This window comes from Crotalus tigris, unplaced genomic scaffold (assembly GCF_016545835.1).
Source record: "Crotalus tigris isolate CLP2741 ecotype Arizona unplaced genomic scaffold, ASM1654583v1 scf7180000017765.3138416, whole genome shotgun sequence".
In the NCBI taxonomy this organism is placed as follows: Eukaryota; Metazoa; Chordata; class Lepidosauria; order Squamata; family Viperidae; genus Crotalus; species Crotalus tigris.
The window spans coordinates 1,301,952-1,545,744 of record NW_024096620.1 but is presented as its reverse complement, the minus strand read 5'-3'; the positions used below and the strand labels follow the sequence as shown (position 1 = coordinate 1,545,744).

At 37.8% G+C, this 243,793-nt stretch overlaps 2 protein-coding genes and 1 long non-coding RNA gene across 5 annotated transcripts; 1 reads left to right on the top strand and 2 right to left on the bottom strand.

The window, feature by feature from the left end:
• Nucleotides 1-2,398: 2,398 nt before the first annotated feature.
• On the bottom strand, nt 2,399-170,225 carry SLC25A13 (solute carrier family 25 member 13). Of its 3 annotated transcripts, XM_039341458.1 has the most exons (19): nt 170,090-170,194; nt 164,610-164,624; nt 146,578-146,631; nt 140,615-140,757; nt 132,936-133,051; nt 110,674-110,813; nt 76,171-76,317; nt 62,573-62,711; nt 61,608-61,701; nt 61,371-61,455; nt 56,819-56,903; nt 54,298-54,456; nt 45,100-45,152; nt 40,757-40,837; nt 28,948-29,088; nt 19,611-19,749; nt 4,494-4,652; nt 4,317-4,407; nt 2,399-4,073 (listed from the first exon to the last, which is right to left on the bottom strand). In XM_039341458.1, the coding sequence occupies exons 1-19, from the start codon at nt 170,099-170,101 to the stop codon at nt 3,896-3,898; spliced, it is 2,031 nt and encodes a 676-aa protein (XP_039197392.1). In that variant the 5' UTR covers nt 170,102-170,194; the 3' UTR covers nt 2,399-3,895. The 3 variants fall into 3 exon arrangements, with proteins under 3 accessions (XP_039197392.1, XP_039197393.1, XP_039197394.1); XM_039341459.1 differs by lacking the exon at nt 164,610-164,624 and having other exon boundaries at nt 170,090-170,225; XM_039341460.1 differs by lacking the exons at nt 164,610-164,624; nt 170,090-170,194 and adding an exon at nt 169,214-169,310.
• Nucleotides 67,320-73,845, bottom strand: LOC120307140. Its single transcript, XM_039341461.1, has 2 exons — nt 71,584-73,845; nt 67,320-67,976 (listed from the first exon to the last, which is right to left on the bottom strand). Exons 1-2 carry the CDS (start codon nt 72,340-72,342, stop codon nt 67,953-67,955), a joined length of 783 nt encoding a protein of 260 aa, XP_039197395.1. The 5' UTR covers nt 72,343-73,845; the 3' UTR covers nt 67,320-67,952.
• On the top strand, nt 166,232-173,720 carry LOC120307141. Its single transcript, XR_005556458.1, has 3 exons — nt 166,232-166,381; nt 168,054-168,057; nt 173,710-173,720. It is a non-coding gene; the product is annotated as an uncharacterized LOC120307141 (long non-coding RNA).
• Nucleotides 173,721-243,793: the final 70,073 nt, after the last annotated feature.

Genomic DNA, 243,793 nt, shown 5'->3' with positions numbered 1-243,793 from the left:
GGCTGCTCCACCGCTGCTGGCTAAGCTGAGCTGCAGCGCTGAGCCGGTCTCCACGCCTCCTGGTTGCCCGGCTGTGCTCCGCCCCGGCCGCCCTCCATGCTGCGCGGGAGCATCCCCGCCTGGACAGCCTCCCTCGCTGTCAGAGGCTGCCTCGGCCCTCTGGTACCCAGCGCGGCCATGGGGCTGCCAGGCAGGAGCGGCTCCTTCCTGGCTTGCCGGGCTCCGGGCCTTGGAAGTGGCCAGGGAGTGGGGAAGAGGGCGAGCCGGCGGCGATGCCCACATGTGCGTCAGAGGCCAGCCGACCGGGCTGGAAGAGAAGTGGTGCCTTCTGAGCGGGAGCTCACGCTCCGGCCACGCCCCTCTTGCATGCAATGGGCTGCACAGCGTGGAAAGGGGCTCTCGTGACCCCGCTGCTGCAATGGCACTCAGGAGGCTGGAGGGGCGGGCAGGTCCCAGGGGGCTGGGAGAGGGCAGAGGTGCCAGGATGAGGATGGGGGGCTCCAGGTTGGCAGGTGTGAGAGGACCGGCGGCGGCTCCGAGGTGTGCGGATCCTCTGCAAAGCTTCCGAGGCCCCGGATGTGCTGCCACTTGGCTCTCCACCAGGCTCTCCGCCAGAGCCTCCCCCCTCCCCGGGCAATTGTGCAGAGCTGCTTGTGCATCCTTGGCAGCGCCTCCCCCCTTCAATCTCCTTTCTTCTCCATCTCCTTCCTTTCCCCTTCAATCTTCCTTCCTTCTTTCCTTCCTTCCATCTCCAACTCCATCCCTTCCCCTTCCATCTCCCTCTCCTTCCTTCCTTCCTTCCTTCCTTCCTTCCTTCTCCCTTCAATCTCCTTCCTTTCCCTTCAATCTTCCTTCCTTCTCCATCTCCTTCCTTTCCCCTTCAATCTTCCTTCCTTCCTTCCATCTCCATCCCCCTCCCTTGGTGGGTGTGAGAGGGTAGCCGGCAGCTCTGAGGCGCGCGGATCCTCCATGCAGCTTCCGAGGCCCCGGATGTGCCGCTGCTTGGCTCTCCACCAGGTTCTCTGCCAGAGCCTCCCCCCCCCCCAATTGTGTGGAGCTGCTTGTGCGTCCTTGGCAATGCCTCCCCACTTGAATCTCCTTCCTTCTCCATCTCCTTCCTTTCCCCTTCAATCTTCCTTCCTTCCTTCCATCTCCAACTCCATCCCTTCCCCTTCAATCTCCCTCTCCTTCCTTCCTTCCCCCTTCAATCTCCTTCCTCCTCCATCTCCTTCCTTTCCCCTTCAATCTTCCTTCCTTCCTTCTCCATCCCTTGGCGGGTGTGAGAGGGCAGCTGGCGGCTCCGAGGTGCATGGCTCCTCCGCGCAGCTTCCGAGGCCCCGGATATGCCGCCGCTTGGCTCTCCACCAGAGCCTCCCTCCTCCCCAGGCAATTGTGCGGAGCTGCTTGTGCGTCCTTAGTAGCACCTCCCCCCTTCAATCTCTTTCTTCCTTCCCCCTTCAATCTTCCTTCCTTCCTTCCTTCCATCTCCATCCCTTCCCCTTCAATCTCTCTCCTTCCTTCCTTCCTTCCCCCTTCAATCTCCTTCCTTTCCCCTTCAATCTTCCTTCCTTCCTTCCCCTTCCCTCCCTCCCAACATTTTTCAGCAAGGAAGAGTAAGCTTCTCCAGCGAGCATTACTATATTGTTTTTGTGATTAATCACTATGCTTTAATTATGTTCAATTCGGAACAATGAAAATACACCCTGCATATCAGATATTTACATTACGATTCATAACAGTAGCAAAATTACAGTTATGAAGTAGCAACAAAAATAATGTTATGATTGGGGGTCACCACAACATGAGGAATTGTATTAAAGGGTCGCGGCATTAGGAAGGTTGAGAACCACTGTATTAGAAGGAAATTTTAAATTATTTTATAAGAGTTTGGGTACATTTGTGCTGTATGACCATGTAATTTAAAAGTTATACATATCCACTATTTGAAGAGATGAACAACTCCCACACAGAAATAGTTGTTAAGTTAGAATTACAAAAAAGTGTTATTTTAGTATAGCATATAGGTGCGCGCACACACAAACGTACATGTTGAGGATTGTTCTCAATTATTTTTACTCATCCAGAATATATGTGTGTATGACTTCTGGACTGGAGACTACATTCCAAAAAGTAATGACAGAAACAGGATTTAAATTTATATTTAACTTTCTAGATTTAGAATCACAACAACATTACATATTGAAATCTCTTATGACATAAGGCAATGTTGTATCCCCTTTCTACTTCCAATTGAATGCTGTACCAGCTCCAGGATTTCTTTTCCAAATCCCACATAACTTACATAAGGAAATGAGACCATGGACAGAGCTGCAAGCACACAATTCCATGCAAGGAGATCTGAGTGGATCATTTTCGAAGTAACTGAACAGACAAAATATTTGTTTTGGTTGTTATTATTTAAAAATCTTTTAATTCAATAAAACTGATAACTTTCACACAAGTATTTTCTAGTTACAACACAGCAATTAAGGCAAATACCATTAATCCGGTGCTCAAATTCTTTTATTGCATTTATTTAAACAAGCAGCAGTTAATTTTAAGTGCATTACATAAAAAATATTCCAAATATTAGTAGGGGCAAATTCCAGACCTGTTGGCTGTAGCCTCCATTCAAATCAATGCAGCAAAGCATGGAAAATGATTGAGAGCATACAACACTATCTGTTGGTGGCTCTTGTGAAATGTCATTGTGGAGAATAATAGGGCTACATTCTTTCACAATTTTCATAAATTATGGAAATCTACATTTCTTTCCCAGGTTTATCTAGTCATAATTTTGTCAGCAGGAATGTAATTTTCTTAACATTTGTTTAAGTTACAAAACACATTGCCCATCAAAGCTCTATAACAGTGTTTCTCAATCCTTCAACTCCCAGAGTTCTCCAGCCAACCTTACTGGCTGGGGGATTCTGGGAGTTGATCTTCACTCACCTTAAAGAGCCAAGATTGAGAAACATTGCTCTATAATATAATTCAGGAATGCAAGGTATGTAAAATACATTTTCAGAATTAGGTATGGCTCATACTGATACATTTTGAATCCTATTGAAGCTAGACTGAATATGTAATCAATGCATAATCTGATGTTTAAATAGTTCTTCATATAATATCATGATCTCTGTTGCATATAAGAAAATCCTAGATACATACATACATATGTGTATGTGAGCACACAATGTGTATGCATATACTGTATATATATATATATATATATACACACACACACATACACCTTATGTAAATGTATATAAGAGTATATCCAACAGAGCCAGACGGTTGTTTTGAAAGCAAGTAGTTGCTTTGGAATACCTGAAGGCATGAATTTATCATTCCTTAAACCAAAGGTATATTTCCAGGTACTGTCTGGTATCAGTACAGGGCAATTGCATGATCCCAGAAAAAGTGACAGCTGTTTTAAGCCATTGGAGATGGGCTACTATATTTGTACAGTAAAGCATATTTTTGCCTTTGAATGTGAAGTGCTGCTAAGTGATACCCATTTAAACAGTCATGATGCAGAATATCTTCGTTTGATGCTAAAGGCCATATTCTACCATTCCAACATTCCCTGCTTGCCCACCACCAAGAAAAATAATTAAGTATGAATCAGCCCAAGTACATTCACAATTCCAAATATAAGTAATGGCGAAGGGAGAAATACATTCATGGGTCCAAATTAACAATTATTTTAGCAGAAACGTCACAGTGATCTGACACAGGAAGCACAAATGTACACCTAAAGTGGAAAAATGGGGATGGAAAAGAAATTTCTAGATAAGGCTTCGCTGAGGCAGAAAAACTAAAAGATTAAAGTATAAAGATTGATCAGATACATGGGTCTTTTGCCAACCATTATTTATAAGTATGTTTTGGCTTATAATGCCGTTCTAGAGGTAGGAGACATTGATGTAAATCGAGGTAAGTAAAGTCCAAATTTACTTTCAATTCCTGCAAATGTGGCAACAGCCAGTTTGTAACCCCCAACATGGTCAGGGTTAGGTGCAGGAAGGGTGATTCTAGATTTAAGCACTGGTTCAGATCCTGCTGGCTTTCTGCAATCCAAAAAAATAAAATAAAATTAATGCAACCTTTAAACACAATATCTTTGAAAACAAAACATTTCTGTAACCTAAGCCCATTTTTCTCTTTCTTCTTACTAGTGCTCCATAATCCCAGACCATAATGTAATTTCAATATTCACTTTGAAGTCCGGAAGTATGCTTTTGCTCTTTGATAGCATATTGATTGTATGGATCTCTCCCACTAAAGCAAATTAGTTAATTTAAGGTACTTACACTCCTCCAAAATCAATGTAGAACCATCGCTGCAGTAGCTCATATGTCACCAGGGTTACTCCAAATTGAGGGGATGAACGAAATACCCTAGCTGAAAATAAAATGAAAACATAATCATATTAGCATTCAGGCTTACAGAACCACCCTCATCCCTTAATAAATGCCCTCAATTGTTACCTGTAGCTCCTTTCCAAAAAGCCCTTGGACCTTCTTCTCTTAAGATCTTTCCAAAGCAATCAATGACACCACTGTAAGTTGTTTGTCCTGCCCTGGCTGCTACCTGTAACCTTGTCTTTATCACATCTGCAGGGGTCACTAAAGATGCAGCAGGCATTCCTTAACAAAGCAAGAGAGGAGAGGAAACCATTTTCAAAGAAGTCATTTGCGTTCTCAATTGAATGCAATTTCACATGATTTACCTAGGAGTTCTGACAAGCAAAGTTCATGTTTTAATAAAGCTTGTTTTTTTTTAAAGGAAGCCATCTATTAAATTCCCAGTGGAGAATTTAAGAGAGAAGAGAGAGGGAGAAAAATATATTCTAATACACCAGCAACACTGAGTCCAAATAAATAAGTTTTTGCATTACTTCTAAAGATGCCTAATGTGTAAGAAATCTCTAAATATTAAAGAACTTAATATATATATTGAATTATATATCAAACCTTTGGAATTTGATTATGAAAAGTTGTGGTTTTATCAAGCACAGAGAGTGGCTAAAATAATTATTTTGAGAAATTGAAAAGTGAAATTATTCGATGTCTAGGAATGATTGTCAGGTATATGTGAACTGTTTTGGAAAAGACAATATTTTGTACTAATCAAAAGATGCAACAATATGTGTTATTATGTCAGAGACTGTGTGATATCTTACAATAATGTTTTATATTGTTAATATTATAGCAGTATATTCCTTAGTAAACCAGTGACTGTTGATAAACATTAAATCTAGTGTACATTGTGTTTTGGTTTTTTGGTTTCTTTTTTCTTCTTAGTTTGTACTTCTAACTATTGCTCTCTACCTCTTCCCCCAAAGCCTAAAACTTGGGGAATGTCTTCCAGAAAAGATAATTGTAGCACTAATCACAAACCCTTTTACCAAACCATTTACCAGCCACTGATCAAAAGCAAAATAGGCAGTCCTTCCTAAGAAAGTGGGTTGATAAGTAAAGAAAGCACTTTGAAATGCTCCTGGATCTCAAGATTTCTCTTATATGGTTAGAAAAATTGGTTCAGCCAATTCTTGTGGACGGTAAATTCTGCTGGTTTTTGAACATAAAATATTCAATTGTCACATTTCTCTTCCATTGACAATAGAAAATTCAGGAGAATTTTTTGCTTCTTTCCTCCTTTTCCATCTGAATATGATTGTGATTAATATTTTTTGTATCTTTTTGTTTGCCTCAACCAAGTGAAAATATTTGTGAAGTGAGGAAAAAAGAAATAAATTGGCATTTCTTCATCCTGCGTGTTGAACTCATACAATGTATTGAGGAAATAGCACATCTGGCTATATTTTTAATTAGTGAATAAGAAATACTTAGAGCATATTTAAACTAGCAAACAGTATAAGTTTTGGAGTTTTAAAATAAGACTCTTCTGTGGTTTCTGTTTTTTGATCATCTGCGCAAAGTCCTGAAAATCAGGACTTTTCTCCACCTCGCTTCCTAATTTAGGTATGCAGCTTGTTAGATATCTGGACTGAAAAAGAAAGTTGTACATAGGAACATGTTTCCCAACTCAAAAAGTATTAAAATTCAATTGTGTTTTGTATTCCTACATCCAGACACATATATTTTAACATCAAACATTGTCTGTCTGTAAGGTCTTGCTGGAAGACTATTGCTGGCAGATAAACAACAGAAAGCAACAAAGATTTAAATGATGGCAGTGGGCTTGATCCCTCAACCAGTTTCTATGTAGCATGTCAATGGAAGGCAAAAAGCACATTGTATCTAATAACTTTAGAATGCCAATCAACATTTTTTGAAAATAAATATAATGGAATTTGCCATATTTAGAAGTGAATAGGGAGGGGAAATAAAAAATAGAAGATTGTACAGTATTACGAAAACACTGTCTCTTCTTATTTTATTACTTTTCCATTCTGCAGCACTTCCAAACCAATGTAGTCAGACAAAGATGCATAAATCTCCTTTGCTTTTTTCCCCTCCTTCTTCTCTCTAAAGCTTAATAATTCTGTAACAGTTTTCATCCAAACCACTATGGTTTGGCTCCAGAACACAATTTCACTTTTTTTCAGTAGACTGCTTTGAAAGAGATGTAAAAGTGTGTGTTTATCACTAAAATAAGAACTGCTTCTCCAGTCTCCAAAACCAAAAGGGAGAAAGAAGACGGTATTGTGACTTTTCATATTTAAAGTCCGGGAGATGTACACTCTTTTATGTGCAAGAAACATTGCTCTTAAACTTTTCCACAAGTAATCATTCTGGCTTACACTTAATAGAAGTGGACTTTTACAATTTGTTAATACTTGAAAATACAGCAAGCCATATGGATGCACATGTATTTGTTCACAGAAATGGTGCCATCATGTAAATGTGATTGGGATGAGAGTTAGCTGATGTCCACAAATGTTTCCAAGACATTCCTTGTAGAAATCAGCAAGTGCAAATTATTAGCTTTGTGAATTGTTTTCTGCTGAGTTACAATTACATCTATCATAAGGAATTCCACAATTATGGAATTGTGGAACCAGGAGTTTTCAAATCCCATTTAATTGTACTGTTTTTAATTGACTTTAATCCCTTTAAAACAGACATTACATAGATAACTAAAATCATATTAAAAAAATACCCAGTCCTAACCCCCCCAAATAAACTTCTTTTTTCACCACTGCTGGAGAATGCAAACAAGTGTTCATCTATCTAAAGGTACATATCTATGGTATATATGGCACTTCAGTTTATATTATCATTTTATTTCTTTTTACATAAAATTTCCCATGACTTTTAAATATTTAGGCCTCCTTTCCACCTATCTAATTTTATACTGAATAGCAGAGTCAAGACATATTCTAAAGAGTGGTGGGTTCAATAGAAAGTAACCTGAAATGGAAAAATAGAGAATGTATGGGACAAAATCCACATTATAAATACTGGTAACAAATGATAATGAGAGATTGTTTCAGTGGTTGGAGTTCAAAGAGAATTATTATATTTGCAATAATTTAACAAAGGACAAAGAAAAAATGCTACAAAATTACACAAAAGCTTGAGTTTCACATATAGGATGCATGGCTCAAAATTTTTTCACATAATTTACCCAACTTTAAAATCCATTGTATTTTGACTAAATATATGAATTTAAAAAAAAGTTATTTTGATGGCTCAAGTATTTAAAAACTGAATTGGAAGGTGTATGAATTGTATATCTTTTCTGTATTATAAAATTACTAGTGGATATGGAAAAGGACAAATCAAAGATGTATGTAAAATAGTACATGCTCTTAACTACTAATTATTACATTAATGGTATATTCCAAACAGCTTCTTAAAGGTGATCAAGAAACCTATCTTCAAATCCCATTCTGATCATGGATTTGGTAGGTAACCATTTCATCAACTACCTTCGCTGAGCTATTGTGAGAATATTTGAAATGTTGTGGAGAGAAGGGCTCCTTACTGGTGTCTTCCAACTCCAATCCAATCCCCGATGATAAATTCACTGACAAATCTTGGGTAAAAGTTTGGTTTTCTTTTTAAGCAACAGCATGAGTCAAGAAAAGCAGTGGTGTCTTGTATCACTTTAACTGCTAGAGCCAACAGTAGATAAACTAGGCATCAGTCAAAAAGCCTATTTAGCTGCATAGAACATTCTATGTAACAGACTCAAACAGTGTTTCTCAACTTTGGTAACTTCAACTTGCATGGACTTCAACTCCCAGAATTGAAGCTGGGTGGGGAATTCTAGGAGTTGTACCCTACACATCTTCAAGTTGCCAAGATTGAGAAATATTGCTCTAGATTTTGAGCACAAAAACCTGCCAATTAAAAAATAATCTACTGTAGTATTCCAGAAATATCCAGGAGTTAATGCCTGCTATTTCAGAAATGAGCAAACAAAAATCTTTCTACTGAGTTTTTCCATTTAGAATACAGAATGCAAAATGTTCAAGAAAACACGTTTTTGAGGGCAGTGGGTGACACGATGCCAAAAAGAAATCCTGTTTTCTGATGATTCTATGATTCCCTTTAGCAGAATCACAGCAGGACAGAAAAAAAGTATTTTCTGTTTTCCCTTTCATTCCATGCAAAAGAGGTATGGTTTCTCCATAGCCATTATATTTCTATTATTTATCATAATAACAGTTTTTCCTTTCTGAACCCATTAGAATGCAGCATTTCGAATATACTGTCTCAAAGTAGCTCACCTACTGTTACTTATACATGATAACAATGACCACAACTTTTTTCATTTTATATGTAACTTTTTTCTTCCTTCCCATACAACACAAAGTCACTAAAGTCACTGTCACTGATTGTACCCCTTCTCCTTCTTGACACATATTTGGACCCTATCATTAATTGATATTTAAATATTTGCTAAGGTTTTACAGGTGAAAAGTCTTTTTCAGTCAATTTTCCCCCTCTTATACTCATTGCCTATATTATTTCAACAATTATTTTATTCAAGCATTCAGACCATTATTCCGTATGTGCCTAGTGGATTCTGAACACAAAATCAGTTTTTATTTCAAGATATATAGATATATCCATCCCATCACAATCCTGGAAATCAATAAAAAGTGCCCCTTTTTGCATCACCTCTCAATATGGCTGACAAGAGCATGCAGATGGTTATATTGCTGGTGGACAAGTGAAAGAAAATGCAGCAGAACAAATGGTGGTAATAAGAAAGGGGCTTCAAGGAGGTCAACAAGTACAGCACAACAGGTAGGGTGGATTATTCCTGAAACAACCTTACATTGCACAGCAGTAGGTGATAGCTGGTCTTAGCTGATCACCAAGAGCTAAGTAGGGTGAGACCTAATTCCCAACTGATTGCAGAACCATGAGGATATTGCAAGACTGGAAAATATATATTAATAAACCTATGCTGTACATGATAAAAATGATAAAACACCTAGAGCTGTCAATAATAATTACATGGCTGTCTCCACACAGTTATCAGAAGCAGAGCTCAAGGAATTTTTTACCTTTTCAAGACTACCACATACTAGACCTCTTTTCCTTAAATACACATAACTCTTCTAAAATACCATGTTTATTTATCTGTTGATACATTATCATGTGGCCCAGAAGTCTATAATTCATATTATATTTCGTCCAAAGACATATCTTATTATGCAGCATGGTTTAACTGACATATAAGAAGATATAGATGATAGAGAGAAGACAGATAGGTAAGTAGGTAGGTAGATAGATAGATATGAGAAAGAGAGAGAATAGACAGGCAGGCAATATGATTATGGCTGATGATGTTAAATTATAATATATACAGACATATTCATCAGCTTATGAGGTAAGCTCTTTATGCAGAAGTGGCAAAATGCAATAAAAACAGTACGCTGAAGAAATTAAAGCTGTGAAAAGGGATGGGAAAATATAGATTTAGTTTTCACCAATAGCATTCACTACACATCTCTATCTTTCTAGACTTTTCATGCATTTTCTCTATATGATCAATGTATTTTTTCAATCTACTTTTTTGTATTGATTACTCACTTTTGTATTCAATTTATATTAATTTAACACATTCATTCTTAACTATGTATTTATGTTTTATTTATTTTATTGCAATTTCTTTGTTTGATTGTTGTTGGTCATCCAGAGTTATGGGAGTCAGATGGGATACAACTTTAATAAATAATACTTAAATTCCCCTTTTTTGTTTCTTCTGACGTATATTTCATTGCCATATAACAAAACTGGCACAAGTATTTCCTTCTAAATATTAATAAATATTTATATAGTATATAATATAGTAAATAAATAATCTCAGTAAATATGTCACCAAGATACAAAAATCATATTTGTACTCCAAGGGTTTTTTTTCCTGGTTTTTGTATAACCTGCAATAATTCATTCATAATTTTCTTTTTTTTTTAACTGAAAAGTTTTATACAAATTTTTAACAATATCCCCCCCTAAAATAACACTCTTCCTCCCCTCTCCCTCTCACTTCCCAGAGCTAGTTACAGGGTTACAAATAAACAAGCAAATTTTAAATAAACTTATTCAACAATACAAATAATAAAATCAATAATATACTTTAACTCAAATACAAAAAAGGAATTTTTTTAACAATATAAGCATTTCTAAATTGAGAACTAAAAATTATTCATAATCTGCATAATGCATTTTAAACCTATATCATAACCCATATTTACTCTACATATAATTTATCCATCTTCACCTCGCTGAGGTGTATATTTCTTTTAAACAACTATTCATCCATAATAAACACAAAATTTTCCCTCCAATATAACCTAACCAATAAACTTATGTTCGATTAAATTGGCTCTTTGCTTTTTACCCCTAAGAAAGTCTATTAATACCCTCCTACTTAAAATGTTTCAGCAAACCATTCATCTTCTAAAATTCTCACCAATACAGATCATTAGAATTTAAATTCTTTTACACATTTACCCATAATATCTCATAATTATTTTTCACTTTAAATTAAGAATTTATAATATATATACTCCCAAATATTTAAACTTTTCCACTAAACCAATACCTTCTATTATTCTTTTTCTTTACATCTACATACTACACAAATCATTCACTGTTCCTTTAAAACTTACTAAATACAAATCATTCACTATTCCTTTAAAACATCTTCTATCTCAAAAAACTACTACAAAAGTTCATCATTTCCTTTTCTTTATGCCAACATCCATCTTCTGCTGTTCTTTTAATTTACGTCTATAGGCTGCACGAGTCATTCTCGGTTCCTTTAAAAAAATCTTCTGTCTCAAGAGACTGCTGCAAAGGTTCAGCCTGTATGTCTCCTACATCCAATAGCATAGCACTTTCAACCGGCTGCTCTTCCAACTTTTCTTCTATTATCTCAGGTCGTAAAGATAATGGAGAGCCCAGCTTCAAAACTGAAATGTAAATATCTTTTGCCTTTGTCATTGTATTAAGTCTGTAATATATCCCCACATAGCTCAGGACTATTCCAACTGGTATATCCCATCTGAATAGAACCTGGCGTTTTTTGAGCTCATCAACCAAAAAAGCAAAATCCTTTCTTTTTCTAAGAATTTTTGAAGGTATTTCTTTTAAAATTATAACATCTTGAGCTGCAATTTGAAATCTCTGCTTATAAAAAGCCTGTAAAATTTCATTACGAAGTGATCTCCTAGAAAAATAGATAACCACGTCTCGAGGCAAATTCCTTTGTCTTGCAACCCTAGAATTAACCCTAAAAACTTTTTCTGTCTCTCTCAATATTTCTTCAGGCTCAGCCCCCAAAATGAAAGCTATATCTTTTACCACCACTTGCCTCAAATCCTCTTGCATATTTTCCTTCATTCCCCTTATTCTTAAAGCAAATTCCATATTTCTGTATTGTAACATAGTAATTTCATCCTGTATTATTTCCACGTTGTTTTCCACTGTCAGTTTGATCTTCCAGTTTTTCAAAATTTTCCACAAAATCATCAATACGTTCATCCAGACGATCTATGTGACCAACAAACTTTTGAAACGCGAACACTATGTCCTCTCTCAGTTTCATGAATTTATTTTCAAAAAAACCCCTCCATCTCTTCTTTAATCTGTCGTGCCTTTTTTTCCAAGGCATCCTATAAATCCTTAAGTATACATGCTGAAGACAATGGAGAAGGTGGTGGAAACTTAGCCTTAGCTTGCTGAGCTGTCTGCATTACCGGGAAGATCGAGGCTTTAGAAGCAACAGAAGCTCCGAGACGCTTTGAAGCCATTTTATTTTTAAGACCACTTGTAAAAAGTCTGTTAAAATCTTATAAAATCAACAAACCCCCCCCCCCAAAAGAAAAAAGACAAAAGCCCCCTTAAAAGAAAAAAAAGAAGATTCTTGCAATTTATACAAATACAAAATCTGTTACATTGTTCCAAATAGAAGTTCCGGTCCTTTCACTCAAAGAATCAACATCTCGGCGCCATTTTTCACCACTCTTAATTAAATGAAGGAGAAGATAAGTTCTTTTCCAGAGTTAAAGTCTTGAAATAATCCCCATTTTAATCTCTCCTGGTCAGCTCTGTCTGCTTTAAATTTTACTCACAAATTCATTTTAAGCGCAGATGTGGAAGCAGTGTCTAGCTTTGCCCTGGGAAAATGAGGGCAAAGGCATCCTGGAATGTGGAGAACACCCCAGACTCCGTGGGAGCTCTCATCCTCTGACCTCCCAAAAAGAAAACTTTGGGATCTCGGGGAGCTCTACCACTATCTGAGGAAAGCTCACCTCCTCTCCTTCGCCCGGGGAGAGAGGTTCCAAACCGCGAGACATCTGTTGCTCGCTGTCTCAGCTGGCTTTGACACATCCCAGGGTGGACGGCTGAAGAAAACCGCCATTGCTGCGGCCGTCACTACCGGAAGTCATAATTTTCTTGTCAAACAAAACTACATTTATGTTTGATATATTAATTTCCCAACCCATACTCCTCATTGCATCATACAATCTATGTAATTGTTGTTGTTAATTGCGAAGTCGTGTCCGACCCGTCGCGACCCCATGGACAATGTTCCTCCAGGTCTTCCTGTCCTCTACCATCTTCTGGAGTCCATTTAAATTCACACCTACTGCTTCAGTGACTCCATCCAGCCATCTCATTCTCTGTCGTCCCCTTCTTCTATTGACCTCAATCTTTCCCAGCATTAGGCTCTTCTCCAGTGAATCCTTCCTTCTCATTAGGTGGCCAAAGTACTTGAGTTTCAACTTCAGGATCTGGCCTTCTAAAGAGCAGTCGGGGTTGATCTCTTCTAGGACTGACCGGTTTGAACGCCTTGCAGTCCAAGGGACTCACAGGAGTCTTCTCCAGCACCATAGTTCAAAAGCCTCAATTCTTTGGCGCTCAGCCTTTCTTATGGTCCAGCTTTCACAGCCATACATTGCAACTGGGAAAACCATGGCCTGGACTATACGCACTTTTGTTGGCAGGGTGATGTCTCTGCTTTTTAGTATGCTGTCTAGATTTGCCATAGCTTTCCTCCCCAGGAGCAAGCGTCTTTTAATTTCTTGGCTGCAGTCCCCATCTGAGGTGATCTTGGAGCCCAGAAAAATAAAATCTGTCACTACCTCCATTTCTTCCCCATCTATTTGCCAGGAATTGAGAGGGCCGGATGCCATGATTTTGGTTTTCTTAATGTTGAGTTTCAAGCCAACTTTTGCACTCTCCTTCTTCACCCGCATCAAGAGGCTCTTTAGTTCCTCTTCACTTTCTGCCATTAGAGTGGTATCATCTGCATATCTTAGGTTGTTGATATTTCTCCCGGCAATCTTAATTCCAACTTTTGATTCATCTAGCCCTGCCTTTCTCATGATGTGCTCTGCATATAAGTTAAATAGGCAGGGTGACAGTATACAGCCTTGCCGGACTCCTTTTCCAATTTTGAACCAATTAGTGGTTCCGTGTTCGGTTCTCACTATTGCTTCTTGACCCGCATATAGGTTTCTCAGGAGACAAATGAGATGGTCTGGTACTCCCATCTCTTTAAGAACTTGCCACAATTTGTTGTGATCCACACAATCAAAGGCTTTTGCATAGTCAATGAAGCAGAAGTAGATGTTTTTCTGGAACTCCCTAGCTTTCTCCATGATCCAGCGTATGTTGGCAATTTGATCTCTAGTTCCTCTGCCTCTTCGAAATCCTGCCTGTACTTCTGGTAGCTCTCGATCCACATACTGCTGGAGTCTAGCTTGTAGGATTTTAAGCATAACTTTACTAGCATGTGAAATGAGTGCAATGGTGCGATAGTTTGAACATTCTTTGGCATTGCCTTTCTTTGGAATTGGAATGTAAACTGACCTTTTCCAATCCTGTGGCCACTGTTGAGTTTTCCAAATTTGCTGGCAAATTGAGTGTAGCACTTTTACTGCATCGTCTTTTAAGATTTTGAATAGCTCAGCTGGAATACTGTCACCTCCACTAGCTTTGTTGTTGCTCAGATTTTCTAAGGCCCATTTCACTTCACATTCTAGGATGTCTGGTTCGAGGTCAGTGACCATCTCATTGTGGTTATCTGGGATGTTAAGCTCATTCTTGTATAGTTCTTCTGTGTAGTTTTGCCATCTCTTCTTAATCTCTTCTGCCTCTGTTAGGTCTCTGCCATTTTGGTCCTTTATCATGCCCATCTTTGCATGAAACGTTCCCTTCATATCTCCAATTTTCTTGAAGAGATCTCTGGTCCTCCCTATTCTGTTGTTTTCTTCTATTTCTTTGCACTGTTCATTTAAGAAGGCATTCTTATCTCTTCTAGCTATTCTCTGGAATTCTGTATTCAATTGGGTGTATCTTTCTCTTTCTCCTTTGCCTTTCGCTTCCCTTCTTTCCTCAGCTATTTGCAAAGCTTCCTCAGACAGCCATTTTGCTTTCTTGCATTTCTTTTTCTTTGGGATGGTTTTAGTTGCTACCTCTTGTACAATGTTGTACAATCTATGTAATAGTTGCTGCAAATTATTCAGGTTTTCAACTAACAACACATCATTTGTATTCATCACCATAAACATTACCATATTTATTTATAAATACATTAAACAACTAAGGAGATTCCATCCATTGTTTTACTACCTATTCCTATTCCACCCATTGTTTTACTTCCTATAACACAATGCCCGTGGTAGAAAGTTGGCGAAAAGGCTTTTCATTCTTTCTCCAGAGAATACATTTCCTACCTCGCTCTCCCTCTTCTTAGCTTATCTCTCCGGAAAAGAGAAAATAAAATCTTCTTCCCCCAGTCAATCTCCTCTTCCCCTTTAAAAATCTCTCAAGAGCCCTGCCCCACCGCCAGCCACTGCAGAGGCCGTCTGAGGTCCCGACCTCTCTGCCAAATCCAGCAAAGCCTCCAAGCCAGCGACGATCCCCCACATTCCCCTCTTTGCTACACTTCCTTCCTTTTCATCTCTTTCCTTCCTTCAAGCTCAGGACAGGGTGATGGGAGGGGGAGAGATTGCCACCGCTGCCACGTTGCTGCCGATCTTGCTATCCCAGGCGGGGGGGGGGGTGTCTGTGCCGGTGAAAGGGTGAAAGGCAAATACTAGAGAAAACAGAGGTACAAATAGTGAAAAAAGTTAAATATTTAGGTATTCATCTTTCAGCTAAGTGTTCGTCAATAAAAGAAGACAATTATACAAAATTATTGAAGCAAATAAAACTAGACTTGGAAAGATGGAAAAATCTGCAGCTATCAATATTAGGAAGAATTGCTATAGTAAAAATGAATGTGTTGCCGAAGATTTTATTTATATTTCAAACGATTCTGATAAAACTTGAGAGAAAATTCTTTCAAGATTTAAATTCATTGGTTTTGAACTTTATTTGGCAGGGGAAAAAAGCTAGAATTAAGATGAAAACATTACAAGATGCTAAGGAAAATGGAGGTTTTGGGTTGCTGGAATGGACGTTATATTACCAAGCATCTGTGTTAACATGGGTGAAAGAGTGGATAACACTTAGAAATAAAAGGTTATTGTATTTAGAGGGACATGATTTACAATTGGGGTGGCATGCTTTTTTATGGTATGGGAAAAACAGAGTTCATAAGTACTTTCAAAATCATTTTATAAGAAATGTCAACAGTATGGGAAAAAATTAAAGCTAAAATATATTTAAAAATTCCAGGGTGGTTATCAATGATGGAGGCATTTATACATCCGAACTTGGTAGACTTTGAAAAAATATGGTCATATAAAAATATTCTAGATATTGATGGGAAATTAAAATCTAAACAAGAATTGGAAAATCAGGGAATTAACCTGTCCTGATGGGCACATTTACAGATACAAAGTAGATATGAAAAAGATGTAAAAATGTATGGATTTTACAAGGATCAAACTGTGTTTGATAAGATTTTGTCAACCTCAGATGAGAAATTAATCAAGAAAATATATAACTTTCTGTTATTTTTAGATATTGAAAGTGAACAAGTAAAAGAAACAATGACAAGATGGGCAAAATTTTTTGCCTATAATATAGAATTAGAAAAATGGCAAATGTTATGGGAGAGAAAGTATAAATTAACAATGTCAACTTCATATAAAGAAAATCTGTATAAAATATTTTATAGATGGCACCTACCATCAGCAAGATTAGCAAAAATGTTTAAAAATATGTCAGATAGATGCTGGAAATGTAAACATAGGCACATATTATCACATTTAGTGGACATGTGGTAAGGCAAAGGCTTATTGGAAAAAGATATATATGTGGTTAGAAAAAATATTGGGTGAACAAATGGATTTTAAAAGTGAATTTTTTACTAGGTATTATGCCTGAAAAGACTAATAAGCAGAAATTATATTTAATCTTACACATCACTACAGCAGCGAGAATAATTTTTGCACAATACTGGAAGAATGAAGGACTGCCAGAAATAATCAGGAAAATATTGGAATGTGCAGAGATGGACAGATTAACTATGAAGTTGAAAGATAAAGAAGATACAGACTACTATCAAATTTATTTTATTCTTGGCTAGAGAAAAGAATGAAGGATTAGGAGTTGAACATTTATTAGCATAGCAAACTCCAGACAACTTGTTGATTGGAAAAATTAACATACGTTGAGGAAAAAAAAAACAATAAAATTATTATATATAAAAAAAGGGATGCCTCGTGGCTTCGAGGCGGGAAGTACTGGTGGGGGGATTTGGCACTGATCTACAACCTGGTTGTGTCCATCAAAGCCAGAATGCGCTCAGCCTTAAATCCACGGGGCAGCCCCACCCTGCACCCTGGTGTGCACACAGATGGAGTCCGGTGTCCCTGCTGGCTGTCTTGCCCTACAGGCTGATTTCATCCAGGACACCAGCACTGGCCATCTCCTGTGTGCACCCGGAGGACAGGATAAGGGTGGTGGAGCAGCTCCTTGCTGGTTCCAGTGGATCTTAGGCTGAGTGTGTTCTGGGTTTGATGGACGCAACTAGGTTGTAGATCAGCACGACCCCTCCACCAGCACTTCCAGCTTCACAGTTACAAGGCATCCCTTTCAACGGGACAGTCCCTGCAGGCCCACATGGTATAGGAATGGCCGGCAGCAGCATGTTAGTGCTGGCAATCTCTCCTCCTCCCATTACCCTTTCCTGAGCGTGGGGGAAGGAAAAAGATGACAAGGCAAAGGAAGGAAGGGAGGGAGGGAGGGAGGGAGGGAGGGAGGAAGGGAGCAACAGAGGGTGGGAGGAACAGAGGGAAAAAAGGGAGAGGAAGGAAGGAACAGGGAGGAAGGAACGGAGGGTGGGAGAGAGGAAGGGAAGAAGAAAGGAACAGAGGGAAGGAATGGAGGGTGGGAGGGAGGAAGGGAAAAGGGAGGGAAGAAGGAACAGAGAGAGAGGAATGAACCGAGGGTGGGAGGGAGGGAGGAAGGAACAGTGGAAGGAAGGGAGGGAGGGAAGGAGGAAGGGTGGGAGGGAAAAGGGAGGGAGGGAGGAAGGAACAGGAAGGAAAAAACAGAGGGTGGGAGGGAAGAAGGAAGGAACAGAGGAAGGAAAGGAAGAAGGAAGGAAGGGAGGAAAGAATAGGGAGGAAGGAATGGAGGTGGGAGGGAGGAAGGAAGGAACAGGAAGGAAGGAAGGAAGGAAGGAAGGAAGGAAGGAAAAAACTGGGAGGAAAGGAGGAAAGAAGGAACAGAGGAATGAAAGAACAGAGGGAGGAAGGAAGGGAGGGTGGGAGGGAGGAAGGAACAGAGGGAGGAAGGAAGGGAGGGTGGGAGGGAGGAAGGAAGGAACAGAGAAAGGAAGGAAGGGAGGGTGGGAGGGACCATGTCTTGGTGCTTGCCCCGTCTCACCCTCCTCCACCGGAGACCCTCAGATTTGCTCCAGTCCTGCCCAAGCACCCCTGAAGTGAGTGATGTTGAGATGACCACGCCCACCCAGCAGGCCATGCCCACTCTAGCCACACCCGCCCAGTAGGCTGTGGCCATGCTGGCCACATCCGCCCCCCCCTGAGGGCAACCACAATGTTGCTGCAGCCCTTAATGAAACTGAATTTGACACCCCTGTCCTATTCAATTTTGAACTATAGCATTTATTCTCAATATGATCAAACCATTACGTACTGCACAAAGCATTATAAATTTCAAGCTTATTCCCTTTATTATGTTTTCTTTAAATTACAAAATAGCATAATAAACCTTTTTAACACTCTCACATTAATCAATAACATACTGGAAAGAAAAAGCTAGCCTGCACACTCTTTATTCATCTACTACATTTTCTACATTTTGCTTGTCACCCTTTGCACCAATACAACCCTTGCACTATTTCAAACAGAATTTTGAACAGAATTCAAAAAGCCTTCTTAAGCAACTGTAAAGTCTGAATTTGATTCTTTCTACCCTTATCATTTGTATAAGGGAATAGTAATAGCATGTTTCAATTGTCGGGTGCAGATTCAATCTTTGCATATATGTTAAACATCTCACAATCACTCCACAAGCAAATCACATTTCAGTATTTTTACAGTTATTTTATTTACACTTGCAATCTTACTATATCTTGATTAACACTTATGATTTCATTTTCATTATTTTATCTTGATACTAATATCAAGAATATTTCTGTCAACATATCACTATTATTCCAAAACACATCTATAAAATACTCTTTCCCACATTCTCTCACTTCAGTTTTATCCAAAAATATTTCATTAATTTTATGTCTAATTCTATTCAGTCTAATATTGGCTAATTTTTATATTGTGATTATTAATATGGAGAGAATAAATGGATTTAATATAATTTCAGAAACCTCAATCAAGATTATATTTTCTAATATGGGTAGAGGAACAGTATGTAGATAAATAGGATATCAATGAATGTTATTATTATAATGCATTTGTATGCTTTATTTATCAATTATTTTATATGGCCTTTCTAGAGTTCAAGGAGAAATATAGAGTATTTCCTCCAATATTTTCCTGCAACCAACACCCTTCCGAATAGGTAAGATTATAGTAGAATCATTGGCCCAGTGTCACTTAATATGTTTCCATAAGGATGGCCTGAATCCTGATCTTTCTAGTACCAACCTAACACATTTTCCAGTAGTGCAGAGCTGCAGTTTGGAATGTGTTTTTAAACGGTAAATCTTTTTAATGCAATAAAAACACTTACCAGCTATTGCCCCTGCCAGAAGCAAATAACCAGGGCCCACTTGTCCATTTTCATATGCAAAAGCAGACTTTGTATGAGCATAACAAGGGAAGTAAATGGCAGAAAAGGGAATGTCACGAAGGAAACAGGCTTTGGCTCCCTAGGAAAGGAACAAATATAGACAATAAAAAATCTATAGTATGAACAGGCAAAAATATAAGAGAGGATCAGGATGGAAATGCATTTAGAGCTAACCTTAGGGAAGGTTTGTGGTAGCCATTAAACAGGGACTCAAATAACAGATTACATAAATAAAAGATTGAAGACAATGTGAGAAATCCACTGAGGGATTCACCAAGAGTAGCAAAATCATATTTCTTTTGTCTCTATCCCATGAAGAGTCAACTATAAGGGTAACCAAGATATATTTTATCCTAGAGTCATACTGAAAGTCAGAAAAATGCCTCTGGATTATATGTAATCTAAAGAATGCACACAGTTGAACTGACATTACTCTATTAATCATCTGTCCCACTTCAGGGGGGCCATTTCAAACTTCCAGATTTAGATTGATATCAAGGGTTGTTGTGGTTTTTTGTTTTTACAGGAGTGACCGCACTGTTTCCTCAAGGACCACTACTTTATGATGTAATGAGTTCTTCATTCACTGGACTCAATCAGTGAATTTCTAAGAATTCTAAGAATCTTAATTAGCCAGGTCCAGGAGAATCAGGAATGATTGTGTTAATTGTCCTTTCATCGTATCACAGGTCTAATAATTCAACAGAATCACTTGCTTTAGCTACTGAGAAATATTCCACCCTTTTAGGAATTCATTAGATTCTGTAACTCTTTGAAGATGGATTTGTTGGTTTTATTCATCAAACTTGTATATTGGACAATCCTAGCAAATTAATCTAATTAATTAATTTGGATGTAGAATTGAATTATAGACAAGCATACTGTAGCTTTTCTTAGCATACTGTCTCACATCTCAACAATGCATGCCAAATCCACCTCTGAACCATGATTAAATAATATAGTGGTTTTATTTCTTAAAGAACAGATGGACATTAAATAACAGCACCTTCAGGCCAGGGAATACAGTTGGTCCCCTTTTTCATGGCCTATGGGAAGCAGTTAAAAATAAGGCTCCTCCATAGTGTCTTTCAGGAATTAATGCTATACAATTTTTCATAACTGTATAATTATAGTTGTTTATCTCTAGTTGTGATTTTAATTAAATTTATTTTGAATTTATATTCTGTTTTATGATCTAAATTTTATAAGTTTGGATAGTTCCAGATGGTTGGATGCATTCATAAATGAATAAATAGTAGCTGAATGTTCATGACTTTAGATATGGTACAATTTTGACAAGGGAACTGTTTGCTAACTTTGTTCTTCTTCTTCTGATAACCCTACCTTTCCTTATATCATGCCTCCCATTCATAGCTATTATTTTAAGGTTGCTGTTGTGCCTTCACTGCTTTTTTCCCAATGCTTCTCAGTTACATGTACCCTTAAGTCAATCCTAATACAAAGAAAAAACTCAGTACATGTAATTTGCCTATCTCAATAATAGAGGACCTCACCAAATTCCAGACATCAACAAACTCTACTGGGTTGTTCAGCATAATAAAAGATAGTCAATCACATTCTGACTCTAATTGGTAGACACCATCTATTTCAAAGTTTCATTCAGTTCCACTCTATCTTCTCCATATTAAACTTTCAGAGTTAATTTGCTTTGCTGCAAGCAAAGGGGTACCCAAAAAAGGGTTTAATAGTATATACAGTGTCTAGGCTATCAATCCTACTTAATACTACTGCTGTTGTAGATGTTATAAGAAAGCACACTGATAATGTTTTACTTGAGAGTAGAAGAAACAGACATGGAACTCTCCTGGTTTCTCTTCCTGCTAGGTATGGGGGAGAAAGAATGAATCCAAGACAATCCCAAGCTTCTTTACTGACAGCCTATCTTCCAGGCAAACAAGGCGAATCTGAAGAAAACTGCTGCAGCATGAAGTAGTTCCATTTAGGAGTCCAAACTTTCAAGATTTTTCTTTTGTAGGATTTGCACCAGTTGTCCAGTCAGATAATATTTCATGATACTTAAAATATTCACTGCCATGCAGAATCCATATACAGTGACAGGAAGCAATTTTCATCCCAAAGATTACAGAAATTACATCATCTAATCGTCGGCATCATGACACTGAGGTTATGTTAGTTACCCTTTCTGGTAAACTCATGGCAGCTTAAAAATCTAAAAAAACAACAACCCTAACAACAGTTAAAACAGCTAACAACAGCCTGGACTAAAATCTTCATAATAAAAGAAAATCACAATAGAGGCCACACAATACATTAACTCCAGGCCTGAAACCAAATATAAGTCAGAGACAGTGTACCATCATTATCACTAGAGGGTGCTGTTTCAGGGGTCAATGGGGGAAAAAAAGGCAGATTTCCCTGGTGCCGAAAGATGACATTTAATACATAGTGCAAATGTATTGGGCATGCAGAAATGACTGGGGATAGGTGATCTAGGCTCTATGACATGAAAAGCTTTATAAGCACTGACCAGCATCTTGAATTTCAGCCAGAAGTTGACTAGCATTCAATGCAGCTCATTATAGCAGCAGTAATACACAAGAATACTGTGAAGCACCTTTACTGCTCCTGTGTCAGCTTCTGGATAGTTTTCAAGGGCAGCCCTATGTAAAGTGCACTGAAATAATTTAACTGTGAGGTGACCAGGGTCTGAGTTAACTGTCTGCAAGTAAACCCGGGAGCCTCCAGAAGCCTACTGATTCTTCTTCTTTTGTGGACACCACTAGTTTGAGTTGAAAGAATTCACATGGAGAAAATGAATTTACCGGTACTCTTAGCCAAGGATAAATTCTAAGAATTTGCCATGAAACTTCATATTAGTCTGTTAAATTGTTTAGCTGTATTTTTTCAGCAGAAAATGCAATTCTGTAATTATTTGCCAAGGATTAAGCAACTCGAACAAATCTTAGACAAAACTTCTTTACAATATTCAGTTTGCTTCAATCTGGACCATCATTTCATTCTCTTGGAAGTAGAATTTAAGACACTATACTTTTCATTTAAAATAAAAAACAGAGTTAGTCGAACTCTACATTATCGTTAGGTTTTTGTTTTAGTTCTATGGGCTACCATTACCAGCTTAAAAAATCTCGTTTTCTAGTAGGAGACAAGATGCTTATTGGATTTTAAAAATAACCTCAAACACCCTTGATACTTTTCCTTATGCGCTGCATGGATTAAGATATATTTATTTATTTATCACTTTTACACCCTGCTATAAATCTGAAAGATTTCCAATGGTTGATGAAGTTTGTTCAGTTGCATTCTTAGCTCTGCTCACTTTTACAACAGCAGCATATGAGCGTCTATTCTAATTATGCTATATTTATTTCCATATGTTCCATATGGAAATTCACAAAACCTGTGTATTTGCTTGTGTTCTGGTGAAATAAAACGACTGGTGGGGAAGGGGGGGACAGAATGCTTCGGTGTAACAGGCCTTTCCTGCACCTTCAGAGCATTACTGCATTTGAAGGGAGAAGATGTCCATTTTTATGTTTTAAAGAATTATTCTATTTATGATATTTCAATTTGTTTTCCCATAGCCTTCCTTAATTGGCATTAGCTGGTTGCAGTTGATTAATCTGAAAGTAAATGAGGCCTGCTTTTAAACAGGCTTTCCCAGAGTTTAAAACAGAAGGGTGAGAGGAAACTTGAGATGGTAGAGAAACTGGCATGGAGCCAAAGTTTGTGGCTAATATACTGGATCATTTGATCTTGCTTTGTTTATACATAAACCATTTTGGTCTGATAGATATTTTATTTCGTATGTCTAAAAGCATGTAACCAGGGATTCTTTTTAAATTATGTTATTTTCATCTTTGAAAGAAGATTACTATAAATATAAAAAATAGCCAATTTAAACATTTTAAGTTGGTCATCTTTTTATTACAATTATATTCTGTCCTCTCCTAGAGATTCATTAAAGTTAGTAGTTAAAGTACACATTATACTAGGTTTGATCCAGATTGAGGAGGATGAACATTGTAGGCCTGAATGCTACAAAAGAATAGACCAAGTACATCAAAATGTCAATCACTCAATCAATCAGCTTAACAAATGCCGCGTATGAAGCTGAACCATGATTTCATTTCAACTTGTTAAAATGTGTTCCCAAACTAAAGCCTTTTCAGATAGTATCTTTTATTAATACTCACATCATTTGGATGCAATATACCAACAAGCAGCTTCAATTATTCTTGATAAAAAGTTAGGGATCATCTACCCGAGTGTAGCTTAGCAACTTGGGCACAGATCCACAAGGCATGACACATTTGCCTCAAGACCTGCCTCTTCTTCCAGCCTGATCACCAGCTCCTCACTTTCCCTCACATTTCTCTAAGAACTCCTCAGAAGCTTTTTACTTTTGGATTGTATCTTGATGCATAACCAGCAGGGTAAAAAAAAAAAAAAAACCACCCTGGACTGTCAGAAGTTTGGACAATCAGTTCAGCTGGGGCAGATTCTTTTGCTTGCTAATTTCTGTTTATTTCAGCCTTACCTGCAAATAAATAAATAAATAAGGATTTAAATAAATTATTTCTACTACAACAGGAGGGTAATTACATTCACAAAGGCACCTCTGTGTCAGGACTCTGCACAAGGAGCCAGAAGGTCTGGGAGACGAAGGCTTAACTTAGTCTCCTGCAGTGAATGCACATTGTCTGGTGGAGGGGGAAAAATGCCAGACTGGTGGGACCTCGCAGAATTCAAGGCAACAGAGGTACACCTTGTCTGAGAGAGTTATTTAATGCTCCTGGCACCTGTACTTACCGCCATCCCCTCTTTTCCTACCTTACAGGTTTAGAATTTATTTGGCATGTATAATTGTTATTTTGATCTTATAGCAATAAACAATAGGCAGCATGTCATTTCTTGATCCGTTAGCATTCTTCTTGGGTTTCACCGGCAACTTAACCCTTCCAATTCAGCCATGAGGCAACCTCTTTTACACTCCTTTCTTCAAGTCATCTTATCTTGCTTTAAATGCTCCAGTTAAAGGTTTAAAAGTTGGGATTGACAAATCAAGAATTGATGATTTGTTCTTGCTGTCAGTGCCAAATAGGTTTACAGTGAATGACTAAATAACAATGTTTGCTTTTGTAAACTGAAATTGAAAAATGAACAGTTTTGAAATCTCAGACTTTGGCTGTCTTACCTATTTTTTTAAGTATAGTCTGAATAGAAAGATGCGATGACTTGCATATCTTGTATAAATACTTCATTTTCATTAGATAATAATATATGATATCACTATACTTTGAAGTATCTTCCTACTTTACATCAGATTAGTTGTTTTGATTTCACATCTAACTCTCAAAAGGTTTTTGACAAATTTTTCAAATCAATTGCAAGCAGTATTATATATATTTTTTTAAATTGTAAAAATTAAACCGAATTAAAATAATGCTGGTAACTGGAAAGTAATGCAAAATATTACATCTGTTTAGAATCAGTAAAGGAATTAAACAAAAAAAAAGTCATTTTCCAATTTTATGACCTTTCCTGAAATACATTTTTGTAAACAAAAATAATTTGTGTACCTATTCTATAAAAGTTGAATTAAATATAAAATGAAATTATGAGTTGCTTGAACTTCTACAAATAAATTCATACTCTGTTATTACTTTTAGTCACTGTCACTATCATCATTATCATGTCATAGACTAGTGAAATGTTGAGTTTTAATTAGTAATTTATTACTATTACTAATAAATTAGTAATTAATTACAACTAATTAACTCTAGAAAGTTAATGGAATGTGTTCACAATCTGTGCCATTATATTGTACCACACTGACAAACCCTGTCCAGACAAACCACATAAAATCTACACCATCTTAACTTCATTTAATAACACATCCTCCAATAGTCTATATGCATTATAAAAAAGTCAACTGTCTAAATAGCAGCTAGTAATTCATCTAAAGACAAGGATGCTCTAAGATCCTTTCTCATTTTGCTAACTGCTCATCTTAGCATTATTATTCCTGGAGTTTATGTCATGTTACCCATAACAGAAATGTGGTCAGTTTTCAATTCTGTAGCTTCAAGTGTGGATTGGATGCAAGATATAATGAATTAGATCCAGTAGATCCCTCTTTGGAATAACCCAAGTAGTCACCTGAAACATTCATCTTTAAAGTTTAACCTTGGGAATTGATATGATTAGTACATCTCCTTCCTTTTCACTTGTAAAAATTTGCCTTCCGGTTGCAATTTCCACAGGAGAAAACTGTCACAAAGCATCTAGGAAACTAAAAATGCAATTGGAGAAAAGAGTACTGTAGAGAAGACAATTGGGAAAAAAGTGAAGCAGCCAGCATTATTAACAAAAAGATTCAATGTCAGTGTTTAGACACAATTGAAAATTTAATAGAATAATCTTGCTTCAAGTCCCAAGCAAGACAATCAATATTGCAGTGATCCAAAGAAGACAAAGCAAAAGCAGGACAGTTTTATGGTAATGTATAACTGTTAGTCAGTACAGCATTAAAAAAGTTATACTAACAATATAAATCTGAATTGGAATGCTAAAGTTAGAAGTCAAATAACATTTGTAACCAAATTTATCCTCAATATATCAAACAAGCAGGAATTAACACAACATTACCTGGAAAATGCTTTAGAGTAAATATCCAACAACCTAAAAGAAATTCTCTATAATAATTCTGCATACTAAAATCAAATTGACTATATATACTCTGTAAGCAAAAATAGAAGTCCTGATACTGACTAAAGATAAAGCAGACCAAAGACAATCTGCAAAGAAAGTAAAGTGGTTGTGCAGTTAATATTTTGAAAAAAGAAAATTAAGGAAGGTCAAAAGCAAAAGACAAAACATTAAGAAGATTATCTGCAACTAAGGGTTGAGCTAAAGAAGAGGCAAGGAATTATTTCTAAATAATTCAGAAATTCAGTGTGACTATCAAACGAAGGGCAAAGACATTTTAAAAAATCTTCAAAATTATGGAATTTTTTTGTATAAAGTTGAGCAAGATAAAAGGCAAAGAATAGAATAGAATAGAATAGAATAGAATAGAATTCTTTATTGGCCAAGTAGGGTTGGACACACAAGGAACTTGTCTCAGTGCATAAACTCTCCGTGTACATACAAATCATAGTGATAATCATGATCATAAACAACATGAAAATATATTCATCATAAATTGTAAAATACAACACTTCATCATAAATCATAAGATGCAACATTTAGTGATAGTCATAGAATACTAGCTAATCAATCAACATAAATCATACTAGGATACTAAAAAACAATATAAATTGTAAGACACAAGCAACAAAATTATAGACATAAGATGATAGGTAATAGGAAAGATGAGGAATATCATAGTAATGCAGCTTTACAAAGTAGTTTGACAGTGTTGTAGGAATTAATTGTAAAGCAGAGTAACAGCATGGGGGGAGGAAAACTGTCCTTATATCTAGTTGTTCTGATGTGCAGTGCCCTATAGCACTGTCTTGAGGGAAGAAGTTGAAACAGTTTATGTTCAGGATGTGAGGGATCTGTAGATATTTTCACAGCCCTCTTTCTTGGTCGTGTTGTATCCAGGTCCTCAATGAGAGGCAGGCTGGTAGCAATTGTTTTTTTCTGCAGTTCTAACTATCCGTTGAAGTCTATATCTGTCTTGTTTGGTTACAGTTCCAAACCAGATAGTTATAGAGGTGCAAATGACAGACTCAACAATTCCTTTGTCCAGATCTACTGGACAAAGAAGATACAGGAAGAAATTGAAGGAACACAAAGAAGAACCTGACAAAAGAATCGCAAAATCAAATCAATGATATATTGTTTGTAAAGATTTTATGACTAAACTAGAGCCAGACATTCTAGGAAGAGAAATTAAATGGGCCTCAGAAAATACTGATAACAACAAAGCAATAGGATAGAATACCAGCAGAACTGTTTAAAACCTTATAAGATGATACAGTTAAAACACTGCACAGTGGTTTTAATCAGGTTGGAAACAAGAGCTATAGGACTTGAGAAGATAAACTTATATTCTAGAACTAAAAGAAAACTTATAGAATATTCAAACTACCAAACATCTTCTCTTAGATCATAAACCAGCAAGATAATGCTCAGGATTATAGGTAGCCCTAGAATTATGATTGTAATTGAGTCAGAAATTGCTGTTGTAAGCCACTTAGAGTCACTTCAAAATGAGATGGAAGCAAATAAATGTAATAAATAAAATGAATAAAAAATAAATGCTGCTCCTTAAGTGGCTCACTATATGACCAAACCTGATTTTATGACCTTTTTGCAGTGGTTGTTAAGCAAATGTTGTGGTCATTAAGCAAACATCATGGTCATTAGGCAATAGACATTTTTTGCCCAATGGGCATTTTTTACCATTTTGCAAAAACCATTGTAAATCATGGTGATGTGACTATGGGACACTGCAAACAAGACGTAAATGTGGGCTGGTTGCCAGAGATCCAAAATGTGATCATGGGGGTGAGAATATCAGAATTTCCAGATCAGCTTATAAGTACTTCTGGGGAGGTCCATCAGAACCACTTAGTGGTCACTAAGTAATTGGTAGTAAGTCAAGGAGTGATGGCGCAGTAGTTGGAATGCAGTTTTGCAGGCTAATTCTGCCAATTGCCAGCAGTTCAATCCTGACCAGTTCAAAACTGACTCAGCCTTTCATTTTTCCAAGGTCAGTAAAATGAGGACCCAATTTATTGGGGGCAATAAGTTGCCTCTGTAAACTGCTTAGAGATAGTTGTAAAGCACTGTGAAGTAATATATAAGTCTCAGTACTATTGCTATTGTTACCTGTATCTTATTTATCTACAGGAGAATTTGCCTTTCTGATGTTCCAACTATATATTACAAGTGAGAAAATCATGACCATGATAATGCATACTTTTGCTGACATTGTGATTTTTTTGGCAATTAATATTTTGTTTAAATATATCATAGTTTTTTTTTCTTAGTAGCAGACATTTCTCTATTTAATGGCTAGAATTACAATTCCTGAGAATTTTTGAGTCTAGAAGAAAAAAGCAGTTCATATTTCAAGTCCTTCTCCATTTACTAGGATTGGGCTGGCATTGTCTGATGACATAATCTTAGTTTGTTTTTTAATATTGACAACAGACATTTTCTTCTCACCTTCAGCAAGAGATTTTTAAGTGTTACTGTGAGATATGCTAATTTTATGAAAGTCAAGCTGTTCAGTTCAGAAGTACAGTCAAAATGAATTTACCTTATAAAGGCCAAAAAATCCCAAGTCCCGCAAGACAGTAAGGGCACTAACACGTGGACCAGTTGTTATCTCTCCAGCCACTTGCAAGCGAATTTTAACGATTTCTAGTGGATTTGTGAATATCACTTGAGATCCTCCAGCCTAAAAAAGAAACAATATTTTAAACATGTAACCATGTCAAGCACAAAGAGAAGATAAATTATCCTAAATTCTATTGGAACAGGACATTCTTGTTCATTTCAGTGGTGCTTCCATGAGTTTTTTTTACACTGAAATCAACAAAGGCAGCAGTGCTGAGCACTTTGAATTGAAAATTAAATGTGGGAATTCACTCCTTAAAAGTAATTACTTTTATAGATTGCAAGATACTGCTTCTAAATGCTAACCTGAAAGACAAAGTAAAGCATACAACAAATATTTAAAACCTAAATAGACAACTTAAATCTAACTGGCAAAAGACTATAGGATTGGAAGAAAAAGGCAAATTATTGGATTGCCCCACCCCCACAAACACATATATGCAATTCCTCAATTTTGGCATCTATACAAAAAGTTCAGTGGAACACATGAATTTAAACAACTAATTTCTTCTGCTTTCCAGAAGAGCTGAAAAAAAATGTATATCTTAAATGGCATTTTACAGATGCTTCTAGTAGATTTGAACATCTTTCTTTCTGCACAAGACAGCAATATTTCATTTCATTTCATTTCTCAAACCAACAGAGTATTACCACTGAACCCAAGAAATGAAAAGTTTTTTAATGCTATTTGAACGTTGGGTAATGATTTAGTCACTTAAAATGGCTACTTTGAACAACTGCTAATAATCCTTAAAAGAACATTTTGATAGACTAAAATATGTCATTAATAAAGTTATTCTTATGTATAGCAGCTGGAAAGTTTTGGGGAAAAAAATGAATACATACAGGTAATCATTGTGGAACATGTAAATATCTTGATCCATATTCTTATTCTCTTGGTCACCTTTCCCTCAGCCTCATCCTCCCTAGCCTTTGGCAACCTTGGGCATTTTGGCTGCACAAAGCAAGAATATAACTTTGTCTTTTATGCTAAATGGGAAGAAATATACTGTATATACTATTTAATATATTATGTTTATTCTATTAAGAGGAAAGAGAACATAACTGTTACCTGACTTGACCCAATCTGGGTAAAGGCCAGAATAACTAAATTAATTAATTGGTTAATTAAAAATTAAGAAGACATTATAGATCACAGGTCTCGACCACAGCTAATGCAAATTACCTTCTACTCATCTCTCTGTATACCCTTGTCCCCAACACTCTAGAGCAGATTTGGAAGGCTACTGGTGGAGAAATGTTCAAATTCATGAAGGATACTTCATGAAGGATAGCTTCATTCACTTTATTTACCAAGTAATATCAAACTACACACAATTTCTAATAAAAAGTTACAAATGTTTAAAATCAGTCTGTATCTCTTTTTGTTCTTATAGACAATCACTACAGCAGAGTTTATCCCAAATAACACTTCAGGTGTTTTGGACTCTCATAATTCTCAGTCAGAATGGTTAAAGGCTCTACTGATTGGAAATTATGGGATTTGAAGTCCAAAACATCTGGAGGGCACCAAGATGGGAATATTGCTATAGCTGACATGGTCTGACAAAAATTTCCTTCAGACAGATGGAGGGAATCTGATACAGATGGATTACGTTAACAAGGCAAAGATTATACTCCATTCTTAAAAGTCTTTGAAATCAACAGTAATACTTGGGGTTATTACAGGCCAAGTCATTAGTTTCTGATGTTCAGCCAAATATATAACTACAAGTCCACTCTGGGCCACTCTTTTCCAGCACTCTCCACAATTGATATGAGATTAGCCATTTCCTTCTATTTGATTTTAATGAGCTGCAACTGTGGTATCATCCCTATACTGAAATAATTAAAACAAGAATGCTTCTACTAACAATATTCTTCCACTAACAATATTCTTCGTTTTTTAAATAATAGCTTTGTATCTTTAATATCTTAAACAACAGTAATAAGGTTGATAGCTAGGGGTTTTCATGTTGGCAATAGAAGAACAAGGTATATAGATATATGATAGATACATTGATAGATAGACCGACAGATATTACAAGAATATAAAACTAAGCAAAATTAATACAGAATAAAGAAACAAAGAGAAGAAAAGACACAAAGATACAGAAAGAGAAGAGAAAAAGAAATAGAAGGATTTCTATTTAATTTCCTTTGCGGCAAATACAAATATAATTACAGTTATTTCTTATACTATGGTTACAAAAGTCTGTTTTTTCTATTATACATTTTTTTCTAATTATTTAAGGCATAAGCCAGAAGTGTATTTTTTTGTTTCATACAAAAAGTGTATAAAGGACTTCCAGTCACTCTTAAATGTAGTATCTTTTTTTTTTAATCAGAGAACTCAATATAGCCATCTCTGCAAATTCTATCATCTTCACCAACCATTGTGGACAGTGTCAGACCTTTATACTTTTGAGCATATAATAATATCACTGCAATTGTCATATATCTGTGCAGATCTTCTCTTTTTCTACCTCAGAAATGAATTTATGTTATTCTTCCACTGAACATAAACTTACCTACATGGGATTCTTGATTTAATGAAGCATGATGTAGCAACCAGCAAGTTATTAAATTCAAGACTGCTATATAATGAAGTATCTGCAACTCAACAGAAGGCTGACAAAAATGAAGAAATCAGCAAAGGAGTGCTCATTAGATACTATGCGCTTTGCAATCACACAATTTTTTGGACAGGAACAAGAAAGCTCCCTAGCTCAATATCTGGAAAATGGCTCATTGTGTGACACATACACACAAACACAAAGAAACACACAGAGAGCCATGCAAACATATACAAACACTTTAATATATTTAATGAAAACTAAATAAATAATTTAATAAACTGCCTTTAGGTCTAGCAAACATAAGAAAGTGTAGGTATAACAAAAATGGGAAAACAGGTAGTAAAATAACTTTCCTCCAGTTTGCTTCCTTCATAGCAAGGACTTTCCAAAGGTGGAGAAAGTCCTTCCATACCAGTAGATTCCTATACAACTGATCTCTGGGGACACAATGGAGAGATTTTTTGTACAGCATTATGAATGAATGCAATTAACTTGAATTAAATAAATAAATGTTTTGCCTCAAGCACTGGTCATATATGTTTTTACAAGAAGTCAGGAGGAAAGGCATGTAAACTTAGTCACCCTCATCACTGGGTAATTTTTGTCTTCCTAAAATCTTACACATGCGCATTTTTCTGATATACAAATATACACATTCACACTCAACTGATTTGATGAAGTGGAATATCTGAAAAGAAGAAAAAGTTTCAAGTTATAAGGAAAACAGCAATTCCAAATTAATTTGGAATGTTATGTAATGTTCTATTATTCCTCAAATAAATATGAAAAAATATTTTATTTTCAATTTCTTTTTATAACTCTAATTTTAAAATTTCATGCAATTCCATATCCCTTCTGAGCATCAATATTTAGTAATATATTTGAGTCTATCAGAATGCTGTTCAAATTTATGCTTACCTATGGAACAGATCATAAGTCTCATTAACCTATGTTACCAATCAGTAACAGATTACTATTTAATAGTTTTATTAATAATTATATAAATATTAATAATTCTTAAGACTTAAGATGCCACATGATACTTCTTGAGAAAGAGCAGGATAAAAATTTTATAAACAAACATTCCAACAAACAGGAGCTCTGTCATATATTGTGCAAGAATCTTATACTGTTATACTATTTTAAAGGCATTTACTTTGAACAATCTACAAATACACACACACACACACACACACACACACACACACAAAAGTGCAATAATCTATATACAACATCTACAATGTTATGTTACAACATTGCTCTGCCATTTTTTAATTGTTTTAATGTGAAATGAGAATTTCACATTAAGGACCACACAACACGAGAGTAATATCCATTTCTGTATGATAGGTTAAGATAGTTTAAATACAAAATTGTTTCTGTACTTTTTCAGTGATAATTCTAACTAAATATTTAAAAAACCACAAATAAATCACAATATCACTAGACACCTCTCGATGGCAGTATAACCTTGAACACATATGTCTGTCTTTCCTCTTCATTCTTTCTCTGCACTCCTCAGGATAGAAAAACAAGGGAAAAACCCAGGATATTTATCCTTTGTCTAAAATAGCAGCATTCAATCATTTAGGGGCACAATAGAAAGTTTTAGTTCAGAGCTGTTGTGTTGATTGTCATAATACAACAAAGTAAACTTGCTAATGTTCTTGGGTTGAGAGGTGTCCAGAACTCAAAATAACTACAGAGTGAGGGAGACTTTCAAATCATTGTATACCATTGAGATAGGATGAACCTAATGAAATGAGGTTCTTTTATTAACTTCCCATTTCCTGTATCTAAGAGGCCACACAGAGGGCTAAAAGATGAAATTGCTAAAACACTGAAATTTAGATTTTATGGAATATAATTTATTTCTATGTGAGTACAATGTATAAAATATATTTTAAATTAGAAGAAAAATATTTTAGCTCTATTGCGTTCTATCAGTTGATGAACAGTAGTTATTTTAATATAAAAATATGCATGTCATTTAACAGCTGTAATCATGCTGAATTCCCTAAGTGCAAACTGACTAGATTTACTCTGAGTCTATGCACAAGAGTAAATAAGAGTAATAAATTAATAGTTTCAAAGAATTCCTTGGAAGATAAAGTCATTGGTAGTCTGGCTACACTTAAATTAAATATAAATAGATAGATAGATAGATAGATAGATAGATAGATAGATAGATAGATAGATAGATAGATAGATAGATAGACAGACACATAGACAGACAGACACACAGATTAAATAATAGCTCTACAGACTTTTTAAAAAATGAAAAATGAGTTAATTTATTTGTTTAAATAGCTGATACCCTGAGTATTTTGGAAAAGATGTTACAATATTTTTCCATTTTCAAAATAATTAAACTGCAAAGCCTCAGAAGTTACTTCATCAATCCATTCATGTATTTTGCCAAAAACATAGAAGTTTGCTACTGCTTTCTTCCTGAAATGCTACTTCTAAAATTGTGCAAATCCTCTAAAAGAAGCGCCACAAAATATATGGAAGCATGAGGCACCTCTTTTCCGACTGTTAAAGCAACTACACCTTTTTTCATATTCGTATGGCTCCTTTCGAAGCTGCACCTGGTTATCTGTTTCACTTTGCATATATGATTGCATATGACGACTTTAACTATTGAAAAATAACTAATTTGTACATGTTCCTACATGTTCCAAAGAACTTTTGACAGATTTACACAGTTCTTTTTCAGTTTCTGATTCTAGTTAATGCCTTGAGATTTCCTGGTGAAATCTCATCCAAGAAATAGATATGAAATTACTAACTTTAGAAATACAGAGAATAGATTATCATTCCAAATTCATTAAAATAAGCATCATCACCCATTATTATATTCTTCCCATTATTCTCAACTGCATCTTATCTGTGATCTTTTCCCCATGTTTGACCATAGGTACTTGAATGACAGCTTTTCACTTTGCTTTTCTACTGCACAGAATATAAAGAAGTACAAAATCAAAATGGTTGCATATATGGCAACGCTAATATTTAAAGAGAGCTGTAATATCGAGAAGCATATTTAAAAAAGAAAAGAATTTAAATTATCAAAAAAAGAATGTAACACAACTTAATAATTTCTTGACAAGTTTTTCAAATAAATATGTAAAAATAAGCCAATTTTTAAACTAAAAATAAACTGTATTAAGTAATATATCAAATCTAACCAAACATTACAAAATCTTTAAATTTCTACTAACATTGTATTGATTTAAGTTACTGAGAAAAATAAGATGGAGACTTCTTCATTCTAATTTTCTAATGGCATATCTAAATAGGAAAAATATTCTTTTACAAGCTTTGACCAGTTTGATGCTATAAAAATAGAAGGCTTGATAATTTTCATTTTGTTAGATATAGCATCTTCAAAGATAAAATCAAGGAATCAAAGAAAAACCTATTTGTTTGATGTTATAAAAGCATTTAAGTTGCACGTTTGTCAGATATGTTAACATTTGGATCTGCCTTTAATATATGTCTATTTTGACTGTTGGGAAGAATACTAACATTTAATGATTTATAGACCTTCTATATTTTAAGGTCTAGTTCTTGAATGTAACTCTATGACACTATTTCTATTCATTATTTATTTATGACAATTTCACAGCACTATATGATTGCACATAGCCAACCATAGCTAAACTTTTATTCCATTTTTTAAAAATTATATTTTTATATCTGTATGATATGATACAAATCTTTTGCTTGTCAATTACAAAAGAATACATCCTATTATGGTCAATAATCACCTATATTTCCATAATATTCTAAATCTGTGAAGCTAAAAGGCCCAAATGCCCCACCAAAAGGGGAGGAATGTTTTAATAATTAATATATTTAATTAATCAATGAGATTTTAAGTAATTAAAAAGTAAGTAAAACTAATTAAGCAATTAATTAGAACATTCAATCAGCCCTTTGATTAACTGCTCCCATAAACTCAGGGACTGGTTTGGACAAAATTCAGTAGCACTTTTTCGTGCGGCTGCTGATAAAAATAGAATCGCCAACATGATTGCCAATGTCCGATAACAGATATGGCACAAGAAAAAGAAGAATAATAAACTCATGTCTGTGAACTAAACCATAATATCAATACAATTTAAACCTGAAGAAAGCAATATTATTAGGCATCGAGGAAGCCTAAAATATTCTGCTTTGCAAAATAATATATGTGCTTTTGTTAAAAAACAAATGGTTGCTAGACTGTGGTGAATAAAGCATTTTTAATTTAGACTGAAAATACAATCAACCCACATGAGCAGTTTCGACCCTGCAAAATGTGCCAGAAGCTACGAAGCTCATCCCTGCCATAACAAGCATCAGCTGATTTCAATGTTGTGTCTTTTTCCAATTCTGAAGGGTGATTAAGTTGATAAAAAAAACATTCCAGGCTTTGTGGGTATTGAAATTACAACTCTGACAAATCCAACTACCTAAGCCAATATTACATATGAAGTAGAAGCATTCCAGACTGAATATAAGAAGTTAGAACATACTGTATGCTAATTTATATACTGTATATACATAACTTCTCCCAAGTCCTTTTTCCTAGTTTTAAAAAAGTTTTTCTTTGATCATCATTGAAGGTACCTACCAAATAAAGTAACTTATCAGATGAAATGAACTAAAGAGTTAATTTATTAAGACTACACTTGGATAAGGTCAAAACTTTCCAAGGGAATAAAGACACCACAAATATTAAAGAATTTTAATCCTCAGAATATTACAACTCAAAATGTAATCATTTACAGAGCTTATGAGTACTTCAATCAGCCAATTCTAGATGACAGGTATCTATCTAAATATGTAATTTAGAGTAAAATAAATGGATAAGAAATTTAAGATTAAATTCAATGTTATAAAGCAACCATATATATTAGGAATCAAACATTACAAAAATTCAGTTCAATTAATAGTCACTGCATGTCTCCCTGTGAGTCTTTATGAAACAGTCAAATAATCAGATTTTCTAAAGATCAGAATGTTATACTTTCAAGAGGTTTAATATTCCTGTTTTGATCTCTGTTCATCGTTTTGTCACAGAATCTCAGCAGTTCAATAATGGGAATTGGGAGTTGCAAATATAAGGTGGAGGTACATAATTCTCAAGTATCTCCCACCCTTGCTATGAGAATAATGTGGAATATTCATGACACTGTTGTATGAACTACCACGTACTAACAAAACATGGCAATTCCATACTAAATGGCCATGTGGAAGCAGTACTGGATAAACAGATTACATAACATATTATTCTGCAGTGCTTCTTACAGGATATTATATAGAAATGTTGTATTTGCAATTTCAATTTGATAGAAATATCATACATGATATATGATTATTTATAACGTATCTGATCTGCAATGAAAAGTAATTTTTTATTGAAAAAGTTTATATACAAAATAGCCAGGCAACAGAGAACTTAAGATACTGGTTTCCACTTTTATTTTTCATCTATCTGTTGAATAATTGCTGGAGACATAAGAGTATTGGCTCTGCCTGTTACTCACAAAAACTTCAGCAATAATAACTATGTCTCTTCATCCATGTATAAGCGTGTAGATTGAAATATTTTGTATTATTAAATATTTCTGTTCTGTTCACAAGTAGTGTACTCAAGGAAAATGCTTCTCTCCAAATCTCCTACAGAGGCATCTACAGTTTTAAAATATATGCTATAAAAATGATTTGTTTTAATTGAAGACATTCATATACAAGATAGCCAGGCAATGTAGAACTTAAGATACTGGTTTTCATTTTTATTTTTCATCTATCTGTTGAACAATTACTGGAGATATAATGGAACTTTAAAATTTAAAACTGTTAAAGCTTCTGCTCTTTAACAGTGGTCCAAAGCTGATGGTGATGAAATATAGGCATACATTGTGGCAAATCTCCAGGGAGGTTATATATAGTTTTTTAGATAATAAATGCAAATATAAGAATAAGTACTGTGTTGATTCCCAATTTCTTTTACAACATTCCTAAACAGACTGGCCTTCAGTTCCTTCAGATTTCTGAAGTAACTAATACTAGGGTATAATTTGGTTCTAAAGCCAAAGAGGTTTCAAGAGAGGCAATTACATCAGGAATATTGCTCAATCCATTTATCTACAACACAGATAAAGAATGGGCTACATGCAATTACAACACCAAATCAATTCTGAATGGAGAATTGTAAAAACCCAAAAGTAAAAATTAAAACTGTAAACTTCTCCCCACACACACACTGTCCTATCCTTTCTCATACCAACTTTAGGTAGCCTAAAAACCCTGATAAAAGAGAATTAGAAATGTCATGTTGCAAGTTCCAAAGAATTTACAGAAAATCCAGACCAACCTATCAGATGTCTAATGATGTAAGCAGGTTACCAAGCAGTTTAAAACTTACAGTAGTATTATACAGTAAATTGCTTTAATATACAGCAATTATTTTTAATAACCTTAAAGGTGAGAAATAATTTAGAACACAGATTCAATAAAGTAATTTTCTCTCTTTCCTAGATAATGTGGATCTTCAAGATTAACTGACATATTGAAAATAATAACCAGTGGATAGTAGAATAGACAAACGGGAAAAGATAACAAAATACCAATATCTAAAAATTGAAGTTAGCATTAAATTAACCATGGTGATCCCAATGACTAGCAGCATACTGAGTACCACACCAAAAAATCTTTGATGGCTCCATTTGATAAAAGGCCATAAAAGATAGATGTACACATATACTGCACCAATATTTTACAATGTCTTAAATTATTGGAAAGAACTTGATGCATATGAAGGCCAACTCCAGCTAAAGAACTGGCACCTGTGATTTCACATTGTTGGGCATCTTCCTCTTCCTCCTCCACATAGTAACTCAGTGAGATACTACCTTGAAGTAGCTGTAGGGCTTGTGTGCCCTAAGGAAGATGAAACCTATACTGGAGCGGTTTCATCTGAATGTCTCCCATAAACAATAGAAGATCATAATTTACCCATCTCAGATCAATTTTTACCCAGGTGAAAACAAGGACCATGCTAGGTGTTGGAACTTAACCAAGACAAAATATACTTTAATAGTTTTCTTCCTTTCTTTCCGATGACAAAATTGAATCTTAAGAAAAAGATTTGAACCACAAGCACCATATCATCATCATCATCATCTCATATTACCTAGATTTTTAAAAAAATATTAAGGAAATTTAAGAAAAATATATCCTCATCTTCCAACACATAGCTCTGCAAAAACCTTTCTAAAACAATAGTTCCTTTGACAAAATCAGGGTCTCTATATATAGACCAATCATCAGGCACATTTCTTAAGCTTGTCTTACAACAGCCTTTCCTAACCGGGTACCCTCCATTTTTTGCAACTCAATAGCATGGACACAACCTTTGTTCATGGGAAATTATGAAAGCTGGTGTCCAGCATATCTTTATGCCATCAGATTGGGGAAACTAATTTAGAACAAGCAGAAAGAAATACATTATGCAGGATTTAGCTATCTCAATTCTGTGAATCCAGCTTTGAAAAAGATACCAAAATATAATGAAACAAGACCACCCACAGAGAGACAACATAAGCCTCATCCTATCTACCTGGCGCTGATCTTTATTTAAACACTTCAGTTCAAAGGAAGCCTTGGGCTGTTTGCCATCAAACATTTACTGCCAGGAAATTATGAAGAATCACATAATTAATTTTAGAGGAAAATGCCAGCAGAGAGTTCTAGTAAACATGGTTTTCAAAGAGTTTGCTCTTCTTCCGGACATAACTTACATAGAACAGAATATATAACATTGCTTATTTAGGAAAAATAAATCCAGTGGACAGGCTACCACAATGAAGGTAAATGTATAAAAAATAAAATACTCTAATAATATTTTAATGTTATCTGGGTTTTGGTCATTTGATAACTTTTATTCTACATCATTTAGTATTTTATTTTAATTTAATTAATTCTGCTTATAAATTGAAAAGTGTATAATTAAAAAAATCTTTAAAAAACTTTAAAATGCCCCTCCCTTAAATACTTCTTCAATTACAGAGCAGGTAAACTATCTGGCAGTACATGACAGGTCATTGATCAAACAGAGCATCTCTTTATCTTCGGTGAATCGGAAAAAGCAACTAGGTCTCTCCTATCGCAAAAAGCAACTAGGTCTCTCCTATTTACACAACACTGAATAAATATAGTTGCACAATTACCTATGTAGTGTGCTTTTTGGAAGAAAGAATGTACAAATTTCTGTTATTTTATAGAGAGTTTGGTGCAGTTGGCTTTGTATTTCTATAATGTTTTCAGCAGGAATTTAACTGATTTTTAAAGAATGACCTCATCATTCTTATGACAGCAGAAATTTACCAGTGAGCTTGGAGCTCCACCAGCTCTCTTCTATCCACTGATCAAAGTGAGTTAAATGAACAGCACTCTGTCTTTAAAATGTCATTATCTTTAACAAGAGTTCATTTCATGCAAAATGGATTTATAATTGCTCAAACAAAATAAAAATCAACACCCCTCCCCCCAATATTGCACATTATCATTATGGGAACTGTTGTGGATCAGCAGAAACACTGCATTCACAGAATGAACAACTAGTTGTTTTTTAAAGTACACTTTATGGGTATACTTTATGAAAGCAAGGCAGAATATATATAAAATATTTTAGCTATACTTTACATTAGAAATAATGAAGTGCTTAAATTAATATTATAAAAACTATCAATGATAGAGCAACAAGGTTATTTCTATAATGTGTGGCCTTCAGCAAGTCAGATTTAGAGCATAAAAACTTAGAAGATAAGTGAAAAATGGCAAGAAGGGGAAGAAAAGGAAACAAGATCATTACTATACTAAACCAGCTTTTAGATAAGTACAATGTAAGTAACTAAATTTATAACTATTTAGACTTCAAAATGCCAAGCAATCCTCCAACACAAAATAATTATTAAGCCAGGGGTTTTAAAAACACCAAAACTGTTCTCTTCCAATATTACATTGCTGCCATCATCTTATTAATTTAAGAACTAACAGTTTGACTATTTATCAGTTCAAATTAAATCCTAACGTTTGTGGTTTGATTTATAACTGTGTTTCTTTAACATCATGGTGAAAGAGAAACAGAATACTTACGCAGCCCCCAGCAAGAATTTCTGCTGGAAAAGGGACAGAACCATCTCTGTGCATAAATTTGTCTCTCACAAAATCATTTACCTAAAAAAAAACAAATTCAAACAAACTTTTATATTTAAAATCTCAATATATTTTTAAGGTATAACATTTAAGTTTATCAGCAATAGTGTGTGTGTGTGTGTGTGTGTCCCTGGGTGGGTTTTGCTCACCTTGGAACAGATTTATACCACAAGAAGAATTCAAATATTAGACTGTGTTTATACATAAAAAATAAGCTTTATATTCACACATTTCTGAATTATACTTCAAAAAATATACTGCTAGCCAGTTTGAACAATGCTTTCTGAAAATATATTTTGAATACTTTGTAGAATTAAAATGTTAAAAAGAAAATTTATTTTAAAATATGGAATGGTGGCGGGACTAAAAATAAATAAAGAAAAGACTAAAATATTAGTTAAAAATTTAACTGAAAAACAAAAAAAGAGATTAGAAGAAAATTTGGGGTTGCAAATTGTAAAAAAGAATAAATATTTAGGAATTTGGCTCACCATAAGATATTCCTCAATAAAAGAAGATAATTATAAAAAATTGATACTACAAATACAAAAAGATTTAGAGATTTGGGAGAAACTACAATTATCATTGTTAGGAAGGATTTTGGCGATTAAAATGAATGTTTTACCAAAATTATTATACCTCTTTTAAACAGTTCCAATAAAATTGGGGAATTTTTTTTTGATGAATTAAATAAAATGATTAATAAATTTATATGGTTAGGTAAAAAAGCACGAATAAATGTTAAAGCGTTACAAGATAGTAGAAGTAGAGATGGCCTTGGGCTCCCAAAATGAGAAATTTACTACCAAGTAGCGGGATTGCTTTGGATCAGTGACTGGATAAATTTAGAAAATAAAAGGATCTTAACAATTGAAGGTCATGATCTACAGGCTGGATGGCATGCTTTTCTATGGGGGAAAGATAAGAAAACTCACACATATTTCTTCCGACATCAGATAAGGGATGCATTAATTTGGATATGGGAAGAAGTAAAACAAAATACTACACAAAAATTCCAATTTGGATCTCACCAATGGAGGCAATGATTCACCCAAACACATTAGACAAAACAAAGATGATAAGGTATAAAGAACTATCATAACCCAGTATGGGAAAGTTTCTGGTTTTAAGGTAAATAACAATAAGACTAAAATATTACCAAAAAATATGTCTATGAAGGAAAAGGATATGTTAGCCAAATTAACAGGTTTTGAAATAGTGAAAAAGGTTAAATATTTGGGAGTATATATTACAGCTTCTAATGTTAAATTGTACAAAAATAATTATGAGACATTATGGGTAAAAGTGCAAAAGGATTTAAATGATTGGAAAAAAATTACAGTTATCTTTGGTGGGGAGAATCTCAGCAGTTAAAATGAATGTTCTTCTAAAGTTTCTTTTTTTGTTTCAAATGATACCTATCTTGAAAAAAGATGCCAACTTGGAGGAATGGCAGAAGGGTATTAACAAGTTTATTTGGGCAGGGAAAAAACCAAGAGTTAAGTTTAAGATTATACAAGATGCACGGGAAAGAGGAGGACTTAAGGCGCTAATTTAAAATTGTATTATGATGCGGTGGCTTTAACATTGATTAATGATTGGCTTAACTTAACAAATAAAAATATACTCCTTGAAGGATGGGATTTATTATATGGATGGCATGCATATTTAATTGATAATAAAAAGTAGATCAGGTTTTTAAATCTCATATTTTAAGAAACTCTTTATTACGTGTCTGGAAGAAGTATTATTATAAGTTAAACTATAAAATTCCAATTTGGGGGATTCCTGGACATGTGATAGAGGGGGTATCTAGGGGTGTGAATTTGGATAGGATTTCTTATAAGGAATTACTTAGCTTGGTAGAGAAGGATTGGCAATTAAAATCTTTAGCTGAGTTGAAGCAAGAAAATATTGTACACTCTTGGTTTCAGTATAATCAATTGTTAGCTAGGTGGAGTTTAGATCAAAAGGTTGGTATTACTTTAGATGACGTGAATTTGGTAAAACAGATTAAAGATCAAACTCGAGCCCATATAAAGAGAATTTATAATGTTTTAATAGAATTGGATTCTGAAACGGAGTTAGTTAAAGACTGTATGGTAAAATGGGCACAAAATATTCAAGAGCCGATTCTATTGGACACAAGAGAGACAATTTGGGTTAGAAATGTAAAATTTACTCAAGCTCAAAATTTAAGAGAAAATTTTTATAAAATGTTTTATAGGTGGCATTTGGATCCTCAAAAGCTGTCCTGTATGTATCCTAATTTACAGCCCAAATGTTGGAGATGTGGAAGCTTAGATGCAATTTATTTTCATATTTGGTGACTTGTAGAAATATAAAAGCTTTTTGGATTAAGATTTGGTAGAACATTCAAAAGATTTTTAAGAGAAAGATAAAGTTTACGGCACAATTAGGTGTTATTGTAGATTTTGATGTTAAAGAAATTAATTTGATGTTGAATCTTATAACAGCTGCAAGATTATTGGTGGGGCAATATTGGAAGAAAGATTCTTTGCCTACTATGGAAGAATGGATACTCAAGGTGTCTAATTTAGCAGAAATGGCAAAAATTTCCGCTTATTTGAAGGACCACTCACAAGAAAGATATATTTCGGTTTGGAGAAGATGGATAGATTATGTTCAGAATAAATATGAGACTAAGAAGTATTATCTAGCTTATGAGTAAATTTTAGATTATTATTAATAGTTTAATATGGTAGAATTTATATTACTCTTAGTTTTATGGTTTAATTATATTATTATTTTCGTATTTAATTTGTTAACATTTATTTTGAAAAGGAGTTAAAGCATGTTATGGATTTGATTGTTTGTATAGTTGGGTAATGTTACTTAGATTATGATTGTTTATTTGTAACCCTGTAATCAGCTCTGGGAAGTGGGGGAGGGGGGAAGGGGTGGGAGGGATTTGGGATATATATTGTATAAAATCTTTAAAACTTTTAATAAAAAAAGAACTATTAGACAACCAAGGGAAGCTAAGATCAAGAGATAAATTAAAAGAACAGGGAATAACTATTGATTGGTGGCCATATATACAGATAAAATCAAAATATAATAAAGATATAGAAGAGTATGGGATAAATCGGACATCACAACAATTGGATAAAATATTGACAAATAAGGGAGAAAATTTTTTAACAAAAACCTATAAACTCCTATTAGAAATTGAATTGGAAGAAGAAATAGTAAAGGGCCCAATGATAGCATGGGCCCGAAACATAGGATTAGATGAATGGGAAAGAATATGGAACAGAAATTGCAAATTAACTTTGTCAACTGCATACAAAGAAAACCAATATAAAATGTTCTACAGATGGCATTTAGCACTGGCGAGATTGGCTAAAATATACAAAAATATGAATCCAGAATGTTGGAAATGTAAAAACATAGAAGGAACATTTTATCATATGTGGTGGCAATGCCCCAAAGCAAAGACCTATTGGAAGCAGATTAGGAGATGGTTACAGGAAATAACAAAACAACAAAATTGAACTAAAACCCGAAATATTTTTATTAGACATAATCAACCCCAAAATCGAGAAATGACTCCAATGCATCATTATAACTGCAGCACGCATTGCATATGCGCAATGTTGGAAAAGAGAGAACATACCAATGCAATGATTATATGTAAGATATTAGATTGTGTTGAGATGAACAAACTTACCTTAGAACTAAAAGACAAAGAAGCTACAGAATTCTATGAGATATGGGACATGTACTATAACTGGTTAAAATTGAGGAATAAAAAAGTATGAGAAGTAATGTAAATAAATGTAAGAGATGTAGGACATAGTATTAAGAAAAAAGAAAAAATGTACCATGTATTTTGTTTGTTTGTAAAGAGAAAAAGGAAAAATAAAAATTAAAAAAAATTATTTTAAATTATTACAATTTAATATTTGAACTGCTTTTTATTGGTAAGTTAATTAATATCTTAACAAGACTCTTTTTCTGTAATATTCTAGTTAAATAGGAAATAAAGTAAAAAGCAGCAATAAAACTTTCTGCTCTTTAAAAATAAGTATGTAAAGGGTCCTGAATTAAACTTTTAATTTGAAATTGCAATATGAAAGATTCTCATCCAAAATACAAAATAAAGGAAATCAAAATTTACGTAAGAAATGTACAAGTATACTTTTGCCCAAGCAAAATATACCCAATGTGTACTTTAAGCATATAACCATAATAATTCTTTCTACTGGAAATTGAATATAATACATTAAGAATGACTCAATGTTTTGCTCTGAACTTACAGTAAGCTTTATGGCCTTTTCTGGAGCTACCCCCAGAAGCTGTGGCAGAAGACCTATAAAATATAAAAAATATAGCAGTTAAGTTGACCAAGAAATGGATTGTTATTAATTTTGCTTCTTAAAGGGAATGGAATTTTAAGAGCAATTTTCAATTATTACATTTAGCAAAATTATCTGATTACCCTTTACATACAAACACAATTCAACATTGCTTTGATTCAAATAACATTATATATACTTAGAAATGAGGTTGAAGGTTCGTTCTTTGAGTTTGTGGATTGGTTTCTAAATGTTTTGTTACCAGGATAGGTAACATCTTCAATGAAATGTTCAGAAACCAACCCACAAGCTCGAAGAATGAACCTTCAACCTCATCCTATATGTGAGCTACAGATATTTACAACTACGGCATACTTAGAAATATGAGAAAATGATAAACACAGTTGAAAAAGCTCTTATATTTTACCTAGTTTTGCTTGAACTCTTATAAATACTGTACTAGTTCTTACCCATATCTCCAAAACCTAGAGAGCACAGTGGACTGATAGACAGAAGAATAATTGCCAAAGATAGTGACTCTTTGCTCCTATAATTAAGAATCTGTATTTTCCGAATTTCTTACTTCAGCTTTCTTCTCTTATACGTACTCTCCTACAGAAAATAGATCTGAGTAACTTGAATTGTGGCATTTATTTATTTGAATTATGTTCTGCCTTTTTATTATAATGAATACGCTAAACAGAAATATATACTAAAGTAGTTATTATGATTTGTTTCTATACTAAATGATACAAGTTGTGTAAAAGGAAGTCATACTTCCAAAATCCAACCTCATTTTTGCGATAGCTCCTCCTTTATCAACTTCTAAGATGTAGGCAACCTGATGGTGTCCAGATTTTCACATGGAAATCTAACATGTTATAGTTAGAGCTGATGGAAACTGACAGTCCAAAATACTGGAGGAAGAGGTTAGATTATCTATTTTTTGCTGCAGAGTGAAATTACATGCAGATGTGCCACTTGATAGTTATTACTAATATGCATATCTTCTCAAATGTCTCACTAAATTCAGTGGACTTTATTCTCAAAGAAGTGTGCACTGAAATGCTGTGTTGTGTAGAAAAATAAAATGTCACATCTAGCCAGTTTTAAGGGGGTAGATCTAGTGGTAGCCATGGAACACATAAGACCTTACTCTCAATCTTAGAATCTGGTTTTAAAAGGATCAGTGAAAAAGATAGGAAATTGTTTTCCCCAAACAATTGGAGAACCATTAATAATTCAGAACTACTCAGCTCATGTCTTGTCTTTCTCTTTTTTAAAAAAACAATTGTGAAAAACAGGATGAAAACCTTGAACCTAATAGAAAGATGGCCAGGGGTTGCCTATTGTCTTTGAGTTAAAATCTCCTGAGCCAAAAATGCATTATAGCATACTGAATTATCTAGTCAAAATTTAATTTATTACTTTGAAGAAATTCTGGACAAATAATAAAGAAGTGAATTACTGAAACAGAGCAAATGATTTAAAAATGAGGAAAGCAAGAGAAAATAATAACAATTTTTTTTTGAAAGATTGGAAACTTTATACAGATAGTCCTCGGCTTGCCACCACAATGGAACGCAAAATTTCTTGCTAAGCAAGACAGTTGTTAAGTGAATTCTGCCGTATTTTACAACCTTTCTTGCCACAGCTGTTAAGTGAGTCATTGTAGTTGTTAAGTTAATATCACGGATACTAAGTGAATCTTAGTATCTTCCCTGTTGACTTTGCTTATAAGAAGGTCACATAATGTGATCACCATCCTAAATATGAACCAGTTGTCAAGCATCTGAATTTTGATCATGTGACCTGAGGGATGCTGCAACAGTCGTAAGTATGAAAAATAGTCATAAATCACATTTTTCAGTGATGCAACTACGAACAATCACTAAACAAACAGTTATAAATCAAGGACTACCTACCTAAAGATTTGGTGAAAGAAACAAATGACATGATTCATGGGTTGGAGGATTAAACAATATGTGGACAAAGTGACAGGATTTGTGCAAGATCTAAAATGGAAGGAGGACTATAAGATTATAATTATTTGTTGGAGAAAAGGTTGGGACTTTCTGTTAGGATATTTTATAACTTTCCTTTCTTGCACCTATTTCTTTTTTTTTCACCTTTAGATTTGACTTCTATTATATGTAAAACTCTCAATAAATACAAATAAAAAAGGAAGGAAAGCAGATACTACAATAAATTCTAGAATTAGGATTGGAATAGAGAGAGGTATTGAGATTCTCTATAGTCTGTATTCTTAAAAAACTTCTATTAATGACTTGAAAAAAGAGAAAGTGCTGCAGATAACACAAAATTGGATAGGACACTTAATATTCTGGAAGACATAATCAGAATCAAACCAATCTTGTTAAGGACACAGAGTAAAACAAAAGATTTATAAAGAGAGAAATGGAAAGTTATATGCACTTAAAAAATAGAAATGAAATACATAAGTAATACCTGGCTTGGTAGTAGTACTTAAAAATACCTTGTAGTTGATTACTAAATGATTATGAGTTAGGAGTGTGAAGTAGCTAAAAAAAAGTAAACAATTTTAATTGCATCAACAGAAGTATAGTTTCCAAAGCATAGGAATTAATGCTTTATTCCTTTAATCCCCATCTCAAGTATTATATTCAGTTCTGGATATCAAAATTTAAGACCACCTGTATTATATTCAGGAAGAAGAATGGGGATGTTTGAGGACTAAAAATTAAGTCCTTCTGAGTTTGACAGGAGCGGGAATATTTTACCTAAGAAGGAAAAGCTGAAAGATAGCACTCCTCAAGAACTTGAAAGGATGTTCGTGAAAAAAGATTAAAATGTCTTTATTATCATCCCAAATGTAGAATACAAAACATTGGATTTAAATTACATTTATATAAATTCTAATTGAACATTAAAAATCTTCCAAATAGTAGAAACTTCAATTTTTTTAAGAATGAAACCAATTATCTAAAAGTTGGTAAGCAATCTATCACTTGATCCAATTGTGAAAAGCAGGATGAAAAGCTTGAATCTAAGAGAAATACAGCCAGAGACTGTCTATTGACTTTGAGTTCAATTGACTCAAAAGATCAAATCTAATAGAAGTTGGATAACTTCTCCCAGGGATGCCTCTCTATATCTTATTTCTATAATTTGATAGTCAAACTGGTTATTTCCAATACTTTCATCAGCCATAAAGAGGAAATGGACTGATGGTTTTGCTTAATATAAATCAATTTGGCTATCAAGGCATTGTTTCAGCCAGATATATTTATTTATTTAGAAAGGTCTATATACTACATTTTACTTGACTTTCCAGAGTAGCTTTCAAAGCCAGAGTAAAATATACTAAATTTAATTAAACACACACATATATAAACTATCACATATAGCGTATAAAATAAATGATTTAAGTATAAAGTTTTGATGTATGTTTAGGCTTATATGTCCTAATACTTAATGAGACTTATCTTAAGAAAATGGCCAAGAAATTTATAGCCTAGCATGTTTCAAATCCTTGAGAAAATAAAAATGTTTTTGTAGCTTGCTATTAGAATAACAACACTAGGGAGACAATTTTATCATAGCTGATGTTTCATAATTACACAGTTTTTTAAAAAATATTTTATTAATTTTCTAATTTTACAATCGTAAGTGCTTAATAAACAATGTGTTGTCTGGGTCTATTGGTAATTCAGTGGTACATATTAACTTTCTCAGTCTAGTTCCAATACTATATCATCCAGTGCTTCCTTGGTCCTCTCTTCCTCCGGTGGTATGCATTTTTCCATACAGGGCAAATACAATTCTTGTTGCTGTTAATACATATACAATTAAATATAGACATCTTCATCAATTTTTATGGTATTGTACATAATATTAATAGCCAAAACATATCTCAATTGCATTTGCACTTAAAATCCATTTGTTCAATCAATATCCTGTTTTTCCCGCTTTTTAAAATATTTAATTTCCCCTCAATGTTCAAAGTATCTCTATCCTATAATTTTCTCATAATAAATTATATTTGGGTAACCAAAGGCTTCCCTTATTCAAACCCTTTTAGAATTTTCATATTTCCCATCTCATAACAAAATATAATATTCTAGTTACAAATCCTATCCTTCTAATTTAATAATACTTTTATTTATATTTATAACAGTTATCTATTTTCTAAACCATATTCAAACATCTGTTTAATAGTATAATATCCCATCTAATAGAGCAAAACCTCTATTTTCTTCAGTCTTACTCTAGCTTTCTTCCTTTGCCAAATAATTTTCCAAGTCAGTACATTTGAATCATCAAGTAATTCTTATTCTGTTTTTGTATATATTGTTTGGAATGAGGAAGAGAATTTGATTGAAGTATTTTTGGAAGAACGCTCAACCCATTTATATTCATTAAACAGCCTCCATCTTTCTCTTTCAATTTTTATTTTCATTTCTTGCTTATCAATATTCAACTTTTCTCCTAACAGCTTTATCATCCTTTCGATCAGCTCTTCCTTATCCTCAAATGTGTTCTGAGATCTTGACAAGTAAGATCTTTTCCATTTCCGGTGTTACCACTGCATCTTCTAATTTTTCATTTGTCTGTGTCTGTCTGTTAATTCCTTCCTTTAGGTCCTCCATCTTTGGATCCATTTCTTCTAATTTTCTTTCTGTTTTCTGGGTTATTAGTTCCTTCTTGGATTTGCAAGTTTAGATTAGAAAATTGTTCTTTTATCTCATTTGCGTTATTTTTTAGTTTCATCACGAAATAAAACAATTGTCTGTTGGATTGATTTCAATATAGAAAGAATTTCTTTCTGAGATTCATTAACATTTTCTTGTTGTTATATCAAGCTGGGAGCTTCAAGAGACAGGTGTTAAAGATGATTTTTTTAAAATCATTTAAAGCTAAGTATGAAACACTCATTTTGTTTTTGTATGTAGTCTTTATCATCCAATAGGGTCCCCATCACAGATAAGCAGCCCAAGAGTTTATTTCCCTTTTCCCAGCTGCAGTCTTCAAAAGTGAAAGTTTCCAAGGACAACAAAGTCTTATCTTTGGGGTTCAAGCCAAGTTCCTTTAATAATAATTGTAGTGCCGTAGTTCTCCACTAGATGTCATTAACGTCGTCTTCCAGCTTTTTAAATCCAAACTTATGTTACAAAGTTTTCAAGTTTCTTTTCTAAAAAAGTCTCAAAAATACTTTTAATCCCCAAATTTCATAGCTATATATCTGTATTGGTTCCAAATTAATCTTGTGATTTTCTCTGTTTTCCTCCAAGCAATTAGTTTGCTGCTTTTCTTTTCCTGAGAGAATGGGACAGAAATTCCCCTTCCCTCTCTCATTGGGGACGATTCTTTGCTTTGGGTGTTTTTTTCTAGGAAAAAGTTTTAAAATCATAAAAAGAGGATAAAGTCTCACCCAGTTCCATCCACGTTGCTCAAAAGTTGCTTGTTAGTGCTTATTTTCTTCAGTTATCAGCAGTTTCTGACTGGCCACAGAAGTGTAGCCAGTCTTTTCCCGCTGATTTGGAGGATTTCCTCATATCAAACAGAGGGGCCACCGCCCCTCTGAGATCGAGGGTCCCCTCCTTCTTTGTGACCTCTCTAAGGTGACTTTCAACCTTTTTTATGGCCCCCAGCAGGGTGAAATCGAATGTGAAAATGGAGCCCCCTCTTCCTGCGCCCGTCATGCCGCGACGCCTAACCGGAAGTCCCATAATTTCACAGTTTTATAGCTTATTAAACACAGTTGATAAAAAGGAGATTTCTGCATCCAACAGAATCATGCTGAATATGATGCAAACTAAATTACATTCTATAATGAAGAAGAGATGTGGATAGAATATATGAAATGATGTCATTAAATGAAAATCCTTGGCAGCTCCTCTATTAAGGACTAATTCTTAAACAAATGTTGAGGATTAAATATGGATGCCTCTATAGCATTAATAGTGCATGAAATAACTGTTCCTTCTTTCATAGGACTAAGATTTTCCCTGTTTTAAATATCCACAAGATGGTATAATTCATGCTCATCAAAGAGAGAGAATTTGAAACGCCAGCACAAATACTGTGTTATGGTAAATAAAAATTAATCATTTCAAAGACATAGATAGTTAAGTCCAAGCTTTTCTACTTGGGACCATGCTTGTCCAAATAAATCCTTTTTTAAAATTTATAATTCCTGTTCAACATTTTTACATTTCGCATATAGAATAGTAGGTTGGATAAAATTCAGAACAATTTTCAAAACTTCTCATACATGGATTTAAAAAAAATAGCATAAAGAGGCTTGCATTTAAACAACTTCTTGGGTTAATACAACTCATAAGAATATAAGAGCAGACATTGAAGGGTTTTCCAGTACCCAAGTTTGTTTCATTTATGATCATAATGATCATAAATTAATTTTTAATTGCAAGTAGATAACAATGCTATAAACCACAGGTTTTAAAATAATAGCCTGAAAAAATTCTAATATCAATGAAAATTGTGAGAATGTCTATGGAGATTTTCAGTCATCCAGGTCGTGGTTATCCCAAAGGTGCTTTTTCAAGAGGCAACTGGTTTTTTTTTTGGTTTTATTTTAAAGGTGTTTTGCTTCTCATCTAAAAAGCTTCTTCAGCCCTTCTTCAGGATGAGAAGTGAAACATCTTCAAAGAAAAAAAAGTACAGTTACCTCTTGAAAAAGCACTTTTGGGACAAAATGAGAGAACTTAGTGCATACAGACAGGCAAGAGTGTTCACACGAATTTAATACATTCAGGAGATTAATTGTGAATTCTACTTTTTAAAAAATGTGTGTACATGTATTCAGATTCTCGATTAGCACTATAGCAATCAACCAAAATGAGAGGCAGAAGATTTTAAAAAACAACATTATTCTGGCATTCTATATCATGTACTCAGAAACCATAAAAAAAAGAAGACAAGCAAAATAACTGAGGGGATGGGTTGGAAATGAAATATTTGCCAGAAGGAAGCAGCTGTAACTCTACAGTGGAGCTGGTCACTCTACTAATGTTCAATCCTAGGCACATTCAGTGCTTAAAAACAGGTAGAAGGGCTAAAAACAGAGCTGGTCACAGTAACAATATAGCATTAATAAATCAGCAAACTGCTTCCAAGTAATATAGATTCACACCTTTTAAACTTTAACAACAGCTCAAACAACAATTTGAGCTATGTTCAAATAAGAACTAACTTCCCAAAATACCTATGTTAAGACTTATAGGGAAGGCAACATAGCAAGCCTGGGAAAAGGTTATCAATTAGAAAAAAACCCTATACTTTATATATAATCAGCTAGGTTTACTTAAAAAATTATTGCCTTTAAAGCATGGAAAATAAATCACTTTTATTAAAAAAAAATTATTAGCATGTCATCTGCATTAATGATGTTAATGGATGAATCCAGGGTACCTAAGAAAGCATCTCACCCTAATTAGTCTATCCACTGGTGCCAAAAGAAAAGACGTGCTGCAGAACCTGTTAGCCAAGGAGTCCAAGAGAAGGGCCTTTTCTACCATGGCTTCAACCTTCTAGAACACCATGTTTGTTGAGATAAAATCTGCCTCCATTCTCTTGACCCTTCCATAAGAATCTCAAAACCTGGCTCTACCGATTGGTCATAGTGGAAATAATTAGTGCACTAGGAAAAAGATCCCACTCCCACCCCCACTGTATTCTGTTTTTAAATTTAATCTTTGTTCATTTAATATTTTTTTTCATGTTTGATTTGATGATGTTGTAAGGTGCCCAGAACTGCTTTACAATAAGATGGCTGGCATATAAATTTAATAAATAAATAAAGGTGTACTTATCTTTTATTGGACTGTTTACACATTTACTGCATAGAGTACCTTTATATGATATGGGTGCCATACAAATTTGATTATTAAACAATAAAAACATTTTTTAAAAGTATATATGTTATTTGCTAAACAATACAAGTTACTTCGGGGACAGTGATCTATTTAAACCAATCACTCTGAGAACCTTTTATTAGTAAAATATAAAGATAAACAATAAATTCTGAGACTAGATTCTTCCTGTAATTCCTATGAGACAAAGTTTAAATATATCTATTGTCAAACTCACTTGGATTTTAACATTTCTCTCCTTGCTGTTTATTTTCTTTTTAAACTATAATTCCAATAATACTCATATTTCTGGAATTGAGATAAGATAAATGTTTCTTCTAGGGATTTATTGAATCTGCTATAGCATAGGTGGCTGTGGCATACTTCCCATGGTTCCCTATGTTCAAGATGGCATACGTCTTCATGATTTCATTACTCCATCTCGTTATATGATGAAAATGAAACTGCTGGCAACTCATTCACCAACATTGAAGAGCAGCTTGTCTCTTCAATAATGAAACTGCTTTTTGGCACAATCAAAAAATTTTTTTCCTGCACAGATATATATAATTTGGATCCTTCATTACAAAAGATAGGCAATACAATTGATGTACCAGCTCATGATTACTGATGATTTATTATGTTTTTTCTCAAACCACAATATTGACCTCTTGATCACCATTGCTATATGTATTAGAAATATGTTAAGGGGAAGCTATTAGTTAACATCAGAGGACTTCAAATGTGTCTGACAACAGGCTTTGAATTGTGCATTTTCCATAGAAATGGCTGCTCTTGTTTTTAGCTAAGAGAGACAAATCAGACCTGGTAGGAGAAAGTACAATTAGCAAATAAAAAAATGCTTACAATCATTTCTACAAAGGAGAAAATACATTATTATAATGTAGAAGCCATAAAATGTTCTGGAATGGTAGAAGCAGACCATAATATCAAAAGCTGTGAGAAGATTTGCTTTGTTAAACAAGATTGTTTTATTTAAATGTTTATAAACTTGTTTATGTTGCTTGTTAGGTTTTGTGGGAAAGTGTCCATAAAAATATAGTATATTACCAAGATAATTCACTGCTGCTCTTGAAATTGGGGTGACAGGTCAGACCCAGACTCAGTGAAAATACATCATCCAAACTGGTAACAATCAGTGCAATACAGCTTACATTTTGCAGCACAAAACCTAAGAGAATGCCAAAAGCTCTCATTTGGAGACAAGATGGATGAACAGAACTAAGAAAATATAACAGGCATCAAACCTCTTGAACTAGAACTAAAACATCTGGATACTGACCTCTGTACAGCCCAAAGAATCCTTCATAACGTAGCACTTTCTTGAAGCAATCAAAGCTATTCTTGTACATCAGTTCTCCAACAAATGACCCAGTGGAACGCTGGTTCTGCATTCGTGTTTTCACCAGATCAATTGGATACACAGCAGTGGCTCCAACCGCTGTTAAATAAGGAGGAAAGAAAACTTCTGTATTAAGTCTCACAGCCTCAGGTTTATTTAGAGTTCATAAACTGCATGAGGGATTAGACCAGAACATAATGTTTAATCTCCCCCCCCTCCAAACCCCCCTACTTTTTTCTTCCTATGCAATATCATATTTTTCCTGAATTTAATTTTTTTTATTATACTGCCCTTGGCTTTTTATTTGAGAGGAATAAAAAAAGTGAGTATTGCACAAGATGTTAGGGATTAATGGCAAAAAGGCTAGAGGAGAACCTGTTCTGCCTTTCCTGGAAGCTCCCATTTCAAGATCAATTTCTTGTGCTTGAGTTATGAGGCAAAACTAATGACAAACCCCCCCCCCCCAGAATCTGAACCCAAACTGAATGGGTTTTAGCAATCATTCATTTAGCAATCAGCCATAAGAAAAGAGCTATTTTTAAAGTTAAATAAGGACAGGTAATATACCCTTTCTCTCTGTTAACTTTTTGTTTGGCAAACAGATAAAAACAAGAATGAAACAAAGGAGTTTACAATTAAGATATTATACAGCATTAAGAGTGACACTATATAATATATTAGTATATAATAATTAATATACACAAACATACATTTATATATGTATCCATACATATATGAATACATTTACATATATATATATATATATATACACCCATACATATACATTTATTATATATACATACACACCTATTATAATAACTAGTATTAGATTAGTTGGCATACAATATGTACAAATTCAATTCTACCAGTGCTGGCTGTTACACATAGCCATAGCAGGACATGAAAGTAAGATGTCAGTTTTGCCAACTGATAAAAATGAGGAAATCCTTTCCAAATATTAACTGGTTAGTAACTAATGGGCTGCCACCTTTTACTGTTGCCAGAACAATGTGTCTGAAGTGTTTGCTGTTCCTTACTGCTTGTTATTTTATGGTTGTTAATCTTATTACTCTAAGCCAGTGCTTCTCAAATAGTGGGGCGCGCCCCCGGGGGGGCGCGAGGCTCCGTAAAGGGGGGCTCGTTTGACCTCGGCAAATACTGTCATATTGGATTTCTAGATCGGATCATCCGACTCACTCGCAAGCGGCAGCCCGACGCGGAGGACAACATGACCGCCAACGCACGTGACACATGCAAAGGACCCGATTGGATAGACATGATGCTCTATCCTGATTGGCCAAACCCGCCCGTGTGACTTTTAGACCCGGAAATCGGTCCTCTGTACAGAAAAAAAAAAATTACAGTCGTGCGGGGGGGCGCGAAATGTTTTCTTCTTCCTAGGGGGGCATGACAGAAAATAATTGAGAAGCACTGCTCTAAGCAGACTGTAATCCACATAATCTCTTGAATGAAGTAGCATGTAAGTCTCAGTAAATAAAAGCAAAGAGTCACTCTGGTATGATGGTTAAAAGAACCAAGCTGGAAATAACAAAACCATACATTCTAGTTCCCATCAAGGCACAACGTCAGCTGCATGATCTTGGGCCAGCCTCTCTATCAGTTCTAGAAAGAAGGCAATAGCAAACCACTTCCAAAAATTTCACTAGGACTTGTACAAGCAGTGGCCAGTAGTCAAAATGACTCAAAGGGAAAAATAATAATAGCAATAGCGGTTTACAGAGTCAGCATATTGCCCCCAACAATCTGGGTCCTCATTTTATCGACCTTGGAAGGATGGAAGGCTTAGTCAACCTGAGTCAGTAATAATAACAATAAAATAAACTACTTTTTTTGAAAAGAATAATAGCACTAAGATAATTTTGAGTGTCAAAAGAGGAACAACTTGTTAAACTAAGATTCTATTGTTGTATTTTTACTCACAAGGAAAAGAACAAGAATCTATGGTATTTTCCCCTCAGATATAAGAAAAAAACCTGCTTGCCCTGGCTTGTTCACAGTCTGACTCGGGAACATTGGCACTATTAATGCAGTTGCCTTTTGTCATGAAAATGGCGAAATATTTCAAGCTGTTCTTCCTGAACATATTCAGGGGGCATAGGAAGCTGATGATTGGTTATATGAATAAAATGGAGGATTCTGGGGGGAAAAAAGGCTTAGCTGAAATAAATTCTGAACAGGAATACTGCATACAGTTACAAATGGGGACACCCAGCCCATTTGTATTTTAATGAAAAGGAGCTAAATGTTAAAAAGTAAATCAATAATCAATCAGTCAATCAGGGAAGAATCCAAATAGCTAAGGTCAAATTATTTTTGATGCAATGACAATAAGATGAAAAGCTTTGTGTAAAAAAAAAAAGGATAATGAAGGTCGAAAGCTATGCAGAGGAGGAAAAAAGTCGAGCTAATATTTCTGTCATTCATTCATTAATTCACTAACCTCCAGCAACTGAACCAAGGGCAAACCTGTATGCAGATTCTGCTATCTGGATGAGAATAGGTCGAGCCACATCAGTTGGCGCTTGCTGCAAGATTTCAAATTTAGAGCAAGGGTTAGGGTTAGTGAAAGTAGGGAGAATGAAGAAGAAGAGCAGGCATAGAAGGAGGAGAAGGAGAAAAATCAGATTAATATAGAACGTATAAACAATATTTGAATAGCAAAAAAGACACAAAGACAAATATTTCATCCTAAAATGTACCATTCTTGAACCATTGAAACATGCTTCAGTAAAGTAGCTACATGTACTATCAAGCTGGCTTGAGGTGCTACCACAATTTATAATGTTTGTTTGATTTGGTGTAAAAAGCAAGTACTGTTCAACTGAAGCCGAAGTGGCCTTGTCCCCATAATTATTGCTAATTTACAGAAGAATTCTTTCAGGTTTTGGGCTATTTGCACCTAAAAAACAAAACAAAACTTGTCCACCGTTATCCCTATTCCGTTCACTATATATCTGATTTGCTTGAAAAGTGCTTTCCATAAAAATAAGTCAAAACTTGTGTTAAATACATTGGACATGACTGAAAATAAATTATTTTCCTTCACTCATTTTCATTATTTGGTTTGTGCAGTTCTGGGAAAGTATGAGGAAGGTGTTAAAAGCATATATGTAAGGAACTTAAGATAACACTGCTATGAAGAAATAGGAGGAACAGAGACAGTTTAACAGAATAACAGAATTGGAAGGGCCTTGGAGGTCTTCTAGTCCAAATCCCTTTTCAGGCAAGAAACCCTATACCATTTATAATAATAATAAAGTTGGAAGGGACCTTGGAGGTCATCTAGTCCAACCCCCTGCTCAGGCAGGAAACCCTACACCATTTCGGACAAATGGCTGTCCAGTCTCTTCTTAAAAACTTCCAGTATTGGAGTATCCACAACTTCTGGAGACAAGATTGTTCCACTGATTACATTGTTTTAACTATCAAGAAATTTCTCCTTAGTTCTAGGTTGCTTCTCTCTTTGATTGGTTTCCATCCATTGCTTCTTGGCCTGCCTTCAGGACAAGAATTTCATAAAACAAATTTAATGTAATTTCTTAAATTAAACAAATTATATATTTATATAGCCACCCATCTCACTGAAAGTGATTTTGGGCAGTGCACAACAATAAGATAAAAATAATAATATAAAAAAACTGCAAATATAAAATATAAAAATTCATATTAATGAATAGCCTAAAAACCAAAGATACCAACCCTAAGCAACAAGAGGCATAAAAATGCCCACCTCAACAGCTGAGCCATCTTAAGAAATCTTAATTTATTGTTCAGTTTATTGCAGCTTGACCAGTTATTTAATCTTAATCTGAACCAAAACTTTAACATCAGAATTTATCTGTAACCAATAAAAATCGTTTTAAAATTGGTGAAATTACTTAAGTAATTTGAATTACACTATTATAATGCTTTTTAAAGGTTTATAAACTTTTTAGTTGAAATTCAGATCCGTGAAATTCCAGTTAGGTTCAGAATATTTCATGTGCTATTTTTTTAAAGTTTGTTTTTGTTGAATAAAATTCTGGCATTTAATTTCCACAGTCAGGCAAAAGGAAGTTGTTTTACATTTGCTTCATCTGTCTTGGCACTGTCCTGAGAGTGGTTTCTATGTTCCAGATGGTCATTATTCCTAAATTTATGTAGAGAAGCCGTGCAAAATTGGCATATTTGTCAAACTCTATTTTATTCAGGTCCATATTTTCCCAACATATTCATTGAATTTTCTGCACCATCTATTTCCTATTTTCTACATACAAATGTTCAGTGTGCATTTTCATGTGTACTTTGCAAAATATGCTCGATCTTGCATGCAGATTTCCCAACATACCCATTTTTTGCACATAATTTCTCCCAATCAAATGCCACCTTATCCTTCTCTTCAGTTACCTATGCATTTTTAATTTTAGAAAAATGCATTGAAATATTCAGAAAAAGTATAATTATTCAAGGTATTATGATTATGCTTTGGTTTTAGGATTTGTCTATGTTTGGGAAGTTCAAATAAGTTAAAATCAGATTAAAATATGCGCCAGATAAAGTTCTTACCTATTCTCACATATAAAGCTTTCCAGGAGTTTTCAGATTTTTGCTATGCAGTGAACAGGAATGGCTGGGGAAAAGAGGATGAAAAATCCCCCTAGGTATATAAAGCCTTTGATATGATTAAAACGTTTTCCCTGATTATTGAAACACTCCATTTGTAGCTTATGCTATGTAGTTTGTAATCCATTTTTTGTTATCATTATGAATCTCAGTTGATCACACACACAAAAAAAAACACACACACAAAATTTTCTATTCAGGAGGCCTCACAGTGCTACAGGGATTAATAACATCCATAGAAAATTTTGATGTCACTGCCAAGAAAGAAATATTGGATCTAGAACCGATCACTTGAACAGAATAGTCATATAATTAGACATTTACAAAATAATCAAAGACTAAAATGTACCTTGGAGATGATATGTCCCCAAACATGGCTGCCTGACCTCCCTTTAAATATGCCCGCCATATTGAATCTACCAAGTCCTCACGCTCCCTATTCATTCTCTCTTCTCCGTGCCAATTTTTTTATCTGGTTGGATGATTGGTTGGTAGTTTTCAGTCTTCTTATCATCCTGGTAATTTTTCTCTAGTTTTCTGATATATATGTTATAACCCTACAACTGGACAAGACTGGACAGGGGAAAGCCTTATTTTTAGCCTTATAACTGATACTGATTAGGCTAGTGCTATTATTTCTTGAAAAAATGGACACTGAAGCATTGATAGTGCAGCTTAATTTGCCTTTTTTTATATATCAGCCACATCTCATCACTGGCTCACAGTCATCATGAGATCTACTTAGACCAATTCTCTTGCAGTAAACTTGCACTCTTGGTATCTAAATGCAGAACTTTACCTTTATCTCTATTGAATGTTATCTTGTCATTTTTGCCCCTAATAAAATCCTTCAGAATATTGATTCTATTATTATCTATTACCATTCTTCCTTGCTTTGTATTATCCTCAAGTTTAGGAAATAGCACAGGACTCACTAATAAATCCTAACATTCTCCACTAATGATGTTGAGACAAATAATGAAATCTTTTGAGAACAGTAACTTCAACATTGTTGAGCCAGCTAATACTAGGAACATTCAACCAACATTTTACCATCTTGTCAACAGGGTGTCATGGGAGAGTTTGCAGTAACTTGTAGATACTCTCCCCTGTCCCCATTCAATTATTGCTCCTAATATTGAGAAAGGTACATTCTAAAATTATTTTTAGTATTCAGTTTAGTATTCAGTATTTATTTTAGACTTTTGCCTTTTTTATATAATTTCTTATTATAGTTTATAGAGGGGCTGGAAAAAAAAGTGGAAAATAATAAAACAATAAAAAGATTGTCACAAAACCCACAACTGAGCCCAGATGGACAAAAACTTATCTTAAATTAGAAATGAGGTTAAAAATTCCTAGTATGATTTTTAAGATTCTGTATTAAAATTACCATTAAAATTCATACCAATCCTGACTACTACATTGTCTTGGCATTTTCTTTCATTAATATGCTCCTTCCATACCCCGTATATGTCCCTCTTGAATTTCAGAAAACTACTTGTACATCATGTTTTTCTTTTAAGTGGAAATGCCATACTCTGTGCTCTCAAATTCAATATTTGTCCCACTGCTCCCAAACTTCTTTTGCCTTTCAGAATTCTTAGCTGTTGAATTGTGCCTAACCCTGGTGGCATCTACAGCAGCTTCCAACATGGCCTCCAGTTAATATCTCTGATCTTTAATCTTTGGGTAATCTTCCATACAGGTTTTATGAATAAATTGTAAAAAAACCATTCTCCTGTCATACTTACTTCTGAAGCAAAGCTAAAAATATACTGTTGTTGTAGGTTGATTTTGGGAGGGAGGAGGCAGCCAAGTGAGGAGGGCCTGGCTCAAGGCCTATTACACCCAAAAATGTAGCCTGTATCAACTCATTGTGGTCAAACTGGCGTCTGTGCTCAGACTCAGTGCAGGGAGGGTGGGGGAACCTTCCAAGCTCTCAACATACAGAATTTGGTTTGACTTAAGTGATAGCTTTAGAAAAACAGAATTACACCCAGGTTTGTGTCAGTTTTCAATATATACAACAGACCAATATAAAAATTTAGCAGTTGGCAAATGCATTTTCATTGTCTTTTGCATCATATTATCTTCTAATATAAGAACTCTATAAAAATATAAATTAAGATTCAAGAAAAGAAAATCATATGATCTTAAGTTATTGTAAACTATTTTTGAGGGAGTATAGAGTATATCACAAAATGCCAAAATCCTATATAAATTTACCTAGCACTTTTGTTTTATTGTTAAGTGATTTAATTTCAATAAAATAGAACTACTCAGTTTTATATAATCCACAAAAACAGTAGGTATAGTTTCACTGCAACAGAGTTGGAACTTTACACAAGAAAATAATATCTGCATCATCCTTTCTCATCTTGTGTTACCTGTCTTTGAGCCTCAACCAGATTGTAGGGCAAAGTTCCTTCTTCCAAAGGTGCAATTCTTTCAATATCAGCCATTGTCATACGTCTGGGGAAACAAGCAATCACAAAAGTTAATTTTGCATCAACTATTATGAAAAAATAAGATACCTGTGGTATGTTGTATCTTGGGCGGTATTTTGTTCAACCATACTGTTTCATTTTTTTTACACAGCAAAGAAAAGGGTAATTTCAACTTACCCCCGTGGCTCAAATAAATCTGCTAACTGGAACAAGATGTCAACTTCCATGGGTGTAACCTGGCCAAATTTCTGAGCTGCCAGAACAAACTCCTCTGCAACAGAAGAAGGGTGATGGGTGTGGAATACAGAAGGGAAAACTAATCAAACAACAAGGAGACCAAGCCACAAAGGTCCCAGGAATCACCAACATTTAGTATGAAACCAATATGCTATAAAAGAAGGGAGGGGAAATACCACAAATGGTGTGCCTGCCACTGTGTAAATGTATGTTTAAATACTCTATCCATCGTGCAAAAAAGAAAACAGTCTGCCTTTACAGCTTAGTGCTAACAGCAGGATTTAGGATATTTGACATACGGTATCAATCAGTTGTGGGTCAGAATGGAAAAAGAGAGAGAGAGAGAGAAGAGAAGGAGACAGAGATGTGGAAGTTGCTTGCATGTGTGTCCCAGTAGGTTATATTAATGGAGGTTTGGCACTACAGAGGGAGTTCTCTATAAAAGCGGTTAGACAGAGCTGATAACATCTTGTTCCAGGCTTGTAGATCAGCTTACTGCAATGCCAGTACAACTTTATGGAATTTTTTAACAATCCTTGAAGGTCACTTTAATAGGCTGCCAATTTGGCATCAATCCTAAGAAGTTTTTATACTTTAAAAACATCTTTGCATCCACTGTTCACTCACTGTGCAGCCCTATTTAAGAACTATGATCTTTAAAAATAAAAAGTTAAGTCAAAGTAGATTTACCAGATAATTGTAACAGATGAGTGCAACTGGAAAAAGGAAAGCACAAATAATAGATATATGGAATTCTTTTAATGTCCATAAAATATGTTTTTATTGTTTATCATGTAATACCAGATGAGGAAAGTGTTTACCAATCACCTTGGAAAGATGAGGATAATGGAACATTCTCACCCACTCACCCCCCCAAAAAGATTCATTATTGAATTTCAACAAACCTTTGGTAACTTCCACATTTTTTTTATGTCCAGCCAGAGTACTATAGATTTTTCTAATAAGTTCCATATTATTAAGAAGGCTATTAAATCCATTAAAATAGGAAAAACTGACTTGATGAGAAGTAGTACCTCCAGCAGCCTAGAACAGAGAAAGTAATGAGAAAAGCAGAAAAAGAAAAAAAAAGATATTAGACAGAAGTTTATATTTCAATCATATAACTTGAATATATTTGTTGTAATGTGGCGGAAAGCTTGTGGAAGATAGTTTTCTAAAATACAAATAGAAGTAACAAAGGATTTTTAAAATGGAAAATTTAAAAAAGACCATAATAGATTCTTAAGTTACTGAAGCTAATCATGACTGGCACACACACTTTTCCCTCTGTTCCAGTGAAACCTAAACAAATACATACGCAGAATTATAACAACATGGCCAATGATAATGTACAGAGTTCAAGTTTCAATTCCATTGCAGTCAAAAAAAATATTATAGTGTGCTTTATTTCATCTAATGAGCAAATATTGAAGGTTTAAAATGCAAATAAATGTACATTGTTTAGGGAAAAAATTGGGGGAAACCATAAAAATAAAATGATATGATAAAAAGGATAAAGGGGGAATGTCACTGTCTTAATATTTAAGTACAGAGGACATCACATAACATACAAACAACAATGAAACATCTCTTAAGGTTTTTCAAGTTTTGCTTTTAAAATTGAGTCACTGATTTCAAAGAAAATTGTATCTTTAAAATACATGTTTTAAAGATACCATTTACTCAAACATTAAGCTTCCTTAAGTAAAAGATTAAGTAAAAATTTTTCGTTATCCATCAGACATATCCAACTGAATAATTCTGACAGATAAAGCATCACATGCTGCTTTTCCCAAAACACAGAACAGATTTTTTTTTTTTTTGCTGCAAACTGAGTTGACTTTTTAAACAAGGTAAGATAATTCCAGAATATGAATGAGGCAATTTGTCTATCAGTAATAATTTTGGAAAAATTCACATTAATGAAGTCTTACATATAATATAAATGTCATGCATCTCAAAATGTAAAACTGTGCCCAGCAAATATCTTCTTTCTGTGAAATACAGCACTGATCAGTAGCTGCAGAATTATATAATACAAAAAGAAATGCTTACTAAATTGAATTTTTATCAAATAAATAACCTCAAACATAAAGAGATTACAAATTGATTACATATGGAATATTTAAAAAATGTATTGTATTTTCTGGGGTGGTGGTGGTGGTGATAAAGTTCACTTTTTATTTTTTTCTCCTTGAAACATATATACAATTTCCAACATGAATGTACTTTACAATTAATCAAGTCATAGGCCTATCCATCAAGTTTTCAATTACTGGTTCTTCAAAGTCTCAAAAAATGTCTTTCTTTACACTGTTACCTGAATTCCTTAAACTGGAACCACAAGGATTGAAACTTGAACTCTCATGCATTCAAATCAAATATTCAACTACTAAGCTATGGACCCTGAACAAAAGGAATCAAGTTGAACAGGGCTATGGAAACTTTTTCAGAGGGCCAAATTCCAACCAGTTACATGACATTCCCACTATATGTAAGCCAACAAATGTGAATATGTCCAAATTTATTTTTGTTGAAACTTAAAATACAGTTCTATGAACACTATTTATAAATAGAAATCATTGGACCCACTGGATCATGTATAGCTTGTATAAAAAACACTCCAAAAATTAAAGGTGTAAATCTGATTAAAATTTATCAGCATACACTGAAGTTATTGGTCATTTAGTCTATGCATGCTTCAGTGGTAAATACTCATTAATAAGTATATGTAATTTCATGTTCTCTCTGAATACTTGTTTGTCTATCATATCACTTACGGAATATGAAATGGCCATTTGGTTGAATGTTTGCGTTTAACTGCATTCTGTAGTGTCTTCAAAGTGTCTTAATTCAGTCATAAGTCTCATTCAGTAATAGTTCTGGGCTTTTCCAATTTCTTAAGAACATGACAGATGTTCAGTGATTTCTAATTTATATTCATTAATTATATTTAAATAAAATATTCAAGTACTAAGCTATGGATCCTTAACAAAAGGAATAAAGTTGAACAGGGCTATGGAAACTCAGAGGACCAAATACCAATTAGTTACATGACATTCCTGCCATATGTATCCAATACGTATGCAATATATCAAGATAACCGCTTTAATATAATTTATTAAAGATATTATTATTATTTAATATCAACTCAGATTTTGAAAGCTGAAATAATTTTTGAATTAAAGAAAGCTCAACTCTTTGTATATAGAATTCATGGTAAATCTATTTTACCAAGTTATCAAAAACTGACCATGAAATTAATTTATAGTTGGTACTATCTGCTAAAAATGTATAAATTGTAACCTTTCTCACATGTTTGTGGGGATTGAACAGGAAGCAAACTATTAGTACAAGTTTGGTGGAAATGCTCAATAGTGGTCAATAATATTTGAGAAAACTAGAAAGATCAAAAAATAACTTTTGACAATAAATCCAATCGTATTTCTTCATCCCTGTAGCTACTCTTAATCCTTTTTTAACTGATATTGAAAATTTTTGCTTTGATCAGTGCAAAAATGACTAAAACATAAAAAGAATAGTAAAGAGCTTTATGACTAAGGACAGGTTTAATTAAATTTGGTCACTTATTTTTTAACTATTATAATGAAAGTTTCACAAAACATTAGCCTTGTTTACAGAAATACTGCAGTTAGAACATATATACTAATCTTACAAAAAGAAAAAAAAACTTAAAATGATTTTTAAAATTTGATTTTATTTCATTTTTAGTTTTCCTTATTAAATTCAATGGGAGGTTTGTCTTTGTCATTATGTTTTCTTAATTTAATTTAAGAGGTGTTATTTTTAATACTAATATTATAGATATATAATCTATCAATATACAGGGTGTGTGTGTGGAGAGAGAGAGAGACAGACAGACAGACAGACACACACACACACACACAGAGAGAGAACAAGAATCGACATATATTGATATTGTTACCTTAAGTTCTAACTAAAAGACACTATTAGCCAAACAATTTTGTTCCTTACTCCACACCAAAAAAACAAAATCAATGGAATAATATAGATCATTAGAAGGTGGTTGCTATGTTACTACTGTAGCCCAAAGAAACTAAATATGAAGCTTTAAAAAAAGTATGATAAATAGGCTTTATAATAAGATTCCTTGGCACTGTAATAGTTTTAAAAGAAAATAAACCTTTGTATGTATGAAATATATTGCTAATAAATATACATAATTCTTAAGTCTGTGTATGTTCATTCTTGTGATGCTAATTTTTTTTCAAAGAATTTTGAATTAAGGACTTAGTGCCCAATCTTATAAAAGCTTTTCAGCAACATTTTCCCCATTCTGTTCTGCAATTTCTGCATCTCAGTCGGTGTTCTGTTTGATTTTTTTCTTTCTTCAAAAAAAAAAAGCGGGGGGGGGGGACAAACCTAGGAAACTACATACCAATCAGTTTAACATCAATACCTGGGAAGATACTGGAAAAAAAAAATCGAAAAATAGATCTGTGACCATCTAGAAACAAATAAAGTTATAACTAGAAGCCAGCATGGGTTTGTTAAAAACAGATCATGCCAAACCAATCTTACTGCATTCTTTGACAAAGTGACTAAATTAGTAGACAAGAAAAATGCTGTGGACATAGTATATTTAGACTTCAGCAAGCATTCTATAAAGTAGATCACAACCTACTTCTTGGTAAGCTAGAAAAGAGTGGGATAGACAGCATCACAACCAGATGGATTTGTAACTGGCTGACAAACCATGCTCAATGAGTAGTCCTTAATGATACTACATCTGCATGGAGGGAAGTAAACAGTGGGGTGTCACAAGGTTCTGTCTTAGGCTCAGTATTCTTTCATATCTTCACAAATTACTTAGATGAGGGAATAGAAGGGGAACTCATAAAATTTGCAGATGACACTAAGCTGGCAGGAACAGTCAACACCCCAGAAGAAAAACTCAGAATCCGAAAAGATCTTATCAAGTCAAGACAGACTTGAGCAATGGGCCCTATCCAACAAAATGAAATTTAATAAAGAGAAAAGCAAGGTTTTACACCTGGGCAGGAAAAACCAAAGGTACAGATTAGGTGAAATCTGGCTCAAAAACAGTAACTGTGAAAGGCACTTTGGAAACTTAGTGGACAATCACTTAAATATGAGTTAGCAGTGTGCGGCAGCAGCCTAAAAAGGTAATACAATACTTGGTTCTATAAACAGAGGCAGAGAATCAAAATTATGTGAAGTATTAATACCACTTTATAAAGGCTTAGTATGACCACACCTGGAATATTGTCATCACGCTACAAAAAAAAATGTTGAAACTTTGGAAAAAGTACAAAGAAGAGCAACTAAGATGATTAAAGGTCTGAAAACTAAAACATATTAAAGAATGGTTGCAGGATTTGAGTTTGGCTAGAGAAAAGAAAACCAGAGGCAACATGATAGTAGTACTATTTGAGAGGCTACACAAAGATACCACAATTTATTTTCCAAAGCACCAGAGGGCAGGACAAGATGATAGAAACTAATCAAGTAGAAAATCAACCTGGAACTAAGGAGAAACTTCCTAACAATTAACCAATGGAACAGCTTGCCTTCAGACATTGTGGGTGCTTCATCACTTGAGATTTTTAAGAAGAAACTGGACAGTCACTTGTCTGAAATGATGTAAGATCTCCTGCTTGAGCAGGGGGCTGGACTAGAAGGTCTCCAAGGTCCCTTCCAGCTCTATTCTGATTCTGATTTGTTCTTACCAGGATACTATTAATTACTCTTTCATAAAGGATAAGGTTGTTTCAGTGTTCTACTTTTTGCTTTCCAATCTTATCAGATATGTGCTTTATTGGGTAAGTTTGAATGGACATAATTTTTCAGAAACATACAACATTCTATAGAATGGGTAAATTTAACAACCTTTAAAAGCAACAGAAATATCAAAGTTTGTAATAGTACAAGTGTGAAATTGCTATGTACACTCAGAATTCTAAGTGATAGAATGAACGATTAAAGAAATAATGGGCAAGTTTGCCTAAAAATTAATAGAAAAACAATTAATTATAAATCAGACTTTCCTAATGTAGTGTTATATATGTATTGTAAACCACATCTTTTTTAGACAGCATGGCCAATGAAAGTGTGAATTGAAAAGGGGCGTTGTCTTACCTGAACGCCTTTTCTCAGCATGAAGATGTAGCATCCACCGATTGGGTAATCAAAGCCCTCCTGCTCAGATTTAGACTAAGACCAAACTTTAGCCACGCCTCCCTTGGGCGCTCCTTTCCCAGTTTTGTCGAGGCGAAGCATTCATTAGGTCCGACACAGTAGCTCCTCCTGAAAAAAATCTGCCTAGACTAAGTGTTAAGGGTGGGTGTGGATGCTACATCTTCATGCTGAGAAAAGGCGTTCAGGTAAGACAACGCCCCTTCTCCAGCATGATAGATGTAGCATCCACCGATTGGGATATACCAAAGCCACCCGTGTCCCTGTCGGGAGGGAAGTCTAGGCTTGTGGCTCATGCGTAGGGACTACCTGCTGCAGAACTCTTCTGCCGAAGGATGCGTCTGAGGCAGCGAATTTATCATGCTTGCAATGCCTTATAAATGAAGAGGGGGAAGCCCAGGTGGCTGCCCTGCAAATTTCTTCAATCGAGGCCTGAGTGGACCAGGCCGCAGATGTAGCAGCGCTACGTGTAGAATGAGCAGTGATGTGAGGAGGAACAGGAAGAGACTGAGTCCTGTAAGCGTGAGAGATGCAGGCCCTAATCCATCTACCAATGGTCGAGGATGATACTTTCAGACCCATGGAAGAAGGTTGGAAAGACACAAACAAGGCCTCCGATCTACGAAATGCAGCGGTTCGCTTCACATAGTGATGCAAAGCCCTGCGTACGTCTAATGTATGCCACAATCTTTCAAGACGGTGAGAAGGTCGCGGACAAAAGTCCGGAAGAATCAGATCTTGATACCTGTGGAAGCTAGTATTGACTTTCGGAATGAAAGAAGGGTCCAATTTTAGGATCACTCTGTCATCCAAAAAAACACAAAGATCCTCCCTGATCGAGAGTGCAGCAAGTTCCGAGATGCGTCTTGCTGAGGTGATGGCAATCAAAAAGGCTACTTTCAATGAAAGGAAGTGTAGTGAACAAGATCTGATGGGTTCAAATGGTGAACTGGTAAGAACCTGCAGAACCCTTGGCAGGTCCCATGTGGGATATCTGTGTACTACAGGGGGACCTGTATTAATGGCTCCTTTAAGGAAGGCCGTAACAGCTGGATGATGAGATAGCTGTACCTGATCCTCGCAAATGAGGACCGTGGATAATGCTGCGATCTGCCTACGGATGGTATTGTGAGACAGTCCCCTGTTTAGTCCGTCTAAAAGGTAGTCCAATAATATCGGAATGGTGGTAGCCAGTGGGTTGACCCTCCTGGTGTTACACCATGCACAGAAACTTTTCCACGTGGCATCGTAGATCCTGTTAGTGGAGGGACGTCTGGAGGCTTGAATTATAGCAATCACTCCAGTCGAATAGGACTGTCTAATTAAGCTCTCCCTTTCAAGTGCCAAGCGGCTAGTTGAAGCCACTGCGGGTCCGGATGTTGGAGCTGACCCTGACTGAGGGAGATGCGATCTGCTGGAATCTTCCAAGGTGGGGAGATCGATAGGTCCACGAGATCTGCAAACCAAGGACGCCTTGGCCAATGTGGGACCAGCAAGATTAATTCTGCCCCCTCTAATAGGAGTTTCCTGATGACAGCTGGAATCAGGGGAAGTGGAGGGAAGGCATACAGAAGTCCCTTGGGCCATCTGCTGCGTAGCGCGTCCGTTCCCTCCGCCCCCCGTGACGGAAACCGCGTGAAATACCTGGGAAGCTGAGCATTTGCTGGCGAAGCAAACAGGTCTACCTGAGGCTGCCCGAACCTCTCCGATATTTCCCTGAAGAGGTTCGGTTCAAATCGCCACTCCGAGTGGTCTATCGTCGCCCTGCTTAGAGAATCTGCCTGACGATTCTCCTCCCCAGAAATGTGTTCTGCTCTGATGGATTTCAGATGGGATTCTGCCCACAGACCCAATGCTAGGGCCTCCTGCATGAGGGACCAAGATTTGGTCCCTCCCTGTCTGTTGATATGAGCCTTGGCTGCGACATTGTCCGTCATTACCAGGACATGATTCCCCTTCACTATGTTGGAGAACTGGCAAAGAGCCAGGTGTATTGCCCTGAGTTCTAGCCAATTTATATTGTGCGTGAGGTCGTGCTTGGACCATTGACCCTGAGCCATATGTGTCTGCATGTGCGCTCCCTAACCGAACAGACTGGCGTCCGTGGTCAGGATAAGTCTGTGAGGCTCCTTGAAGAATGTCCCCTTGTGTATGGCTGGTGACCCTCACCATCTGAGTGACTGTAGAGTGTGGTACGGAACTCTCACCTTCCGTGTGGAGGCACTCATGTTCCGCTTCTGGAAGGGAAGCAGGAACCATTGTAGATGTCTGGAATGAAGACTGGCCCACGGCACTATTCCTAGGCAAAAAATCATCTTCCCCAACAGCTGTGACAACTGGACAAGGGGAACTACCTTCTCTCTCTGGATCCTGCGAACTAAGGATCTGATACCGTCCCTGCGTTCCTGGGAGAGGTAGACCTTGCATAGGTCTGAATCTATCACCGCCCCTAGATGCAAGATCCGAGTGGTAGGGGTGGTGTGGCTCTTCTTGAAATTTACTGAGAAGCCGTGTCTCTGAAGTGTCTCTATTGTAGTCTGTAGATCTAGTTGAGCAGTGTGGAATGAACTGGACTGAATGATTATATCGTCCAGGTAACATTGTACTCTTACTGGTATTAATCTGAGATGTGCCGCTAATACTGTCAGTATCTTTGTGAATACCCGTGGTGCCGAGGATAGACCGAAGGGAAGTGCCCTGTACTGATAATGTCTGTTTGCATGGCAGAAACGGAGGAATCTGCGGTGATGTGGTCTGATAGGAACATGAAGGTAGGCTTCTGTCAGGTTTATGGAGGAGAGGTAATCTCCCTTCCTGACACTTGCTAGAATGGACTTGAGGGACTGCATTTGAACTTCCTGTAGATTAGGAAGCGGTTGAGTCCCTTTAGATCTAATATCGCTCTCCATCCCGAGGGCTTGGGAACCACGAAAAGAATGGAGTAGAACCCTTTTCCTTTTTGTTCCGGAGGAACTGATTCTATGGCTCTTATTTCTAATAAGTGTGATATTGCTGTGTCACTATTTCGGCCTTGTGTGCGTGTCTTGAGGCGGGGCACTGAAGGAAATGGTCTGGTGGTATGGACTTTAGTTCTAGGGCTAGACCGAATCTTATGGTCTCTCTCACCCAGGTATCGTTTGTGGTGACCTCCCAAGTGTCGCTGAACAGGGTTAAGCGTTCGCCTATGGGAGGGTCCAATTTGGCGTCACTTAGACCTTCGGAATGGATGGCCTCCCGCCCCCCTGAAGGGATGCTTGGTCTGGAACTGACCCCTGGCTCCTGAATTCTGGCGGTCCTGTTGGCGATCCTGTCTGGGGGAGAAGGATCGGGAACCTCTGAGCCAATCCCAGGACTGCCCTGATCGAAAGGGCTGCCTCCATCCCCAAGAACTTCCGGCCCTGAAGGACTGCCTGCGAAATTCTTGTTGAGGTCTCCTATCCGTCTTCTTGGACGGATGAGCTAAGGTTTTTCTCTTATCCTTCCCTTCAACCAGGTACGGCTCTAGGATTTGGCCAAATAAATTCTTGCCACTGTAGGTGTCTGTAGCAAGACGCCATCTTGACTTTAGGTCAGCCCTCCACTGTTTGAGCCACATGAATCTGCGGGACGCAACTGTGGCTGCAATAGATCTGGCCAAAAATTTGGTGGAGTTGAGGGAAGCATCTGACATGTATTCCGCCGCTGTTACTAGTTTACCTAGAGTATGATGTGCGCGTACCTGGTCTGGAGGAATTAATGCCTGTAGTTCCCGGAGCCACATGATAGAAGTTCTCGCGAAAAAGGACGAGGATGAAGACGCCCTGATGGCCCAGGCAGAGGCCTGGTGAGCCCTGCGGAGAGAAAACTCAAAACGTTTATCTTCCGCCTTGAGATATTCGGCCATGTCTCCAGGAACAGTGGATGTGGAGAACAAAGATGTTAATGGAGCGTCCACTGTGGGAACCTCTAGAAGGGAAGAGAATGCAGAAAATACATTATACAATCTCTTTTCTGTGCTGTTAGGAGAGGGTAGGGTGGCCAGTGAGGTCCACTCTTTTTCCACCGTCTCGTGGAAAACAGCTGGACAAGGAACTTGTTTTTCCTCTACCACCTTTCTAACAAACAAAGGGTTTGACTCTTGTGCAGCCGAGGTAGATGGCTTGGGTTCCTGCTCCGAGACCAGGTTGGCTGTTGTGCAGGCTTTTAACAAAAGAGATTTGAATAGGTTTGGATCAAAAAGCCCCGATGTTGGGGTTGGATCCTGATTTACCTCCTCATCCTCAGACATAGGTCCTTCAGTTGTCACCAGGTCAATAGATTCAGTCTCCCCAAACTGAGATGAAGTCTCAGAAATACCTGAACCCGCTGACTGGGGACGTCCAGTGCGGTCTGCGGGCAAGGGTGGAGAAGGTGAAATCTGTGAGGGACCAGCTGCTAAGAAGAAGACATGAATTGATTGAAGGCCTGGTGCATAAAGCTCTGAAACTGTTGAGCCCATAAGAATCGCTCAGCTGAAGGCACACCAGCAGCGGTGGTCTCAGGAGTATGCGTACTAATGTTAGCAGGAGAAATGGAAGGCCCTGGCAGAGGGGATATAGGGATATGTTGTCTAGGGGCAGATAGACTGACCTGTTCAGTTCCCCCTTGAGGAAACCCTGCCCTGGGGGCTTGATAAGACGGCACCAATGAGGGCTCATAAGGTGAGCTGGTCAGAGAAGCAGGGGGAACCAATTCAGCTTCTCTGGACCTGAGCCTTTGTGCTTTGGAGAACTCTTGCTCCAGTGCCTGGTGTCTCCTTGAGGCCTCTCGATCAGCAGTCTTGGAGGGTTCTTTGGTTGATAAATGCTTGGTTTTAGCTTTTTTCTTCCCCCCTGTATTTGAATCAGAGGATCTGCGTTTTGCTTGAATGGGGGGAATATCAGAACCCTGCAAAGCCTGAGGAGACTCACCATCTGCCATTGTGCCCAGGCTTTCTAGGTAGGAGAAGCCCTGGGGGTAACTACGCAGATCAAGTTGTCCGGGAGGGAAGCTTCCCACGCCCTAAGACAACCACAATGGCAAACAGCCAGAACAGCTGTCTAAAACTGTCTGCTGGGCCCTGCCGGCACAGCGCCGGGAGCTAAACAGAACAGGTCAGGAACCCCACAATTTAAGATAATAGGTGTTATTGTTGTTATTATTATTTTTATTTTATTTTATCTTATTTTATTTTACTTTTGTAATCAATCTCTGAGAAGCAATGCGTCGAAAAAACAACAGCTAAACCCCCAAGAGGACCCAACACAGTGAGTCACTAATGCTAGGCCTGAATTGGAGGCAAATAGCAACCTTAAAATGGCGACCACGCCCAGCACCAAATTCAAAATGGCGGCCGCAGGTCTTCTTTGTGCCTAAAAATGGCCTCTCCTCTTAGTCAGAGCTATAAGACAGCTTCTCCAGCCTCGTCTTTGAAGTCCCCGTTCAGGCAGGCAAAAAGACGGAGGGAACCTTACACACACTTCCCCCCTTACAGCTATAAGGCACCACAAACTACTTGCGATTCTGCAGCCTGGGGGAGTCTCTGTGCGATCCTGGATAGAGCCTCTTGGCCACGAGGCAAGAGAGAAGCTCTGGTAATCGGCTGAATTCTCCAGAAACGCTGGCAATAAAAATTGTTATCACACACAAGGGAAGCCTCCCTCAGTGTGCTGAACAGATACTCTGAGCTGAAAACTGCCTCAGCGGCAAAGCTCCAACGATCCACGAGGCCAATTAGGCCCTCTGGAAAGCAACTCTCCAAGGTTGCTAATTCACTGTCCTTTATTAAAAAACCAAAAATTATGTAAAGAGTACACTACAGGAAGCTATATTAACAATCCTAATACTACACTATTTAAACTAACAATTGCTGAGGAGCTAACAAAACTGTGTCCTCTCTGAGCATAGACCAGTGGTTCTCAACCTGTGGGTCGGGACCCCATTTGGGGTCGAATGACCATTTCACGGGGGTCACCAAACCATGCTGTCCGCCATTTTTTTCCCTTTTCCCCAGCTGTCCTACTCCCTCTTATGGGTGGCCACACCCACTTGGGGTTCACCACAACATGGGGAACTGTATTATGGGGTCACAGCATTAGAAAGGTTGAGAATCACTGGCATAGACTAAGACAAAACTGGGAAAGGAGCGCCCAAGGGAGGCGTGGCTAAAGTTTGGTCTTAGTCTAAATCTGAGCAGGAGGGCTTTGATTACCCAATCGGTGGATGCTACATCTATCATGCTGGAGAAGCTAAGGGTTACAGGTAAATTGGCATGTAGGAGACCTGTAATTAATTTATGGGAGCAAAAAGGATATGATGCATTTTTTCTAAATAATAAATTTTACTTAAAGCTTACAACTTTTATAAAAAAATATAGTTGGAAAGGTGCTTTTAAACTCCTTCAAATAAATTGGCAATAAAAGAAGTTTTCCACAGCCATTTTGCATCTTCTACAAATAAAAAGCACACTGAAAAAGAGTTCATGCATTTACAAAACCCAGTTATGCAATCCAGAACTCCCGAATCATAAGCACTAGTTCCCATTTCAATGATTTGGTCCTTTAACATATGGGAGAACTATAAATGAAGGCAAACTGTCAGGCTGGAGAATATATCTTAGTGTTCTCAAAAAAATACAGTCTGATGTTCAAAGAATAGACTTTGAATCATATAAAAGGGAGATATAGTTATTCTAACAAAGATGTCTTCCTAATATATGAACTTCAGTTCCCAGAATTCCCCTTTCAGATTTCCCTGAAATCTTGGAGATTGAAGTCCACACTTCTGAATGGAAATGCCTGGATTATAAATAGTTTTCACTTAAGAACCATAAGTGAATCCAAAATTTTGTTTGTAATTCATTGCGATGTTAAGTGGTTACTAGGTGATTGACTCGATTTTATAATCATTTTTATGATAGTCACAAAGTGAGTCAGTAAGGTCATAAAATAATCACACAGTGGTTAAGCAAGACATGTGGTCATTAAGCAAATCCTTTTTTCCAAATGGTCATTTACCAAAAATAATACAAATTTTATTTGAATCTGATAATTATTCAGATTTTTTTTTTAAAAAAAAAAACAACAATTGTTGCTAGTACAGAACTGCACACCTGAATGCCTGCCACAGACTTCCTGTTTTCTAGGGGGGAGGGGGGAAGGTGCAAGAAACAAAAATACTATCCTAGCTCTATCTATTGGCAGAGATATCTAGTCTGTTCTTTGCCAAACATTGCTCTAAACCACTGTCCTACAGTAATCTATCCCTTTGACCAATACTCGTACTTCAATTCTCCACATTCTCCTTTCATCATGGTTTTTGCTGAGAATCCTGGGAATTAGTTCTACATCGAAACTCCTAAGTTGGGGAAAAGTTGTGCGAAGTTGAATATATACAAATTTGGGGATTTGGTCTTATTATAGCAAAATGTTGTAACTCCTTTGAGAATCAATTGACTTTAAGAGGAGAGAATAGATATTTTTTTAAAAAAATACAGAGTAAAATATTGTGTATGTTTAATGCTACTCTTGGGAAAAGACTGGGAAACAGATAACATGAAAATACTTTTATGTAAAAGTTTTAAATGGTATAGTGGTCTTTTTTTCTAGTAGGTTGCAAAATGTAAATGTCAGTTAGATTTTTTTTTTACACTAAGCAAAATTCCTGAAACAACTGTCAGAAAATGAAATATTACTCTTCAATCCTATTTAGGATAGATGTAAATCAGTTATATTTCTAGAATTACTATTAATATTTATCATATTATATCATATTTAAGACATTATGGAAAGTTTCACGCAAGGTGCAATTTAAAAGGTAACATATATCAAAACATGCAAAATATGTGGGAACTTCCAGCTTGCCATCCATTTTTCAGATTGGTTTCAGATTGGTGCTATATTAATTGCCAATCTGTGAGTAAGCAAAAAGTTAGTCTAAGAGAAACTAACTTGCATGCATATGCATCGCAACAAGGAAATGAATGAAATTCATTTGTTGAGACAGCACAATTACCCTGATGATGCTAGAGGTCATCTGATACAGCTCAAGTGTGCTGGCCAAAACTCTTGACCTAAAGAAATAACACCACAATCTTATGACAAATAAAACCTAACTGTCTAAATAGATTTATCATATATAAATTTCTCTTGAATTCAAAGTCTGGATTATGAATTCTAGCAAAAATTAAAAAAGAAAACTTTGAAATAGGCACTCGTTCTTTATTCCTTTCTCTGCATTTTTGTCTCAATAGGATGACAATAAAAACAAGGTATCATTCATATATATTTATAAACAGCAGATAACTTACAGCTACTAGACATTCTTCAACAAAATGCGTTAACATATGAGGTCGGATGGTGACCATAATATCCCTGAAGTCAATGGCTGTGACTCTTCCAGCTTGAGAATTATCTCGTTGCACAAATGCTTGCTTTGCATGTTCCAACTGTATTTCCTATAAAACATAAAAAAATAATTAAATATCATCTCTATCTCTGTTATATTCTGCCTCTTTAATTTATCTTAGTAAAGACTTGCATAGGTCTTTAAAAAGCAGAACTTCATTACACCAAGAGTCAAGAACTTCCTTCCATCTATTGCTGAGCTACAATTCTTAAGTAACTTGCAACATTGATTATTTCAACTGCTGGGATTTTACCCTGTTGTCCTTTAGAAGACATTTACTCCTTTATCATCTATATGTTGTGCTTAATTCTGCAAACAGCTTGAAAATCTGATCTGTACTAGATATACAATCTGTCTCATAGCAGGAAGTTGTTCAAAGTTTATTAAAGCTTACAAAATAGTATTTGTAGCAGGGGATTAATCAAAATGGTGATTGAGAGTGCAGATGAACATTTAAGTAGCACTTATTTTCAATCCCTTAAATCAAATGTGTTTTTTCCAAGGAAGACAACAGCTCCACAAGTCCAAGAAATAATACATTTTTAAAGAGAGCTGGAATCCCCCTTTCTATTCAAATCCAGATGTGGTAAGTATTGAGTCCTTGGTTAATGGCAATGACGGCGTGAGACATTCTGTGGTTTCAGGAACTCTTTATTGGTCTTCAGTAGCCCCCGTTACAACTCTGAGCAGAACAAACCTCTCAGCCTCTCTTAAAGACGATCCCTGGGCCAAAAAGCAACATTTAGGCGCGCAGCGCGCCTCGCGCATGTGTGCGAGCACTGGCGCCAGCCAGTCTGGTCCTGGGCAGCTTGCAACTGCCCGGGACCACTGCAACGTCCCGAGCCTGCCTTTGCAGGCTCAGGACACAACACCCCTCCCCCCCGGCTAAGACTACATGAATAATTACACGCGACCTCAACACGAGCATGGTGTGCCCACCCTTGCTCAATGGTACCATGCTATTGTTCTGGGGATTAATTCCCAGTGTCCCCTTTTCCGGCTTCCACAGAAACACCCTCTTACTGTTTCTGCTTTGCCAGCAGAGTTATAAAATCTTCGAAATATTTGGGAGAGCTCTTATCTCTCTGTGATTTCCGTAGGCCCTGATAATTCCCAGATACACCTTGTCCAGAGGAGGCTACAGGTTCACCCCCTTTCTCAGACCCTGGTGGCCCCCGTGGACCATGGCCCTCTGCCTGGCCTGCTTGCTTGCCCACCGGGCTCGTCAGACCAGGACTTTGCTCTCTCTCTAACCTGGTTGACCTGCCTAGTTGCAGGCGTTCTGGCCCCTCTAGAAGGCTGCCACTGTTGGCCAACTCTGAAGAGCCTCTCGAGCCCACACTGGACCTAGCATGAGGCTGCCTTCCACCACTCCCCAGTTCCATAGTAGGACTGTCTGTAATTTCAGTACTGTCCCAAAACTCAGTTGCCCCCTCCGTTGAACCAGAGGGTTCAGGATCTGGATTTGGCCCTTCTATCACTTCCCTGTGGAAGTGTCCTTTTCTGGGGACGGTGGCGAAGTTGGGCCAATTGTGTTGATTGTGTGCCAGCTCTCTTGCAATGTTTGAGTTATTAGGATGCTCCCGGTTATTCTCCCCGACTGGAGTGCTGAAAGGTGTAAGTGTGTAATGATTATACCCCCGGGGTGACTCCCTGGCTGGAGTATGCACTGTAGCCTGTGTGCTAGCTGGTTCCCCTGAATTCCTGTTCGGAACACTCGCGGAATCTTGTGATAGGCCATCTGTGGCCTCTCTGTTGGGGCCTGGTTGCTGCCAACACCCCTCCCTTTGCCCGTAGGGGTCCCCCTCCCCCCCCTGGAAAGGACCCAGGAGTCTCTGAAGGTAAGTCCAGTCTTGTACGCAGCTGGTCGATATGCCGTCGCAGGATACGACCGTTATCCAAGAAGACCTCGTAGGACAAAGGACCTGTAACCTTGCAAAGTAGAGCAGGAACCCACAAGTGACCTGGCCCGTAGTTACGGGTCCATACTGGGGCACCCACTTGTAATTGCCTCGATGCCCTGTGTTGTGTACCCCTAGGAGGCAATCTGTCCGGGTGCAACCGGTCAAGTTTAGTAGTCAGTTTGCGCCCCCAGCAAAGTTCAGCTGGGCTTCTTCCCATAGAAGTGGAAGGTGTAGTGCGGTAAGCAAGGAGGAAGTCAGCCAACCTGTGATGCCAGTCCCCATAGGTCAGTTTCTTTAAAGCATCCTTGGTGATGCGGACCATCCGTTCAGCCATCCCGTTAGTGGAAGGGTGGAAGGGCGCAGAGGTGGCGTGACAAATCATGTTGGCCTGTAAGAAAGCTTGGAATTCGGAAGAAGTGAATTGAGGGCCATTGTCAGACACCAAAACATCCGGAAGCCCATGTGCAGCAAAAGTCCCCCTCAGTACTTGGATAGTCTTTGCAGTGGTGGTGGAAGAGACAGGTACAACCTCAAGCCATTTTGAATAGCTATCAACCAGGACCAAGAAGAATTGACCCTGAAAGGGCCCAGCGTAATCGATGTGCACCCTAGACCATGGAGACTGTGTTTCTTCCCATCTATGCACAGGAGCCTGGGGCATTTCTGGGCGTGAGCGCTGACAAAGGTGGCAAGCGTGCACCTTAGCCTCAATTTCCTTGTCTAACCCAGGCCACCACAAATGGCTGCGCGCAAGCGCCTTCATTCGTACAATGCCAGGATGACCCTCGTGAAAGGAACCTAAGACCCTAGACCTCATTGAGGTAGGAATGACAACTCTGCTGCCCCACAGCAGACAACCCTGGAAGGTGGATAACTCGTTCCTTTTCAGCCAGAAACTCTGAAACTCAGTGCCTGGACAACTCTCTGGCCATCCAGACAAAACCCAGGATAAGACACGAGAGAGTGTGATTCAGCAGCCACATCCCTGGCGTTTAGAGGTGATTCAGGCAGTGCCTGAATTGAAAGGATGTTGATTGCCAGGGCCGGATCAGCCTCTACTACTTGTAAGGGTAATCTACTGAGGCCATCAGCATGGCCCATTTCTTTGCCAGGTTTGTGAATTAGAGAAAAGTCATAAGCTGACAGGAATATTGACCATCTGAGGATCCTGGGGGAGATGATGTGGGGGGTCTGTTTGTTAGTGGTAAACAACCCCAACAAAGGCTTATGATCAGTGTAGACGGTGAAATGTCTGCCATATAAAAAATCATGGAATTTTTTAATTCCAGCAACAACAGCTAAGGCCTCCCTGTCTATCTGGGCATAATTCCTTTCAGCAGAAGACAAGGTTCTGGAGTAATATGCAACAGGAACCTGAGTTCCATCTGGTCTGAGGTGACTGAGTACTGCTCCTACTCCATAAAGAGAAGCATCACAAGCGATGCACACAGGAAGAGTTTCATTGAAGAGCCGAGGTGGCGCAGCAGTTAGAGTGCAGTACTGCAGGCCACTTTAGCTGACTGTGTTCAGCAGGTCAGCGGTTCAAATCTCACCGGCTCAAGGTTGACTCAGCCTTCCATCCTTCCGGGGTAGGTAAAATGAGGACCCAGATTGTTGGGGGCAATGTAAATATATATATACATTGCTTACTGGTGTACACCGCTTAGAGAGTGCTTGCACTTAAAGCGGTATATAAGTCTCATAAATAAATAAATAAATAAATAAATAAATAAATAAATAAATTGAAGTGTGCAAGCACATTGTTGGACGTTAGTAAGGCCTTAACCTTATTGAAGCTTGCTTCTTGTGCCTGTGACCACTGCCACACTGCCTGTTTGTCCAGAAGCCTATGAAGTGGTTCAGCTACATTAGCCTTGTTAGGAATGAATGAATTATAAAAATTCAAGAGTCCCAGAAAAGCTTGCAGTTCAGCTTTGGACTTAGGTCTAGGAGCTTGCATGATAGCTTTTAATTTGGACTCAGCAGGATGAATCCCATTGGCATCAATTTTGAATCCCAGGAAATCTGTAGAAGGCACCCCAATTTTACATTTGTCCTTTTTAAGCTTGAGTCCTGTTTTCCGAAACCGCAGCAGGACAGCCCTCAATCTCTCAGCTAGATTTTGGGTGGAGTCTCCAGCAATTAAGACATCATCAAAATAGGGGCAAACCCCTGGTATACCCCTCAAAGTATTTTCCATTACACTTTGGAAAATTCCAGGAGCCACGTTTACTCCAAATTGTAGTCTCTTGACTTTGAATGCCCCCCTATGAGTTACAATGGTTTGTGCTACAGCAGCAGCTTCATCAACAGGCAGCTGTTGATAAGCCTGTGCTAAGTCAAGCTTTGCAAAAACACGCCCCCCCCCCTTGAGGGAGGCCAGAATATGGCTGACTACAGGTACAGGATAGGCATGTTGTTGCAATGCCTTATTGAGAGTGCATTTGTAATCTGCACAGATGTGAATATCCCCATAAGCCTTAAGAGGCGTGACTATGGGAGTTTCCCAAGGACTGGAGTCAACAGGTTCTAAGATTCCTTGCTGAATTAATTTGTCCAATTCAGCATCAATTTTCCCTTTTAAAACAAAAGATACCCTTCTTGCCTTTACTCTGATAGGAGTGACAGTAGGGTCCAACTTCAAAGAGACTGGGGGCCCTTTGTATGTGCCCAGCTGTGGGCTGAAAACATCTGCAAATTCTTTGCAGACTTCCTGTAAATCTACTGTTTGCATGCTATTGAGCCCTGTAACTTGTATTCCCAAGGCCTCAAACCAATCGAGTCCTATGAGACTCGTGCGCTCACCCCCCCACTATCAATACATCTAATGGACCTTCAAAATCCTTATACTGTACGTTAAGGGTGGCCTCCCCCTTAACACACACTTTGGAGTTTTGAAAGTCTGTTAGCACTATATTAGAGGGCCTAAGCTTGGCCTGAAAACCACTACCAGAACAAATCTTTCTGAATGTGTGAATGGAGATAATTGAAAGTGCAGACCCAGTGTCTAGTTCCATGACCAATGGAACCCCTTGCAATTTCACCTTAAGTGACAGTTTCTTTTTGAGTGGCTTGTGTGTGCCTGTCCTATAAATGCTTCTTCGTGAAGCACAGAAACCCACCCTGTTTTGGCTGGGGACCCTGGTACCTTTCAGGCGCAATTCTTCTCGGGGTTGTACCTTCTGATGGCCCAGACACACAGCTGCTATGTGGCCTTGCTTCCCACATGCTCTACAGATTGCAGAACGGAACTTGCGGTCGGTCCTCTTGTGGCGACCTCCACACCCGAAACACTTGGGTACAGGTGAAGCCTTTTCTTTGCCTTCCCTCTGCTTCCCTTCTTTGGTTGGGTAGAAATGATCTACTTCTTCATCAGGTTCCTCTTCCGAGCTTCCTTGGACTCCCTCGTGGTGCACGAAAACAGCTTCTGGAGTACTTCTGATAGGCCTCATATTCTTGATTGCCCCACTTGCTGCCTCTTCTGCAGTAACCTCTCTCAAGGCATCTTGGAACAATATATCCTCTTTAGCAAAAAGTCTTTGCTGCACATCTCTGTTTCTCAGCCCACATACAAATCTGTCTCTCAGTCTTTCCTCTAAGTCTTTAAATTCACAATGTTTAGCTGCTCTTCTTAATGCAGCAATGTACTCTTTAGCTGACTCACCAGCCCATTGATCCCTCTGTTCAAAAGTATGTCTCCATGCAATAACAGACAACTTGGGCTGAAAATGCTCTTTTAATAATTTCTTTAAATCTGTGTAGGTAACAGATTCAAGAGGTGCAGGGGCTACTAAATTTTCAGCGATTTCAAATGCATCTTGACCACAAACACACAGTAGGGTGGCGGCCTTTAAGCCATCTTCTCTTACTTGATTAACTCTGAAATAATTTTCTGCTCGGGCCACATAAGACTCCCATCTATCTGGATGTGTAACATCAAACTCAGAAAGTTTCCCTATCTTTGCCATCTTCAATAAAACAGGAAGGGTCTATCAGCCAGCTTACCTCCAACGAAGCTGTATTGGCAGGCAGTTGCTGAATTTAACGCCGTTTCCTCGCTGTCTCAGGACTCCAGGGTAAGCTTACAACTTTTGTGTAATTGTAAGGCAATCCCACCTTCGTCGCCAGTGTTGAGTCCTCGGTTAATGGTAATGACGGCGCGAGACATTCTGTGGTTTCAGGAACTTTTTATTGGTCTTCAGTAGCCCCCGTTACAACTCTGAGCAGAACAAACTTCTCAGCCTCTCTTAAAGACGATCCCCGGGCCAAAAAGCAACATTTAGGCACACAGCGCGCCTCACGCATGAGCACGAGCGCTGGCGCCAGCCAGTCTGGTCCCGGGCAGCTTGCAACTGCCCAGGACCATTGCAACGTCCCGAGCCTACCTTTGCAGGCTCAGGACACAACAGTAAGTACTTTTATTTTCCTTACAGAGCTGAACTTCATTGAAGTTACATCTTGTAAATTAATACCCATGTAATAATCCTTAAAACTCCTGTGTTTGCTTTTATTTGTCAATATCAGCCAGTCTGTAGTTTTATTATAAATTAAAGCAGATAGAATAGAACAGAACAGAACAGAACAGAATAATAACTTTATTGTCACTTTGAATGTACACAAATTGGCGTACATTGAAATGAAATTTCTTTGCATTCAGCTCTCAAAGGGTCACTACCTCTGATATACACTACATAAATATGACAAAAATAAATAAATAAACACAGAGTTATGCATATACCCACATATATTATATGACACAGAAAAACAACAGTCTTGTTTGGGTTATGTATACATGTGCATGGCTAGAAAAACGAATCTTGCGAGTTTACTAGACAGATGGCATAGGGAACAAAGCTATTACAGAATTGGGTAGTCCTGTTAGAAATACTTCAAAACCTTCCACCAGAGGGGAGCAACAGAAACAGAACATAAGTGGGTGAGTGGGGTCCCTAAGGCTTTCAGGATGCTGTTTATAAGTGCTGCACATAGCACTTATAAACAGCATCCTGAATACCAAGGAGCGAGCTTCCTATGATCTACTCAGCTGTCCTTACCATTCTCTGTGTGGACTTTCTATTTTTCATATTATGTATGTCATATTATGTATTATTTCATATTATGTATCCCAAAGTGCTATGTTCCATGAGTAAAGCATCACTTACAGAATAGTGATATAACCTAATGCAAGCAATGATCCATTCTGAGGCTGTATTTTATTTAGATTTATTGATATTTGAGGAAATCCATGATGCAATAAATACAGTAAAATTCACTCAGTCTTGTTCTACAGAAAATAACAAAAGATACAAATGATAAAATATTAAATATTTTAAATAATATTAAAATTAGCAACCAATGCAAAAAAAAAATCTCATTTTTACCATTTAAGATGCAAGATATATTCACTAAAGTCTAAATTAGCAAGATTTTAGCAAGACGTTCAGCGCTATCTGCTTCCCACTAAAACCAATAAATCCAGCCTAGCAGGATTAAGCCCAAGGAATCAAAATATATCAGTAACCATTGTCATTAAGGTATTTATGATATCCCCATAGCACAGAAGGAACTTAATCTGTATTTTTCTTTTTATGAACAAAAGCAAAATGGAAATAATGTCAAAAATCCATAAAATTCAAATATTTACACCACCTCACTAGATTTTGGGACTGCTTAGCAAATTGTTTTGGGATCCTCATATAATTTTAGAACATCATGCAACATTGCCAATCCTGGTAATCCAGTCCTGATGAGCTCGAGCTTGACGCAGCCTTCCAATGTCTATAAAATGAGGATCCAGATCGTTGGGAGCAATATGCAAAATTGGGGGCAATATGCAAATAATACTGACATTGTAAACTGCTCAGAAGGTGCTATAAAGCACTATGGGGCAGTATATAAGTCTAAGTGCTATTGCTGTTGCTATTATTTTATGACTTTTAAAAATATTTCCAAATATATGCTTTTATAATTCCATTCTGGAATGCTTGTTGATGATAATGATATTTGTCAATATGAACTACCATGTTTCCCCAAAAGTAAGACCGGATCTTATTTTCGTGGTAGGCCTTTCCTCACCTCCGGCACCGACAGCCCCACCCAGCTGGGGCCGAAGTTCTTCAGCTGCATTTGGGCCTCATTTTGCAGTCAGGCTTTTCAGAAGGCTTAAGCAGCCGAGTACCGAGCTATGGATTCAATCCATAGCTTGTTGCTCGGCTGCTGAGATCTTGCAGAACCGAACTATGGGTTGAATCCATACTTCGGTTCTTGGCTGCATAGGCCTTCCGGAAAACCCTGTGACTGAGAAATGCAGGCCTGGCTGCAGAAGAAGAAATGGACCAGCAAGGAGAGGTCTGGCTGCAAGGTAAGCGGGTGTGGGGCAGATGGGACAGGTCCACACCCCCACTCCTGCCCTAGCTTTTTATTTAGGTATGTGCCTCAGGGCTTATTTTTGCGATATTAGTAAGGTGACCAACTTTTTTACAACAAAAAGGAGGACACGAATAAATTGAAGAAAAAAATATCGTAAATAAAAGAAACATTGTATTTATTGCAACAATAATACAGAATACACTATAATATGATAGATGCATAATAAAAACCATTTCTAACAATAACATTTTATATTGTAATTATGCTTACATGCCTATTAATTATTTAAATGAGTACTTTTCCATTGAATGAATTTTTTTGTCAATGTATCATCTTCTAACAATATATTGGAAATATCTGAACAAGAAATATCCTTCATATTGAATTTTACGGCAAGTGCTGCAGCTAGAGTATCAACATTCAATCTCGATTTCTCACTTGTCCAAAAATCTACATGGCTGGATTGCACAGGAGTGGGTGGCGGAGGCAGGTGTTGTGAGCCAGGCACTCCAGGACGGCCAAGTATGTGCGCAGGGTGAGGTGGTGGCAGTGCAGGTCAGCACTGTGTAGACCACCAGCTGGCGCAGCCCATGAAATGTCAACTGCCCGCCGCGCCCCCGCCCATAGCTGCCCCGCCAGCACCGCTGCCCTGCCATGGAGAGCCAGCCCCGCGGCTCGCAAAGCACCAGTCGAGCCAGCTCTGGCCCTCCAGCTGCCCCCCAGCACCACCGCCTTAGAGCTGGCCACGCAGCTTGCAAAGGCAAAGCACCAGCCGCGCCAGCTCCGGCCCTGCAGCCACCCCCCAAGCTGTCCCCCAGCACCACCACTCACCCTGCGCATCCCTGTAGAGCTGGCCCCGCAGCTTGCAAAGGCAAAGCACCAGCTGTGCTGGCTCCAGCCCTGCAGCTGCCCCCCCAGCTGCCCCCCAGCACCACCGCCCACCCTGCGCATCCCCGTAGAGCCAGCCCTGCAGCTCGCAAAGCACCAACCGCGCTGGCTCCGGCCCTGCAGCCACCCCCCAGCCGCCCCCAGCACCACCGTCTACCCTGTGCATCCCTGTGTAGAACTGAACAAGGAAGATCAAGAGAAACTTACCGCTCCAGTCTCCTCCGGCTATCTGCAGAACTAAGTAGGAGATGATGTAGTTGGGTAGCAGTGAGGGGTGCAAAGTTCCTGCAACTTGCATATGCAAAGTTTGCCACCCGGGTGTTTTGGCGCGCTCAGCAGCAATTCCTATTGGCTTTCGAAAGCCAATGGGGGAGTAGCACAGCTCAGGCAAAAGTTGAAAAAAAACATCAAAAAAAGGTCCCGGAACGCCTTCTGAGCGTTCTATGAGGGAAAAAAAGCCCTGCAGATAAGTCTTCAAATATAGAAAAAGAGGACATTTAGGAGGACATTTTCGAGGGAGGACTGTCCTCCCAAAAGGAGGACGGTATATGGAAAAGGAGGACATTTAGGAGGACACTTTTTAAGGGAGGACAGAACTCAAAAAAGGAGAACTGTCCTTGCAAAAGGAGGACAGTTGGTCACCTTAATATTAGGCCCACCCCCCAAAATCAAGCTAGGGCTTATTGTTGGTGTAGGCCTTACTTTCGGGAAAACACGGTAATAACATGTAGCAATGGAAATAGTTGTTCTGAGTCAATTAGCTATGCTAATCAATTAAAATATCAGATATGACTGAATTTAATTCTTCATGCTTGGACAGTGTAATGGCTTTTTGAACTATAGCAAGAAAAGGGAAGAATTTGCACATAGATGGTGCCCCAGTTCCTGTTGTTAACAGTAAATACATTTTAAATAAGCACTTATTGTGCCTTTTAGGTATAGTATTCAAACTGTGAACATCAAAGAATGAAGCTATTTTTAAAATCATGTAGAAGGATTACATCATCTGCAATTGAGAGAACATTTGTCAAGCTTTTAGAAGCAGTTTTCTTTTTTCCCCTCTTTTCTTTTTTTTTCTTTTATCTTTTTTTGCAATGCCAGCTTAAGCTATACTTCACTGACTTCACTTACACCTACTTTTTTGTACATTGCAGGAAACATCACATAGCAATGGCAGGAATTAAAGGATATTAGGAATAGTTAATAAGGCTTCTTTGAGTTTCCGATTAAATCATCCTAGCAAAGTTCTTATTTTGCTTACTGAGTTGGAGTAGCTGATTTATTTTAACCACTTTTTCTAGCTTTGATAGTTTCCCTTGCTGGATAAGGCAGGCGGTGTCATTTTTGACACTTAAAGAAACAGTGCTTACTCAATTTGCCTAGCATAATGATTAAACTTGCAAGATTATACATTATATTGCTTTGCTTAGGGTAGTAGATTTTTTGTTAATATTACCAATCTCTATTTGAAAATTCTATCTGCACTTTTCCATTTGTACATGTGATTTCAATGAGCCTGATAGGTAGGCAAAAATGATAACTATTAACAACCCAATGAGTTACATAATTGGGATAGGCCTCTCTTGATCAGAATATATCCAATAACTCATACCATTTTTGTTTTAAGATGTTTTATAGTAAGAAAAATGCTAACAATTAAGTACTTTGCCCTTCATTGACTATATTATAGAGCCTTATTTTTTCTTACACAAGACATAAAGACCAACAGCTCTACTGTGATCATAAGTTTTGGAAGTAATTGTTTCATCTGTTCCTCCTGAACACCCTATTTCCATCTTCAATCGCCATTATTAGACTAGAAATATAGAAAAATATAATTGTTTTATTTTCTTTATCTTTTCTATTCACTTCTCCTTCTGTATTTATGTCTTCTTACATGAAAATTAGGGACATGGGGAACACATTTATTATTATACATACTAGTCTGGCGAACCTTTTAGAGACCGAGTGCTCAAAAATTGACCCCGCCCCCACTTCACCTCCTGCCCCGCCCCTGCTTGCTCCCCATCCCCTGCCCTGCCTGCTCACAGGACCACTCAGCACCTCCAGGGCCCGTTGCAGATCGCCCAGGCAACCCAGCAGCACTATGGCGGCCACACCCTCTGCCGCGCCCTGCAACCTCAACTGCACGATGGGGTGTGAGGGCAGAGTCTTGTTTACGCTGCCTGGCTGCCATGCCCTTCACTGCGCTGTTCCATGTAGGCCACGCTCGAGGGCGAGTCTCCTTCAGGGGGCTGCTGGAGAGGAGGGGGTCGTGGGAGGAGAAGTCTGGGACAACAGCATGTGTGTCCACAGAGAGGGTGCCGCCTCTGGCACCCATGCCATAGGTTCGCCACCACTGTCATAGGCTGATGTATAACTATAATGTAAGTGCTTTAAATAAACAAAATAGGTTTTATTTTAATAATTTAGATTGGCAAAAAGCATAAATTTTATGCTTTTACAATTAATGGAATGAAAGCATAAGAATATTTGTTATAAACATTGAAAAGGAGACATCCTTTTCTTTTATAGCCACAAAAGGTTAGATGTTCATCTAAAATTAGATTTTAAGAATTGGATAAATGAATACATTTGTGTAAACCATTTTGAAGTTTCTAAATGTAACAACTATCCTATCCCCCTGGAGACACTGTTTGTCTTTTCAAGGGGATGAGTAAAACACCAGGTTGATTTTCTGTAGCTAATACTATTTGATTGATGTTATTTATTTGCAGGTCAAATTACCTGCAACGTAAACAATGACATAAGTGCATATATATGCTTCTGTCAATTGAGAAAGCCATCTCTTTCATCAGTGTCTTGCTGCCCCAAAATGTAAAATACGTTTTAACTGGTAGATGAAATATAACAGACTTCCAGACTGGGGCTATGCTAAACAGCAAGTGATTGGATGTGGCCCACACGATTGTCCTGGAAATGACTAGAGTCTGGCCCCTGCCACCTTGGTGCCGACCCAGCCCAGGCGAGCACTTGTCCAGAGTGCATGTACAGGAGGAGGCAAGCGCACGTGAGCTGGTGGAGCCCAATAACTGTCGGGCCGTAGCAGAGGCCGTCTGGGTTACCTGCAACAACGAAGCCTCCACTCCCTGAATGGTGTCCGAGAGGCCCGACATTCAGCATGGCTGGCGCGCATGCGCAAGAGCCGCTCCGACGCCCAGCTGGTCCTGCTGGAGCCGCACATGCGCAAATGTTACTCCGAATAGCACAGCACATGCGCAGGTGGCGAAAACAACGAAATCTGCGCAATCCTTGTACGTGGACACTAGGCTGAGGCTGTCTTCACTAATAGAGACTACTAGGCTGCCGAAGCGTCGGGAAGCCGTCGAAGCGTCGGGAAGCGTCGGGAGGCGGCAGCTGCAGGTCTGGATGATCGGATGGATGGCCATATAGGGGGTGTTGGGCGGTCCGGAAGAGGGTGGTGGTGCATGGGTGGTAGCGTGGGTGTGGGCTAGGCGGGGTCTTTGTAAATTGTATAAAGGAGCCATGAATGTAATGGTTGTCAGTGCTGACTTTAATTCGTTACTTCACTGGAATAAACTGGAAGTTCTTCGTTCCTGACGTGGTGATTTTGTATCAGCTGATTGTGTAGTCAAGACGAGGCAACAGTAAGTCAGCACTCACCCTAAACTCGTTCATTAGAGTAGCCTTGGAGCAGACGGGAGGCAGCATGGCAGAAGTGGTGCAAGACGCTGTCTCGGCTGAAGATGCTCCTGAACAGGTGGAGGACCAGGGTTCGTCTGTGGATCCAGGTGCAGTGGTGGAGGGTCCGGTAGTACGCCCGAAGGAAAGGATTATTCCGCCAGCTGTGGATGTGGGCCCCGAGACTAAGCAGAGGTCAGCAGCGACCGAGGCGGCTGAATGGTGGTTAAGTCCCGCATTACAACATGTGGACACTGGTCGGCGGTCTATGCTGGGTGACAGAGACTCCTATGCAGTTTGGAGGGAGAGGAGAGTGGGTGGTGACGAGGAGGGTGATTGGAGTTACTCCACCGCTCCTGGACAGTACACCCTTGACGTGTTAAGGGATAGATTTGGGGAAACAAGTTTCCTTCCCAAACAAGGGGTGGCCTCCCAGCGTCCTATTGATTCATCTGGAACAAGGGGGACAGGGAGGTGTGAGAATGGGACCCACACATGCCAGTCGTACCACCTGTTTCCCTGCCTTTGGGGTCTGGGGATCTTGGCCGACAATCCACTATCACTGGGGGACAACAGGGTGGCCAACCGGCTTTAATGTGGCCCACGGGTATACCATGAACCCCTCCGCCTCTTGGAATTACGTTTGACGGCGATCCGGACAAATTAGCCATGTTTTTAGGTCATGTGTTGAATCATTTAGATCGCTTTGCGGCCCATTACACCTCCCAGTGGGCCATAGTGGTAGCAGTGACTGCCAATCTGCAGGGTGAGGCGGCTACCTGGGCAGCAGACTTGTTTGGAGATCATGCCAGCGAGTTGGCCGATATAGGCTCTTTTCTGGAGGCCTTGAGGATTCGGTTCGAGGATCCTACCAGGGTGCAAAGAGTGGAGGCAGAAATAGTACGCTTAAAACAGGGGGGAAGGCCAGTAAGAGAGTTCATTAGGGAATTCCAGCGTGTGGCAGGCCGATTAAGATCATGGCCTGAGAAACTGCTGGTACATCACTTCCGGCATGGGCTAGATGTGGAGCTCTGTCAGGCTTGTCTGGTGAGGGGGGTTCCGGCTCGTTTACACGATTGGTATAAAACGGTTACTGAACTCTATGCTGGGTTGCAGGAGATAAGTCCAGGTGCACCCGCCTCTCTCCCCGCACCCACACAGCAATCAACCAGTAAACCGAAGGCTGTGGGAGTTCCAGCACAAACAGTCCCACCGGGGGCGCCAAGGGGGATATTCCGCTGTTTCAGATGCAATAAACCGGGTCACAGAGTGGCCCAGTGTCCAATATCTCCAGGAAGGGGAGTGTCTTCGGGACAGTCTGGGCTCGCGACGAGAAGGCAGGAGGTCACACCATTTCGGGATATGGATCAAATGAGGGCTTTGCGGCAAAATGAAGACAGCACACCCTATGGGCCTTCACCAGGAGTGGCGGTTTCAACCCCGGAGGTGGCGCCTGACAAGTACGATCGGGAGGATCCGGAACAGGATCCCATGGTAAGTAGTCCAGTGGTACCATTCACCATACCAATCTTCCTGGCCAATTGCAAATCTGGCCAACGCATGGAATGTAAAGCGTTGATAGATTCGGGTTGCACACGATGTCTAATCAGTAGGAAAATAGTGGATGCGTTGGGACTCTGATTGATAGATTTGTCTCGGCCGATCAATTTCGAACAGGTGGATGGGTCCTTGTTGGGTGGGGCACCGGTGACTCAAGTAACTGAACTTGTACTTAGAGATGAGGGATCATTGGGAATTAATACGTTTTATTGTAATTCCCTCAATGACCGAAGAAGTGATCTTGGGGTTGGCCTGGCTTGACAAATGGCAACCGGTTATATGGTGGGCGGGTGGATGTCGCCGTATGAGATTAGTTGTAGGTCCCCGGCCTCCGGAGGATGGTAGGGAGAATCCATATGTGCAATCATCACCTGCCAAACTACTCGGTAAGGAAAGGATCAAAGTGGCGGTGGAAGCTAGCGAAGGGAAACGTTTGTTCCCTGTGGAGTATGAGGATCTACGGAACGTGTTTAGTGAGCAGGAATGTGATGTGTTACCACCACATCGCCCTACAGATTGTGAGATACCGGGGGCAAAACTGCCAAAACCCCGGATGTATCCCATGTCTCCCAAGGAGTTGGAGGAACTAAGGAGGTACATTGATCAGAACTTGGCGCGTGGCTTTATACAGCCAGCTCGGTCTCGGATTGCGGCTCCTGTGATATTTCAGGGGAAGAAAGATGGTGGATTAAGGCTTTGCGTGGACCTTAGGGGATTGAATGCGGTATGCACTGAAAATATGTATCCATTACCCTTATTGAAAGACATGCTAACTAATTTATCCCAAGGGAGGGTTTTTACTAAACTCGATCTTAGGGAAGCATACTACCGCATCCGCATAAAACCAGGAGATGAGTGGAAGACCGCGTTTAATTGCCCTTTGGGGAGCTTCCAATGTCATGCGGTTTGGGTTAAAGGGAGCGCCTGCAGTATTTATGCAAACCATTAATGCGGTGTTGCATGAACATTTATATCGCGGGGTATTGGTGTACCTTGATGATATTTTGATATATTCTAAGACCATGGAAGAGCATATACGGATGGTTAGGGAGGTCTTACGCAAACTCCTCCAGGCCCAATTATTCGTGAAGCTCTCAAAATGTGAGTTTCACAAAACCCGTATTGAATATTTGGGATACAGAATATCAGCCTCAGGGATAGAGATGGATCCGGCAAAAGTGAAAGCAGTACTTGAGTGGCAGGCACCTAAGACGAGATGCCAATTGCAGAGCTTCTTGGGGTTCACGAATTTTTACAGGCAGTTCGTTCCTGATTTTGCACAGGTGGCTTTGCCACTTACGGAATTGTTGAAAACGCGGAACTCTCCTGTAAAGGCACGGCCTAGTCAGTCATTGGCTTGGTCCAGGGAAAGTCAGGCTGCGTTCGAACATCTAAAGGCTTTGTTTGCCAAGGAGCCCATTCTACTGCATCCAGACCCTGATAAACAGTACATCGTCCAGGCAGATGCGAGTGATGTGGCGGTGGGGGCTGTGTTATTGCAGCGAAACAACGACGGCGAGTTACAGCCCTGCGCATATACCTCACGCAAGTTAACAGAGATGGAGAGGAGATGGGCGATATGGGAGAAAGAGGCCTTTGCTATTAAATGGGCCTTGGTAACGTGGCGACATCTTTTGGAAGGGGCTAAACAGGAAATAGAAATATGGACGGACCATAAAAATCTAGCAGTATTGCAATCGCCCCGACGTTTAGCCCCGAAACATGTGAGATGGGCGCAATACTTTAAACGATTTAGGTTTCAGCTTAAATATGTCCCTGGGGGTCGTAACTTCTTTATCTAGATTGCCCCAGTATGAGAGCCAAAGGGAGGAGCTGGTACAGGCTATATTACCGCCATATACACAGGGAGTAGATAGGGTAAGTTCCCGTTCCGATATCGGAAATATCGAATCGGAGTTAAGGGCGGCAATACCACAGGACCCGTGGTTCAAGGAACATCGTAATCTGTTCACTCAGAGAGACGGGTTGGCGTGGTTCGGAGTGAAATTATATGTACCACTTATGTTACGGACTAGGGTCCTTCAGAGGTGTCATGATGCAAAACTGGCGGGACATTTCGGATTCGTCAAAACGTTACACCTGACTAGGCGCCAATTCTGGTGGCCTACGTTACGAAGGGATGTAGAACACTATGTAAAAGCATGTTCTGTATGTGCTACATGCAAATCCCGGCCAGGAAGGCCAGTGGAGTATTTACAGTCAGTGGCTGACCCGGAACATCCATGGCAGGATATTGCCATGGATTTCATTGTGGAACTTCCAAGGTGTAAGGGACATATGGTAATTTGGACGGTAATCGATTTATTCTCAAAACAAGCCCATTTTGTTCCGTGTAGGCAGTTGCTGACTGCTCAGAAATTGGCCCACGTGTTTCTGACACATATATACCGTATTCATGGAGCTCGCCGACGAATAATATCTGACCGGGGGGTTCAATTTACGGCACGATTCTGGAAAGGCTTCACCGCATTGCTAGGGTCGTCGCAGGGACTTAGCACTGCATACCATCCTGCCACCAATGGAGCCGCTGAATGAGCTAATGCAGCGGTCGAACGGTATTTGAGAAGTTATGTGTCATACCAGCAAGCTAACTGGGCAGACCTGCTAGTGTTTGCAGAAGTTGCGTATAATAACGCGGAGCACGCCAGTACAGGGTATGCACCATTTAAAGTGGTTTCTGGGAAAGATTTTGTTCCCATACCTGAATGTCGGAACCTGGAGGTGCAGCCATATCTCCCACAGGGGTGGGCCCAAAGGGTTTCCGGAGCATGGGCGGCTGTAAAAACAGCAATGGTAGAATATGGGCGAAAAATGAAGGAGCAGGCGGACAAAAAACGGCAACCCTGTCAGCCGTTCGTTGTGGGTCAACTAGTTTATTTGTCCACCAAATATCTGAAACTGAAAATCCCGTGCAGAAAATTGGGACCTAAATACATTGGCCCATTTAAAATTGTTAAAATCGTTAATCCGGTTACTGTACAATTGCAGTTACCCTGGTTGTTGGGGAAAGTGCATCCGGTGTTTCATTGCAGTTTAATAAAACCAGTCTATATGTACCAAAAGGGAGCTGAACCAGGTCCTGTCGCTGATGGCGACTATGAAGTACAAGAAATACTCGACTCCCGTATTAAGAAAAGTAAATTGTATTATTTGATTAGGTGGAAAGGTTATCCTTTATCTGAGGCTACGTGGGTACGGGCAGATGAGGTAAGGGCCCCTCAATTGGTTAAACAATTCCATGTTCAAAACCCTGGGAAACCAAAACCCAGTAGTGCAGTGGGGGTCGGAAAGGTGGATGCGAGGGAACCGATGTAACATATCTTCTCTTTTCTTCAGGGGGAGCCTTGGTAAAGGGGGGCAGTATGTCGGGCCGTAGCAGAGGCCGTCCGGGTTACCTGCAACAATGAAGCCTCCACTCCCTGAACGGCGTCCGAGAGGCCCGACATTCAGCATGGCTGGCGCGCATGCGCAAGAGCCGCTCCGACGCCCAGCTGGTCCTGCTGGAGCCGCACATGCGCAAATGGTACTCCGAATAGCACAGCGCATGCGCAGATGGCGAAAACAACGAAATCTGCGCAATCCTTGTACGTGGACACTAGGCTGAGGCTGTCTTCACTAATAGAGACTACTAGGCTGCCGAAGCGTCGGGAAGCCGTCGAAGCGTTGGGAAGCGTCGGGAGGCGGCAGCTGCAGGTCTGGATGATCGGATGGATGGCCATATAGGGGGTGTTGGGCGGTCCGGAAGAGGGTGGTGGTGCATGGGTGGTAGCGTGGGTGTGGGCTAGGCGGGGTCTTTGTAAATTGTATAAAGGAGCCATGAATGTAATGGTTGTCAGTGCTGACTTTAATTCGTTACTTCACTGGAATAAACTGGAAGTTCTTCGTTCCTGATGTGGTGATTTTGTATCAGCTGATTGTGTAGTCAAGACGAGGCAACAATAACAGCTACAGCTTGTTGGCTCTTTGACTGCTCATTGGCCTGCAGCAATGGCCATGGACGTCCAATAAGCACCTTGGGGGAAGCCAGCAGCCGGGCTACTCCATCCCTCAGCAGCAGCAGGAGCTCTGCCACCCCTCCGCCCTCCTCCAGCCTGGGGAAGCATCCCCACAAACTGAAGACCCAGCAAACATACAATTGAGCCCCATATCACTCAATCTTTTTAACTTTAAGACAGCCAGACTTCAACTCCCAGAATTCCCCATCAGCAAAGATCTGGACTGAAAGTACAAAGGGGAAGTCCTTGCTCCAAGTCCAGCTTGGGTGGCACAGGAGACACTGCCCAGAGGCCCAAAACCCTTCATTGGCAAACCACACGTTAAACAACTGGCACCCAACATCTGATGGGCATCCTCCCCCATGAGCCCCATCCCCTTACACCCTGGATCCCCAAACCACATTATGCTCTGAGGCTTTGGAAGTCAATGGAGGGGTGCTTTGGGTCTCCCCCCCCCACAGACCCTGAGGTATCTAAACCAGCATTGCTTGCGAAAGCTAAATTTTGGATGGATATTTCAGGGATTTTGAGCTCTATTTCTGGGCTTCTTGGACCTAAGAGAGTTATTGGGCAAAGATGGAGCAAGTGGTTCCTTGTTTCCTACTTGGGAAAGCTGGATGTGTCTTGATTTTTCCCTCCTACAATCAGAGCCTAAAAATATCAGAATCTGATCAGAAATGGAGATGGATTAACTAGAGAGGCTGAGTAGCCCTTGTGGCTGCTAGACTAGCTTCGGAGTGATGGTGGATTGCTGATTTTTTTCCTCCATCTATTCAGGATCTCTCTTGTATAAAATATAAAATTTCAATTGCATTAAAGAGAGCAGTAATCACTTGCTTTCTCTCCATGGATGCTGTGATGTTGCTAAACCTGCTCAAAACATCCAGAGTTGCAGCATCCTACTGAGCCTTCAGAATGGATACCTAGTGCAGGGCTTTTCAACCAGTGGTATGCATACTACTTGTGGTACATTAACGAGTGGCAGGTGGTACACAGCCCTGCTAGCCAAGTGTAGCGGGGGAGGGAAAGAGCCAGCGTAGGAAAGGATTTACTGTGAGAGAGTCCTCTGGAGCTGCAGAGTGGCTGAGGCTGAGCCTCACCCCAGGCTCACTTCTGACTCACCCTCCCCCATGAGAAAGGAAGAGGAGGGGCGGAAACAGGCGAGGCTATAAAAGGAGGCAGTTTGGGTGGGAGAGAGAAAAAAAAGAAGCAGCCTCGGGAGGATGTGAAGTCAGCTCTAGCTGCACTGAAGGGGAAGGAGGAGGGGGGGGGAGGAGAGGAGATCAAGGAATCCAAGTAGTCCGGCCATGAGCCAATCTACAACTTCTCTGGCAGCCACCTGTGCTGGCAGCAACAAACAGGCAAGAAATGTAGCAAAGAAATGTTGCCCTCCAGGAGGAATGAAGAAAGGTAGCAACAGCTGGAGGTAAGACACAGGGAGGGAGGGAGATGGAGAACGGAAGGATTCTTATGTGCTTTTGTGACTTTGAAGTCCTGGGATTTGTGCAATGTAGGCTTTGTGTTCTTAAGGAGTGTTTGGCAATTTTTATTTGGCTGATGGCTGATGTCTCCTGTTAGCTTCTATTGTTCTGCTAATATTAGCTGTAAGTTTTGCTGCATGGGATTTTGAAGTATTTTTCTCCTGAATGGATTTTGCCTGTAGTATTCCTTTACTTATTAATGGAGCCATTTGGGGAGGCTGCCTCAGCCGGCAGCCAATACTTACTACATTTTGTTTCTTCCTTAAGTGCCAGCTGCATTCATTAACTTTCCTTTTTAGCCAGCAGCTAATTCTTAAAGGGAAATGTGCCCTTTTAAGCTAGTTCCCTCAGCAGTTTCACTTTTCTGTCTCCGGAGGCTTTTTCTTGTTTGATGAATATATGGAAGAAGGAAAATATGGGGGGGGGTTAAATTCTTCCTTCAGAAGGAGGTGGGCATGAGAAAGAGGGAGGCAGGGAGGGAGGGAGGGAGGCAGGGAGGGAAGGAAGGAAGGAAGGAAGTCCTGCCTTAGCACTTGGCCACTAGCAGCCCTGCCACTGACTTTGCTTGTCAAAAGGTTGCAAAAAGGAATCATATGACCCTGGAACACTGTAATCATCATAAATGTGAATCAGTTGCCAAGCATCCAAATATAAATCACATGACCCTGGGCATGCTGCAATGGTCATAAGTGTGAAAAATGGTCATAAATCATTTCAGTGCAATTGCAACTTTGAACAGGTTTTTTTGTTTGTTTTGGTCATCAAGTTTTTGACATCTTGCTAGGTGGTACTCGAATATTGCCATAGTCTAAAAATGGTACAGTTGGTGAAAAGGTTGAAAAGCCCTGACATAGACAGCTAACTTTATAAGAGGCAAAGGTTTAAGTCACTGTCAATTTAAATCTTTTCTTAAAGAAATACATTCTGAACTTGGTGATCTGCCTTATCATACAGAGGTGCAATGGCTAAGTTGAGCGAAAGTGCTCAATAGATTTTTTGACTTGTGTATGAAATCTGTCAGTTTATTGAAAGTAAAGGAAAAGACGCCACAGTATTGCAGGGTGAAAAATGGCTGTGTGAATTAGCTTTTCTGTGTGACATAATTAAGTATCTCAGTGCACTAAACCTTTAGTTTCAGGGACAGGACCATCCGATCACAGACATGTATGATGCAGTGAAAGCCTTTCAAATAAAACTGGAACTGTGGGAGACTTAGATGCAGCAAGGAAACTTGAGTCATTTTCCCCGTTGCCAAACAATAAAAAACCAAGTCTCCACCACTGTGTTCTCCAGTGCTGTTTGCTGATAAACTGAGCACACTTCAGATGGAGTTTACTCGTCGCTTTGTTGATTTTGAAACACAGAAATTCAATTTTGGGCTGCTCAATAATCCATTTTCAGTCAACGCAGAGAAAACACCTGTAATTATCCAAATGGAGCTGATAGAACTCCAATGTAACAGCACACTTAAGGCAAAGTATGATTCTGTAGGACCTGCACAATTCACCAGGTTCATCCCTGAAACAATGCCCCAACTCCACCTACAAGATGCCCAAATGCTCTGCATGGTTGTTAGTACATACCTGTGTGAGCAACTTTTCTCAGTGATGAGGATGAACAAAAGTGCACACAGAAGTGTTCTCACCAATGCACACCTCCACTCTATCCTGAGAGTTTCCACAGCTCAAAACCTAACCCCAAACATGGATGAACTTGTAGCCAAGAAAAGATGCCAAACATCCAGTTTGGACAAAATGTCATGAGAGAGAACTAAAAAGCTTGTGTTTTTTCTTTGTTTTAAATTTGTTTTTATAGATTTATTTGAAATAAATAATTTATTTGTTCATATTTGAAATTTTAATCTTTTTTACCCCACTTTTTAGACATAATACACTTCTGAACTAATATGATACAATAGTCTTACATGCAACTGGCCACATGATGCTGATGTGGCGAAAGTTTGCAGGAAGCAGTTTCCTCCAAGTTCAACTTCTGCCTTGGAAGATCTAAAGAGAGTAGCCGGGGGTGGCGGGGGAGCTGTGTGAGGGAAGGCTGGTCCAACAAGCCAGCATCCTTACCATGCACAATTGGAAATGGGGATTCACTTTGAAGAAGGGCCAGCCTCCCTCATGCAGGACTGGGAAGTGCTGCTCCCCTGCTTCTTCCTCTTGCTCTCCAGAGATCTGTCAAGGCAGAAGTTGGACTTGGAGAAACACACACACAAACACACACACACACACTCCAAGCTTGGAGACTTGGAGACTACCCACATTTGAGCTAGCAAACTGCCAATCATGCCTGGGCTTGGGGAGAAGGCCCTCTCCTTCCTCTGTGGATAAAAGTCCTCAAACTTGTGTGTGTGTGTGTGTGTGTGTGTGTGTGTGTGTGTGTGTGTGTGTATGCACACATGCTTGGCTACTAGCAGTTTGGGGAGGTGAAGAGCTTGTGGGGCACTCAGTAGTCCCCATATTGAGTTAGCCATTGCAACTTGTTCCATTCTGACCCAGCTATCTTGAGTCAGCTGCACCAAGTGAGCAGCTTTGAGCTGGCCATGCCCACCTGGCCACACCAGCCGTCCCTTTGAGGGCAACCATAATGCTGATGTGGCCTTCAATGAAATTCAGTGACACCCCTGGGCTAGAGGATTGATGTCGCCAAGAAAACTTTGGATTCCTGGATCATGATCTGCACTACCTCCATGATGAGTGTTTGGCAAGGGATGGGCTCCACCTCAGAAAAACTGGGAAGAATCTTTTAAGAAAATGATTGGCTCAACTTATCAGGAGACCAACTTTTAGGATCTCAAGGACCTAATTCCAAATAAACAAATCAAATAAAGAGGTAAGGAGAGATGGGAAGGAAGACAAACTCAAATACCAAATAGGATATATAGAAAGTATACCTAGAATCAGACATAAAGATCTCAAATGCCTATATGTAAATGCTCAAAGTTTGGGAAACAAACAGGGTGAACTTTAATTATTAATACATGAGGGTAGATATGATATAATTGCCGTTACTGAAACTTGGAGGGATGAAACTGTTAAAAAAAACAGACCCCATAAAAAAGGAGGTGGAGCTGCATTTATATGTTAAAGATGACTTTATTGCTACGGAAATGCACAAAACCAAAGATGAAAACCTTCTAGAAGGGGCATTGTCTTACCTGAACGCCTTTTCTCAGTATAGAGATGGAGAATCCACCAATGGGTTTTCATTGTCTGCCTGCTCTTGAGACCAAGTAGCCAAACTTGACATGCCCCTCTTGCTAGGAGATCCCGTCTTGACGAGGGCGAAAGTGGCTGAAGGTGGACGAGGTGTTGGCTCTCAAACCCTTAAATTGGCCTAGCTGACCTAAGGGGTGGGTGTGGATTCTCCATCTCCGTACTGAGAAAAGTCATTCAGGTAAGACAACGCCCCTTCTCCAGTACAGGAGATGGAGAATCTACCAATGGGACATACCAAAGCCTCACTGTCCCGATGGGTGGGAAACAGATAAGGCCAGAATAGTGTCCCCTGCTGAAGGACCCTCCGACCAAAGGAGGTGTTCGTCTCAGCGAAGTGGTCGATCCTGTAACGGCGGACAAACGGGGAGGGCGAGGACCATGTCGCAGCCCTGCAAATCTCCTCGATGGACACCTGAGTTGCCCATGCCGCCGAGGTCGCAGCAATGCGAGTGGAACGGGTAGTAAGATGAATTGGAGCTGGCAGGGAAGAGTACTGGTATGCCTCCGCGATACAGGCCCTGATCCATCTGCCAATAGTGCCAGTGAAAACCTTCTGTCCCCGAGAAGCCGAACGGAAGGAGACAACGAAAAGGCTCTGTGCGCTTCATGTAATGCTGCTTCAAGTCATGGGAAGGAATGGGGCAAAATCTTTGGCAAGATGACTTCCTGTGCTCTATGGAAGACCGAGTTTACCTTGGACACCAAGGCGGGGTCCAGGCGAAGGGCCATCCCATCACTGTGAAAAATACAAAGGTCATTTCTGACCGAGAGAGCAGCCAGCTCAGAGATACGTCTGGCTGATGTGATGGCGATCAAGAACGCAAGTGTAAGAGACAGGTTCCGCAATGGAACAGTAGCTATGGACTCAAAAGGTGTCTTTGTTAGTGCGTGAAGGACAAGAGGCAATTCCCAAGAGGGGTACCTGTGTACCACGAGAGGCCTGGTGTTGCACGCACCCTTGATGAAGGCTCGTATTCTGGGGTGGTGAGCTAAGGGAACTGAATCAGCACAAGTGTAAAGTTGACAGGGTCACCACCTGTCTGCAAATAGTCGCAGGGGCCAGGCCGCTGTCCAGACCGTCCTGAAGTTAATCTACGATCTGAGGAATGGTCAAGTTGTAGATATCTAGTTGTCGCCTTCTACACCAATGGCAAAAATTCTTCCAAGTAGAATCATAAATGCAATTGGTCGCTGGGCGACGAGAGGCCTCAATCATAGTGATTGCCCACAATGAGAATAACTTTGTGTCCTGATGTTGCGCTCAGGTGCAAACTTTCAATTGCAGTCACTGAGTGTTGGAGGTCCCCTTGGTGCAAGGACACCCGATGTGGAGGAATCTCCCTCGAGGGAGACCAGGAGGGATTCATCAGATCGGCAATCCAGGGTCTCTGTGATCCGTATGAGGCCACGAGGCTCGCTCCCGCCTGTTCCTGGAGCAGTTTGCGGAAGGTCACCGGAATGAGCAGAAGGGGAGGGAAGGCCTACAAGAAAACCTGCGGCCACGGAATTCGCAGGGCAGGCGTTCCCTCTGCTCCGTATAAGGCCACGTGGCTCGCTTCCGCCTGTTCCTGGAACAGTTTGCGGAAGGTTGCCGGAATGAGCAGGAGGGGAGGGAAGGCATACAGGAAAACCTGCGGCCACGGAATCCGCAGGGCAGGTGTTCCCTCCACCCCTGGAATATAATACCGGGAGGAGTACCTGGGGAGTCGGGCATTGTTTGATGATGCAAACATGCCAAGGATCAGATGGCCAGACCTACTGGAGATTTTGGCAAAGAGATTCAGATGCAATCCCCTTCCCGAGATGTGTTTGGCCTGAGAGGAGCCAGGTTGGGCTCTGTCCAGGGCCCCAGTAGCCGAGTCTTCGACATAAAGAATTTGGACTTGGTGTCCCCCTGCTGGTTCACGTGGGCCTTGGATGCCACTTTGACCGTGAGGACCCGTATCTGCTGGTCCCTGATCCAGAGCCGGAATAGGTAAAGATCTGAATTGATGGTCCTGAGCTCCAGCCAATTGCTGTTGTGTCTCAAGTCTGCGCGGAACCAATGGCCCAGTGCAGACTGAGACCGTAGAAGGGCACCCCAACCGAATGGATGTGCGACTGTCGTGATGGTGGCGTGGTCCGGCTCCTTAAAAGGGCACCACTTGTGAGAATCACCCTCATAGATACCTGAAGGTGAGGATTGGGAGCCTGACCTGGTGGTCGGATGCACTGGCATTTGCTTGTTGGAACGACCAGAGGAACCATTAAGGCTCCCGCAAGTTGAGTCAGGCCCAGGGAACTATGGCTTTGCCGGAGCTAATCCTCCCAGAAGCTGGAAGATCCAGACCGGTGAAACGGTGCGGCCCTTGTACACTCGACAAGCCAGAACCCTGCTGCTGACCAACCGTTCCTGGGAGGGATAGACCCCGCAGTTTGTGTGTCTATGATGGCTTTTATGGAAATTGACCGAGAACCCACACTGTTGTAGGACCTGAATAGTTAGTAGCAGGTCCAACTGAGCTGCCTGGAAGGACGACACTTAGTCAAGATTCCGTCCAGTCAACACTGGATGCATACCAGTACCTTCCGTACATGGGCAGCCAGTACAGCTGGGATCTTAATGAATATCCTGGGAGCCAAGGAGAGGCCAAATCAATGGGCCTTGTACTGGATGTGCCTGCTTCTGTAAAGGAACCTGAGGAACTGCCGGTGAGCTGGAAGGATGGGAATGTGGAGATACTCCTCCGTGAGGTCTATTGACGCCAGAGAGTCTCCCTGATTGATGCCGTCCAGGATGGATTGGAGTGATTGCATCGTGCACGTGATGTAATGAACCAGACCCTTGAGGTCCAGAATTGCTCTCCATCCTCCTAGGGATGGGAAATCACAAAAAAGATGGAGTTGAATCCCCTTCCCATGTGATTTGGAGGTACCGGCTTTATGGCCTGACCCTCTAGAAGATGTTGAATGGCTTCCTGCACGAGTCTCTGTGTGAGTGGATTCTGGGAAATGGGATAAGAGATGAAGCGGTCCGGGGTGCTGGTTAGGAACCCCAGGGACAGACCAAACCAGACGGTTTGTAGGGCTCAGGCATCTCTGGATGTGAGTTCTCACAGATGGAAGAAGTGGATCAGCCTTCCCCGATGGGAAGTGCAGTGAAAGAATCTCTTGGACCCCTTATAGGGGTGACCTGCCCCTCGAAATGACCCCTTAGATTGGTTCTGTTACCGATGCCAAAAAAACCGGTCTGTCATACGGACTGACATATGGCCTGTCCTGCTTGGGTGTGTATGAACTGGAGGGCTGAGTGGCAGTTGAACTTGCTGCTGGCCGAGGAGAATGCCTGTGGACGTATGGAGCGGGACGTTTGTCGGACCGTCTATTCAAGTGAGCCATGACCTTCCGCTTGTCCTTGTTTTCCACCAGATATGGGACCAGGGTCTCCCCAAAAGGACTATAGCCCAGATATGAAGCAGTCGCCAGACACCATTTTGCTTTGGCGTCAGCCTGCCAGTGTTGCAGCGTCCTTCTGGCTGTGATGTTGTCTGCAAGGGACCTAGGTGCAAAGGTGGCCAACTGAAATGTCCTGTCTGCAGCATTAGTTCCTGGTGAGTCCGAATGTCCTCAGCAGGGATTCTGGCCTGAAGTTGACGAAGCCAACATAGGGCGGTCCGCACAAAAAAAGGGTCGCACAAGTGGCCATTTTAATTGCCCATGCTGCTGATTGATGGGTCTTCCGAAAGGTGAAGTCCCATTTTCTGTCATCTGCTTTAAGTGCCTCCGCAATGTCCCTATAGTGGCTACCTTCTGGGATACCAGAGGGATCCAGGTTTCGTCTGCCTTGGGAACCTCCCAGGTCCCAGTGAGATCTGTGGAAGTACTAAAAAACCGTTTATCAGTCTTGCTTACTGAAGGGAGGGAGGAAGGGGAGGCCCACTGTTTTTCAATTTCATTAAGAAAAATAGGGGGACATGGAACGTGATGTTGTGCTGCCACCGTTGCAACAAATATCGGATTTGGACTGGAATTCGATGTTGCCTGCGGCAGAGGGAACTAATCAGGCCCTATGTTTGCCATTGATGTGGCATGCGAAGCAGAGGAAGAGACAGAGTTGGAATGAACAAGCCTCCTGAAGGGGGGAGTTCAGGGGAAGGTTCCTCCTCCTCTGATAGGTTAATTTCCGGCTGCTCCTCACTCTGCGGGGGTGAGAATCCACTCGTGGAGGAGTGTGCAGGAGAGGTGGGTTCCTGAAGTATAGGGAATTGCACAGGAGGGACATAAGGTGGCATGCCCAACGCAGAAGACCCCTGCCCGGATAGATGGAAAGACCGTTCTGTTAGTGTGCAGTCCACGACCTTGGATGGCAAGGCCTCAAGGCGGCCGTCGGAGAAAATGTCTTCGATGTCTGCTCCCTTGAGGCCTGCGGCCGTTGACGTGAAGGGGGCCCCTTGAGCTGAACCCGAGACAGTAGTTATGTGTTGTGTAATTTCAGGTGGGGAACTAAATGCCGTGAGTGTCCCTGTGAGGGACGATACGCCCTGGGACGAGGTTGAAAGACCTAAAGGAAGGTCAAATTCTGAGGCCACCAATCGATCCTTCTTCCAATCCAGTCTGTCTCTGTGCTCTGGAGAACTCCTTTTCCAGAGACTGGTGCCTACAGCTGACTTGCTTTTCTGCCAACTTGGAAGGCTTCTTGAACGCGGTCTTGGCCTTAGATTTGAGCTTGCCTACCGCCTCCTGTTCAGAGGATTTGTGGCAGCCATAACTGGACGGAGGGACAGTGCCCCCTGGATGAGGCAATATGGAGTCCTCCATCCAAGTTGAGCAGTCTCAGAGAATCTGAGATGATGCTCTGGCAGACAAGCCGTTGGCGGGAGCGAAATTGGAACAAGTTACAAGACTGTTCCCCTGACCACCCCACCAGCAAAAAAAAATTCTCTCTGGGCTTTGGTCACGGCAATTGGGTCAGATGCCGAAGGCACGTTTGGGGCCACTCTCTGGGCTCTGCCCAGAGGACTTAGGTGGCCAGGCAAGGTGCACCAGCAAAAAAAGGCCTCAATGAGGGGCGCAGAGGGCCTGAGATGAGGCCTGGTAGAGGCAATGTGAATTCAAAATGGCGATTCCAAAACAAGGTGGTGGCTTGAGAATTGGGCCTAGGCAGTTAATTATTGGCTGTAAATAATGTTCCAGATAAGGCCTAATGTAGTCGCTGTGTAGGGCTAGAATGGTTTCTCAGCTATGCTGAAATTAATGGCCTGAAGATCTGTTGGACACACCATGTAATGTGCTGAAGCCTTGGTTAATTGTTTGGCTGATGGCAATGCAAGGCCGACCGCACAGTGCACCCAAAATGGCGGCCGTGGCAAATTCTTTTAAGGCTTCCTGAGATCGATTAGGGGATTGCTATGAAAGATCCTGTCTCGAAAAGCAGGACCCTGATAGTTTTGTTTCAGAAAATGATTGCAACAGCAAGGAAACCTCCGTTTGAATTCTAGGCTCGTCGGCCAGCCAAAATGCCGGCCGCAACTTTCGGGCCATTTAAAACGGCCTCCGGAGGCTTGGCAAAGTAATATTACTCTGTGGGAGAAAGCTGGCTGCAGCAAAAAGCGCTGTGCAGAAAACACAGGGCTCCAATAAAACCTTTGCAGACGCTGATAGCCAAAGTGGAGGAAAAACCTCAGTTCGATTTCTGAGTTCCTGGGCCGTCCAAAATGGCGCCCGCGACTTTCAGCTGTTTAAAACAGCCTCCGAAGGTGTCGAGAACTCAGGGAAAAGCTCTGGGGCTGATAGTGGCTGCAGAGGGGAATTGGAAAAATTGGTCCTCCCCCTCCCCAGAGTCCTTGGAAAAGAACGGAGAAGAGCTTTCCCCCCCCCCCACATACCCAGAAGCCTCAAATCAGCCAATTAGAGGCTGCGCTGAGTCCAGTGTCTTGGGGAAAATTTTGGAGAAATTAACCTTCTTTGAGAGAGAATTACTAATTAGGGAATATAAATTTTAAAAGTAAGGAGAATCCAACAATGGTATCTGACCTGCTAATTGAATTGAAGATCTCTAAACCTGAGAGCCAACCTTGATACATCTTCAAGAGCTTGAGACCAAGTCAAGACGGGATCTCCTAGCAAGAGGAGGCGTGTCAAGTTTGGCTACTTGGTCTCCAGAGCAGGCAGACAGTGAAAACCCATTGGTGGATTCTCCATCTCCTGTACTGGAAAATGTATACATACAGAATGCATATAAAAGAAAAACAGAATGACATTACCATAGGTGTATACTACAGGCCACTCAACCAAGCAGAAAAAAATAGATGTACTTTTTGGTAACCAATTAATAAATATATGTAGGAAACATACTACAATAGTAATGAAGGACTTTAATTACCCTGACATCAACTGGAAGACTAATTCTGCATCAAGTAAGAGATCAAACAGGTTCCTGACCAACCTAGCTGACAACTTTGTTGTCCAAAAGGTAGAGGAGGGAACTAGAGGGATAGCCATACTGGACTTAATTCTTACTAATAGAGAAGAAGTGATGGAGGGAGTTGAAATTACAGGAACACTGGGTGAGAGTGACCATGTCATATTGGAATTCAATATAGTGCAAACACAAGCAATAGATCATATCAGAGTCTTAGATTTTAAAAGAACTGATTTTAACAAACTCAGAGAGAGAATGTGGGAAAGATTCCTTGGATGAAAATTCTAAAAGGGATTCCAAGAAGCTTGGGAAACTCTGAAAAATATAATAATTAAAGCCCAGTCCAGCACAAGACCACTGAAAAAGAAAAACAAGAAATTCAAGAAGAAACCAGCATGGTTGCACAAATATCTCTCTGATAAATTGAAAGATAAAAAGGATAAGTACAAAAATGGAAAGAGGGACACATAACTAAAGCAGAATATCAGCAGATAGCCAGAATCTGCAAAGATGAAATCAGGAAAGCAAAGACTCAGAATGAACAAAGATTTGCAACAAAAATCAAAGATAATAAAATATATAAAACAACATATAAATAACAAGAAAAAAGTCAAGGAAACAGTCAGTCCACTAAAGAGAGAAAATGGCAAGGAAATAACAGGCAGTAGAGAGAAAACAGAACTGCTTAACTCATTCTTTTCATCGGTCTTCACGCAAAAGGAAACTATAGCCCAACCTACCAAAAACATAACTGTAAAAGACAGACTAGAAATAAGCAATAAAATGTTAAGAGAACTTGTCTGATCTTGATGAATAAAAATCACTGGGATCTGACCAAGTTCTAAAGGTAGTAGATGTCCTCTCAGAACCATTGTACCATATTTTTAAAAAATCTTGAGGATTGAAAAAGAGCTGATGTGATTCTCATCTTCAAAAAAAAAAAAGGGGGGGGGGAGACCAGACCCAGGAAACTATAGACCAATCAGCCTGACATCAATACCAGAGAAGATACTGGAAAAAATAATAAAAAACCAGACCTGTGAACATCTAGAAAAAAATAAAATTGTAACTAGTAGCCAGCATGGGTTTGTTAAAAACAGATCATGCCAAACCAATCTTATTTCATTCTTTGACAAAGTGACTAAATTAATAGACCAGCAAAATGCTGTGGACATAGTACACTTAGACTTCAGTAAGGCATTCGACAAAGTAGACCACAATCTACTTCTTGGCATACTAAAAAAAAGTGGGATAGATAACATCACAATCAGATGGATTTGTAATTGGCTGACAAACCATACTCAATGAGTAGTCCTTAATGGTATTACATCTACATGGAGGTAAGTAAACAATGGGTAACCACAAGGTTCTGTCTTAGGTCCAGTACTCTTCAATATCTTCATAACTGATTTAGATGAGGGAATAGAAGGGGAACTCATCAAATTTGTAGAAGATAGTAAGCTGGCAGGAATAGTCAACACCCTAGAAGATAGGCTCAAGATCCAGATGGATCTTGACAGACTTAAACACTGGACCCTATCTAACAAAATGAAATTTAATTTAAAGTTAAAGTCTTACACTTAAGAAAGAAAAACCAAAAGTACATGTACAGATTAGGTGAAATCTGATAGCACAGTTAATAGCAGTAATTGTGAGTGGAATCTTGGAACCCTAGTGGACAATCAATTAAATTTAGGCAGCAGTGTGCAGCAGCAACCAAAAAAGCCCATGCAATCCTAAATTGCATAAAGAGAGGGATTGAATCAAAATCACATGAGGTAGTAATACCAATCTATAAAGACTTACTAAGACCACACATAGAATATTGCATCCAGTTTTGGTCACCACACTATAAAAAAGATGTTGAGACTCTAGAAAGAGTGCACAGAAGAGCAATAAAGATGATTAGGGACCTGGAGGCTAAAACATATGAAGAACAGTTGTAAGAACTGGACATGATTGGTCTAGTGAAGAGAAGGACCAGGGGTGCACCCGAAGGCCAGACAAGGAACAATGGATGGAAACTGATCAAGGAGATATTCGATTGAGAAATAAGGAGAAATTTTCTGACAGTGAGAACAATCAAGCAATGGAACAGTCTGCCTTCAGAAGTTGTGGTTGCTTCATCACTGGAAGCTTTCAAGAAGAAACTCGATAGCCACTTGTCAGAAATGGTATAGGGTCTCCTGCTTGAGCAAAGGGTTGAACTAGATGACCTACAAGGTCCTTTCCAACTCTGTTATTCTGTATTGTCCAGCCCTTCACTGATCCAGCTATTAAATTTTAAATATCTTAAGAAAGTGGATATGTATGTACAAAATAATATTTTAAAAACCCAGTGGTATCACATCTGGTGCAAATTATCAAAAAATTCACATAGTGAGAAAACTATGAGTCCTCCTGCCTTAAGGTGACCAATTCATATATGTACAAGAAAAGCTTCAAAAAACAAGGTTAAATAATAAAACTTGCTTAAAATGCTAAATTTAAGATTTCTTAAAGGTAAAGATAAATATCATTCAAAGAACAGCTTCTGTAACAAAGTTTACAACAGAAGGTTCTTCTGTCTAGAAGCCATGCATTTAAACTCAAGAATAGTTGTAAGAAGGCTACATAAACCAGCCTTTTACCTAGATCTTTAAGGACAAACTTTATGACATATGGATTAAGAGAGTTGGAAAGATCCATGTCACATGCACACCAGGATGGAAATTCCAAACTGAATGCAGCACTTCTCTATGGTATTGTTATAGAAGAGACAATCAGGTTTTAATCAGTTTCCAAACAATAAAGATGAGCTGATCTGAAGTCAAGTGAAGTCAGTAAAATGACAGTCATTACAACTAATAGAATGTGATTATATTATATGAGACATCTAATATCCTCTTCAGACAAAGAATTAATTAGACTCTACTCCACCAAGTCAATTTGAAGCATTTGTCCTAGCAGCATTATCTTAATTATTCCTCATCAAAATGATAACACTTCCTACTGTGAACTAACATCATTATGTAAACAAAATTACAGACTCCATATTCCTGAAATATGATCCTTTGTCAAAACTCTCTTGTGTAACAGCTATTTATAGCACATCCAATTGAAACAACAGTAACACTCATCTAACCTTGACTGATGGTATCAAGTTATTTTAGCAATACTTGTATCAACATTTATTCAAAGTAAGTTCTATTCAATGAATTGTATTGAAATATAACATATATTACTGGAATTTACAGTAAAAACTGTGGAAACTGTAATAAACATAGATTAACCATTGATTTTAAAAACATATGATGAGTAATTACCACCTACAAGTATATTAAAGCTATACAGATAGTCCTCGATTTACAATCACCGTTGGGACCACTGTTAAGTTCTGTAGTCATAAAATGAGGCATCACATGACTGCACAAACTTACAATGGCACTCCTTGCTGTAGTTAATTGAGAATTGCACACCATTATGTGGGAACCCATCCTAATCCAAGCCATTCAGATTGAGTCCTTTCCAGCCCCAAGCAAACATTCAGTCACCCAGCTGCCTTCTTTCCTAGTTCCTTGCACTGACTTTTTGCCTTTTATGCTCAGCCACCGTGGCCAAAGAAGAAATGCTTTGTTGCCTTTGCTGTCTTCTTTTTGAGCCCATGGCCACTATGCTACCCTGGGCACTCCACCTCACTTGTGAATGCTTCCTTGACATGGTTCCTTGTCTTGCCCCAGCAGCGTGGCACCAAGCAGCAGTACCCATGAATACCCAGCAAGCATTTGTTTGCCTACCTGTCTTCTTTCCTAGTTATTCGTACTGACCTTTTGCTTTCTCATGCAGCCACCACAACCAAAGCAGAATGCCTTTCCTATATCCTTTTGGGACCCAGCTCTCTGGCAGATGATTCTTATCCAGGCTCTCTGAAATTTCAGAAAGCTGTGCTACCTTCAGAAAGCAGCAGGCAGGCTGCCAAGTCCCCAAATACTGATCATGTGACTAGAGGAATACTGCAAATGCTACAACTTTGGTCACAGGTGGGAAGTCCATTTTTTTCAGCATTTTTGTAACTTCAAACAATTGTTGAACAAATGGGCATAAATTGAGAACTACTTATATATTTATGAGAGAGAAAGAGAGAGAGAGAGAGAGAGAGAGCAAACATTGCCAACTAATTAGACATTGAATTTCTTGGATGCTAGTCTTTTATAAGCCATGCATGCAGGTGTAGTGTCATGTGTGGATGACCCATCCTAATTGACAAAGGACCCATCCTCATTGACAAAATGATTAAAAGTAACAGTGGGAAGTTTTTAATTTTAGGCTGCAAGACTCTGATGATGTAGCTTTACTATAACAGATTATAGCTCATATAGAAATGTTTCCTGGTTTACATGGGAGAGCTGACATCAATCTCATACATTCCATTACAACTTGGAAGTTTTATGTATCTCATCAGATCTACATCCTGCTGTATACAAATTCTGTTTGTAGATTTTTGGAGGAGTTTCTTGTATATGAAGGAATCTTGGAATCTAATGTTGCTGCTTAAAGAACTTTTTGATAATGTCTATCCAGGTTGTATCTTATTTGATGACAACTAAAAATACCCTGCTCTAGTTACAATCATCCAAAATAGCTTATCTATATAAATGAAAAGTAAACTCTTTTGTTAACTCCTTATAAAATTTAAAATGCTGACTTGATCCTCTTCCAAAAATGTGCTGCTTCCAGATGCCAAAAGTAAAATTACCACTTATGCAGCAATTTAATTGCATCCAATGAAAGTGCACACAAATATTTAGCAATCTAAAAATACCTGTAGATAAAAAGAAATCTACATGGAAAAAATATATAGCATTTTAAAAACTCTTCTTGTTCTTTATTAAGATTTAAAATTATTGTCAACACTCACCAATAAGAATTGGGTGAACTCTGCGTATGTTAGACGCCTTTTCCGATCTTTTCCAAAATGTAGCTGCACAAATTCAGAGTTCCAATTAAAAGGAATACGCCGGTGAATTGTGGTCTGGCCAAATACTTGTTTAACATCCTCTGGGAAAGAAAATAAAAATGGACATAACTGAATTAGTGCAAATAGATCTGAGGCAAATCTGATGTAATCTTTGACAGGATTTGTATCATCATCATTATCGAAACTGCGCGATTATGGATGAAACGTGTAACAGTGATACCCATTGTTATCGTGATACCCATTGTTATCGGGGCACTGGGAACTATGTCCAAGAACTTTGCAAAATATTTCCAAAAACTGCAGCTTCCTGCAAGAACTCCAGCAATGCTACAAAAAACTGCGCTACCCGGAACATCTTTACATTTTAAAGAGGTCCCTGGTTGATACCTAGGATGCTGGCAGCAACCGGTGTCAACCATCAGCACCAGTCAATTTGAATGTTCAGTTGACTGAGGTTCACATCTAATGAATAGTAATAATAGTAATAGTAGTAATAGTAATAGTAGTAGTAGTAGTAGTAATAGGAGGAGGAGGAGGAGGAGGAGTTGGAAGGGACCTTGGAGGTCATCTAGTCCAGGGCTTTCCAATCAGTGGTACTGGTACCACCTGTGGTACATTGGCACATGGCAGGTAGTACGCGACCATCCTAGAAAAGTGGTAGTGGGGGAGGGGAATGAGCTGAACCAGTGGCAGCACCGCACAAGCCTGAGCGAGAGACAGCTGGAGCTGCAGGGCTGTCAGGGCTCAGCGGAAGTGCCAGGATCAGCGCTTCTTTGGGACTGTCAAGGCTCAGTGGAAGCGCCAGGATCAGCGCCAGGCTCCAGCTGGAGCTCAGCACTGATCCTAGCGCTTCTGCTGAGCCAGAAGAAGCGCTGATCAGCTGGAATGTTGCAGCACCTCCAGGGTCTTATGATTTAGATTCAGATGCTTGGCAACTGATTCATATTTATGACGGTCACAGTGCCCCAGGGTCATGTGAAGTGACCAAAACCTGCTGCAACCACCCAGCAGACAGGGGTAAATAAAAACCAAACATCCTCCCACCCCACCCCCACTGCCAATCCTCAACAGAAGTGCTCACAACAATGAAAATCTCAGACAGGAGGAAGAGCGCCACCAGGTGGGCAGGCAGGTGTTTTCCTTGGCTGTGGCTCAGGGGGCACTTTTTTCAGTGCCATTGTAACTTCAAACAGTCACTAAGCGAACTGTTGTAAGTCGAGGACTACCTATACTTTATTACTCTTTTCCTTTTTTTTTTTTTTTTTTGGTCATCAAGTTTTTGACATCTTGCTAGGCAACTGGTGGTACTCGGATATTGCCATATCCTAAAAGTGGTACAATGGGTGAAAAGGTTGAAAAGCCCTGATCTAGTCCAACCCTCTGCTCAGGCAGGAAACCCTATACCATTTCACACAAATGGCTGTCTAGTGTCTTCTTAAAAACTTCCAGTGTTGGAGCATTCACAGCTTCTGGAGGCAGGTTGTTCCACTGATTAATTGTTCTAATTGTCAGGAAATTTCTCCTTAGTTCTAGGTTGCTTCTCTTTTTGGTTAATTTCCATCCATTGCTTCTTGTCCTGCCTTCAGGTGCTTTGGAAAATAGCTTGACTCCCTCTTCTTTGTGGCAACCCCTGAGATACTAGAAAACTTAAATAAATCTTAACTAATTTATCTGCAACCTAACGTACAGACTATATGCTACAAAATTCTGAACCACACATTCTCCATTTTGTACTCTCCTTCAAGAGGTGCCATAGCATTATGCTGCAACATAAGCATGACTATGTATATGTCAGCTTTCCCCAGCCTTTTACGATTTCTACTCCATAAATATCATACCATTATCAAGTCTATGCTGCCTGAGAATTCAGGCTGCAAATCTAGGGAACTGCAGCTTCAAAATCTAGATGAAACCAGGTTGGTGATATCTGGCATGAGCTACTTTTTAGTAGTTTCACACATGTATCTTGGCAGTCTTCATCAACCCATTTCCTTAAGATACTTGCCATTCAGAAACTAAGTCTCTCTCTTCTTTCCTGCCTTGCTTGGCGAAGGTTAGTTTCAAAATAATGTACAAAGTAACTGAAATATATTGGCTGCATATCATCTAGCATTTCCTTAATTCACTCAAGTGATACACAACTTATTTTACACACACACAGCTGATTTTTACTAACTACACAAATGACAGTCCAGTTACTTATACAGCTTCAAAATAGCCCATTATATGAAACAACCTACTCGCCTTTGTTTTCCATAAAGACCAGAGCAGAGCAGAGCAGAACAGAACAGGTTTGGCCAAGTGTGATTAGACACACAAGAAATTTGCCTCCAGTACAGAAGCTCTCAGTATACATGCAAAGTAACAGAGTGATAATAATCATAATAGTAATAATACCAATAAGACGGAGGTAATAAAGAAGGATAAAAATAATGCTACAATCATGCAATATAGGTAAATGCATATAGACATTAGACAGTACTATAAGAATTAGGTGTGCCATCAGTAGAGTGATGGCACAAAGGGAAGAAGCTGTCCCTGTGCCTAGTTGTTTTGGCATGTAATGCCATACAATGGTGTCCTGAGAGAGAGGAATTGAAACTATGTCCAGGATGTGAAGGTCTGTAGATATTTTCTCAGGCAGGCCTCCTTCTGATCTGCCCAATATGCAGGTTTTCTATGGAAGGCAGGCAGGTTACAATTGTTCTTTCTTCAGTCCTAACTATCCACTGGAGTCTGTACCTGTTCTGTTTGGTTGTTGTTCCAAACCAGACAATTATAGAAGTATAAATGAAAGACTCAGTAATTGCTTTGTAAAACTGTATCAACAGCTCATTGCATTCTATTCCAAAGGTTTGCGCTTTCTAAATACCATGAGATCACAAATAATTCACTGCTTCCTTTCCTCCTTTAGTTTGTATACCTGAAAATTGCAACCTGTGTTTTTAAGAAGCAACGTTGTAAGGTTTTATATTTTACCTCATTATATTTATCTCTTTTACTCAGATATGAAACAGAAAATCACCTTTACTCTTTTTTGTTTGTACCTTACATTTCCCTCTCATCACGTTATGATACACAAATTACTATAGAAACTCATTGGATTTTTAATTTTTCCATTACTTCCACAAGGTTTATTCATTTACACAGAACCATTTTCTCCAGCAATCTTTATTTCACACACAGATGTATCAGCTAAATTATATGGTATAAATAAAGTAAATAAATATGAACAAGTATTATAATTTAGCATACTTGTTCATATTTATTAACTAAAATAAATGTCAGATTTATTTTAATACTGAAACTATTTTTCATTCATACAGCATATATAGTGCAAATTGGAATTATGGACTTTTACCTACCTTACCCACTCCTGTATTTTTGAAATTCTCTTTGTGTGTGTGTGTGTGTGTGTGTGTGTGTGTGTGTGTGTAAATCTACTTACTGTTGTTGAGAAAGAAAGAAATTACTACAATAATCTTAGCTAGACTTTTAAAAATATAAAATCATAGAAAATTAAAGTTAAGAACTAGGAACCTCCAGATATTTTGTTAAATTCCAACTGCATCAGGTTCACCCAATACAGTCAATGATCAAATGTGATAACTATAATTTAACATCGTTTGAAGAGGCCATGATTAAAAGGTAAAAAGTCTTCATTGTATAATTTAAACCTTATTTAGGCATTATTTTTATGATTATAATTATATGGAAGGTAAATCGGATAATATCCTGTCCCTATAATTTGTATATTACTGACAAAATATCTATGAGAATTATCTGCAAATTATTGTGTTGTCTATTTGCTTCTCTTATTTATCTATAATATATGAAGAACAACAAAAGTTCTTCTCCTGGACCCCATCAGCCAAAATTATCATTATCAAAGGTTCAAAACCTGTTTTCTAAATTATTTATTGTTAAAAAATGTATAAGCATTCATTTATCCATCTACTGATCAGACTGCCCTCATGTATACAAAACATTTGGTAAAATGTTCTCTCTTTTTTTGCCAGCTTGTCACATATTTAAAGCAATTCACAGAACAAAACAAGCACAGCTTTTCATAGTATAAGGAATGGAAGACCGTGAAGAGGAGGAAGAAGTTCTAGATTTCTACTATTTCTTATCTGGTGAATGGATGAAAGCCAGTTGTTCTTCCTGGGAGAGGGGATATGTCCCAATGGCAAGTGCCCCACTAGTAGGAAAGGGGGGGCAATACTTTACTTAAGAATTCAGTTTTTTAAAAATAAATATTCAGATTGTATCCACAGAATGCTGCAGTGACAATCCTAACTACAGTAACATAAAAAGGACTGTAAAATGCTTCTCTTCAGCCAAGCAATTATGTCAGAAATACTTTATTTTACATTAAGACCTTAAAAAGAAAAAAACTTACAACCTGATACATGTCTTATTCTGCCGATATGGTTAACAATGTATAGTACTATGAAAGGCAAGGCTCTCTTCTGCTATACAACCAGCAAAAGAGCAATGGGAGATTTCATAAAAAGTTAAATAGCATAGTAGGATAGGCAGAAGTAGCATTATTTGTACCAATACTAAGGATGCCTTTTCAATGCTTTTGACAAGTCTTTTTAACAATAATTCAAGATCTGATAGAGATGAAAGAAACTTAAAATTGAATCACAGCTCTAATATTCAAGCCTTAAAGAAAATGGATATAAAAGAAGAGATTTTGGCATGTATACCACAGCACTGGAAGACAATGGAAAACATCACAGAAAACCATTGTTCATTGTTTTAGAGTTTTCAAGTGTTTTAGCAAAATTCTGTTGCCCTTGATAGATTTATTTGTCCAAGCATGTAGACCAATAAAAAAGGAGGCCAGAGAAAATTTCTTTTACCAATGTGCTACCATGAGCATATTCTTTATCTCTTCCTATTTCTCTCTGACAACACATGCACTTTTCTACGTCTCGCTGCATCCAGCCATAGTATTGAGAATCATGTTGAGGATCTTCGACAGGCTGAAGATGTCTTCCCTGGCCCTCCTTGACTTCTAGCATTCTTCAATATTATCTATCAAACATTATCAATCATTACTATCAAAATAATAATAATAATACCCCGAGTGAGGCACTACCTTGACGTGGTTGTGGGGCTTGTGTACTCTGAGGAAGATGAGAGCTATGCCAGAGGTTCAACCATACTGGACAGGTCTCATCAGAGGAGTCAGACAAAGAGTGTCTCTCCCATAAAAAATATGGTGAGACGTAAATTGCAGAATGCCATACCGGCTCGGATGTTGCCTGGGTTAACAAGGTCCGCACTAGATATTGGAGTTCCTGGATATCTGGTGAAAAATGGGTTACAGGACTCAGGACTGTTGGCTGAGCAACCAGGGCCAGCAGCTGCAGAACTACTGGAAGAAAAGGTGTTTACCCGTCGTAGAAACACAGTGATTGAAAACAAAGAAATAATGATCTGTTACTACAGATCAAATCCAACAAGAAGAGGATATCTAAAACGAATGCACCAGTTCTGGAAAGCACAACATCCAAAATCAGAAATAACAGAACAGAGACTAGCAGATCAACGCTGATTTATAATACGAAATAAAGTATTCACAGAAACAGAATTGGACGAAGTGCAAAGGTTTACCCAGGGCAAAGAAATCAAAGCCTTACCAGAAGTAATTCAGAATGTAGAGGCAAACCAGGGAGAATTGGCAGTGAAGGAATCCAGCAGAGATATACAACTGTTCTCATTTGGAAACCAGGCACCTCTTCCTCAGGAAGAAAAAAACCCTCTAACTAAAGAAATAAAAAAATTGAAACAAAGAATAACTGAGCATCTAGAACAGCACAAAAACAACAGAATAAGGCTGCCTGCATTGAACTTGTTCCAAAGAAACAGCTAGCACAAGCATTAAAAGATGCAAATACTGCAATATCAAGTATAAGCACCAATTCACTGCAAGAAACAAACCAACTAATGTACAGCACAGCTGCAGTTATAACTGAATACCTGGGATGCAAAATCAACAAAGAAGAAAAACAAACAAAAAGTGCACCAGAAAAATGGAAGGATAGACTAGAAAATAAGATCAGCAAGTTAAGATCACATGCAAGCAAGCTAGAACAGATGAAAGAAAAGAAGCTGAAGAACAAGAAGACCAAAGAATACCTAATCAAGAAATACCACTTAGAAACAAGGAAAATCAAGGAAGCACTGGAAATAATAAAGCAACAAATAACAGCGATAGCTAGGAAAATCAGTAGATATGAAGCTCGAATTGCAAACTATAGGCAGAACCTCGAATTTCAATCCAATCAGAAACGTTTCTACCAATCCATCAATGGAGAAACTGCAGTGAATCAGTCAGTACCTGACAAGGAAGAAACAGTGCAGTTCTGGAAGCAGATATGGGATAACCCAAAGAAATACAACAAGGATGCGGCTTGGTTAAAAGAGGTGGATACAAATAAAACAGAAGTTGAAATGAAAGAACTAGTAATAACAACAAAAATGGTAGAAAAAAGAGCAAGGAAAATCAAAAATTGGTCAGCACCAAGTGAAGATGAACTGCATGGGTTTTGGTTGAAACATCTAACTGTTATACACCCACTCATTGCCAAGCAGTTCAACAATATACTACAAGGAGGAGAAATTGAAAAGTAGCTAATAACTGGGAAAACCTACCTAATAATGAAAAATCCAGCAAAAGGGGAAAACCAGGCAACTATAGGCCAATTACCTGCTTACCAACATCTTTCAAATTACTAACTGGTGTGGTAGCTGAAGTACAACAGCATCTAGTTGAAAACAATCTCTTTCCACCTGAGCAAAAAGGAAACCGCCCCAATAGCAGAGGAACAAAAGATCAACTCCTAATAGACAAAATGATCTTGGAAAACTGCAAGAAAAGGAAGACCAACCTGAATGTGGCATGGATTGACTACAAAAAGGCATTTGACTCTCTGCCACATGACTGGATAATCAAGTGACTAGAAATAACAGGAGTCAGTAGAAACATCAGAAAATTTGTGCAAAGATCGATGGCACAATGGAAGAGACAGTTGCAGATCAATGGTGAGAGACTGGGAGAGGTTAATATCGAGAGGAATATTTCAAGGAGATTCATTGTCACCATTACTATTTGTTATTGCACTGTTTCCTCTGTCAATAATACTGAATAACTCAGGACATGGCTATCAAACATCAAAAACATCTACCAGACTATCCCATCTCCTTTACATGGACGATCTGAAGCTGTATGGAAAAACATCATCTGAAATAGAATCGCTGCTCAACACTGTCCGTATACATAGCCAAGATATTGTTATGGAGTTTGGCTTGGACAAATGTGCCACACTTACTATCAAACAAGGAAAAGTAGTGAAAACTGAAGGAATCAAGATGCCCCACGAAAATAACATTAAGAGTCTGGATGAGGAAGAGTACTACAAATACTTGGGTATCCTTCAAGCTGACAACATCAAGCACACTGAAGGCAAGAAAAAGATTAGAGGTGAATACATCAAGAGAGTGAAGAAGATCTTAAAGTCCAAACTCAATGGAGGAAATACCATAAAGGCAATCAACACCTGGGCAATCCCAGTCATTAGGTACACAGCGGGAATAGTGGACTGGACTCAAGCAGAACTAAAAGCACTGGATAGGCAGACCAGAAAAATAATGACAATGAATCATGCCCTTCATCCACGCAGTGACATTGATAGACTTTATCTACCAAGGCAAATAGGTGAGCGTGGAATGCTACAAGTACGTCAGATGGTTGAAGAAGAAAAATGGCTTTGGAAGAATATCTGAAGAACAATGATGAAGATGCACTGAAATTAGTATATCAGGAAGGCTTACTAACTACTGGAGAGACCAAAATGGCCTACAAGAAAGACCAAGTGAAGAACAGAATAGAGGCATGGGAAGACAAAGCACTACATGGCCAATACATTAAAAAAATAGCTGGGAAAGCAGATAATAACAAGACCTGGCAATGGCTAAGAGCAGGAAAATTGAAGAAAGAGACCGAGGGACTAATTCTGGCTACACAAGACCAAGCCTTAAGGACAAATGCATATAAAGTCAAAATTGAGAAGACAGCAACAGACAGTAAGTGCCGCCTATGCAAAGAAGCTGAAGAAACAGTGGACCACCTGGTAAGCTGTTGCAGAAGATTGCACAGATTACAAGCAGCGGCATGACAAAGTAGCAACAATGGTGCATTGGAAGATCTGCAAAAAATATCATTTGCCTGTAAGCAAAAACTGGTGGGATCATAAAATAGAGAAAGTCATAGAAAATGATAAAATTAAACTGCTCTGGGACTTCAGAATTCAAACAGACAAGCACCTGCAACATAACACCCCAGACTTAACAATTGTCGATAAGAAAGACAAAAAAGTCTGGATAGTGGACGTGGCAGTGCCTGGAGAGAGCAGAATAGACGAGAAAGAACTGGAGAAGATAACAAAATACAAAGACCTACAAATAGAAATAGAAAGACTGTGGCAAAAGCAAGCAAGAGTAGTACCAATAGTGATAGGCTCCTTGGGTGCAATCCCAAAACAACTGGAGCACCACTTTAACTTTGGAGTTCCTCTCTAACAGCTTCTGTCCCAAAAGTAGGTAACAGCTATGGGGGAGAGAGCTTGCAGATTCATCTTAGACTCTGTGGCACTTAATCCTTGATCAGGATTGGTGATTTATGCCTTATTTATGGGTTACTGTAACACATTTTCAAAGGGGCTGACTTTAAAACAGTATTTGGAAGCTGCAGTTAGTCTAGATTGCATCAATACAAGCAATTTTTGGCATCTTCTATTATGCTCAAATAACACCAATATTCAGCAATCCACCCTGGATCCCAGAAGGCTTCTGAATCCAGCTGGTTATCACATATAAGATTCTACATGACATGGGATCAAGCTATTTGTGTGAATTATCTTGTTGGACCCTTAAGTAGTACAATCTTACTTAAGTAGTACAATCTGATCTATGGAAAACACCTTCCTGAGATCTGGATGGCCTAAACCTTGGAAGTTTCTTATAACACCTTCTAGGCTTTTTTTTGAGGGCTATTATTTAACTGGGACATCCTGAGTTTATATTGTTAGTATGGTTTTAATCTCTGAACTCTGTCTGTAATAAGAGTCACTCTGTAAATTTCTTAAACAAATTAAATAAAATTAATGTTTCCTTATATTTCCCCATATTATGCATCATTGCCTTTTAGTTGTGTCTTTGGAATATTCTTTGTGTTTTCTTTCTGTATCATTTTTTTCAACACAAGATTCTGATACCTCTTTGGTTCTCTTTCCACATTTTAAAATTATTATTAAACTTATAATCCACCTTTGGGTATTCCTGTTTTCCCCACTCTATCTTCTCAACAATCTCTGTATTGATTAGCAATTGGCTGAATTCTATGATCAACTGGGAACCAAATAATAATCTTCCTTATTCAATCCAACAACTTAACCACTATAAGAATTGTCTCCTAAGAATGTTCATTGGAAAGAACAAAATCCTATCTAGTATAAAATTCTCTATCTGGTATCTAATTAGAAGCTTTGAGAAACCCAAAAATAGAGATTTTTTTTTATTAACAGGTTGTCAAACTCCACAATCTCGTGACCTTTAAATGGCAAATTAATTTGTGAACCACCAGCATTAATAAAACTAATTATTTAATTGGAGTTAGGTATGGGCAAGAAATGATATATTGGATTTTCAAAGAAGAAAGAAAAACAGGAAAAGGTAAGCTAAAAATTAAAGAAAAATGTGAAAATACACAATTGTACTGATTCTAATAGATGGAGCAGAATAGGAAAAAAGTCCAAACTTGACAAGAGGACTATCATTCTCCATCAGTAATCAAAGTTAGAGTCTTTCTTGCCCCTGCCTCCTGAGTAAGAAGGAAAAAGCGCTGACTCCACAAAAAAATAAATATATAATTTACCAAGTGATATGTAATTTCCATCATATTTTCTTGAGTTAGCTTCTTTTTTTATCAGAACCAGTACATTGGTTAAATTCAACTTTTCTCTTACATGCAATAAAAGTTTTTCATTTTGAAAAACTAAAAACTAAAAGATAAACATACTTAACTTCACTAACAAATATGCTTTTGCAGAGGATCCAAAAACTGATGATATAATCATGACAGAAGTCACCAGCTGGCATAAAGCTACCCACCTTTGCAGCAGTGCTAAAATTGGTAGATGATTTTGATAGCTATAACTATATATGATTTAGCCATCTGCTTAAATGCAGCAAAAATTTGCCTAACAAAAGCAAGAACATATTTTGTCACATCTACTGCATTGCCTGATCAGTATAAAAAAATTCTTACCATCCCCCAATTGCACATACCCTCAAGATCATTATCCACTGTACGAGCATCTTAACAAAAATCTCTATTGCTATTAGTATATTAATGCTGTATTAAACAATTAGTATTTAGAAATATACTGCATCAAACTCAAGATACTATACAGGCATCACAACTTTATTGTTGTTCAGTCATGACCCAACAGTCATCATTTCACTAAGAGTTTCTGTATTGTCATGCTTGTGTCCTCATAATACCTAGCCTTTTATTTTTCCAAACACTGTCTTCATTAATCATTTTGCCTTTGCATTACATGTCCAAAATATTTAAACTTTATTAATGGAGCCTGTATTTTTCACTTAATATTGAAGTGTTCGTTCTTCTTGTACAAAATTGTCTCACCAGTTTTTGAAAGCACAATTCAAACTCATTATTATTTCTTCATCAGCCCAGTTGAATGTTATAGCTGTATGTTACAATTGGTCTTAGTATTACATATTTTCAATCATGATTTGTAGCCATTTATGTCTTTATTTTCATGAATGTTTCTAAATCAATTTCCTCACAATAGTTTGTGCAATGAAATGTAGCTTAACTCTCCACTGCCTACAAGAGATGTGATTTCACATTTTTTCCAAAATGCATCCTACATTATAGATTGCACTTTTTCCTACATCTTTGCAGTTCTTCAATATAAATTTTAGATTCAATGGCAAAACTGCTGAAAGATATTTCAAATATGATTGCATAGATTTGTATCAAGGTATAATAACAACCATAAGAAATTTCCAGCCAACATGGCAGCTGACCTGTATCCCTTTACTGAAGCACACAATCCTAATACACAATGGCCGAAAATCAACTGCTCTGAAATGGTAAACACATGAATTTCCAAATTGTCGTCTAACCCCATATTAGGAAAAAATAGAGAGCTATGTGTCCCCACTCATTTTCCATCATCACTCTTCCAAAACATGTCATCCAGCCTTGCCTTATTTACTAAGAGCCAAAAATCACAGAAAATTCTTTCCTTTGTCTAGAGGAGGATCATAGGAGGATCCTATACCTCCTTCAGCAATGAAAAATGTCTATCTTGAAGTCACTAAGCTCTCTATCATAATCTCAAGATCTGTTTCCTAGTCAGTCACTGTTATCACAAAACCTTTCAGTATATCGTATATGAAATCAGGTTATTTTTGTCTCCTTGACTCCTAGTAGCTACATAGCCCATCATTACTTCGTCCATACTACAAATATAGTTTGCCACCATCTTCTTCTGGGATGTTTTTTCAGATTTCTGGTCTACTCAACAGCCCTGGGATTTTCTATTGGTCTCTCATCCAACTACTAACCGGGTTTAATTCTGCTTAGTTTTTCAAGGTTGGATAAGTGTGACCACTGACCTTTTAAGATTTATGAATACCTCCAATCACACTCTATGTTTTCTTGGATTTAGTTAAATCACATCTATGTTTTCTTCTAAAAAATAGTACACAATTCAGAAGTATCCTGTTAAGGTGGTACTGCAATCAACATGAATCTATGGAACAACATATTTGGTTCCACAATCATTGTTGACCATGAAATAAGGTTATATTTGATGAGCAAAAATTTAAAACAACAATATACTTACTTTTTTTTCTAATGATTAAATAAAGGATAAAAGTAGATGTAAGAAAATTATCCTTCCTAGATTTTCCAAACTGAAACAGTGTTTTTTTAATTATTAACATCTATGGTTAGTATCTGTCTATTGCAAGAAGAATAAATGAATATTTATATTTTACAAGGGTAAATCTGCAGCTGTTGGACATATATTAAGGAGTCTGACATTTAACCAACATGATTCTAAGAGTGTTTATCTTCAATTTCTTCAAGATAACAGGTTATCTGCGATTGAACAAATTCTGAGTTAAGGACCCTCTGATGCTACTACTGTAACTTTATTTCTTCTTTGCCACCCTCAGCTGAGATAGGTTAAATTCACTCCAAAATTGCTGCTTAATAAACAGGCCTTTTCTTCTACACTATTGTCTTATGAAAGACAGTTATATTTCAGGTCAGTTAAGAAGACAGTTTGAATTTACTTTCCAAGTGGCTCTATCTTCTCTTCTCTATAACTATTCTTGCATCTCTCCTTTTCTTTAAAAATAGGAAGAAGAAAGCAATATTTAGCCATCTGAGCAAGCTGAATTCTGAATGTGCTCACTAACGGAAAGTACTCTGTTATCTCTTTTTCAAAATTGGAGCCATTATACTCATTTGTAAAAATTCACATTTAGCCTTTCATAAAAAATGGAATTTTGACCCATTGAACTGGAAGAGTTTCTGTGCTGTTCCACTGATCTTTGACAAGATAGCTTACAACAACAGAGAATACAATTTAGTGCCAGTATGAATTTTTATTCCATAGTTTAACTCTAACCGCTCACAAGTAGTAAATTTACTTCAGATAACTTGTGTTTTATGGATTCTAAGGACTTGCAACAAAATTGGAGATGAAAACAAACAAATTAAACACTGAGTTCACTGAAATCAGTTATTACTAAGATATGCCTCCCAAACACAATTAACCTGGACAATATGATGTCTTCCTTGGTTTTTTAGGGTTAAGTTTGTGTGTTAGTTCATATATTTCCAAATAATGACAAGAAGAAATATGTTAATGATCAATAAAAAGTGTAACTATCATCTCCATTTCATTATATGAGTATCTATGAGTACAAGTTAAAATAAAGGTTTCAACTCTCCTGTTACTTCAGATTTGGAATCTAAGCATAAAAATACAATGGTTTTGTCAGATCCATTCCAAGAACGACATAGATCAATTCAGGCAAATTTCAGTTCTTTATTTGCTTACATCCAATAGACAGAACTTTTCTAGACTAAATCTTTACTTTTCTGACATGAATAGATATACTTTGGGAGATAGTGGCCATCTTAACTTTTTTCCTCTGACTCCTATCCAGATCTAGACCGTGTTGTCTCTTGTCCTGCCCTTCTCCTTGAAACTAAATTAATCTGGCAGTATATCTTTGAAGCTTAGACACAAATTAATGGGATGGAACAATGAAATGATGATTATTATAAAGATGTTAATTAATGGTAGCTTTTATACTAATTCTGTTACTCAGATTACCAAAATAAAGAAATATACTTGCTTGCTTCCATTTCATGCCCTAACAGCATCAAGTTAAACCTTAATAGATACTATAAAGCAATTATAGGAGAGATTCTTCATCAGAACTCTATTTCCTACATATTCCTCAATTCATGCAATGAATTGAGCTACAGGTTTTATTTGTCTTAGTCTAAATGTATGGCAAAATGCATATTTATAAAAATCATTGCAAATTCCAAGAGTGAAAGGAATGTCATGTTGAAATAGAATATGGAGCTAAATTAAAACAGAATATAGAGCTAATGTTTTAACAAAGCATCATATATAGAATATTCTTCCTTTTGTGAAGCAGTTCTTATTTTTTAATACAATAAAAGATTGCTGAAGTTATTTAGTGATTTTTGAAGACATTTCTAGCTGGCTTATTATTAGATTAGATGCGCATATGTATGAATATTCAAATAATCTCAACATGGTTTATTCTACAATCTTTTAAAATTAACGCAACCCTTCAGTTTTCAAGTTACTTTATCTGTAAAATTGGGGATGTGAGACAGAGAAAGAAATTCTATATCAGGACTATAACTCTTGGAAGAAAGACACGAATTCTAAACCATTACTTCTAATATATTTAAAGCCATAAGTTGTTAAAGCAGTTCTGTCCAATCACATCTAGCCCTTATATTAAACGGTAAAAATTGTTAAAAGAATAATTAGTCTTTATAATGTTGACATTTAAACCAAACATCTAAACTTTTCTTTATTAAATCATGTTATAAAAGATATCAAAGTATTTTGCTTTTTTTAAAAAAAGACATTAGAATTCAGTAATACTTCCCCCAAAGAGAAAATTGCTAAATCTCTTAAACCTCTGGACTTACATTATCAGTTTTTATGTGCCTGTCAACACTCGAGTAAAAAAAAAAAAGCAATGGTTTATTCTCTTCTCAAATTTAAAAGCCAACTAAACTTTCTTCTACCTTCCCACTGAGATCTTTAACTCCAAGCAAATAGCAACATATCGGTTTAAAATGGGATATAAAGGCCATGCAGTCTCTATTAGCTGCACATCAACATGCACTACCATCTCCCATTTCATATGATTTATAGAAACAAGAACTAACTTCCCTTATTTTAAAAACTGCATTAAGAGTTGGGGAGTTGGAGAGGGTGAAGAGAGCGGGGAGGCTGTGTAGAAAAGCAACGGCCTCTGGCTGTTTATGATTTGTTCATAAACCATGCCTTTGCTGTATCACAAAAGGTTAGCAGGAAATTGTTCTAAAATTGTACTAAAATTAAAACAGAATTACTAAGATAGTGTTTAGAGACATGGAACTACAAAAAATAAGTTCTTATCAGTTAAACAGCTACCTATTTTTTGGCTTCCATATTTATTTATTTAATTTATTTATATGCCGCCCAATCCCAAAGGACTCAGGGCGGCGTACAAAATTAAAACAATCATCGAGAATAAGACAATAAAATAATTCAATCATACCGCAAGTCCGATCATGTCCCGCCCCCCCCCCGGGGACATCAGCCCCAGGCCTGCCGGAACAGGAGAGTTTTAACGGCTTTCTTAAAGGCCGGCAGCGTGGGAGTTGTTCGAACCTCGGGGGGAAGTTGATTCCACCAGGTCGGAGCCACCACAGAAAAGGCTCTTCCCCGAGGGCCCGCCAGCCGATATTGTCTGGCCGACGGGACCTGAAGGAGGCCCAATCTATGGGACCTCACCGGTCTCTGGGAACTGTGCGGCAGTATGCGGTCCTGTAAGTAACCTGGCCCTATGCCATGAAGGGCTTTAAAGGTGATAACCAACACCTTGAATTGCGTCCGGAGACCCACAGGAAGCCAGTGCAGCTCGCGGAGGATAGGTGACACATGGGCGTACCTTGGCGCGCCCACAATCGCTCTCACGGCTGCATTCTGAACCAACTGCAGCCTCCGAACGCTCTTCAAGGGTAGCCCCATGTAGAGCACATTACAGTAATCCAGTCTTGAGGTGACGAGGGCATGAGTGACTGTGAGTAAAGCCTCTCGGTCCAGATAAGGCCACAACTGGTGCACCAGGCGAACCTGGGCAAAGGTCCCCCTGGCCACAGCCGATAGATGTTGTTCCAAATTTAGCTGTGAGTCCAGGAGGACACCCAAGTTGCGTGCCTGCACTGAGGGAGGTAAATTTGCCCCCCCCAGGACTAATGATGGACCATCCAGTTGACCTTTGGGAGGCAAGACCCAGAGCCACTCGGTCTTGTCAGGGTTGAGTCTAAGCCTATTCACCCCCATCCAGACCCTCACATCTTCCAGGGACCGGCACATCACATCGACTGCTTCACTGAAAGGACACGGGGTGGAGATATATAATTGGGTATCATCCGCGTACTGATGATACCTCACCCCGTGTCGCCGAATGATCTCACCCAGCGGTTTCATATAGATGTTAAAAAGGAGGGGGGACAGGACCGAGCCCTGAGGCACCCCATGATCGAGGCGCCTAGGGGTCGATCTCTGTCCACCCGCCAGCACCGACTGCGACCTGTCAGAGAGGTAGGAGGAGAACCACCGCAATACGGTGCTGCCTACCCCCACCTCTCCGAGACGACGCAGAAGGATACATTAAAAACCAGAATGTGGAAACCAACATGTACATACAAAGACCTCTACATTTTAATAAATGTTTGGTACATGAATGGCCATTTTTAAAATCAATATTACAATATCTGGAATCACCTCTTTTTGAGAGGTGCACGTTTTTAGGAGTAAGTTGGTCCCACTAGGGCAGTGGTTCCCAACCTTTTCTATACACTGCATCCTTGGAACGCTTCTGATATATTCTTGCACCCCTTACAAAGTTTGAGATAATGGCAACGAATTATGCACATACACTATAATTTTGAAAACCCAAGTTTTTGTACCCTCTGGAATATCATCTTGCACCCCGACTGGGTGCAAGCACTCCTGGTTGGAAACCCCTGCACTAGAACAATTGTGCGGTAAAACAAAGACTTGTTGATATTATTCAAAATAGTATCTTTTCTATTTAATCAGGTACTAAATGCTTTGATTTGGTGATCTGTAGTGCAAAACTGGATTGAGATCTCTTGAAAATTTTAATATCACACTCATAGTCTACTTTAGCTAGTTAGATCTGGAAGGTTTTTTTGTTAGAAGGCTGCTTCAGTTCAATTCCCCCTTTTTTAAAGCTAAGAGACTTTATGTATCTGAGCATTAAATGTTCATTCTTATTTTTATGATATAACATTTATTGATGCCATTTTGGTTTCATGAAAATACTCCAACCTTGATCAATCTGCAATTCAATTTATTTTTACTTTCAGTTTCTAGTTCAGTTAATTATCTGAGCAGTATAATCCAATATGAAACAATACAATGTTTTTTTTTGTTTTTTTTTTAAAGATGCCTGCATCAAGTTTCATAATATTATTCTTAAGGGTTCACAGTCTTTGTGGCTTATTTCCAGTGATACAAAGAAACTATAAAACTCATTAAAAATCTGAAAGGAACATAAGCTGTTGCTTTATACTTATTTATTGGTCCATTTTTCACTCTACTGCCTACACTAAAGCAAGGCACCTTGGCACCTTTGCACCTTTAAGAAAAAAGTTTGGCCCCTAAGGGACAACATGGAGCATAATAGTTATATCACCAGAGTTTGACTTATTATGTGCCATCAAGTTAGCATTAACTCACTGAGTCTAATTGAGTCTATCCACCTTGCTATTAGTAATCCTCTTCTCTTTCCTTCCACCTATTCTAGTAACTCTTTAAAAGAGCTAGTCTTCATATCAAGTACTCCAAATTTGATAATCTGATAACCTATGATAGAATCAAGATCACATGAAATGTTAATACCACTTTATAATGCTTTAATAAGACCACATTAGGAATATTACATCCAGTTTTGGCTGTTACAATATTAAAAAGATGTTGAGATTCTAGAAAGAGTGCAGAGAAGGGCAACAAAGATAATTAGTGAACTGAAGACTAAAACATATGAGGAACAGTTGCAGGAATTGGGTATGTCTAATTCAGTGATGGTGAACCTTTTAGAGACCCAGTGCCCAAACTGCAACCCAAAACCCACTTATTTATCAATGGGTGCCAGGTGGGCGTGGCTGCAGAGGTCATGGCAGACTGGTGGGTGGGGGCCAATCCCTCGCCATCTCCGGGACACGGCACGCGTGTCCACAGAGAGGGCTCTGAGTGCCGCCTCTGGCACACGTGCCATAGGCTCACCACCACTGGTCTAGTTTAATGAAAAGAAGGACTAGGAATGACATGATAGCAGTGTTCCAATATCTAATGGGCTGCCACAAAGAAAAGAGGGTCACTCTATTCTCCAAAGCATCTGAAGGAAGACAAAAAGCAATGGATTAAAACAAATCAAGGAGAGAAGCAACCTAGAGCTAAGGAGAAATGTCCTGACAGAACAATTTATTAGTGGAACGACTTGCCTCCAGAAGCTACTGTATAGGGACTTAACACTGAAGATTTTTAACAAGAGATTGGACAACCATTTGTCTGAAATGGTATAGGGTTTCCTACTTGAGCAGGGAGCCAGACTAGAGTTGGTCTCTTCCAACTCTTTATTCTGCACCAGATGACATTTGAGCTTTGAGTAAGAACTCTAGATTGATTTATTCTAGGATCCATTTGATAGTTTTCTTAGCTAACTATGCCATTCTCAGGTGTCTTCTCCTACATTAAAGTTCAAAATCATAAATATTTTTCTATCCTGCTTCTTCAAAGTTCCAACTTCTACAGAAGCAACAGTGTCATAGGGAAAACTACTGTCTCTGTGATTCTGATCTTTCTAATTATACAGGTATCATTACATCTGAATATTTTTTCCAAGACTCTTATTTCTATTTTATCAAGTACTGATAAGCAGTATATTTCTTGATTGCTGCTTCTTTACTGTTGATACTAAATAATAAAAAGTAGACGTTATCCACCATTTCAATATATTTATTATAAGGTTAGTTGCTCTAACTGTTTGTCACCATTTTCATCATCTTTATATTATACAGACCCATTTTTACTGTATCTTCATTTCAAATCATTTCCATATTCAGTTATTAACTTTCTATCTCTAGAAGAATGCAGTGGCTCTTGTCAAGATTATACAGAGACTAATCCAGGCAGCCCTAGGGGTTAACATTGACTAGAAGACATATGGATACATACAAACTTTGTTATTTATTTATTTATTTATTATTTGTTTGTTAGTACAAGAAATGAAGTAGTTCAGTTGTGATAGCAAAAATGTAGCCAAAAAACAGATCACAAACTGCTCACGCACAAGTTCCAAGACAAGGTACAATGGGGGGGGGGGGGAAGCCAACCAATTTCCATAATATGGATTTTCAGGAACACCAATTAGCCACCCTAGACAAACTATATATAGGCCATGGGCAGCAACTTTTCCAAGCCAATCAGTGTTAATAGCAGCCCTTAATCCTGGATAATTTAGTAGAACTTTTGCCACGATTTTTGTTTTATTTGGAGCACCGAATGTAAGAGACAGAGAGGAGGAGGGAGGGAGGGAAGAGGGGTGTGGTCTTCTGGGGCTTAGAAATTTATATAGAAAGAATTCTACATTACAAGACAATAGCTACAAACCATGACATGCGTATTGGGCAGGTTATTCTTAGAAGCTAATTTAGACATCTGTAAGATTAAATTGCCACTTGCCTAGTTTTGTTTCTATCCCATCTGAAACCAATATATACATTACAAGCTAGAAAAAGTTTTATTTCATTATTTTTTTCTATCATTTGGAAAGAAAATATGAACATGTTGTATTTTCTAATATACATTCTTAAACTATTTACATACTATCCTTATCGAACTATCCAGAACATGTAGCAGCAAAATAACAAAGGCAATATAATCATTATAATAATTATTTAAATTAAATAATATCGTTTTTAAAAAGATTATAAGAAAACATTTAAAACAATGCACAAATGTAAAAGGTCTGGATTACTTCAGAAAAGTTTAAGCTCGAGAAGATCAGCTATTTGGGACAATTTTGAATTACTGAAAGAATTTTGGTTCTCTAATACAAATGCAATATTTTTATTTTATTTTGTTAAATTTTGTGGATGGCCATCGTGCATAAGGTGACCCTTGGGAGTCATATAATAAAACCTACAATTATAAAACCTCTTAAAACACATAAAGATAAATAAGAACAAGATCATGAGATGTTAAAATCAAAATATTATATATGATGCAGCCAACGTCTGCTACCAGGAGACCTCAAGCCTGATGAAAAAAAATACAATTGAAGGCTTTTGAAAGGCCTTAAGGGTTGGGGCTAATTTCACCTCAGAGAGGATTATGTTACTGTAAGATACTTTTTGATGTTACAATTTGATCCAGATATATTAGCAGCATTAAAAACTAATTATCTACACCAAAATTATTTGAGATTATTCTAAATCTCTATTTTTAAAAGTAGTATAAGAATATTAAGGTGAATATCAGTTATTTGCATGAATTTTGGAATACACTACACTGACAAATCAGTGGAAAATGATCTTAAAGAATATTATTATATTTCTCATGCTCCTAAAACAAAGTTAGTTCTACATCAGATATTGGGATTTACTAAAGAATGCTGTAAATAGGTTGTTTATTTCTTTATGCTAGAAGTACAAAATACACATATTATATGGGCTTGTTTTATCATGGTCCAATTTTAGTTTAACTAAGTTTATTAATACAATTTTAGGGAAGTAATAACAATTAGAGATGTGAATATGATTTTGAAATTAGATTTTGGAAGCTATGGACAATTTTTGATTTATATTAAGCATGGGGCATAGAAATATATTATTCTTACAGTGGAAAGATTGTACCATTGCTGTTTTGCAATCTTAAACTATGACAAGTATGACAGTCTATCAATAAAATGGAAAGACTGATCAATATATAGGTAACCCTCAACTTACAACCACAATTGAACCCCAAATTTCTGTTGTTAAGTGAGACAGTTAAGTGAATTTTGCACCATTTTATAACCTTTCTTGTCACAGCTGTTAAGAAAATCACTTCAGTTGTTAAGTTAGTAACACGGTTGTTAAGTGAATCTAGCTTCCCAATTGACTTTGCTTGTCAGAAGGTTGGAAAAGGTGATCACATGATCCCAGGATACTGCAACTGTCACAAATATGAGTCAGTTGCCAAGCTTCTAAATTTTCATCACGTGACCATAGAATGCTGCAATGGTCATACGTTTGAAAAACAGTCATAAGTCACTTTTTTCAGTGCCGTTGTAACTTTGAATAATCACTAAAAGAACTGTTGTTAGTCTAGGACAGGGGTAGGCAACCTTGGCTCTTTATGACTCATGGACTTCAATTCCCAGAATTCCTGAGCCAGCCATGCTGAGGGGAAAGGGAGAGGTTTCCAAGCTGAGCCATGCTGGCTCAGGAATTCTGGAGTCATAAAAGAGCTAAGGTTACCTACCCCTGGTCTAGGACTATCTGTAATGCCATGTAACCAGAGTAAAAAGCTATTTCAAATAGCATTTTAAAATATTTAAAAGCCATGATATATAAAAACATTGTATTTTTATTTCTTTTTAATTCTGAATATGAAAGCCATAAGATATTTTGACCCCATTATATATAATGGCAATAATCATTTCAAAAACATCTAGAATTCAACTAATATTTTAAAAAATCTCCTTCCATTTAAATTAATGGGTCCCATAATGCTTAAGTTTGGAAGACCAGCATCCATGTACCGTAAATGCCGGCGGAAAAGGCGACTTCCGCGAGCCCTGAAATCGGCGCCAAAGACGGGGGTCGTCTTATAGCCGAGTCGTCTTATACGCCAGAAATACTGGTAGTTTCCGGTGTATAAGACGACATTCTAGGAATGCGGCCCGGCTATAAAGACGGGGGTCGTCTTATACGCCGGGTCGCCTTGTATGCCGGCATTTACAGTAATTTTTATATCAAGAAATAGGATGATGTACAATGTTTTAACTTTCCACCAGAATTCTAGTAAAAAGTCTTACATTGAAACTGGAAAGTTTTGGAAACTGAGTGTTGAAAATTAATTTGATTCCAGTGGGATAGGACAATTGGGATCTTGCTTTATATTTAATAATATATGTATATTTACTCTCTATATAGTAGTCTTCTGTTAAACATGAAGATTTTTAGGCTCATTATCCCAAACTTCACAGAGAGCCAATGTAATATAGTGGTTAAGACAATGGATTAGGACTAAGAGATCCTAATGTTCTAGTCCACTTTAATCTACTGATGCACACTAGATAGCTTTGACCAGTCACTTTCTTTCACCTTAACAAACCTCACTGAATTTTTCATGTAAGAAATATAGGAGAAAGCATAAAAGGTATCCTATCCTGAGCTAACATAGGCAAGGCTATATATGATTCAAATAAACAATGCATTTTAAATACATTTTAACTCTGCAGCTCCTGATGCTCTCTGTGTTTGGATGAGGATTATAGACATTCCATTGTCCAACAAGGTAAAAGCACTCTAAACAACCAAGCTCACAGTTCAACCCTGAACTACAGATATTCTCTTCTAGTGAAACTTAAACCTTATTAACAGTTTCATATACTTAAATAAATACAAATTAAACAAGGAATAAAAGCTAAAAAAAATCCCAGCTTCTCTACAATGCATACTTATTAAAAATCCACGTGAAGAAAAAGAGAAAAAGAAGGAAACAAGTAAAAACAAGTCTTACCAAAAGTAACTTCTCCTTTGCCAGTTTTGTCAAAAAGCTGAAATGCCACCATAAACAATGCATCTGGAGCACAGAGGACAGATTCAAACGCTACAAATTCTTGAAAGGATATCAACCTACAGAAGAAAATGTTATTAAAAATGTAGTCCCTTGTTTGTAGAATATTGTAATAGAACATCCATTAGACCTGTCTTTCCCATCCTGGCTATCAAACATATAGAAACTGCAGCTCCCACAATCAATCTTTACAGTTTCAGAAGTTGTATAGTGTCTTTAGAAATAACAGCAGAAAGTTGTGGGTGTTTAACATTTTCCTTTCTTTTCACTTTTTTTCCACAGCTGAAATCAATCTTTTTCTTTTAAGTTGAAAAGGGATACAGATTCATACAAATATTTATAAGTACTGATACATATTTGGACATATAAATATAATGTAAAACTTTGATCTGAGTGCTGATCAGGTTTTATTTGCTTATGAGCATTTTTAAATCTATAATTCTCCCAATTCCCATCACATAAAGAGTCCTTTCTCTGGAAAATAGAATGCATGGACACCCAACTGTATAGCAATATCTCTTTTGCAGCTGCCAGTAAGTGGTTAAGTGAAATATTACATGATCACTTGGGATTTTACTGGCTGGCTTCTCCAATGATTCTGCTTTTTGGAAGCCTGATGTAAAGTATGCAATTGGTGATGGACCGTGGCATGTTGTGACAGTCGCAAATACCTGCCAGCAGTGAAACATCCAACATGTGACCACAAGAACATTGTGAAAGTTGTAAGTTCAAGGACCTATCGTAAAGTTACTTTTTCAATGTTATTGTAATTTTGATTGGATGTTAAAACAGGGCAGTTGTCAAGCAAGGACTACCTCTATGTTTACATTAACTTTTCTTTCAAAACTATTGGCAGAACCTAATTATGACTGAAATGGCAATTTTTTGACACAGAATTAAAGATTGCAAGTTTGGGGTGTTGAATATTTTCCTAATCTAACCTTATGAAATAAAGAACATAATTATAATAATAAAAATTCATCATAAAGCCATACTTTTTCTCCAAAATTTCACCCAAATATTTGCCATTCAGATTTCTATAAATTGCTTATCAAAACAGTTGTTTATTTTATATGTACAAGGCAGTAAATCTTGAAATTATATTAGATTGTTAGAAAACTTGCAGAGTAATCACAAGAGCCAGTTTGGTGTAGTGGTTAAGGCATCCATCTAGAAACCAGAAGTCTTTGAGTTCTAGTTCTGTAATAGGTGAGTGACCTTGGGCAGGTCTTTCTCAATCCTTGGAATAGGCAATGGAAAATCACTTCCAAAATCTTGCCAAGAAAATCACAGGGATATGTCCAGATAGTCTCCAGGAGTAAAGACTGAATCAAAGACACAAAATATACACACACATACAAAAAAAAATATTCCATAAAATATATATGAAATGTGTGAAAAGTTGGGCTATTATGGTGGCACAGTGGTTAGAATGAAGTATTGCAGGCTAACTCACTGCTCACTCCAAGAGTTCGATTTTGAGTGCTCAAGGTTGAATCAGCCTTCCATCCTTCTGAAGTCAGTAAAATGAGGACCCAGATTGGGGGAGAAATATGCTGAGTCTGTAAGCCTCTTAGAGAGGGCTGTAAAGCACTGTGAAGTGGTATATAAGTCTAAGTGCTATTGCTATTGCTACTTTATATTACTATTTACTAGTAAAGTATGAAAGGTTCAGTTTAGGATTTACTTAAAATGCTCAATAAATGCAGATATTCATTATTTCATAATATAAAATATATTAGTTGATAATATAATTTATCATCAACAATAAATTATTATGTTCACTTGTTTTGACCAACCTTTCCACATTTCCATTACAATGTTGCAGCTTCCAAAATAGGTCTATATGGAAGTACAGGTAGACCTCAACTTACAATCTTTCATTTAGAAAGTTACAATGGCACTGAAAAAAGTTTTTCACACTTATAACAGTAGTAGCATCCCCATTTCATGCAAACAAAATTCGGATACTTGGCAATTGGTGATATTTATGATAGTTGCATGTCCTGAGGTCATGTGATCAGCTTTTGTGCCCTTCTGACAAGCAAAGTCAATGGGGAAGCCAGATTCACTTTACAACTATGTTACTAAGTTAACAACTGCAGTGATTCTCTTAACAAATGTGTCAAGGAAGGTTGTAAAATGGTGCAAAACTTACTTAACAACTTCCTCACTTAGAAACAATAATTTTGGGCTCAGTTGTGGTGGTAAGTTGAAGACTACCTGTAATTATCTAACATTAAGTAAAGGTAAAGGTTTCCCTATCTCATCATGTCCAACTCTAGAATGTGGCACTCATCTCCATTTTTTGGCTGAAGGAGCCAGAGTTGTTTGAAGATATTTTCCATGGTCATGTGGTCAGCATGAGTATACACCAAAGGCGCATGAAACACCATTACCTTCTACCAAAGTGGTATCAATTAATCTACTCACATTTTCATGCTTTAAAACTGCTAGGTGGCCAGGAACTCAGGCACTCCATTGCATAGCCCTTGGGTCTCAAACCTGGATTGTCAGCTTTCCAGCTGACAAGCTCAACATCTTTAACTGTTAAGCCATCTCACCCCCACCCCATTGCCCGGCCCTTGGGTTTTGAACCCGGGTTGTCAATTTTCCATCTAACAAGCTCAGTGTCTTTAACAGCTGAGCCATCATGTCCTCTTTCATCCAACATTGGGAACAATAAAATTAATGAAAACTGGTTAGAATTGATTAATAAGAGTATATTTTCCTATGACAACGTGCATTTTACCATGTTTCCATTAGTACTTTCAAATAAAAATATTAAACATTTTATTTGTCATACTTGTATATCCTGCAAATGTTCACAGTAATTAAAAGCAACATAAACATTTAAATAAAATGTCACTAGGAACTAAGATATAATCATTGTAACATCATAAACATCAAAGAAATATTCAAAGTGGGCATCTTATCATTTAACATAGGCCCTCAAAGTAACCCATTATTCAAGAGTTTCCAGAAGACCAGAATGGACTATTTATCTCATTAAACATATAGCCTGCCTTTTTTCAGGAGTCCTAGGCAATTTATATCCCTTCATTTAATCCCCAAAAGATCCCTGTGAGGTTTCACTGACAGTTACCCAATGAGTTTTTCTGTCCATGAGTAGACTTGAACCCTAATCTTTCCAGCCCTAATCCAGATGTCTTAATCCGGTAGTTTTCAAACTCTGAAGTACTATAATCCCTAAAACGATAAGGGAACATTTCTGTGATTTCCTCTCAAAATAAAAATCATGATTTCATGGGTAAGCAGACAAGACCATGCCACTTTCCATCATTTTAATCTATATGTTCCGGGGATTCTTAACATTTGTCACATAACAATTGTACCTTACACAGGCCAAATGAGGCAATGAGTCAGTTTTTATAGTGCTGATAAACTGCTTGCACAGGTTGTTTAAAAAAAAAACTGGACCTCCACTGATTGCTTACCATGTCCACAGGGATCCTGAACTATCATTTTAGAACTCTTTTCTTAATCTTATAACACCTTCCTTATCATGCTAATGCTCAATTACTGTGATTTATAATATAGCATCTTGTAAACTAGAACTTACTTCATCAACTCACAGAAGAGTTCTGTTGAAATAGAGTTTAACTCACAAATCCCAGCAAAGCATGTTTTCAAAGAATACTACACAATCTTTTCACTGCTTGCTATACATTCGTTTCAAATAAATTGCTGTGGTACAGCCATTTTATTACAGATCAAAATTTATTAATTTAAGTGGTACTATCTTTAAAATAAAATAATTAGCAATTTTTACTGAAAACACAGAAAGTCTATATTAGCAAAATTCAATCCAGACCACTACATGAATATCTGTGTGCCAGCTGAATTCAAATTAACCCAATTTTTACATGTTAATTAAACCAGCTATTTTTTTCTTATTGTATTTTTGCTCCTTAAATAGACCGGCCTGCAAATGATTCCCAACAGATCTACTCTAACAACAATGACGTACTCATTTACTTCTATTATGACCACATAATACAGTAACTGAGTAGTAATTTTTCACAGTCAATTACACATGTGGTTCCTAATGGTTAAAGATGCTGAAATAATGCATGCTACACAGCCATCTGTTCTGAGCTCTATACTCCATAAGGCCAGTTGCCTAGGTAACAAGCTTTTTCTGTAGCTTAGTACAACCTTCATTGAATATCATTAAGTTTCATTAAACAGTACATATTAACATGAACTTCAATATACAATTTAAGAATAATTTTGGCGACATAGCTACAGCTTACCTAACTTAAAAGCCTGACTGAGAAAATCCTAATGGCCAGTATTTTAATGATGCAAAACTAAAAAAGAAATTGACAAATTATAAACCAAGTATAAAGTTCCCTGTAAGTCAGATGCTTTATTAGTAATATTCCTTTTAGCAAAAGGGAAAAAGATCTCTTGATCAAAAGATACTAAGATTGGAAAGAAAAATTAAATAGAAATAAAAGCTAAATACAACAACCATTCGGCACTCAGCTCGGTTAGGATACTATTTTTTTTTTTGTTGACAGACAAACTGACTAATATAGATAAAATAGTTACTGTTATCCATTCCAAAGGTTTGTTGCCCAAATCAATTTTCAGTTTATAACTATCCCTATCTTTTTCACTATCACTATTGAGGAAATTCTGTTTTGCTTAAAAGCATCTTTTAGTTATATATCTGAAGTAGAAATGACATAATGTTTTATTGCAGAAAAGTAGGCTTTCCAGAACTAGAAAATAATATTTCTCTGTCCCCAGTTTTAGAACAGAAATTTCAAATATGGATTTCCATCATGAGACATCTGGATCCCAGGATAGATAGGACGACCAGAAACAAGGGGTAAACTTTACAGCTTTTCATGTGAAAAGTAAAGAGAGAATATGCTATTACAAACTATTGCATAAAGTATAAACAGATTGTGTACAGCTGAGTAACAGTGGAAGGGAGAAAGTATGAAAAAAAGTGTCCAACTGCCTATTCCTATGACAGCAGTGTTTTGAGAGCATTAAATCATAGGCAAAACCTTACTCCGTTCAGGACTATTGTGTTTGGATTTAGAAATACCTGCAGTCCCCCTAAGAATAGAGGCAAAAGATCATAGGAATATGGAGTTGGAGGACACCTAACTTGGTGAAAAAACCAATTTTTTATACATCATTCTTTCAATTGTTTAAATTGTCATTTATTATTTAAGTACTAATAATACTACTAATGATCTATTCTTAGATATCCTTGAGAATTTATATAACTTGATGACTCACAGAACATATAGAATGCAAGAATCATTTATAGGCACTACATTTTCAAATCTACTGAAAATTCGTGTTTATTAAAGTTCTCATTCAGACTTCTTCAGGAAAAGTCCAGACAATTAAACATCTTCCATATGTTTTATATCAGTCTTCCCCATTCTGATAGAGTTGACACTCTAAATGTCAACTCATTGTAGTATGGTATGACTAGTTTATAACAATACAACAATGCAACAACAATGGACAGTATGACTATTGTAGGAGTTATAGTCTCAGTGCATTTGGAAAGAAATTAGTTAGGGAAGACTAATATAAATGTGTAGAGAAGTTATGCACTGGCTATATTACAACAAGCAAGGTGAATTTATAAATCATTACTCCCAACTTCAGTACCTGAAAAAAGCTATCAGATGCACAAGTACACAGAAATTTGAAATAGCAGGATAGCATATCATACCATACTATGAGATATAATGGAATCTCTCAGTGCCAGTTTGTTATGTGTAAAATTGAAAACACCGGGGTGAAATCTCAAGCAGGTAAGTACATTTGTGGCAAATTATTCAAAGCCTGTCACTCTTATATCTGTCTCATCCTCAATCATATTTAAAAGTGAAAATACATTTACAATACAATCTTCTATATGTCAACCCATCAGGAAGTCCTACTAATTACAGAGGGTTTTCTTCTTTATAACTAAGTATTTCAATACTGCCTTAATTGCTCAACTGCTATTAACATATGTATAACAACAAAAACAAGGCATTCATGTCTGAAAATTATTCTGTTATTTCCCTATACATGCATACCCATGCCCATTATTTTGCATGCCTAGCAATGCTACTAATTATTCTCATCATTACATTAAAAAAATCAAAAGCTAGAATGGTTCAAGCTACAATCACTGTGTACTCTTAATAGCATAATGGGACACAGACTAAGCTAAGCTTATTATTTAATATTTCAGCACTATATAAACAACTTCTGAAAAATGGTAAATTAGATAAATCAATAATAATGGGAAAACTGGCATTTCAAAACATTATTTTGAATTGTTTACACTTCCTAAAGATAAAAGCCATATAGCATTTTTAGTTACTTGCTGGAATTTCAACAATGATTGGCAGAAATTGTATATTTTATTGGGCAGAATTTAATTATAGTAAAAAAAATTCTTAGAAGAAAACAGTTGGATTTCTAAGAATGCAATTGTAAGAAAACATTTCTTTATAGCTTATCAATGGGAGGTAAAAACAACTTTCCAAAGTCTCCTAACTCCCACCCTGGAAGCAAACTTACCAAAGCTTCAGTTAGCATAGAAACAGTCAAGCAAATACATTCTTGCCCTATACAAAGCTGAATTACCCATGAAATATTAGAAAATTAGATGATTCCACATGCATGAAATTGTGATAGCATTTTCCTGTTCTTTTGTCATATTTTTTCTTGTGATTTATTAATTAAGAACATAAAAGGCTGAACTGTTATTTTCATTTTTCCTCTTAGGAGGCATATTTATCAATTTATTAAGCACAATCATTGAGAAAGTTTTATTTCTGATTGTGGCACTTTCAGTTAAACTATTTTGTCAGTCAGGTATTTATTAAGGTCACAGACCAAAATTACTGCATTGTAAATGCTATACAACATAGCACATTTCTTTATCCTCTAATATATTTGCCACATTATGTACAAAGCTATAGCAGCTGGTAGCCTCTATTCTTGACAGATATCAAAAAAAAGCTAAGCAGGGTGAAATTTGATTTGAATGGAAGACCAGCAGAATACCAAGGCAGTAGGTTAGATAGAAAAGCTAACATCACATAGATTAAGATTTTTAAGATAATCTTTATCGTCATTTTTTATTGTGGGCACAATGGCACACATTAAAAATGAAATTCTGTTGTCTGCTCTCAAAAGTGTACACATACATAACACACATATAAACATATGATATACATACATATTTATATACCTACACCCTTCTATATAAATGTACATAGGGAACCTTACATAGGGAACCATTGGCAAATTTTTTCTATATAGTTGCCACAAAAACAATTTGGCGATATTTATGCAGGCACTAGAAATTAAATGCAACCTGAGGATTGTTTAGATCTGCAAACCATTTTAAGGTCTATTCTCTTTTTTTGTGCACATTATTCAGCGAGGAATCAATCCTTTCTAAAAGCAAAATATGCATTTTTGTGCCTTATGGTAGCACATTATTTTATTTTATTTTCACATATTGTACCTGTAAATGAAAAGCGAAATATCTTTTGTTTATTCTCTGAACATTCAAATATTAGTATCAGACAAGTAATTTAGATAAATGATGACATACATACCCATCTTTAGTCTGATCTACTACACCTCCCAGCAGTTGGACTGTATTGGAATTGGGCACCCCATCTCCTATTATCTTTAGGAATCGTGTGACAAAATCATTGGGAGACATGTAAAATTCACCATTTTTTTCAACACTTGCATACTGTTAAAATAGAAGAAGGAGAAAATTTGATTCTTAAATTATTAAGTAAGAAAGTAATCTGATTATATGAGATGTAATAATTACAGGCAGATCACTGCATATGAAACCAAAAAAGAAACCAGACAGATTGGCCAGATATACACAAACACATATAAAACCACCTTTTTTTCTTACTTATTGCTACTTATAATTAGCAATGACAACCAACTGACAATGTGTGGTAAACACATACTTTTCAAATTGGAATAAAAACCTGCAATTTGAAAAATCTTTGATTTGAAATAAAATCGGATCAACAAAAATTATCATTTTCTTATTACTACAAAATGTGATATTATGCTATAACTTCATATAGTACTCTCTGCTACTACTACATTTAATGTGAATTCATAACAGATTCAACATGAAGTTAATTACAAAAATCCCAATCAAAAATCAATCAAAACCAAAAATCCAGGTCAATTAAACTTTTAATTCCTAACATAATACTACATCAATCGTATCTAGAAGGTAAATACTAATCATATTCTGCCGAGAGACTAGAACTAAGAAAGTTTTTTTTTTTCAGAAAAGAAGCTGGAAAAAAAATTAATTGATTAATGAATTGTTTCTGATCGTTCAAAACAGCTTCACTTTGCTTTCCTCCAAATAGATATATATCATCTGCTAGAAATCTCAGCCATTCAATGCTGGTCATGCCGGATAAGAATTAAAAGAAAAGTTAGATAAAGGCTGATCCAAACCTTAGTTTATAAGGCTACCTGAACTGAATATATTTTCTGAATCTTTCATGCTGACAAAACTTTTACTTCATAACATCAACATATGCCAGCAGAACAATTTGTGAAATACGAAATATTTTAACTCTCTCTCATACACACTTAAGAAAACATGTTTGTGCTAATTCATATGCATGTGTACTTAACAGCCATATGTAAAACATTAGTGCTGATGACTGTGACAACATTTTTCAGATTCTCTCTTCTTTTTACTCCAAATGTCCACCTCTTGGGAGTATATATAGAAAAGAAAGGGAAATGAAAGCTGAATTTTGAAGACTGAAATTATTCCTGAAAGGAAGAAAGCAAAGTGAGCAACAGTAATAAAAATGCCCTCAATATGTTATTCTGGCCTAAACCCAAGAAATCATATATATTATACAGGAAGGGTGGAAGGAAGAAAATATATTTGACATTTCATTCTCCTATGGCCATCTAGAGAGTGTGATTTCAAAAAAGGAAAAATGCAAAGACAAAATAGTAAAAAAAAAAAAACATGTGTACCTCTATGTTTTCAAGATAGCATGATTGTAGGTACAGAAATGCGCTCTTTATGCTTTGTATTAAGGGCTTCATTGAAGTAAGACAAAGAGCCAATGGATCAAAGATTAAGGGTTCCTAAAATATATTGCGCTACCAAATAAACATTTCAGTACTACATGATATGGCAATAGTTCCTTCTCAAAGTGTTGAATGTGTACTATAATTTATCAAATGATTGACTAGTTAATAAACTCCCTAACATTGTTAACTGAAAGCTTATTTTTGACTTTGCAGACTTAGATTATCAATTTTTTCCTTGTTTGAAATTATATTGTATTTATTTTTCACTTCTTTTTTAAAGTTTGAGTTAGACTTCACTTCTAGCATTCTGGCTCTGAATGAGCTGTAACCATTGGAAAAATCTTTAAAGCAGATTGGTTAGGAACCATAGCAAAGGTTGCTATCTCAATCCCAGGATTCCAGTTTCTCTACCATATCTCAGTTTCCACCACATAATAAATCAAATTTCTGTGAAACAAAAAGGAAACACAGGATATATTCAATTAAAAAGAAGGAACTTTTTTTAAAAAAAAATCAACTGGGCCTGAGTACTTTTTTAGATAGTTTTCTGGATTACAGCAATGCTTTTTAGATATTATTGGAACAAGTGGTCCATTTCTTATCACTGCTATGTACTTTTCAAAGCTGCATTCAGCAAACAGTCTAATCCATAAAATGCTGATAATGTAAGGAAGTCCATTAAAATGCTAAGTTTACACATGCATATTGCAATATTATGAACCTCTTGGGTGTGGGTGAAAAGACATTTAAATGCAGTTGTAAATAAATTACATAAACCTATCACTACACGTCAACTTGAAAAGATCTGTTTCACAGCAAGCAAAAAATTCTGAACAGAAAAGGCACATTGCTAATTCATGTAATATATGTGTTTCTGAGATGGCTTGATATTACCACAATTCTACACAGTTCACTATCCATATCAAGTAACAAGCTAGGTATCTATTATAATTCCAAGCAAAATTCAAAAAATCAGATATTGTTTTATATTGCAAATGCCATTGCCTAGTTAGTACATCAAGCCAGAATTGTGCCTAATTACTTTTACATCTGCTCATACATGCAACCTGGCTTCCCTCAGAGAGGGGAGAGAGGGCAGAAAGGACATAATTTTCTAGATTTAAGTCATATACAGGCAATTTCTTCCAGGCAATTGTTTGAGAAAGGTAAAAACAAAACAGAAAAATACAAACCCAAACATTTAACAACAGTGCACTTTTATAATTTAAGACAAATTCTCTTTTTTTTTACTGAGTTTTAAGCAATATTTTAGAAAAAAGTTATTACAGTTTCCTATAATTTACTATTAGCCATTTATGTATCTAATGAAGTTATAAGAAAATATATATTGTAAAAACCGCACACACAATTAAAACTTAGAACATGGCAGAAATGTAAAACCACACGCTTGTTTATTGGGTGATACCTTGTCTACTGAAAGTGAACATGCAGTACTTTATAACCAGCACACAGACCAATCGATTCCAATGTACGTAGTCGTTTATAGGAGAATCTTTCTAAACCTAAGGCTTGAAAACTTTTTAACAAGACAGTTATCAAGAAACAAATCAAATAAGTCAGCCATTCTGCACTTCTACATTTCATTTTTTTTTTCAGCTAGGCCCCCTGCTAAGACATTCAATAACAGAAAGCAGCACAAGGTTTCGATGTCCCTCTGCTTCTACCCACTGTGATTTATTCTTGTGTATTTGAAATCCAATCACGTACCCCCACACTACATATAGAAAATGACCTTGAAAATGTCAGCTTGTTCATTTTGACTGAAGTCTAATCTCTTAGGTTATGGTAGGAGAGTTACAAGAAGTAGAGTTACTCTGGAAAATTATCATGACAAAAGAGGAAAGGGGGAAAAAACATCAGTTCTGTTAGTTTGGGAATAAAGACATTCAAAAAAGTGGTTCTGTAGTCAGGTATTTTTCTTCCACTTTGGTAATTATACCTACAGAGAATATGATATTGCACAATAATGCCTAATGGCTTTTTTGGTAAGTTCCTTCAAAATTCACACTGGATAATCACATATTTTAAATACTTAGGCATTAACAAGTTGGAACATATTTAAGCCTTTGCAGTGCTGTGGAATACCTTTTAATTTTTTAAAATATATATATATTAGATAAAGAATTCCAGATTAAAAAATATGCAACTATCAAATTGATTGCTATGTGTTTAACTAACACATGAAATGATGCAAGACATGCAATTGTAATATTTGTTATTTTGGCTTCTCTCTCTCTCTCTCTCTCTCTCTCTCTCTCTCTCTCCCTCTCTCTCTGACTTTCTCTCTCAATTATTTTTCTTAGTTATTTATAAATAGTGGTTTCCTTAAAAAAAATTCATGATTAAACACTGGCAATGAAAACTTGACAATTTCCACTTCTTTTTAAAGCCAATTGCAGTTTAGTAGGTTGAAATTTAGCTTTCTATAGTAATAGTAAATGAGAAAAGCTAGTTTCATAAAACTATAGTTTAAAATCATTTTGATTCCACTAATCACGGTTAGGACTGTTCATATATTCAAGGACAAGTTACAGTTAAATGAACCAACCAGAAACATCTGAATTCGGCCATAGGACTGGTGAATTGGGGACCAGGGCCTTCGTAAGCTTGGGAAGCTAGTGCCAAGTAGAAAGAACTATATGCTGTTTTTCACAATATTCAGACTTTATGGCCTGTATTTTATATGCAAGTAATCTGCTTCTAACCTGAAAGCTCCCTGTTGATCAATGATATTACTTGAGGTAATATATGTTTAATGTACATCAAAACCACCCCATTGCTAAATACATGGATCAGAAACCTGAATAGCCCCTGCAGTTTTCTTGACAAGGGCTTTTGGAAGTGGAAGAGCTGAGAGATAGGCCCAGCTTGCTTCATGCTAAGGCAGGACTAGAACCCATGGTCTCCAGGTTGCTTGTCTGGTCACTACACCACACTGGTTCTCTTATTTCTTTACTATATTTTTAATTGTTCCATTCAATTTCAAGGTAATGAAATCATTAAAAACAAAGAATAATTATACAAAACTTTAAAAATATTTAAAATGTAGACTATATTAACCAGACAGTCCTTTAATTAAAAAGTGTTTATATCAGAAATGAAATATAATTTATCAATATAAGTTGCACTTAATAGTCAATATATTTTGCACTTAATAACAAAATTAAGGAGCCAGTTGGTCAGATATATTTTTCTCAGGCCTTTTACAGGCAGAACCAGCCCCTTAAATTGGCTCTAAATAACACAGGAAATCCATAAGGTTTTCTGAAATTTGGGATTGTAGAATTATCTTCAGCTTCTCAACATTTTTAAAGGGATGTATCACATAAATGTTATTACGGTAATCTTGAAATAAGATATTAAACCATAGATCTCTGTGGTCATTTCCCAACATGAAGCATTCTCTCTCATATTCACAGACATATATACGCAAATCAATTTTCAATTGATCATTCTTACTAATAAGCTCAGAAGCACTTCCAATTAATGCTAGAAATTAATGTTTAAATTATCAAATTATTAACATTAATCTTTACAGGATTAATTTATTCATTTTTTGGTGCTGCATTTATTTCTTTACCAAAGAAAATGCAACAGCAACAAGAAAGACAACACCATGACAAATTATTTAGATTTTAATTATTTTGTGTTATAAAAACTATTTTCAAGAAAACTGAGAAAACCATAGGAAATAAACATGGCAGGGTTTGAAAATTTAATTGATCATAAAATATATGTTGCATGATAAAACAGACAAAGTAGAGAGAGGCTTTTCCCCATCATGCCGTTTTTCTTTCCAACTCTAAAGAAGAACATTCTTTCACAATTTTGTCAATTGTTTTTAAAAATAATTTCATTTGCCCATGCTATAGGATAGCAATGTAAAGCAAAGCACTACTTGCAGCAGTACACATTTTTGCACCCTGAGCACTGAGTAATAATTAGCATTTATGTAAAGTAATACTGGCACTAGTATCAAATACCATATTTACCCTATTTTTTTTTTCTGAAGAAATAGGATGAGCTTTAGCATTAGCTTTTAGCTTTAACTATTGCCACACTTAATCCAAAACTTTAGGAAAGATGGGGAAACATAATTAAAATAGCTACAAATATAATTCTAATCTACTGATCTTCTGAAGAAATCCTCCCTCTTCTGGGTAAGGAACATTGAATAATCAATTCTATTTGCAGAAGTGGGTGAGTGGAATAGGGTGGAAGAGACATTTTAATTTCAAAATGCTAATATTTCTCTATATTTATACAATAATCATTCAAGAAAGTATTTGATTTCTTGGTGATGTGTTCCTTTTTTATAATGGTATTTAAGTATAGCATGGTAATAATACAATGAATGATTAATGGTTAGAACACTCCAAAAGTTGAATAATAAAGTAAGAGCAAAGAAATAAAAAATTCAAGCTTTAAAGGATAACAATATTTACTTTTAACATACCTTCAAAAATATTGTTTTCAGCTCAGCTGGATCAGCTCTCTTGGTTAGAGCCACCTACAAGTAAATACAATTGTATTAATATGCATGGTATATGCAAGGGATGTCAAAATGTCATAAAAACAAAAGAAATTCAAACAAAAGAATGCACAATGAAATATAAATGTTCTCAAATAAATTAAGCAGTAGTTTATGTGAAAAATAAATGTGCGCTTAACAATTATTCCATGATTTTGTTGAAAATATTCCACAAAACAATGTAACAAATCTTAAGCGCATAGAAAAATAAGATTTTAGCAAACTTAATCATACTGCTGTATTTCATTTTTATAACCTGATTACTAAATCCTGGGTATATACAAAATATAGAGCCATAAAATATTAAATACTTATGCTGAAACGATATTTGCTTTATGATGTTTAAAGTTAGGTAGCAAAAAGTTACGGTGTCAAACTTGTTTAGCACTTGGACAAAAATCATCACAAAACTCCAGGCTTATAGACTGGAGTGGAGAGCAAAACAAACAAACAATCTCAAATATGGCAATGAAAAATCATTTTCCTGCTTTAAAATGGACATATCCCTCACTTCATCATATTTACTACCTTTTATCTTTGTGTGTTAAGTTTCTACTGATTTGTTGTAATTTCTTTGATTGTTGAGAACTGCCTAGAGTCATTGGCATACAAGTTTAATATATTATTGTTGTTGTTAATTTTCAATTTGATTCACAGTCTGGTTTTGGTAAAAACTTAAGAAGAAACATAAGCAATGGCCCTTGTAGATAACTCTTTAAATTTTACATTATTCATTCACTTTAGCCTTTGCCTCTAATAAGAACTATGTACCACACATAAGAAACATATTGGCCTTAAGAACAAAGTACATAGTTTTCATCTACTAACTGAATGCTAGCTATTTGGGGATCAATGATATTTGGCAGTTTTTCCCTTCCAAAATTCACTAAAATGACCCAAGCAATTGTGGGGTAGGTAGCCTGAAAATGTGTATTATCTAAGTGTACATGCTGTCCTAAGTGTCATAATCTTGTGCTAAGACAGTTATTTGCTCAAGAGCCCATTCAAAAGGCATTGTGCTCTCTGTGGCAGAAGAGATCTAAATTCAACAAATTCTGCAACAACTGTACAAAATAACCCTCACCATCACTATCCAATATAGTTCCAAATCCAATATTCTGTTAAACATTCACAGTTTAGCACAAATGTAATATCCCCACTATGCACACATTCCGGTGTTAATACCTGCAGGAAGTTGCAATAGAAGAGAACTAATCAGTGGATAGTATCTGAAAAATAACTTAATAGCCTGGTTGCAATAATGTGTGTGTGAGTGAGTAAGCAAGTGAATGGACTGTAAATTAAATATATTTCCAGGAAATGAAAATTATATTACTATGCTGTGTTAAACTATAATATAGTTCTATAATATAACTGTAATATTTCTTTCAATTTCAATCAGAGAACATATTCATGTGTAATACTGCTGCAATATTCTGTTTTTGCAGGGAAATACAAAAGCTGTAATTAGATCAGTTGTGAACAACCTGTGGAATTAGGCCACAGAAGACACCTGTATATAGATAAGGTCAACCAAGGCAGAACCTTGGACAGCTCCCAGTGAAGATTCTGTAATAGAGGTTGTTACGTAGAGATGCAAACATCTAACTACATCATTTCTCAGGCAACTCTTTCCAGATCACAAGTTACATGAAGCTTCTAACACAATCCTCACAATCCAAGCTGTGCAATTTTGTTCCTGTCAAAGTTCTGATTCAGAAGAGAAGGGAGATTTATTTGGAGAAGAAAACATCTATATAGTTAATAAAAGAAACTTCCCCACTCATAGACGAGACAGAGGATTCTGGAATGGGGAAGTTCCTGATGAAGAAGAAGGAAATGCCCCCTCCCGTCCTTCTCTCCAGTGTCAGGAAGAAAAGTAGAAAAGAAGAAAATGTCATTAGTTCCTGTTAGTGAGGAAATGAAAGTCCTCTAGCCATCTTGATTAGAAGGAGATAGGAAAAAAGCAAATGAGTCCACTAGAGTCAAAGAAAAGATAAAACAGAAAATAAGTTGACATGAGTAATAAGATTGGTAAGGTAGGAAACATCAATTCCTATGCTTGAGAATTATTCCATCAACATAGAAAACATAGGAGGGATGGTCTCAGCTTGGTTGTTTTATTGCAGACATTTCATTACTAGCATGGATGATGTTACCTAGTTTAGGTAATAAAACGTCTGCAAGAAAACAATCAAGCTCAGTGAGCACCAAGGACCCTTCATTTCAATCTTGAGCTATAAATATTTCCCTTTATAGATCAAGTTGTCAAGCTGTCAAGAGAATTTGTTGTATCTGTTGACTATAATTTAGAAGAAACAGCCACAAGTCTATTTAAACCCTGAACCTCTATAAAGGGTTTGATTTTATGCACTGCAGTATGAAAGTCTCCCTTTTTTCATATATGGCTATGTTCTTGCCTGTACTACAGACATTAATCTTGCCAAATCATATCTGCAAGTTCCTGAATATTAGGTTACATTCTGGAGAACTGATTCACAGCCATGCCTGGTGTGACACTTGACATAATATTTTCATCTGACACACAACCAAAGTTTTAAGACAGTATGTCTGGGATACACAACATCAGGCATGACTTGGTTTTATCATCATTTATATAATAAGGCTTACTTAGCAGAGTCTGTACATGTTAATTTATAAACCATAGTTTTCAAATCACAATGGCTAGATTCCTGCATGAATACTCCAAAATCTAAATAAGATATATTACAACTTTCTTCAAGCTGGCTACGCTTTGGATGCATATTTGCCAGTTTCTGGAATTCCATAGCAAGATAGATTCCAATATAAAATCCATGAATTTGAAGATGTATCCAGGATGAAGAAAGACAACTTAAGGTGATGTATGTTCTGATCAAGAATAGGTTCAAATGATTTTATCACTTTTGTCAACAATTTATTGTTGACATGTTTATTACTCATTGTATATTGTATACTCATTGCACTAACATATATGGCATGACATATTGTAAACCACCCAGAATTGCTGTTTCAGAAAATAGGCATCATAGAAATTAAATTATTAAATAAGCAATAAACAAAATAATAATCTCATGGAATACAAAAACTATTATTCTGGCATTAATCAGCTTAGTTACTTACAGGAAGGGATCAGAAGAGAAAATATAAGGAAGGAAGGTTAAACAGGAAGAGAGGCTGTACAGATATGTGTCTGAAAACAAATGTCTTTTGCCTAAAAATGCCATGCAGTCCATATAAAATAGATTTAATGAGAAAAGCTATAAGACATTTCACTACATACATACTGATAACCAATATACTTCTTTTCATCTAAATCACAATACTTGATGTGCATTGTAAGTTCCCAGGCAACAAATCATTAGTCTGGTCATGCATTTACACTCAGCAAAGGGACTTAAATGTAGTACGGAGATAGCATTTGCCAGGAGTTTCCAGGAAATATTAACACATTCAACTGACTCTGGAAGAGAGCAATAACTAACCCTAACCAAATATCACCCCATCAGGATCTAAATCAGATGCAAGGGTTTACTGATTGTCTAGCTTGGAGAGGAAAAAAAGAATGGTCATACACTTGGCAGGACAAAATGTGTTACCAGCTGTAAAAGCGTGCAAATTAGATGACCTCTGAGGTTTCTTTTCATTAGCTGTATAAGTATATGTTTACTTGTATATTTTATCCTTCATGGAGTATGCATGTATTTGGTGCCTGAATTTTATAAGCAAACACGGCAATTCCCTTTTCTCAAGCCACTTACAATCTAACATCTGTTAGTGTATAAATTAATAGAAGAAAGGAAGAGTAGATATTTATTAACATAATAGATATTTATTAACATAATATATGTACTGATGATTTATTTCCACAAAATAGAACAAGACAAAATTCACTTGATTATGAACAGTTTTATATGTTATATGATTGTCTGGCTCACAAATTAAAAACAAAAGCAAACCAAAAAATGCATGTTAAGGAAATCCCTTTATAAACTGCCTGGGAGATTTAAATCAAAATTGGAAACCTTCCAACTGACTTATTGATGTTAAGTCATATTGTTCTTCTCCCCCACATCTTCCAGAATAATTGTAGCATAATAACCTAGAAATCCATACTCTTTCCATGTCTATTATTTTTTTTAAGAAAATAAAACATTCAGCTTCAAACTGATGAATCATATGACGAAGAATCCATTACTCATACTGCTACTCTGGTTAGAAAACACACCAGAAAGAAAGAAAAAAAACTACTTATTGCTCCCTATATTTTTAGTTGCTGGTGACAGTTTTATTCCCTATATATCAAAAAGATCTAAAAATGTTAAACAGCTTAAAAGAGAATTATGTATTCTATGAAAGTCTTGAAAGGGGGGCTTTTCAATGCTCAAGAATTAAGGAAGCTTTCATTCAATCATTAAGACAGAGTTCCTGGCTCTCTTCACATCAGGTGCATGTATATTCTCCTGCTATATTAAAGAGTAGATTGTCATTGGCAATTTCACCAACTGTAAATATGTTTTAGTTTTTTTAAAAAAACAAGTGCACTTTTTTATTCTGCAAAATATAATTAGCAAAGGCATTGGCTATTGCTTGATTTGCAACTCATGATATTTATTTGGCCTTCAAGATCATCTGTAGAAGTATTAACCTACATTGGGATTAATTTTTCCCAATCTGACATATTTCAGATATTTGGGAAATAAAATTCTCATAATTTGTCCCCTTGGTTGCTGACTACGTATTCTGGAAACTGAAGATCTAACTGAAATAAAAAGGCTGGGAATTCTGGAATTTCATGCCATTGAAAGAAAGATAGTCAAGAAATATAAACAGTTTGATATAAGAAAACTTTCTTTGCTCTACATAACTTCTAAAACAGGAATGCCCCATTTTTTTATAACAAGGATTGCAGGTGATCTTTGACAGCTGTGCCAGGCTGGAGCAGCATTCCAATAAGAAACAGAACCACGACAAAGACATGGAAAAAGACTAGAGTTAAAACAAAAATGAAATTTGCTTGTGTTTCTGAAACAATAATTACCAGAAATTATAAAAACATGTGAAAAATCATTAAAAGAGAAGATACTAAACCTTATTTGCGCAACTAATAGCACTCTAACTTCAAGTCAAAATACTATCATTCTTTAAGGAATTTTATAATATTATATCAGGATTATTCAAGCCTTGTAAAATATATATTTGGTTTCTATCATCATAGATTAAGTTCAAAGTGCTATAACATTGAAGTACACTTTGAATAAAGATATTGTAGCACTGAAATGGAATGAAGGGACATGTCAAACACAAGGCCCGGGGGCGGGATGTGGCCCGCGACGTGGTTTTATGTGGCCCACGAAGCCATCCTAGAAACAGTGAGGGAATGGTCCCCGCTGCCTTGGCCCCAGCCACCCAGAAGCCAATGTACAATTTTGTGGTGGCCATCTATGCTGAAATGCATTCAGTCTTAGCTCCACAAGGCCATCTGGAAACAGCTAGGGACTGGCCCCTGCTGTGTTGGCCCTGCCCTCTGGGCGCACACTTGAGAGGTGTCACCCTTTGTGAGGAATGCACCATGGCCTGGAAGTGGCCAGCAAATAGTCCTCGCTTACTTCACATATCTGGCTTGATGGGCTCCAGAGGAAGGGTTTCAGCAGGCAGTGGGGCGCTGTCCGCACAGCACTGAGAAGCTGAGCCAGGCAGCGCAAATTCAAAAAGAAGTGTGATGCCGCTCAGCCCCCAGCCTGCCTGATTTCAGCAGGCAGCAAGGTGTAAAGCTGGTGAGCTTCGCACTGCCCGGCTCAGCCTCTCGGCGCTATGAGGAGAACACCCTGCTGCCTGCCGAAACCAGGCAGGCTGGGAGTTGGACGGCATTGCGCAGGTAACGTCAACTCTCACGTTGCTCATGGCATCCCTTCCCCCAAAGCCCACCAAGCCAGATATGTGAAGTAGGCGAGGGCCATGTGCTGGCCACTTCCAGGCGATGGTGCATTTCTTCATTCCTCACGAAGGGTGACACCTCCCCAGCTGCGTTTCTTGCCTGTTTTTATCCCTTCCTCATCTCAAATATTTTCTCACTACTCTGTTCTAGGAAGGAAGGAAGGAAGGAAGGAAGGAAGGAAGGAAGGAAGGAAGGAAGGAAGGAAGGAAGGAAGGAAGGAAGGAAGGAAGGAAGGAAGGAAGGAAGGAAAGAGAGGGAGGGTCTTAGTGAAGTCCTGCCTTAGTCCTGCCCTGCTGCCCTTTCACCATCCCCTTGCCCCCTCCTCCTGGCCTATCATGGGGGCCTCTCATCCTATTGCTAAGGAAGCTTTGGATACAAAGCCAGGTCTCCTCCCATGGAGAAGAAGTAGGCCTCCCTCTGACTTTGCCCTCATACCCATCATGAGCAACCTGGCTAAAGAGAGCAAGCAGAGCAGCAGCAGCCTTGAGGAGGAAGTAAGTACAGCTGGACACCTTCTTGGTGCTGTAGGTGCTTGAGGGCCGGGCTGGGTGTTTGATCTCTGCTGCCCAGAGCTCCGGGAAGCCTGCGGCACCACCCAGCATGGCCTGAGAGGAACAGTGAGGCTCTTCCAGTGGACCATGGCTTGCCCAGGTCCCCCCCCTTCTGCCAGAGACCCTCAGATCTGTCCCACTCCTGCCCAGGCCCCCACAGGCACCCTTGATGCGAACGATGTAGAGCTGACTATGCCCACCCAGTAGGCCACACCCACTCCAGCCACACCCACCCAATAGGCCATGCCCACCCTGGCTACACCTACCCAGGCCCCTGAGGACAATCGCAATGCTGATGCAGCCCTCAATGAAATTGAATTTGATACCCCTAGGTTATTGTGTTCTGGGGTAAGGTTTTTGTAGATCTTTATTTATAAAAATCTAAAACCCCAGGAATTGCAGGAATTAAGCAAAGAAAATGTTTCATATGCAACTTTCCTGTCTACTTCAAACATCTAAATGCCTCTGAAGAGGACAAATAGGGAAGCATATTTTGAAAAAAAACAAACAATCACATACTTTCTAATGTCTGGTAGGAGTTCAGAATAGAAGGAAAATCTATTATACACACACCTTACAGTGTGGCAGTATTAACCAACAGAAAAATATATTCAGCTTATTTACTAATGTCACAATTCAGTCTTGCCACCAATTGCCTATGTATTTCACCACAATGATGCAATCTGAATAAAACATGCAAAAGATCTTTGTTGAAATAATTTTTCATCAATAATTTGTTAACATGAATCAAATCCTATACATAAAAGGGCCTTAATAATCACTGTAAAACAGGAGTAAAATAAAATAAGCAATAGATAAATGCATTTTTATAACTGAACATCTTAAAATAAAATTATCTACATATCTATTCATTATTATATGACTTATGTGCTATCTAACTGAGAAATTGTGACTATGGGAGACCAATTTAAGGTTAAAACAAAACAGCCACTAAATATATATTTTAAAAAACCAATCAAGGTCAGATTACAACGTATTTACCAGATAGGGTTATTCAATATCTTAGTTCAATGCCTACATGAGTTCAAATAGATCAGGGTCAATTGAATTATAGAGATACGCTGTTCTAAATGTTAAGCCTGAGATAGAGAGGTTTACCTCCTGTGACCCAATCACTAACATTGTTTCACCCAGCAATGCAACTCTGTATACAGCCCACAGTGATCAGATCGTGGTAAAGGACTGCTAGTAAAATTCCCCAGCTCCAGATCACATCAATTTAATTTATACTTGCATCTATCCTACTCATGTGTCTTCTATACATCAATAACCAAGTAGTTGTGAACAAATCCATGAGTATCAGTGAAAAACTGTGGTAAGAAGAAAAAGGATAGGTATCAATAAATTGTTTAAATTTCATTCATGCATTCCAACCAAATATGAAATAAACATAGAAATTATAGAGAAAATGGGATTTATGAGAACATGGTAAACTAAAGATATACTGAAGAACATTATGGCTGAAACTGCTGGCTGGATGCAGCCCCTGTGAAATCTCACCTGGTAAAGAAGAGATTGTGAGAGTGCCCAAACATAGTCTGGACAGAGGTTCTTCATGAGTAAGTGACAGGAACCAAGGTTTTTGTGACTTGGTTGTGATTTTTTTCAATAATTTTATCAGGGACTTTTGTTGTTGTTAGTTGCAAAGTCGTGTCCGACCCATCGCGACCCCATGGACAACATTCCTCCAGGCCTTCCTGTCCTCTACCATCTTCTGGAATCCATTTAAGCTCACACCTACTGCTTCAGTGACTCCACCCAGCCACCTCATTCTCTGTTGTCCCCTTCTTCTATTGCCCTCAATCCTTCCCAGCATTAGGCTCTTCTCCAGTGAGTCCTTTCTTCTCATTAGTACTTGAGTTTCTGAAGAGCAGTCAGGGTTGATCTCCTCTAGGACTAACCAGTGTGATCACCTTGCAGTCCAGGGAACTCGCAGGAGTCTTCTCCAGCACCATAGTTCAAAGGCTTCAATTCTTTTGTGCTCAGCCTTTCTTATGGTCCAACTTTCACAGCCATATATTACAATTCGGAAAACCATGGCCTTGACTATATGTACTTTTGTTGGCAAGGGTGATGTCTCTGCTTTTTGATATGCTGTCTAGATTTGGCATAGCATCAGGGATTATATTATACAAATAATACTTATACGATTTCACAAAAGTTAAATTAAAGAAAATAGAAAATGAAAAAGTACAGAAAAAGAAAAAGATAATAGAATTCTTATTTCCATCTCCTTCTTGTAAACTGAGATTTTTCATTCCAGTGTAAATCAGTGCCAAAGGCATAATGTAGCCTATAACGACATAGGATTTGACCAATTGTAATTTCTAAGTCACTTTGGAATTAAATTTTTATTGTTTTTTTAAATATTGAAAACCTCCAGAACATCAAGTTTCATGATATTCACTGGGTGATTTTTTTTCAATCCTTTACAAAAGGAGATTTATGTACACGTTTAGGATTCTTTTTTTCAGAATTAACAAAATGTTGATTAAAGTGTTGATTTTATAAATTTATAAATAAACTAAGCATCCAGTTGGATTTAATAAAATTAAAGCATATCATTGTCTTTCACAATTATGATAGTGAGATAAAAGAAAACATGATTAATTAAACTATATTTGAGATGAGTCTGTAATTTTTATGGGAATAAAGTGTAAATTGAAAGATGTAAGATCATGAACAAGTTTTTCTTATTTATTTAAAAGAATTAGTAGTAGAAATGTATTAGATGTTTGGAAGAAAACTGATAATAACTAAATGATAACTTAATTTCTATGAATACCGGTAAAAATTAAAATCCTTTTAGACACTGCAAATTTTGAAATCCAAACTTTTCTCTTAACTTAATTAAGATATCATCTTTAAACACAAAGAGCTGTTTATCTGTTTACAATGTTAAATTCAGTACTTTTTATGAATTTCCATATACTATTTTTACAAATATTTTAGAAATCTTTCCCTCTTTGAGATGTTTTAAAATTTAAATGACTTTTGAGAGGAAGCACTTTAATACTTATTCATACTATTTCTGTTCACGTCTACTTTCCTAATCTGATTAATTTCTGAACTCTTATTCTTGTTTTTAAAACATGAATATGTTGTCTACATGTATATAAAGTCATTATGTTTTCAAAAATTTTGCAAGCTGGCTTTTTAATATAAAAGTTTACTTATTAATTTTTCCATGTAACCTCTGTAAAATCACACAGAGCAAACTAAGTTGTTTTCTATGGTCCGGTTGACAGTATTTCCAAGCCTTGCCTTACATGAATTTCTGCATGCATGAAAGGTAAATATGTACCCTTTTTCTAGAACTAAGCTACTAAGCTACTAAGTTACTCTTAAAAAAAACTCTATTTCATTTTCCCACTCTCCCAACTCTAGAATATCCTAATTATTCAACAGAATAATTTGCAAACTTTCAGTTGGTAGGTTTAAACCTTCGAAAGTTTGAACTTTAAAAAATTCTGGCCCATCATCAAGACTCAAGAAAGGATATTCCCAAAGTAATGATGAACTAGAAGATGTTCCAAGTATCGAACATGTACAATGTGTTATCTAATACCAAATATTGAATAAAAGTATAAATTGTAAAATAAAAATATAAATTATGAATAGCAATATTCCTGAAAATGCTCAATGAAATCTTAAGATTGGATTGTTCTAAGAGAGAAAGATTAGAGTGAATAAAATTTAATAATTACAAATACATATAGTAAATCTACTCCCAGCAATGGCTACTAGAACATCCAGTTATTTTCAGGTTTTATTTCTTTCTTTTAAAAAAAATCAACAGAAAAATATAATTGATATCAACAAGAGACTAATTCACAATCACTAAAAATCATCTCTCTAATTGACATTCACTGGCAGGCTGCATTATTTAAAAAGTGAAGTGATAGACAGGCTGACTTAATGTCGACGACAAAAAAGACTACTTTAATGGAAATTTGAAAATCATTCAAAATTCAATGCATCTCCACTGTAAAACTTTAATCAGATTTAGATTATGTGATGTGATGGGGCTATGAAGGCAATTTCTACTTATGGGGATAACTTCTAACTGCTTTCAGATATTCTGCCACACTTGAATATTGCTACTGAAACCTTAGTGCTGAAAGGCAACATGCACTGCAAATAACAATGAAGTACTAAAAGGAAATGCAGAGAAAAATAAGAGGTAACCAACCTTAGTAAAGAAGCTCACATGCTTCTTTATATATATATATAAAGAAGATATGCAGGAAGTTTTTCAGACAGATGTCTAATTGATTACACCTTGACATTTTTTTTTATCTTGCAAGATAAATATAAACATAAAGAAGAGATATTCCATTAACTTAGTATTAACAAGGGATAAGAAATCTATCAATGGCACCTATTGTAATAGTTTTTCCTATCCCTCACTTGTATCCCAGTTATTTTACAACACTTGGCCAGTACAAATTGTATTCTAAAAATAAATAAAGAAAAACCAAGTGTGAGGCTTTGCTTCCATTATCTCTTCAGCTTAAAAAAAAAAATACAAATCACATGCACTGAAAAGTAGATTTGTCTAGAGCAGGCATGTCAAACTCGTGATGTCATGTGATGTCAGCGACGTATCACAACTTCTTCCTCATTGCCGGCAATGGAGTCGGCGCGGTTTTGACGTGATGCATCCGGCCCATTTGACATGCCTGGTCTTGAAGAAATGCTGCAACTGAAACAACATTTTTACCTTTTGATAGATTTTCTATGATTTCCATGATTTGCTACTTAACCACTAGTCTGGATTTGTACAATTCAAGAGACCACAATGCAGATAAACTAATCTAATTCAAACCATAGTTATAAGCTACATCAAAACTCTCTGCTTTTAGAACAAATGACTGTACTCATATTAAACAACATACTAAACCAGAGACAAAGATCCATTTGCTCATATCTACTCCAGTCAGCAGGGACAAGAGACTGTGGAAGCTGCAGTCTATAACAGGGTCCCCAACCCCTGGCCAGCAACCAGCCCATACAAACAAGCAAAGTGCCATCTGCGAGATGCAGGCAGCACACAAAATCTCACCCACTCCAGTCCACTCTTTCCACATAACCGGTCCCTGGTCTCCAAAAGGTTGGTGGCCTCTGGTCTATAATATTTAGGGGAATGAGGCTAGGTACCAAATTAAGGCTGAACAATATTCAGGATTCAGAACTCATGGGATATGTATCTTTTTATGGCTTCTCTGTGAGCATACTTTCCTGTCATACTGATACTTGGGGGGGGGGAATGGAGTGTAATCTCCAATTTGTTCCTCAAAACTTCAACCTCACCCATGTGAGCTATGGCCTCACCTGTTATGGTTTAATATATTGTATCAATGGAAGATTGCTGTATCACATGATGGATTCTATGGTTGCGAATTTCTTCAAGAAATATGTTTTTTTGTCTCACAAATAAAACACCTTACAAAGGACAATTCATTTTGAACAAAAAGTACTGAACTTCATATTCTGAGAAGCTATGTACCATTTGAAGAATGAAGTTATAGGAATAACTTCTTTATCTTTGTTCTAGTAGAAATTAGCAATGTTGTCAAATGTCTCTAAGCAGATAGTTTCAAAGATGATAAATCAGATTAAGATTTAAAGCAAATGTGCTCATGCACTTTTATATACTTCTTTCTCTCTGATACATCTTCTCCAAAGGCATCATTTTTATATAATAGCCATATAATGCTATAAATGCTATTTATCTGTTATTTTAAAAAGAAAAAAGAAAACGTCTGTGGTCTAATTCTTATGAGCAACTGTACTTCACTGCCACTTAGGAAGGCCAACGCAACATTTCTGATACAACGTGATTCTGTTGTAGGTTTCTAAAACTGTGAAATCCTTTTAAAATACAAAAAGTTAATAAATAACTTTTTATTATTTTAACAATGCTATAGTTTCCATTTTTTCTATTTTATAACAAAACTAATTCTGCAAAGTTATCTTTATATCAAACTGGCTGGAAAGAGTGAGTACTTTCCACTCTTGTATATTGCATATAAAAATATACAATCCAATACCTGGCATACTCAATGGAAACTATCCTACTTATTTCAAGCACTCAAAGAACATAAGCTGCTTTATACTATCTCAAAATATAGCTTGATTGACATATCATAAGGTTTCCTTATCCATTGTTTATTGAATGAGCCAACATTGGCTGAGGTCAAACATAAACAATGGCTTATAAACCACAATTGTTAAGTTTACATAATATATTAAGCAACAACCAAACAAGTTACATTAGATCAGGGGTTCCCAATCAAGGATGCTCACACCCCCTGGGTTGCAAAAGGATATTCCAGGGGGTGTGAAAAGTTGGGTTTTCAAAATTATGGTGTATATGCATAATTCATTGCCATTATTTTGAACTTTTGTAAGGGGTGTGAGAATATATCAAAGTGTTCTACGGGTGCGGGGTATAGAAAAGATTGGGAGCTGCTGCATTAGATCTTAGCATAATGTGTGAATTCAACTCATCAGTTCAAAATTGTATGTAAATTAACTTAAAGCAGATTTTTCTAGTGTCGAACAGAGACTTTCCCATCAGGTGAGTTTTGACTCAGAGACTCATCTAGGAAAAAAAAATCCACCCCGTCTACCACTGACCTCTACAATGGTATTTACTGCCAAGTAAGAACACTAACTATAGTTCAGTATTCTTACTTGGCAATAAATATCATTGTATTTCAGTAGGGTAATAAATCACTAGATGACCAAAAATGATTCAGTCTAACTGTTTTGCTTCCTTGCTTGCTGTCGACCTAAGATTGCAAATAAGATGTGCTATAAATTATCAACATTCAATTACCTCAGCTTTATTTAAGTTTCTTAGCTTTTTAAGCTGGAAAACTTAAAAGGTCATGTGGGTAAAGAAGATGAAAAATATCACATAACAACTCTAGAGGATGTTGTAGTCAGGTAACTGCTGTTGATTAATGTCAATCAACCTGAGAATCTTTTGGCCTGCAAACCTGTGGTGGCAAGGAACATATGAAGTGGGTAGAATATTGTCAAAAAAATAAGTGAGGCCAGCATGAAAAGGAATATGGAGAGGGAAATTTTTTAATGTGATATATTTATGCTAGGAATTATACTACAGACTTTTAAAATTTGTTTCTACCCAAAGAAAGAAAATGATGCTGTTGATTCTCCACTATCATAGTTACCAGAGGGTCAAAGGGCCATACAAAATGTATAAGTATTGTAAGTTATACAGTTCTCGTTGATGGAATCAAGATACTCCATATATATATATTCAGAACTAAGTAGAAGTCTGTTAAATGAAGCTTGCTTCAAAAAAGAGAGTAGGATTTGAATATCGGTAATCTTAAGATTCTCTATCCTTCCTTCACCAGATTTAACTAAAAAAATTAAATAATTTTGTTATTACTCAATAGTAATAGCTGCATTCATTACTGCGAGAAAAAAAATCCATATTTATTTTATAGTAAAAATCTTGCTATAATACCCAGTAAGCACAAAAACATCCTGGGTTCAAAGAAAACAAGTCTGTTTGTATTCAACAGATTAAATCAATAGTGGTATCCCAAAAGCACACCTTTTTCATGGCAACTTCCTTCTAGAATGGCATCTGTAAAGGTTCTAGTTTGATGATGTTCTAGAAGATACAGAAAACTTGGTTAATTTCCTAGGCTATGAGAAAGAATGATGGTGAGCCATTGTAAGTCAAAGGTTATGGCTTTTGCAAAAAGTCCAAAACTGTACTCATGGTATTTAAATAGCTATAAAATAGAGCAGATAACTATCTTTAAGTACATAGGGGTGGTCATCCATGCCACTGGCTCATGAAAAGCCCATGGACAATATGTGACTGCCTCTGGCCAATGATCAGCGAACGCCATTCTTAATTTTTTCCGCACAAAGGAAAAACACTATGTTCCAGCCGCAATTAAGCTTTTTCTGGCCAAGTTGCTAGCACAGCTTCTCTACAGGACCTTGCTCGGACCCTCACCTTCGTGTTTTACACCATTGGAAAGAATCCAATCCAAATTTATTAGAACAATTCTCCAGCAGCGCTGTGTCCCAAATGCACTACTGTGCCTGGAGACAGGATTAATAAAAGTTGAAGCAAGAATCTGTATAGCTTCCTTAAATATCTGGCTAAGGCTTAATTGCTTACCGCAAGGCCTTCCTCCATTAATTCTTCAAGATAAATTCTCCTCTTCATGGATCAAGGCAATTGAGTCCAATCTTGCCAAACCAGGCTTCTCATCAGCCTCAATTCTCAAATTGGATTACGATCAAGCAAAACAAACCTCGCAACTAAGGATAGAGGACATCAAGAGGCAAGTGGACTTAGGTATAGCACTGATGTTTCTGGCTCCATACTCTATTAAATATGTTGTCACATCTGCCAGTTCTCTTAGTCAGTTGGAGTCAGTAAACCATCAGAAAGCATTTTCGCTTGCACAGTGCCATGCATTTCCATTGGCCGTCCTGTACAGCAAGTATAAAAAGACACCACTGACTGGAAGACTCTGCTTCTGTGGCTCAGGAGAGATGGAGACCATTGGACACATTATTCCTTTGATGTTCCTTTTACAGAGCTATTCAAAAAAACCATATCCTCCCCATAATTGATAGGTATCCTGGTTGTTCAGAAAGTATTTATCTTCAGTGGCTGCTTAAGGATGAGCAGGCAGTGATCACGGCGCAGGTGGCTAGATTCTGCGCAGCAGCATTGGGGATTCACCAGAAACATAAATAAATATTTTAGATCTTTTTAATAATCTTTTAGACTATACTCAATGTATTTTTATTGTCAGGTCAGTATGGTTCAGTTTTTCTGAAGGTAGCTAGGTTTTGTAATACTGTCTGTAAAACTAGGCAGACCTTGATCACCCATTGATTACATCATTAATTTGTAATATATTGCTATGTCTTCTTATGTCCGGTTCTGTTTAGTTTTGTTTTATTTGAATGTTTAATTTATGTGTTGGCCTATGGCTGTAATAATAAATAATAATAAACACAACAACTTCCAGTCCTTAATATGATTCCTAAAAAGAGAAAGTCCCATTCAAATGCTAAAGTAAAACATATATTCTAAAAACTGATTTCCTACTAGAATCCAAAGTACCGTATGTTCCTTATTTTCTACAGCTGTTGACACAGCTCTTCCATTGCCTGTATTCTATTATTATGTTTATTGTTTAGAAACTATTACACTGGTATAAACTTTCATGGGACACAAAAGAAAGAAATAATTCAATTATGCAGGTTACCCTTAATTTCAAATGATGACTAAAAGCTCCATCACTCCCAGGTAGCTGAGGTCCAACATTTTTTAGCAGTACTAAGGTAGAAAACATTTTACATGTTTTATATTCAGGAATGATACAAATAAAGAATGTTATTGGCAGCTTTCCTAGGTTGAATTTGTATAAGAAAAAAAATTTAAAGCACATTTTTCATCTTTACTATTTCTGTTGAATTACCAACTTCGTTAATTCAACAAGACAGAATGTGGGGAAAAAACAGATATTTCTGAAACTGAGAGGACAAACACTTATTAATGCTTCACAATCCAACAATAGCAAGCAATCCTATACTACAATTTAGAAGACCAAGTAATACTCCCATTTATGATTTTGGCACCTTCCAAAAAGCAAAATATTGCTTTTTCTCAATTAGTACCAATTATAGCAGAATAAGAGAAAATTGTTTGTATGAGACAGCATATAAAGAATATTTAGCACAGCATACAAGACAAAGATGACAGAACAGTGTGTGTATTAAAAAGTATTTAGATAAAATTTCACTTACTAAGAGATAATTTTGATATATTATTTTTTATATTCTTTGGGCAGAACCAACTGCAACCCAGCACATACCACCTCCATGGAAATTAAGAATCTTTCCCTGACAGATTCAGTAGCCCTTCAGATTTTAGAATTGTCTCACATAGGACTTCCATACATATAAATCATAATAATGTAATAATAAAATAAATAAATTTGGCAGTTAATTAAATTACAAACAACTGCTACATGCATTAATTTAAAATAAAGAAGTAATTCTAAAGCCAGTCAAGAAATATACAACTGGTCCTCAACTTAGTACCACAACTGAGTCCAAAAGTTCTGTTGCTAAGCAAAACAGTTGTTAAGTGAATTTTGTCCCATTTTAAACTTTTCTTTCCACAATCCACTGCAATTGTTAAGTTAGTAACATGATTTTAAGTGAATTTGGCTTCTTTAGTGATACTGCTTATCAGAAGGTCAAAAAAGGTGATCACATGATCCTGTCGCACTACACCCGTCATAACTATGAATTTGTTTCAAAGCATCTGAATTTTGATGACATGGGGAAGCTGCAATGGTTGTAAAATGTGAAAAATGGTCATAAGTCACTTTTTTCAGTGATGCTGTAACTGCAAACAGTCACTAAACAAATGGTTGTAAGTCAAGGACTACCTGCAATTTTATAGACCAAAGGTTGTTTCCCATCCACAAAAGAATAATACTGGAAGTATCATACTGGTTTTACTAATCTAGGAATTATCTAATTTACATACTAATTGTTTATTAATGGTTTATATACAATAGACTGCAATTTTTAAGTTTACAGAACATGTTAGACCATTAATTTTGATTTACAAATAGAGTCGCTAAATTTTATCACATGCTCGGCCAAATCAAACCAAACCAAACCATACCATACCATACCATACCAAACCAAACCAAACCAAGCCCAATCACATTATAACATGAAGTGTGGAAAACGCACACAACTCTGGCTAACTGTGCAGTATAAATACAGCATCGGAAATATTACTGCATTAGTAACAACAAAATATTTTACATTCAAAGAACATTGTTTCTGGAACAAAACACAATTTTGAGTTTAAATGAGCTGTTCTGACCTTCCCAGAAGTATTCTGGCATTGTTTAGACCAGAGATCTTCAAACTTGGCCCTTTTATGGCTTGTGAACTCCCAGAATTCCTCAGCCAGCATGAGGAATTCTTGGAGTTGAAGTCTACAAATCATAAAAGGGCCAACTTTGAAGACCCATGGCTTAGATCATTCTGCAAGAACGTAAACAGCCCCATTTTGTTCCCAAAGCAGCTCCTTCAAATAAAAAAACTGTTGTCTGGAACTTGAAACACCTCAAATAGCATTTGACTCCCTGGGTATCTAAAATTTTTGGTATGTCCAGTTTTGAAAGGCATGTTTATAAATAGTGATAGTGTTAAAATACCTACGGTATTCACTTTCAAAGAGCTTAGACAATGCAATAAAGATGCTTAGCAATTTGAGATGCATATGAAGAAAAATACACTGAAATGAAAAGGAGTATAAAAAATGAATGACCAAATTAAATTTTAAAAAGTAGGCATGCAGGATTCTGACACAGACAGAAGCCTTAGAAAACATGTCACTGACTCACCAATCCATTGTTTGGCTGAAGCAAGGAAAAAAAGCCAAATATTATTAGAATATATTAGAGGAAGATGTTTACAAAAACCAGGTAGGAACCTTCCAATTTACTTGAGCTCTAGTCTAAAAAATACTAGTTATGTGGGACCAAATTATCATTATATTACAACCTGGTCTGTAATTTCTATGTAAATTTTCAAATTTATAAATATTACTTCATTGCTGATATTTCTGCAAGGAAAACATTTTTATCTAATATTTAAGGTACTAAGAAATTGTGCAGCTCTCTATAGAAATCTCATTACTTTTATAAAATATTGCAAACTTCCATAAAAATATTTGGTATTCCAAAGCAACTTCAAAGCACAATCTGATTTGTATTGAAGAAAGCTTCAGTATCCAAAGAATGTTCATTCCGAGACATATATTATAGGTTCAACTGGTAGGGGAAAATAATTAAATTAAGTTAAATGAAAGTAATTATATTAAGCTTGTGTTTTGGAAACCATTGTCCATAAAGTTTCATGGATCCAAGTAAGAATTTCAATTTATCCCTTTACCTATATAAACCTTTGTTCGCACAACACACTAAATCATAAACCAACCAACCAATTATTAGCTAAGTATTCTATGCAAGTCAACTGTATATTTAATTTAGAAGTATACTATGTGAAGCTGCAAATTGATATATTTTAAGTTATATTTTTATAAAAAATAACTCAAAACAGTGATATAACTATAGTAATACTCTTTCACCTAATACCTTTGCCATAATAACCAAACTGTGATGTGAATTGAGCTGAGACAGAAGGGCTGAGAGACTCAAAGTCACCCAGCCTCCATTCATGCTTAAGATGGGGTTACTACTCCATCTTAGTGTCCTGGTTATAACGGATACCATAGGCTGGAGCAGATGGAGTTTCAAGGGAGACCATGATGAAATTGGATGGAGCCATGGAGAGGACTAAGAGTTATTTTGGGTAAGAGGGAGATTTTCAGGAAATACTTGCTTTTAAATTATACCATAATTACATTACATTACATACTACAAATCTCTCATTCTTCTGCCTCAGAAAAGGTGGGAAAGCACATGACTGACTATAATCATCCCTATTCAAGGTGCCACCAAAAGAGAAGTGGGAGACTCAGAGCTAGCATGGTCTTTAGTTATTTTCAAAGATATTGTAAAATACCTGGCTAATGATCTCACATAATTTCATAAATAAAAGCACTGTCCTTATTTATAATTAGACAAAAGTTTTAGTTAATAAAATATGACTTGTTTCAATAAATTATACTTTAAATCAATTCTGAATACCATGCAGGACAATATAGTGTCTTCAAAACATTCAATCTCTAATTACTGCTAGAAATTCCTAAGTATCTCAGCAGCCTAGAATAAAAGTCCAATAAAGAAAAAAAAATTATCACCAGAGCAACCAAAAAGCATTTCATTAAATTCAGGGGTTTTTTACACTCCCTAACAAATGTTATTGTGTCTGAGAATATTATACTTGTAGGGCCTAAATGAACAAAGGACACCAATCTCTTGTGACCTCTTTGCAATTTACAACAAAATCTTACATATTTTTAAGAAGGTCCAATATGTGCAATGAAAATAAATATATTTTACCTGGATGATCCTGCCAGTAGCACATGCTTGTCTCAAAGATTAAGCCATGCATGTCTAAGTACACACGGGCGTGACAGTGAAACTGCGAATGGCTCATTAAATCAGTTATGGTTCCTTTGGTCGCTCCCACCATTACTCGGATAACTGTGGTAATTCTAGAGCTAATACATGCCGACGACGCTGACCTCCGGGGATGCGTGCATTTATCAGACCAAAACCAACCCAGGCTCGCCCCGGCCACTTTGGTGACTCTAGATAACCTCGGGCCGATCGCACGCCCATGTCTGATTTTTAATCGAGTTCTAACTAACATTTTGATGATACAATTACTTTTTCTGATTTACTGATTTTTATTTGTTACTTTTGATTGTTAGGATTTATTTTTTATTTTATTTTATTTCCTTTTTTGTGTGATTTTATTAGTAGTGTTTACTTAATAGATTAACATATTTGTTTACTAATTATTTTTAATATGTTACAGTTTAAGCTTTGTTAAAAATGGTTGAATATGATACTTACTTATTATTATGAACTAGACAGTTGCTTGTTTGTTGAAATATGTGATTGTACCTATCCTTATTTTACCCTAATCCCCTTTTTCCTTCCCCTCCCCCTTTCCTTTTTACCCTTCCCTTTACCATACCTGTATTTTCCTATTTTTCCTTACCTATATAAATTTAATAAAATTTTGTTAAAAAAGAAAATAAAATAAATATATTTAAAATTATAGCTTTGGTTAATATTAATGTTGGAGTGGTGTCACCATCACAAAGCCTCTTTCATATAGGAATTAATAGGAGAGTTTATGTAGCTAAATCATTATCAGTGTGATAATATCGTACCTACAGCTTATTATATACTTTGGACACTTGCTAGGAAACTGATTATTCATTATTTCTTTTCTCACGTCCATCCAATTTTCTTGCAAGCAAAAACTGATCCTGCTATATCTAAGGCAACATGAAAATTATCTCTGTGGTACTGTGTGCATGATAGACCATTCATATAGCATCACTTGATAACTTGCATGTATGAATACATTCGTTTAGAATTTTCTGTTTGGCTGGCTAAACTTCCTTGCTAGAAAAGATATCCCCATGATATTCATAATGTCAGGTTCTTATTTTTTCAGCAACATAGTTCTGAAATTTTGCTGAGACTTCTCTTTGACCAGCTGGATGCTTCTGTTCTGCCAGAGCACTGCAAAAATACCACTTTACACTATGTATATGTCCTTATGAGGACCGATTAGTAAAGTCCATGAGCCATATATTTTACTCCTCTACAGTTATACCCAGGCAGCTTTTAACACTTGCCCTAAAAAAAAGCAACTCCCTGACGGAAAACATGACTTGTATTTATTGGTTTTCCTATTCAACCATTATTCAGATATATCCTATCAGATTGCTCAGTTTTATGACTCCATAAGTACCATCCATCATCTCTCCTTCAATTTCAAAAATGACACTAAACTTTTTCAGACATATATACACACACACACACCACGCGTAAAAAATATATGGATAGAAAACAGATACAAATAAACTCAGAAGCACACACATATTCTGTGTGCGTGTGTGTGTGTGTGTGTGTGTGTGTGTGTGTATGTGTATGTAAACACACAATCCTTGTTTAGCAATCACAATTGGGACCAGCAATTTAAGTAAAATTTTAGTAGCTAAATGAAAATCACATGACTGTGACTGCTTACAGTTTTATTTCAATTTTCTTTTGCTTTTTGTTATTTCCTTGAGCTGAACTGAGCTTTCTTTTTGAGGATATCTTGGTATCGTTCAAATAACCAAATGAAAATAAGATCAGAGATGTTATGAAGATCATAAATGGGAGAACTCATCACTAAGTTGATTTTCAGCACCACTGTAATTTTGAACAGTTACTAAATGAGGACAACCTGTGTGCCTGTGTATGTTATGTTTGTAATTTGTTTTCATTTGGATGTGATTGCTGGTTTTATTATCATAATGAAGGTTTTATTGTTAATGTTTTGCCCTTTTTCTTTTTTCTTTTACTTTAACTTAAATATCAATATTCAACAGCAAAGCAATAATATAAAATATACTGATCAAATATGATTCAATTAATAAACCACAAGTCACTAATTTAAATACCAGTGTTGTGCAAACCAGTACAACCATTGTCATTTAGTACATTGACCAAAGTACTAACCAAAATCAACAATGGCTTCATTCACATAACATGCTTATTCTATTATCAATTGAATGGTTTACTCAGTCAAACATTCTGGATTTGTATCATAAAATAAACCACAAACTAATCACAAAGCATGGTACACACAAAATACTATGCTAATAGTATGCTAATATGAACCACAATATAATTTGTGGTTCAATGCATTGGTTTAAATCAGCCATCATGTTTTCTTTAATGTGATGCATGAACCAATCCTGCATTCATTGCATCAGTCAAATGGTATTTAATGGGAGAAAGAAAAAGGAGCATATAAGAGAATAAAGCATTTTAATCCCTGAGATTTTTAAATGTGCTTATTAATAAATAATTTCCACTTTTAATATAATTTCTCCTCTTGGCTAACAACCAGCTTTCACTCTGTATTTGAATTGGGAAACTGGTCAAAGTAAATCAAGTGACTTTTATCACTATTGAAACTAAGGTCTTACATAAATATGACCTTTGTGTCATTCTCAGCTCTTTGAACCGTACAAGTATTATACTAGGAACAAGCAGTTATTTTAAAAAGATACTATTCCAAAAAAGAAAGAAAAATTTTATGCTATGCAAGATAGTCTCCATAAATTCACAAGAACTGAATTTATATTGCTAAGAAATAGGAAATTGTTTTTCAAACCAAGAAAAGTTTGCAAGTTGAAGAAATTGCAGATAGAAATGGCATTTCAAAGCCACTTTATTATTTATTACAGAGGAAACCGAATCCTGTGGCCATGAGATATTGCTGGATTATAAATGTCATTATTTCTTACCAGTGGCTATGTTGGCTTCAGCTAATGGAAAGTGGACTCCAACAACATGCACAGCCTCCCAATCCATTTTTAAAGATTGAATTCCTGGGCAGATGTACTGTGGAATAAATCCATTAATAAATGTGACTAAGCCCAAATTCATTTTGCAAGAACCAGAATGGATCTTAATATTCCAGCAGATGTCTTACTGTGAACCACAGGCCTTAGCCTACAGCTATTTTCTAGAAAGGAACCAAGAACCCAGAGGATAATCTGAATGTACTCAAAATACTTTTCCTTTTGCCCTGCAAACTCTTTAGAATATTCACTAAAAATTGGGGATGTAAGAGAAAAACAAATAGATCTACCGATTGATCTACTAATGGGCATGGATCCTAATAAAACAATCAGATCTCTATCATTAAAAGGCAATATTCTGAAAAGGCACTATCAGATCTGGGGAAAATTTGTTAAACTCTGGCAAAGCTTTGTGGAAACTGGGCTACATAAAATAATTGGACTAAATGGATAATTAGCAAGATTTAGCAGAGTACTTGAGCAAGATCATTATGCAACTCTCAGTCTCCGTTCTTCTCAACAGGCGCTCAGCTTGTTCCCATCCACTGCCTCAGCCACCAGGGAAAGGCCAGAAGACTGAAGCAAATCCTCTTCCTCGCTTTCCCTATTCAGATCCGGAAGCAGCGCGGCTGGGCTCCACTACCTAAAGCGGGCCAAACGACCCAAGGACAGGCCCTAGGTCACACCGTGCTGCCCATTTCGGCAGTCCAGCTAGCCAAGGCCTGCCTGCAGAAAGCCCGGATTAGAAGCCATTCGCGCAAGGGAGCAGTGCCAGCAACTATTCGCGCTGCTCTCCGCGCTCCAGACTCTGGGACTTACCTTGGCAGCCATGCTTTACCTTGTACAGACGGCCCCTTTCGCCGGCACCCGCGAACGAAGGCAAGTAGTAAGCGGCGCCGGGACTGACGCGCCAACCAGCCGAGAGGAAGGACCGCTTCTGCACGCCCATTGGCTGAAACCAACCTCCAAGAGCAGCTGGAACGCGCGTGATCCGCCGGTGTCCTCGGGCCTGGCGCGGCTGACGCGAAAGTGGTTAAGCAAATCCATTCCTGGAGTGGCCCCGAGTGGGCTTCGCGCCGAGCGAAGCAGTTTGATCTGCTGTTGCAGCCGCGTCCGTGGAGTGGAAGCGCTGTCTTTTCTGCCCTGGGACAGATCGATTAAATAAAAAGGAAAAAGATTCAAAGGAAATCTACAAAAACGGTTGCCTTGCCAACTTGAGATGAAGCTGAATAACGGAGAACATTTTTTTTTCTCAAAAGTTTATATCTCCCTTCTAAAATGTCGCAGTTTGCTTGGCATTCATATACGTTTCTCAAGGATAGACACGTCTCCTATCGCAAAAGTGTTAAGAAGTAGTATGGCCAGGTTAAGAAAAACAAGTTCATGATGGCTCACAGACTTAAGTAAATCCCCGATTTGGAGGAAAGGGTGCCAGATATATGGCACACATAACACTAATACTATGTGAGCTGCACTGGTTACCAGTGTGTTTCCGGATGTAATTCAAGATGCTGATGGTTACTTATAAAGCCATCATAGGTTTGGGATCATGGTACTTGAAGGATCACTTTTTTTTTCAGAGTTTCCACCCGTCTACCCTAGATCAAATAGGATGGGCATGCTGCAGACTAGAAGACCAGTTTATTCTGCAGCTGTCCCTGCCCAGGGGAACATCCTCGTTTTGGAAATCAGAATTTCCTCATCCCTATTAGACTTCTGTAAAGTTTTAGAAACTTGGCTATGTTCCTTAGCCTGAAGTGTACATGTGCCAAAGATCCTGCCTTCTGGCTATATATTGTTAGTAGCCCAGATATCTTGCTTTGTATATACTTTGAATTAGATGTTTTAATTTTTTTACTGGTTTAATGCTTTTTACTGTTTCTGTTGTTTTAAGATGTTTTTAAGATATTAATTGTAATATGTTTTGAATTGTGAGTGCCCAGAGTCTTTTGCTGAGATGGGCAGCTATAGAAATTGAATGAATTAATGAGAAAAGTATTAGGTATATATGCTGCCTTGAACTATTTAAAAGTAGGGAGATTTAAAATAACATTAAAACATATAAAACTATTAGATTATAAACCTTTAAAAAATGGCAGTAAGTCTAGATTCTGATGTACAATCTCCTTATTCCATTCTAGAACCTGAGGGGAAAATCCAGGTCTTTAGTGCATTTCGGAAGGCTAGGAGGACAGAGGCTTGCCAAATTTCAGGGAGAAGAGTATTTGAAAATACAGAGATTGTCAAAATACAGAATATAAAAAAGGCATGCTTCAGTGCAGTGCAGTGAGGCACATTAGCCAATATATTTTAACTCATAGTTGTACGTATTTGCAGAATAAGTCTTATGTGACAAACATAGGGAGGATTTACTGATAGCATTCCAAACCAGAAGCAAATAGTATAAGTTCATCAACATAATAGGCAAAAATGTTAGTGATACAGCAGGTTGTGTGAGCGCAATTATATATATTGTTATAGCCATTAAAGTGGAAGGATTCCATAAACATTATTATTACAACAAAGCAATATAGTGAGCATTTACGATGCTGGATTTATGATCACAAGACCCAGGTTCAACTTTACCTTCAGCCACAGAGGTTCACTAGATAATTTTGACCATTTGCTCTCAGACCAACCAATCTCACTGTTGTTGCAGAAAAAAAATGACACAATGCATCTTGTGTATGCTGCTTTGGGCTTCTAATTTTTATTTTCTTTAAATGAACAAACCAATATTTCTATCAAACTTAACCAGGCCAGCCTTAAAAACATGAGTGGTTTTGCTTGAAGTGGTTTCTTTGTGGTTTATCAGGTCCTTTGAATCCAATCATATAATGTTAGGGCTGAATATGTGTAAACCAGATAATGGTTTATTCAGTAAACCATAGTTGGCTTAGTGTATTTAAATATAGACGATATTGTTCCTTAAAACAAATTAGGTTTACACGTGACATGAAATCATAAATTGGTTTATTTACTTTAGGGTTAAAGTAATATACAAACCCACCTATTTTTGGTTTATCATAATTGTTTATCAGCTATTATTTATGGCTTAGTACAATATGTAATCCAGACAATTGTGGTTTACTCAATAAACTAGAGTTAAGGAAATGTGGCTTAGGATAATGCCAACCATAGCAAAAATTTGTTATTTCCAGTGGAATTTCGACAGGCTTTTGCACTCAGAGAACTTAATGAGACATTTTGCATAGTTTAGATGCATGATTGCATCCTAAATTTTATTAAAAATAGGACATTAAGTCCTGATGTTTTATTTGTTATAGATGAAGTTAATCTAATGCAGCCTTCTTTGGTCTGATTCTCTTCAGATGTTCTGAAAATATAAATTCTATATTTTACAGATAAATTTATCAGAAATTCAAAAATTTTAGAGCAATATCCAAGGCAAAACAAAGTGGGTTTGGATGCAAGGGACCTCATTCTTAACTCTGGATGATGTTACATTACCTCAGAAAGAGCCACTGTGCAATTTTTAGGTCTTCCTGTATTCATGACTCCTTAAAAAGCAGGTGGAAGCCCTGGCTAGGAGGGCTTTGGTGCAACTTCATGTTGTGCAACAATTGCACCGTTACCTGGATCATGTGGTAATTCATTCCCTAGTCCAGACATGTCAAACACAAAGCCTGGGGGCCGGATGTGGCCCGTGAAGTGGTTTCATGTGGCCCGCAAAGCCATCCTGGAAACAGTGAGGGAACGGCCCCCTCTGCCTGGCCCTGCGCAGGCTGGCTGGGAGCCAATGTACAATTTTGGGGTGGCTATCTATGCTGAAATGTATTCAGTCTTAGCTCCACAAGGCCGTCCGGAAACAGTGAGGAACCAGCCCCTGCTACGTTGCCCCGGCCTCCTGGGGAGGTGTTACCCTTTGTGAGGAATGAAGAAATGGACCATGCCTTGGCGCTTGTCCCACCCCTTTCCGTCAGAGACCCTCAGATCTGTCCCACTCCTGCCCAGGCCACCATAGGCACGCGAACAATGTAGAGCTGGCTACACCCACCCAGTAGGCCACACCCACTCCACGCCCACCCAGTAGGCTGCACCCACCCTGGCCACACTCACGCAGCCCCCCAAGGGCACCCGCAATGCTGATGCAGCCCTCAATGAAATTGAGTTTGACACCCCTGCCTTAGTCATCTCTTGGCTGGATTATTGCAATGCACTCTACATGGGGCTATTCTTGAAAAGTATTTGGAAACTACTGATGCTGCAGAATGCAGCAATATGCACAGTTTTGGGAGCTTCTTGAGCTGCACATATGACACTGTTACTGCACTAGCTGCATTGGTCACCAGTTTGCTTCTGAATCCAATTCAAGGTATTGATTGTTATCTTTAAAGCCTTACATGACAAAGGTCTAGGCTAGGGTATCTGAGGAGCTGTCTCTCCCCCATGGAACTAGCCTGCCCGACTCATGCCAGCGGAAGAGGACTGCTACAGATCCTGTTTGCTAAGGAATTTGAGGAAATGGATTCAAGGAAAAGAATCTTTTCTGCTGTGGCCCCATCCCTGTGGAACAGTCTACCATCAGATGTTAGAACTAATTCCACCCTTTCGGAAGGGTTTGCCAGTTGGCCGAGGGTTCCCAGGAAGTGGCATACTGCTAGCCATGGCTGATGGGATAAGAATACCTCATCCCCATAATATCCTTCTTTTGATTTTGTAATCTTAATTTATGTAATCTTAATTTTTGTAATCTTAATTTATGTAGTGTTAATGTTTTAACATTTTAATTATTTTTCTACTTATTTTATAACTTGTAAGCCACCTAGAGTCACCTTATAAGAAAGATGGGTAATATAAAAATTTAATAGATAAACATACCTAGAAAGCTTCTAGTTGGAACACACTGAATTTATTTTTTCTTTGCAGAAGTTTGTTTTAAATAGAAAAAGAATAAAGAATTTCTAATATGTGCTCATCTCTCTCTCTCTCTCTCTCTCTCTCTCTCTCTCTCTCTCTCTCCCTCTCCCTCTCTTTTCAGAAAGTCCGATTTAATTGTGAAGAAGAGCTTCTTCTAAGCATTGAGATAAATAAATGCATATGCTTGTGCTCAGGCTGAAACTGAAATTCTAAACATTTACCTGGGGAATTAGATTAATTTCCAAGTAGACATGTATGGAATTCTGATTGTAAGCTTGCATGTAGGTCTCACTTCAAAACACTTGAAATTTTTTCAGATTATCAGTATTAGATAAAGACTTTTCACTTGCTCACTGTAATTGCAGCATATAAAAGAAACCAGCATGGCTGCATAAAGAACTCTCTGATAAATTGAAAGACAAAAAGAATAAGACAAAAGAGGAACACATAACTAAGGCCAGAATATCAGCAAATAGCCCAAGCAAATAGCAAAGATGAAATCAGGAAAGCTAAGGCTCAAAATGAACTAAGGCTTGTGACAAAGTAAAAAATAACAAACAAACAAAAAAGCTTCTTTCAATATATAAAAAACAAGAAAAAAGTTAAGGAACTGATTAGTCCATTAGTGGGGGAAAGTGGCAAGCATTAGGGAGAAAGCAAACTACTTGTTTTTTGTATCTGTCTTTACACTAAGGGAAAAACAGTGCAATCTATCAAAAACAGTACTGTAAAAAACAGATTACAAACAAATTAAAATAGCCAAATGGCAGGTGAGCACTTGTCCAGCCTAGACGAGTTAAATCAGGGCTTCTCAACCAGTAGTACAGGTATCACAAGTGGTACGCAGCCCTGCCTAGCCAAGTGTAGTGGGGGAGGGAAAGAGCCAGCGCAGGCAAAGACTTACTTTGAGAGAGTCCTCTGGAGCTGCAGAGTGGCTGGGGTGAGGCAAAGGCTCTAGGCTCACTTCTGACTCACCCTCCCCCATGAGAAAGGAGGATGAGGGGGGCAGAGATTGGAGAGGCTATAAAAGGAGGCAGTTTGGGCGGGAGAGGGAGAGAGATGGAAAAAAGCAGCAGCCTTGGGAGGAAGTGGTCAGCTCTAGCTGCACTGAAGGGAAAGGAGGAGGAGGAGGTGGGAGAAAAGGAGAGATCATGCAAGCCAGCCAGCCATGAGCTAATCTACAACTGCTGTGGCAGCCACCTGTGCTGGCAGCAGCAAACAGGCAAGAAATGCAGTGGAGGAGGGGTCACACTTCAAGAGGAATGAAAAAAGGCATCAATGGCTGGAGGTGTGGCACAGAGGGAGGGAGAGTGAAAGAATTCTTGTGTGCTTTTGTGACTTTGAAGTTCTGGGATTTGTGCAATGTAGGCTTGGTGTTCTTAAAGAGTGTTTGGCAATTTCTATTTGGCTGATGGCTGCAATGGTCATAAGTGTGAAAAATGGTCATAAGTCATTTCAGCGCAACTGCAACTTTGAACAGGTTTTTTTTGATTATCAAGTTTTTGACACTTTGCTAGGTGATACGCGAATATTGCCATATCCTAAAAGTGATACAATCGGTGAAAAGGTTGAAAAGCCCTGAGTTAAATCACCAGGACCCAAGGTTCTGAAGGAACTGGCAGATGTGATCTCAGAAACACTGAACTATTTATTTATTTATTTATTTATTTATTTATTTATTTATTTATTTATTTATGAGACTTATATACCACTTTAAGTGCAAGCACTCTCTAAGCGGTGTACACCAGTAAGCAATGTGTATATATATATATATATATATATATATATTTACATTGCCCCCAACAATCTGGGTCCTCATTTTACCTACCTCGGAAGGATGGAAGGCTGTCAACCTTGAGCCAATGAGATTTGAACCGCTGACCTGCTGAACACAGTCAGCTAAAGTGGCCTGCAGTACTGCACTCTAACTGCTGCGCCACCTCGGCTCTATATCTTTCAAAGATCCTGGAGGACTGAAAAGGGCTGATTTTTTCCGGGGGGGGGGGGAAATGGATCCAGGAACCTACAGACCTGACCTCAATACCTGTAAAGATTCTGGAAAAGATAATCAAGTAACCAATCAGTGAACACCTAGAAGCAAACAGTCAAAACCAAACGCCAACATGGGGGTTTGTCAAAAACAGATTATGCCAAACAAATCTTATTGAGCAGATGACAAAATTAGTGGATTAGAGGAATGCTGTGGATATAATTTACTTGGACTTCAGTAAGGCATTTGATAAAGTATTTGTTAAGATAGAAAAATGTGGGTGAGACAGCATCACCATCAGATGGATTCGTAGCTGACTGACCGGCTGTACTCAGCATGTGGTCCTCAATGGAATAGCATCTACATGGAGGGAAGTGTGTTGTGGGGTGCCCCAGAACTCTGTTTTGGGCCCAGTGTTCTTCAACTTCTTCATCAATGATTTGGATGAGGGGATAGATGGGGAACTCAAATTTGCAGACAACACCAAGTTGGCAGGAATAGCCAACACTCCAGAAGATAGGCTTAAGATACAGAAGGATCTTGATAGACTTGAACATTGGGCACTATCTAACAAAATGAAATTCAATGGTGAAAAAAATAAGGTTCTACACTTAAGCGGAAAAAAAAAAACCCCAAATGCACAGGTACAGTATAGGTGGTACCTTGGTCAGTAGTAGTAATTGTTGGAATCCTAGTGGACGATCACTTAAATATGAGCCAGCAGCTGCCAAAAAACCCAACACTGCTAGGCTGTATTAACAGAGAAATAGAATCAAGATCACATGAAGCATTAGTACTATTTTATAATGCCTTGGTAAGATCACACTTGGAATACTGCATTCAGTTTTGGTCACTGCAATGTAAAAAAGATGTTGGGGCTCTAGAAAGAATATAAAGAAGAGCAACAAAGTTGATCAGAAGACTGGAAACTAAAACATATAAAGAAAGGTTGCTGGAATTGGGTATGTCTAGTTTAATGAAGAGAAGGACGAGGGATGACATGATAGCAATATTCCAATATCTCAGGGGCTGCCACAAAGAAGAGGGATTCAAGCTATTTTCCAAAGCATCTGAAGGCAGGCAAGAAGCAATGGATGGAAATTAATCAAGGAGAGAAACAACCCTGAACTAAGGAGAAATTTCCTGAGAGTTAGAACAATTAATCAGTGGAACTTCTGCCTCCAGAAGTTGTGAATGCTTCAACACTGGAAGTTTTTAAGAAGAGACTGGACAATCATTTGTCTGAAATTGTATAGGTTTCCTCCCTGAGCAGAGGGGTTGGACTAGAAGACCTCCAAGATCTCTTCCAACACTACTACTACTACTACTACTACTACTACTACTACTACTACTACTACTATTATTGATATTATTACATCTCCCACTTTCTAGCTATAACTCTGCCTTTTAAGGAAATATCCTGATTTCCAATTTTGAACCACATCTGGAAACAGGAAACAGTATTAAAATCAATAAAGCAGGCATTAATACAAGGTTTGAGTTTAAAAACTGGTTCAGTTCTAGGATAGGGTTAATTAGAGTATTGTGTGAACCCAGTCTATTAAACTTGCAGCAAAACTGGGTTCACAATAATAAATTTGGCTGCTGCCTGTCTCCTGGCAGTTCCAAGCATTGTTTAAAACATTAAAAACAAGAAAAACAACAAGAGACAAAGAAAAAAGATAAAAGATGGCAAAATAACAAACCATATAGGAAAAGAGAAAACAACCCACATAGTTTAAAGAGGGCTTTCTTGCCAAAGGCCTGGGCAAAGAACCAAGTCTTCAAGACCCTTCAAAACACCAGTGGATAGGGAGGGGTGTTCAAATCTTGGGGGAAGTTTCATTCCAGAGAACAGGCACCGCTGCAGTTGCTGCTGTAAATAATTAACGTCAATCCAAAATAAACATTGAACAGAATGTCACAGAGTTGATAAATAAAACACAGATTTCAGAAATTGTGTAAAAGTAGGAAGGTCAGTTTTCCAGTCCTAATGACAGATTTAAATTTGTTTCTTATTTTTAATAAAAAGGTTTATTTTAAAGAGTTGCTAAATTTTTTCATGCTTTTATCTCGGAGAAGGTAGAGATAAGTAAAAATAGGTGATATATTTATTGCTTACCCAATCCAAATCCTAATTAGATCATTGCTTTTATTCCTTTTATTCCTTTTATTCATTCTCAGATTTTCAACAGCTTCCAAGTTGTGTGCTGGCTTAATTTAAGTTTTCATTTTAGAGCCGTGGTGGTGAACCTATGGCATGCATGCACAGGTGGCACGCAGAGCCCTCTCTGTGGGCACGTGCACCGTTACCCCCAGTCCTTCAGCTGGGTTTTATAAAACCTTTTCGCTTTAGGCCTCCACTGCCATGTGCAAAAAAAAGGTTCAATCAATCAATTCCAATTTTGCGAGATCATTTTTTTCCCCATGAGAAGTTGAACTTTTTAGTCCCACCCAATCTGCCTTTACCATCAAAGCCATGCTCACCGAATGGTCCACGCCCACCCGGCACCTGACAATACATAAGTGGGTTGCAGTTTGGGCACTCGGTCTTTAAAAGGTTCACCATCACTGTTTTAGAGTATAGTAATGCAGAATCTATTCCTTTACGATTCATACTTTGAAACATGCTTACTTTTGGAGTTCTCCTGTCTGGCACCCAAGGAGGAACTATTCTGCTAAAACAAGTTTATAGTTAGTCTGTCAAACCACTTTGAAAGTAATTTTTGTCAGAATTATGTTTCTCAAGTCAAAGGAAAAAAAACCCCTTTCAATCATCCCTGTGTTCCAGGCAAAAGAAGAAATATAAAAACCTGAATATAGTAGGTAAACTTAACAATATTACATTTTGCAAGCTTCCTCATAAATAATTCAGTTGTTGCTAGCTTCTATGTCTTTCAGGGGCATAATTTTAATTTATATCAGTTGAGAGCTTTCCTAAAATATGCTAAGTACATCTATTCTCAATAAAAAGAAAGATTTCTCTCCCATGAGCTACAAAATTCTTTGTAATATAGGATTATATTGGCATGAAAAGGTTATTCAAAAAAATCTTACCCTTTTCTGCTAAACAAAGTATTAAATAGTCATTCATGTGGGACAGATTTATTTATTTTAGAAAGATTTCCTATTTTTAATAATCAGCATGTAGAGAGTAGGTGTAACCAACTTCTGATGAGAGAACTTTGGAAATACATGTTGAAAATACCTACCTAACTCCTTTCCTATCTCCATTCATCCATCCATCTATCTATTTACACATCTGAATATTTATCAGATTGCAATATTATGGATTAGAAATATAGTTAGCCTATGGCTATCATTAATTCTTTATACACAGAGAATGAGCTCTGCCCTGATAAAATTTTAGCACTCAGATGGCAATATTATTCAATCAAGTATTTGTAATTTATCATATTCGGCCATTAAGTCATTCCTGTCACCTGTGATAAAAATCATTTTCAGGTAGCAAAAGATTTGCAAAAATGCAATATACTAGCAACAAAATAAATTGAAATACCATCAAAAAGAATGGAATTAATAGCTGATGAGATAAAACATTGTGTGCCAGACAGACTGCATATCTGTTATCCATTATTCTCAGAAATAAATGGGACAGCTATTTCACCAAAGAAAAAGAAAATCTATCCATTTCTTTTGTTGCAACTTCAAGATTGGTGCTCATGGCAGATGAGGTAACTCAATTCATGTTTAATCAATCAACAGTATTTTAGTAATTCAAGAAAAAATAGTTTTCTAAAATGTTTTAAGCCTTTAATAAGTATTTTATAATAAATACTAAGTAATATAAGCATCTTATATTATTTCAAAAATTACCATACTGCTTGTGATGAGCATATAAATCTATGGACTCTTGCATGAAATAGACTGCATTGCATTAAATATAGTTACTTTCTCAGATTTAAAAAGCTGTTTTTTGTCACATACCACTTATAAGATGCAATGGACCAAGGTTCTTCTCAAATTTTCTGCAAGTGGAAACCATAACTACATAAATAAATTGTGCCTTTCAGTCTTATTTTCTGGTAACTGCCTGACTAGTTCCTGCAGTTTTCTTGGTAAGATTTCAGAAATGGTTTGCCATTGCCCTTCTCCTAGAACTGAGAGAGTGATTTGCCTAAAGTTGCCCAGCTGCCTTTATGCCTAAGATAGGACTAGAAGTCACTATCATCTAGTTTCTAACTATTATACCAGATTGACTTGAACCACAAATAAGCATTCAGAAAAATGCAAAGATTAAAGAAACATCCATCTACCTACATTTCTATCTTTTAAGAGCATGGAAATTCATATTTGTTAGCAAAAGAGATAATTATTACAATTGCATTGTTTATGTTCTCATCTTCTCTTTTGTCAAAGGGGGAGCCCTCGTGCTACTGTCTTTTTGCAAAACTGGAAAGGCCATATAATTCCAATGGGCTTCTGGTGTAGCAGGTGCTCTTTGACTACTTTGGTAATTAATCATTTATTTTTTATTTTGTATATATTGTATCATTGGTGTTTATGTACTGTATGTGAAAATATGCTGGATGATGGGTGCAATATCAAAATCTAAATTCTGTCTTTTTGTATATACTTTTTGTATTTCTCTCCAATATCTGAATATATAGCAAAAATATAGTTAGTAGTTCCTAATATGGAAATGCAGGTTGAGTTTATGTAGTATACGAAGCTAAAATATTGATTTGGTTTATAGTTTAACAAGCCAATGGTTTACTCCAGTGGTTCTCAATCTGTGGTCTGTGGACTCCTGAGAGCTGCAAGGTCATAACAGGGGGCACACAAAAGCTTGAAGAAATGTTATGATTTAAATTTTGAGTTAAGTCTTGGGTTAAGGTTAGGGTAAGGTCTGTGGCAATGGTCCATGTCCACAAAAGTATTTAAAGGGGGTCTGCGGTGAAGAAAAGATTGAGAATCACTGGTTTACTCAAGAGACTATACTTAAATCAAGCAGGACTTAATTTGATTATAAACTCAGTAACAAGGACATCCTTGTTGAATTTCTGTACTTTACCTCACTCCAGTTTTGCAGACATATAATTAGGGAAGTCATCAACGGTAACTCAAATAATTATTTACTTATGTATTTGGGATGGGACATCAAACTAGCCACTAAGTATAATATGTCTGGGGTGGATATCATATAAACAATATATTTGTTTGTTTTCCATTAGTATTAAGTATCTAATATCCAAGCAAAGCAAGCTAAATATAGAAATTAAATGAATTATAAAAAATAATTACACTGTAATCCTTCAATATTCCCACTAATACTCAAAACAAGTAAAACAAATTTCTTATTATTCCTGCAAACTATGCACAAAACAAAGAGTATTCAAATAGCAATGTTCCATTATATATGGTCTTGATAATGATTGTATATTGTGTTTATTAAAATTAACGTTGAAGTCAGGAGATTCATGAGTTTTGTAGCAGATTTGTTTTAATAAAAATGGTCATTTTTCTAAGATAAAGAATCCAATTAACCAATGATTAGCATACAACTGATAGTAATGATGGTTACACTCACAGTGACTATATCTACAATCTAATACAGATAGCTTATATTAAGAATTGTGGACTATGTGGGGAGATGGGTGGTGTTCTTCCTGGTTTTAGTTTGGCTATCCAGGGAGACAGGAAGGAAAATTATGAAATAAATTGATTGTGGTTTCATGTATCAGAAGCAGGCATGACCTCTGAAGAAAAAGATGGCAAGATGCTTTATTTTTTTAAAAAAAAAATGCTATATGAAACTACTTTTCAGTGATTTAGGATTGGCACATTCAACAGAAAACAGGGCTCCTGAAACTTTAAAACAGGATATATCACTCAGTGCTATCTACATGCAATCCTGTATTTATAGAAATATTCTTTTTTGCACAGCATAACTATTTAAAATGGAAAAATCCTATCTTCTGTAGATGGCCTCTAAATAGTGATTTCCAGATCAGTTTTTTTCCAAAATCATAAAGATGGTATATTTAAAGGCCCAAATCTTTATAATTTCACAGACTAATTTTTATCAAGCTAGAGAGCCAATTGCTATTTTTACATTGGAGAAATTTGTTAAAAATGGTGGAATTTTTTTAAATTACTTTTTTTCTTCTGAATCATAAGCAGTTCCTACTGAAATTTAATGAGAAATAAGTCCCACTGAAGCTAATTTTAATTTTATATAAGATTATATATAAATGATACAAAAGCGAAAACCACTAAAGCAGACCTTGATTTTTAAAAAAGTTAAAAGCAAGATTTTTTTTTAAAAAAAAGGTTGTCAGTAGGGAAGTTGGTTAGATAAAAGCATGAATATGTGAGAATTCAAACATATGCTGATAGTTCTAGTGAAGTAATGTCCTTTGGGTCAACTGAAACAACTGAATAAACATCTTTAGATACTATATATTGATCACAGAGGCACAGCTTTAAAATATTAACAACAGCCTTTGATTTTGAATTATGGTTTATATTTGCTATTTCTTATTAAATACTTTTTTCATTTTGTGTTATGTATTTTATGATCTGCGTTTAGCTTGGCCCACAGCCCAAAAGAAATTTATTAGATGACTCTCAAATTCAATTCAAATTTTGTCAAATTGTAGTAATCTGATGATTATTTTTAATTAGATTATATCTTTCTTTCAGTGGCATTCAGTAATGTGTAATATGATACTATTAACTTTAGATAAAGTTTTTCATTTATCTTTTGGGAACATTTTTATTTAAAGTTAGTATTTACTTTAAAATAAATTGAATCTGAGATCAGTTTATACACGTTTTTGGCATGTCTTAAATTGGTACTACAGTGAAATAGATTATCAAGGAACTATGCAGTGTTCTTAGACAATTAATAAATTTGAAAGTTCTCTCTCATCTTCCCTTGCTCAATAGATAAATCTAAAAATGCAGCACCACAGCATTAAGCATCTGTATTGTGGTTTAATTTATCTTAGCATGAAATCCCCATAGCATTTAATAATTGAAAGGCAATTAACTATCATCAGTAACTGTAACTTGTTCTTAATTAAATAGTACCAACCATAACCAGAAGTGGTCATAAAGGTAATGCACTTCTGCAGAGCCATCTTCAGTTCTCCATTTTCAAACTTTTGGGGAATAGTTTGTGGGAAGATATTCAATTCAAAAACAAAGATCTAAAGGCAAAATATGCTTTCTTCTACCAAGCATCCCAGGATGGTTTCAATCCTAACTTTTTTGATTTAAAAATAAAGAAGAACATAATCCTTGGTCAATGAATCACTGTAAACATTGCTGAAACACTGGTTAAAAAGGAGAGATGGCAAATTATAACTGTATCTCTTTGTTATACATTCATGCTGGGACTATCTTAGCAATGGTTAATACTAAACTATAGTCAGTATGATATATGAGCAATAGTAAATATTTTAAAATCACTTAGTAAGATTATGGCATGGAGTTACCTAAAATTAGAGATTAGGATAGATTACATTACTTAGATTAGAGTATAGGTTTACATAACCTTGGTATGGTAATCACAATTTTCAATTAACTTTCAGAACACTTGATAAAATAATTTATATTTTGAAAGAAGGACTTTTATATGCAAACAGAATTCTGGATATAATTGTGATAAATGTGAATATATAAAGTTGGAGCAACATATAAATTAAGATTAGACTATTCTTTTTAGATGTAAATCAAGGGAATATTTAAATTGATCTATTGAATATATTCTAAGATGGATATCAAAGGGTTTCAAAAATAGAGCATTTGGATTATCTTCTAAGGAAAATTATAGCATTTCTTTTCTCGCCCAAGTGGAATTACTGTAAATAATTAGCAAAAAAAACACTTACTTTAAACCTAGTTGTTTGGTCTACTATTGATGTTGAGAATCTGTTAATCATTAGCAATCAGATAATTGCTATATATGACACACTGGCAAAATACCTTCAGAATTATTTAAATAAAGAAATAGGCTTCTTTACAAAAAAATTCTAAAACTTGCTCCAAACATGTAACTAAAGCACTTCAAAGCATTTCTTAAAAACTGCCATGTAAATTCAAGTTGAAATAATCTTCCATGACTCTTTTCTAACTATGTATCTATCAATCCTAAAAGGAAAAGTTCTGGCTTCAATTGTATATCAGTCTGTATCAATGTATATCTTTAAATCCATTTTTTTTAACTTTTTAACATTTCCACCCAGCGTGATAGAATGTCTCTACATGTTGTTCACATTTCCATTCCACATTGGAATGTCTTTATATATTCTAGATAATTTCTCTGCTATCATGTACCAACAATCCATCATTTTATAAAAATTCTCTTTAAGACATAACATAATGTAAATTTCAGCTCTTTTAACCACATGTTTTCCCAGTGATCCATCTGTATATTATGACCAAAATTCCTAGCCTTTTTTATTATACATTATTTAATCTGTTCTTCCACTTCAAATTTCAACAAAAGTGTATACTTTTTAGCAATTTCATTTTTATCTACACAATTATATTATACAACTGCACTTCTAATTCTGCTTGACCTTGTTCTATACCATAAGTGTTTTTATCCATTTTAAAACCTATTGATAATTGTAAATGTGAAAACATTGACAACTATATCCTTCTATCATTTGTCTCTTGATTTAATTTTATATTCTCCTCGATAATTTCCCAGTAATTACTGGTACATTAACCATTTATCTTAGCCTGTTATTTTTCTTCTATAAAATACTTTTCTATTTAGATCCATGGAGGTGTTTTGGGGCATAGTATCTTTTTTCAATGCCATTGTAACTTTGAATGGTCATTAAACCATTGAGGATTACCTGTATATAAATAGCCACAAAACTGAAACCTGGGTCAAAATATTTTCATAAATAGCCCCATGAAAATAAAATAATTTTTCCTCTCTTCCAAAGGACTTGGAAGACTTTTCAAACTGACTATTTCCAATATGCTGTTAGTGGTTCCTCAATCTTTCCCAACAAGATTCCTTCCAAATGTCTTGAATTTCAATTCCAGTTATTCCTCACCAGTATGGCCTATTGCTCACTAAAGATGATGAAGTTTTAATCCAACTTATCTGGAAGGCATCACGTTATAGAGAGTTTGTTCAGCTTTGGGAGCTCATCAACATCAAAGGATCTTCTTTTGCTGATGGATCCAATTTCCCACATCACCATCAGTTAATATATATTTGAGATACAGATATATTGGTTTGTGGGAGAAAGAAACATCCTGATACTGTTAGTGGGACTACCCAAAATGACACAAAGTCTGTGTAAGCTTTTAATCTCTCCAAAATTGTTCACTGGGCAAAAATATGAAAAAAAGAACTCAGAAAAAAAAGCAAGGAAGTTTAGTTTCACCTGCAGGACACCTGAAAATGAAATTGAAATAAACATTATATACATAGAGCGTATATTATGTACTGCTTGCTATAGCATAATGATCTTTTAATGAACTCTACCTGGAGTACCAAACCAACTGTCCTTAAGACAACAGCTTTAGTTCTTTGCTACTCAGCAGGTGAATACATCTGGCTAGTTTGGTATAAATCAGTGCACACTGTATAAGTAGAGGTTGCTCTGAATGAAGCTAGCAGAATTATTATTGGATGCCTGAAACTCACCCCTCTCAATAAGATCTACCATTTAGGCGGCATTGTCCCATCTGCTGTTCGCAGAGAAGAAACAGCATAAAGAAAGAGGCATAAATCATCTATATCTGGACCACGCCATTTCTGTGGCCTACAACCAGCCTAGCAGAGACTAAAATCCAGGAAAAGCTTTCTTAGGTTGATGGAAGACTTGAAGAATTTAAAAGCAGAGTGGACTTATGGAAAGTTACAAAGAATCAGCACTGGATGGAACCAATGTAGGAGCTGGCACCTGGATCTTGTGAAAGCTGGGAAGTATGGAAATCATTGAATAGACCGTGCAGGGTCCAACAAGATCAATAGACACCCTAAATAAATGGAGCAATCCAGTAGCATCCACCCTTTGTGATTGTGGTGATATGCAGACAACAACACATACGTATATCTGCCTTTTATTCAGTGTATACTTGAGGACCTCATGACTGCAACAGAACACAATTGTTGCTAGTTTCTGAGCATGATCTGTTAAATTTGTACATATTTTAATCTATTATTTTAAATTTTATGCCACAGTATGCCTTAATTGTGATACTTTTTATCCAAATAAACAAAACACCTTCAAAGGCAAGTCCTCATGATGTTATTTCCATCTTACTTGTCTGCTCACCATTGAGATAGGCAGCCTAAATCCATCTTTAATTGTCCTCATTTGGAAATGATCTTCTAATCTTCCCACTTGGCCATTAAAGATGCAATCTACTTATCTCCAGTCAGTCTGCCCTACTCAAGGTAGAGGTCCCTACACCTTTTTGCACACCTGGCTGAAGGACCAACAACTCACATTCCCTGATTAACAGCTTTACACCAATTCTAAATCTCCCCACCCTCCCCTTTGGAGATACAATGATCTACAAGGAGATCAGCCTAGTGATGTTTCTAATGGAATATCATGCTCAACATGAAATAGACTAAAATTACTAAAAAAAATATTAATCTCTACAAAAGGGTCCATATCTTCCAGAGGATTGACATTTTCATGGTTGAAACTTTTTTTAAATGGCAACTCTATTTCTCATCAGCCAAGGATTGCTTTTATCAGCTGCAGTGTAGCATGAAGCAAAGTGAGTAAAGCAACATTTGCACTCTGCCTTGGGAAACCCACAGTAAAGGAGTTATTCGCTTAATGGCTTAAGCATAATATGAAAATTACCCCCCCCCGCAACCCTGCATAGAAGTTCTGGTCATGAATAGAAGCTGCAATGTACTGGGCTAAGGAAGAGAGGAAGAGAATATTGGGAGTGCCCTTCTCTAGTGCTTGGATTCCAACCCACCAATTAAAAGCATATTTGGCTTATGATAAATCTGGCCTTCTGCTGGTATCTCAAATTACTCCATGGGATGTCATCACAAAGCTTCACTTGCCTCCCCCCTCCCTCCATTCAAAATCCATGGTTTGACAGAAAAACTCATGGCTGCTGTTTTGTTTTGTTTTTTAATGATTATTAAGTTCCATGGATTTCATTGAAACTTCATTCTTTGCATTGAGATTCTGAAAAGAGTGCAGCAAAGAGCAAGAAAGTTGATTAGAGGATTGAAGGGAAAACATATGAGGAATGGTTGCAGGAATCGGGTATGTCTAGTCTAGTGAAAAGAAAGACTAGGGGTGACACAATAGCAGTGTTCCAATATTTAGGGACTGCCACAAAAAAGAGAGGTCAACTTATTTTCCAAAGTACCAGAAGGCAAGACAAGAAACAATGGATGGAAACTAATCTAGGAGAGACGCAACCTAGAACTAAAGTGATATTTCTTTACAGTGAGAACAATTAACTGCTGTAATGGCTTGACTTCAGAAGTTGTGGGTATTCCATTACTGGAGGCTTTTAAGAAGACACTGGACAGCCACTTGTCTGGAATGGTATAGGCCAGGTATCCTGCCTGAGCAGGGGGTTGGACTAAATACTTCCAAGGTCCCTTCCAACTTTGTTATTTTGTTCATTCAAAACTTTGAAATAATGACTAAGCAGACTACAGAAGCACATTGATGTTTTGTTTCAATGCATTACCAGGCATTACATTTCACAAGCCACCAAAAGATTATTCTGAAGTTACTGCCTTGTGCATCTATCATCCAGAGATTGCATCATATAACTTCCACCTTTTCTAAGAATTGATATAATACTTTGTTCATATTTGTTTGGCTCATGTGAAGAGATGGAAAGGACTGTCAAGATCTAGTAGAAGATACAAACTGGAGTTAACTCATAATGGTCTTAAGAAGTTTGATCACTGTTGTCAGAAGTATATCGCAAATGTTGGTGATTGCATGGAGAAGCAAACAGGTAACAAAGCTCATTTCAAGGATATTTATCTGTTTCATATGTTAAAGTATAATGCTATTAAAGTTACAGAGGTAGAGTCAATACTTTTTATTCAAATGCTATCATTATTATCTAGCTCAAAAATAAAAGAGAAAACAGAAGGAATTATTTATGGGGATTGTCTCTGAAAGAAATATTGAGCTCTCCTTTGTCCATATCAAAAGATTAATATTATCACTGAAATAAATAAATGAATCTTAAAATTTATGGTTGAACTTAAAAAAAAAAATACTCCGAAAGACTCCAGTGGAAAAACTGGTGGAGTGTAAGTGCAGTTCAGAATGAAGCAGGAAGAAGTATTGGGAATTCCCCAAATCTGTCCCTCCACCATCACATATTCAGGAGATAAATTGATAGTTGTCTTTCGCACTGGAAGGTGACTCAGTAGGAGTGGAAGTCAGAGACTCCACCCATCATTGTTTTAGTCTAAGCTAAAAATTGCAAGGATAGTAATACTGCACAGTTTTGTTGCTGAAACAAAGCAGCACTTGGTTATGGGGCCAGCATAATTTATCTCAATACATTTTGTTACCAATTTACAAATGAACGCATATTAACTGAGCTGTCTGGATGAACTCTTCACATACAATGCTGTTACTCTCAAGTTAAACTTCAGTGCCCTCCACAAAAAGATTCTTCACCTTTCAGGATTCTTAGAAATAGCCATGATGTTTTCTGAAGGTTAAACCTATCCAACTGGAAAATGCCCAAGGTGTAGAAGGCTTGGTTGCATTTAACATTCAGAAACCAATTGTATTCTGTTTCTGATATTCCAAAAGCCATTGTTTCCCATTCTGTCTTTTCACAGACAATGAACTCAACAGACACCTTGATTTTGTGGACAGAAGAAATATTCAAATAAATTTCATGGTTTTTTTGGGGGGGTACCTTGTCCAGCTACGTAGGAACTCAGTATGAGAAACAGGAAGAATTTGCCTGAGTGCCCTGTTTGTATGTCTTCCTTTAGTCTTTGCTCCAAAATTGCTACTTAAAAAAATAAGACATGTTGAATAAAAGAATGCATTCACCAATTTTTAAGCAACCTGTTTGGATCCTTAGTTTGAACTTTATCTTAGTGAAAGTAATGGAATTTATTTCTGACAGATATATTTGGAACTTCAACTTTAATTTATTTAAATGATTCATAAAGAGTTTGGAAAGAGCTAAGTTGTTTATTTCTAATGATTCAAGAATCTGCAGTAATGTACGTTTCCCCAAAATCTTAAATCTGTATCTCACTTTCTCTCTCATACAAGTGCCAAAACAAGGACCTGACTACAAAGAAAATATCTCTCAAGTTCTAGAAACAGGGAATTAACATTGTGAAGTTGATCAGTTTTAAAAAGTCACAGGAACTATTTTACATAAACAGTTTTCTATAGTGGCAGCACTTTCCTAGAATATTCTGCTTTTTTTTTTTACCCCAAAGGTAAAACCACACACACAATACACAATAACAGAGTTGGAAGGGACCTTGGAGGTCTTCTAGAACAACCTCCTGCTTAGGCAGGAAACCCTATACCAGACATGTCAAACTCGCAACATCACATGATGTCACTCAATGTATCGGGACGGTTTTGCCATTGCTGGCAATGGGGTGGGCGTAGGTTTCGGATGACGTCTCCAGCCCACAGAATGACAGTTTGACACCCCTGCCCTAAACTATTGCAGACAAATGCTGTCTAGTCTCTTCTTTAAAACTTCCAGTGTTGGAGCATTCACAGCTTCTGGAGGCAGGTTGTTCTACTGATCAATTGTTCTAACTGTCAGAAAATTTCTTCTTAGTTCTAGGTTGCTTCGCTAGGTTGCTGGTTAGTTTCCATCTGTTGCTTCTTGTCTTGCCTTCAGGTGCTTTGGAGAATAGGTTGACTCCCTCTACTTTGTGGCAACCCCTTAGATATTGGAAGATTGCTATCATGTCACCCCTAGTCCTTCTCTTCATTAACACATTTCAATACAATAATAATCATTCACACACTAGATATTCTTAATTCTTCAACCACTGTAAAAATATTTATTTCTACAATCCCAGATTAACAAACATGTTAACTTTAGACATTAATTTAGTAACGTTATAATTTTTACTGTTTTAGTAGCACTCAATAATAATAGGTTAAATATTAAAGAATGCTAGCCTGTTTGGGCTGTACTCTGAATTCAAGTATTTGCCTGCTAAGTTGTGATTTCTTCTTTATATGTTCTTTATTTCTGATACCTTCTGTTAGTGATACAATTTATTTCATCAAAGAGAAGCAGTAGGAAAAGAAATTTGGCCATTACTATACAATTTGTACACCATTTACTTTTTCTGAAAGCTTTTAAAAATGTAGCTTAAAATATGACTATTAGATATCTAAAGATGATTTATCAACCTTCAAATACATTTTAATGAACATGAAAGGTCTTAAAATGTAACTGAGTGCATCCTTTGAGACGACTTTAATTTTTGTAGGTAAATGGAGCCTGCTTGGCCTTTTAGCCTACTGATATGATTACAAACTCTTCAGAAATTCACTGGGCAAAAGTTTTTTGTTTTAAATAAATTTGTTCCAGTCTTGTAGGTTTTTCACCCTTGCCCACCCCGTACCTCTTGATTTCAGCATGAAGTCACTGGCCATTATGCCATACTACTGCTGATATTCATGCTTCACCTGGTAAGAATATTTGAAAGTTCAAAAGCTGCTTATATTGCACTTCAAAGTGAAAGGCTTGGGGGAAAAAAAGAAAAGAAGCCCAAATGAAGAGCTTTTATGTTTTATCTTCACTGTCAATAAACTGCATTTAAAACTAAAATAAACAAGATGTTGTCTTTTGTTCTGGGCCAATAAAATAGGCAAGAGTGCTTGTAACATTCAAATGATTGCTTTTTTTTTTCATCCAAAAGATGCATTTGAGTAGAGATTTAATGAACGAATCTAGATGAAAAAAAAAATCCACAAATAAATAAGGAAGAAATAATGTCTGCATCATTATTAAATAAAATGATAGTTTTTCTGTAAGCTAGTCCTTTAGTTCACAAAATAATATTGTAGAACATGACTACAAATTCTCAGTTCCATATTTAAGCAAACTTCAAAAGGCATATCAATTAATAAAATAAATGTAAGCAAAAGTTAAATCAGGGCCAGCTGAAAATTAAGCACAGAACTAATCTGTATACTATATTTCTGTAACCCCTCCTATAAATTAAGTAATATTTACTTAGAATGGGCTTTTTCTATTATGGTTGATAGTGCCATACATATATAGAGTACTTCTGATTAGTCCTGATTCCATTCCATGTCATAGAGGACATTCTCCTAAGCTGTGAATTCATGTACTAAAGCTAACTGGAGAGCAAGACCTTAGCTTTTTAGCCCCTATTTGAATTTATTGTATTATGGAATAATAAGTAGCTTCACAGATAGATTTCTTCCCTGTATGAAGTGCCTCAATGTTAAGTGATGGAAATATATTTGTAAAGACCAGCTACGAAGAGGCTTAGACAATATTATTTACAAATTGAATGTGGTATAAGTTTTCTTGGATTGTAGTTAGTTCTGCCATTCCCAAAGTAATGCCTGTCAGTGCATGGATAGAGATGAATAAAATTCCAATACATCTTGGGATCACTGGATTGAGAAAAATAGCCAGTCTCATCAGATGCATATATCAGTTGAAATGCTGTAGTTTAAAATATCTTATTTATGATGCTAGAAGACTGTTTTGCTAAAATAGACTAACAAAATTGCCATTCTGGAATGCATGTTTAGATACAGGATTCAGCTTGTCAGGGAAATAGAAAAACAATGGTTTTCTTGGCCTGGTGAAAGATAATATGTTCAGGTTGATTAGAATACTGATTTTTTTTAAGTTAAAAGTTCTAAAGAACAAAATATGAAGATTTCCTTGAAGTTATTTCCAGAAAAAGTCAACACATTCAATCTTCCACAGTTCAGAGATATTAACAGTGTAGACTGATGGAAAATATAAGGAAACAAATAGATGTATACATAGTTATACATGCCATATTATAACATTATGCAGGAATTTGATTTCTGATGTGCCTAATTTATAGAAGTTCAATGTTCCAAGTTTTGTTGCCAAAAGTATACACAATATTCCCTAAAGCCTTCATTACTCTTTTTTTCTGGCTGTGATGACCTAATACATTTCTATCCTTTTCTATTCATTTGCACATTTATTCTGCCTAACTCAGTATTCAGGTAATCCCCGAGTTACGAGTGTTCACTTAACACTCATTCAAAATTACATGATGAGCACCTCCTAGTGCTTACGAGCAAGTCCCGAAGCACCATGGCAATCATTTGTCCTTATGAGCGACCGCAGTGGTTCTGCAACATTCACCCTGGCAAACGCTTCCGCAGCCTCCCCTCGGCCCAATCAGGTCTGGAAAAGGCCTCTGGAGCCCAGATCAGGCCACGTGGAGTGTGCAGAAGTGTTCCCCGGCCTCGAATCCAGGTGGCAGAAGCTTGGAAAATGCTTCCAAAGCCTAGATTGAGCCATGCGGAGTGTACAGAAATGTTTTCTGGCTTCAAATCTGAGCCACAGCGGCCTTGAAAAGGCCTCCAGAGCCCGGATCCAGCCATGTGGGGTGCATGGAAACATTTGCAGCCTCAAATCCAGAGAGCAGCGACCTGGAAAAGGCCTCTGGAGCCCGGATCAGGCCATGGGGATGTCACGGAAGCATTCCCCGGTCTCGAATCCAGGCGGCAGCAGGAACTGTGGCAGAGAGGAGGCGGATCTTTTCCATGTGAGTCTAGCATGGCAGGAAGGGAGGGGGAAGCGTGCGGTATCTTATTGGATCCAGCACTAGACCCTCCATGGCCCTCCATGGCCTTTCCCACCCTGAGATACCTTATGTTTGCTTAATGAGTCACATGCATTTTAACGAACAAGGGAGTGATCTCGTACCTCGAACAAGATTCACTCTACGAGTTTTTGAGTTACGAGTGGAATGGGCAGGCTCAATTACACTCGTAACTCGAGGATTACCTGTACATATTTTACTTTGGAGTGCAGTGTTCTCTTCCCATGCTTGAATCCAGAACATGTTAAGTCTTGTTGCATGTATCCCTTTGGGATTTGGGGCTTCTGTTTATTTGACCTCATCATTTTCAGATTATATAGCAAATCCTTTTAGGGGAATTTCTGAAATAATGTTTTATTATATAGCACAGTCAGTTGTGGAATCTGGAAACCGAAATGTGGAAGTCTAGATCTGGATTAAAGGACTCACTAACAAGCTGATTTTGGAACAAAGGTTGTAAGCAGAGCTCAGCAACCTTATTTTGTCAAGGACAAGAATTCTTTGGGGATTTTGATGGATGGTTATTACTAAAGAAAGCAGAGAGTGATAAGGAAGTCCAAACTGGATGGGACTCAAGCCCAATGTCAGGGAAAACAACATCCATACTTTCCCCCCTCTATTTTTAAATAAAAACAATGAAGCTTGTCAACATTAGGAGAAGCATTTTCAATGGTGACTCATCACCCTTTTTATTTGTCATTGCTATGATTCTACACTTTGTAATTTTGAAGAAAATAAATCTTGGTTATAAAACAGCAAAAAAATGCTAATGAAAACTCAGAATGTGCTTTATATGGATGGTCTGAAACGCTGGAAAATCAGAAGTCAAAATCTAGTCCTGGAGGAGAACTATTGTAAGTATTTTTACACTGATTATAGCAATGGAATTTGGCCAAAGAAATGTGCTATAGTAGCAATAAATCAAGGTAAAATCATGAGCAGCAATGGAATTGAAATGCTGAATGGCCAAAGCATCAAGAGCCTTCTGGATGAAGTATCTGGGCATTTTAAGTTAGATAACATCAAGCCTGGACAAGTTAAAAATGTGATTAATAAAGAATACACCTAAAGAGTGAGAAAATTGCTAAATACAATATTGAATGGTGGAAATGCCATCAAAGCCATCAATATCTGGATCATACATGTGATATGGGGTTATTAACTGGACACAAGCTTCACTGGACAATTTGGACTGAAAAACAAGAAAATTAATGACTTGTAGTTTTGCTTTACATGTATTACACTCCTGTGGTGATATTGATATATTATACCTGCCCTTCAGAAATGGGGACAGAGGTTTATTTCAATTCAAACAAATTTTCAAAGAAGAATAGTGTGCATTGGCAGGTTACAGAAGAGACAACAAGTTAAAAGTTGAAACTTAATGAATGAGCAGGAAATAAAACATGACTATTGAAACAATGTAATTAAAAACAAGAACTAAATACTGACAAGAAAATGCATTGCATGGTCAATTTCTGCAAAAGATTGAGAGGAAGTAAATACTGGTACAACCTGACAATGGCTTACAACTAGAACATTAAAACAAATGAAGGCTTTATTATGGCTGCTAAAGAAGAAGCTATTTGAACTAATGCAATGAAAGCTACAAATGATTCAAAATACAAATTGTGCAAGGAGGCAAAAGAAATAGTAGATTATATTCTAACTCATGAAAGAAGATTGCAAAATAAATTACAAACAACAGCATAACCCAGTCACCAAAATGTTATCAGGTGCCAGTAATGAAAAATTGGTGGGAACATAGAATTGAAAAGTCAAAAATAAGTAGGTTAAAATATTACAGGATTTCCAAATATAAACCGAAAAAGTCTTGGCTCAAAATATACCAGATTAAACTATGGTACAAAAGAGGAAGTGTGGATAAAATGTGGCAATAATAGGAGACACTTGTATAGAGTTGGACAAAGTGTTAGAGAACAACACAAAGTATCAAGATCTGAGCTTCCGGTGGGAGGCGACGGCGATGGCGGCTAGCTTTTAGCCGTCCAGCTGGGGAAGTGTCAGAGCCGCGGAGCGCAGCGCGCATCAGCTGGCCCGCGGCTCGGAAATCCCTTCCCGGGCAAAGGGAAGGGACAGAGAACGCAAGAGTAGAGGTAGAACCCCTGAACCCCCTCTGGATTTATTTCTAGAGGGGGTGAAAGGAGTGTTCCCTCGGAGCTCTTGCTGATCTCCGCCTCCCAGCTGTTTTTGCTTCCTAGGAAGCAAAAGAAACCGCCGCTTCTATCTCCGTGTTTACAGCATTTTGGTGAGTAATTTTTAAACGGACGGAGCAGTTTAAAGGATTTTTTGTTATATTTTAGGTGTTTATTTTTTTATCTTTTGATTTTTACTATTTTTCCTCCTTTTTTTTGTTATACTAGTGAAAGGATTTAAGATGGCGTTTTGAAACTGTCGGAGTTTTTTTTCCTTTCTCTTTTGTTTTACTTTCCCTTTCTAAGGACTGTTTTTTGCTTCTGCTTTTGCTTTTGGTTTAGAATTTTTTCTTTTGAACTGTTTGCTCTTTTACTACTTATTCTTTGGATTTACTCTGGACTTTTAATGACTATAGTTTGTCTCTTTTTAAAAAATTTTTTTTTTTCTTTCCTCCTCCCTTTTTGGCTGGAGGGGAAAGGGAAGTGACAATTGTGCTTTTTAAAATGGCTTCAAAGAGGCAGCAGCCTTCCTCAGCACCTAAGGTTATTTCTTCTCCTATAACTTCCACTGCACAGCTACAACAACAATCTAAACATGTACCACCGGCTCAGCCACCACCCTCCCCTCCTCTACCTGGACTTTCAGTACAAGAGGTTAGAGGCATAATGGGAGAGATTGTAGTTCAAATGAGAGAGGAAATGAATCAATTTGTTTCACAGATTAAATCAGAAATTAAATCTGATCTCAAAGAAGAGATAACGGGGATAAAGTCTAAATTGCAAGAAAATAATAATGAACTACGACAAGATATATTGGCAGCTGTTTCAGGTTTGGCTACTGTGGTGGTTAAGCTTGACGCAAGGCTTGAGGAAGTGGAAGACAAAGTTGACTCTTTGGATGACAAAATTCAAGACGTGGAAAGGAAGGTGGACTCCTCACAAGAAGATATTTTGATGTTTCAGTATAGACAGATGGAGTATGCCCTGAGGATTAGAGGCCTCAAGGAAGATATCAATCAAGATTTGGTGGAGGTGGTCCTTACTGATCTGGCGCTGGCCTTGGATATGGATAAAGGAGAATTACAGAGAGAAGTGGAAAAAATTTATAGACTCAACTCCTGGATTGCTAAGCAGAAGAATTTGCCTAGAGATGTGGTGATTTACTTTACAAAGAAGTCCCTGCGGAATGAGATTATACAAGCCTTTTACAACAAAAGATTTCAGATTGCCGCCCAAGATGTCATCATTCTAAAGGAAATCCCATCCAAAATTTTAAGAAGTAGAAAAGACTTTGCTTTTTTAACCAATGAGCTTAAAGTTAGATCGATGCCATTTAGATGGGAAATTCCGATGGGTATTGTTTTGAGCCATGCTGGGACACGCTACAGATTGAACACAGTTGATAAAGCTAGAGATTTTTATACTTCGGTCCTGGGTGCAGGCTCAACTTCATCTGGTCGGAAATCTTTGAGTGGTAAGGAAGTTGAGCAGCAATCTGAGGCATTAGATTTGGTTTCCGCAGGGATGATAGAAGCGGCAAAGCAACGCCAGACGGAGGCTAAAGAGCAGAGGATGACTCGTGCAGCCTATAAGCGTAAAGAGAAGGAGCAACGTAAAAAAGAGCCCAAAGAGAGTTCTCCTGGAAGTGCTTCACCGCCGGTGGGAGGAGCAAGACCCAAGAGTTATGCAACACACGCAGCTCTGTCAGATTTTGATGGTGTCTTCTCCAGGCTGCGTGCCAAGGGAGATGGCAAAGTTTTTGACCTGGAATGTTAATGGATTGAATTCTCCTCAGAAACGGAAAAAAATCTTTTATTATTTGAAGCAACATACCAATGATGTTATTTGTCTACAGGAAACTCATATTTTACTTAAAGACCAGAAATATTTAGTTAATGCTCGTTTGGGATCTCATTTTATATCTCCTGCTCCTGGGAAGAAAGGGGGAGTTGTTATATATGTTAAACAAAACCTACCAGCTTGTCTGGTAGAATCAGATCCCCAGGGGAGATATGTGATGATTGAACTTGGTATATATGGTAAGAAAGTACTTATAGTTGGACTTTACGCTCCAAATCAACAACAGGAACAATTTTATAAACAGTTACATCAAAAAATAACTTTGCTTGATTATAGATCAGTGGTATTAATGGGTGATTGGAATGGTGTCTTAGATACACTAAGGGATAAGAAAGGTTCCTCTCCTTTTCTTAAACAAGCAAGGCTACCTAAAGCCTTTTTTGACATGAAAGAAGACTGGGAATTAAGGGATTATTGGCGGGAACGTAATCAAGAGGAGAGAGACTTTACTTTTTTTTCTGATAGACACCAATCTTTTTCAAGAATTGACTTTTTCTTGATTACCACGGACTTGTATAATAAAGTAAAGAATGTAAAGATTTTTCCTAGATCACTGACAGATCATAGTCCAGTTTGGATGGAGCTGATTCAAGAGAAAGAGGAAAGAAGATCTTGGAGAGTTAATGAAAATTTGTTTAGACAAGAAAAGAATGTTCAAAAACTAAAGGAGTGTTTAAAGGACTATTTTGCTTTGAATATGTATAAGGGGACTTCAATGTCAATGGTATGGGATGCAGGTAAAGCATTTATGCGCGGTGTTTTGATAAAAATGAATAATTTTTATAAGCGAAATCAGATTCAGAAACGTAGAGAACTTGAAGATGAAATTAAATTTAAAGAAAGGGCTTTGATTTTAAATCCTTCTGATGAGAGTATTAAAGAATCTGTAAAGTTATTAAGGTCACAATTTAATATGTTGATAGCAGATCAAGCTGCAACCAACTTATTATTTATGAAACAAAATACATTTTGTAATGCCAATAAGCCTGGGAGATGGTTGGCTTATCAATTAAGAAAGAAACAGAGACAAAGAATAATAGAGAAAATAAACTATAAGGGTAAATTAGTTTCTCAGAAGGAATTGATTAAAAAATCTTTTTTGGATTATTATCAAAACCTATATAAATCTACTAATATACAAATGCTAGATATAAATAAATATTTAGCTGAGGCAAGTTTTCCTAAACTGACTGAGGATCAGAAATATGAAATTAATGGTTTAATTACTAAGGAGGAAATTACCTCAGCAATTCAACAATTGAAATTAGGGAAAGCACCGGGTACGGATGGGTTAACAGCTGTTTATTACAAAGTTCTAATAGAGGAGATGATCCAACCATTACATGATCTTTTTAATGGTATTTTACAGGGTTTAGAGATTCCTCCTTCATGGCGTAGTGCTTTTATATCATTGATTCCAAAGGAGGATCAAGATCTTACCCTACCAAAAAATTACAGGCCTATATCTCTTTTAAATGTGGATTATAAGATATTTGTAAAAATTTTGGTAAATAGGCTTATGAGGGTGGTGCATCATCTTGTGCATAAAGATCAATCAGGATTTATAACAGGAAGGTATATGAAAAATAATGTCAGACAAATTATTAATTTACTAGAATATTTAGACAAGAACAACCAAGTTCCTGCAGGGCTCATATTTTTAGATGCTGAAAAAGCATTTGATCAATTGAATTGGCATTTTATGTTAAGAGTAATGGAAGAAATGAATTTTGGTGAAAAGATATTACAAGCCCTTACGGTAATATATCAAAAACAAACGGCACAACTTATTGTTAATGGAGGTTTGTCGGAGGTTTTTACAATAGAGAAAGGTACTAGACAGGGGTGTCCTTTATCGCCATTGTTGTTTGTTTTAACATTGGAAATATTATTGATCAAAATTCGAGAGTCTCAGGAAATTAAAGGAATATATGTTAATAAAAAAGAATATAAGTTGAGAGCTTTTGCGGATGACTTGGTTGTTACTTTGTCGCAACCTGATTATTCTGTAGTAAACTTATTACAGTTGATTCATCATTATGGTTTGGTTTCGGGTTTTAAGATTAACGTAAATAAGACTAAAATTTTACCTAAAAATATGTCGAGTCAGGAGAAGCAGATTTTGGTCAACTTGACGGGTTTTGAGATTGTTAATAAGGTAAAATATTTGGGGGTGATGCTGTCTGTTTCTAATGCAAAATTATTTAAAAATAATTATGAAAGGTTGTGGGTCAGGGTACAGAAGGACTTGAAGAATTGGGAAAAGTTGCAATTATCCCTCATGGGAAGAATTGCAGTGATAAAAATGAATATTCTACCCAAGTTTCTTTTTTTGTTTCAAATGTTACCAATTTTGAAAAATGAGATTAATTTAAATGAGTGGCAGAAGGGTCTCAACAAATTTATTTGGGCAGGGAAAAAACCAAGGGTTAAGTTTAAAATTATGCAAGACTTCCGTGAGAGGGGTGGACTTAAGGTACCAAATTTGAAATTATATTATGATGCGGTGGTTTTAACATTAATTAGTGATTGGGTAAATTTGACAAATTCTGAGATACTTTACTTAGAGGGATGGGATTTACTTTATGGGTGGCATGCCTATTTAATATTTAATAAAAAAATAGATTGGGCTTTTAAATCTCATATTTTAAGAATTTCTTTACTTAGGATTTGGAGAAAATATTATAAAAGTGATTTTAAAGTACCATTATGGGCTATACCTTGGCATGCGATAGAAGGAATAAAAAGAGGGGTTAAAATGGATATGGTGTCTTATAGACAGTTACTTAAATGGGATGGACAAAACTGGCAATTAAAATCACGGGAAGAGTTAGCACAAGAAAATTTTACTTATTCTTGGTTCCAATATAGGCAATTATTAGATAGATGGAAGATGGATTGTAAGGTGGGTTTTCTTAGAGAAGATGAAAACCTTATTAAGCAACTGAAGGATCAAAGACAAACCCACATTAAGAGAATTTATGGGGTTTTAGTTGAATTGGACTCAGAAACGGAACTAATTAAAGATTGTATGATTAGATGGGCGCAGAATTTTGGTGAGCCAGTTTCATTGGACACCTGGGAAACTATTTGGGTGAGAAATGTCAAATTTACTCAAGCACAGAACTTAAGGGAGAATTTTTATAAAATGTTTTATAGATGGCACCTTGATCCACAAAAAATGTCTTATATGTATCCTGACGTGCAACCCAAATGTTGGAGATGTGGTTATAAGGAGGCTTCTTATTATCATATTTGGTGGTCATGCAGAGAGATAAAAGCATTTTGGATTAAAATATGGTGGAATATCCAGAGAATTTTTAGAAGGAGGGTAAAATTTACTCCGCAATTATTTTTGTTAGGTATTGTTACAGATTGTGATACAAAGGAGGTTGTATTGATGTTAAACTTGATCACAGCCGCTAGGCTGTTAGTAGGACAATACTGGAAGAAGGAATCTTTGCCTACATTGCAGGAATGGTTTCTTAAAGTAGCTTATCTGGCAGAAATGGCAAAGATTTCGGCTTTCTTAAAGCAACAAACGCAAGAGAAGTTTTTTGCTGTTTGGGATAAATGGATAAAATTTATACAATTTAGATTGGGTATACAAAAATATTATATAGTTTTTTCATAAGTTTTATTTTCATATATATTATAGATAATTTTTTTATATATATAAATATAAAGTTTTTAATTTAATTTTTATTTTTATTTTTTAAGCCTATATTCTGCTCTGGGAAGCTCAGGGGGGGGGGAAGGGAGGGTTTTTTTTTTTTTTTTTTTTGGGAGGGCTGGGGGATGGGGTTTTTTTTTTATTTATTTAATATATGTATTGTTTAGTTTTATTTTTCTGTATATGTTGCCTCTTGTTTTGTATTATTTTTTCTTTTTTGTAAAATTTATAAAACTTTCAATAAAAATAATAAAAAAAAAAGTATCAAGATCTGAAAATCAAAATTGAAAGATTATGGCATAAACTGGTTGTGGTGGTCCCTGTGGTTATAGGCATACTGGGTACCATACAATAAAAACAGCACTTAGAAATCTGCAAATTAACAAAATTTCCATATGTCAATTACAAAAAGCCGTACTGTTTGGATCTGCATATATATTATGTTAGAGAATTTTAATTTCTCTATTGGTGAAAAATAAATCAGAAGTTCTCACAGTTGACTGCATTTAGCTGATTAAAATAACTTTATATTTATATAAAAATATTTACAATACCATTCTTCTTTACAGCAACATAGCTTAATGAAGACTTCTTATAGAGACAGACCAGAGACTGGAAATCCAGCTCCTAACTCAATACCTTTTGCACAGACTCAGTAGCACTTTCTTCACATTGGCTGACTGAGTTACCACATGACTCTTCCTGTTCATGAATATTCCAACACCCTTCATGACAGGAAGAGACATCAGACCTATTAACTTAATACATTCTTTAATCGTGAAAAACCTTGTGCCACTAACCTGGCCTTATACTGTACATCATTATTTGGCAATACCTTTTCTTATATACCCACTTACAACACACAGCTTTGGTTCCCTGTGGCAAAGTCACTGATTTAAATAGTTCATGGTTTCCCATGGATTTCATCCCTTTATCCATGGCCTCCTTCCATCTTTCTTGTTCAGCTTTTGGTAATGCCAACACTTCTTTATAACTTCTTGGCTCATACCACACATTGCAAACCTTTACCTTGCTGGCAGAATACCTGTCAGGTGGAATTCCTTTATTACATCGCTCTGACCTATGTGGTATTAACTGCTCCTGTGTCTCAAGTCTTTCTGGCTTCATGTCTTGTTCAGCCTCTCCTCCCTGAACATTGACATCTTCAATAATAATTTTTTCATCATTGGATGAGGTATTGTCACTAAACAGATTAAGTGAGACATACCCAGAATTTGCATTAATTCTGTCCCAATTTTGTTCTGCAAAATTAGCAGACCTTGAAATTATAATTCTTTTACTTCCATTGCTAAAGCGATATCCTTTTGATCCTGGCTCATAGCCCACAAACCTGAGCTTTCTTGCCTTTTGCTGTCCCTTTCTTCTGATTACTTTTGGAATATGTACCCATGCAGTACTTTCAAAAATTCTCAAATGTGCCAGTGATGGCTTTCTCCCATATAGAATGGCATATGGAGTATTATTAATGGAGGAACTCCACAGCCTGTTAACTATATAATTGGCAGTCAATATGGCTTCTCCCCAATATGACCTGCTCATACCAGAATCCTCCAATAATGAATCTTTCATTGTTTGCAAAACACCATTCCTTCTTTCAGCTACACCATTCTCTGCTGCTGTGTAAGGATTTGTATGTCTGTGTCTTATCCCCAACTGCCCCAACCATTGTTGGAATTTAGTTGGCATAAATTCAGTACCTCTGTCAGTTTGCAACTGACACACTTGTTGTCTGTATCTTCTCTCTACAAAACTTACCCACTGTTTGAATTGTTGTAGCACCTCTGTCTTTGCTCTAAGCAAGTAGCAAAATGAATACCTGCTATAATCATCAACAATTACCAGTGCATATTTTGCTCCTCCCAAACTGGCTTGCATAGGTCCCACCAGATCTGCATGGACCAGCTCTAGAACTCTTTTTGTTTGTCTTGTGCTACATTTACTAACTGGGAATGCCTTTGACTTCGATGTTTTGCATACTGCACAGTCCAAATATGTTTTGCATCCCTTCAAATTTAGCCCTTCTGCAAAATCTTGCATTTACTGCAAAACTTTAAAGCTTGCATGGCCAAGTCTTCTATACAGAAGATGAACACATGAATCATGCTCTGCAACATTCTTAAATATATGGGAACATTGAACCTTTTGTCCCTGCAATACATATAGATTATCTTCCTTTACGCCTTCTGCACAAATATTCCCATTCCTTTTGATGAGACATTTCCCATTTACAAAAATAACCTCAAAACCTTGTTTGTCTAAATTAGACACACTTAACAAATTATGTTCCATGTCAGGTACACAAAGCACATTGGTAAACTTTGATTCCAAATATGGAATTTTTACATCACCTCTTCCAATGACTTTTGCTTTCTGGCCATTTGCCAAAGCCACAGCTTCTTGTGCTACTGGAACAAACCTGCAAAATAATTCAGAGTCATTAACAATTGTTTGACTTGCCCCACTATCTATTAGCCACTTGTCTCTGTTGTTGCTATTGCAAACTTTTGCAACACCAAAATGTTCCTTTTGCAAAGCAGTCTTTTTTGGTTGCACAAATGTCCTTTGCTGCAAACAGTTCCTCTGCAAACAGTTCCTTTGCAAATGTGTGTTCGCTCCACAAATGTAGCAAGTCTTTTCCCGCTGAGCAGCTCTCTGCTTGCAAAATCTCCCCTTTGTTGCAACTTGGTCTGGGTCTGATCTGCTTGTTTCTTCTCTGGAGACTTGCAGTCTGGACCCCCTCCTCAGGAATTTCTCCTCCTCGTGGCTGCTTCTAAAATGGAATTTTTCCTCTTCATTAAGCAAACATGCCTTTAAAGCCTCAAAATTTAAGTCTTGTTCTTCTTTGCACTCAAATATTGCAGAAACTGTGTCCCAGGTTTTATCTAAACTGTTCAACACCAATAAAACCTTCTGGGACTCAGGGAATTTAATCCCACATTATTCTAAGTCCAAAAATAAACTTTGCATTTTATTTAAATGCTGTTCCACAGATTCATCTGGTTGCAAACAGGCCCTGTAAAGTTTTCTTGACAATTGCACTATATTGCATGCAGAAACATTCAGGTGCACAGCTCTCAACTTCAACCAAATCTCCTTTGCAGTCTTTAAATTTGCAACATTTAGAAATTGTGCATCATCTAAATTCAAGATAAGATAAGCCACTGCTTGATCATGGCTTTTCTGATCTGCAGCTGCAAATACTTGTGGTGGATTTTCAACAATATACCACAGCTCTTTTGCTTTCAGCAAATAATCCATTTTTGCAGCCCACACAATGTAATTCTTCTGGCCCAAACAAGGCACACAGCTTTCCTTAAATTCCATTGCAGCCATTCTGCTAATTCTGCCTTGTTCTTTTACTTTCTAAACACAGGCAATTTCTTCCAGCTTTAAATTACAATGCAGTCCTTAGTAAGCTCTGGGCCCATAACCTGTTAGAGAATTTTAATTTCTCTATTGGTGAAAAATAAATCAGAAGCTCTCACAGTTAACAGCATTTAGCTGATTCAAATAACTTTATATTTATATAAAAATATTTACAATACCATTCTTCTTTACGGCAACATAGCTTAATGAAGACTTCTTATAGAGACAGACCAGAGACTGGAAATCCAGCTCCTAACTCAATACCTTTTGCACAGACTCAGTAGCACTTTCTTCATATTGGCTGACTGAGTTACCACATGACTCTTCCTGTTCATTAATATTCCAACATATTATCTCCATACATTATAGCATTGCAGATTCTTGGTAAGAACCTGATATATCTGAAGGCCAATATCAGCTAAAAAAGCTGGAAGTTGTGATTTCATATTATATGAAATGTGAATTTTATATGTAAATAATAAGAGTAGCAGATAACAATGGCAATGGCTTAGAATAAGAAAGTTGAAGATAGTGAGGCTAATTCTGGTTGCACAAGACTAAAGCTTAAGAATGAATGTATACAAAACTAGAATGGAAAAGACAGCAACCATCAACAAATGCCGTCTCTGCAAAAAAGTTGAAAAAACAGTGGACTGCCAAATTATCTGCTGCAGGAAGATTGCACAGTTTGACTACACACAACAGCATGGCCAAGTAGTAACAATGCTACATTGGAAGATCTGCAAGAAATACTATTTGCCTGTAAGGAAGAACTGGTGAGACCATAAAACAGAGAAATAGAAAATGAGAATTAATTAATCCCAGACTTAATAGTTGTTGATGGTAAAGACAAAAAAGGTCTGGATAGTAGATATGGCAGTACCTGGAGACAGCAGAATAGAAAAAAAAGTACTGGAGAAAAATCATAAAATACAAAGACCGAATAGAGGTAGTAAAAGAAAGAAAAGGTAGTACTACTAATAATAGGCATCTCAGATACAATCCCAAAACTTCTGGAACACTACTTGAATTCTGCGTATTCACAACAGTCAATTGCAAAAAGTAGCCTTTCTTGGAACATTTTATAACCTGCAACAATATCTTTAATACCATCAAACAATATCTGCCTATCTAAAGTAATTAGGAAGAATTCAATAGATGGACAAAAATATTAATAATTTGTATGTTATATAATATATTAAATACAATACAATACAATACAATACAATACAATACAATACAATACAATACAAATAATATCCAGGCACCAAATCCTAAATTCAATTAAAATGTGAACTGAGAGCAAAATACAGCAACCTGAAGAGGAAAATTTGGGGCTTTCCACGAAACAGTGCCTAATCTGGAGGGATTCTAGTAACTTTTTCCAAGATTTAATCCATCTGGATCCTTTCGGGCTTCCTATTGGGGAAGCTGTATATAGAGGTAATTGGTGGGAACCTAGGAATCTGCCTAATTCAGTCAGTTCACTGGTCTTGTATCTACTCCAGAAATGGGCACTTTGGTGTATTATAGATTTATTGGATTTCAAATCCAGTCTGCTCTAAGAAGGATGGACCATTATGTGAGTCCAAAAGCACCAATTTTCCTACCCTTGTTCCACACTGATTGGTAACCAGTTCCCAGTGCTTCCAGGATAATTCTGCTTGATCCTTTCAAATGGAAATGCATTGAACCTTTTGCTTGTAAAAAATCTTGGAAAGCCATATTCTGACCTAACATCTTCCACAAAATGTTCAATATGGTTGAGGAAAGAGGGAAAGAAACCTCTAGAGAGAGCATGACAGTCCATCAGGGTAGTTAAGTAGCTCTTTGTTTCAGCCAAATTATTAAAATTATTTTCAATAGCTCAATAAAGGCTGTAACAGGGAATTGGCTAATCAAGAAATCATTATTTTTTAAAAAAAATTAAACAGACCCCTATCATTTCAGTAAGCTTAAAAATGACCTCTTCTTGAAGAATGATATTAAAGTGCTTTGATTTTACCGATCTAACTAAGGAAGAGGTATTATTATTTTTATTCTAGAGGTTGATCTTCAGAATTACTCACAGGCAGGCTGTCATTCATAGTGGTAACATAGAGAAGAGAAGTTCTTTGATCTTTAGTTAAAGTTGCAAGTAGATTCCAAGCGGAAGATAAAGTTAATGTGTCATACTCTAAAATACCTTTTTCTATTAAAATGAAAAAATATGTGGCAGAGTTGTCTTATTGGTCACTAAACTAATAATCAAGATAATGATAAACTGGTAAAGGTTAAAAACTAATGATCTCCACTTCTACTAACTGCATTATACTTTGACCTTATTTTGCAGGTTTTATTGAAATAAAAATGGATTACATTATTTCCCCTTGAGCAATAAAAAACTACTTCAGTAAAAGTCACTTACACATAAAGCATCTTAAATTTTCATGCAATTTAAACAAGAGTTTTTCATTTCCATAGAATTAAATTATATTCTGCACCACACATACAATACAAATGTATTGCTTTTTAAATGACACAATTAGCAATTATGTGCACAAATCATACTAAACCAAAGTGCATTTTGATTTTTTTAGATTTAGGACCATATATGACTATTTGGGTTATAAATTATGGTTTATGGTTTATCAACCAATTCTTCATGTTTCCACTATGGTTTAATGGAAAATAAGGAGGCTATTTTGACTCTCATACTTACTCAGTATAACATTTGGAGTTGTAAAAAAAAAGAGAGGGAGAGACTTGCACATTAAAGGGATAGAGAAAATGTAAATGTGTGTGTGTGTGTGTGTGTGTGTGTGTAAGACTAAGATAAATAAATTTGTATTGGAAGATATAAAAAGATGAGTATAGATAAGACACTATACAGTACTTATTTTATTTGTATGCCACCCATGTGCAAGAAAAGATAAATTGTGCAAGAATATGAGATGGCATGGAGACTAGTATCTATAACTAGTATCTATAACTATAACCAGTATCTGTAAATTACAGCCCATGAATCACGATGTCACACAAATGATGCAATTATATATGTGGATAATCATGTCTTAAACAAACACATAAATCACTTCATTTGCACCATATATTATGTCACATATGTTGCCAGTTGCCTACTCCACTAGCCTACAAATATAGAATATTGAAAATCTCATTCCTCTCCTGCCATATAATGTATACTTTTCATGAGCTCTTATTTGTCTTTTCCTTAAATACAAACATAACTTCTTGTCATTCTTACATATTTCAAGTCTCAGTAGCTGGCTTATACTGCTAACGTTTAAAATAATACTGAGGTACTATTTGCAGAATGATTCATCAAGTCACTGAGTGGCCTTTCAAATTTTCATTGCTCCAGGTGGTGTTTCTAAACAAATATTTGTATGGGAACACAGCTGAAGTGTGAAGTTCAATATTACTGACAGCATACACTTTTTTAAAAACCCAAGGACATTGGTGCAACTGTTTTAAAGATTTAAGATGATGTGGGCATGTATTTTGAATCTGAATAAGCAGAGAGCTCTTAACTTTTATTTATTACTGAATAAGCAATCTCATTTAACATGTTGAAGGAAACTCAGAAGGTTACTGATTTCATTACAAAATATTGATGAAAATCAACTAGTTCATAATCTGTTTAGTATCCAGATTTTTTTTATCAGTCATTAACAGATTCACAGATCACATTAAGTCACAGTGATCTTTCATTGGTTTATATATAGGCAGTGGTGGGATTCAAATATGTGAACAATTGGTTCTCTTTGTGGATGCCATTTCTGGAAGTCCATTCTGGGCCTGGGCAACAAAAAATTAGCTACCGGCTGAATTCCACCACTGGATATAGGTTGTTTTAACCCAGAAGTGATTTGTAACAATATATAAACCTAGCTAATAATATGATAGGTACAACAAACCGTGATTAATATAAATTCAATCAATTTTTGTTTTTGTACTGGCCATACTTAATTCTTTCACTTCTGATATTCATCTTGACTGAATTTTGTTAGTTCTACATGTTATAAGCCAAATTTTGCATTAGGGGCTTATTTACAGCACACATTAAAGTGAAATTTTCAGTCTTTGCAAGGAATTACAAAAGGCTAGAGAAAAACACAAGCAGAATCTTGTTTGTGACAGGATGCTAAAACAAGTGATAGTTTTCTCAACTTTCTCATTCTTTATATCTGGTTCAAGAATGTACTAAACTGTAATCCAATTTCAAAACCCTATTTTAGGACTTACATGTTGTCTGAATTTAGTCCAGTCAATATGTCATTTTCTTGTACATATTATCTTTTCTTGCACATATACCCAGAGTCATTTGACTGTGAGATGAGTGGCATATAAATAAAATATATAAAACAATAAACCTAGATTAAACAATGGATTATCAGGAATGTATACAGGAATGTATAAAGCATGGCTTAGATGTCTACCGTAATCTAAGAGAAACTTTAAGGGGGATTTTCTTACTCATTTTGGCAGTTTCCACCAGAATTGTTTATTATCAAGTTTACAACCTTGCATGTAAAGAGCATTAATTGCATCATTCTTATTTTGAACCCAAAATATATGCTTTTGATGATAATTCTCTCTATCTCATATCAGTCATATAGTGCCTGGTAATGAGGGAAGTTGGTCCAAGTGTAGATAGCTGCTGTACAAGAACTCCAATGCAGATTCATCAGGAAAACAATGCCACTAAATTAAAAAAAATCTCACTCTCAAGAAAAAGTACAGAAAACTTGAAACTCAAGTGTCTCAGAAACATTGGACTATGTTTTACAGCAGTGATGGTAATCTTCCAATCAGGCTTTTGGCTTTGATTTGCTAACAAGATGTTACTAATAAGCAAAATTCCAAATATTATTCAGATAACCTTTTACTGTTTTTAATTTTTGTGCTGTGGATGGTATCCTTACTCATCTCCCTCAACTAGCACGTCATAGAAAAGTAGCGGCCCGTGCTACTTTGAGAAATCATATAACTAAAAATCTAAAACAGCAGCAGGACATTCAGGGCAAATGCGTCTGAGATTGTGATTTTATTTTATTTCAGAATGTCTGGCTTAGTTCAGTGCAACACTTGTTTTGTAGCTGTCTTTTGCAGTACTCTTTTCAGACTTGGAAACTGTCCTATCACTAGTCTACAAGGACAGATTACTTATCTAGGGCCTGTAATCTGTGCTGTCCAGGCAGAAATTAGGTGTCCAGTTCAGCCCTTCTGCTCTACTGACCTATTGCGCTGTCAGCCCCCTCTACCATAAAGATCCTGCAGGAGAAGGGCAGTATGGACAACCATGGGATCTGGCAAGGTGAGAGCTGTGAACCATAAACACAAAGCTTTCGCTGTGTCTCTGCATAACAGATAGTGCCTTTGCTGACTTTAATAGGGACACTAAGAAGACAGGTCAAGGTAGTTGTGATGATGCAGGGGGTCGTGGTCCAAGATGAAGAACTTGTTTTGGACAAAGGAAATTGTAAATCAGGTATTACACTTCAGTCATGCAAGAAGAGCAAGGCATCCAAAAAGAGAAGCCACTTTCTGGTTAGTGATTCAATTATAAGGGATGTAAATTTAGGAAAGGATACAGAGGTTTCTAAAGAAGTCAAGCTTTTAATAGTGAGTGCCACATCAAGTGCACTAATCAAACAGGTGGTAAGAAAATAGGGGAACTCAGGCATCACACAGGTTCTGTAGAAAATAAACACAGGGTCAGTCATAAAGGACTCAAATGTCTATATACCAACATACAGATTATGAGCAATAAACAGGGTGAATGAGGGCAGATATGATATTGTTGCCATTACAGAAACTTGGTGGGGTAAAAAGCACAAATGGAACACACAGCTAGAGGGATTTAAATTATTTAAAAGAAAAAGACCAAATAAAAGAGGAGGTGGAGTTGCTGTCTATATAAGAAATAACTACATCTCTACAGAAATAGAGCACAACAATGATGAAAACTGTCTTGGATGCATTTGGGTCAATATAAAAGGGAGGGGGGAAATGACATTGCCATAGGTGTATACTATAGGCCACCCAACCAAACAGAGGAAATAGATGAACTTTTTGCTAGTCAAATAACTAAAGTAATGGGGGACTTTAATTACCCTGACATCAACTGGGACACAAACTCTGTACCAAGTGGAAGATCAAACAGATTCCTGATAAACCTAGCAGACAACTTTGTCTCCCAAAAAGTAGAGATGGGAACTAGGGGATCAGTCATATTGGACCTAATTCTCACTAACAGAGATGAAATGATAGAAGATATTGAAGCCACAGGATTGGAATTCAACATTATTCAAGCACAAGCAATAGAACACAGTCAAACTAGAGTCTTGGACTTTAAAAGAGCTAATTTAAATAAACTTAGACAGAGCTTGGGAAGGATTCTATGGATGAGAATCCTCAAGGGGAAAACAACTCATGAAGCTTGGGAAATTTTGAAAAGCATAATACCAACAAAGAAGAAAAATAACAGCTCTCAAAAGAAACCAGCATGGCTGCACGAAGAACTCTAGGCTGACAGGAATAGCCAACACTCCAGAAGATAGATTTAAGATACAGAAGGATCTTGACAGACGTGAACATTGGACACTAACAAAATGAAATTCAATAGTGAAAAAAGTAAGGTTCTACATTTGGGCAAGAAAAACCAAATGCACAGGTACAATATAAGTGGTACCTTGCTCATTAGTAGTAACTGTTGAGTCCTAATGTAAATGAAGATTAAATGAGTCTGTTTTGCAGAGACTACAGATTGTTGAAGAATGTAAATAAGTACTTCAAGACTATTTTAATAATCATTTAGGTAAGGAAATCAATTTGACAACAGTTTGGGATGCTTGTAAGGCTGTGATATGAGGACATTTAATACAATACAATACAGCAATTAAGAGGAAGATGGACAAAAAAAAAATCCAAAATGTGCTACAAGAAATTAAACTGAAGGAGAGGGAACTCCAGAATTCACCAGAAAGATCCTAACATACTTAATCAGCTAAAATTTTTGCAACAACAAAATTCTTTATTGACTATTTTCAGATATTGAAAAGAAACACAAATATACAAAACAACATGTTTTTTGAACATGCAAATAAATCAGGGAGAATGTTGGCATACAAAGTAAGAAAACGACAGAAAAGAAGATGATAACCAAGCTTTAAAAGGAGAATAAGACTTATATGGATAACAAAAACATTAAAAGCCTATTTTGGAATTATTGTACCAATTTATATAAAGAACAAGAAATCTCTTTAGATACTATGGAGGAGTATATAACAACTAAAAATCTTCCTAAACTATTACAAGCAAATTTTGAATAGTCCAATAACAACTTTTGAAATAACAGAAGCAGCTAAAACAGGCAAGGCTCTGGGACCAGATGACCTATTGAACGGATAGCCCAACCTTTTGACTGCTTTTTTAATATTTTTATATATATATATATATATATATATATATATATATATATATATATATATATATATACACACACACACACACACATACATACACACACACACACACAAAAGAAAAAAGAAAAAAAAAGAAAAGCAGTAAATTCTCCTCCCCTTTCACAAATATATGTATATATTTACAAATATATGTATATATTTGTAAAAGGAGAATTTATTGCTTTTTCTTTTCTTTTTTTGTACACTTTTTTCTTTTTTATGGTTGGGGTTGAATGTATGCTTTTGTTTCATTTTGTTTGTTTGTTTTACTGTTTTGTATTTTATTCTCTATAATAAAACAATAAATAATAATAATTTATGGATATCTTTTCAGAAATTAGTTCCATGGGACTTAGTCAAACTTAATCCATATTTCTGGTTCAAAGTCTTAATATACTTGTAGAGTTGTTGGTTTTTTTTAAAACCAGTATATTAAGGCTTTAAACCAGAAACAAGGAAAACAAGATTCAAAGTATTAATATTCCATTAAAATAGAATAACTTTTTTTCAGCAAAACGATTGGAAACAGATATCTTTTTGATATTTCTAAAGAAAGAGCAGAATACTTTTTCTTGTTAAATAATAAGCTTGATTTAAATGAAGTGTCAAATAGATATGCCAGGCATGAACCCCTTCAAAGATAGTTTAAGTATAGTCTATAGTCCGGTGGTGGGGTGGAATTCTCCAAGTCTACAATGGACCACTCTTGGGAACACTGTCCCTCGAGCCCAAGACCAGTGGCTGGAGTGGCCTGAGTAGCTGATTTACCCCAATGTCCCATTGCCCCAGTGTCTGTGCCGCAGGTGCCAGAGTCAGGAGCTGCCTTCATGGCAAACCCTCCTTCTGGAGCAATAGCTGAAGCCTGTGAATGTCCTCTTGGCCAGGCAACCCCCCCTTCTGCAGCAATAGGTGAAGCACTTGGCCAGAGAAACTGTGGTCCACGATCATAATTGTGGTCCTCCTCCCCCCTGAGAGCAGAGCCAGGAATGCAAGTGTTGCTGGGAAGCCTCCAGTGCAGTTGGTCAATGTGATGTCGGATCACACGACCATCATCCAAGGCCACTTTGTTTGACAGCAGCCCAGACATCTTGCATACCACTGTTGTGACCCAGAGATGTCCAGGTCCATAGTTCCTTGTCCAGACCGGATTGCCCACCTGTAATCTCCTAGGTGCCTGCGGCTGTGACACCTGGACTGGGTGCAACCTGTCCAGTTTTGTAATGAGACAGCGACCCCAGCGGAATTCAGCTGGGCTCTTTCCTGTGGCTGTGCAAGGTGTGGTGCATTGGCAAAGAAGAAAGTCAGATAACCTGTGATGCCAGCTGCCATGAGTGATTCTCTTGAGAGCATCTTTGATAGTGTGCACCATCTCTCAGCCTGGTTGTTGGAAGCTGGATGAAACAGTGCTGAAGTAGCATGCTGGATTAAGTTGGCCTGTAGAAAAGCCTGAAACTCAGAAGCAGTGGATTGAGGTCTGTTGTTGGAAACAAGGATGTCTGGAAGCCCATGGGAGGCGAAGATTCCTCTTAGCACCTGGATGGTCCTAGCAGTAATAGTGGAGGAGACAGGAACGACCTCTAGCCACTTGGAATGGCTGTCCATAAGGAGAAGGAAGAATTGCTCCTGAAAGGGTCCAGCGTAGTCGATATGAACCCTCGGCCAAGGGGCTTGTGTCTCCTCCCACCTATGTACAGGGGCCTGAAGCATTTCAGGCCTGGACTGTTGGCACACTTGGCATCCATGAACCTGGGTCTCGATCTCTTTATTGAGCCTAGGCCACCTGTTCTATCCCAGCCTATAGCCATCCTTGTTAAAGGCACAAGAACCAAACCCCTGTTGATAAAATAGGCTGGAGACTTAAAACAAAACAAAACTCCTTTTAATATGGGTATCAAACCTATCAAATAGTCCAGAAACAAAAGCAACAAAACACAATCCAAATGGAGGAAATAGTCTACATGAAACATGATGCAAATAGAAAGGTAGTCACTGGCAAGACGAACAGAACATGATCCCATGAAGTACTTTGCAAACAGTTGCCTTTAGCAACCAGCACCGCCCACACCTCTCCTTTTTATACAGCAGTCCCAGGGCGTTGCTCTCAGTGCCTTCTCCTTTTTCCCTGGAGTTGTCGTATTGACTGCTGCTGATCTGCTCTCGCTAATTGCGGTGTGTACGAGCATCAATCAGCATGTCCATCAAGTGTGAGTCTTCCGAGTCTGACTCATTCTTCTTACACAGCTGAGCTTCATCAGGAACATGACTGGAGGGCCCAGGCTCTTCATCAAACCGTGAGTCTTGTAATTCATCAGAACCTCCTCTGCCCCTGATGGCTCTTCAAATGCCTCCTCCACCTCCTCCTCAGATTCCTCAGACTCAGCTGTTGGGAACACAGACTGGCACAGAATCACGACACTACCAGAGATGGCTATGCGCAAGCGCTTTCATCTGGACCACTGGTTCTCAACCTGTGGGTCAGGACCCCATTTGGGGTTGAATGACCATTTCATGGGGGTCGCCAAACAACGCAGTCCGCTATTTTTTTCCCCCTTTCCTTAGCTGTGCTACTCCCTTTTATTCTATTGGCTTTTGAAAGCCAATAGAATAGACTCTCTTGAATAGAGTCTAATTCTATTGGCTTTCAAAAGCCAATAGGAATTGTCCAGGCTGTCTCTGCCCTGCTGAGCCCACCAAAAGTCCCATTCTGCAAACGGTGCTCGACTTACGACCGGTTGGGGGTCGCAGCATTAAAAAGGTTAAGAACCACTGATCTGGACTATGCCCAGATGTCCCTCATGCAGAGAGAGAAAAACTCTAGTCCTCAATGAGGCTGGGATGACTACCCTGCTACCCCATAAAAGGCACCCTTTGAAAGTGGAAAGCTCGTGCTTCCTTTGCCAGAAGCTTTGAAATTCAGTACCTGGACACATGTCAGGCCACCCTGACAACACCCATGTCAGCACACATGTGAGTATGTGACCAATGGCTGTTTCTGCAGCCACATCCCTAGCATTGAGGGGACATTCAGGCAATTCCTGAATGGAAAGAATGTGAAGAGCAGGAGCAGGATCTGCCTCTATCTGCTGTAGAGGTAATCTGCTGAGGCCATCTGCATGGCCCATTTCTTTGCTAGGTTTGTGCACTAAAGTGTAGTCATATGCTGACAGGAAAATTGACCATCTCAGCATTCTAGGTGAGATTATGTGTGGCATTTTTTTATTTGTAGTAAGCAAACCAGAGGCTTATGGTCTGTGTAGACTGTAAAATGGCAACCATATAAGAAATCATGAAATTTCTTTATGCCAGCCACTATGGCCAAGACTTCTCTGTCAATCTGAGCGTAATTATGCTCTGCAGATGACAGAGTCCTTGAATAGTAGACCACAGGGACTTGTGTCCCATTAGCCTTCAGTTGACTAAGCACAGCCCCAACCCCATAAGGGGACACATCACATGCGATGCACACAGGCAATTGCTCATTGAAATGCGCTAAAACCACATTTGAAGAGAGCAAGGCCTTGACCTCTGTAAAGCTCCTTTCATGGACCTTAGTCCACTGCCATGGAGCTTGTTTGTCCAAGAGCCGGTATAACGGCTCAGCCACTGCAGCCTTGTGGGGAAGAAATGCATGATAAAAGTTTAAGAGTCCCAGAAAAGCCTGAAGTTCGCTTTTGGACTTGGGACTTGGGGCCTGCTGAATTGCTTGAAGCTTGGATTCAGCAGGATGGATGCCTTCAGCATCAATACGAAACGCCAGATATTCAGTGGATGTGACTCCAATCTTACATTTATCTTGCTTCAGCTTCAGCCCCACTTGGCGGAAACACAGCAAGACAGCTCTCAGCCTTTCAGCTAAATTTACAGATGACTCCCCAGCAATGAGGACATCATCGAAATAGGGGCAGACCCCAGGAATACCATGGAGCGTTCGCTCCATTACACTTTGGAAGATGCCAGGGGCCACATTAACCCCAAACTGCAGTCTTTTCACTTTAAAAGCTCCCCGGTGCGTCACAATTGTTTGAGCCTCAGCTGTTGCCTCATCAACAGGTAATTTTGGTAGGCCTGTGCCAAATCAAGCTTTGCAAAGAGGCGCCCCCCCCCCTTGAGGGAGGCCAGAATGTGGCTAACCACAGGCACTGCATATGCATGCTGTTGCAGCGCTTTGTTAAGTGTACATTTATAATCCGCACAGATTCGGACTTCTCCATTGACCTTCTGTGGTGTAACTATGGGGGCTTCCCATGGACTAGAGTCCACAGGTTCTAAGATGCCCTGCTGGAGCAGCTTGTCCAACTCTGTATCAGTTTTGCCTGTGACGGCAAAAGGCACCCTTCTAGGTTTGATCCGGATGGGTGTGATAGCTGGGTCTAAGCATAAGACGATGGGAGGCCCCTTGTATGATCCAAGCTCTGAACTGAACACATCAGCAAACTCCTTGCAGACTTCTGCAAGGCCTGATGTTTGCAGACTGTGCAATCCAGTCACTTGAATCCCAAGGGCCTTGAACCAATGGAGTCCAATGAGACTCGTGCAATCACCCCCAACCACCCCCACATCTAGCAGGCCTTCAAAAGTCCTACGCTGCACCTTGAGTGTGGCTTCTCCCTTTACGCTGACTCTGGAATTCTAGAAATCAGTGAGAATTAAATTCGATGGCCTGAGTTAGACTCGTAGGCCACTTCTGCTGCAAATCCTTTTAAAGGTGTCAAAAGAAAGGATCGATAGAGCGGACCGTGTGTCCAACTCCATCGACAAGGGAACCCCTTGCAACTTCACATCAATGTGAAGCTTTTTCTTAAGTGGCCTATGAATTCCTGTCCTGAAAATACTCCTGCGTGACGCACAGAAACCCACCCTGTGCTGGCTGGGGACCCTGGTACCTTTCTGAAGCAATTCATCCTGAGACCAGACCTTCTGGCGACCCAAACAGACGGAGGCAATGTGGCCTTGCCTGCGACATGCCCGGCAAATGGTGGAGCAGAATCTGCAGTCAGAGCGCTTGTGGTGTCCTCCACACCCGAAACACCGAGGCGATGCTGGGGCCTTATCTTTGCGCTCCTGAAACTTCTTCTCCTCTGTCTGGTACAGCCTATCCATCTCATCTTCAGAAACTTGTTCTGAATCTTCTAGAGTGACCTCTTGGTGGAGGCAACTGTTGCTGGAGGATTTCTGGTGAGCCGCAAGGCCTTCACAGTGCCGCCCACTGCTCCTTAGGCTCCAACCTCTCTCAAGGCATCTTGGAACAAGACAACTTCTTTGGCGAAGATCTTCTGCTGCAGTTCACGACTTCTCAAGCCACAAACTAACCGATCCCGGAGCCTCTCTTCCAGGTCCTTGAACTCACATGGTCTAGCGCAGTGGTTCTCAACCTTTTTAATGCCGCGACCCCCAACCGGTCGTAAGTCGAGGACTACTCAACCGGTTGTAAGTCGAGGACTACTCAACTGGTGCAGCACCGTTTGCAGAATGGGACTTTTGGCGGGCTCAGCAGGCCAGAGACAGCCTGGACAATTCCTATTGGCTTTTGAAAGCCAATAGAATTAGACTCTATTCAAGAGAGTCTATTCTATTGGCTTTCAAAAGCCAATAGAATAAAAGGGAGTAGCACAGCTAAGGAAAAGGGGGAAAAAATGGTAGACTGCGTTGTTTGGCGACCCCCGTGAAATGGTCGTTCGACCCCAAATGGGGTCCCGACCCACAGGTTGAGAACCACTGGTCTAGCGGCTTGTCTTAAGGCAGCAATAAAGTCTGCAGCAGACTCACCAGGCCTCTGGTCCCTCTGCTCGAATGCGTGTCGCCAAACAATCACTGAAAGTTTAAGTTCGAAGTGTTCTCTCAGTATCTTCTTCAAATCAGCATAGGACACTGACTGGGCAACCAGGTTTTCCGCTTTGTTGAAAGTGTCCTGCCCACAAACACACAGCAAGGTAGCCACTTTGAGGCTGTGTTCTCTAATCTGATTTACTCTAAACTAGTTCTCCACCCATGCCACATAAGAGTTCCAGCGTTCTGGGTGAGAAGTATCGAATTCCAACAACCGGCCTATCTTTAACATCGTAGCAGTCTGTAACTTCGTCAACGCCTTTGCTGCAAGCCTTTTGGGAAGGGGTCCGTACTGCCAAGCTCACCTCCAGCGATTTCATACTGCAGGCAGAGTCGCAATTTCCAGATGCCGAACTTCCCCCAGGCTTCAGAACTTCCTTGGTGAGTCCTTCTTCTTCTGTTCTTGCTTGCAGCAATCCCACCTTCGTTGCCAATGTTCTGTTCGCGAGTCAAAGGAATTTAGATGAAGTGAGTAACACAAAAGCAAGTCTTCTTTATTGCAAGTCAGCAACAGAACAGAACAGTAACAAAATGGCACGCAGGCCTTTTATAGTCTCCTTGCAAGGACAGCGTCAACCAATCAATGCAAGGCTGGTTTCATGCCTTGCGTATGCATGCAAGGCTGCCTTCCTGAGCCTGCTGAGCAATTCAGCAGACCCAGGACATAACAGAAATGGTTCAAGTTTTGAACCAGATCAGGGAGATCTAAGTTCATCCGTATTCATCTATGGACTTAACTTGGGGCAAATCACTATCCATCAACTAAACCTAACTCCTAGAGTCTTTAATGAGAACAAATGAAGAGAGGTCCCAGCTGAAAGTAAAGAGGCAAGAAAGACGAACAGGTTTCTCCATTATTAGTTTTTTGGGGGCTATTTTAATCTCCCTTGCCCCTAACACATCAGCTGAATACTGCTAACAGATATTTTTTATAAATATTATAAACTATAAACCCTAACTATTGATTTAATTCACACTACACATTCACACAAAAAATAAATTTTATAAATTATAGCAGTTGGTATACCTAATCTGGTAACCCAAATTAAACAAGCACATTAAGAGTATTAACCCAATGTTTAACTCATAAGATCAAGTATGATAGCATTGCTAAGCTTAAGAGTCAAGAATTAGAGTATAGATTTGAAAGATTCTGTGAGGTCATCTCAACAAGCTCACAAAACCCTTGGGGAAAAAATAATCTGGTCTAACATACCTTACAGTTCTCCTCTAAAAGAGAAAAAGATACATTATTAAAATGATTAAAAGCAGATGGTTTATGCAGAAAGTTATATTTCCTTTCACCATACAACACTGTTCAATATTGTAACACAATAGGCAAAGTAAATTACAATTTCTAGAGCCATGAAGAGGCCTCTTCTTTAAGCAGACCAAGGTAGATGTTTTCCTCTGCCAGTTTGTGCTAAAACATATAGACACAAAGACAAAACTAAATGGTGATATGCTTTGTACCGGTGCTTGCCATCTTGTTTTGTTCCTAGTGACAAACCTGTTGTTTCCATGAAATCCTGAGCCAACCCAGATCTCCTCCCTACAGCATGAAGATTGAAAACCCTCAGGATTCTAACACCAGCCTTGATATACAGTCTCTTCTTATTTGATGTTGAAAGTCTACATTCAGTTATTATACATTCCTCAAGGTATTCATCCTCCATCTTTTAATGTCAAGGTTTTCATCCTTCATCTTTTAATGATAGTACAGAACTTTGTTCCTGCTTCAACTTTCACAATGTTTTTTATCTCATGTTTCTTAGGTTCTCTTTTACATAAGTTAGAATGTGCTGAATGTGTTTCTTACATTAATATTATATTCTACTATTATGCCCTCCAGGCCTGATATTCTGAATTTTCTAAGCTCAGAGTATATAGCTGACATTCTTAACTCATTGCCGGTTTCACAATCTGTATTTAGAAATATCCTATCTTCAGTTTTCTATTACATAGTCAGTCTGATTTTAATATTCAGATACAGATTTTGCCTTTGTGTTGCTTCAAGCAAGTTTTAGCAATGAACAAAGCATTCTCTTTTGCAAAATTGTATTATTCTATTTTCTGTTTTTTATTGTATATATTTAATTCAAATTTTCCAGAAATTTTCCTGTTCATCAAGTTTTGCATTCCAATTATCTGTTAGTAGTATATATTATTTTTGAGTGTTACTATTAGTACCTCTTTCAATTTACCATAAGATTTTTTACTGTCTTCCACTTTTGCATAAATATTAGGTACCCATATGTGTAAATTCTAATATGTACAGTTTTATTGTTTATCCTATTTAGAATGCTTCATTTTCAGTCTGACAGTTTCAATTTTTTCCTGCTTTATATTTCTCAAATTCCATGTTCCAATTTTATATGTCTTTGTAAACTGTCTTTCAGTATACGTAATATCAGTAATCAGACATCTTTGTAACTTTGGTCTGATTATATCATCATGTACAGATCTAGTTATGAAGGTTCAAGTTTCTCAATATTAAAATAGTTATTTTAGACTTGTCAGGTGATATATAATCTATTATCTAAATTTGTGTAAATGCTTCAGCCATGTTTATGTATAACAGATTAGTTTTGATCCATTGCCTCTTGTCCTGCCTTCAGGTGCTTTGGAAAATAGCTTGACTCCCTCTTCTATGTGGCAGCCCCTGAAATATTGGAACACTGCTATCATGTCACCCCTCGTCCTTCTCTTCATTAAACTAGACATACCCAATTCCAACAACCGTTCCTGGCTTTGGCCTCCAGTCCCCTAATCATCTTTGTTGCTCTTCTCTGCACTCTTTCTAGAATTTCAACATCATTTTTACATTGCAGTCAACATCTTTTTTACATTGTGGTAGTTTGTAGAGAATTAATACAGAAATAGCCACTGAAAGCTTCTGATTTTGATTTTGGAGTTACTCTTAAGTGAATTGGCTGTCCTCATTTATAAAAAATACTACCTGCTCTCATCTCAGTTGTGGATTAATCTTAGGTTCACCCTTCTGCTTTCAAACTTTCTGGAAGAATCACCCTACCAAGAACTCTTGCTAATATCATTTAAAACTTATTGGGACTAGAAAACCTGCTTATCATGTTAAGGTGGTGATATCTGGAAAAAGGAAACACACACACACACACACACACACACACACACAAACACTTGACTGCACAGTATGTATCTAGTCATATAGTCTCATCTAATGAAGCAGGAAGATTCATTTGGAGAAAGAGGAAAGTTAATTAAAGTGATTTTGGAGCCTACAAAGGGGGAAAAATGCATGGGAAGCAGACAAAGTTTAAAAGGATGAGATTGTTAAAAAATATTTTTGTGAAGAAGATCCTTACAAATCCTTTATCAATCCAGTTTTGGTACACTATAAGTGCAAAATGCCATATGCTAAGCAAGTAATTGGTATAGAGGAAATTTGCTTGTTCTATTCTTAGCTTTCAGAAGAAAACTAACCCTTTTGGCTTGCACTCTAGTCTTCCTAACAGCCTTTCTTCTGCCCCAAATGCTATAAAACAACACATTAAGGAAATGGACAGGGGTACTTTATGGATGACCCAGCATCTGACATTTTAAAAGAAAGCTGTGGCTAATACTGAAAATCAGACACTACACACCTTAAATTTTACACAAATGCCTGTGTGTGTTCCATCTGGCCTCCTATGTGACAGCCTCAAGCCAAGGCCTCCCACATAGATCACCACATTTAGCTTCTTGAAAAACTGGAAGTAGTAATGAGAAGGGCCTTCAGTGTTCATCAAAGGACACTGACTCCATCAGAGACTGTGGGTTGATGGTCTTGTATTAAATACCTCATTGGCCGTAGACCAAAAGCTGTAAATAGGCTGTTGCTTTAAAAAACTAAAACATCCTAAAAAGATCATGTTTCTTTAACAGCATTGCATAAAAACTTTCAGAGAAGATACACACAATATATTACAATATTTTTTGAGTTCTCTTCATTTATATAGAATTTGAATACAAGAGATTTTTGCATGCCTAGATACAATCATAACTAGGAATTTATTTGATGTTTATCCTGCCTTTTTTACTTTTAAAAATAATTTCAGCTAGAAAATTCTTTTTCTTGTTTAGCAGTTAACATTTTATCATGCTTTCTGTTCAGGAAATCACATCGGCATACTATTTTATTATGCCATTAATCCTACAGGGTTGCTAGACTGGATACAATGACTGGATTCACACATCTTCTTAAGATGTAACATGGTTTGTTTAACGTTGACTTGGCTTCAGTGATATATAAAGCCGGCCATATATCTAAGCATAACTTAAAACATGTTTGTTTGGTTTTAGCTTAAGGTGATATGTGAAGGTGATCAGCCCTGGAGACTCTAAATTATGATTTATAACTTAATGTAACCTGTGAACATAACCAGTGAATGGCACAAATCACCCTTTGAATGTTGTGAGCTGCACAGAATCTTCAGTTTTGTCTTCTGAACCCTTTGTTCAATATCCTTAACAATTTATTACATTAAGTTGGAAATGTGATGAGAGATCCACAAGTAAAGATCTGTGAGAAAACTAATGCTTTCAGTTGCCCTATTTTTGGCACAAGCCTCTTATAGTATGCTTTATTGCTTAGTTATTTTTTTTATGAAAAATCTCAATTTTTCAGTCCAACAGAATTCATAAGATAGGAATTATATAATAATAAAATGTACGTGAATCAAACCTCCTAGCAAGACATAGCACTCCTTTGGGTGAGCACAGCATCTTTTCAACATCGCTACTCTCTTCTATTGCCTTTTGACTAATCTTTTTGATGCTGATAATATGGTGATCTGATGCCTAACTTTAAGCAACCTATTTTTATGTCCAATCAATCCCTGTGTAGGTCTTTTCTGTCTCAGCCCAGAGAATGATATACCACCTATAATTTAGTACCTTGGCTTCAGACTGAACACACTGGTGCAATTCAATAATTTACAAGCACATAATTAACTGAGCAATCATTTTTTTAAACAATGCAGTTATACTTCAATTAAACAATCACATTTTAGCTAAGGGTACTTCCATGCTACCAGCTTTCATTCCATCCCAGGTCTCCAGCAATTGGCAATTGTCTCCTTATGACCTTGAAATGCAGACAATACCATGAGCCAGATAGTGCTCACTCTATTTCTCTGCAGATACCCAAGAACCCCCCCCCCGCAAAGCATTATCCCATACAGGTCCCTTACCCTTAGGCTACTACTGGATGTGGGGTAAGAAAAGAACTCTTACCCTGATGCATTGGAAAAAAAAGAAGTATATTTATTTATTTAAAAGATTTATGTAACCACCTATAAGCAATTCTGAGCAGCTCACTATAAACTATAAAGAAAACAAAGAAACTGCTAATTTTCTCTTCATATCTTTCATCACATGTATTTGTGTAGATTTGTGGGTAGTTTTCTAATAATAAATAAATAAATAAATGGTGACAGGTTTTTTTAAAATAACCAACTGGCTTGTTGGATGCCAAAGCATTATTTCTATGTAGTCTAAAATCAACAACAACTTCTGACTTACATAGATGAAATGGAAGCACCCTGGTAATTTCGCAATCAGGCATTTTCCCCAATAGTCGTTGCCTGTTTTTACAGTATTTAGATTGGGGGAGAATGATAAAACTTCTATTGAACAAGAGACAAAGTCCAGAAACAGATGCTACAATTCTATGGGGGAAGAGGAAGAGGGAAAGTAATGGCTGGCTTAAGGCCCAGAGCTAGGAGGTAAGGTGAGAAAAGAGTTGCTGCCAATAAGAAAATGGGCTGCTTCCAAGATCTGCAGAACTGCAGCAATACAAATGAAATTATCAGCCAGTTGCGATTTTGCAGAATATATGATGAGAATCAGAAATAAATTGACTCAATTCCTAGGACTATGAAGTCAGTCAATTCAGAGATGATCCTTAAAAATTGGCATGAAACTATTCTTGGTGTGTTATGTGGCCACAGTCCATTTAGGTCAGCATGATCTACCATGGGAGTGGGGCATGGGGTGAGGACTTATGAAGTAATGTATATTGTGACATTGTGGTACAAACTTTGTACTTTTGTACTTGTATTGTGATGCTGCTCTTAAGTACGTTCTTGTCAGCGGTTGGCTGTGCTAAATGGGGATGCTGTGAGCTATAATCCATGTAATCCATTGTAGATGGTTTCAAGTGAAAGAATATTCTGACTCACAGCAATCTTTCAAGATTACATTCTAAGATTTCTGTTTTAGCTAGTTCTTCCAGCATGGGCAAGAAAAATAAAATAAAAAGACATTCTATTAGCATTGATTTCTGACATCTTACCATTTTATAAAAGCATTCTACAAAGTTGTTTAATTAGCATATTTTTAGCTTTCTCCTATGAGAAAAGACCCTCAAATATATTTGGGAGTTAGAAACAGCTCCTCCATTGTCAATGAAAAATAAACTTGCCAATTTAAAAAAATTATTTTTAGATCATCTATTTTTAAATTTCTAAAATTAGTCTAGAGATAACAAAGTAGTTAAACAAAGTCCTAGACTACTTCATTACCTTAGTTATTAGCTTGACAGACTAAGTGACTCTCCCATTAAACATCAATGACAGAAGAGTTGGAGGGTTTAAAAGGTCAATAACTACTTTGATAGGCTTCTCTTGTATAGCTTCTGTGAGCTTAAACACTGACAAGCTAATTGCTCTTTTTTCCCTAATTAAGCAAACCCTTCTCTATTAGCCTGTTTACCATGATTGCTCATTTTCAAGACCTTTCAAGATCTAACCTAATATAAATTCATTAGTGAATCCCAGAAATGAAACCAACCTCAACTAGTTGACTTTATTAACTTGGGGGTTGAGGAAAAGCAACAGGAATTCAGCACATAAAATATAGGAGCCAAAAATAATCCAGCTCATGAATCAACCTGGAATTTGTGAAGATAAAAAGATGGATAATTTTTAGTTGTATAAACAAATCTAGGCACAACTGTGCAACTCCATGAAGCTGACTGAATAACCAATAGTGGACAAGAGGACCTCACTTTGACATATGGATATTAGAACAAAGTACATTGTTTTTTAACAAGTGTTTGTTCTTTATTCCATTGTCTATGCGGAAGTACATGCACTAATCTGAGACAAAATAACTATGTATATCCTAGAACTGGAGTCCAACACTTAGCTATTAAAAGCATTTCAACAGATGAATAACCAATGAAACAGAGGTTGCCTTGTCTTAGGTAGCTAGGTAGATAGGCAGAAAGATTCTGTTTGAACATATCCAACAGACATACTGGATAATTGATTTCATCACAAAACAACATTACCATTATGAATATCTTAACGTTCAATGAAAATCTACATTCTTAAAAGACTCTTAGTGTATATTCTGCATTGTGCAATGGCAGGACAGATCATGGGCCTCCATATAACATAATCTCATTTTTGCATCCACATTAGCATAAGAAAGGAAAAGCAGAATCCTTTATTTGATTATGAAGAAATATGATCACTTGTAATAAAACATTAACTTTTTGCTAAAGACAATACAGTGTATCAAGTAAGGCACTAATCTGTTTATTTTTGAATTTCTTGTGCAAATAAAGGTGCTGGTTGTCACCATTCAAGGACTACATGTTTTAATACCTGGTAACTACAGGACTATCCTCTTTCAGCAATTTCTGCTTACCCAGTAAGTTCTAGAAATGGGAGCTAACTTCAGACCTCCTCTCTAAGAGCGCCACCATAAGAATTCAAAGCCAGCTTTAGCATTGGGATCAGATCATCATCAAATCTGTTGGCATTTAGAAAAGCCATGAAGATCTCACTTTTTCAGAAAGACTTTGGACTGAGAGGTGGCTTTCCCCCTTTAATAACTTACACCTAGTTATTTTTATATGATATTCTCTTGGTATGTTATGGTTGATTTATTTTATTGATTCATGTTATTGTTATATATTTTGTTATATACTTTTAATCTATTATTGAAATGAGGTATACATCCATGTAGAGTTGGTATATTGTCGAAATAGCATATGAATAGTGTAATGATGTAAGATAGAATTCAGATTTTGTTACTGAAAAGAATGTCTCATATATAACTGCTTACACAGGCATAACTACTGAAAACTGGACATCATCAAAGCTCCTAAATAATTTCTGATTTGCTGATTTGATCCAGAACATCATAGATGGAGCATTGTCCTTGACTGGGCAAAGCAAAAGTCAGTTTCTCCAAGGTAGCTGACTTTCATTCAATCCTCACTTTCTGTAACATTGAAAATAAATTCTCAGGGAAAAAAAAAAAAAGACAGGAGGAAAAGGAATATGTAAATCTAAACAGAAGGCCCAACTAATCACTGCCCAATCATTCTCCCTGCAATAAACATGTGCTAACAATTTTGCTCAAGAGTTACTCTATTGATTTAATTTGCAACATTAAATGTTGTCTTCCCTGTTTGCTATATATTTTAATTTTTGAATGACCTCTGTTTTATGCCTCTGTTATTTTATAACTGAATTTTTCATTAACATTTTCCCCATGTGCATGATTACATAGCTATTTGTGGTGTTTTAAAAGATGCTTTATAGTTTGTTAAGTTGTTATTTCTGGGCATTGGGTGGGACTTTCTTTACCTTTTCTTTTCTTTTTGACAAGAGCTTACGTCTTTCTATAAAAATCATTGTAATTCCTGTTCTAGGAAACTCTTGGAGAAACATTTTCTATGTTTTCGCTTTAAACATCTGATTGGTTTTGGATTTTATAACTCTCTACATAGGGAAACTTCAGTAAGTGTCAGCATAAAGCTAGTGCAGTAGGAGAGTTAGCTTGATCCTATAAAGAAGGTTGAAGCAAGAGCTCACCACAGGCAGATAAGCAGGAAAGGCAGAAATCCAAGCCAAATGCATGGTCACTTCTCCAGTGGTTGCATACGATTAAATTTATATGCATCAGGGGAAACATGGAATTTGGGCAGAATAATTGTTCCTTTTGTATGGCAATTCTATCAATGCAGTTAAAGGACTCACACAGTTTCAATAAATCCCCACATTTTATATAGCTGACAGATGCGGAATGTAGCTGAAAGAAGAAAAAACAAAATAACAGCTTGATTTGATTGATGTACAAATGAGAGCAAATATCATAGTTGGAAATAAATTAGTAAAATCCAAAACAAAAAAAGAGTTGAGGGTAAAATACAAATCTACAAAGAGTCAAATAGTTAGACTTAGATCAGTTAGTCGTGCCTAACACAATGAATAGTGGCTGATAGGATAATTGGGTAATATAATTTAAAAAAAAGCATTGAGTACTGAATAAATGAAAAAATGTATGCCCATACTGCAGAGGAAATAGACTTGGAAGGGTGGCTGAATTCAGAAATTGGATAAGGGTTCTTAATTGTGCTATCCTGATTTAAGAGGAGGAAAGCAAAGATTAAAAGAAAAGCAGCCCCAGATGCACACATGCACAGAAAGGATGACTGTATGCATGAAAGATGAAACCTGAATCATTCTATTGGATGATTTATTCCAACCCTTCACAAAAAGTTGTATGCATCATTCTGGTGCAACCATCCTTAATCTAGTAACTTCCATAGGCCAGAGAAGCCAAGCCTAGAAAAGCCTTGGATCCAAGCCTAGGGAAGACAGGAGCTGATGAGTCTGATGCATATGATTAATTCTAGATAGATAAGAATGAGGTAATAAAGATACATAAATCTCATTCTGAAAGGAAGAAAGGAAAATAATAGCTATAAAGGTGGCACTTAAAACCAAACAGGGCAGTGTGGAATGCTTAGGTTGCCAGCTAGCCATGCCCGCTTCCCCCTCTCTATTAGCTTACTGTTCCCAACTACCAACATTGCAATTGCTTAACATATCCAATATTAGTTGGGAAAATATAGTCTTCTCTTTGATATTTTACTCCATTTATTTGTTTTGTAAATTTTCAGACCTTATGTTCATTTCCAATATAAATGAATGGTGCCATTTGAGCTTCACTAAGAGCTGGTACTTAGATAATGACCTCACAGTTAGCATATCAGTTTAAAATAAAAAGAGGCTGAATCACAAGACTATTTGGAAACAGATGTGGATCCGGCATCTGATGAAACTGAAAACTGAAACTCCCTATATTCTTACCAGTGTTTCTTTAATGTGGCTTCTACCAACACTAAAATATTAGAAGACAAAAGATATGGAGAAAATGATTTGCAGATTAAAACTTTCATTATGCTTCCCTTATAGCAATACCTTAATCGTCCTTATAAGATTAACATAAAGATGACACGAACCTCATGAACATTGGCCTTGCCCTTCCATTCTACTATGTCAATTGATATAATTTTATTTGAGTGTGAAGAATTTATTTATTTATTCCATTTCTGTCCCATTGCAATCCAAATGACTCTTAGTGGCTGATATGATAGAAACATTAACACATTTATCATACCACCTAAAATACAGTGAAGATTTGAAAGCAAAATAAACCATGATGATCAAAAGATAAAAATAAACAAGGTAAAAATAAAAATAAAAGACGTTTAAACTCTCTAGCCGTTTAGAATACTTTCTGGGATAATTTGGTTTTTAGCATCCTGCTGAACCAGGAGATCATTCTGATCTCTACAAGGTAGAAGGCTGTCCCAAGAGATTGAAGAACAGCAGCATCTACCTTCAGCTCCTTTTACTTTCTGAACTGCCTAATAAACCTTACTACATCTACATAGAGGGAAGTAAGCAGTGGGGTACCACAAGGTTCTGTCTTAGGCCCAGTATACATCAATATCTTCAGCCGATTGAGTGGGAGGATGCGGAGGAGGAGAAGAGCGGTGAGGCTTTGTGCCAGCCAGCCAGCCAAGCAAGGAGTAGATCAGGTGATGGTGGCTGACTGGCTGGGGAGGGGGGATCATAGCTGCTTGGGAGGGATCTGCAAAGCCTCATGGCAGCAGCATTGGCAGTTCCCCCACCCAGCTTATAGAAAATAAGGGATAATGCCTTGTATTTTTTTTATATTTTTATATTACAGTGCCCATACTCCTTTGCCTTTTATCATAATTGCTGGAGACAATGGAAACTGAAGTCCAATATCTAGAGCATGTTGTAACCTGCCTGACTATAAGCTAGAGAAAGTTTTAGGATGAAAATTGTCTCTAGCTCTGCATGTATTTCAGAGCAACTGCACATTGTTCCTTTTTGTTGTCTGTCTGCTTTTTTATTATTGCTTCTTCTATTGTAATTTTTGTTCTGTTTAGAATCTCAAATGCTCCATAATTTCCCTACTTCCTTAGATCAAAAACTGTTAAATCTCCTACAAAAGCTTCTAGGCTTAGAGAGTTGAGCTCCAACTGTTGCGTCCTTGGCGGGAAAACAGACACGAGAAGCAGCTGGAGTTCTCAGGTTCTTTTATTCAGCGTTCAGCTTACAGGAAGATGGCTTCAGCCTCGCCCAAACGCCTCGCAGCCTCTTATATAGGCAACTCCCGGGTAAATGGGTTACTTTTCCCGCGCCAGCACCCGCGCATGCGCACGGCGCTGGCGACAGCCTGTCTGGTCCCGGGCAGCTTTGCACCTGCCCGGGACTGCCTGCAAACGCCCGAGCCGTTTGCAAAGGCTCGGGACATAACACCCCTTTCCCCCGGGCTAAAACTACTACCAACATACAACATTTATTTTATATGACATTTTGCTCCCCAGTGCTCCCACTGTTTACTGGCCTTTGCCTTGCCAGCAATGTTATGTAGTCTTCTAGGTACTTGGGAGATTTCTTTGCTCTCTGTGACCTTCTTAGCTCTGGGTTACTGGCATAAGTCCCCTGACTGGAGGGAGGCGTGAGCCTGTTCTCTCTATTGTGCCCTGGTGTCTTCCAAGGACTGTGCCCCGATGCCTGGCCTGCTTGCTTGCCCACCGGGCTCGTCAGGCCAGGGCTTCTGTTGCTTTGTGACCTGGTTGTCCTACCTAGCTGTAGACCCTCAGGCCCCTTGAAGTGATAGCCACTGCTGGGCGTCTCTGTAGAACCCCCTAGGTCAGTCCAAGACCTGTCAGGAGGCTGTCTATTCCCTGAACCCCATTCTGTGTTTGGGCTCGTGTGGGTTTCTGTACTCTCCCAAAACTCAGGTGTCCCCTGATTTGTGCTAGGGATGTTGTAGTCGGGACTTGGTTCCTCGACTAGCTCTGTGTATGTTTGACCCCCTGTAGGATTTGGGGTAAGGTCAGGCCAACCTTGGGCATTGTGTGCCAGCTCTCTTGCGGGGAATGATTTGTTGGGATGCCCCCGGGTATCCTCCGTTGCTGGAGTGCTGTGTGCTGTGTGTGGAAAGTGAGTATGCCCCCGGGGTAACTCCCTGGCTGGAGTAGGCGTGAGTGCCTGTTGTGTGGGTAAGCTCCAAGACTTCCTTTTCGGAGCAATTGCAGAATCTTGGGACGAGCCGTTTGTGGCTCCCTCAGTGGCGATGGGCAGTAGCTCTTGCCCTTCCCTTTGCTCCAAAGGGTCCCCCTCCCCCCCTGGAAAAGACCCAGGAGTTTCAGCAGAAAAGTCCCGCCTAGAGCGGAGTTGGTCGATGTGCCGACGCAGGACACGACCGTTGTCCAGGGCAACCTCGTAGGAGAGAGGACCTGTGATCCTGGACACAGAAGCGGGGACCCATGTATGACCAGGCCCGTAATTGCGAGCCCAAACCGGGGCACCCACAAGTAGTTGTCTAGGTGCCCTAGGATGTGAGGTAGATGAAGGCAGTCTGTCCGGATGCAACCGGTCAAGTCTCGTAGTAAGTTGGCGCCCCCAACGAAGTTCAGCTGGACTTCTCCCTGTAGAAGTGGACGGTGTGGTGCGATAAGAAAGGAGAAAGTCAGCCAACCTGTGATGCCAGTCCCCGTAGGTGAGTCTCTTCAAGGCGTCCTTTGCGATGCGCACCATGCGTTCAGCCATACCGTTGGTGGATGGGTGAAAAGGCGCAGATGTGGCATGACGAATCAGGTTTGCCTGTAAGAAAGCTTGGAATTCGGAGGAGGTGAATTGAGGGCCGTTGTCAGACACAATGACATCTGGCAGCCCGTGTGCAGCAAAAATCCCCCTCAGTACCTGAATAGTCTTTGCAGTGGTGGTGGACGAGACAGGCACAACCTCAAGCCATTTTGAATGGCTGTCAACAAGGACCAAGAAGAACTGGCCCTGAAAGGGCCCAGCGTAGTCAATGTGCACCCTAGACCATGGGGACTGTGTTTCCTCCCATTTATGCACAGGAGCTTGGGGCATCTCTGGGCGAGATCGTTGGCACATGTGGCATGCGTGTACCTTAGCCTCAATATCTTTATCTAAAGCAGGCCACCACAAGTGGCTGCGTGCAAGAGCCTTCATACGAACAATGCCAGGATGACCCTCGTGGAGGGATTCTAAGACCCTAGTCCTCATTGAGGTGGGAATGACAACTCTGTTTCCCCAAAGCAAACAACCCTGAGAAAGGGACAATTCGTTCCTTTTGGACCAGAAACTCTGAAACTCAGGACTAGGGCAGTGCTCAGGCCACCCGGACAGGACCCAGGAGCGGACACGTGAAAGTGTGTGATCTGTACCTGTTTCAGCGGTAACATCCCTGGCACTAAGAGGAAGCTCGGGCAAGGCTTGGATTGATAGAATGTTGACAGCTGGCGCGGGGTCAGCTTCTACTACTGGCAGAGGCAACCTACTGAGGCCATCAGCATGGCCCATTTCTTTCCCAGGCTTGTGGAGTAATGAAAAATCATATGCAGACAAAAAAATAGACCACCTAAGCATTCTAGGGGAAATGATGTGGGGAGTCTGCTTACGTGTGGTAAACAGTCCCAGCAGAGGCTTATGGTCAGTGAAGACCGTGAAATGCCTGCCATATAGAAAATCGTGGAATTTTTTAATTCCAGCAACAACAGCCAGAGCCTCCCTGTCTATCTGAGCGTAGTTGCGCTCGGCAGAAGACAATGTTCTGGAGTAGTATGCAATAGGAACCTGAGTTCCATCAGACCTGAGGTGACTCAGGACAGCTCCAACCCCGTAGGGGGATGCATCACAAGCGATGCACACAGGGAGAGACTCGTTGAAATGTGCAAGAACGCTGTTAGAAGTGAGCAAGGCCTTGACTTCTTTAAAGCAAGCCTCATGTGCTTGTGACCACAGCCACACAGCTTGTTTGTCTAGTAGCCTGTGAAGAGGCTCAGCTACACTAGCTTTATGTGGAAGAAAAGAATTGTAGAAATTCATGAGGCCTAAGAAGGCCTGAAGTTCGGCCTTAGACTTTGGCCTGGGTGCTTCTAAAATAGCAGTTAGTTTGGATTCAGCAGGATGAATCCCAGCAGCATCAATTTTGAATCCCAGAAATTCAGTAGAAGGCACCCCAATCTGCATTTGTCTTTTCTGAGCTTAAGGCCTGATTTCCTGAATCTTAACAGGACAGCCCTAAGCCTTTCAGCTAGAATGTGTGTGGAGTCTCCTGCAATCAAGACATCGTCATAGTAGGGGCAGACCCCTGGTATACCTCGTAGTGTGTTTTCCATTACGCTTGGGAAAATCCCAGGAGCGACATTCACTCCAAACTGCAGCCTTTTTACCTTAAAGGCTCCCCTGTGGGTCACAATAGTCTGAGCTATGGCAGCATCATTATCAACAGGCAGCTGTTGATATGCTTGAGCTAGGTCAAGCTTTGCAAAAACACGCCCCCCCTTGAGAGAGGCCAGGATGTGACTGACCACAGGAACAGGATAGGCATGTTGCTGCAATGCCTTATTGAGTGTGCATTTGTAATCAGCACAAATGCGAATGTCCCCATTTGCCTTTAGAGGCGTGACAATGGGGGTCTCCCATGGGCTGGAATCAACAGGTTCTAGGATTCCTTGTTGGATTAGTTTGTCTAATTCAGTGTCAATCTTACTTTTTAAAGCAAAAGGGACCCTTCTTGCTTTAATCCTAATGGGAGTGACAGTGGGGTCTAGCTTTAAGGACACAGGTGGTCCTTTGAATGTGCCCAGCTGGGGGCTGAAAACATCTGCAAATTCTTTGCAGACTTCCTGTAGGTCGAGTGTTTGTAAGCTGTTGAGTCCTGTGACGTGTATCCCCAGGGCCTCAAACCAATCGAGTCCTATGAGACTCGTTCTTTCACCCCCTACTACTAACAAGTCTAGTGGACCTTCAAAACTCTTGTATTGCACGTTAAGGGTGGCCTCCCCCTTAACACACACTCTTGAGTTCTGAAAATCAGTTAATACAATATCAGAAGGCCTTAACTTGGCCTTAGTCCCACTACTGGAACAAATCTTCCTAAATGTATGCAATGAAATGATGGAAAGGGCAGACCCTGTGTCTAGTTCCATAGATAATGGAACCCCTTGTAGCTTCACGTTGAGTGACAGCTTTTTCTTCATGGGCTTGTGTGTGCCTGTCCTACAAATGTTTCTACGCGAAGCGCAAAAACCTACCCTATTCTGGCTGGGGACTCTGGTACCCTTCAGGCGTTCTTCTTGAGGTTGTGCCTTTCGTCGGCCCAGACACACAGCTGCAATGTGCCCTAGTTTGCCGCATGCCCGGCAGGTAGCGGAGCGGAACTTGCAGTCGGTTCTCCTGTGGCGACCTCCACAGCCGATGCACTTGAGCGGAGCTGAAGAGCTTTCCTTCTGATTTTCTCCCTTCGCGGGGTGTAGACGGTCGACTTCTTCGTCCGGATCCTCCTCGGAGTTTCGTCGGACGTCTTCTTGGTGCACGGACGCACCCTCTGCACTGCTTCTGATCGGCCGCATGTTCTTGACGGCGCCGCCTGCTGCTTCTTCCGCGGTGGCTTCCCTTAAAGCGTCTTGGAAGGATAATTCTTCCTTAGCGAAAAGTCTCTGTTGTAGCTCTCGATGCCTCAACCCGCACACGAATCGGTCCCTCAGTCGTTCCTCGAGGTCCTTGAACTCGCAGGGCTTGGCGGCCTTCCGTAACGCGGCGATGTATTCCTTGGCTGACTCCCCGGACCGTTGATCCCTCTGCTCGAAGGTGTGGCGCCATGAGATAACGGACACCTTGGGGTGGAAGTGGTCCTTCAGCAGCTTCTTCAGGTCTGCGTAGCTTACAGACTCTACTGGAACAGGTGCTGCAAGGTTTTCTGCGATTTCGAAGGCGTCTTGGCCGCAAGCGCAAAGCAGGGTGGCAGCCTTCAAGCTATCTTCCCTCACTTGGTTTGCCTTGAAGTAGTTCTCCATTCTGGATACGTAGGACTCCCACCGCTCTGGATGTGAGACGTCGAATTCCGCAAGCCTTCCGATTTTCGCCATCTTCGGATCTTCAGGAGACGGGTCTATCAGCCAGCCTACCCCCGAATGCGCACTGGATTGGCGGGCAGCTGCTGAGTCAACACCGTTCCTCTTCCGCCGCTCAGGACTCCTTGGGTAAGCTTACACTTTTTCCTTTCCAGGTAGTGCAAGGCATCCCACCCTCGTCGCCAGTGTTGCGTCCTTGGCGGGAAAACAGACACGAGAAGCAGCTGGAGTTCTCAGTTTCTTTTATTCAGCGTTCAGCTTACAGGAAGATGGCTTCAGCCTCGCCCAAACGCCTCGCAGCCTCTTATATAGGCAACTCCCGGGTAAATGGGTTACTTTTCCCGCGCCAGCACCCGCGCATGCGCACGGCGCTGGCGACAGCCTGTCTGGTCCCGGGCAGCTTTGCACCTGCCCGGGACTGCCTGCAAACGCCCGAGCCGTTTGCAAAGGCTCGGGACATAACACCAACCATCCTACAGAAGTCTGTGTTTGGCAGGATTACAGACCCAATATGAAAATATCTGAATAAATAAATTTCAGGCAAGTCATTTAGTATGGCTAAATCTGTCATTCGTTGAAACTGGGAGACCAGGTAGGATAAACAGTAGGTGGTGCTTTTGCCTTTTGAGGCATAAGGTTTTGAAACTATGGGTACTTTCTGATTTGTGCCAAGTGGAAAATTCTGCCCTTTTTCTCCACGACTATTCATATGATGTCACATGATGAAAGAAAATTTGCTTTCCAATTCATTTCAAATGGGAAGATAGCTTAGTAAAAATCTCATGGGTGAAGTATGGTGATCATGCTCTTATTTCGAAATGAGTTAAGTCTGGCTGTGCAAATATCATGTACTTTGAGAATCAAGGGAAGAGATGCTGCCTAGGAATGATTACATTAGAGGGCCTAGGTATAGCCTGCAGCTGTGTAGTGTGTGGAAAAATGGACTCAGAAGAGGCAATCCCTAACTTCTGAGATTGTAAAGGACATGGCAGTAGATCTGTACTTTCAGACTTGGAAGTTCTGATAATGTAGTCTTACAATAAAGTAGAAGTACTGGTAGCTCATAATTCCTGTCTAGTATACCTGAGAAAGTTAACATGGCCTGCCTTTCATTATACAACCATCTCTAAAGTGGTTTGATACCTTTCTGCCTTTCTATGTTTCAATGAGGTCTATGCCGTGCAGCAAATATCCCATTTAAATGTGGATTACCTCCCCATGACTCTCCTACTGTTTTCTTCATTGCAGCGGCTATTTATTGCAAACAGCCAAAGCCTATAGCAATGAAATAGGGATTTCATTTAGTACTTCTGGGGAAATTAATATTTGCTTGCTTATCTCTTGCTATTTTCTATTATGATGCTCACTTCTTACAGTATCATCAGCCTCCCAGAAAGCAGTTTATAAACTGAGGTGCTGGGATTAACAAACGGGATCCACAGACCAATTCCTTTGTGGTTATGGACAGTTCACATACCCAAGAAGTTGTTGATGAATATGAGACAGTTTATTAAAACTCTCCTTCTAGGACTTTTATAGATTAAGAAGTGTGCACAGTGAGAAAAACTGCAGTGAAGGAAAGATATAACATCAGTACATCTTTAATGACAAAAAAGTTGAGAAACATCAAGCTAAATCTGAAATAAATTCTCAAATTCCTAAAAATAAACTAGAAAGAAAAAGAAAGAAATTTTGAAGACAGTGTTTAACAGTTGTTATTCTAGACTAGTGGTTCTCAACCTGTGGGTTGGGACCCCATTTGGGGTCGAACGACCATTTCACAGGGGTCGCCAAACAACGCAGTCTGCCATTTTTTCCCCCTTTTCCTTAGCTGTGCTACTCCCTTTTATTCTATTGGCTTTTGAAAGCCAATAGAATAGACTCTCTTGAATAGAGTCTAATTCTATTGGCTTTCAAAAGCCAATAGGAATTGTCCAGGCTGTCTCTGCCCTGCTGAGCCCGCCAAAAGTCCCATTCTGCAAACGGTGCTGCACCAGTTGAGTAGTCCTTGACTTACGACCGGTTGAGTAGTCCTCGACTTACGACCGGTTGGGGGTCGCGACATTAAAAAGGTTGAGAACCACTGTTCTAGATAGAGTCTAGACCATGGTGGCGAACCTATGGCAGGTGTGCCACAGGTAGCATGCAGAGCCCTCTCTGTCAGCACGCACGCTGTCGCCTCAGTCCAAGGCCTTAAGTCCCATCCATGGGCAACCTGCATCAAAATTTCCCCAGGCAAGTGGCTTTTTAAGCTGGGTTTTATAAAACCTTTTTGCGTTAGGCCTCCACCGCCATGTGCAAAAAAAAAAAAAGTTCAATCAATCAATCAATTTCAGCTTCTTGCAGGGAAAAAAAACTTGCAAAGTTGGAATTGATTGATTGAACTTTATTTTTAGTCCCACACAGCAGCGGAGAAGTGACATGTTGGAGCTGGAAAGAGAGTCTGTGTGGAGCTGGGGGGAGTGGCGGGAGCAAGGCACTCCATGCGAGAGGTGGGGCAGGGCCTGTGCATGGGCTAGAGAAGCAACGCAGCAGTACTAGCATGGTGGAAGACCAGTTGCTTCCCTCACCCTGCCAGACACCTGCCAAAGCTGTGCAGGGTAAGGTACCAGGCCTGCCCCTTCCCCGATGCCCTCACCTCCCCCAAGCATTTTTTTACTAACCTGCCTTTCAGCTGCATTCCGTTTCTCCATTCGGTTCTCAGCCTTCGCCGCGTGTTTGTGGGACTATCAGTAAAAAAAAAAAAGTATCATCAGACTTTTTAACTTCTCACAAGATCTCCCAATTGGAGGAGGCAAGGGCATCTGGGCAGGGGCAGGCATGGCAAACTTACCTTGCATGGTGGTAGGAGGGTGTGGCGCATGCCCTTCCCATGTCAGGCCAGCCCCTGAAGCCCCGGGGTGGCTGGGCTAGATGGCGGTGGGCAGAGTATTGAGGTGGGGGCTGGCAGGCTGACTAAAGCAGCAGGTGGAGCGCTGGAGGCTTGGGGAGAGAGGGTGCTGAATCATGCAAGGAAAAAAAGAAAGGTTTTTTGGGGGAAAAAAGTCTATCAATCAGTTCCAACTTTGTGATCTTTTACAAGAAGTTGGAATTGATTGATTGACCTTTCTCCCCCCCCAAAAAAAGCTTCCTTTGTCCTTGCAAGCGGTGGTGGCGGATCGCGAAAGAGAAATGGCATGGGGCTGGGAATCAGGTAAGGAAAGAAAAGCAATTTCTGGGGGGGGGAGCGAGCATTTCTTTCCTTACCTGCCCCAATTGTTCTGAGACCGCTTTTTGCTCAACCGCATTGCTCTTGCCAATGACCCGACGGCCCACTTTGCCCTCCCTCCCTGAGCCTCCGGTGATCCACCTGCTGCTTTGGTGGCCCTGTAAACTGAGCTGCAAAGTTATTTTCTCTGTCAGAGAAGAGACCTTCGTAGCTCTGCCTACAGAGCCACCAAAGCTGTAGTTGAATGAGCAGGTGAGGGGGGAACCTGCCCTATTTGTTCTACGGCTGCTTTTGGCTGAGCTGCATTACAGCGGCATTGGGCGCAATATGCAAGGTGGCTAACAGCCACGCCATGCCAAAACTGCCCAATACCGCTGCCATGAGGCCATGGAACAAGCAGGGCAGCAATAAGATACCGGTATACTGGTTCCTTACCTCCACCCGGCTTGTTCCATGTCCTCATGGTATTGGGTGCGAAACACAAGGCGGCAAATGGCCATGGCCAGCAGCAAACAGCCAAAACCAGCCATTTGTTGTCTTGTGCATTGCGCCCAATGCTGCTGCCATAAGCCAGGTGGAGGTAAGAAACCGGGTGGAACAAGCCAGATGGAGGTAAAAAAACGGTATACCAGATCCCCCCCTACCCTACTCTGCCTACTGCTGGAGGGCTGGCTTAGTATTCACAGTGGGCTGCGGAGCCTCAGAGAGCGTTGGTTGAGGGGTGGGCAGGCTGTGGCTGCTGATGGATACAGTTGGCCGCCATGTGCTTGCTGTGTGCGGGGGCCAATGGTGTCAGGTAGCAGCTGCCTCAGAACCTGCCTTGCCTTGCCTTGCCCTGTGGCAATGGCACCCTGCCTCCTACCTGGTCTCGCCTCACCCTGCAGGATGAGCCTCCTGTCCACCATCCCCACCACCAGAGACCCCCTGGATCTCCTCCAACCCTGCCTGGCCCCTTCAGGAGTCCCTCCCCACAAGCAACATTGAGGTGGCCACGTGCACCCTGGTCATGCCCACTTAGTCTGCCTTGACCACTGCAACCATGCCCACCCAGTGGTCATGCCAACCCACTGGGCCATGCCCACCCGGCACCCGAGGATAAATAAGTGGGGTTTAGATTGCAGTTTGGGCACTCAGTCTCTAAAAGGTTTGCCATCACTGGTCTAGACAATCATGGTTTGGGAGGGACATATGGCAAAAAAAAAGAGAGAATGGAGAAAAACTCTGTAGGATTAGCTCTTTATTCTTTCAGTATTCTAAGAAAGAGGAGGGCGATGAGAGAATAAACATTATTTCTCCCCCCCAAAATACCAATGAGAGAGTCCATTATATCTCCTCTTGGAAATCTCAACATTTCCAACCCTTGTTGAATCCTGAGTGGAGTGTTTATTTTGAGTCATTTCTCAAAATAAAATGTAAATGGCCTACTGTAGTCATTTGTTTTCTATTTAATGCAATCTTAAAACAAGCTGATTAAGAACCTTTGTAAACAGCAGCTGTACTAGCCCTGACAATCATTTCATTCTACCACCAGATGAGTAATTACAAGAGTTAAAGGATTATGGCTGTCCATCAAAATGTACAGCACAATAAAAAGCAGAACTGGATACTCGTAGTTTTGAAAATACAACCATCTCTACATACCATCTTTATGTGGAAGAAAAAGTCTCTAAATAAAATTCTGAGTCCAATCTGGTTTTCAAGCTTGCTTAAGGACAACTTCATTTCCAATTATCCTTCACGAAGAGTTTATTCTTCATCCTTTATCAATAGATATAAGTATTCTCGACCTGAAATTCTTTCAGAAACAGTAGTACAATCAAAAGCAATAACATACATTTTATAAAAAGGAAAGCTTTATTTTTATACATGCTTTTTAAAAAACTGATTATACACACCTACCCACTCAATCCTAGTGATATTTTATATCAAAAATCAGGTGAAGCTTTCCCTAATACAGAAAATTTACAGGAGAAATACTGTTTATTTTTCAAATGTTGGTTACAAATGTGACATATCTAGCAGCTAGAACCAACTGTATGCTCTCTAGTGTTGTAAGAGAACATGGAAGGCTGTTTTGTAATATACCACTTACTGAATTGTCATAATAAACATGTAAATGCCATGTCATCATTTCTGTACTACCACTTATCCTCCCCTGTTCTTCTTACCGATAGCCATTGACTGACCCTGTTCTGCAGAAGAGCATTGTGCAAGACCCTTAAATGTGATGATGATAACCTAGGATTTTGTCAAAGGGTCATGTCTCTACCTTAGTTCTGGAGAACCCAGCAGGCATGTCCTCAGAGGCACTAAGAAGGGGATCTTGCACTGGAACAAAGAGCTCCTCCATCCATTTTAATTCCTTGATTTATGACCAATCACTTAGTGACCATTAAAAGTAACAATAGACTCCCAAAAAGGTACTTATGACCTGCCCAGCAATTACCTCATTATTTTTCAGCCTATTTCTATAACATGGCAGCTATCCTGCAGCTATCCTGTATTTAAAGCAATTAGCAGCATCCAGTGGTCACATGACAGCAATATTTTCCTCCCCCCTGGAAACTGGTGTTTACTTCCAGTTTATGACAAAAATTGCTTATTGCAGGCAATAGGTTTGCTTAACAATTCTAGGTAGCATTTGCTTTATAACTGCTGTGTCTGCTTAACAACTTCTGCAAGAAAGGTTATAAAATTGGTCATGGTGATGACGATGGCATGATTTACAACTGCAGTTCCAAGCTCAGTTATAATTATAGGATGAGGACTAACTGTATATGTTCTGTTTTCGATGTAAAGGCATTGAGACGAGGCAGGAGTAACAACAGTCTTCTCTTTATTCAGATCACAACAGAACCAATACAAAATGGCATAGATTCTTTTTATACTCCTGACAGTGTCAACCAATCAATGCAACGGATTCTCCCGCCTTGCGCATGTGCAATAGGCTGGAGACAGCCTGTCTGGTCCGGGGCATCCACATGGTCAGCCCAGGCCTCTCTGCAGCTTCCTGCACCAGCTGAGTCACTCAGCAGGCCCAGGATATAACAGTATACATTTAGGCCTCTTTATTGTGCATACTGAACAGTGAGGTCAGTGATGAACCAGAGTATCAAAGTTAGGTGGCCTAACCAACCCTAAGCAGAAGATACAACTTACCTCACAATATTAGAAACAAGATGAAGTTAGCAGGAATATTTTTTGAATATAAATATTTTATTTAAGAAAATATTTAGTTTAATTCTCTCCTTCTCCCTGTCCCAAATTTAATTATTCTTTTCAGAAAAAAATACATATGAAGTACTTATTATTTTTTCAACAAAAAAGATGCACAAAAATGTTTAAAATCTTTTGGGGGGGGGAAGAATAGGGAAGTGTTATAGAAATAGGCTGAAAAATAAATAAAGCTGGATGAAGTTAACCTTAATCCTCCTTTCTTATGACCTCATCACTGAAGTTGCTTTTAAGAAAGATTTCCTTCTCCTGATCTTTAAATTATAAAATGTTTGTCTCTAATATAATCTCAAACACTTTTTTTTTTTTTTTTTTTTTACAAATGCTGGATTTTTTTCTTTCAAGACTGCTTTGCAACTTATTCCATTTTCTTGTTTTCTTTTAATGGAATTCTTACTTTTAGGTTGGTTCTCCATTTCATTAGTTTTCATCCATTGCTTCTTATTCTTCCTCTACATGCTTTGGAGGTTGATCTTCTCTTTCTTGTGGCAGCCCCTTAAATATTGGAACACTACTATTATGTCACCCCAGTCCTTTTTTTCATTAAACTAGACATACCCAATTTCTGCAACTGTTCTTCATATGTGTTAGATTCCAGTTCCCTAATGATCTTTGTTGGTCTTCCCTGCACTCTTTCCAGACTATCAACATCTTTTATTGTGGTGACCAAAACTGGATGCAATATTTCAAGTGTGGTCTTACTAAGTGTTAACACTTCACATGATTTTGATTCTGTCCTTTTAAGATAAGATAGTCTTTATTGTCATTTTTTTACTGTGGGCACAACGGCACACATCAAAAATGAAATTTAGTTGCCCGCTCTCAGAGTGAAACACATACATGACACACAACTAAACAGACTATGAACATATGTATAGATCCACACCCCTACATATACTTGGCAAATAAATAATCAATACTCTCTATCTTGAATATATAATGGAAGGAGGAAGTTTGAGAGTTCACAAGGTTAATGCTGTATGGAATGAAACTATGGCTGAATCTGGATATTCTGTTACGGACACCACAAAGCCTCCTCCCAGAAGGTAACAAGGAAAACAGTTTGTGAAGAGTGTGTGTAGTATCCCAGATAATCTTATGGACCCTGCTCAAGAACACTTCTGTGCTATGTCCTGGATGGGAGGGAGGAACTGCCAATGATCTTTTCGGTCATCCTCATCACTCTCTGCGCTGTCTTCCTATCTGAAGCAGTGGTGCTTCCAAACCAGACTGTGATGCTGTATGATAGGATGATAATATAATATAATATAATATAATATAATATAATATAATATAATATAATGTTAATATAACCTAGAATTGTGTTGGCTTTTTTGGCAGCTGAAGTCTATATTTAAGTGATTCCAAGATCTCTTTCACAGTTATTACTATTGAGCCAGGTAACACCTACTCTATACCTGTGCATTTGGTTTTTAATGCACACATAAAAAACATGAGTTTGGAGAAAACTAACCCATGCACCTGACTTTTAATGGTACATAGATGAGAAGTGTACATAGATGGGGCATGATAGCTCAACAGTTAAAGATTCTGAGCTTATCAGCTGAAAAGCTGACAGACTGTTCTTGCCCCACCTAACAGGTTGAAAGCATGCAAATGTGAGTAGATTAATAGGTATCACTTCTATGGGGAGATAACAATGTTCCGTGCATTTTTGGCATATAGCCATGGTGGTCACATGACCATGGCAAATGTCTTCAACAATGCTGGCTCCTTTGGACAAGAAACAGAGATGAGCATCTAACTGGACAGGGGAAACCTTTACCTCTACCTAGATGTGAAGCTCCTTTCTATCACCTTCGATGAAAATATATAGTCCAAACTTGATTCTTTTATGAGTTTTACTGCAATTTCCCTCTTGTCATACTCTGATTTTTTTTTACCATGCAGACTTTGTATTATCTGCAGTGAAAATGGACCTTACTTAAGCTATTAAAATAAAAGTACTTCTTCTTTGGTGGCCTCTGGATGGATCCCAGGCTGCTTTTCAGTTTGAATAATGAGTCCTTGCCATTGTTACCAACCTTTAGTAATGATTTATTGAAATTTCAATTTATTTCCTCCTTTCACTCATTATGACAGATTTCTCCCAGGTGAATTATTGTATGAACTGATTTATTGGCTTGGATGGTATTCAAGGTTATTATAAAATCTAGTTTTGATATGCAGTGAAGATTCTCAAAATGCCTCTTCACTAGTTGGCTGAAAATTCCTATGACTCTCAACAGGGGTCACAAAACCCTCATTACCCCTAATTTTTATACATTTAATTCATGCAAATATTCAGCTTAGGTTCACTCTATTTTGAAGGCTCAGCAAAACTACAAACTTTCATTAAAATCCTAAAGTACGTAATGCATAAAAATTATCTAAAGTAGACAACATTCCAAGAATTTCCACTACTTTTACTGAGTTAAGTCTATACATTATTAGTACAACTCCAAAAATGAAATGTTTACATTCTCTCTCTCCCTTGCTCTGCCACCCTCAACTCTTTTATATCTTAGCAGGTGATAGTAGGTGGCTGACCTAGTGAATATAATCTACAATAATTTTTGTCTGTTTTCTTGCCTCAATTTTTCAAGAAACTTAGACACAATTACTTTTTGTCCTGATTCAAATGCAGTTTCAGACTTTGTGAATACTGAGATTTGTCCCCCTCCTTCCAAATTTACATTACTTTTAGAAAAGAAGATACATACTCTTTACCTTCAATGTGCTGCATTGGCACACCGATACCCAAATATGTAGAAATTCTTACACCTGCCATTACGTATTTTAGTGCTGCACATAAACTTCTCACTGAATGATTTTAACACCCATTCTCCAGACAGCTCACTCTTATTTCAAAGGAAACTGGATAACTCTTTTTTTCAATTGTTTTCAGAAAGAAAAAATAATTCTGATTGCAGGTGGTTTTAGAGACAAAGAAAAACCTTTATTTAATGCAGTCACCCTTCATAGAAAACTCAGTTTCAGGATTTATATTTTAGATTAGTATTTCCCAATAGGGGCAATTTTCAGATATATGCACTTGCACTCCTAGAATTCTTGCCTGCTAATTAATTCTGAGAACTGAAGTCTTCCATATCTAGTAGTTATTCTTGTTGTATTTTTGTTGGTGTTGATGTTGCAACATTTCTCCTGTCACTACAAGTCATGATATATGAGATTCTTCATATGGACTAGAATTCAAACCCAAACTCTGGCAACAGGAATCTGCACATAGACAGTTAATAAAAATCATTTTCAAGTTTTAAAACTAATTTTCCTTTTAGTGTCCCTATTTCCTCAAGGTCTATAGGATTGGTCCTTGGGTCAATCATTCAGGAAATACTACTAAAGAATTACCCATTTATAAATGAAAAACTCCTCTTTTCTAGAGAAGGAGTAGCTGCAGAACTTAATTGTCAGAATTCTTGTTGTCTGACTATTTCATTAGGTTACTTCACAAGGGTGAAAAACTCCTGCCTATCCCACAATAATTTCCTTTCTTTGAAAAGTGTATCCTTTCTGAAAAAAAGTTTCACCTGAAAAGAGGTGACTCCTCATGACTTTCCTCCTGCAGGGCTAGTACATAACAATAAATCATTCACTGACGCTGGCGGCACTGTTCTTCCCGAGAAAAACTCCTCCTGAGAATTGGGACACAGTCATTACTACCATGGGAGGGTGCTGTGGATATTCAGCACAGATCCTAGTCTGAACAGAACTCAAAGGACTGATGAACATGTTCATAAAAGGGGCATGGTACATTCATTCAGGGACCAGCTC

Coding starts and splice junctions, on each gene's coding strand:
- SLC25A13 (XM_039341458.1), bottom strand. Junction 61,456..61,607: donor GATTTATTTGAGCCACGGGG/GTAAGTTGAAAT, acceptor TTGTTTCCCCAG/ACGTATGACAATGGCTGATA. Junction 40,838..45,099: donor AAAAGGCCATAAAGCTTACT/GTAAGTTCAGAG, acceptor GTTTTTTTTTAG/GTAAATGATTTTGTGAGAGA.
- LOC120307140 (XM_039341461.1), bottom strand. CDS start 72,342: ATGGGCTCAACAGTTTCAGAGCTTTATGCACCAGGCCTTCAATCAATT. Junction 67,977..71,583: donor CATTAATTCCTCCAGACCAG/GTACGCGCACAT, acceptor GATTTTTTTCAG/GAGGAGCTACTGTGTCGGAC.